The sequence below is a fragment of the Vespula pensylvanica genome, chromosome 20, assembly GCF_014466175.1.
Source record: "Vespula pensylvanica isolate Volc-1 chromosome 20, ASM1446617v1, whole genome shotgun sequence".
NCBI classification, from domain to species: domain Eukaryota; kingdom Metazoa; phylum Arthropoda; class Insecta; order Hymenoptera; family Vespidae; genus Vespula; species Vespula pensylvanica.
In genome coordinates, this window is record NC_057704.1 from 3,479,354 (window position 1) to 3,745,126 (window position 265,773).

At 29.3% G+C, this 265,773-nt stretch overlaps 35 protein-coding genes and 5 long non-coding RNA genes across 68 annotated transcripts; 21 read left to right on the forward strand and 19 right to left on the reverse strand.

Moving 5' to 3' along the window:
- Nucleotides 1-8,555: 8,555 nt before the first annotated feature.
- LOC122635897 lies at nucleotides 8,556-8,949 on the reverse strand. Its single transcript, XR_006328788.1, has 2 exons — nucleotides 8,840-8,949; nucleotides 8,556-8,767 (listed from the first exon to the last, which is right to left on the reverse strand). It is a non-coding gene; the product is annotated as an uncharacterized LOC122635897 (long non-coding RNA).
- Nucleotides 8,950-10,556: 1,607 nt separating this feature from the next.
- Nucleotides 10,557-12,258, forward strand: LOC122635893 (60S ribosomal protein L26). Its single transcript, XM_043826592.1, has 4 exons — nucleotides 10,557-10,691; nucleotides 10,940-11,120; nucleotides 11,658-11,798; nucleotides 12,067-12,258. Exons 2-4 carry the CDS (start codon nucleotides 10,953-10,955, stop codon nucleotides 12,202-12,204), a joined length of 447 nt encoding a protein of 148 aa, XP_043682527.1. The 5' UTR covers nucleotides 10,557-10,691; nucleotides 10,940-10,952; the 3' UTR covers nucleotides 12,205-12,258.
- A 1,396-nt stretch (nucleotides 12,259-13,654) lies between these two features.
- On the forward strand, nucleotides 13,655-17,742 carry LOC122635891. Of its 2 annotated transcripts, none has more exons than XM_043826590.1 (4): nucleotides 13,655-13,806; nucleotides 14,702-14,875; nucleotides 15,950-16,218; nucleotides 16,320-17,742. In XM_043826590.1, exons 2-4 carry the CDS (start codon nucleotides 14,793-14,795, stop codon nucleotides 16,880-16,882), a joined length of 915 nt encoding a protein of 304 aa, XP_043682525.1. In that variant the 5' UTR covers nucleotides 13,655-13,806; nucleotides 14,702-14,792; the 3' UTR covers nucleotides 16,883-17,742. The 2 variants fall into 2 exon arrangements, with proteins under 2 accessions (XP_043682525.1, XP_043682523.1); XM_043826588.1 differs by having other exon boundaries at nucleotides 13,656-13,806; nucleotides 16,305-17,742.
- Nucleotides 17,743-18,340: 598 nt separating this feature from the next.
- On the reverse strand, nucleotides 18,341-20,188 carry LOC122635892 (cuticle protein 67-like). Its single transcript, XM_043826591.1, has 3 exons — nucleotides 19,846-20,188; nucleotides 19,261-19,600; nucleotides 18,341-18,627 (listed from the first exon to the last, which is right to left on the reverse strand). Exons 1-3 carry the CDS (start codon nucleotides 19,912-19,914, stop codon nucleotides 18,473-18,475), a joined length of 564 nt encoding a protein of 187 aa, XP_043682526.1. The 5' UTR covers nucleotides 19,915-20,188; the 3' UTR covers nucleotides 18,341-18,472.
- A 710-nt stretch (nucleotides 20,189-20,898) lies between these two features.
- Nucleotides 20,899-22,614, forward strand: LOC122636146. The gene is made up of 3 exons (XM_043827097.1): nucleotides 20,899-21,390; nucleotides 21,489-21,644; nucleotides 22,371-22,614. The coding sequence occupies exons 1-3, from the start codon at nucleotides 21,263-21,265 to the stop codon at nucleotides 22,462-22,464; spliced, it is 378 nt and encodes a 125-aa protein (XP_043683032.1). The 5' UTR covers nucleotides 20,899-21,262; the 3' UTR covers nucleotides 22,465-22,614.
- Nucleotides 22,615-22,953: 339 nt separating this feature from the next.
- Nucleotides 22,954-26,666, reverse strand: LOC122636144 (short/branched chain specific acyl-CoA dehydrogenase, mitochondrial). Of its 2 annotated transcripts, none has more exons than XM_043827093.1 (9): nucleotides 26,513-26,666; nucleotides 25,613-25,727; nucleotides 25,051-25,151; nucleotides 24,586-24,792; nucleotides 24,246-24,416; nucleotides 23,841-23,966; nucleotides 23,585-23,767; nucleotides 23,356-23,491; nucleotides 22,954-23,270 (listed from the first exon to the last, which is right to left on the reverse strand). In XM_043827093.1, the coding sequence occupies exons 1-9, from the start codon at nucleotides 26,537-26,539 to the stop codon at nucleotides 23,095-23,097; spliced, it is 1,242 nt and encodes a 413-aa protein (XP_043683028.1). In that variant the 5' UTR covers nucleotides 26,540-26,666; the 3' UTR covers nucleotides 22,954-23,094. The 2 variants fall into 2 exon arrangements, with proteins under 2 accessions (XP_043683028.1, XP_043683029.1); XM_043827094.1 differs by having other exon boundaries at nucleotides 26,509-26,658.
- A 995-nt stretch (nucleotides 26,667-27,661) lies between these two features.
- LOC122636145 (U4/U6.U5 small nuclear ribonucleoprotein 27 kDa protein-like) lies at nucleotides 27,662-29,711 on the forward strand. 2 transcript variants are annotated; one of them, XM_043827095.1, is made up of 4 exons: nucleotides 27,662-27,853; nucleotides 27,928-28,091; nucleotides 28,193-28,353; nucleotides 28,457-29,711. In XM_043827095.1, exons 2-4 carry the CDS (start codon nucleotides 27,985-27,987, stop codon nucleotides 28,651-28,653), a joined length of 465 nt encoding a protein of 154 aa, XP_043683030.1. In that variant the 5' UTR covers nucleotides 27,662-27,853; nucleotides 27,928-27,984; the 3' UTR covers nucleotides 28,654-29,711. The 2 variants fall into 2 exon arrangements, with proteins under 2 accessions (XP_043683030.1, XP_043683031.1); XM_043827096.1 differs by having other exon boundaries at nucleotides 27,679-27,696.
- Nucleotides 28,836-35,968, reverse strand: LOC122636141 (Fanconi anemia group I protein homolog). Of its 2 annotated transcripts, XM_043827088.1 has the most exons (23): nucleotides 35,743-35,968; nucleotides 35,186-35,461; nucleotides 34,676-34,959; nucleotides 34,401-34,568; nucleotides 34,010-34,233; nucleotides 33,687-33,883; nucleotides 33,387-33,523; nucleotides 33,061-33,284; nucleotides 32,610-32,962; nucleotides 32,367-32,496; nucleotides 31,951-32,258; nucleotides 31,650-31,841; nucleotides 31,376-31,527; nucleotides 31,128-31,298; nucleotides 30,898-31,049; nucleotides 30,620-30,813; nucleotides 30,331-30,498; nucleotides 30,055-30,229; nucleotides 29,774-29,984; nucleotides 29,619-29,691; nucleotides 29,390-29,539; nucleotides 29,224-29,322; nucleotides 28,836-29,143 (listed from the first exon to the last, which is right to left on the reverse strand). In XM_043827088.1, exons 2-23 carry the CDS (start codon nucleotides 35,267-35,269, stop codon nucleotides 29,039-29,041), a joined length of 3,951 nt encoding a protein of 1,316 aa, XP_043683023.1. In that variant the 5' UTR covers nucleotides 35,270-35,461; nucleotides 35,743-35,968; the 3' UTR covers nucleotides 28,836-29,038. The 2 variants fall into 2 exon arrangements, with proteins under 2 accessions (XP_043683023.1, XP_043683024.1); XM_043827089.1 differs by lacking the exons at nucleotides 28,836-29,143; nucleotides 29,224-29,322; nucleotides 29,390-29,539; nucleotides 29,619-29,691; nucleotides 35,743-35,968 and adding an exon at nucleotides 35,593-35,607 and having other exon boundaries at nucleotides 29,885-30,229.
- Nucleotides 35,969-36,739: 771 nt separating this feature from the next.
- On the forward strand, nucleotides 36,740-39,597 carry LOC122636143 (tubulin alpha-1 chain-like). The gene is made up of 3 exons (XM_043827092.1): nucleotides 36,740-37,037; nucleotides 37,185-37,407; nucleotides 37,495-39,597. Exons 1-3 carry the CDS (start codon nucleotides 37,035-37,037, stop codon nucleotides 38,619-38,621), a joined length of 1,353 nt encoding a protein of 450 aa, XP_043683027.1. The 5' UTR covers nucleotides 36,740-37,034; the 3' UTR covers nucleotides 38,622-39,597.
- A 200-nt stretch (nucleotides 39,598-39,797) lies between these two features.
- On the forward strand, nucleotides 39,798-42,292 carry LOC122636142 (tubulin alpha-1 chain). Its single transcript, XM_043827091.1, has 3 exons — nucleotides 39,798-39,953; nucleotides 40,678-40,900; nucleotides 41,044-42,292. The coding sequence occupies exons 1-3, from the start codon at nucleotides 39,951-39,953 to the stop codon at nucleotides 42,168-42,170; spliced, it is 1,353 nt and encodes a 450-aa protein (XP_043683026.1). The 5' UTR covers nucleotides 39,798-39,950; the 3' UTR covers nucleotides 42,171-42,292.
- Nucleotides 42,293-42,837: 545 nt separating this feature from the next.
- LOC122636112 (serine-rich adhesin for platelets) lies at nucleotides 42,838-49,236 on the reverse strand. Of its 2 annotated transcripts, XR_006328872.1 has the most exons (6): nucleotides 48,929-49,236; nucleotides 48,450-48,604; nucleotides 48,061-48,319; nucleotides 43,971-47,886; nucleotides 43,717-43,840; nucleotides 43,369-43,510 (listed from the first exon to the last, which is right to left on the reverse strand). XR_006328872.1 is itself a non-coding variant. In XM_043827029.1 (5 exons), exons 1-5 carry the CDS (start codon nucleotides 48,974-48,976, stop codon nucleotides 43,154-43,156), a joined length of 4,989 nt encoding a protein of 1,662 aa, XP_043682964.1. In that variant the 5' UTR covers nucleotides 48,977-49,234; the 3' UTR covers nucleotides 42,838-43,153. The 2 variants fall into 2 exon arrangements, 1 of the variants encoding a protein (XP_043682964.1); XM_043827029.1 differs by having other exon boundaries at nucleotides 42,838-43,510; nucleotides 43,717-47,886; nucleotides 48,929-49,234.
- A 1,781-nt stretch (nucleotides 49,237-51,017) lies between these two features.
- Nucleotides 51,018-53,566, forward strand: LOC122636188 (MORN repeat-containing protein 5-like). Its single transcript, XM_043827163.1, has 7 exons — nucleotides 51,018-51,489; nucleotides 51,771-51,915; nucleotides 52,007-52,280; nucleotides 52,531-52,717; nucleotides 52,786-52,942; nucleotides 53,065-53,249; nucleotides 53,437-53,566. Exons 2-7 carry the CDS (start codon nucleotides 51,859-51,861, stop codon nucleotides 53,564-53,566), a joined length of 990 nt encoding a protein of 329 aa, XP_043683098.1. The 5' UTR covers nucleotides 51,018-51,489; nucleotides 51,771-51,858.
- Nucleotides 53,567-53,652: 86 nt separating this feature from the next.
- LOC122636115 (tubulin alpha-1 chain-like) lies at nucleotides 53,653-55,611 on the forward strand. Its single transcript, XM_043827036.1, has 4 exons — nucleotides 53,653-53,832; nucleotides 53,947-54,169; nucleotides 54,268-55,097; nucleotides 55,205-55,611. The coding sequence occupies exons 1-4, from the start codon at nucleotides 53,830-53,832 to the stop codon at nucleotides 55,499-55,501; spliced, it is 1,353 nt and encodes a 450-aa protein (XP_043682971.1). The 5' UTR covers nucleotides 53,653-53,829; the 3' UTR covers nucleotides 55,502-55,611.
- On the reverse strand, nucleotides 55,529-59,737 carry LOC122636114 (NHL repeat-containing protein 2). The gene is made up of 9 exons (XM_043827035.1): nucleotides 59,409-59,737; nucleotides 58,126-58,292; nucleotides 57,806-57,965; nucleotides 57,311-57,726; nucleotides 56,980-57,209; nucleotides 56,677-56,902; nucleotides 56,403-56,597; nucleotides 56,211-56,324; nucleotides 55,529-56,128 (listed from the first exon to the last, which is right to left on the reverse strand). Exons 1-9 carry the CDS (start codon nucleotides 59,590-59,592, stop codon nucleotides 55,730-55,732), a joined length of 2,091 nt encoding a protein of 696 aa, XP_043682970.1. The 5' UTR covers nucleotides 59,593-59,737; the 3' UTR covers nucleotides 55,529-55,729.
- LOC122636116 (DNA repair protein SWI5 homolog) lies at nucleotides 58,399-59,545 on the reverse strand. Its single transcript, XM_043827037.1, has 2 exons — nucleotides 59,409-59,545; nucleotides 58,399-58,900 (listed from the first exon to the last, which is right to left on the reverse strand). The coding sequence occupies exon 2, from the start codon at nucleotides 58,870-58,872 to the stop codon at nucleotides 58,513-58,515; it is 360 nt and encodes a 119-aa protein (XP_043682972.1). The 5' UTR covers nucleotides 58,873-58,900; nucleotides 59,409-59,545; the 3' UTR covers nucleotides 58,399-58,512.
- A 95-nt stretch (nucleotides 59,738-59,832) lies between the features above and the next one.
- LOC122636113 (DEAD-box ATP-dependent RNA helicase 20-like) lies at nucleotides 59,833-75,778 on the forward strand. Of its 4 annotated transcripts, none has more exons than XM_043827031.1 (5): nucleotides 59,833-59,985; nucleotides 60,149-60,265; nucleotides 60,801-61,254; nucleotides 61,503-63,324; nucleotides 75,535-75,778. In XM_043827031.1, the coding sequence occupies exons 2-4, from the start codon at nucleotides 60,234-60,236 to the stop codon at nucleotides 63,282-63,284; spliced, it is 2,268 nt and encodes a 755-aa protein (XP_043682966.1). In that variant the 5' UTR covers nucleotides 59,833-59,985; nucleotides 60,149-60,233; the 3' UTR covers nucleotides 63,285-63,324; nucleotides 75,535-75,778. The 4 variants fall into 4 exon arrangements, with proteins under 4 accessions (XP_043682966.1, XP_043682968.1, XP_043682965.1 ...); XM_043827033.1 differs by lacking the exon at nucleotides 75,535-75,778 and adding an exon at nucleotides 67,466-74,046; XM_043827030.1 differs by lacking the exon at nucleotides 75,535-75,778 and having other exon boundaries at nucleotides 61,503-63,673.
- LOC122636111 (DNA polymerase zeta catalytic subunit) lies at nucleotides 74,040-81,552 on the reverse strand. Of its 5 annotated transcripts, XM_043827024.1 has the most exons (18): nucleotides 81,225-81,549; nucleotides 80,911-81,097; nucleotides 80,704-80,797; nucleotides 80,108-80,590; nucleotides 79,766-79,997; nucleotides 78,732-79,646; nucleotides 77,946-78,623; nucleotides 77,578-77,804; nucleotides 77,349-77,499; nucleotides 76,920-77,282; nucleotides 76,610-76,798; nucleotides 76,217-76,529; nucleotides 75,806-76,124; nucleotides 75,488-75,736; nucleotides 75,266-75,379; nucleotides 74,754-75,172; nucleotides 74,425-74,653; nucleotides 74,040-74,315 (listed from the first exon to the last, which is right to left on the reverse strand). In XM_043827024.1, the coding sequence occupies exons 1-18, from the start codon at nucleotides 81,361-81,363 to the stop codon at nucleotides 74,136-74,138; spliced, it is 5,481 nt and encodes a 1,826-aa protein (XP_043682959.1). In that variant the 5' UTR covers nucleotides 81,364-81,549; the 3' UTR covers nucleotides 74,040-74,135. The 5 variants fall into 5 exon arrangements, with proteins under 5 accessions (XP_043682959.1, XP_043682960.1, XP_043682961.1 ...); XM_043827025.1 differs by lacking the exons at nucleotides 80,704-80,797; nucleotides 81,225-81,549 and having other exon boundaries at nucleotides 80,911-81,045; XM_043827026.1 differs by lacking the exons at nucleotides 74,040-74,315; nucleotides 74,754-75,172 and having other exon boundaries at nucleotides 74,468-74,653; nucleotides 81,225-81,552.
- A 259-nt stretch (nucleotides 81,553-81,811) lies between these two features.
- LOC122635983 (adenosylhomocysteinase) lies at nucleotides 81,812-85,398 on the forward strand. Of its 2 annotated transcripts, XM_043826748.1 has the most exons (7): nucleotides 81,815-82,085; nucleotides 82,653-82,688; nucleotides 82,776-82,966; nucleotides 83,238-83,579; nucleotides 84,406-84,621; nucleotides 84,714-84,940; nucleotides 85,038-85,398. In XM_043826748.1, the coding sequence occupies exons 3-7, from the start codon at nucleotides 82,832-82,834 to the stop codon at nucleotides 85,333-85,335; spliced, it is 1,218 nt and encodes a 405-aa protein (XP_043682683.1). In that variant the 5' UTR covers nucleotides 81,815-82,085; nucleotides 82,653-82,688; nucleotides 82,776-82,831; the 3' UTR covers nucleotides 85,336-85,398. The 2 variants fall into 2 exon arrangements, with proteins under 2 accessions (XP_043682682.1, XP_043682683.1); XM_043826747.1 differs by lacking the exon at nucleotides 82,653-82,688 and having other exon boundaries at nucleotides 81,812-82,085.
- A 109-nt stretch (nucleotides 85,399-85,507) lies between these two features.
- LOC122635984 lies at nucleotides 85,508-86,235 on the forward strand. The gene is made up of 3 exons (XM_043826749.1): nucleotides 85,508-85,812; nucleotides 85,858-86,014; nucleotides 86,093-86,235. Exons 1-3 carry the CDS (start codon nucleotides 85,759-85,761, stop codon nucleotides 86,173-86,175), a joined length of 294 nt encoding a protein of 97 aa, XP_043682684.1. The 5' UTR covers nucleotides 85,508-85,758; the 3' UTR covers nucleotides 86,176-86,235.
- On the reverse strand, nucleotides 86,227-92,087 carry LOC122635982 (GATOR complex protein WDR59). 3 transcript variants are annotated; one of them, XM_043826744.1, is made up of 19 exons: nucleotides 91,691-92,080; nucleotides 91,549-91,598; nucleotides 91,300-91,435; nucleotides 91,007-91,220; nucleotides 90,796-90,929; nucleotides 90,582-90,731; nucleotides 90,191-90,350; nucleotides 90,037-90,116; nucleotides 89,896-89,962; nucleotides 89,616-89,824; nucleotides 89,287-89,550; nucleotides 89,061-89,211; nucleotides 88,800-88,993; nucleotides 88,582-88,718; nucleotides 88,225-88,437; nucleotides 88,024-88,150; nucleotides 86,954-87,114; nucleotides 86,621-86,877; nucleotides 86,227-86,549 (listed from the first exon to the last, which is right to left on the reverse strand). In XM_043826744.1, exons 1-19 carry the CDS (start codon nucleotides 91,742-91,744, stop codon nucleotides 86,410-86,412), a joined length of 2,898 nt encoding a protein of 965 aa, XP_043682679.1. In that variant the 5' UTR covers nucleotides 91,745-92,080; the 3' UTR covers nucleotides 86,227-86,409. The 3 variants fall into 3 exon arrangements, with proteins under 3 accessions (XP_043682679.1, XP_043682680.1, XP_043682681.1); XM_043826745.1 differs by having other exon boundaries at nucleotides 86,621-86,874; nucleotides 91,691-92,074; XM_043826746.1 differs by lacking the exons at nucleotides 86,227-86,549; nucleotides 86,621-86,877 and adding an exon at nucleotides 87,508-87,545 and having other exon boundaries at nucleotides 86,973-87,114; nucleotides 91,691-92,087.
- A 4,500-nt stretch (nucleotides 92,088-96,587) lies between these two features.
- On the reverse strand, nucleotides 96,588-104,380 carry LOC122636133 (ER degradation-enhancing alpha-mannosidase-like protein 3). 2 transcript variants are annotated; one of them, XM_043827078.1, is made up of 18 exons: nucleotides 103,460-104,380; nucleotides 103,353-103,398; nucleotides 103,178-103,278; nucleotides 102,989-103,028; nucleotides 102,803-102,915; nucleotides 102,550-102,703; nucleotides 102,329-102,457; nucleotides 102,091-102,262; nucleotides 101,861-102,018; nucleotides 101,697-101,801; nucleotides 101,248-101,592; nucleotides 100,997-101,158; nucleotides 100,831-100,929; nucleotides 100,448-100,765; nucleotides 100,159-100,372; nucleotides 99,959-100,071; nucleotides 98,398-99,766; nucleotides 96,588-98,307 (listed from the first exon to the last, which is right to left on the reverse strand). In XM_043827078.1, the coding sequence occupies exons 1-18, from the start codon at nucleotides 103,579-103,581 to the stop codon at nucleotides 98,090-98,092; spliced, it is 3,978 nt and encodes a 1,325-aa protein (XP_043683013.1). In that variant the 5' UTR covers nucleotides 103,582-104,380; the 3' UTR covers nucleotides 96,588-98,089. The 2 variants fall into 2 exon arrangements, with proteins under 2 accessions (XP_043683013.1, XP_043683011.1); XM_043827076.1 differs by having other exon boundaries at nucleotides 96,588-99,766.
- Nucleotides 104,381-104,518: 138 nt separating this feature from the next.
- On the forward strand, nucleotides 104,519-106,385 carry LOC122636137 (multifunctional methyltransferase subunit TRM112-like protein). The gene is made up of 3 exons (XM_043827085.1): nucleotides 104,519-104,774; nucleotides 104,945-105,046; nucleotides 105,128-106,385. The coding sequence occupies exons 1-3, from the start codon at nucleotides 104,697-104,699 to the stop codon at nucleotides 105,320-105,322; spliced, it is 375 nt and encodes a 124-aa protein (XP_043683020.1). The 5' UTR covers nucleotides 104,519-104,696; the 3' UTR covers nucleotides 105,323-106,385.
- A 1,407-nt stretch (nucleotides 106,386-107,792) lies between these two features.
- Nucleotides 107,793-112,630, reverse strand: LOC122636135. 3 transcript variants are annotated; one of them, XM_043827081.1, is made up of 11 exons: nucleotides 112,416-112,630; nucleotides 111,967-112,111; nucleotides 111,386-111,508; nucleotides 111,042-111,241; nucleotides 110,600-110,809; nucleotides 109,234-109,405; nucleotides 109,096-109,162; nucleotides 108,866-109,025; nucleotides 108,585-108,722; nucleotides 108,345-108,458; nucleotides 107,793-108,200 (listed from the first exon to the last, which is right to left on the reverse strand). In XM_043827081.1, the coding sequence occupies exons 1-11, from the start codon at nucleotides 112,487-112,489 to the stop codon at nucleotides 107,981-107,983; spliced, it is 1,623 nt and encodes a 540-aa protein (XP_043683016.1). In that variant the 5' UTR covers nucleotides 112,490-112,630; the 3' UTR covers nucleotides 107,793-107,980. The 3 variants fall into 3 exon arrangements, with proteins under 3 accessions (XP_043683016.1, XP_043683017.1, XP_043683018.1); XM_043827082.1 differs by lacking the exon at nucleotides 111,386-111,508; XM_043827083.1 differs by lacking the exon at nucleotides 110,600-110,809 and having other exon boundaries at nucleotides 112,416-112,629.
- A 671-nt stretch (nucleotides 112,631-113,301) lies between these two features.
- On the reverse strand, nucleotides 113,302-120,291 carry LOC122636134 (RNA-binding protein 26). Of its 2 annotated transcripts, none has more exons than XM_043827080.1 (10): nucleotides 120,124-120,291; nucleotides 119,178-119,296; nucleotides 118,785-119,082; nucleotides 117,603-117,767; nucleotides 117,093-117,454; nucleotides 116,434-116,682; nucleotides 115,558-116,058; nucleotides 114,573-115,357; nucleotides 114,162-114,416; nucleotides 113,302-114,039 (listed from the first exon to the last, which is right to left on the reverse strand). In XM_043827080.1, the coding sequence occupies exons 1-10, from the start codon at nucleotides 120,180-120,182 to the stop codon at nucleotides 113,959-113,961; spliced, it is 2,874 nt and encodes a 957-aa protein (XP_043683015.1). In that variant the 5' UTR covers nucleotides 120,183-120,291; the 3' UTR covers nucleotides 113,302-113,958. The 2 variants fall into 2 exon arrangements, with proteins under 2 accessions (XP_043683015.1, XP_043683014.1); XM_043827079.1 differs by having other exon boundaries at nucleotides 115,558-116,070.
- Nucleotides 120,292-120,456: 165 nt separating this feature from the next.
- On the forward strand, nucleotides 120,457-123,351 carry LOC122636136 (septin-2). Its single transcript, XM_043827084.1, has 8 exons — nucleotides 120,457-121,029; nucleotides 121,268-121,385; nucleotides 121,483-121,819; nucleotides 121,970-122,081; nucleotides 122,146-122,338; nucleotides 122,421-122,548; nucleotides 122,641-122,814; nucleotides 122,899-123,351. The coding sequence occupies exons 1-8, from the start codon at nucleotides 121,000-121,002 to the stop codon at nucleotides 123,070-123,072; spliced, it is 1,266 nt and encodes a 421-aa protein (XP_043683019.1). The 5' UTR covers nucleotides 120,457-120,999; the 3' UTR covers nucleotides 123,073-123,351.
- Nucleotides 123,352-124,276: 925 nt separating this feature from the next.
- LOC122636140 (proliferation-associated protein 2G4) lies at nucleotides 124,277-128,550 on the forward strand. Its single transcript, XM_043827087.1, has 7 exons — nucleotides 124,277-124,431; nucleotides 125,087-125,321; nucleotides 125,549-125,711; nucleotides 125,810-125,989; nucleotides 126,091-126,339; nucleotides 126,503-126,649; nucleotides 126,980-128,550. The coding sequence occupies exons 1-7, from the start codon at nucleotides 124,347-124,349 to the stop codon at nucleotides 127,082-127,084; spliced, it is 1,164 nt and encodes a 387-aa protein (XP_043683022.1). The 5' UTR covers nucleotides 124,277-124,346; the 3' UTR covers nucleotides 127,085-128,550.
- A 1,178-nt stretch (nucleotides 128,551-129,728) lies between these two features.
- Nucleotides 129,729-131,595, reverse strand: LOC122636139 (NEDD8-activating enzyme E1 catalytic subunit). Its single transcript, XM_043827086.1, has 4 exons — nucleotides 131,200-131,595; nucleotides 130,736-131,096; nucleotides 130,333-130,662; nucleotides 129,729-130,212 (listed from the first exon to the last, which is right to left on the reverse strand). The coding sequence occupies exons 1-4, from the start codon at nucleotides 131,445-131,447 to the stop codon at nucleotides 129,847-129,849; spliced, it is 1,305 nt and encodes a 434-aa protein (XP_043683021.1). The 5' UTR covers nucleotides 131,448-131,595; the 3' UTR covers nucleotides 129,729-129,846.
- Nucleotides 131,596-132,391: 796 nt separating this feature from the next.
- Nucleotides 132,392-137,800, forward strand: LOC122636148 (coronin-2B-like). 3 transcript variants are annotated; one of them, XM_043827102.1, is made up of 10 exons: nucleotides 132,399-132,661; nucleotides 133,418-133,641; nucleotides 134,942-135,139; nucleotides 135,228-135,344; nucleotides 135,435-135,749; nucleotides 136,071-136,295; nucleotides 136,476-136,685; nucleotides 136,834-136,951; nucleotides 137,042-137,268; nucleotides 137,364-137,800. In XM_043827102.1, the coding sequence occupies exons 2-10, from the start codon at nucleotides 133,633-133,635 to the stop codon at nucleotides 137,553-137,555; spliced, it is 1,611 nt and encodes a 536-aa protein (XP_043683037.1). In that variant the 5' UTR covers nucleotides 132,399-132,661; nucleotides 133,418-133,632; the 3' UTR covers nucleotides 137,556-137,800. The 3 variants fall into 3 exon arrangements, with proteins under 3 accessions (XP_043683036.1, XP_043683037.1, XP_043683038.1); XM_043827103.1 differs by having other exon boundaries at nucleotides 133,534-133,641; XM_043827101.1 differs by lacking the exon at nucleotides 133,418-133,641 and having other exon boundaries at nucleotides 132,392-132,661.
- Nucleotides 137,801-137,970: 170 nt separating this feature from the next.
- Nucleotides 137,971-141,231, reverse strand: LOC122636154 (U-scoloptoxin(05)-Sm1a). 2 transcript variants are annotated; one of them, XM_043827112.1, is made up of 4 exons: nucleotides 141,064-141,231; nucleotides 139,744-139,899; nucleotides 139,276-139,416; nucleotides 137,971-138,616 (listed from the first exon to the last, which is right to left on the reverse strand). In XM_043827112.1, the coding sequence occupies exons 1-4, from the start codon at nucleotides 141,128-141,130 to the stop codon at nucleotides 138,414-138,416; spliced, it is 567 nt and encodes a 188-aa protein (XP_043683047.1). In that variant the 5' UTR covers nucleotides 141,131-141,231; the 3' UTR covers nucleotides 137,971-138,413. The 2 variants fall into 2 exon arrangements, with proteins under 2 accessions (XP_043683047.1, XP_043683048.1); XM_043827113.1 differs by lacking the exon at nucleotides 139,276-139,416 and having other exon boundaries at nucleotides 141,064-141,225.
- Nucleotides 141,182-141,526, forward strand: LOC122636158. The gene is made up of 2 exons (XR_006328878.1): nucleotides 141,182-141,318; nucleotides 141,412-141,526. It is a non-coding gene; the product is annotated as an uncharacterized LOC122636158 (long non-coding RNA).
- A 167-nt stretch (nucleotides 141,527-141,693) lies between these two features.
- Nucleotides 141,694-149,455, forward strand: LOC122636147 ((E3-independent) E2 ubiquitin-conjugating enzyme UBE2O). 2 transcript variants are annotated; one of them, XM_043827100.1, is made up of 9 exons: nucleotides 141,724-142,077; nucleotides 142,382-142,555; nucleotides 142,630-142,788; nucleotides 142,854-143,537; nucleotides 143,596-143,806; nucleotides 143,885-144,068; nucleotides 144,207-146,191; nucleotides 146,269-146,631; nucleotides 149,333-149,455. In XM_043827100.1, the coding sequence occupies exons 1-8, from the start codon at nucleotides 141,856-141,858 to the stop codon at nucleotides 146,622-146,624; spliced, it is 3,975 nt and encodes a 1,324-aa protein (XP_043683035.1). In that variant the 5' UTR covers nucleotides 141,724-141,855; the 3' UTR covers nucleotides 146,625-146,631; nucleotides 149,333-149,455. The 2 variants fall into 2 exon arrangements, with proteins under 2 accessions (XP_043683034.1, XP_043683035.1); XM_043827099.1 differs by lacking the exon at nucleotides 149,333-149,455 and having other exon boundaries at nucleotides 141,694-142,077; nucleotides 146,269-146,731.
- LOC122636157 lies at nucleotides 148,209-149,725 on the reverse strand. The gene is made up of 2 exons (XR_006328877.1): nucleotides 149,604-149,725; nucleotides 148,209-149,386 (listed from the first exon to the last, which is right to left on the reverse strand). It is a non-coding gene; the product is annotated as an uncharacterized LOC122636157 (long non-coding RNA).
- LOC122636155 lies at nucleotides 149,689-150,321 on the forward strand. The gene is made up of 3 exons (XM_043827114.1): nucleotides 149,689-149,887; nucleotides 149,974-150,057; nucleotides 150,136-150,321. Exons 1-3 carry the CDS (start codon nucleotides 149,845-149,847, stop codon nucleotides 150,294-150,296), a joined length of 288 nt encoding a protein of 95 aa, XP_043683049.1. The 5' UTR covers nucleotides 149,689-149,844; the 3' UTR covers nucleotides 150,297-150,321.
- A 97-nt stretch (nucleotides 150,322-150,418) lies between these two features.
- On the reverse strand, nucleotides 150,419-155,682 carry LOC122636150 (splicing factor U2AF 50 kDa subunit). 2 transcript variants are annotated; one of them, XM_043827105.1, is made up of 8 exons: nucleotides 155,445-155,682; nucleotides 154,717-154,946; nucleotides 154,371-154,631; nucleotides 154,117-154,267; nucleotides 153,927-153,982; nucleotides 151,282-151,563; nucleotides 151,049-151,213; nucleotides 150,419-150,970 (listed from the first exon to the last, which is right to left on the reverse strand). In XM_043827105.1, the coding sequence occupies exons 1-8, from the start codon at nucleotides 155,464-155,466 to the stop codon at nucleotides 150,839-150,841; spliced, it is 1,299 nt and encodes a 432-aa protein (XP_043683040.1). In that variant the 5' UTR covers nucleotides 155,467-155,682; the 3' UTR covers nucleotides 150,419-150,838. The 2 variants fall into 2 exon arrangements, with proteins under 2 accessions (XP_043683040.1, XP_043683041.1); XM_043827106.1 differs by having other exon boundaries at nucleotides 154,129-154,267; nucleotides 155,445-155,680.
- Nucleotides 155,683-155,862: 180 nt separating this feature from the next.
- On the forward strand, nucleotides 155,863-157,223 carry LOC122636153 (ankyrin repeat domain-containing protein 40-like). 4 transcript variants are annotated; one of them, XM_043827108.1, is made up of 4 exons: nucleotides 155,863-155,967; nucleotides 156,214-156,339; nucleotides 156,488-156,786; nucleotides 156,877-157,223. In XM_043827108.1, exons 2-4 carry the CDS (start codon nucleotides 156,218-156,220, stop codon nucleotides 157,221-157,223), a joined length of 768 nt encoding a protein of 255 aa, XP_043683043.1. In that variant the 5' UTR covers nucleotides 155,863-155,967; nucleotides 156,214-156,217. The 4 variants fall into 4 exon arrangements, with proteins under 4 accessions (XP_043683043.1, XP_043683045.1, XP_043683044.1 ...); XM_043827110.1 differs by having other exon boundaries at nucleotides 155,904-155,922; XM_043827109.1 differs by lacking the exon at nucleotides 155,863-155,967 and adding an exon at nucleotides 155,975-156,103.
- Nucleotides 157,224-157,340: 117 nt separating this feature from the next.
- LOC122636149 (ribosomal L1 domain-containing protein 1-like) lies at nucleotides 157,341-159,280 on the reverse strand. The gene is made up of 3 exons (XM_043827104.1): nucleotides 158,520-159,280; nucleotides 157,707-158,272; nucleotides 157,341-157,634 (listed from the first exon to the last, which is right to left on the reverse strand). Exons 1-3 carry the CDS (start codon nucleotides 159,263-159,265, stop codon nucleotides 157,435-157,437), a joined length of 1,512 nt encoding a protein of 503 aa, XP_043683039.1. The 5' UTR covers nucleotides 159,266-159,280; the 3' UTR covers nucleotides 157,341-157,434.
- A 445-nt stretch (nucleotides 159,281-159,725) lies between these two features.
- On the forward strand, nucleotides 159,726-164,658 carry LOC122636190 (nudix hydrolase 8). The gene is made up of 6 exons (XM_043827164.1): nucleotides 159,726-159,743; nucleotides 160,070-160,094; nucleotides 163,449-163,532; nucleotides 163,781-164,089; nucleotides 164,151-164,353; nucleotides 164,423-164,658. The coding sequence occupies exons 1-6, from the start codon at nucleotides 159,726-159,728 to the stop codon at nucleotides 164,606-164,608; spliced, it is 825 nt and encodes a 274-aa protein (XP_043683099.1). The 3' UTR covers nucleotides 164,609-164,658.
- On the forward strand, nucleotides 160,371-163,532 carry LOC122636152 (4-galactosyl-N-acetylglucosaminide 3-alpha-L-fucosyltransferase FUT6-like). Of its 2 annotated transcripts, none has more exons than XR_006328875.1 (4): nucleotides 160,371-160,990; nucleotides 161,064-161,218; nucleotides 161,296-162,335; nucleotides 163,399-163,532. XR_006328875.1 is itself a non-coding variant. In XM_043827107.1 (4 exons), exons 1-3 carry the CDS (start codon nucleotides 160,784-160,786, stop codon nucleotides 162,230-162,232), a joined length of 1,299 nt encoding a protein of 432 aa, XP_043683042.1. In that variant the 5' UTR covers nucleotides 160,371-160,783; the 3' UTR covers nucleotides 162,233-162,272; nucleotides 163,399-163,526. The 2 variants fall into 2 exon arrangements, 1 of the variants encoding a protein (XP_043683042.1); XM_043827107.1 differs by having other exon boundaries at nucleotides 161,296-162,272; nucleotides 163,399-163,526.
- Nucleotides 164,659-182,022: 17,364 nt separating the features above from the next.
- On the reverse strand, nucleotides 182,023-182,961 carry LOC122636046. Its single transcript, XR_006328849.1, has 3 exons — nucleotides 182,779-182,961; nucleotides 182,220-182,711; nucleotides 182,023-182,106 (listed from the first exon to the last, which is right to left on the reverse strand). It is a non-coding gene; the product is annotated as an uncharacterized LOC122636046 (long non-coding RNA).
- A 21,501-nt stretch (nucleotides 182,962-204,462) lies between these two features.
- On the reverse strand, nucleotides 204,463-205,387 carry LOC122635925. Its single transcript, XR_006328799.1, has 2 exons — nucleotides 205,316-205,387; nucleotides 204,463-205,227 (listed from the first exon to the last, which is right to left on the reverse strand). It is a non-coding gene; the product is annotated as an uncharacterized LOC122635925 (long non-coding RNA).
- Nucleotides 205,388-265,773: the final 60,386 nt, after the last annotated feature.

The following is a 265,773-nucleotide window of genomic DNA, read 5'->3' on the forward strand; positions in this document are numbered from 1 at the left end:
ATGAAGAAAAATTGTATATAAACCTTTTTACAAATTCAATGATACATACATTCGTAGCTCAGTTGGTTGAATGTCATCCCGGGTAAAGAATTCTTGCGCTGTTCGAGTTCCCCCTTCTCCCAATGGAGGCAAGGCATTAAATTTCCTTAGACACATCTTTTCACAACAATTTAGTGATATTCTAATTATGCTGTTTGAAACGGAAGCATTGATAAATCGTCTTTTTCTCTCTCTTACCTTCCTTCAGACTCAATCACAACATTTCCTTTACCCAATCATACACTCTTGTATTTGATCATTAAACAGTGGATGAAAAAAAAAAGGGTGAAAAAACTACAATTAAAAAAAGAGGAAGAGAAGAAGAAACCAAGTCTATGCATTTCAACCATTTTTCTTATCAGCTTTTTCAATTCGATTACCATTCTCGAATGAAATTGGTTTGCTAGATATAAATTATTCCCCTTTTTCTATCACCACCCATGTTTATACCCGCCCACTACCCCACAATCACCAACAACTACTGACTACTCTAAGAATTATATATTCTCCCGAACAAAGAAAAGAGAGAAACTCTTATATTAACTCCAACATTAATGATATTAACAAGATGTTTCGACACATAGTATTTATTGTATTGTGCATCATTTAATACATGATGATCTCTTCTCCCACGACTTTGGACGAAAAAAAGCCACAATTTTACTGGCATTAATCGAATTCACTGTCAAAGATGATCTACATTAAATAAAAAGTACTAAAGTTACACTCATTGCATTTAATATTTCTCTATATATGCTATAAAATAAATGAAAGAAACACTTAAAAAATGATTGCGAGAGTCAATTTCTCTGTATATAGAGGATGGTCGAAATCGGACAGATCAATCCACAATTCTTTCATGTCGATTCGCATCAGGTAGATGTTCGAAATAGAAAGATATTTAGCCGGAAGTCCCTCGATACTTCATATAGCAGAGCATTTACTCGAAAATTTTTATAAGAATAAAGCGTAGATCTAATTTTTTTTTTTTTTTTTTTTTTTTTTTTTCTTCATTTTATAATTTCTTGAATATTTTTCAGTAAGCATCCAAATTGGAAATATTTTAGCATTTAATAAAATATGTAAATACTTATCTTTAATATATGTACATATATATTTATCAATCTATGTTACTTAATTATATCATAAAAGGCGTTACATAGCAATATATATATCGATATGATTGAACAGATTTATTCGATAGATGTTGTTCTAAAACAGACTTTCTTTCTTTACATCACTACGTGTGACAGAAGACATATATATATATATATATATATATATATATATATATATATCACTATCATATATCACTAACATACAGTTTATAAGTGCATGAAATATTTTTATATACGCGTTTTACATTACATTAGATACATTATAGAATTAAATACTCTTTATACATTTAATTTAATACGAAAATCCTGCACATTCGAAATATGTTTTATTTTTTATCACTTTAAAAAGTCGAAAAAACTTATTAGAACAAATTAATATTTTCATGGAAGAGCATCTGAGTAATAATTATAGTCGGAATGAGTTATATGAGCTATTTACTTTATCCGTATCGTGCAATTCCAAACTGTTCAATTTCGAAACAGACGCAACGTATGTGTAACGTAGTCCCCGGTACGTACCTTGACGAAACCAAGGGAAAAGCTGATATTAGATATATTGACATTTGATCGTTTGCACTCTGATCTAATTTTTCAAACGATCAAAAACTACAAACTAGCATGTGTAGTACAAAAGTATATTTTTTGTTGAAAAATTTAGAAATTCAAATTACTTGAAATTATTATCTGAAAGCATTTTATAAGAAATAGAAAATTGTCCCTTTTTTTACGCAAAGATGAACATTTTCTCATCACCCAATGTCAGTTCTTATTTGATGACAATAGGACCCACAATTTCATAGTGTACCTACGGACATTGCGATATTTCTTGCTAATGTCTTATTCAAGAATATTATACGATGCCTACTACGTAACTGCTCTTGGTCCGCAAGTGCATACCTAGCCACCTTTTATATATAGGAAACATAACAGCTAGGAACTCTACATACAAATTACAATATAGGTTTCAAATCGACGGATAATTTCCTTACCAAGTATTAGAATTTAGGAAAATGTTTCACCTCGCTATTGTATTAAATATTCCTTTAAGAAAAATGTAATTTTTCATAACAAAATATAAAGAATCACATAATAAAAAGAATGATATATTGCACTTGAAAAAAATTGCAGATTCTTCTTCAACATATATCTTTTACGAATTTGTTATATATACATGTATAAAAATGAAATTAAATCAGTCATTATGAAGACAATCAGTAATGATACGTACAATTAATATATGATGTATTCACTAGGATTCAAATCAGTTGTGATTAAATGGTCAAAACAAATATACCTAATTTCTATTATATATTTCGTTACATTCGACATAACTATCTTTTTAGATAAATGTCTAAAAAAAACTATCAAAAGTGGGATTTCAAACAAAAAGGTATGTGCATGATTGGAAAATATGAAAATTTTAAGTAGCTCACATTATAATATATAAAGATTACGAGAACGTGGTTGTGTAACTACTACGAGATTTATAATAACATATTGATAATGGCGTGGTGTACTGATTGTGTAATAATCGTAAAAAGAACATCAATATACGAAAAGTATTAATTAAACGATGATGAATACGAGGAATAAGAAAAGTAATTCATCAACATGGACATATCGTCGAACAGTAGATGTCAACAGCATTAGAAGACAATATTTTTCAATATAAATGTTGTTTTGATGAGAAAAGAGTGACAATATAGATATAACAAATAAAGACAGAGATACTAAACTGAAAGCAAAACAGTATGATCGGAATCGTGCGTAGATAAACAAACGGTAATAAGTATAACTGATGTAAACGTATCCTTTTAGTCGCAGAAAAACGCGAAAAGAAACATTTTAGAGAAATAAATGAATTATAATCGATACTCGATCCGATTATAGCAGATCTCAGTATTTAGAGATGAATTGAAGAAATTGACGAATATGCGGTTCTCAAAAATTATACACTGACCAAATTGAGAAAGAAGTGAAAGAGTGTCATAATAGTCTTCTTCCGAGTCAACATCGATGGACAGAATGCAAACATTTATTTAGACCTTCTTATGTGAAGAAAGTTCTATGAGAAAAGTTACGTAAAAATATAAGGCAGAATATAGTAAAGTATTACTACATTCGAACACAGAAACAGCGAAATGGAAAATGGAGAAGCTAAGAAATATACGAGACATACGATTCCATTCGGAATCACTTCCAACGTTTGCCTTTAAAAAGCGCTAATCATAATAAGAGAATAAAGCTTATGAAAACAAAACTGTTAGACAATTACGTGCTTCAAATATAATGGAGATCAAATAACTAATAAATACACAAAATCAAAAAATAATGTATATAATACTATGGGAAAATGTCAGAATATTATATTTAAAAACAAGTATCGAAATGTTAATAGGCTATCAATACGAATATGTTATAGTTGTGAGACTATTGACTGTAGATCTCATTATTTACGAAATAAAAGCAAAAGTGAAAGTTCCTACTGTTCAGATGAAACATTAAGTCAGCTTTGCAATTGAGAAGTATTTTTACAATGAAAAGGACAGAGAAATGCTCGACAGAAGAATCATGAGTCATCGTCCAAATAAGTTATTTATAAGACAATCTGAGTACAAATTGAATGATTAAAATTAATCTCCAAATATTTATCAATAATGGACGATAAGAATATACCGATTGTAGCTATATCAAATATTACAAACGGGAATCTCGTAATCGACGAAAGAACAATCATTACGCGGAAAGATCCGATAATATTTAGCAAAAAAGATACGAAAAAGCAAATGATCTATATATTAACTAAACGGTAAATTGTAATTATAGATGCATATATATATATATCAATAAATATTAATATAACATCATAAAAAGAATAATAATAATGATCTAGATGATGGACTGTAGTATAGGACTAAGTATAGGTATGTATATTATAATATATAAATTATGATATATAGACATATATGTATTAGAGTATAAATATACATATAGCAAATATGTAATGCAAAAGAAAGGTGAAAAGAAGATTAAAAATCCGTAGATTTTAGTTTGAAATTTTAGTTTGTAGAGATTTTAAGTTAAAAAATAAAATTTAGTAAAGAAAATTTGTAGAGATTTTAAGTTTAAAAGTAAAATTTAGTTAGTAGAGATTTTAGTTTGAATAGATCCGTATATAGCATAAAAAATCTATGGATATAGCAATACTGGCTCTCTCTCTCTCTCTTTCTCTCTCAAGAAAAATAAAAACGCCTAGCTTATGCTTTATCTTGTTTTGTGATCTTGTTTTCGATTTATCCTCGCAGTAGAAGTTACACTTGAAAAACAGCCTCGCTAAAACCAAAGCCAGAAATATTAATATAATATACCAATTGTATCACTTTTATTTTATTAAAAGTACTTATTGTGAAAATATCAATATTTATTTCTGATAAGATAAAACAAAAATAATGAAAAAACCTTGTTATAAATGAAATCACAATATCTAGTATAAATTCGTAAGATAAAACGCGTTTAATTACGTAAAATTTTTCGAGAATTCATAATTTAAATGTTTTCCAGATATAGAATTTGTCAATTGCTTGGTAAATTATATTGCGTCAAAAAAAAAAAAGAGATATTTACGATTTCAATAAGTCATGTGGAATATTATAAACTAAAGATATTCATTATATTATAAACTAGAGGGTCAATTTTTGGCTGTGAGTAAGATATTACCTTTGTTTATAGCATAAATTTGATATAACCATTTTTTTTTAATTTTGACTATTGAAAATAAGAGTCATATAAATTATTTAGAAGTAAGTACAGTATTATTGCATAGTGATAAGCAATATAGCATGGTGAAGAGAATAGAGATGAAAAGATTAAAGAGTAGAAAATAGAGAAATAAACCTAACAATATGACACCTTGCTTTCTAACTCTTCTTGGTGCTTCAGTACGAACATTAAAAACTTATATTAGTTTGTTAATAGCATAAACTGCATATAATTTGTTTTAAAACATTTGAACTATTAAATAAAAGAGCCATGTATCTATGTAAATAGGTAATTATTATAAAATAATATGGAGTGATAGAAATAGAGAGGAGGGGAGACCTAGCAAAGCCTACGATATCGCCGGCTTCCTCCATAGATTATCTTGACGTTTCATTATAAACAATCACATTCGAATATGTTGGTTTGAATTTAATGTGTTGCTCGCCTTGCCACTATCCTCGCTATACTACGCTTTTGAATTCGTAGTAATTAATCGATCTAATCTAAAATACTTTTTTTTAAATTAATAAAACATTATAGTTCGAATACTATTTACTCCTTATATGGGTCTTCTCAAGAAAATGACCAACGATTCGTTTTTTCTTTCCTTACTTTTCTTGACGTTTTATTTTATTTTATTTTATTTTTATTTTTATTTTTATTTTTCTCTCTATATCGAAGAAAAATTGTCTCTTTGTTTCATTTGTTTTTGTAGACATTTCATAGAAAAGAGAACTATATACATTCGTTACACTTTCAGTAATAAAATTATGTACATATATTACACATATTTTATCTGAATACGTTCCTATAACGTTTATAAGCGATAAATTATGAATATTGTTTTTGTTTAATTATTATTTTGAACAAATCAAGTGAAATGAAATTCTAAAATAGATCTATTGCCTCTGACGACGTTAGCAAATAAAAAAAAGCGATATATATAGAAAAGTGGAAGGTGTGTAAATCAATTAAATAGCAAATCGTGGTTACACATGTATGTGCGCGCGTGTGTTCGTGTGTATATTAATAAGAACGCATTAGAAAAACATAACTAATCTAATTTAACATAACGTTTTCTAATGTAAAATATCACTCACTAACTGCGTCTTTATTACCAACGCAAATATCTTCCCGATATCTTCGAAAGCACTTTAACTATTTTATAACTATTTGTAACTGAACCGCGATATATCGCAAGCATTCTTACATAAATGATTTTGAAACTTATTCTTAAAAGATAAATATGTACAATAAATTATATATATTAATAAATATGTATAATAAATTTATATATTTATATATATATAAATATATATAATATATAGGTTCAGAAAAATTACAATTAAAGACGTCAGTTTTTTATTCTTTCTTGTGTGAACTCCAACATTTCTAGATACCTTCTGTATATAATGGCGGGATGTGTTATACTACCAAGTAAAAGACTGAGTGTTATCCTTCTGATAGAAGTACCTATTAAATAATTTGAAGTTGGAAATTCACTCAGCTCAGAAAATTCGAGCAGAAAATCTGAAAATCAAGCAAAGATCTAATTTTTTTGTTTCTGTTTTCTGATTTCTACGATATGTCTCTCAAGAAATATTCAAATTTAAGATACAGCAGTGTTTAACAAAATATGTCAATCCTTATAGATGTATCTTAAATATATTGAATGTATTGATGTTATACTCTCATTACAGTTTTCAATCGATCTTATTCCAAATAGAAATAATTTTATTAAGAACTACATTTAGGTAGATACATGAAAAATGTTAACGAAACATACATAGAATATATATATATATATACACACATAAAAGAAATATATTTATTAATATATCGAGCTCAAAATTACGATGAAAAAGAAAAATTATATAAAAACTATTCTCTTTTCCATAGGTGCTATTATAAGACATGTATGATCATTGTTATGACGGTAATAAGTCTGTTTATATGTTTTTACTCTATCTTAATAAGGATTTCTATTTTACAAGTCTTAAAAGAAAATCAAACTTAAAATTATAAAAAATAAAATGACGAATTCAATATGGTGGATATATATATATCTTTTTTGGAAAAGCTGTATTTTCTTGGGAAAAAATCGTATTACCAAATGGTATTTTTTTGAGAATATTTTATTCACAAATATGAAGATTTTTCAAAAATTTGAAAAGTAGAACTGATAGATTCAACCTAAATATGAGACCTTGTTTATCAAAATCGGTCAAGAATTACACCTCTCATCGCAAGCGTAAATGCTATCTTCTTCATTTTTTGCGAAAAAAAAGTTTAGTACTGTTCGTTATCGTACTTTGCGACAAAAAAGCTCATATCACCACTACTGATTCTCATATACACACTTGGATGTATATGTTTTGTTTTCGTGAAGTAGTAATTGCCTGCTTGTTTATGCGCATAAATAACTAATATTTAGATTTTCGGAACATTTCCAAATGCAAAGAAGCGTTTCACAATGCTCGTATCGAAAAACTACGATAATTCATTCGGTTATTTTAATAAGCTTTGGACGAATGATTCTATGACAAAAAGAACGAAATACGTGTCCAATCGTTTATGTCAACGAATCTGAATTTCTAAAATATTGTTCAATATTTGAAAAATTTGTAGTTCCTTTTAGACTTTATATACTGAAAAGACAAGTATTCTATAAGCAATTTGTAATACATCGGCAAGTATTTAGATTCGTATTTTAGAAATCGTAAATTCGAGGCTAAATGATTGCGGTGTTTTTTTTCTATTGTATCGATACAGATGAAAATAATGAACTAATTTATTCATTTTTACTTACTTGATAATTTAATAAGGTGTTATTATTCAATCTCTTATATTTATTTCTTCCACTTATGGTTAACGTGAGTTTCCCGGTAATCTGTGCTAGATAGGACATAGCAACAATATAATTTTATTTGATGAGAAATACATCTAAAGTATATACGTTTGTCGATTATTTTTTCAAAATTAATAATTAGTGAACATATATATTATATTTTTTTTTTTAATAGAAATCAAAACACAAATTCGTTTCCATATCATTTTTCTCCCGGCACTATTTTGTTATGGTTTTCTTTGTAGAAATTTAGTTTATATTACAATTACTATTAGTACATTATAATAATAATATGTAATATAATAATATAGTAATAAGAAGAAAACAAGATATATTATATATATCTTATCGATATACTTATATTATGTACATTATGAAACATATGATGATGTTAAATTATGATAACAAAAGAAGAAAAAATGTGTTATTTTACATCATGGTTTATCGCACGAACTTTCAATGAATCGTGTCCTTGATAATTTCGACACATGACCGCTCATCGATAGATATAGTGTAGATATCCTACACAAACGACCTATGATAACAAGTACGAAACCTTTTTTGTTTTTGTTATCGTTTCTCTCTGTCTTATTATCTTACTACTTCCTCGTAATGCATTTATTTTCATACTATTTAATATATATAAATTATATTTAAATACATTTTTATTATTATATTATATTATATTGTTATGTTATTACGTTGTTTACCTTGTTACGTTGTTATGTTATGTTACGTTATGTATATTATAATATAGTCCTACAGGAAAAACCACATAAAAAAAGCACTCATAGTGTGAAAGTGAACTCATGTTTTAATTTCTAATAATATAATATATAAATATGCACTAATTATTAAAAAAAAAAACATTTGGCAAAATCATTTTTTGTCGCAAATTTATAGATTAGTCCTTATATGTATCAATTATTTTTATTATTTTCTATGCATTTATCATCGAACAAATGCGTCTTGTCCAGCACGGATCACTGCATGACGTGAGGCACTATCAAAAAAAGATATTGTTACGAAGCACGGACCTCAGGAAAATTAAATTATATGCCTTTTTGGTCTTTACCTTCTTACGTTTCACGAACTACGGGCCTCGGGAAAATGAATTCTCTTTGAAGAGTTCCTGTTACGTAAAATTAAGGTACCCTTTTTTGGCCCTTACCTGCTGTGTATAGTTGTATGACACAGGACTAGCACCCAACAGTATGCCAGCAGTATACGCAAGCCAATCAAATGATAGCAACCTTTATCTTTGACAAATGAGAATGCTGCGATTTACCCCAGCGGTTCCAATAATGAGGATTGGCTGACGGGGACTCAACGCTGAAATCCACTTCTTCTATTGATGAATTGAATTAAAGCTGGATAGGCCGATTCCATGATCCTCGATTCGATTGGCTCGATTCCAGAGAAAGTAGAATTGATTGGCGGTAAAATTGCACAAAGAACTTGACGACTGTGCTACGGAGAGCAAATTTCTTGATCGCTTTTAAGCGATTTGTAAATGAAAGTGGAATTGAGATTCGTCTCGATAAGAATTGGAAGAGCAAATCGATTCCGTAGACACAACCGGGATTATTAACTTAGACTGTTTTAATAATGCTCAATTTATTTAAAGCAATAACAATAGATATAAAAAGAATATTCGGTTCAAAACAATGATAATAATAATTTAAAATAGTGAATTAGTACAGCAAAATGATCTAAGCAATAACAATCTAACAACAACCGTGAGCGGCCGGTTAAATAAGGAGCGTTGCCCAATCAACGAGGAGCGATTTGCCGCGGAGTCGTTATTGGCTCATCGTAGCTCGTCCCCCTAGCTGGTGACGAAAATGTCCAATGGCATTTACGGATGCTTGGAATGCTGAGTGCTGATAGACATGAGGCTTTGTGGAATTAGCGCACATCACATTTGTGTGGCGTCCGTTATTCCCAGCTTTCCATTTGTTAGACACATCTTTCTTTATATAACAATAGAAAATTTTGTACATATTTATATTAAATATATGTATAATTCTTATATTAATTAAGGTAGGTTCCCATATCGTTTATTCATGGTTACATAGTGTCTTTTATTAAATCTAAGGTCAGAGTAGAACGTAACAATCATAAGTAAAGCCCTAGAAAAGTTATAAAATAATCATTGAAATTATTAAAAATGGGGAAATATGTAAAAATAGGGATCTAAATGAACGATGCCAAATCTTCGTTTAGGTTCCCAAAATTGGTCAATATGTATATATTATTGGTAATCGATCTTCCAAAAATTATTGAAAATGATTTATACATTCAACTAATTATAATATTGTATTCTCCCTTAATAAATAATATTAAAAATCTATCCTACCTTAAATATAAAATTAATGGTAATAGTTATCTTAATTATTTAAAGTTTTTGCAAATTTAATAAAACGATTAAAAATAAATCACAAAATTGTGATTGGACAAAAGTTAAACCAACCATAGAATATCATATCAATGAAATATGTTAATTTTGTACTAATCAATAGGTATCACGATCTTAATTCAACTATGCCGTATTTCAACGTAAAATACGAAAGAAAATGTTATTCAATAAAATTATATTTTAATATAATAATGATTCGAGTTTAACAATTCTTTAAATGATTTGTTTTTGGTAACGAGTAGAAAGATTAATATGTGTTCTAAGAAAGTGCATTAGAAAAAGTAATAAGGTTGGCAATTGAACAGTAAAGGCAATCTATCACTGTTGCCAACTGCCAGTTTTATGCTAGTGTCTACGATTTTGTCCAGTTTCGATAGAATTGAATTATTCTAACCAGATATAAATATCGTATAATGTTCCTTTCTAGATATTATCTCTTTTTCGTTGTACTTCATGTTCCAATGCCATGATATCCTTCCGGTTAATGGCGCGGTGTGTTTTGTTGTAGGTGAGTTTAACCTATAGAAATCCAATTTGATCAAGCTCTAATAAGTGATAAAATATTATTTATTCACAAAAATAAGAATCAATAAGGTCAAAGTCAGCTAGAAATTTAATTATTTATTTATTTATTTATGTGAATATATATTTGTACATAAATCAGACATACATATAGTGTTTTTATAGTCGTTTCCTTTTTATTATCTTTTAATTTTTCTTGCGTAAAAAATATATAAAGTTGTATTTTTAATATAGGAAGAAAAATACAATGAAGTTCAACAAATTAGTATCTTCCTCACGAAGGAAAAATCGTAAACGTCATTTCACCGCCCCTTCTCATATACGTAGAAGGTTAATGTCTGCACCTCTTTCAAAAGAGTTAAGACAAAAATACAACGTACGATCCATGCCTATACGCAAGGATGATGAAGTACAGGTTAGTTAATTTAAAGTAATACATTTTTAATATTTCAATAATCGAATGTTAATTTTAATTATTGTATTAATGACTCTGTTCCTTATGTTTACATTTATGTAATGTATTTATTAAAATTAAAAAATAAATCAAATTAAATGTTATTTATTAAAATTATACTGACATAAGATGTGATCATAATATTTAACTTTTTATTCTCTAACTAAATTATTAAACTATTGTAATTGAAAATGATGTAACCTTTAAGTTTTTTTTTTATCATTTTTAATCGTATAGATAATTACAACATTAAAGTAATATATTAATTTTGTTATTGCATTTGTTTTGCTTTATTAATTTCAGCTTTATGACAATTAAACCTATTTTTATTTTAATATTTTTCTTATTTGTCAGTATAAAGTAAAAGTATCTTGAAGTTGAAGATCAGCTATTTTGTAAACAAATTGGAATATAAAAGGTTAAAAACAAAAATATATAGATAAATAAGAATTTAAATTATTACATTATATTATTTGTTATGCATTATTTAATTTTTAGGTTGTTCGTGGACATTACAAAGGCCAACAAGTTGGTAAAGTTGTGCAAGTATATAGAAAGAAGTTCGTTATATATATAGAAAGGATTCAAAGGGAAAAAGCTAATACTGCAAATGTATATGTTGGTATTGATCCTTCAAAGGTAATATAATACTTTCATAATATTGTGTATACATATAAATAGATACATGAAAGCACACATTGAATAATGAATTAAATTATTCTTTGAGAATTAGACATATAGTTATACTTATAACCCTATGCTCAAAATTCTTTTGAATATGTGCTCATTTTTGTTTTCTTAATTTGGTTGCTACAAATCTATTGATACTGATTGATATTTATGTAAATAAATTATTTTTTTATAATTATTATATTTCTAATCTAAATGTAATATGATTTTTCCTTAGACTGTAATTGTAAAACTTAAAATGGACAAAGATAGGAAGAAAATAATAGACAGACGAGGTAAAGGCAGACTTGCTGCCTTGGGTAAAGATAAAGGGAAATACCCAGAAGATACCACGGCTGCCATGGAATCTTCATAAATACTAAAAAAATATATTGTATTTGGTACAATAAAATATTACACTTATATAAAACTTCTTATTTAAATTTTTAATTTATTAAACAGGATATTTTGTTATTTACATGTCTGAAATAATACATTTAACATTTTTTATGACCGACATTACGTATGCATGACTTTGTTTTTGTAGCCACCTATATACTTATTTAATCAATTTAATAAGATAGAAGTAATTAAATCCATCATTAATAGTAAACATAATTTGAAAAAAATATTTCAGTTGATTCAAATCAGATTATATGTAGTTCCCTTGTGGGTTTTTAAAACAATTCTATGTTGATATTTAAATGCTTAGATGTCAAAATGGCTAGAACAAGAAAGAAATGCATGTTAACCTTTTGTCAAACATTGATGGTGACATTAATGAGATTTCTATTAATAGTGATGAAATCATTAGTATTTCACTAGATCAAACCTATTGTCAAGTAATTTTGATAACGGAAGTAATGGAAATTATATTGGTATGAATGATATGTAAAGATGTTAGAAATATATTCAATTTTTAAATAAGTATATTATACACAAGTAAATACACATATCAATGATATTTCCGTTATTAAATCATTTCCTAAATTTGTAACAAAATGTATATGTATGTATAAAATTATTATAATAGTCTTACAATTACTACAATAATAAAATAGATATTTATATAACTCTAAGAATAAATAACCTTATATATCTTATAATATATTCTGTAAATATAATTAAAATTACAAACTGTGAGACAAACAGGATAACTACTAAGCCAATATGCATAATAAAATGTAATAAATACATGAATAGTGGATTGTGTAAATTAATATCTTTAATACTATGTTATTTCATGAAACATCAAAAAATGAGTCGAATATTTGTACTATATTTTATAAATTATACGTTATTTAATATACATCAAATTTATATGAAAGAATCGGTAAGTAAAATCTTTTTATTAGTTATTCACGAATTGTTCAATTCCAAATTAGAATCGCAATTAATCGAATATCTCTTTAATCTGTATATCAACAAACTAATTCCAATCTTGAAATAGGTACTTTTACTGCTACGTATTATAATCCAACAATCATGGAATATAACAGGTTTTAGTTTTTTTTTTTTTTTCTAGATCCATGCACTGAAATCATGCACGAGTTTGCTGAGAGATAAAAAGCATTAAATAAGTATCTACGTTATCTACTGAGACCTTATTGATCATATACCGAACTAATCGTAAAAAAATAAAATTATTTTCTTTGAAATATCAAATGTTTTATCATTTGTTATCGATAATACATAATAGCATTATCTTGTTTATACCAATAAACATGTAATGTTACAAAAAAGTCAATATACACTGAAAATTTCTGATATTGATTTAGTTTGGATCACCACCAAATATTATCGACGTTTTCTTTTACATTTCTAGCTAGCGTCATCTAGCAATTGTCAGCTACATTATCTGCAAACGTGTTTATTAACAGTTCGTGACTTGGTGATCACTACACCTTTAGAAACGTTACAGGTTATTACAGTTATGAGTATAATGGTTCGAAAATTTTTTATATGTCGAAAGGATTCGGTAAGTCATTGATTAACAATTGTTATTTTACATTTTATACAATCTTTATTTTTACGTGAATTCTTATATATAGTTCATAAAGCTACACGTAAAACTTATGTTCTATCTATACATGCTTATAAAATGGCGCGTTGTTCATCATCGTAGGATATAAAGAAATATTTATATTTATTGAATAATTTACATCCATTTCTATATTTCACATTGCATAGTTTATTTTATTAATTTTATTTTTCTATTTATTAAATGACAAAACTGCTTTATCTTTCATCCTTATTCCTCTGTATATGCATACATACACACACGAATAATAAGTTAGATTAAAAGTATATGGATGCGATGAGGGAGGGGACAGGAAAGAAGAATGACGACAAACACATGTCGCGCATATAATATATGACTGAATATAACTGTCATATGTGCTGATATATACACCTGACTTGAGAAACAAAAGACATTAAAGACAAAAACATACGATTGTATTCTCTTATCAATATTGCAACATCATTTGTTTGAAGCACATTTAAATTCTGAACAAAGTCATTTTTATAAGTTTATATATATTTTTATAATCTTATATGTTGCGCAAGATTTTTTTTTATGATAAACTATCTTATTCTTTTCCTTCATTATTACTTTTATTCATATACTTTTTTATGAAAATAATTTAATATAATTTCTTACATGAAGAATTTTTATTTTAATTTTATTTGCAAATGTAATGATCTTTTTTCAAATGTTTTCTATTAAGTTTAAGAAGAAGAAATCCTCAAATACAATTATATTTCTAGAAAAAAATTTATCTCTAAAAAATCTATATTAATTTTTATAAATTGAAGTATTATATTTACTTTGAGAGATGTTAATTAAATATTATCATTTTTTTTTTAAAAAGGACCATATGGAAGTGCTTAAGATTTGAATTGAACTCTATCAAATTATTTGAAGATTAACCATAGATAGAAAAAAGGACAAGCTATAGAGAAATGGGTTCATCAAGACAACAAGATCGATCTCTAAATGCAGGAATATCTTTACCGCAATGGATGAAAGGAAAAATAGATAACAGGTTAGTGAAAAGAATAATTATTATTTATCAGGAATGCACAAGTAAATTTTAAATAAAAATTTTTTGTGCGTACGTGTGTGTGTGTACGTACATACATACATACATATATATATATATATTATACATTATAAAAATTATAATATTTCCATTTTATATATTTTAATATAACAAACAGGAAAGTTAAAAAAATAGAATTTAATTTGTTTAAAGAATTTTTTTATATATACTTTGTTTCTCTTGGCATTGTCCAAAATATATCTAGTAGTATATATACAAATCTTGGCCCACAAAGTAGGCATGTCACATGATCTTATATTTTTAGACACTTAACTCTAATAGGTAATATATCATATCTTCTTAGAATTGCTATTAAAATTCTCTAATTTATTTTACAAGTTCTCTCTGTTAGTATTATAGACTTTTTAAAGATTATGCAGTTGATTAGTTTTATTGATATTTTTAATATTTTTAAACATATGCATTAATATTTATAGTTTTTTATGGTATTAATATTATATTTTATCGAATTTTGTTGTTATATTAAGAAAGGTTAACATCATAAATTATATAAAAAAACAAAACATAAAAGGAAGAAAAAAAAAATAGCATCAGTACATGACACAAGCTTATAATGCAGTGTTCTATTCATTTTTATTTTCGTAGTAAATTATAAGCACATTGATTATTTTTACATACGAATGATCTATACGTGTATACATTTTCATGCGCGCATGGTATTTGCGCACACGCACGTGCGTACGTAAATGTATATCGTTGTGTGACTAATTGATTCACATAAAACGACTGCCAAGATATCGGGGACACAGCGTAACGTACAGTAGCAGCGTGTAACTCGTAGAAATTCTCTGAGGAATTAGATTTAAAATCTTTTAGTTTATTATTGAATTGTTTAAATTCTTGTAAATATTTATTTCTTTGTTTGTTCATTTCAAATTATTCTGAATATTGAATTCTAATATAATTTAAAATTTGAAACTAGACCTTCACAGTGATTCAATAACTACATACGGTTATATTCAAATAAACATACATTTTTTTATTTTAATACTGTAGGTTCGACTTTGACGAAAGTGCATTCAGTCCACCATCCCACGACGAGGGTTTTTTCTGCATACGGTATCCAAAATCACAAAATTCTACTAATACCACTCAGGATTTCAGATCTGTTAAAAAGGTTTTCAATGATAATACAATTACAACTTCTACAAATCAAGTTACATCCAGTCAACAAACACATTCTAAATTCAAAGAAGTAAAAGAGATTGATTTTAGTCAACATCCATTACCTTGCCAACCATTTGTTCCAACTGCAATCAATAAAGGTAAGCATTGGAATTTATAATTTTGGTTGTTATTATTATTAATTCAATATAAATTTTTTAATTTATAAAAAATCTTCAAAATGCAGTAAATACAACATTAGCAGGGACTATAAAACCAGCTAAATCTCAAGGAACTGATGATGGATTTCATGGTGAACCAGCTCTCTGTGGCAAGTCCATAGTTCATGTAGCTAACCAAATGATGTCTAATAAGTTTAATAAACCACATACTTCTGTGGCATCAGTCGAACAAGAATTAATTCCAAGAAAAGGTAGTAAATCTTTACCAGCTACGCCATTAGCTTCACCGATCACCAGTCCAGATAGTTCACCAAAATCACGCAGAAAAATTAACTCAAATCGTTATTTTACTGGAGCCTTTATTCCTGACCGAGATAAATATCAAGGCAGCTGGATATTAGCTAGCATATTGGGTCAATCACGAGAAATTGTAACCTCAAAAATAGAAGAAGAACAAGACAGTGGCATAGATATTGCTCCGCCTAAAATATTGAAGAGAAAAAAATCTATATCCTCACAAAATCTTACATATATCGGAAAAGATGAAAAAACTTCGGGAAAATCATCTTCCCAGACAAATATATTGCAAGCAAAGCCATCAGAGTTAAGAGAAATGAACTTTTGGTCTCCTACATCTATGTAAACGCGTTTTTATCCATAATATTTCTTTGATTACAAATTTATATACTAATCGATTATGATATGTATATAAGATATATAACGATCATTGTTTCTACGAATAGCAGTTTCTCTCTTTGTGGATTGATATTATTGTAAAGACAAATTGCTATGGAAACAATGCTATTATGACCTACAGATAATCATATAGTCCACAGTATTTGATTAACATTATGTCCAAATTCGTCATTGAAGTGTACAATTTTCTAACTTACATTAATAATATCATTTTCTATTTCTTGCACAGAATATTTGTCTAATCAATATTATTAAAAAATCATGTAAAATAATATTGCCTTCTTTATTCCTATTCGAAATGTATTTCTTATATAATGCTTAGAATTTATTAAATAATGGGTAAATATATTATGGGATACATTTCTATTTTAACCCTTTTCTTACGATAGAATTGGCCGCCAGTATGCTGTCGTTATATGAAACAATTGAATCGCGAATGTACACTACCGTAGAACGTAATATCTGATACTTTGTTGTATTATGCAAATTATCAGTTTTTTATTCAAGTTATATGAAATGAATATAAAAGAAATTATAAAAATAAATATACATCAGAAGAAAATTGAATGCCTTAAATATATAAGGATATGCTAGACTTACCCAGAATTTTTTATTCATAGACAGAATTATAGACATTTTTAGTAATGATTGTAGATATCTTTAGTAATGAAAGGGTTAATAAAAGCAAGCAATTATATTTTACTTACTCTTATACAATTTTATTTATTTACGTAATGAAAATTAATTAAAAATAGTAATAGATCATATTTGACTGGAAATTTAGAACAATAAAGGAAGGTAAAAATATTTTATAATTATTATTATCAATATTATTATCATATGTATAATATTATTTTTGAATTCCCCATTTTCTTTTAAATGAACTTTTCTATATATATTTGAAATCTTGATACCATAAGTTATCACAAAACTTTTGATTGCCTGTAAAGTATATTTCTTTGAATATAAATTAAAGAGTAAAAAGGTTACTATTATTATTTATTTAATTTTAAAAGTTACATTATTTTGTAAACTTGACATTTTAAAGCATTGATAACACGTTCAAATTCTCAAACAAGTATCGAATATAAATAAGATAATATGACATATACACACGCGTGCGCGTGCACATATGCATATATATATATATATATATATATATATATATATATATATATTACAAATACTATGTATTTGAAAATATTTGATAACGTTAATATGATTTCAAATTGCAGGTTTTTGCATTTCAATGCATGAAATATGTTTTAAATATTTGCTATGAGGATTATAGTAAAAAATTCGTTATATTGATGAAGGATATAGGATGAAATTAATTTTTAAGAATGATAAAAGTGATTTAGGAAATCAGTTATACACATACTGTCTGAATCGATCAATTCATTGCTTGGCATCTCAACCTTTTTTTATTTATTTCTCGTTGGAGCGTTACATTCTGTGACACGTACGTATATGTATTAAATTGTTAATGCGATCGATATGGAAGGTCGACCAGCTTAAGGTTGTTGTGCCGATGTCTTTAGAGAACCTTGACTGCTCCCAAACCATTAAGACCCAAACCGTTGAGACCAAGAGGTGCGCCTAGACCTGCAGCTAAGGCTGGTCCAGCAAGAGCAGTTGTCAATCCAGGAGCTAATAGACCAGGTGCGGCAATGGCGGCAGTAGCAAGAGGTGCTGTTTAACGTTGTGATTGTCGAGAAGAAATAAAAAAGGAAAAGATAACTCGGATTAATTAATGTTGAATAGAAAGAAGGAAGAAGAAGAGAGAAATTAAATTTGTGCGTTTTAAAGTGCAAGTATTTGCAGGAAAAAAAAAGAAAAGAAAGAAAAATACGTCAATTGTTGCAAGCAAAGATCGAACGGTTAAAAAGCGTCTCGAAGTGTAACGATTACATTCATTCTAGCGTCTAGCCGTCTATAGCGCCTAGGAAGCAGATCGATAAATGCGTAATTCTTATTGATATTATTGTATTACACGATATAAATAGACCAAAAATTAGCGTGATAAGAAAGGAATGATAGGAAAAAAGTGCTATCTATATTCGCGGGATGCGACGTCATTTACAAGAATTTCGCGAGATATGAAATCCGTTCCATTGTCAAAAAGTGTAGTACCCAATCGCGGGGAATGTTTTTCTGTTTTTCTTTGCATGCGTGAGTGCTTTTAAAACATATTAAACGAAAACGAAAATCGTAAATAGGATAAAAGTTACGAGCAAACAAAATAAAAAAATAAAAAAAATAAAAAAATAAAAAAAAAGAGGAAAGAGAGCGTCATCACCGTATTTCTGCCTTGCGGTTAGATACCTGCAAGAGCAGTATTTGTCACTGCGAGCGCGGGCGCGGGCGCGACAGCAGCCGTCACGATTCCAGGATTGTTAACGCGGACGTCCGCTTTCCTGACGCTACTGAACGGCGTATCGACGCTCTTCGAGTACGCCGAGATAGCAGCTAAATTACCGATACCCCGAATAATATTGGAAGAGGAGGTCGCAATTGTTGGTACGACCGCAGCAGTGGACACCGGTAGAGATAGAGCTGCAGCAGGTTGAACAGCGAGCGCTGCAGGTGCGGTAGCTGCTAGCAAACCGCCCCCGATAACTCCAGCCCTGGCGACGGCCATTAGACATCCACAAATTACCAAGAACTTAAAAATTAGCATTATGTTTAAAATTATTTATTTAATGATCACCCGATAACAATCAACTCATCAGCTAACGTATCGCTAAAGTTCTTATTAATTAAAGACACGTTGACTTGATCTATCACACGTATAAAAGATTAAATTAGAAAGGAAGAAGTAAGATCTATTTTTAAAGATATACAATAATTTTTATTGTTTATGTTATTTCGATCGATTTAATGTTATGTATGTATTTGAGAGTGGCTTACCCTAAACATGATGTCGATAGGTAAGTACAGCTCCTTACTCTTCAAGAACAAGAGAGGAATTGAATGCATATTGTGAAGCTGACAGTCTATTTATACGCGAGTCCTTGCAAACCTGTCTAACATAGTTCGTACATTTTTTACCCGAAAACTTGATATCATATATCTTAAGATAGTAAGGGTATATTCATATTATCGAGTTATTGCATTACGTGGCATAGAGACCAGTTATACCACCGACCACAGTATCGATCAATTTTACAAAGATGCTATTGCAAAAATTATGTTTTTTGAGAGAAAAAAAGAAGAAAAAAAAAAAGATTTCATTTAAAATTCTCTTTCAAAACATCGCTACCATTTTTTATTTGCGTTCATTCATCTTTGCAGGCAGCTGTACTGATATATTCTACATCGCTGTCTCCTATCTTCGTTTCTTATTATTATAAGTCTTGGTGACAAATATTCTCAATTTTTTTCTATTATAGATCATTTGTCGTTAATATAACATTAACGCTTTACATATTGTGCAATCGATATAGTTTCAATCTGTGTAATACTTTAGAACAGGTATATGAATTTACAATTGTCTGATGCAAGCTTGTCTCATGTTGCGGCTGATCCATTTCTCTATCGTAGCGCACGTTATAAAATTACAGCTGTGTGCGCAACTATTCCTTCCAGTAAATTGTACCATCCAAATTGAATAACATCGAACGTCATACGGTTTAAAATATAGATAAATTTTAATAAAGAACTTTTAATAGGATATGCTAGATGTAGATAAAAAATTTTATGTACGTAAAAACCGGTGAATGTTAAATGCTGAAAACACAGATTTAAACAATTCAAACGCGCTTATTAAGTAATTCTTTTTAGAAATTAATTAAATCTGTTAACATCATTTATATATTTATGTGGACGTTATTTTATTGTTTGGTTTGTTTATGATTTAAAATAGTTTATGTCGAATGTTTTCTTTCAAATAATTTCTTCGTATATATCATACCTATACATTTAATTTCTATATTTTATTTTATGAGACGTTTTGTTTCACAATAATTTAGAGTTCAATTGAGATTACAGATATTGATAAGGATAATAATATTATTTTTTATATTAGATTTATCTTTATTTTTCTGTTGAGTATAATAGGTTCCAATATGGGTATCAGTATTCAAATATAATAGCTTTATATATCATCAGGCGGCGCTGCAAGTTATATATGTATCTATTCCATTATTTGTATGAAGCAGTATAAGGCATATTTTTGGACATAAAAGATAGGTTAAAGAGTTGAATGAAGTTTTTTATTTCTATGAACATTGAATAGGTAAATACAGTTTTAACAATAAAAATTTCAATGTACGTTTAGAGTTCATCAAATCATTAAAATAATATTATAATTATCATAAATCGTAATATGTCTGAGGACGAATTTATATTAGTGAATCGACGTAGAAGACGTAAAAAATTCGAACAAGTTTTTAGAGAACAATTATCACTTACAGAATCCAACGAAATTGAAATTGATAAAGAAATCGTAGTTCGGTAAGGCGTTATAATTTCCGCAAACTTTATTCATATTAATATTTAATAAAATTAATTAATTTTATTTTTATGTTGATTTTTTATATGTAATTTTACAGAAAATTATTTGACGCAGTACCCAAGCTCAAATATAGTGTATTTAAGACACACATCTTGCATAATATCTCAAAAGTTTTAAAGATTTTAAATACAAATAAAATATTTGAGATTATCTGTTATGGTTTAGGACGGTTTTCTCAACATAATTCTTCTAAGTATCAATTAGCTTTATTATTGTTATTAAAAAGACATTATAATTGTCAAGTATCTTTATATGATCCTGCATTTCTTGCTAAAGAAATTGAAATTCTAAAAGAATTAAAATTAAATGTCATAGAAACCAATGAAGAGGGTAAACGTACTATTAGCAACAACGTTACATTTATTTATATGCCACATTGTCCAAGACAGTTGATAAATAACTTTTTATATTCCAATTGGAACGAAAACTTGAGTAACTGTATTCTACTTACCAATAGCTTTTCAGATATAGTAGAGAAAAGTTTAAAATGGCATTTAACGAAATTTGCAAACTATGTGTTACGTATTTACCCATACATGACAGAAATTAAATTACAAAATGATTTTGAATACACAGAAGTATTTTCTGCTACTAGTATTCATATTTTTACAAAACAGAGTTTAAGTGAAGTATCATCCAATTTTTGGGTTGATAAAGAAAATCCTCATTACCAAGAAAAAGATATTGAATTTATTACTGCAGATGAAACAAATAGATCATGTTAGATTTTATCTGATTTTTTATAATTTGTAACTTTCATTAATCATATTTTCAAATACTGTACAATATCGTATGCTGCGTATCGATATTGTATAGAGTAATTATTTCTAATAGAATGTTCATAATGTTTTTGTATTTAAAAGTAAGAAATAATAAAACAATTATTAATTTTGCCTTACTATTTTCTTTGTCTGTGTAGGACATTCAAGTACAATGAATTCCAATATCAAGATTATTCGTGCTTTAGCACAAGAATTACGTCATATTTCCTTAAGCGAAAAACTAAAAGATAATATTACAATGCAATATATTTTGGAACAAGCATATTCCCATAAGGAAACCTCAGAAGTTCTGTGCAAAGCTCAAAAAGAATTGAAGAATTTAGCTGAAACATATCTTTGTTATTTGACATCGCAAAGGAAATACAAAGACATTAAAATGCAGTATACTGGTAAAGGAGAAAGGAGTATTAAGGAAACAGCAGATCTTGTCGGTTTTAAATTACCACACGATCCAAAATAAAGATATATATTGGTAAAGAACATAATTAAACTATCTATGTAGCATTTGTACAAAGATTTCTATTATTTTATGTAGATTGACAAAAATACTTTGTTGAAAAATATACTTTGACCAAGAATTAGAAGCTAGAAAATTATGGTAGATAATGGATTTAGCTTTTTCAACATTGCGTTCTAGTGAGGAAAATGTTTTCATAAAATGTGTGCGTGTGTATGTATGTAAAATTTGTTTAGGTATTACATTAAAAAATATAGTACAAAAACTATTAATAATATATAATTTTTATATACTAATCAATATATAAAAATATAAAAGTATATTTGAATATTGTTGTTATAGCTAATGAATGATTTTATCAGCCAATTAAGTACAAAAATGAATACAATGTTATTTTATGTTATTTATGAGTATTCCTTGCGAATACATTTGGCAATTGTTGAGAGTTGCATATTACTGGTACCTTCATAAATAGTTCCTATCTTTGAATCTCTAAAATATTTTTCTTGGGGAAAGTCTGTAGTAAAACCAACGCCTCCCATAAAATCTATGCATTTTGCTGTTACACGTAATGCTGTTTCTGTAAATAACAATTTATATAAATTATTTAATTTACATTCCTACATATAATAGATTCTAAATTTTATCTAAATGATCAAACAAACCAGAAGCAACTAGTTTTGCCATCGCTGCTTCTTTCATAATGCTTTTTTTGGCATCTACTAATCTGGCTGCATTGTAAACAAGTAATCTGGCACTCTCCAAATCAGTTGTAATTTGAGCAATTTGATGTTGCATAGACTAAAAAATTAAATTCTTTTAGCTATAATCATCGAATTAAACAAATTCATAATAATATTGTTCTTACCTCTATTTTATAATATAGTATCTTACCTGAAATGAAAATATATCCTTGCCAAATTGTTGCCTTTCTAAAGTATACGGTATAGTTGCATCTAAGCAGCCTTGTGCTATACCGATCATCTGAGCCCCAATACCAATACGTCCTTCGTTCAAAAATCCTGCTGCATATTTATAACCATGTCCAAATTTTCCTAATATGTTACTTTCAGGAACCTAGTAAGTTGTTGTCGAAGATATGATATCTTTTGATCATATCTTTTTGTATAAAACATTTTCTTTTACTTACTCTAACATTTTCAAAATGTATCATACAAGTGCCTGATGCTTTGATTCCTAATTTATCTTCAGGTTTACATACGATCAGTCCAGGTGTATCTCTTTCCACGAAGAATGTCGTAATACCTCGATAACCCTGTATGATTTACGATCAAGTAGTATATTAGCCGAAGAAAATGTGACGGTTAGTACGCAATTTATATATATATATATATCGTGTGAATAAATATTTATACAACTTATAGATCGAGTGAATGAAAGTTATATGCTAAAATTTAATATTTAAGATTAATCACGGATAATTAATAAATTATATCGTAGTAATAATAAATAGAAGATCGAATTTCTCGTATATGCATATACATATAATAATTATATAACATAACTAGCATTTGAAGTTATTAAATCTACTTACTGCAGAAGTATCAGCATTTGCAAAAACCAAAAATACTCCAGCGATATCCGAATTTGAAATCCACATTTTTGTACCATTAATAACATAATCATTACCATCTTTTTTCGCTTCGGTTTTCAAAGAAAAGGCGTCGGATCCTGCACCCGGTTCCGTAAGACAAAAACTTCCTGCCTAAATATTAAAATTATGCTCTATAGGTATTTTTTTTTCTTTTTTATTTTATTTTATTTTATTTTTTTTAAATTAACGTTCGAAATCAATTTACATATTCATTTAGTATTTAAATGAAATTTTCGCATGAATGACTAAAATGACACTTGTGATAAATTATATCGCTTACGTAATTCTGAGCCAACTCGGTCAGATACTTTTGCTTCTGTTCTTCCGATCCTATCTTAATAATCAACGAATTGACCAATGTATTATGAATGTCAACAAGAGCCGCAACAGAACCATCAACTTTTGCAATTTCTTCTATGGCTAGAATCGTCGTCATAAAGTTACTTCCCGTTCCACCGTATTCTTCTGGAATTTCTATTCCCATTAACTACGGATGATATGCAGCAAAGTAAAATACATAAATTTTCAATTATAATAAAAAATTATCAATTAAATAAAATATTCAAATATTCAATTACAATAAAAAATTTTCGATTATAATAAAAAACCAAAACTATTAAATCGGTTATTATTTTTTTATCGTACTGAAAAAAGCAATATGGTGAAAAAAAAAGAGAGAAAAATTGTTAAAGAGATAACACAAAATACGAATATCATTTACATAATATCAAGAACATTAACTTACGCCATTTTCAAAAAGTTTATTCAATATGTTGTCGTCTATACGTCCCTCTTTTTCCATTTTTCGTACAAGCGGAGCTATGTCCTCCTTGGCTAATTTAGCAACTACGAAAAATAACAAGACAAAATGGAGGATTAATAGTTTTATTGTAAAAGATACGAAATACAATATTGTTCTATTATCGCATTCGATTAATTACTATGCAGAGTGTTTAAAATAAAACTTTGGAAATGTTTATTTGGAAAAAAGAACATTTTTAAAAAAAATTTTCAGGTAATGTCCATTTTCTAAAAATGAAAATGTGGCTTTTTAAAAATCAATTGTTTTTTACTTAGTGGAAGGTTTCAAGGTAATTGAATAAAGAAAAATAATCGTCATAATATTTGCAATTTTCAAATATATATATATATATATATATATATATATATATATATATATATACGTACGTACGTATATATGATAATATCAGAAAATTCCAATATCAATTCTACCCTAATACATCGACGTTTCGTATTTCGAAGGAGTGATATAAGACAGTATTAAAAAGAATCAATTTACTACTCACCAGTCTCTTTCATCATAAGTTCATCATCTGTAAATTGGGTCAAAGGTCCAGGACTGTAGTTGCGTTGTGAAACATACACTTGTATACATTTTCTTTTTATTAATTTGCGAGGTATCTGTTAGAGATCATATTGATTTTCTTTGTTTAATATACTCGATAATTCTTCTTAATTGCAAGTAATAATAAGCGGATTTAGAATAAATGGAAATGTTACCATAAAAAGATAATGTAATTTACCATGTATTTGAAACTAACAAATGATTTTTAGAAAAAAAATTAAAGGATTATAATGATACGATCAGGGGAGAAATAAAAAAAAAAGGAAGAGAATGAGAAAAATCGTTGAACGCCTTTGTACGATTTCTCAATAACACAGAACAATTCAAAAAAAATCAAGTATCCGGTTTTAATCTTAACTTCCATTGAATAAGTCGATTGTACTAAATAGAAACGTTCTTATTAAGGAAAATATGCTTCGTCATGATTATTATTTTATAAATCGAAACAAAGCAATTTTTCATGCGAATATTTTATACGATTTTTAATAACGAAATTTCATTGTGAAGACGATTTTCAATATTTAACGTTAATACTGTACCAATTTAAATAATAAACAATTGTTACTTCCTAAATCTTTTTTTTTTTTGTTAGTTTTTCTTATTTTACATTTCTAATTATTACATATATTAATAATACTATTAAATTATTCTAATTATTACATACATTAATAATACTATTAGATTATTTTAATTATTACATATATTAATAATACTATTCGAAAGTTACGTAGACGGCATACTTTTAACTTAACAGATGGAACTAATCGTTTGAAAACAATCTATGGAACGAAATTTCTTTAAGAAATTGTGATTGACGATACAAAGATTCGTACTCACGTACTTGCCGAAGAATTGATCCAAAATTCATTTTTAATAAACGCAGTTATTCAAATGTACTAACACCAATTTGTTAAACGGTTTGTTTTCCCGTTATATATCGTTTGTCGATTGCCGATGCTTCGAATGCTACGTTAATACTGAACTTAATAGTCTACCGAACCTATAGTGTCGTATCCCTATCCCCCCTTTAAAACAAAACGGTTAAGTATCATGACCGCGAAACAGGTTCTTATATAATAAGAAAATAAAATCTCAAGAAATAATATTCTATCTTTCTAATCGTCAAATTATTTTATTTGACCGTTTGACTAACGTACATTTTTATATAAGTTTATTTATAAATATATTTGTAAGTTATATACAATTGCTTATTAAGTTATTTGTTCTCTTATCAGATGTGGACACAGATGTTGTTTATGTAGAATCGATATTTGTTATCAAAATTAAATTATAGATACTTGTCATCGAAGTTAACGTTATCCGAAGTACAAATGTTTCTGTGCAAAGTTTTGACTCAATATGGACATTGTTAAACATCACTTATAGATATATAAAAAAAAAAAAGAGATTAATAATTTCAAACGGATATTTTACTTTTATACACATGGGAATTAAACATAAACTAACGTACAAACATATATATTCTAATTTTTTTCACGAAAAATTCAAAGATGTAATGTAAATTATATATATTTTTACACGCATAAACATATATTTTATATTTTAAAGTATTGTCGTAGAATAACAACATTTACATCATTATATTGCCTACGTCAGTTCTGATTTCGTAAATAATACAAGAAAACAATATATAACAGAATTTATAAACATATTCATTTAACATGAAATTGAAATATTGATAGGTCATCATAGGTCATCATTATTTGTTCATAATTGATAGGTTATCAATAATATGTAAAATAACAATATTTAAGAAACCGATATTGTTAATGAACATAGTTGTTTTGAACGATAGAATATTATCGTCGATATGTCATGTTGAAATAAAAATTACATTTTTATTTCAGACGAAAATACATACTTGTACTAATATTTGAAAATCATACTAGTATTAATATTTCTATTATTATCACTTCAAATTAATAATTATACCGCCATTATATGTACCGTTGTGCTCACATGACGCTAACAGGTAGTTTACTACGTGAAACAATATAAATAAAGGTCAGCAGCAGCAGTAAATAGTGCGTTCAAATATTCAATGTGTTTGTTAATTATTTGACTAAGTGAAAATATCAATAAATATTTTTAACTATGCGATCATAAAAATATGTTTGCTTGAACATGATGTAATATCATACTATTTTATAGATATCTCATAGTATGTACATAACCTTTTAGCATACTGTTAACACGCTTTAGAAACTTTAAAACGTTTATGTATTTTTTTTAAAGGTTTTTATAATGTCCTGCAAGCAGTTTTAACAATTTTACATTTAAAATACAAATGTAATGGGTCGAAGTCATACCCCGTCGCCAGGAAGACGACGTGATCGTTCCAGGGAACGTGATCGCGACAGAGACCGTCGAAGGCGACGATCTCGCGAAAGACGTCGGAGGTATGTACAAAAATGATAAGAATAATCGTTCGACTTTTAAAACCTTTTGTATTCTATAAAAATTAACATAATGATGATTTAATGACGATCTGACATCATAGATCTGCGGAACGTGACAGAGTAAAGTCAAGAGATAGAGATAGAGAACGAGATCGTGATCGAGACAGACATAAACGATCATACAGTAGATCTAGATCTAGAGAACGAGACAGACCTAAACCCAGAGCCAAATTATCTACGGCAGAACGTCCTGTTATCACAGGTATAACGAGAACCAAAATAATTTTACAATAATAACAAAACTATATTTTTTCTATTTTTTATATAAATATTTATAATTATGGTAAACGTGGTTTTTCTTATAGAGGCCGATCTTCAAGGAAAAACACCGGAAGAACAAGAAATGATGAGAATGATGGGTTTTTGTGGTTTCGATACTACCAAAGGTAAGAAGGTAGAAGGAAATGATGTAAGCGCAGTACATGTTATTTTAAAAAGAAAGTACAGACAGTATATGAATAGAAAAGGAGGTTTCAATAGACCACTTGATTTTGTGGCATAAATATCTTGACTTTTAAATTCTCCAATTGTTAGTATTTGTTTAATTCAATTATTTATAATTAGGAACGTATAATCCTCATATATCCTTTTCTTTTAGTTTAAAGTGTTTCACAATAAGAATAATTTACTTCGTTGAGAATATATAATACGTTAATCAATAATGGGGCAAAAGAAATTCATAAACTGTTTAAGCACATTTTTGCTCTCAATTATATTTAATAGCAGTTAAAAAAGAAATAATATACATTTTCATATCAATTATAAAAATATGAAATTAAATTATATTAAATCACACATACAAAAATAAAATTAAAATATCTTATATAATTCTCTTATATTTGTTCATTTAATAAAACTTACCAAAGTAAAAAGTTACTAAAAACTATTTACGACTCAGTCATAGAATGTTCTGTTATGGATGATGAAGTATTATCTGAATCATGTGCAAGACTGTTATTTATATTTGTGACATTAGTACGTTGTGTGCTTAACTATTAAATAGAAAAGAAGAAAAGTAATTATTAATTTTTAATAAATTAATAAATAATACATGATATAATTAGTTTCTTACCATACTGATATCCATTTGTTCAAGAGATTCTGTTAATTGTGAACCTAATATTCGGAAATCACGTGTTACACTATGTTTGATATAATTTTCTAAAGGTACCTAATAAAAAAAGCCATTATAAATAATTCAGTTTATAAGTTTCTGTAAAAATAATTTTGCATTTTACCCCAGTTTTTTTTGCAAGCAGCAATACTTCTTTACTAAATTGTTCAATTTCATAAACAACACGTGGTATTAATTTAGTTTCTCTTAAAATATGATTTTTTTGTATATTTGTATCTGTTTTTAATCGTTTCTTGTCTTTACTTTGACTTTCCTATATCAATAAAAGCAGTAAAAAATATGTATAAAAATATGAAATATTAAAACATATATATATATAAAACATCATATACCTCTATATGTGTTACTAAATTATAAAAAGTAGATTTTAATGGTTTTCCAGCTAACTGTATCACCTGAATAAATCTAAAGAATAATAATCAAAATGAAATTGATATATTTATAATTTGTAACAAAGTTGGATATCACACAAATTGTAAACTCTCACCTAACAGCGTGAAATGCTGCATTTCCACTGCTCGATTTATTATAAAAATATTTAGTAAGTTTACTCAATATGTTATATAATTGTTGTAAATTCTTAAATATTGAGTTGGTAGATTGACCTGGATCGATAGATATATTGGCCAATATATAAAGAATTTGAATGATATATGACAATTGTCTGCATAAACTGCGTTCTTTTTCTACTAAGTCTTCTGTATAAATTACAGAGAAATATTCATTATTCAAACTTCATCAATATTTATCAAACGCATCAATACTTACGTTGTTCATTATTGATATTAACAACATTCATTGTTGCAAATTCAGCTTTCAAACGTTCTAAAAACCAAGATACATTATCTAATTTATTTTTAATGTAATGATTAAGTATGCTATAAGCTTGCACAACTGTGCTTTCGTTTATAATTTTATATTTTTCATTTGTTGATGTTTCAATCTATAATAAAGATACATGTAAAACAAAAAAAGAAACAAAAAAATTTTATTTAATATTTCAATTCTATAGAGTATACTTAATTGCATGTAAGATTTACAAACCTTATGTATCATACCCAGTTTCTCCGATATTTCAAAACAAACATCATTTAATATCTCTCCATAATCTTTATCGCAGTCTTCTATCCACAAAAGTATTTGAAGGATTAAAATAGCTGCAGGAACACTGATGCCTTCCATTTGTGAACATTGTCTTATCCATTCAAAAATCTATAATTTAATAGATAGTTAACATAATTGAATGAAATAGATAACATAAATATTTAATATAATATTATTAATAAAATATCATATATGAAAATGTTAATAATGTATAAGTATTCCTACAAACTTTTTCAACATTTTCTTCCTGAAAGTTCAGTTGATGCACAAATTGCTGTATAATTTCTAAAAGTATTAATGACACTTTTTTATACAATTCATCCTCATCAGAATCTTGATTGAAAGAAATTTTTAACGGAACTTTGAAAGACAATATAAATGCTTCTAATTGCACATTAAAACTTTCTGTTGGCTCTTGATTACCTAATGGCAAAGAAGACATTTATAAAAATAAGTTAAGCAAAAAATATTTTATTTTTATTTTTTCAATCGTAGAAACATACATACACATACTACAAAGAAATTGTGACAATTGAGAAGAAAACTTCGAGCATATTAAACAACAATATTCTTTAAAACAGTCCAAAGCTAATAATGTTCCTTGTTGATCATCATTAAATGCATTTCTAAATTCCAAAATTACATTTTTATAGAGTAATCTATAAGAAAATAATTCTTAAATTAGTACCTGCAAGGTAAAAAAACATAGAAAGTTCTTACATATTCAATGTTCTTACTCTCCAATTTCATGATATATTTTTATATATTGTTTTTTGTGCTTTTCAAACTCCGGGATACTTAATGATATTATTGTTTGAAAAGTTGAAATGCAACTTCGTAAAATATAATGATAAAAGTCTCTATGCGATCTTAGAATCTTGGCTTCATCGTTGTCTGCCCATTTGTCTCTACAAAATAACAATATTAATACTTGATTTATTTTCTCTTATTTTTTTAAATAAAATATATATTAAATATTACTAACGAATAATGTAGCTCTAAAATTTTACATATTGTGTTTAGATTTATATTCCCATTTGGCAATTTTATAATATCTGAATGGCTTTTCTTCTTAAGTGTAGTATTATTTGCATCTTTATTTTTCTTATTTTTGTTTCCTCTCTTTTTTTTTATATTCTACAATAAATATAAATTTAGCATATAACATATATTATCATATAGAAAGTATGATATTTATAATTTAATATTCATCATATAAAAATGTAGCAAAAAAATATTGATATTAATTTCAAAATTACCTTAATAATGTCCATTAACCTATTGTATCCTTTAAAAAGATCATATATACCTTTTGCTATATTTTTACTTTCATTAACCCAGCAATTAACTCGGAATGATATTAAAGATTCATATACACCTATCATCTCTTTTAAATTATGTAATTTTTGTTGTGATTTTGGTGTATTATCAAGTAAATTCATTGTATCATCCTATAAGATTAGTAATTAATATTATTACGCATAATTCTTATGGTTATAAATTTTATACGTTTCAATGAATAATTATTTGTAAAAACTGCTTTAAACCAAAGAGATATACCAAATTTAAATGTTCCAATTCTGTTTGTGCCATCCTTGCACACAGTGACTCTAGAATGATAGCAATTTTATTTAAAATTTCCCACTCTTCTGAAGCTGTTTTTATATAAATTGCTTGTAATACAGAAATCAATGTAGCTATAGGCTCTTTTGGAACAATTTGTACATCGTTTATATCGGCACTTAGATCAATTTTTAATGGAGGTAAAACATTTTCATCCGTTTCAAAGTAAAGATTCAATTGAGCAAGTAATATTTCCACTATGTATTCTGATAGGTCAGGATTCTTAATTACAACCTCATATAATCCTGAAAAGAAAATATATTATTACATGTTATGCACATATATATAACTTGTTATATTTATAAATTAATAATCATAAATATGATTATTTTATATTATTCCTGTTATTCTACCTTCATATAAATGTGATCTAACTTCAAATTCTTGAGTAAAACACTTTTTTAATATATTTAATATGTCAATACATAATCTTTTATTGCATCCATAATTATTGCTTGTATTATTGTGTTGTTCTAAAATTACCTAAAAGATATAGTAAGACTTAATACAAAATAACGTTATAACATTATAGTAATAACATTGTGCATTGATGCATTTTAATTAGAAACGTATAATAGTCTATTCTTTGTGTCTACCTGAGTTAATATGGTTGTCGAAATAGATAATGTAGTAGACATTGAGGAATTTTTAGAATAATCATTTGAAAGATTTTTTATAGAATTCATTTTTAACATTTTTAACAGTTCAAGAAAACCAGTGACTGCCATTTTACGTGTACATATTCCTTTTCTATAGAGAGCCTTCCTTAATGCTAACATAAGATTGTCTTTCACGTTAGATGAAACATGTATTAATGGTAAAACTGCGTAAAGAATTTGTACAGCTGCAGTACCAGGTACACATAGCAATTGATCAAGAAGAGTAATTATATAAGTTTGAAAATCGAGCACATTCATTGCTAATTTAGAGCACATATATGCCAAACAATCTACGAAAAAATAAAAATCAATAAATCATTTATTATTATTACGCAGTGTTAAAAAATACTTTTATATAACTTCCTTTTTTTGCAATAACGTATCGTACCTGTATACTGTGATATTAACAAACCACCTGCCATTATTTTATCAGTTAATAATTGAAGTACAGATCCACATATTTCATGTCTTTTCTTCATTAATCTTTGAAGTATTTGTATACCTATTTTATGTGTTGGATATTTATTAACTTTTCCACCTGTATGTTCTGTATCCATGAGCACAAATCCTAAATCCATAATTCCTTTTAATATAACATGACGGTTTTTATCACTAGAAAGTAATAAAAAAATATTATTTTATGTATTCATAGGAATATATATATATATATATATATATATATATATATATATATCATGGTATATATGTGCATACCTATTTGCTATAACTTGATCTATAACATCCATAATATCACAATTATTATGCATTAAAGATTTTAACCAAGCACTATTCTTACATTTTTCATCATCTTGCATTTTTCTTAATATCGTCTGATGAAGTATTTCAAAAACCTATTTTTGCACATTTTCAGAAATTTAATATAAGAGAGAGAGAAAAAGAGAGAATGTATTTAACAATCTTAATATAAATGTATAAATAAATGAATTCTTAGAAATCTTCAATAGAAAGAAAACAAACATATATATCGCACAATAAAAAGTATTTACTTGTTACCTGTTCTTCATGTACACTAGAAACTATAAATATTGTAGATAAAATGAAAGGTTCTAATACATATTCTGGTACCATAGAAAATTTTTTAAATACAAGTATCAAATCTTTTATACATTTGTAATGTAATTGTGTGGCATGATGTATATGAAACAGCACATTACTCTCTGCATCTTGTATTTCTTTTAAACTTGTTGTACCTACAAGTATAAATATAACAGTATAGAAGTTATAGTTAAGAATATAGTTAAGAAATTCATAAAAAATATATATATTATTCATGAACTGTTTATTAAAAAAAATATTAAAAAAATAATACTGCTTACAAATATCTTCAAAATTTTTCTCTTTCTTTTCGTTATTTGCATCTGAGTAATATGATGCAAAATATTTACGCAGTGATACAATCAAATGTATACAACTAGAATTACTACATAATCTAAGAGTTTGGTATACAAAAGGGGGTATTTCATTTAAAGCAATCATGGAAAGTTTATGACATAACGTAATAATTACAACATTCAAATCTTTTTTCTCCAAAATCATGTCTCTGTTAAAAGAAAGATCAAATTATTAAAAAAAACTATACAACTATGTATATTTAAAGTTATGTGATATAATAATACTATTCTGTTTGTTCGAACGTAAGAACTATTAAAAAATGAAATAAAATTAAGATCAATTTAAGCTACATTTTCTTTAAAATTAATAAATTACCCAAACATTTTTGCTAGACATGGTGCAATGCTAGGCTCCCATTGGCTGTTACATATGGATTTAACAATAAGCGCCTTATATTCACTTCCAGTGACTTCTGAATTCATATAGTCAATATATTTTTCTTGTTCCAGGATTTCTAATAATATTGGTAATAAATCTTTCCAACTAAAATATTAATTATTTACTTACACTGTTACTTATATTTGATAATTGTTGTTTTTGAAAAATATTAGACAATAAGACAACAGTATAAAGGATAAATATCGTTATACCTGTAGAAGTTATCTTTGTTTGAATAAATATTAGAAGTAGAAAATTGTACTAATTGAATTAGACAATTCTTTGAAAAATTAGGGAAGTCCATAGCTATAAGACTAATAATTTCTTCTGCGTGGCTATTACTGACTTTACAGCTTCCTAGTGTTTTTATTATGCCTTTTACTATTTTTAATTTGTTTTCAGAAAATTTTTCAGTATTACAAAACGCTTGTAGTATTTCATCTAACACTTTTATTATATCCGTACTGTGTATCTTATCACACAATACTTTGCAAAGCTGAAAAAAGGAAGATAGATTTGAATACTTTCTGAAAATATAAAAGAAAATATAATTTTTTAATGATACAATCATAATTATGTATAGTACTGTTATCGTCGGTGAATTAACGTCAATAACGCAATATCCTAAGAAAACTAATATTCTTTTAATTTTGAGACGAGTCTTATTCAAACTAAATGTTATTTCATTGAAAATAAAACAAAATTATTCCTTTTTGACTCACTTCTTCTACATTTGCATTTTGTATGAATCCATGTAATTGCGATCGATTTTTTCGACTCATCATATCTTGTAATTTCGCATACATATTTGTCGCATAAATAGTTGTTTTACAAACTTAATAAATAAATTTATCTATTAGTCGTATAGATCTATACGATTACTGGTATTATTTACTATCGATTCGGGAGATTTTTTTAGAAGACTTTAAAAAGGTTATATTCACTCTGAGAACATTTCCCCATTGTCCTGCATATGCAGAGAAAGTTCGTAGCGCTATCTGAAGAAAATAGTATATTTCATATAAGAAAAGCTATCGCTTTTCTAGATTAATATAAAGCATAAAAGATATATATATATATAATTTATCGTATCGTTAAATAATATTAAACTAATTAAAAAAAGTAATACATCAAAAGATTCCCCATATATGAATATCTCTTTACTTTTATTCTTTTTGTCAGCTTAGAGCAAAAAGTTAAAAATGTAATATTATATTAAAAGGTATAATGAGTATTAACGTAATTAAAGTTATCATTATAAAGATATCGTATTATTTACAACAGGAGCAGATCAATATAATGACGTTCTTAGTGATAGCGAAAAAACATTAGGTGATGTCAGAGTAGATTACGTCATCCATGTGTTAAATGATGAGAAATATTAAAGGAGAAGGGATACTATCGCGTTAGGTAAAGGAAACTGACGGTAACCTTATAAGATCATTGAAACTTCTACAGTATTGATTGGAGGAAGGCAAACGCTATGTGAATGGCCTCATTCGAGAGAGAGAGAGAGAGAGAGAGAGAGAGAGAGAGAGAGAGAGAGAGAGAGAGAGAGAGAGAGAGAGAGAGCATGCTACAAGACGAATACTTTAAATGTACATATAAAATATCGCTCTCTCTTATTTTCTTACTTTTCAGTTATCTAAAGATGGAAGAAAAGTACACTTTAGAAATATTTTTCTTTCAAGTTAAAACAGACATTTTTGAGTAGGACGAATATTGCGTTAAATTTTCTACACAGTCGCATCGAAAAGGGAAGAAAAGAATCGGTCGGTTGCACTCAGTCTGAGTTTAGACTAGTTATAATCGTGTATACTATTTTTAGACGAATCTTGGAATGTCGTAGAAAAGAAATGCACTTTTCTACTAAGAGAGGGTACGAGTTCTAAATTTATCTGCCCCTTATGTCGTCGACCTTGCATGAACGATCTAATTGCATACCGTCAACATAAAAGCAATACTCACAACATTTTGGAACAGTTAATGGTTTTTGAATCACAGTTTATTATGCTCTAATAAAAAATATATATATATATTTATTTGTACCATATATATAATTATATATATTATATATGTATATACCATGTATTACTTATCTCATATATATATAAAATTTTATATTTGTATGAGTGTGTGTGTATATATATATATATATATTTATAGCGTATACAATCATAGAGGTAAAATCGTGACCTTTGTGATCTTCGATCGAAAATACATCTATAAACGATTATGATGATGATGATGATAGACAGGAAGACAACACTAAGGGAGATCTAATATGCTGTGTAAGGTTTATTGTTGCATAAGTGTCACGAGGCAAACCGGAGCGCATGCTTCGTCGTAGCCTAAAACTGTGCGTGAGCCAAGAGTATAACGGGCAGATTCGCACAACGGCGCAATTTGTGTTTAGAGGAGATTCATTACCAGCTTCGTCTAAACTTTCGCATACGGTCCGATTTTTAGTATCAATATCGAACTTTTTTTGTTTTTATATTCCCTCTTTCTTTCTTTCTCTACTTTCAACCTACTTGTTTATTTTACATCCTCTACAATTTCTCGTACAAAATGGTAAGTTATGATAAATTTATATGCACTAATAGTAGGGGTATCTCGTTAATGGTATCAAGTGAAAGAATCTTTATAATACGTAGATGATATGTTAAAATTGAAAAAGACAAATTTATATAATGCCACCGTGCGCTCTAATCGTTTCAGCGCGAGTGCATTTCTATTCACGTAGGACAAGCAGGAGTTCAAATTGGAAATGCTTGTTGGGAGCTTTATTGTTTGGAACATGGCATACAACCGGACGGGCAAATGCCATCTGATAAAACGCTCGGTGGAGGAGACGATAGCTTTAATACGTTTTTCAGTGAAACTGGGTCGGGTAAACATGTGCCCAGAGCTGTGTTCGTTGACCTTGAACCTACCGTTGTCGGTAAGCGAGAATAACGAAAGCAACGAATAGATATCGAGCGCATATAATATGGATCGATCGAATTATAATCGCGATTTTTTTTTTCAGACGAAGTACGAACAGGAACGTATCGACAACTTTTTCACCCGGAACAATTGATAACGGGCAAAGAAGATGCCGCGAATAATTACGCTCGTGGCCATTACACGGTCGGTAAGGAGATCGTCGACGTTGTTCTAGATCGTGTGAGAAAATTAGTGGATCAATGTACCGGACTTCAAGGCTTTCTTATATTCCATTCGTTCGGTGGTGGGACTGGCTCTGGTTTCACCTCTCTTTTGATGGAACGACTTTCGGTAGACTACGGGAAGAAGTCTAAATTGGAATTCGCCATTTATCCGGCACCGCAAGTTTCTACAGCCGTGGTAGAACCGTATAATTCGATCTTGACCACTCATACTACGCTCGAACACTCCGATTGCGCTTTCATGGTTGACAATGAGGCCATTTACGATATTTGCCGTCGTAACTTGGACATCGAGAGACCTACATATACCAACTTGAATCGCTTGATCGGTCAGATCGTTTCTTCGATCACCGCCTCATTACGATTCGACGGTGCCCTCAATGTCGACCTAACTGAATTTCAAACAAATTTGGTACCATATCCAAGAATTCATTTCCCTCTCGTAACTTATGCACCAGTAATATCGGCGGAAAAGGCGTACCACGAACAACTTAGCGTATCAGAAATAACGAACGCGTGCTTCGAACCGTCCAATCAAATGGTAAAATGTGATCCTCGAAATGGCAAATATATGGCTTGTTGTATGCTTTACAGAGGCGATGTCGTGCCCAAGGACGTTAATGCAGCTATCGCTGCTATAAAGACAAAACGCAGCATACAGTTTGTTGATTGGTGCCCTACAGGCTTCAAAGTGGGTATTAACTATCAGCCTCCCACTGTCGTACCTGGCGGCGACTTGGCCAAGGTGCAACGTGCAGTATGCATGTTATCTAACACTACGGCCATTGCCGAGGCATGGGCACGACTTGACCACAAGTTTGATCTGATGTATGCGAAAAGAGCATTCGTTCATTGGTACGTCGGTGAAGGTATGGAGGAGGGAGAATTTTCTGAAGCACGCGAAGATCTCGCTGCTTTAGAAAAAGATTATGAAGAGGTTGGTATGGATACCGTTGATGATAATCAAGAAGGCAACGATGAATATTAATTATATGTAATCGTTGTTAATCGTACTGCATGTAGTATTCTGCTATATTTGACAAGGAATATTTTGTTATTGTTATATGTAAACTTTTCATGATATTTTATATTATCTTCAAAATTTATTTTCTATCGCTCTCGAGTGATTGTAATATTTCATTTACATTTCCTTTCTTCTTTCGTTTCACTTTTTTCTCGACTATACAAGATATTAATTAATAATTCTTCAACAATTGCCAATTCGTTATTTAATAAGCGCATTTAGGAACTGTCGAAAGGTTTTTGTCGAAGATTTTCATTATTATGTATGCGTAAAGAAGAACGTCATGCACGGCCGATCAATACGTGTGCAGTGTGCACACCTCGGTGAGTTCAGGTACACGCCCATATTTTCCCGTTGTATCTTATGCTTCTTACTATGTTTTAAACAAACCTTTAAACGTTTACGCTTTTCTATGCTTTTCTTAACTGACGATAAATGTCTTCATAAATACAAAGTACGAAACGCTAGGAAATATAAGAAAGTATCATTGTAAGATGAAAGTTCTGTCGAAAATGTGTATGAGTCATACGTCTTAAAATACGTATTCAAATAAGACTACTACGAGAAAAAGAAAAGAAGAAAAAAAAAACGTATGTGTATAAGGTTTTGTCCCTTTTTAAGTAACAAACATCATATGTTATATACACAACTAACTGATATAGTCATTGAATGCGTCTACTATCTCTTTGGAAAAATCAATACTGAGAGTTCGTATACGTTTCCCATTAAACGAGACGTTGAATGTATGTATATGCGACACAAGTATATATTATCGTACGCCGTTGCTTCGTTCGCTCAACGTACATACATTCCAAATATGGCGAAAATCGTTTTCAGAGTGCATATAATTTATTCCTATTGGTAATAAATACAAAATCATTGCTTTTAGAGAGATGTTAGATAATTAGACTGACAATAAATCATCTTGTTGCATATTTTATTAATTAATCAATTTTAAATAATTGCACTAAATAGACATTTATCGACTATATTTTGTGGCACTATATTTTCCGTTTAGCAACGCATATGTCGTTGCGTATTGCGGTCTTGTTCTGACCAATCACAAGAGATGGTGAGGATAGCAACAACCAATCAGCGTGCACCGTAACGGTCGATCACGGAAGGTATAAAGAGCCACCGCGGCACATCTTCGCGCATTATTCGTTGGATCTTCGACGAAGGTTGTCGTGTAGTTGTTAGCTGAGGCTCCATTACTTGCTTTCGCCAACTATCGACCGACCAAGTCTGACGAATTCTTCTTAGATTTTTATCATCGAAAACTAAAATCTCAAAATGGTAAGTGTATAAAACATATCTAGTAATTTTTTATTTAATCGAAAAAGCTAGTTGATCGCGACGCGTCATATTCTCGAAAAAATGTTCGGTAGCCATTTTGTCTTGCCGCCGGCCGGCACCGCCCTTTGTCATTCTAATTAACTACTGACTTTTTGTGATCCTTTGTTTAATTTTCTCAAAGCTTCGTATTATTCAAAGAAGTGAAATATCGTAAAAAAATTATCGTGTTATTTAAAAAATATAATTATAGTTCGTTTATCGTTATACGTTATCGTGTGCGTTAATCGGAATATATTATTTTGTAAAATGTATTACTATCTGTTTTATGGATTAAGTATTATTAAGAATTAAAATATGCGTTTATATATTTTTTCGAACGTTTGCCATGAAATTCGTTTTAATACTTCCGCTTGGTGATGACTCATTCTCATGGCGTCCATTGTGAATCCATCCGTTCTCTTCGATGTTTCTACATCTTTTACATTTTTATTATCGTTAATAATATAATATATAAATATAATATAAATTCATATCTATCAGTTTTCTATATTGAATTATAATGTAATAAAGAGGATAAATTAAGATGTAATTTTCACCAAGATCAGAAAGATAATTTTGAAGAAAGATATAGAAAGTAGAAAAATATAAATGTAAGATCAAGTATAAAGAGTAATTAATACTATTATGCATTGTGGAGTTTCTACAATTTTTAATGTTTCTTTAGCGTGAATGTATCTCAATCCACGTTGGACAAGCTGGAGTACAGATTGGTAATGCTTGCTGGGAGCTGTATTGCTTGGAACATGGCATTCAGCCCGATGGTCAGATGCCATCTGACAAGACTATCGGAGGTGGCGATGACAGCTTCAATACTTTCTTCAGTGAAACTGGTGCAGGCAAACATGTACCACGAGCAGTTTTCATCGATTTGGAACCTACTGTTGTTGGTACGTATTAGTCTAAAGTCTATTTCTTCCTTTTCTTTTTTTCTTTTCTTTTCTTTTCTTTTTTCCTTTTTAGTTATATCATTATACTTTTACCTAAATTTTATAAATTTTCTTCTTTAACTTGTATCGTTATCCAATTTTAGATGAAGTCCGCACAGGCACATACCGCCAGCTATTTCATCCAGAACAATTGATCACGGGTAAGGAGGATGCTGCGAACAATTATGCTCGTGGTCACTACACAATTGGCAAGGAAATCGTTGACCTCGTTCTGGACCGTATCCGAAAACTGGCAGATCAATGTACTGGATTACAAGGTTTCCTCATCTTCCACTCCTTTGGAGGTGGCACTGGATCAGGATTCACGTCTCTCTTGATGGAACGATTATCTGTCGATTATGGAAAGAAATCCAAATTAGAATTTGCCATTTATCCAGCTCCTCAAGTCTCTACCGCCGTAGTTGAACCATACAACTCGATCTTAACTACGCATACCACGCTCGAACATTCCGATTGCGCATTTATGGTTGATAATGAGGCTATTTACGATATTTGCCGTCGTAACTTGGACATCGAGAGACCCACATATACCAACTTGAATCGTTTGATCGGTCAGATCGTTTCCTCGATCACTGCCTCCTTACGATTCGATGGTGCGCTCAATGTCGATCTAACTGAATTCCAAACCAACTTGGTACCCTATCCAAGAATTCATTTCCCATTGGTAACATACGCACCGGTTATTTCTGCGGAGAAGGCGTATCACGAACAACTCAGCGTCGCAGAAATTACAAACGCTTGTTTCGAGCCAGCCAATCAGATGGTAAAATGCGACCCACGACACGGAAAGTACATGGCTTGCTGTATGTTGTACAGAGGTGATGTTGTTCCAAAGGATGTAAATGCTGCTATTGCCACTATCAAAACCAAACGCACGATTCAATTCGTTGATTGGTGTCCGACTGGATTCAAGGTTGGAATAAATTATCAGCCACCAACTGTCGTACCCGGTGGAGATTTGGCCAAGGTACAACGTGCTGTCTGTATGTTGTCCAACACAACGGCCATTGCTGAGGCATGGGCACGTCTCGATCATAAATTCGATCTTATGTATGCCAAGAGAGCATTCGTTCACTGGTACGTTGGTGAGGGTATGGAAGAAGGTGAGTTCTCCGAAGCACGTGAGGATCTTGCAGCTCTCGAGAAGGATTACGAGGAAGTTGGTATGGATTCTGCTGAAGGTGAAGGAGAAGGTGCTGAGGAATATTAAATTTGCACCTAAAAGAAAACTTTCCATTTGCTTATAGGGCGTACAAGTTTTTCCTTATGCATGTTCAGTCCCACAGCATTTGATCGAAAGATACGAAAATAAAAGCAGATCTAAAAAAACAATGAAATCATGTTTCTTTTTCATTCCTTTCATATATTAGTTTGATTATAAGTAAAATATTTTCATGTAAAAAGTATTTAATTTGAAGCATACACGTTTTTTTTTACCATCAGTCGGTAATTAATATCAACGTAGGAAATATAGATTATTACAGGGAGGAAGCAAAAGGTGTGTGCTTTACTGATATTATCTATAATATTGCAATTATCAATTTTATTTCAATAAGTTTTATTTACTTGTAAGTATTTGACATAATTTATGCTAAGAACAGTTATTGTCACGTCGACACGATAGGAAGACGATCTTGACGTTGTCCTGAGTCATAACGGCGAGTTTTAGGGTATAAAGAGCGACTTTATAAATAATTAAGTTTTTCCAACTATGAAGCGATTAGATAAAAAAATACAATTTTGTAATTGTAATGATTACAAAATTTATGTATTTAACATGATTACGACTTTATATTCGATATTTTATTAACTGTATATTGCAATATTTTAATATTTTTGTTAAAAAGTTTGGTTATTCGAAGTATCTAATTATTATTATTATTATTATTATTATTTTATTTGCACCACAAAGAAACTGCATATTTTATAAAATTATTTTTTAATAGTTACGAATGATGGCGAAGTCGCAATCTATATTATTGCATTTGACTAACTTCTTTTTCATAATACCTAATTTTTTTTTACTATAATATACATCGAGTTGCTTTTAAGCATTGTCGGATCTAAACAAATTAACAATATAAAATATTCGACGTGTCGATCGAAAACCAACATATACGATAATGACACTACATAACGATGGTGTTCGATCAAGTTAAATGTCGTATTTCCATGAACGATATTGTAGACGAGCTAGGGCAAAAGTCTTGGATTAAATCTTCCCATGTGAAGTATTAAACCGGTGGGATTGTGACGTACGAAATATAAGAAGGGTCTGTCGAGTTTCAATCGCGATCTTTCCGATCTCATTATAACCTTCGCATTATCTGCATGTCGCTTTCTCCTTTTATCGGTCTTACCGAACATCGACTTCGAAGCATTTACTTCTAAGTAATCTAAGAGGTTGGACTGACCACGTATATCCAGAGCCATTCTATTCGAAGTTTCCTCATGTTGACGAGCTCTTTTTATTGGAGTCGCTGGATACGTTTCCATGTGATGTCTTCCATTTGTTGGATTCTCATCGCCGCACGTGCCGAACAAATTAATCTTAAAAAAAAAAAAAGAATAAAAAGAAAAAAGACATACACTTGAATCTGTACAAAATCTGTCTACGTAGGAATAAAGCAAAAACATTTAATGAGAATAAAATCTAAGAGAAAGACGGGTTAAATACAAAGAAGTAAAAACGCAAAAGAGTGGTCTAGTTAAAAGAACAAATAGATTCGATAGATGAAAAAGAAATTAATCCTAACCTGTAGTATGTCAGATAGATGTAAGTGATTTCCAATTCCATTGATACCCTTCAAATCAGCTTGTTCGGTGAACAGTCTATCGAATCCCATTCTTCTGAGAGCTGCTGTCGCATTAACGACCGATCTATGAGTAAATTTAGGTATTTGAAGTTCTAAACTATTCCTAGGAAGTAATACTTTCAAAAGCCTGTTCCAATTATTGTCACGCGAAGCACTTGCTATTAATCTTCGTTCAAGACGATCCAAAGTATCACCTGGGGCTATATGGCCTTGTTGTCCAGGCAATAAGAATACCGTTGTAACAAGATTTTCGACTTTACCAAGAGCAACCGCAGTAGCATCTAAACTAGGTTCGTAACCTGCAAGTATATTCGATCGCCAGACTATAGCTGGCACAGGTATCAATTTTCTCTGTCTGATAGCCGGTGACACGGCAAAATATAACTCGCCGTCTCTTCCGTCAGAACTAACGAAACTGGAGTTGCAATTAGTTTGGAAAACATTGGCTGATACAGCAGCCAAAGGAGATCGTAGAGGTACCGTGTTCGCCTTTATAAAGTCCTTGATCCTACCGCCCGTTTGTTTTCTAACCAGTAAGTTCGTCCGTCTCCGAACGATGTCACCAATGGTGGCAAAATTCACTTCGGCAACAAGACCTTCGTAAAACTGTTGGGCTTGTTCTTTGTAAAATGGCAACGTTTTTCTGACCCTCGCTCTATCGACGAAAAGTTCACGAACGAAGGCAGCGTTTGTGATCCCTTGTCCTCTCGTCAATCCCACCATATCGGTTACGTTTTGAAACACCAAATGTGGATTAAATGTGGCTACGTCGTCCAACTTAAGTAATTCGTTCATCTGATCGGAGGTGGTTCCTCGTGCTCCTAAAAATATCATGGCCAGTAGACTGACCATACCGAAAGGCGAAAGAACCAGGGATCTGTTTGTACTTAGGCCCTTATTAGCTGCCATCCAAAAATCGAAAGCTAAATTATTGCACATTTTCGAGAAGTTAACGATGTCGCTTTCAGTCTTCGTCACGGTAACATCCAAAGCGGTCACGCTTGCCGGAGAATCTAACGGTATATTTTCATTTGATTTTATTTCCGACGTTACAGCAGGTAAGCGTGTATCCGACGCGTGGGCGATATCCTGTATGATCTTTTGAGTCGTTGGATAGACGGTAGTTTTTTCGACGGACGATGATGCAACTACTTTATGAGGTATCAACAACCACTTTTCAGTTGTTTCCTTATCCTCCGAATAGCTTGCATTCATATTTTCATTGTAACTGATTTTCGAAGTCGATTGCGAACTCGATGAGTTCTCCGCTGCCATTGATACTGACGGTGTCAATAATTTCGACGAGGATACTTCTTCGATAACATCCGGAGATACAGAAATTGATTCGTTATTGTCTACTTGTACCTTCGTACTGTCATTTGTATTATCATCTATTATCTCTGAGGATGTTCCGTTCGTATCATTACCTTTTGTATCTGCGCTAACGTTAGCTGTTATTTGATCTATCATCCAATTTGATTCATTTATCGTTGCAACGTTCTCCATCGATTCTTCGATCGTTTTGTTTGTCTGGACGCGCAAATCCTGTGACGGTTCTATTGTAGTACCACTCGACGTTGATTCCGCATTCTCCGAAACCTTCGTTGTAATCATATTGTCCACGGATACGTTACTCGCATCGGCTGAAGATAAATCATTCGTAAAAGTGATATTCAATTTTACATAAGGAGTGGAATACCTTTGCGTATCTTCCTTTGAATCGGAATAACGAGATTCGTTTGCTTTCAACGATGCTTCCGATTCAATGCCGGTATGATTTTTTAGCTCATAATCATGGATATTCGAAAAAGTTTCCGTAACAGATTGTTCACCGGCAATCAAGGTCGTCATCTGTTCTTGAATTACCACAGGTACTGCATTTGGAGTTAATAAAGTGGTATTCGCTTTTGTTGTGACGTTCATGACCGTCTTGTCAGTTGCAGTTTCTTGTTCTGAAGGTAACAACGTCGTAATTGAATTTAACGATTCGATGAGATCGTTTTGATGTCGTACAAATGAAGGTTCCTTACTGTTTACGTCGGGATTCAAGTTCGAAGAAGTCTTACTGTTTGAATAGCTTTCGGTAGTTTGTACGTTATCTGTAATTATATCGCTAATTGGTGTTGTATACGATGTTTCCATCTGTGAGGTCATAATGGTGTTCTTAATTCCTGCATCAGTCGTCCTCATATCACTGCTTTTTATCGAATCAGTAGTCGTAACCAGTTCGTTAAATACAACCGATGTTGTCGTTATCGTATGTTGATTCGTAGAAGGTGAAGAAATATTTTTAACAAAGTCTTCAATGCGATTACCAATGAAATTTGTTTGATTGATTGGTAGAACAGGTAGCGAAATTGTATTTGTTATTAAAGTCTCCTTCGTGTCGTTCATTAACTTTTCTACTACGGATTCTGTTGTCGTACTCGTAACATAGACATTCGATTCGGTGGAAGTATCGCTTTTTAAATCATTGATAAAGGTAATCTTGGTAGCCGTAGTAGATTCAGGTATCATACTGGATAAAGTAGAAGGATCAACGGACGGACCATCGATCCGAACAAAAATGGTCTCCGTTGTATAAGTAGATGTTGATGTCGAATTCATCGTATTGCTCGCTACTGTAGGTTGTACAGTAGATATGTCATTTATTTTGGAAATTTCCATTTCGATCGAAGATTCTTTCTCGTTTGTTTCGATTGACTGTAACTTATTCGTCAAACTCTCAGGATTTTCATCGTACTTGTCTGTATCAACGTCGGACGTTGAACTATCAATAGGCTTCAAGTTTGTTTCATGATTCGAAGTAATATTCTTCGTAACGATTACGGCGACAGGAAGGTCTGTTGTTTCTGAAAAGCCAGCAGAATCTGTAATCGTACTAATGGATGTTCCTTCCGATGTATCGTCAGATGAATTTACTGATAATGAAACATTGAAGTAATCGTTGGGCTGTGCCGACGTTGATGTCGAAGAATCGATTCCTTCGGTCGCATTCATTGTCAAGTTGAATGATTGTGAAATGTTTAATCGTTCATCGTTTGTTGGCTTGTTCGATAATAACGTCGACGTTGAAATTATTGACAAAATGGGAGGAGTCGTTACTTCTGATACTTCAGAAATTGTCACGTTTCTATCGTCGAAAGATTGTGTAGTGATATTACCTTTAGATAAATGTTCGCTCGATTCCGTTTGTGCATGCGTAATAACAATTGGCGTGACCGTGTCGGTGATCGTATCTCCCGATAACGTCGTGACACTTTCAGATTGACCAATCTTCGTATTTGCTTCTACAGTCGATGTTTCCAATGACATTGTTTCCGTTACCTTTTTCGTTATATCGCTTTCAGTGGATGACAACACTTCGTTCGTTGCTAGGGCAAGCGAGTCGTTCACCGTTGATCCCACCAACATAGTCAAAATCGGTACATATTCCGTTACTCGGCTAATGCTCGACTCGTCAAAAGTCACGTTTTGTTCCAATTCGTCCCAAACCTTGACTGGAACTTTTTCGAACACCGTTGCATTATTCATCTTCTCCATTGGCGAGTGATCGATGTCAGAAAACTCGACAGTGGATTTTGTACTCAATGTTTGATACGTCGAATCGTCGATTGATGACGTCTCTAACTGATGGGTGAATGGTTTTTCTTCGGTAGTGATCATTGGCACTGGAATCATTGGTTTCTCAGTATATTTATCTGGAGATTTCGTTTCGCCATAACTAATAATCGTCGAAAAATTATTTTCATTAATAATCGATATTAATGGGAAGCTGCTGGTTGTTGAAATAACATCGTTGACCAATTGTTCAGGTGTTTCTGGATTAGTTAACATCGATGGTTTTAACGTGGACGATTGAGTTTCTCGATTCAACGAAGTTACCGATATCTCTTGCATAAGCGAATCGGGTTTCGTAATTTCCACGTAATTAGGTTCTTCCGATGTAGGATCAGCTTCGATATCGCTATTGGTCAGAATACCAGGTAAAATGCTACTCCATTCGGCGTTTGCGTATTCTGGAATAGTCGATAACGAGCCGGCCATGGTCGATGGTTTATCCAATGCACTTTTTAATACATTTTGCACTTTTTCAACTACATCCATCACCTACGAATCGAGAAAAATTAGGAGTGTCTATTTCAATATAACTGCCTTCGATGATCGTTTTAATGAAATTGTTAACTTGAATGATATTAGAACAAGACTTAATCTTTTTTTTTTTTTATATTATGTATCGTAATATTTCAAAAATCAAAAAATTAAATAACGAGACATTCTCACCTTCTTTTCTCCATTCAACAGATCACCAGATTTGTGAGGTTCATATATCTCCATCGCAACGTGCCCGCCGTTTCCACTTGCGATTAGAGTCTGTATCTCACGTAAACTCATTTGCTTCGTGATCATGTTCCCCTGATCGTTATACGTGTAGAATAGAAATTTGTCGGGTTTCAGCAGTTCTGCCGGCGAAGCTGGCAAATCGCGTCTTATTGGATTCTCATTTTCATTCTTTTTATAATCCACGTTTTTCGAAGCGTTACTAAAAATTTTACAAATATTTTAGTACTACGGATTGTTTCATATTTAAATTCTATTACAAACGATTAAATAATCATTATTCGATCATTAGCAGTAAAATTCAATGGAATTTCGTAAATCATTTTTCTGACCTACGCTGATCCCATAATTTTCCAGTGTCATCTAATCCACCGGCCGTGACCTTTGACAGTGGCGAAGCCTTGCACGACGAAAAAATGCTTGTCAAGAGGATGACAAGTACCGTTAAAGCCTGCCACCCTTGACGAGTACGTAAGTTTCGAGTAACCTACAAAAAAAGAAAAGAAAAAGAAAAGTGAAAAGAAAAAAGAAGCCTCATTCACGAGGCAAAGTTCGTAATGCGATTTTCGATGGATCGAATTTACTTCGAGATCATTTAAAAAAAAAACCGCGCAAATTTAATGTAGACGTTCGAGGATTCTATCCTGGAATTCTATCGTGGACAAGACATTTTATCATATACACGTAGAATTAATATATTTGTACGAAAACTTACAGACAATATATTGTTTACAATGATATATCAACAACAACAACTTACAACAATATATTGTTTTTAATTTTGTTACTAATACTTTGTACGAGAACTTACAGATATATCGATCGTATAACGACCGGCTTCTTTCTCGATGAAAAACATGATGTGCTTTGTGAATTTCAAGAAATTAATGTTAACTCCGTGCGATTCAATTTTATGAATGATCCTTTTTATTGTTATTTCTGGCGAAATATAAACAATGTTATTCTCATCGAAATAACGCAAAAGAAATGTTATGTAGCCTCATCGTTCCTACGAATTCTGATTTTTTGTTTTTTCCCTTGGCTATTCGTTTTTCGTCTTTTCTTTCTCGCACACACGCGATTTCAACAGACTTTCTCTTTCTCTCTCTCTCTCTCTCTCTCTCTCTCTCTCTCTCTCTCTCTCTCTCTCTTTCTCTCTCGTGTTATTCTCTTCTTTTTATCCCTCTGTCTCTAACTCTCTCGTTCTTACTGTCCTTCTATTCTTTCTTTCTTTCTTTCTTTCTTTCTTTCTTTTCTTTTCTTCTCTTCTCTTCTGTTCTCTTTTTGCTTCCCTCCCACCACTCTTTCTTTCTTCAAATTATCCTCTCCGGTTACGTTATATACGGCCGTGTATCCTAATCCTTTCGAACGACTTTCCACGACGCCCGTGAGCCCTCCTAAGGAACTGCAACCGAGACGAACGATCTTGCGGTTGACCTTGCCGCAACGACTAAGGATAGTGACCTTACCGAAGACGCTTATATTCCTGCTACTACTCGTCCTCTTCTCCTGTTTCTCTCCTCCTTCTTACCCCTCCTTTTCCTACTATCTACCATGACTGCTCTCCTCTTTCTCTCTTTCAGTTTTTCCCCTACCTTCGAAGTCGTCTCGCTTCTCTCCTCCTGTTCGTTCCTTCGACTCCTTCCTTTTCTTTCTCTCCTCTCCTTTTGAACATGACTTCGAAGAAGATCGACGGTATATGATTTGTATGCTTTTTCTTTTTCCTCTCTCTCTCTCTCTCTCTCTCTCTCTCTCTCTCTCTCTCTCTCCCTCTCTTCCTCCTTTTCTTTTCATTTCTTCTTTGCCTCTCATTTTCTTTTTTTTTCTTTTTTTTCGCTCTTATTTCTATGCCCTATGGTATTCCATACGTTTCTTTTTACTTTTCGAACGATTTGAGCGATTTGAAACACGTCGAATGACGATTTTCTTTTCGTTCCTTCGAATCGATTCGAGCGTGTCAGGTAGTAGATCTCTCTCTCTCTCTCTCTCTCCCTCTCTCTCTCTCTCTCTCTTTCTTTCCCCTCTCCTTTCTTTCCTGATAGTAGCAAGTTCTCCATTTAATCGCACAAAGTCACAATCCCGGATGAAAGGATTTTTTAGGATTGTATAGCGCTATCTTAAGCTAAATATACGAGAGCTAATAATAAACAAGAAAGCTAAATATATATATATATATACATACAGTCTTATAATTAGAAAGGATTATTAAAATTTATTATATTGGCCGAGATATGTATCTATCTATGATCAAATTCGCAGAGTATAAAAGGACAGATACGCTAAGATATATTTTTGAAATGTGTTCGTGCTATATTCCTTTATATATTGAGAGCGCGTATTCTATCGGTGCACGGGTTTTAAGACGGCGTGCGTCGTAATCCAGGCCGATGATTATACCAACGATTAACGGTACACATTGGCTGACCGGTTGCGAGTCACTTGACTTCGAGACTACGATCGTAGCTAACATTCCAAATTCGTGACCACCACACTGTCGATAGTAAGCTGGGACGCTCATATTGCACATAGACCGAATCTGTTAGTTCAACCACACGTTTGAGGATTTTCATTTATTTGCTTTACGTATCGTACGCTGGTCTCAGTTTGTATCCCGTCGTTAAAAAAGAGAGAGAGAGAGAGAGAAATGCCTCTTTTTTTCCCGCGATACACGAAGAAAGGTATTTTTTTATATTGTTTTTTTTTAATGTTTAAACGTGATGTATCATGCAATAAATCGGAATTTTTTCACTAGACCGATCAAAATTTTTTTTTTTTCTGTTATATTATAGTTCTAGCAAATTTTTGGTCAATTCTTTTTTTACTAGCCCTCCTGCCCCAAGTTTTCAAGGTCATCCTATTCTTTTATACATAAACTTTATAATCTTCTTTTTATAGCAATCTTTTAACGTATATTAAAACGAATTCGACATATATCGTTGCAAGTATATATATTTCTTTCATCTGGAATTATAAGAATTATCCTAATTGAAAGAATTTTATGTAATCTTATTAACGTAGAATATCGCATGCTACGTTGTTGTACACTCTTCAGAGTTGTTGATACATCGATATTTAGTTGTTATTCATTTGATCTTTCGCAATAATGTTTGTAAACATTTCTTTCTGTACGTTTAAACTACATCTAATAATATCGGAAGAAATGTTTCTCTGTTAGACTTGTTTTTACAATATATATTTAAAAAAATATTTATGATAAAGCTCCAATAATGCTGGAGAATTGTAGATGCATGCTTTAGTTGTCGATGTAGATGCCGTAGAAAAAGTTAAGCAGTCATTTATTTCATTTATTTACCGTTTACATAAGTTTATTGCAACTGATGGAACACAATTTTTGACATTGTTTTAATTAAGGTAAAGAACATTTTTTAATGTTTCTTCGGTTCAGATGGAAAAAAAATATATGTATACATATTTGTATTTAAGATACTTGTCGAATTTGTCTCAGTATTTGCTAAAATATAAGTGTAAACAAATATTATAGATTTATCTGTAAGAAAATATGGATTATCTTGAAAATTTCGGAAAGAAAGAGTTGACAAAAAAGAAATTTACTATAATCATATTTAAGTTCTCTTTGATCGATGTCAAATCATATCGGATAAATCAGCTGATGCTCGTTTTTTTTCAGATAGATCGTAATTGGAACATAAATATATAATTCGTAAATATTTCAATCTAATTGAGGGATTTTGCTTCTTGGTGATAACAATAACAATTAATATGGATAATCAATATCATGAATTGATTTTGAGAACTATTACTCAGGATTTGCATCTGGTTGGGAAAGGAATATTCAATTTTCTTCAGATAGGAATTATATTTCGAATATAGTAAAATATATGTATTTTAATAAATTATTCTTATACAGGCTGTCTCGAAATCACAAAATGAAACCAGATCATCGAAGATTTCAATATCGATGAAAAATGTGAAACAAGTTCAGAACGATAATTATTTTAATGAAGGAAAAGCTTTGAACATCCTTACAGACCAGGACGAGGACGATGAACTAGATGTCAAAGTCGAAAAAGATTTCAATGACCTATTTTGGAGGGAAAGTTTTTTTATCAATGGAAGTAATTACAACGGTACCTGGGGCGCAGTCGGCATGGCAGGAATTGGAAAATACATTTTACCGAATGGTTAATAAATAAATAAATTTATATTCTTTTTATTTTCCCTTTTTTTAAATAATATTTAGTTTCTCCTGTCAGTATTCATAAATCTGTGGTATTTATCAAGCAAAACGATATCTATAATAAAATATGTAGTATCCTTTCTAAGCAACGGAAATGGGATATTTTCAAACTTTGAAATCAATCTAAATTTCATTAATAATTTTGCGTTATAAATCTTATAAATGTATAAAAAAGAAAAGAAAAAATTATACAGCAACCGTCTTTGAGGGTGAATTTCGTGATGACAAATTTCACGGAAACGGAACCATGTCCTGGCCGTGCGGACAAAGCATAGATGGAGTCTGGATATCTGGCAAGCTGAAAAGTAAGCGGTACAGGTTCAAGGATGATTTAATATTCGTCGAAGATGGCTGGGAATATTGTCAATTTCCTGACAGACGGTTAGCGTAACATGTTTCTATAGTTTACGCTGATATTATCGTTAGAATTTCGAATTTTTCTCGTGCAGATTCTACGCTTGCGTCACGACTGGCTTGAGACCTGCACGGATAACGCTAAAAACGAATTGTCAACCGGCTAAAACAATTCCTCTCTTTTGCTACGATGTGGGTAACGGTATATACTATCCGAATACTCGTTGTATCATGTCGTATGATTCAACAAAGGTACAAATATCATCGGTCATTTTCTTATTTCTTTATTGAATCAACAAACGAACAACTTTTCTATGTAAATTCCTTCTTTCCCGTTTATTCAAAATCTGTTAAATGTATGGAACATGGAAAAGATAATCGAAATACCAACTAAATCGAGAATCGAGTGGATTATAGGCAATTGTCGGAAAGGCTATGACAAACCTACACACTATCAGCCATGGCTAAATGAGAATTGGTCGAAAAAAACGAGAGAAGAGTTAAATATAGAATATTGTTTACCCTTATCAACCGATTCACCGCAAGGATGGTGGAAAAGGTATAATCGTAATTATTTCTTTATATTAAACTAAGATTTCACCATTAGCACACCGTCTTTAATATATTAGAAATGTAGTAAAAAATCGAGTATATATTACCTTGTTTATAAAATCGTACTAAAGCTTTGTATATGTGTATATATATATATATATAATCATTCTCGAATTATTCTCGATACAAACAAGATTGTCGACTTTCGAGCAAGACACCAACATATATCAGAAAGATGACGAGTTCCTTTGCAAACATTGTTATCTGAACCGAAGAGAGAAAAAAACATGTGAAAGTAGCGAAAAAACAAATTGCTGCAATTAAAATCTTTCGTTATGTTTTGTTTTTACAATATATAGCTATATACGTAAGAAAAAAAAATACATATGGAAAAAAACAATAAATATCCAATGATACGATCATCTTGCGTTTTCTAATGTTTCGTAAACAATCTTTGCGGACATCTTGATAGATATCGACGGAAAAGAAACGTAAGAATAGCTGCAGAAGAAAGCGTTATACGAAACGATACAATCGTTTTTATTTCGTCATAATTAAAAAATAAAGTAGCGATATAATTAGAAAAAATGGTAAGTCGTTTGTGAAACAATTTATCAACGATTGACAGCTTATCAGTTAGTGATCTGCTAATGTCTGCATTGCTCATTACGACTGATTCGAGTTTACTTAAAATTGATCGATAGCGTGAGTGTCTATCAGTGCACGTAGGACAAGGCGGAGTTCAAATAGGTAACGCCTGTTGGGAATTATACTGTTTGGAACATGGAATTCAACCCGATGGGCAAATGCCCTCGGATAAAACAGTTGGAGGAGGGGATGACAGTTTCAATACGTTTTTTAGCGAGACAGGTGCGGGAAAACACGTTCCAAGAGCTGTTTTTATGGACTTAGAACCTACTGTAGTAGGTACGATCATTATCAACCCCTTTTTATGTATTCCGATTTTCATGATTTTGCAATTACCTTAAACGTTACTCTTCTACGAGATATTTTTTATATTTTAGACGAAGTACGTACAGGAACTTACAGGCAACTCTTTCATCCGGAACAACTGATCACAGGGAAAGAGGACGCAGCAAATAATTATGCGAGAGGTCATTACACCGTAGGCAAGGAAATTGTGGATTTGGTATTAGATCGATTACGCAAATTAGCCGATCAATGTACGGGACTCCAAGGCTTTCTTATTTTCCACGCTTTTGGCGGTGGTACCGGATCTGGATTTACCAGCCTTTTGATGGAACGATTATCCGTTGATTACGGGAAAAAATCCAAACTTGAATTTGCTATCTATCCGTCGCCCCAGATATGCACGGCGATAGTTGAGCCATACAATTCCTTACTAACTACTCATACGACTCTCGAGCATTCGGACGCCGCTTTTATGGTAGACAATGAAGCGATTTACGATATCTGCCGGCGTAATCTCGACATAGAGAGGCCGACTTATACGAATCTGAACCGTTTGATCGGTCAGATCGTCTCTTCCATTACCGCGTCTCTGCGCTTCGACGGTGCTCTGAACGTTGACCTTACTGAATTTCAAACGAACTTGGTACCTTATCCGCGAATTCATTTTCCACTTGCCACTTATGCACCGGTTATCTCGGCCGAAAAAGCATATCATGAACAATTAACGGTGGCAGAATTGACCAACGCCTGCTTCGAGCCGGCCAACCAAATGGTAAAGTGCGATCCACGACATGGTAAATACATGGCTTGCTGCATGTTATACAGAGGTGACGTTGTACCGAAAGATGTTAATGCCTCGATTGCTACTATCAAAACCAAACGTACCATACAATTCGTTGATTGGTGTCCAACTGGATTTAAGGTACGCGCAAGTGCAATAGATTCCACGAACTTTACCAATTTTGTTATTTCAATTCTATTCGTCAATTCGCTAACTCGTTGATTAGAATCGCAAGTTGTCATTTTTAGGTCGGAATAAATTATCAGCCACCTACGGTTGTACCGGGCGGCGATCTCGCTAAAGTTCAACGCGCGATCTGCATGTTGGCCAATACGACCGCCATCGCCGAGGCATGGAGCAGGCTCAATCATAAATTCGACGTTATGTACTCGAAGCGTGCCTTTGTACATTGGTACGTAGGAGAGGGTATGGAGGAAGGTGAGTTTTCAGAAGCACGAGAAGATTTAGCGGCATTGGAGAAGGACTATGAAGAAGTTGGTTTGGATTCGGTTGAGGGAGAGGGCGAAGGAGGAGAGGAATATTAATTTGTCATTAGTCTAGAAAACTCTCGCTTAATGCTAAAGAATTTTGTATTAAATTAAATAATGTTACTCTTTGATATTATTCTGGTCGTAATAAAAGCACTAAGAAATTAGTTCAATTAGAAGATTACGCGCGTAACTTAATATTTGTGTTGTACCAACGAAACATTGGTATATTTTTACACAAACGCAAAGAACTTCCGTCGAAGTTTAACGAATTGATCATTCGTATTATTTCTTTATGATGATCTTTTTATGTTCGATGACAGTACGAGGTCCATCCGCATTTTGTTGCACTTTAAATACTACCAATATCTTTTTTGGTATACATTCATTGATATTACAAGTTATTATGTCCAAAATAAAGCGTAAATCATTACATTCAGAACCATCAGGAATTTGAATCGATGTTGGTGTTGTAAGCGAGCCGCTCAGAGATTTGGCCATCCAAGTATCTTTCGGTAACGATAGTGACCATTTTTGAGGTGCTTCAGAATTCAGCTTTAAATCACCTTCAAATATAATTTCAAATGTGATTGTAAGCTTTCCCCCATTTGCATTAATGAGCGTGTCAAAAGTATACTCCTCGTTAACATTATCATCATCTTGGACTAGGAGAACAAAGGAAATCTGAAGAATTACGAATAAACATTAAATTATGAATAAGAATTACGATTAATCTTGATTGGTTTGTTAGTAATTTTATACTCACGGACGAAATGGTTTCACTCTTTAAATCGATCTTTTTAACGGAATGATTATTCGTATCCGCCACATATAAAATCTCCCCACTGCTATTTATTGCAAGTCCACTTGGTTCATCGAACTAGAAGACCATATTTTCGATTAAACATGTTCCTGTGCAAAAAAATTAGTAACATATAATAGATCTATTATCTCTTACAGAGAACATATCACTTGGTTTGCCAGCACCATACAATGTTTTACAATTTCCAGCAAGATCTACTTTTTTAATTTTGTGATTATAAGTGTCTGCTATATAAATGTTTTGTTGAACTGAATTCCATGCTATTCCTAAAGGATGTTGAAGTTTTGCAGTATGATGAGTGCCATCGATATCTCCAAAGTCATGTAAGTTCTAAGAAAAGATTCACATGGTTTCTATTAAGAATTACTTGTTAAAAAATATAGTCGCTATATCGTATCATATAATTAACCTGTGGATTCTTATCAGCACCGCACAATGTAGAAACTTTCCCATTTTCTAAGTGAACCTGCCTGATACTACTACTTTCGCTATCAGCAAAAAATGCAATATTATACTCTTGAGCAATTGTGAGACCAGATGGTTGAGCCAACGATGCTGCATGAGGATACGAATTATTACGATTCCCTTCTCGACCGTTTCCAACAATAGCAACGCATGTACCAGCTTTGTACAATCTGTTAAATAAAATAAGGACGGCAATTGAATGAAATCAATATTTCATTCTAAAAATAAAATGCTACATTTATTTTACTTATTTTTCCACCAAATAGTATCTTCTAAAAAAAGTGCCCAAATTTGATGTGTGCCTGCAATTGCAATCAGTAAAATCGGCACAGTAGTTTTGCCGTTATTATGATGATATATTGTCACATCCCAAGGAGAAGAAAGTGTTTGATCTCTACCAAATTTTCCTCCTTTATAATCATGACCTTGTTTTCCTGTGCCTGCCACAGTAGTTACAGTTTGTTTTCCCAAATCAATCTAAAACAGATGTGTTATAATTATAATAAGAGGAATCATAGAAAATTTCTAAATTTACATAAGTTTGATGTATACTTAAAAGAAATTCGTATTAAAATTACCCTTCTAATAGCATGATTTTCATTGTCAGCAACATATATCATTTCATTGAGTATGCAAGTACCTTGAGGTGCATTAAACTTGGTTTCCTTAAAATTACCATCTTTATAGCCTGGATCATATCCACCTATAACATGCTCTACATTTCCATGAATATCTGTTACTAAAATTCTATTGTTGCCAGTATCTGATATAATTAATTTTTCTCCCATTTCAGAAGAATAAATTTCTATTTTGCCAGGAAATCGTAAAAGATCAGTTGAAGTTGATAACAAGTGTATAGCTGGTGCTATAGGAAGAGCATGGTTAGATATTTCATTTGTTGATGTAAAATAATCAAGTGCAACTTTTGTGTATAAAAATAGTTCTTCTCTATGACCTTCACCTAGTATAATTACTAATGGTTGCCCTCTTGGACCTAAAATTTTCATTAATTCTAACATATTGCGCGAGTGAAAAATCTTCGTTTCAAAATTTGATCAAGTATTTATGCATACCTAACATTACCATTGTTGGCCAGCAAATTATTCCAATATCTTGCCACATTGAAAGTGTCGCATCATTAACAACAGGATGTATTATATTATACCTTTGCACAGCTGACCTTATTTTTGTTGAATCACGCTCGTTAGAAAATTTTGCACTGTGAACACCGATCTAAAGGAACAAGACTAAACATACTTTCATGTTCTTACAATGTGCACAATTCGTAAAATATATTATTAAGATATCCTTTTTTAAGAAATAAAATGTAAAAAAGTAAAATTTTTATATAAATATAAAAATGTTTATATTTGATACTTTAAAATACACTAACCACAACTAAACCAGACTCTATAGAGAATTCCTTTTCTAATGCTTCCAAATCGGGCAGAATATGCATACAGTTGATACAGCAGTAAGTAAAAAAGTCTAATATAATTATTTTCCCATGGAGGTGTTTCTTCATGGAGAGATTCTCGGAGACATTGAACCATTCCAAGCCTAACATTTAAAGAAATTACTTCACTGTATGCACACATAATTATACGTGACCAAATTTAAAAGTAATAGACAGAAGCAATTGTATTAAAATGTTTTAAATAGCATCCACAATCGAATAAAGAGGTTTTTATTATACAAAAAATATATCACAGTAGTGCATTTTAACAATAAACGAAGTTAGTATTTGAAGATGAAGATGACTGTACGATCAGCAAGGCCTTCAACTGTCATTAGTAGGTAAACCATAATCTTTATGTAAACTCTTAACTGTGATATTATTTATTTGAGCCACAGCATCAAATACAACTTGGGTTGCATCCTTCACATCATTATATTCATGCAAAAGATTTGTAGTTTGCTTCATAGATGGATATTTTTCTCTTGAAGTTTTCAAGTTGGTAAATTCTGTGTCCAATTTCTTCTTAAGATGAAGAAGTTTGAAGAATTGTTGTTTCTTTTCATCTTCTAATGGAATTTGGTTTAATTCCAACTGCTTTTTGTTTGGCACTATCATCGATGCTTCCTTTTCTGCATTTTCCTTATATCCACCCAAAGTATCGTCAATGAATGAGGAAGACATTTTGACAGAAGAATCAATGTGTTCAGACCTATGGTTCAATCGATAAAAGGCCATGCTTTGTTTATGATATATACTCAATCTCAATGTGTACATAATATTGAATAAAAGAGAAGACAATCACGAGGTTACCGATATAGTTTCGATTGTTAGTTTTAGATATAAAAGAAGATAGCATATTAAGGTCTACAATATTGTACTCTAGAGTTATTTACAAATTATTTGTAAACCATTTATTTTTTTTTTGCAGTTTGATCATAAGAAGTTCAGACAATAAAAAAGAAAAATTTAAGTAATATCGATCAATTAATATATTCATTGTGTAGGTATTACAACACAAAAAGTTTACATTATAGTATCAGGTTAGTAAGCATGTCATAAGCACGTTAATAAGCAAAACAAAATATAATAGCGAAAACCTTTTGTCTTTCTGTCACACTTTGATTTATCGTAACATATCAAACTATTATCAAACTAATTTCAAATAATTATTTTAAATTTAAGAACAATACGAAGAATTTTATAAAAGATAAGGTAACCTTTTGGGAAATCCTTTACACAAGCGTCAGTATTAGCAAATGTTTTTATATGGCGTAGAACTAGTTTTTGTTTTTCCGTTTGATCGATAATAATTTGAAGATCATGTCGAATTTGTTCGCAAGCATCCGTTAATATTTTCACTGTATCCGAAACACTCATTTTTTTATTCACTTGTCCACACATGAACGAAATAGCGAATTAAAAAAAAAAAGGAACTTCGAAACGGTGAATCAGTGTTTCAATAAAAAAAAAGTATACTCCAATATATGTTCATTTTAGTTCCAGTTTGTAGTGGGAAGCGTAGGAATATCGTAGCAAAGCAGATCCACTCTTCATGCGCATGTCAGAAATAGCTTTTCCAGGGTTAAGATACTCATCGATCCATGTTCTCGTCCGTTCATTGGCAAACGAATTCATAAAATAGTAGACTCGCTACGAACTGACCAATCGAATTTACGTAAATGCGTAGAAGTTGATCACGTGATCGTTCACTGATCGGAAATGTTCCTTGGCCAGCCATTTCCGTCTTCTCAAGATCTGTCAGCCATTGTCGCTCTGTTTGCCGGGTTGGAAAAGGTACGTGTCCTTGTTTTTTTTTAAATGTAGGAGAAATATCAAAATTTTCATCTCTTTCTCTTTCTCTTTCTTTCTTCTCCTCTTTTTCTTGAGTTAACAATGAGACGTCATCTTTATCAGCTATTATTGAAATTTGGTATTAATCTATTTTTCAATTGTGCAGATCTTCTAAACAGAGTTGACATCGATTAGTTGGAAGGATAATTGTACGTTGCAGATAGCCACCACAGCTTGTTCAAACATTTGAAATGTATACCACAGCGTATAGCAACCACACAAGGTAGACTTTTTTCTTAAATAATTACAAAAGTTAATAAAATTTGTAAATATTAATTTGTTAGTTACTAAAAGTTTATTTGTTAAAAGTCGATGACTGAGTTTTTTTTATACCCGACTTCTGTGTCAGCCATTTTGTTAGACATAGTTCCAAATGACGATTCATTTGATAGCATTATACTTCTATTCAAGAATTAACTATTATTATTTTCAATTAAATTATGCAATGAATTGTTGTTTATAAAAAGACCATATTGGCGTACCTATGTGAAATAAAATTTTTAGTTTTGTTTTTCTTGTTTTGTTTATTTTTGAAACAAACCACTACAGAAATTACGCATCAATATGTGATGTATATCATATATAAAAATTAAAATATACATTGTGTATAATATCATATTTCTAAAGTGAGAATAATAACTGTCATACGATGATGAAAATAATAGATGTATTGAAACATTGGTAAAATATTGCTCGCTCTAAAGGAATTGCATTTGTTTACTTATTTTTATTAAGTAACTATGATTTTTATTTGCTAGTTATAGATCGAGAGGAAGTAGAGATTTTAGTAATCGAAATGGTGGCGGTACAGCATATTGGAATGGTCAGCAACAAACTCAGAAAGAATATAATGGAAAGAAACAAAATCAGAAAAAAATACCAGGAGATTTATTAAAAAAACCTAATTGGGACTTAGCTACGCTTCCAGTTATTACAAAGAATTTGTATATCCCACATGTTAATGTTTTAAACAGAACTTCTGAAGAAATTAATAAATTTCATGCTGGCAAAGAAATTACTGTTAAAGGAAATAACACTCCGCCTCCAATTCAAGCTTTCGAGGAAAGCAATTTCCCAGATTATGTAATGGAAGAGATAAAGAAACAAGGATTTGCTGAGCCTACTGCAATTCAAGCTCAAGGGTGGCCAATTGCTTTAAGCGGACGAGATATGGTTGGCATTGCTCAAACTGGTTCTGGAAAAACTTTAGCGGTATGTACATTTTGTAATCTTCAATTTCTTGCTATTATAATTTTTTTGCTTATTTGAATCATGATTCTTCTTTATATCTTCCTATCAATAATGGTTTTATAAAAAGATTATTATTATGAAATTGAACTTGATTTATAATTTATATCGGTAATCTGCGTATAACATAATATTATTGAATTTTGAGAACTCTTTGGGAAGATTACTAAAATTTATTATCTATTGATTCTTCTTTTCTTCTTTTTTTCCAGTACATCCTTCCAGCAACTGTACATATTAATAATCAACCTAGGTTGAACCGAGGTGATGGTCCAATTGTTTTAGTTCTTGCTCCAACCCGAGAATTGGCTCAACAAATCCAATCGGTAGCTAAAGATTTCGGTTCTTCGTCATGCATTCGAAATACATGCATTTTTGGAGGTTCTCCAAAAGGGCCACAAGCGCGGGATCTTGAAAGAGGTGTTGAAATTTGTATCGCTACACCAGGAAGGCTCATTGACTTTTTAGAAAAGGGAACTACAAACTTACGAAGATGCACATATCTTGTTCTCGATGAGGCTGACAGAATGTTAGATATGGGATTTGAACCTCAAATAAGGAAGATAATAGAACAGATCAGACCAGATCGTCAAGTTCTTATGTGGTCGGCAACATGGCCCAAAGAAGTACAAGCACTTGCAGAGGATTTTCTTACTGATTACATTCAGATCAATATTGGTTCGTTGACTCTGGCTGCAAATCATAATATTCGTCAAATCATAGAGATTTGCCAGGAACATGAAAAAGAATCAAAACTATCCAATCTATTGAGAGAGATCGGTGGCGAGCGTGGAAGCAAAGTTATTATTTTTGTTGAAACGAAAAAGAAAGTAGACGATATTACAAAGTCTATCAAACGAGAAGGTTGGTCAGCGATTTCTATTCATGGTGATAAATCACAACCCGAACGAGATTACGTCTTGTCTGAATTTAGAAATGGAAAAACTATGATCTTAGTTGCAACCGATGTTGCTGCACGTGGCTTGGATGTAGAGGATGTCAAATACGTCATTAATTTCGATTATCCAAATAGTTCGGAGGATTATATTCATAGAATAGGTCGCACTGGACGTTGCCAAAGTGCAGGAACGGCTTACGCTTACTTTACTTCGAATAATGCGAGACAAGCTAAAGAATTGATATCTGTTTTGGAAGAAGCTGGTCAAGTAATAAATCCTCAATTAGCAGACATGGCGAATTCTATTAGAAATCAATTTGGAAAGGGTCGACAACGTTGGAGTTATGGTCGCTTTACCAAGGATAACAATTCTGGTGGAAGTCCAAGAAGTAACAATAGCCCAACAATAAATAATTGGCAAAATCATCAGACTCAGACCATTCAACATCAAAACGTTACTAATCCAGAAAGGATGAACATACGCCAACAAAATGGTTATCAGAACACTCGTCAGAACACTTACCAACCGTCTGTTTACCAACAACAACCACAGCCACATCCACAACAACAGCAGCAACAACAACAGCAACAACAACAACAACAACAACAGCAGCATCAACATCAACAGCATCAGCATCAGCATCAACATCACCATCAGCATCAACAACAGCAACCGCAACAGCATCAGCCACAACAGCAACAGCATCAACAACCGCAACAACGTCAGCCTAATACGAATTATCAAGGCGGATATCAATCTAATGGTAGTGCTTGTCAACCAGGATATCAAAATAATAATGCTCTCCGATATCCAAATAGAACGGGCTATCAAGGAAATCGTTATAACAGTAGACAAAATGGATACAGTAGTGGTCAAAACGGTCAAAATGTATATTCAATGCCACCTGCGTTTATCATGCCATCGGGTGGACACACAGATTCCGGAATACAGAGTCTCGTCAATAACAAGTTCTTCCAAACGAACAGACCACCACCGAATACAGGAGCTTGCGCTTATCAATCGATGGGATACGGCCAGTTTCAGGCTGTACCGCCGTATGGTTATCCTTATCCGCCGACACAGGTGCAGCAGTGACGTCTTAGATGCAAATCAGCGGCCATTCGAGCTAAGTAAAGTAATTTCTCAATTATTCATTTCTATTTCACCAACAATATTTATCGATTTGTGTCGAATGGTGGGTCTTTTTGGGTAATATTCTTAATGTACTTTGTTTCTTTCGTACTCGCATGAAATGAAGCCGACTTATGAGGAAACGATTTACTTTTCGTCTCGCTCAACTTGCCGCGCTTTCTGTCGACTAACCGGAAAAAGTTATTTAAAATCGAATTGTACGATTTTAACGTATGTTTCCGAAGGGAAAATTCGTAATATTTTTTAACGAACACAATCGGAGATTGTTCTTCGTCGAAATGAAATATTAAAAAAAAAAGAAAGAAAGAAAGAAAAGGAAAAAAAAAAAGAAAAAGAAAAAAAAAACAACAAATCGGTTCGGCTTGAGGCTCATTTCAAGCGAGTATCGAGTAATAAATATCTCTTTAGCGACGATAGATGGTAATAATATCGGTTATATAGCTTATTGATCGCGAACGTAGTTAACAATGGTCACATCTCTTTATGGTAATTTAACGGTAATCTTCTCTCGCGATAACTAACTATATATATACATATATATATATATATATGTATGTATGTATGTATGTATGTATATAGTAGTTTCATATATGTATATAGTTTTGTTTATATATGTATACAAACACTATATATATATAAACACTATCTATATATATATATATACACACACACCACACACACATTATATATATGTATGTATGTATGTATATATATATATATATATATATATATATATATATATACACATACATGTATAAACAAACAAAAACTTACCTGTATGCTATTCTGAAATGCACGAAACATATAGAAGGGGGGGATGGGTAGAGTCAATAATTTATAATTTATTTAATACTTTGCGTATATGCAGGTGATGCTCTTCAAAATGTAAGGCCTTTTGCATAAAAATTAAGCCGTGCACCCTTGCAATTGAAATACGATATATATATAAAAAGAAAAAAGGAAAAAAAAGAAAAAGAAAAAAGAAAGGGAAAAGAGTGAAAAACTTTAACTCAAGATATTACTTTCCTAAGAGACAAAAGAGAGAATGAAAAAGTACGATTGAGGATAGGGAATGGAAGGGAAGAAAAAAAAAAGAGAAAAGAAATAAAAAAGGAGGTATTATTATATCATTATAAAAATATATCGTGCTTCGATGGATCCTTAACGTTATTATACACAGAGGCAGCAAAGGGGGGGTATGGGTTTTTAGGTGTTAGAAGTAATTGAGCGCGTAGTCACTATGGCTGTGCACTTCGGAACAAAGTTCGATATCTTATTTTTATATATATATATCAAAAATAATTTGTTGTTAAGCCAACGAATGATTATATGAAACATTGTTGTTTGATGTTTATGCAATTGGCCACCGAGTGGTCTTGCCTTTGCGCGTCATCGTACGGGGCACGCGTTGGTTAGCCGCAATTCAAGAGAATTTCAATCGTACATGTTTTTTAGTTTGCGTGTCGAAATCTTTCATCACTTTCACTTCGGGAAAAAAAATGAAAAAGAAAAAGAAAAAAGCAAACAAAGGGACACTACGACATTTTTATTACTAATGTAAATGTTTGATAAACTGTATGAGGTATGCCACTACCTTTAACGTAGTAGGTTATAAGTGTAACAAAATACGAAGGTAAGTGTTGTAGCGTTAAAGTTACTCTAGCGAATATCGTATTAGAAATTCGCGCGACAGCATGGGAGGCAAATTTTGCAAACCTGTGGATACTCGATAAATGTTTACGCTCGAGGCAAAAGTATTTGATTGAGATAATAAAGGGGGAAAAAAAAAGAAAACAAGACAAAACAAACAAGCAAACCAGGGAAAGGAAGAAAAGTAAAAAGTCGATTAAAATAGCCGAAAGGGAGAGTCTCTTACGGATAATATATTATCATGATTCATGACAGTACTCGCGGAATTTTTTGTTCTTCTATTTTTTTTTGTTCTCTCTCTCTCTCTCTCTCTCTCTCTCTCTCTCTCTCTCTCATTTTTTCTTTGTTTTTCTTTTTTTCTATCTTTTTCGATTTTCCTAAAATCGCAGCTCATAATTTAATTACGCACAATATAAAAAGAAACATCTTGTAACTACGGTGCTTTGCCGTTTTATTCGATATCGTCATGTCCATAGATCGAGATCATTCTTGACGATTTATTTCGAGTTTATATTATCGCGCCATTATATCGATGGTTCTCCTTAATTATTGACACGGTTATCAGCATTTTTTCATTTTTTTCCTTTTTTCTACGCGCTGACGGCAAAAACTTGAAAATCTTAGAAAGTTCTTCTCTCTATGATTTTTTTTCTTTCTCTCTTTCTTCCTTTCTTTTCCATTTCATCGATCTAATCGCATATTGCGCGTTGATTCGAATAGTTAATATATGAATAGAAAGCGAACATTGTGAGTATAAAAGGCTCTTAACGTTTTCGCATATTTGCGTGTGCCCTCTATCGATGTTTATTAATTATTTAAGTAATTCATTCATTCATTTAATCGTAAATTTTTTTCTTTTTTATATTTTTTATCTTTTCAAACGATCGATACATACGACAGAGGAAAAATTTTATCGTAAATTCATGGCTCATATGTATAGTCTCCGTCCTATAATCTTTCGGTACTGAAATACGATGGTGAATATTGAATGTATCGAACGAAGTATTTTCAACTGATGTTCTACCGTGCGTTATAAAAATATAATAAACACGAAGAAGGATTTTTGTTCTATTCCAACATTTATAGCAAAGAGAATAAAAATACTAATGATAGAAAATTATGATGATGTTTTTCACGATACAATTTTTGGTGTCGTAGATAAATATCGTGAAATTTTGAGAAGGTAGAAATTATACCAGAATGTGTTTTCTACTCGCTTGATTTTTAGTAAAAGTCATTCACAACGATCATACTCTCATTTACGGTTGTTGTTTCTGCTCGTATCTTACTTTTGTCTTTAACATCGTCGATTAATCTCATCTTCTTTTTTCTGTTTCTTTTCTTATCTTTTCTTTTTTGTCCGATATTCAAGTTGATAGTGGGTGCACGCGTAAATCTGTGATATGTAAGATGTAGCGTATTAATAGATCTACTGTTCTGTCATGTATGATGATTAAAGTAGGAGACATATATCTCATCGGTTTTTTCGTGACGTGGGTAATACCATATCATTTATCTCGGTGACATCCATCGCAGCCTATTATTATCAATAATACAAAAATTATGGATGATTAACTTTACTGTCTAAGATATTGCAACATCTGCAAATACATATTGATTCGTCATTTATATAGGAAGCAATTATTTCAGCTAGTTATTTCATTACTTAATAATAGGCATCGTTTAGAAGTTTCACATCTTATATAATGATTTACGATCGTCATTTGTAAATTCGTATTTGGAAAGGAAAATAAAAAAAAATAAAAAATAAATAAAAATAAAAAATGTCTTAGACAGTACAATCAGATGGTGGGCCCTTTATTGCATGAGAAAGAAGGAAGTTGTGAAAGATGAAAAAATAAGAAAGCAGTATTTTTGTGAATCCGATATGAAGGGCGTTCGATTGCACTCGATCGTTTAATAATATTATCATCGTTTTTGATTATACGAAAAAGCAGACAAGAGAAGGATCATTATTTTTTTTCGGATATATTCCGACATAGATCATATATCAAGATCACTCTTTCTCTCTCTTTCTCTATTTTAGACATTACTTCGCATAATCGGAAACGAATACGTTTTAGACGATCCAGTTTAATGTGACTCCCTTTATATACAATATCTCCGACGCATCAAGCGAATAATAAAGTCGGGTAATGACATAATACGTTATACGTTTAATTATCGTTAAATCGTCGTGCTTGGGTGAATTCATACATGATTTTTTATGTTTCCTTTGAAGCAAACGATTATTCTTTAAGCAAGATATTCTTTAAACTCTTTACAAAGAAGCAATTTAAGAGTTTCTCTTCCGTGTGTCGCGTAAAGTTACATTTTTTGTTGGTTTTTTTTTTCCTTTTTTCTTTTATATATGTATATGTGTATGTATGTATGTATGTATATATATGTATATATATATATATATATATATATATATATATATATATATTTATATTTGTTTTTACGTTTAACAGATCCACATCGATATATTCCTCGTGCCCTCTTTGTTAAGAAAAAAAAAAAGAAAAAAAAAAGAGAAAAGAAAAGAAAAGAGAAATCTGTAATGGCCCAACACGATGGCCCATTTAAAATATATTTTAAGCATTAAATGAATAACGCGAGTACCGTTAACGGTGGTTGCATCTTGTACATATATAATCGGAGAGGGACGAGAACTGTCTGTATTATATGACACGGTAATGAAACTTACAAATTTGAGTTAAGTTCACGATTATAGATAATACAAATATTTTGTTGCGTCTCTTTGCGAAAGATACAGAAATACGTATGTACGTACGAAGATTGCATTCTTCCCCCGTTATAGGTTATACTGATGAGAAGTAAAAGGTGGGGAGTGGAGGAGAAGGGAGGGGGGAGAAAGAAAAGAGTGAGAGGCTTCTATTAATTAATATAACCAAAGTGTTAGAGGTATCAGAAAAAAAATGATAAAATATTTGTTGATCGTATAAATGTCATCAACATATTGTGTTTGTTTTTCTTCCTTTGTTTTTCTTTTCTGTTGTCTTTGAAGTTAAAATAATCGAAAGATTCGAATATCTCTTTAACACATTCACTACCCATGAAAATCACCAGCTATCGATTGAGTATTGTTTAATTATTTTATTATATACGATATTCTTCTATTGATGAATCTCACATGGATTTGATATAATTTTGCATTATTTAGAATTAATGCATGTCGGCTATAGATGATATAAATGGGTTAATATATTTACATTTTTTATATACTAAGGACCACATTTATCGTCATAAAAGAGGCATAACATGTCGAACGAAGTACAGCAATAAGTAATTGAATAATTCAACTATGTTTTCCATCCTTATTCTTAATCCTTAACGGTTGAAGACTCCATAGTTGAGCCTTATACTTATACTATTATAGTCACTTACAATTAAGGTGAAAGAGCGGATAGATAAATATGTCGGAGAGAGTGTGTTAAAGATCTTTTTGTTTCACGTGAGCCTCATTACAATTTATGTTTTATAAGAACATCTAACATCTCTATGGGAATAATTTTGAAAAAGAGAAAAGAAACGTAGGAAGGAATGCAGTATAGTTAGAAAACCAAAGTGAAGAGAGTTTACGTTTACTGCAGAAAATTATTTCGAGAATGTTATAGAAGAGGAACTTTTTGAAAAAAGGTGACACGTTTATTAAACCGTCCAAGTCATCTTGCTGTCACCTCATCATTTTTGTTTATCTTACAAATAACAGTGAGAAAATAACGTTCTCCGTTTACTGTTTCTTAGTTTTATGTTTTCTTTTCTTCTCTCTCTCTCTCTCTCCCCCCCCCTCTCTCTCTCTCTCTCTTTCTCTCTCCCTCTCTCTCTCTTCTTTTTTTAAAATATTTTTTTAGATTACATCGCGGCAACAACGAGCAACGTTGAAACGGGCTTTCTTAGGATACTAGATCGTGGGTCCGTTCCCCGGTATCACAATTAATACGATGATATATAATAAGATGATACTGATTTTTACCGAATGTTCCATCGCGCAGAATATATCATCAGTGATCACATCGGTTTGCGTGAAGGAACGGAAATTATACAGGGCCTTAAAAAACGGAGTGTATCGCAATGTTTTCCTTATTCGAAAGGTGAATCCATTGGGGATGATTTTTGATCTCGCTGCTTCGTATGCATTTTTTGAATGTTTTTTTATTTACAAAGGAAAAAAAGACGATACGCGGCGTTTAAAAACGTCTTATCCTCAGACATTCAGTATATGGTAGCGATGGTCGACCCATGCATCTAGAAAGATTGATGATTATTAGCTTTCGAAACACGAGTACCTTTGTCATATTAAATGCTGAGCGCTGTGATATCGCGTACATAAACATTTTAGTGTTGTAAACGTAAATACACATATTGTAATGTTAACGAATATTATCTCCTTTATATACGAAGACTGAATCTCTCGCCAACTTATGAATAACAAGTTTAGCCAAGCACAGGTGACACGTTCATATATCATATATATATGTGTGTATATCCGAATGCCTATTTGTATATTATTAGTTTACAATATCGTGTCCTACGCGATGGTTGGACGTGCCAGTACTGTTATGTTAGTTTGATGAAGAGAATGCGTGTTTATATTGTGCGTCGCACTCGACGAACGGAACTACTCAATTCTGCAATTCTCTCTTTGAGGTTGGGTCCAATTTTGTCAGCGTTCAATGCTTCGTTATATACGGTGATTCATTGTCGTTTTCCGCGATTCTATTTCTAAATTATCCATAAAAAACGTACAGATCACGCGTATACAAAGAAACAATAAATAAATAAAAACTATATGTTAACATTTGAAGAAAAAAAGTAAAATTAAATACATGGACGAATTTTTAATTCCCATTCGTGTTCTTCTTCGTACTTCATTCGAATCTATCGACACTAGTTGTAGGATAGTTGGCATACGAGAAGAAAGCAAATGAGCTTTAATTCAGTCCATTCAATGTATCAAGGGATAATTATTATGAAGATATAAAATAATCGCATATTCTTATATCCTTTATTATAATATTTTATGAAACTAAACGTTCATTTTGACGGATGTTCAAAAGCAATCTCAATCTGAGAGGATGCGGTCGAGTAGTAGTCTGTAAAAAGAAAAAGAAAAAAAAAAGAAAAAAAAACAAAAAAAAAAAGAAAAAACAAATAAACAAAACCATGAAGTCTGGTATTGTGAGACGGATTATGTCGGATTTGCATATGCGTTATCGCAGCATTAGCAATAGATGTATCATTATTCTTTTTATATATATATTTTCCCTCGACAATCTCGTTGGGCGAAAGTAATTTGGGACAGAATTCGCATTGAATTTTTTAATTATTATTATTATTATTATTAATATTATTATTATTATTATTTATTAATAAACCCGTAGAAAATCGTAATGCGTTATGCAACATGATTGTAATACCTCTTTCACGATAAATTCACAATATTTATTGAGATGATATTGTTATAACAGTCACGATCCATCGATTTTGTTAATAAAGAGTTAGAGTTACTCGAGATTCAGGCTAAAAAGGGGATACAATGTTGTTGCGGGTTAAGTTGAATTCTGTCGTAGAATCTTGCTCGGGAGACTACAGATTATCTTATAATCTAAAGGTAGAGAAAATATACATATACATTTAAATGGCATTCCTTGTAGTTCGAACATTTTATATTTAAGAAGATCCTGAAACGTGCAGGGTATTTCGTTATCTACGTAGGTGTCTGCCTCTTCTTTTTTCTCATTTATCTTATCCGTTCTCTAAATTTTAGAGAGCACCCCCTTTCTTAAACTAAGAATCTGGGCACCCCCGTGAGCGCTTCTAAAGAGCAAATCGAGTAGTCAAAGTGATAAAAATTAAGTGTCGCCAGTAAAGTTATCCAAAAAAAAAAGCGACATTTCATTTGCGAAAAGTATAATCGTACTTTACCCGACCAACGATTAATACTACGTAACGTGTAAAAAAAAGTAACGCGTTTTTCTTTGAAGAGCATTATCGTCGATATTTCAACTTAAAATTATGCCGAGCTTGGCATTATTTTCTTTCTTCCTGTTAATATACTTTCTTGTGTTCGTGCTTAATGATAATGATAATAATTAGTGTTACACGAATTAGTAAAAAATAATGCGAAAGAATGGCCAATTAGAAAGCTTATCGATGTTTTTCAATATTACTGGATGAAATTCTAAAGTACTTGTGTGTTTCTACAAAACGATTTGAGATTGTATGTGTACACCTTATTGAGGTTAATTAATAACGATAATTTTATTGTTATATATGATTAATAATATGATAATCGATAAAGGAATAGAATATGTTACAGGAATAGATAAAATCACAAATATTGACTATCAGAGTTCTCAATTCCTATCATAAAGGTTCGAGATTGGAAAAATCTCACTTCTATGTAAAAACACGTAACCTCAATTTTTTCACAAATGAAAAATACAAAACGCAATACACTTAGAATTTAATGTGATACTAAGTAAAAACATCGGTTGATTTGATTTATAGTTTATCAACGTTCTTAACTAAAGCGTTAAGAATAATCATTATCATTGTTACTTTGTGTAAATTATACGAGTATTATACAGCGCCAATGATGTACTGTGTGCAACACATTACCGTACAGACAAACATATTTCGTTCTTTATATTATTGTACGATTTCATAATGCGCCGAATGTTCAAAACTTCGATACGTAATTTGGTGCTCTGTTGCAAAGAGAGAGCTTATAGAAATTTCTATGTTTGAAAAATACTCGCACTTATCGCATAGTATAATAATCCGTTAATTCGATCCGTTCTTCTTTTTTTTTTTACATTATGTTTGCGCATATAAACGAATAATATCGACATTAAGTTATATTGAAAACTAATTTCTTTGATATTTTTATTGTTATATTATATTTATTTTCTTATTTCAATACATATTTAAATATAATCTGAAGATATAATAGTTGGATGGGTGAAATGAAACCGATCGTAGGAAAATATTATTTTTGTTCGATTTGATCAAAAATTTGTTATCTGGGTTATAAACCGAGTTACTCTAATTTATCTTGTATTTCTACGATTAAAAATTTACAAAAGTGAATATTGTAATATCCTAAAAACTCCGATGAGTTAGAATGTTTTTTTTTTGTTTTTCCATTTTAATTTAACGTAAATTACATGATCTTACGTGCGTTTGAAACAAATTAACAATTTTAAGATGATATACATAATATTTAGTTGGAAAAATGTATCAAAAGTATGTTTGTAAATTTATACGGTGTTATTGATTTTCTTTATTTATATTTTAGTCCAACGTGCTACTACCATTTGATTTGTGTTTTTTCCTTTTTTTTTTTCGATCAATATGTACATGATATATTTAAATGATCATTTAAAAATATATCGTACAAAACATTCCGCCATAAAATTTTAATTGAGAAGTCAATAACTTCGGTCATTGTTCAAGCTATTACTTTTCTTATTTGTATAATAAGTTTAATAGATTTATTCATTTTTACGCACGTATCGCTTTTGTTGTTATACTCGCTCGTATGTGAATGCGTTTCACTTTCATATAATATATTACATACACTTTGATACATTAAATTAACTTTCAAATGTCCTAAAGTACGATACTAATTAATTTAGTTATGTAATATAATCGACGAATTAAAAGAAACCGGTACGAAGAATTTCTTAATGTGGCAAATAAATATATATTAAAATGAAATTATTATTTAAATATTGAAATACAATGGGCTAAGTTGTCGTACTATTTAAAAAAGAATAATAATAATAATAAAAGGAAAGTAAATCTATATAATAGATATGCGAGAATAACATTATGATAAAACTTGTACGTCATAAGCATTATTTTCACTCCGTTGTAAGGTCAAATATGTTACGTAAAAATTACGAAACGTTAATATGAATCTAACGTAACGTTTTCTTAAGTATATAAACGTATATAAGAGCAACATTGACATTACATACATACGCTCGTGGTTTTGTTTTTATATTGTCGACTTATATATTCCTTGCAAAAAAATATTTTCGAAGATAACAATAATTGAAAACAATGTGTCGTATGAAAGGTAAAGCGTATCGTTGATGTTGTTTAATAATAAAAGAAAAAAAAGTAAAAATGCGATTATACAATGAAATCTGGATGACAAATAGAGAGATAATTCAGTATTTCATTAGAAAAGTGCATAACCTTCGCGTTTTAAATATAAATCGATATTCTAGTCAGAATTGTTTCAACAATTTTCGTGAAAAACTTTGCAACGTTTAAAGATAGTGCTCAATATTACGAAACGCAAGTTCATTTTTCTTTTTCATAATCATGCTGGCACTTCAAACACGTAATAATATTAACGTGTGTTGTTTTTTAATAACGTAAAAAGTATAATAGTTAAAAGACCGTAACTTTATTCATTTATAGTTATAATATTACAAGTAATAATTACAAATGATACTACACATTTCTTTGTATTTGATAATGTTTTACGAAAGAAAATGAAAATATTTAAAAAAAGAAAAAAAGAAAAAAGTAAAAGAAAAGAAAGGAAAGTGGGGTTTGAGCATAAATCATCAAGTTTCGGCGGAAGCATTAGTACTTATAATGAAAGAGAAAGTGGCAAGAAAACAATTTATTTATTTCATTTTTATTACAACCTAAGTTTAGTAATATATTCTTCTCTCCTACTATATGCAGTCAGAACATACTACTTGGATTATTTACAAAGAAATAGTCGAAAATGATGATATTCATTGCAAGTAAATTGAAAATGTATTTATACTTATTCTTATGCTATCTAAAAAGTATTTAATAAAATTATCATCTTTGAGTTAGTGAAAAAAAAAATATATATATATATATGATAGCTAAACAAAAATGCATGAAAAGTAAAACAAGTGACAAGTGTTATGTATATTCAGATTCTCTTCTGTAGGTTTCATTAATGTGCATTTCTTGTATGTTATACAGTATTATGGTAAAAAAAAATTAAGAGAATAAACATTCAAATAGTAAAGCAGCTTCCTTTATTTCATTTACTTTCCAAGAGATCCAAATAATCTCACAATCTTACGAGTATTATCGTCATTAGCAGCGCTACCGTTACTACGAGGTAGGTACGTTACCGTCGTGTGTATTAATAATATTAGTACCATTACTTATTAGATTATTTAAGTAAGATACTTGTGCAAGATTTTTTCGAGCCTCGTACATGCGATATAATATTGGACAATCTAAAGAAGCACAATCAGGATCGTCTCGTCGTCCTACACACGAGTAGCATACCTGAACGAAATAATGTTCTAACGTAATACATATATACAAGTTTCTCTCTCACTCTCCAATGCGGAATAAAAAAAATTTCACTTAATGATATTACATGTGATAGACTTACTTCATTAAATTGCTGATACGTACGTTCCAGCCATCTTATCTTTTCGTAAAATGCGAGAATTGTTTTATCAGGTTGTGCCATACACTCTAAACAAATTTCATTATTGGATTGCTCTCCACAAACATTACATATAGTAGTATTAAAAAATTGACAAATCGTAGATTTTGGATTTTTCGTATTTGAGTAGTCTAGTTTATCGAATGATTGTCGATGAGACATCTCTTGATACCTGTTTAAAGATTTAATTATATACGGCTTATAATGTTACATGGTATCCGAAACTTATTTTATCGTGTTTATATCATTACAAAATATTGTATATAATTTACCAGTTATTAACATCGATACCAAATAAATTAAAACACCGATTTAGAGGCGGTATAATAACTTTTGTTATATAATAAATAGAGTTCGGATATAAACCAGGATCGCACATTACTTCCCATGGTGTACGAACGCAATGGATTAATGCTTGATTCGGTGCACCAGCAACAATGACATAGCGTACACGTTCACCGGTGCGGGGTATTGCGCGAGGATCCCTGCGCATTAATCTGCGTGTTAATTCTAATGCTGGGACAACAGCGTTTTGTTTGTAACCGTTCAAGCCACGAAATTCTTTGGCAAATGTTAAATCCTCAATCGAGACTCGTCTGCATAAAATTTTATTAAATTGTCGGAGAATATACATTTTTATTAAAGAAATATCTGAAGTATCAAATAATATTTTCAATGATTTTTCAAGAATCTAAAAGAATAGTTAATGCTGCCGTAATTATGAATTTATAAATTTACTTCAAAATAAACAAATATTGTAATTTATTCTTTTGATATAATATACCTTTGAAACGGCAAAACATCCATCTCTACGTACTGTCTCAATACCTTTTGCAAAATATTCAGGACTTTTTTGATCAGAAGTTTCATACATGTAACCGCAATAACGCTTTTTTGTCTAAAAAATGAAAACTTCGTCAACTATCATTTCTATTCAAATTAATTTATCCAAATTTATTCAAATTAGTCATTATTTACAAAAGAATAATAATTAATTACTATTTACCTGCAAAATAGATGGTTGAAGGACTTTTTCGAATTTTAATTTTATAGGAGGAGGATTAGCAGCTGTAACAGTATCCGCAATATCAGCACCAATTTTGAAAGCTTCTGTTCGTGATTTTCCAGGTAATAGGATAAATAATGAATCCGTATCTCCATAAACTACTCTGGCACCCCATCTAGGTGTAGACTCCACGATTTTTATAGCACGCTCAAGAGTCTCTCTTCCTTTGCTAACTACACTGTCACCTATCTTTGAACGTGTTAAGATATAATAATATTCATCTTATATGTTTGATTTGTCTATATCTATTTCATATACCTCAATGCATGGCATTCTGCCACTAAAGTTGGCAGATGTATAACCATATGTAACATTTGCTATCAACTTTAGACCCAACTGTTGCGAATGAAGAATACGCTGAAGATTATAATTATCAGATGAATAAAGTTTCATCGAATTCTTTACCATTATACGAGTATTTAGTATTTCCTCAAGCATTCTTGGTAATATGCCTTTGCGTACTTCAGATTTTACAAAAGCTACACCATTGGGCGCACAATTGATTTTTCCTTGTAATTTTAAAAGAGTATTTCTTTTAATTTTTAAAGTTGTTGCACCAAATGCAAATGGTATAGACCTAATACATATTTTATATTATAGTGAAATAATATTTACTATAATATTATTCTATAATTGAAGTAAATATTAATTATATCTTAGATTTCTTACTTTCCTAAATGTTCTATGCGACCTAAACACGTAGAAAAGCAGTAATTATAAGCAATTATAATGCTTGGATATAAACTTTGGAAGTCAAGAACTATCATTGGATCTGTATAAAATTTAGACTCTGGTTCCATAATCAATGGTAATGCTGCTGGTGCACGCATTTTAGCTCTTTGCTGTACAGAAGGTGATACAGTAATAAAATTTAAGGGTTTTGCAAGTCTTAACATCATTGATTCGACACGAAATTGAGAACCTCGTGAAAATACTTCATAAAATTGTATTCCAAAGAGTCGTGCATATTCACTCGTTCTGCCTGCAAATATTATAAATATTGAATAATTTATGACATTTAGTAAATTACCAATAAAAAAAAAACATACAAATTTATTTTACCAATAATATCTAATTGAGAAAGAATTCTTAAATTTCCTGATACTCTTATAACATAATGATCAATCACTCTACTTTTCATTGCAATATTTGGATGTTTCCACCACTTTGTTAATGTTTTATAATTTTGATATGAAACTCTTTCTTTCATCACATTGTACATAATGCTTTCAAATGTATAACTTGATAATGCTAAAAGAATACATTCAATGAATTACTAATCGTGAAATATAAATTACATTAATTTATTAGTGTACTATTAATTAAAAGTAATATTTATTAATTATTATAGTAAAGTATAATTTTTATATACCTATTTCATGTCTCATTATTCTCCAGACATTCAAAAATATGCGGCCTGGTATTCGTATTTCTGAATCTTCCTTAGAAAACATTTGAAATCCATAAGTAGATGAAACATTCGGAGTTCTTGAAATATATAAAGGAAACAGTTTAAAGCCCATATGTGAAGCTCTTTGAAAAATATAACCCCAAGATGAAACTTCGACTTCCCAACCGATTAATATATCGGGATCACAACGACGAATTAATGTAACTAAATTATTTAATAAATCTTCCTCACTTTCTACATATTGTATCAAGTTTGGAATAAGAGGAATGTGAGAATTAACGAAACCTGCTGCGTGTTCGTTGGATGAACATACAATAAGTGTTCCTGTAATGATATTTAATTTTAATATAAAATGATTAATTATAAATGTAAATAAATTTAAAATCATACCATATTCCATTTGCTTTACATCAGAAGAGATCGGAACATCGTTTTGAATAGCATAAAAAATTGCTTCTATGGGATCATGTTGTGGATCAGGTATGAAATCTTCACGTGTAAGAACATGTATTTCCAAAGAAAGTATTGTTATATATTGATGCTAAATAAATTTTATAAATATTGATTTAACTGTTAATAGATAATAACTTACATTCGAAATGAAATGTAAACTATTTACCATAGTTATAGTTCTAGAATGCTGAAGATTTTCATTTGAGGCACTGCCAACTTTTTCATTTAAAGAATATTCTATCTGTCCATGAGAAATTCCTAGATATTGTGATACTTTATTGTGCTTATGTGTCAATATATCATTAAATGTGTTTTCTTGTGTGTTCTTCTTTAATGAATTAAAATTAGTAGAGGAAAAAGATTGGCCACTTGTAGAGGTATCATCGATGTCAACTATACAGATGCATGCAAAAAAAAATAATTTTATCATTAATTCTCAAAACTTATATGTATATATAATAAAAATAGACTATAATATTCATAGTAGACATAGATAATTTAATGATAATAGTTCCATTGTAAAGTCATTCTTACTTTGTTGATTTTTCATAGACAAGCGTTGCTTCGATTTCAACCATGCTTGAACAGATTTTGCTTGTGGAGGTTCCAAAAGAGTTTGTATCGTTAATAAATTATAGCCTGCAAGGACTCTTTTCATGTGATTTGACTTTATGTTTGATCCAGAAGGATAAAATTCATTTACTTTCATTCGTCGCCATAATTTAATGCCTGTAATTCCTTCCAAACTGGAATTAAATGAAGCGATCACTGGTATATTGAAAGTATTAGATGAAATTTCTTTTTGTTTAATTAAATCAAACTTATTACTAAAAAATGGTTCTGTTCCGGTGCTCTTTGAAATACGATATATAGCCGAACTTTGTAATACACGTTCTCGTGTAGGTGGGTTAAACTTTGTTGTAATTGTAATTGAAATTCTTTTTGTTTGATTGATAAGAGTATACTTGGACTGCGAAGTTTGACTTTCATTTCTGATTTTTTCTTCAATATATTGTGTAAATGTTGTGTTGTGTATATTTTTTTCTAGATCTCTTCCAGGAACATTTAATTCATTAATTTGGAACGATAAATCAACAAGATCATCAGTTTTGTCGTTTTTACGTTTAATATCTGATCCTTTTTGTTGATATTCTCTAGATAAATTTTTACTATCTGTATTACATTGAGATACATTAGGTTCAGTTACATTATCTGAAAAAATAATACATATTAATTATTTATTTTGCTATTATATATTATATTCTTATATTTTCTAATGCTTTTTTACACTTTTTTCTAAATATTTTTATAATAAATTACATTTTAAATCATCCAATTCAGAAAATACCAATTTCTTAGGACTTATCTTGCAATCCCCCTCTATAATCTTGGAACTTATTACATTTTTATTGTTTTTGGATTTTAATGTTTTTGGAGAACTAATAATTAAATTTAATGGTGAGTAATTTCTTGACGAATTAAAATTTTTTTTAGACGATCCTTGCTTACTATTCTTTGACTCATACATTTGTTTTTTTAAATCTTCATTACTCATATTCTTAGATTTAATAAGTTTATCACAGTTATGGGTTTTAAGATCGGTTATTCCTTCTTCCTGTACAATATCAACTACAGTTTGTTTAGTAGACGATTTATGACGATTATAAGTACAAATACGTTTTTCTTGTTCATCCACGATGATTTTAGATTTCAACAAGGGATTTATTGTAGTAGAATCTAGATAATTTTTATTAGAAAGTGCTGAAGATGATGCAATCACAGAATTTTGTTCGTTAACACGTGATTGTTCAGCATATTCCGTTTTCGTTTTCTTGGATTGTGATTTACTTAGTAAATTATTAATATTATCACATTGTGTATTTGTCTTCTTTCTTTTTTTAGATTTTGGACTTTCTAGAAAATCATCAGCACCATCAAATTGAGGGCAAGTTAGTATACTTAAATTCTTTTCATGATCTGTTTGGATATCTTCTTCATTTGATATATTTGATTTTTCTGTTAACGTATTTGATAAATTTTGACTAAGCCTAGTCAGATCCAGATTTGTTAAATTCAACTGCTCATTTTCATCATCCTCATAGTCAGATAAGACTTTATTATCCTGTTCTGAATATTGAGATCCTAATATACTATCATCATCTATTATTTTTTTAACTTCATCATTTTCTGATAAATCAGCTAATATTTGCACTAAATCCATATCATCTTCATTCACTACAATACAATAAAAAAAAAACAATTAAGAGTATTTTTAACAGATCAACAAATGCCTATCAACTTATTAATTATAATTAAAATATCATATTTTCATTTTTTAAATATTCAATATTTACAAGAACTTGTTTTACTAGCTTGATGACTGGTTGGAAGAGTTTCTAATAAAAAATATGAAGATAGTTCTTTGAAGCTTTTATATTTTGTTTGTTCTTTTTCATATATTTTTTGTGATGAAGATGGAGTAATATGATTTACAATGCATGAAGCATTTAACAGGTCGTCATCCTTTTGTGCTTCTAATGGATAAGAAGTTTCTATTAAGTTTGATAAAGTTACTGCCTCATTCTCCTAGAAAAAATAATATAATGTATGTATTTATAAATGATTTGAATTGTACATTATATAATTATATGTATCTATAATTATAGAAATATGATTCTGTAAAAATACTGATATACCTGTAGAATGTCTTGAAGTTTCTGAAACATTCGTTGCTCTTGATAATTATCATTAACAGTTGATAATACGGTTCGTTTTTCAGGACTCTTTGGATACAATAATTGTGACTTAACATTTTCCAAGCCAGCTTGAAGTCTTCTTATTTTTTCCTCTTTCCAAATTTCAGCAAGACCAGGATTTAATTCCATACCTTCACCGATTATTTCTCGATTTAATATATTATCCGCTTGTGCATCCACTTCTAAGGCACATATTGTTTGACGAATAACAGACATTGGAAGATATTTTTGTGAATCATACGATTCTGAATTATACATTTGGTTCGTATCTTCTTTTGTATTTAAAAATGAATACCAGCGATGTTTAATTTTTCTTATATTTATAAGATTCATACCATACAAATTATAATCTATCATAAATTGTAAAATAAATGGAATATGTGCTTCATGTGGTTGTAACTTTAGATTGCAAATTGCACCATTCTGAAATTGAAATGTAATGTTGTACTCATGTGTTCACAAGTAAGAAATAAACACAGTATATGTGTAAATATTTGTTATATATAAGTTTATAATCATATTAATAAAATACCTACTTGCAATAAATCTGCTACTTTCTTAATAATAAATGGATTATAAAAATAAACTTTAAAAAAAAGATATTCTGTTTCATGATATCCATAAATTGGACTGTAAAACATTAAAATGTAATCATTATTTTAATAAATTATTATTATTGTAATTATATTATGTTATATATAATATATATATTTTTTTTTCTTTTAAATTGCAAATTTTCTTACATTCCACGAACTAGTTGTATTCTATATACATGTTGAGTATTATGTGCTGTTTTTCCTGATGATACATTAATGGCATTATCTATTGACGAACTTAATTGATGCATAAAACTATTTATATTTTCTTTTATGGTACATGGTACATATATATATGGGAATACGCCATGTATATGCAAACATGTTTTTTCTCCTGAAAATAAAAATATCAGATATCCATAGATTGTATTACGGTAATTATTTACAAATGACAAAACATCAGCAAAACACTCTCGAAATGATTATTGAATAAACGATAATAACAAGCAAGTAAGTTCAACCTGTTAAAGTTGTACCAAATATTCTAATCACAGGTACATGCTTGATTTCATTGCCTCGAAATTCTGAAAACGTGGGATCTAATTCAGAAATGGGATTTGTTTGATAACTATCTATTGTTAATATTCTAACTGAAAACATGTTTTAAAATTATAATATCATTACAAAAACTTATAATGTCACTATAAAAAAGAAATCGCTCAGCAATTGTATCGAAAAACTCATGTTATTATATAGGCGCCTTTACATTAAGTATAAAGATATCGCACTTATTTATGTCATGTAATATTTTTCAGAAATAGATCATAGCGCTATTAGTAGTAGGAAATTGAATTAAATGTTCTCATATGGTAACAAATAAAAATACAAAAAACATGTATAAATAAAACAAATTGAATTAAATTAAATTTATGAATTTAATAATCAATATCGCCAAAAACTAATGAATATGATGTTGTTAAAAAACATATTAATTTTGTCTAATCGCTCGATCGAAGTCAGTTAAATGTTAAAATTTCTCAAAAAATAAATACTAAATCGTACACGAATTTTTTTTTCGTAAATATTTACGAACATTTTATTTTACATTTGTTTGGTATAATATAATTGGCTTGAATGTATGGTAACGAATTCCACGAAGGTAGTAGAGAAGGGGAAAACTGAAATTATTCGATCGTGTGTGGCAGTATGGAATGGTGTGCGATAGACTCAAGTTTAGTTAATTTTACTACGATTTATTATTAATATTTCGTATTTTTAATAAATTGATTATCGTATTAATTGTTCATAATTATTCGTCTCGTTGATTAGTCGAGTTTTCAGATTTTGAAAAAACATGTCTTCAAAGCCTGCTTACAAAATTGGTAAGTAATAATACAAAAATTCGAATATTTGCTATCTTTATAAACACGTGCTCTTTTTATCATGAAACAACGATTCTGCAGTTATTACATAGAAATTTAAAAAATTACACTATCATAAAAGAATCTACATTCTATTTATAATTTAAATTAGAATATATATGTACAAAGTTTCATTAAATTCTTTTTTTCCCTCATTATATATATATATATATATATATATATATATATATATATATATGTTTTTTCACCATAACTATATGTTGAATTATTCTAATATATGTAATATTGAAAAGTGCATTGATTATGAATTAGAAAAAAAATGTATGTAAAGTTGTAAACTATTACACATTAAGTTGTAATATAATGTATATTTTTTTAAATTTAATTCTAATTTCTTGTATAAATAATTTCTTGTATAAACAATATGTTTTCTTTTTTTTTATAAATTTATATTAGAATATTTATTGTATAAATGTATATTTAGTATATCATAATATATCAGGCTGTAAATAAGGTATATGTATACATAATAAATAAGGTAATTCAATTACTATTTTACACTTTCAAATATATAAAAGAAATGGAAATTTTTGCTTTGTAAATGTAAAGCAGGGTTCATGATCTATAGAACATTTTTTAAAGCGATCTATTAACATTTTCATTGAATATTCTGTTACTTTGTTATTGCAGCTGATATATCTTTGGCTGAATGGGGTAGAAAAGAGATAACTCTAGCAGAAAATGAAATGCCTGGTCTTATAGCAATAAGACAAAAATATGGTCCATCTAAAGTACTGCAAGGAGCTCGTATTGCTGGTTGTCTTCATATGACTGTGCAAACTGCTGTTCTTATTGAAACTTTAATAGAGCTTGGAGCAAAGGTAAGCTTCAAATAATACTAACAGTAATGAATATACAGATTATAATTTATATTCTAAATATTAATTCTTGCAATTCTTAGCACAATTTACTCACAAGCTACAAATATCTTTTTTGCGTGTTACTGCAGCTTCTTATCATATCAACGGTATAAACTTTGACCCTTTGATAGAATCACGATATTATAACAAATCAAGCTTTAGAATATTATAATACATAAGATATATATTTCAATAAAAATTATGTTAAAACAGATCTTTTATCGCAATTAAGGTACAATGGTCATCTTGTAACATCTTTAGTACACAAGACCATGCAGCCGCTGCTATAGCAAAAATTGGAGTACCTGTTTATGCATGGAAGGGTGAAACAGACGAAGAGTATTTATGGTGTATAGAACAGACCTTGATGTTTGATGATAACAAACCTTTAAATCTAATCCTTGACGATGGTGGTGATCTTACAAATCTTGTACATACTAAATTTCCACAATATTTAAAAGATTGTCGGGGTATATCAGAGGAAACGACAACTGGGGTACATAATCTTTATCGTATGATGAAGGAGGGAACCCTCAAGGTGCCTGCAATAAATGTTAACGATTCTGTTACAAAGGTTTGTCGTACTTGTAGTTAATCACTTGCACTGGCAATTATTTCATAAATGTGCATGTCAAAATGCAGCACTGTAACTCTTTATAAGGTGTCATTTGAAATGAGAAAACTCTGTAGAGTTTTATACAAAGAACTTTATGCATATATGAATACCAATGTTTTTATTAATAATCTTGTATAGTATCGTATATTTCAAAACAGTTTTGTATATGTAGTACCACAAAGCTATATTCTGCTTTTATTTTCAGTGTTTTTTTATATCCATTTCTTAGATATAAGATTAATTTCACAATCCTCGTTTTTATTTTCTTCCTTATCATCAGATATTATTCTACATCGGTTCCGAAGTGAAAAAATAGTTTCATCACGATCACAATTGCTATTACTATTTTCACTATCTATTTTAATTAATTGTTTTCTTTTTGTATTTGTCGAAATAATATCACTGAGTTCATTGTCGCTCTCCATTTTACAATATGGGTTGAAATTACTAATATAAAATAAATATATTATTTGATTTGCCTATATAGTAGTACAAGAAAATGTATAGCAAATTATAAGAATTTTAAACTACGGATATCTGTATGAAGTACTATATCGATAACTCCACGCCGAAATTGTATTTCGACAATGATCTCAATCGATGTTCGCGCACGTCATTTTTATTTCTACAACAATTGCCTATCGAAGTGTACAAGATGTCGTTGACAATTTTGAAACAAAAACATCTCGACGTGCGTGATACGTCTTTCCAACACAAGTGGTTAATATTGAAAATTTACAATAATATAATAAATTGTTCAAAACAACAATCATTTTTGTTTTAGAGCAAGTTTGATAATTTATATGGATGTAGAGAATCTTTGATTGATGGTATTAAAAGAGCAACTGATGTTATGATCGCTGGAAAAGTGTGTGTGGTAGCAGGATATGGAGATGTTGGTAAAGGATGTGCACAAAGTCTTAGAGCATTAGGTGGCCGCGTTGTTATTACAGAAATAGATCCTATAAATGCATTACAAGCAGCCATGGAAGGATATCAAGTAAATGTTAAACATATTAACTGATTTGTCACAAAAATTCCATTTTTAAAGTTTCAAAATTTTATTATAAATAATTGCATTATTTTTTTCAGGTAACTACAATGACAGAAGCATCAACAGTAGGTCAAATTTATGTCACTACTACAGGATGTAAAGATATAATTTTAGGTGAACACTTTTTAAACATGCCAAATGATTCTATTGTTTGTAATATTGGACATTTCGATTGTGAAATAGATGTTGCATGGTTAGAAAAAAATGCAGTTAACAAAGTTAATATTAAGCCTCAAGTGGACAGATATACTTTAAAAAATAATAGGTAAATATTCAGTTGAATATTAAATATAAAAAGGAAAATGCAATGGAATACAACATATAATGAATATACTAAATTATTAAAAATATTTATATTCTAGACATATCATTCTACTCGCAGAAGGTCGTTTGGTTAATTTGGGATGTGCCACGGGACATTCTAGTTTTGTCATGAGTAATTCTTTTACAAATCAAGTATTAGCACAGATTGAATTATGGAATAAATCTGGATCCTATACCATAGGCGTCCATATGTTACCAAAGAAATTAGATGAAGAAGTTGCAGCACTACATCTCAATCACCTTGGTGTAAAATTAACCGAATTGACAGCAGAACAATCTAAATACCTTGATGTTCCTATAGAAGGTCCTTATAAGCCCAACCATTACAGATACTAGCCATTTTGTAAACATTCTCTATGTATTTGGATAAAGACAATAAAACAACATATTAATATCTTATCAATTTTTCTTAGATAGACACATTTATACACGCGCGCGCGCGTACATACGTACACATATATGTGTATTCTATTTCTTTATAAATTAAATCTTTAGAAATAACGTTATAAAATAACTATCTATAAAAACAAATAGTTAGTTTTTAAATTCATTCTATCAATATTATATTAACAAATTACCACGCACTCGTTATAAATTATTGGATTAGTTCTTTTATACTATTGGATTAGTTTATGTACACCATAAATCTAAACAAGAAAATAAACAAATAATTTGTAACCTAATTCACAACATACAAAGGACAAAATAGTTATTTCGTTGATAAATTGAATATATTTATTATTTATTTCGTTGTCTATTATGGTTAAAAAAAAAGTTATTTATCTTCCGTATGAAGTAAATCCACTAATAAAGGTAATATACAAAATTTTGTTCATTCAAATTTTATATAAATTTTAGTTTGTTAGATGGACATTTTTAATTGTTGGAGTGGTTTGTGGATTTAAAAATCAGAAAAAATATCATATTTTGGAAAGTGCATTACGCGAAGAAGAAGAAAGATTACGACCTATAAGAGAAGCAGAACTTGCACGAGAAAAAGCAATTCGCGATGAAAGTATAAGATATCCTTTTTAACGATGTATTATACAATGTTAATATTACATATAAACATTTATTAAGTTCTTTTTTTCAGTCGAATTACAAGAGTTGGAAAAATTATTTCTTAATACATCTTTCGTTGAAAAGAATCAAGAAAATCTTTTTAACGAGGAATGAGATATTAAAAATAATGACAATATAAAGAAAACAGTAAATATTAATGATCTATTAAATCTGTCATTATATAATTCAAGAAATAAGGTTACAAATAGATTATGTTTATATTAATAAATTTGCACAACTCTTTGTAACAGGTAGTTAATAAATTTCTCTTTTTTCTTAAAAAATATTATTTTATCATAATAACTATTGTTTGTCATTGGTATATACAATTTTGTTTCTTCATGTTATTTACATTTTTAATAGTATAGAACTTTCTTGCAAACAACAACACCCACAGCCTGCTGGGCAAACTGTTTCATTAATAAACCAGGCTGCTAAATGTTGAGTATGTCCACCATGACCACAAAGAATGCAAAAGTTGCTTGGTCCTAAAAATTATTATATTAATATAAAATAATTAAAATAATTTTTTATCATATTATAGCAATCATACACAAACCTCTAACTGAAATATGACAGACTACACATTGAAATGTTAATCGTTTACAGTTTAAGCATTGAGGGCCTCTGCAAACTTTACCACAGATTTGACATTCACTTTGGAATTCAACACCTTTATGTATATCAACTGGCATTATGCTTACATGCTTCAGCACTTGTGCTCTTGCATCTAACAATTGCCATCTATGTAGTACCTCCGCATACGCTTTTTTGTATCCATTATAAAGTGCTGTATATTTTTCATCAAGTACTCTGCTTATAAAGATTACAGTATTTATTGTACTTTAAATTTTATAACAATTCTTATAAAGATTAAATTCTTTATACTTACTTAATATTTTTAACAGAATCTCCAAATGTATCTTGCACAATTTTTAAATCATCTAGAGATTCAGACCATGAATTGGACCTATGTGGTTTTAAATTTGGAAAATTACATCCTTCTAATGTTGTATCTGCTAGATGAATTGTATGATATGGAGAACCGCCAGGCTAAAACGTATCTTTCATTAATATATTACTTATGTTGTAGCAAAATATTTTATATCGAATTGTGTTATGTAAAGACTTTATAATAAAAAATAATCAATAATTACTAACTATATATATCGCTGTTTATTAAGAATACAATTCTCTATCTATATTCTTAATACATTCAATACATATTTGCTATGTATACATGAAATTAATGCATATGCATATAAAATATTGATTGATATTTGAATTTAAAATGTTATGTAAACAGTTAAAAGAAGTAAACTCAGGTTTTTTTTTTTTGACACTTCTACTTCAATAGTATTAATAAGAGTTAAGGACCAGTATCTTTATGATAAAGCAATCTAAGAACCAATATATTTAAAACAATATTTAAAAGAAATACTTTACCTTCAATCACCACTATTGGAAGTGTTCGCAGAAAGCCTCTATAACAAAGATAATATTGTATCAGTTCTTAGACTACTCATAGTGCGAGCACATCTGTACATATACATCAAAGTAAAGAAGGATGAAATATTAAACCATAAACTGCTAGTAATATATTACTAGTACATAATGGAGAAAAATCTTTTATAATTACATTTGGTTCTTAGAATCCTTAGTCATTATACAATAAAGGAAAAAAGGAAATCTTGATTCGCATTCATACAATTTCATTATACATTATTGCAAATATAACATGTAATTCAACAATTTATTTATAGAATGACGTAGAAGTGTCAGATTTAATTCGAAATTCTGCCTTCAACTGTGATTTGTCAGAAAAAACTTGACAGGTAAAGTAATTATTACTATTTCATCAAATATATGATTGCCGTATCACTTGTACGTATACACAATCATTAGAAAACTATCTTAAAGTAATACTATGTTATTGTTTTTATAGACAGTGAAGTCACTTACACTGACATTAACAGATTTGCTAACTATTCGTGTTTGTGTAGCATCTACATTTTCAGATCGATAACTAAATGCACAGCTCAACATACCAGCCATTTGTATGTCAGATTGATTAGCATAATGCTGAATTCTGAAGAGCAAACATAAGTACAATATATTTTTTTGTAAATATTACAAATACATTTGTTACAATATAATACTTACAAAGAATGAATTAAATTTTGTCCAAATGGATGTAAAGCCCACGGAGCAAGATCATTATCTGATGTTTGAAATAAGTTTTGTCCTATATTGGAAGAAGATTGTGATATAACAAGTGCAGCTAAACACCAAGCTTGTACTAAGTCAGTTCTTTCCAATGTAGCAGCAACATTTGCATTATACTGACACATAGCTGGAATGTCTGTAATATTAATACTACAACAAAAAATAAATTTGAACTAAATCATTGATAAGTAATATATGAAAGAATATTATGATAATTACGACATAATGATTATTATTATATATTATAATAATACCATTTAATTAATAAAATATTACAGTTTTTATTATACTCACATATATTTTTCTGCAAGTTCTTTACTAACAAAAAATAGAGATGAAGCTTCGTAAATTGTAACCAATGAACGATAATTTTTACAACATGGTCTATCATGTATTCTATTTGTACCATGTAAATTACGTCTTATGTTTTTCTATTAACATCAATTTTATTGTTATATTAATTTAAAAATAATATATAATACTATAAAATGTAGTGAAAAATATTAACTTACACGATCTTGAAAATAGAAAGAACTGATCGATATACCATCATTAGATGGCACATAAGTATTTGGATACATGTTCATAAAATGTTCTCCATTATTGATTCCACTTCCTAAAGCGGATAGTGCTCTAGGTGTTATGCTTTCAGGTTTTATTGAAGATCTTCTTGGATATGAAGAACGACCAAAACATACAAGTATACCTGGAAATGTATTAGTATTATAAATGATCTCAGAATATTATTAAATGTTTATAACATGCCTACAAACCCACACAACAAAATTTGGCACCAGATGTTCGAGGAAATGGTATATATGCATCTTGATAACTAGTACACATATTAGAAGAATTTAAAAAATTTGCATTATCTTGTATATAATAATCTAGATGATTGGTCTCATTTTCATCTTTTTTGCATATCTATAAATAACATCAAGCATATAAAATAACATAGTCAAAATATTAGAATATAAAATAACACCATAAGTTATTTACTTGTTCCAACGTTATAATCAATTGTCTAAGACATGGTTCTAAACAGGACCGATTTTTTCTGACGCGTTGTTGAGCAGTTTGTTTTAAAACTTTCAATAACTTTGCCATTGTTGCATTATCAATGCTTGTTCCAGGACAAAATTGGAATGTAGGTTGTGCATTGTATGGATAGTTTCTAGGAAAATTTACTTTAAGTATTACGTTATAATTAGTGTTACATGCTGTAACAGTACAGCTTCGTTCACTTGCGTCCATAGTATTTACCTAAATAGTTAAATAATTATAAAGACAATAATAAGTTCTATTATATTCATTTTAAACTATGTTACCTCTATATTTGGTATATTCATGTTTATTAAAGAAAATTCTTGTTGTAATGTCTTGGGTTGTGTAGGTGATGATATATCCTTTGTATTTTCAGAAAATGTACTTAATTCTGTACTCGATGTAGAATCATCAACTTTTGTTTCTATATAATTCGTTTCCTGGTTATTCTGCGCATCATTTATTTGAAGTTGTTGAATAGATTGCAAAGAACCTATAATATTGTTTACATAAACTTTGTAATATCTTAACAGAACTGAAAATATATAATTAATTTAAACTTACTTAATGCATTATCTTTTCCATATTGGGAAAAAACAGACGCGTTATCGTCACTGTCATGTCCACATAACTAAAACATTATGCTACAAATTTCTTGTTCACTTCACGAATATTCCATTACTGCATGTTCTATAATTATCTTACCTTTTTTAAAAAAGGATCAATTTTAAATATCCTTAAACATTGATCCTTTGACCATGTAATTAATTCATAGTCAGTGTTCTCTGTGTACAGATTAATTGAAAGAGGGAGAAAGATTTCCTTAATTATTAACATTATTTAAAATACTAAGTGATACCTAATTTTTTATGTCGCCATTGGAACTCTAAGACAACATCAGTATGTCCTACGAAAGTATATATAGGTGTGCTAAGATTTGATGTATTCCATAATAAAAGGCTATTTTCTCCTCGTCTTAACTGTGGTACTACAATCGTTACTAATCCTTCTCCAAAAGGCTAGAAAATCAACATTTTAATATATTAAATATAAAATTAAATGTATTTTATATATTATTATAAAATGTTTATATTATGACTCTTTTCTATTTTTAGATAAAATATTTTACATATTTAATTTGCTCATTTAATGCTGTAGATTTAACATCCAAAGATAAAATGAAATATTATCTCATCAAAAAATGCAAAAGTAAAACGTGAATGTAAAATTATATATTCAAGTTTACTTACTGTATATCTCGCTCTCCATACAGGAGAATTTGTTGTTAAGATATTCTCTGCTTTTTTTGGATTGCCAATATCAAAAATTTTAACTGTACAATCTTGACTAGATGTTGCTAATTGAGTTTGACTAAATGGACACCAATCCAAACCATGTATCTAAAGTATTATAAGATTTTATTAATTATAGAAGAAACTACTGTGTAGAAATACTAAAAACAACCTTTGTTAAATGAGCTGCTATATATTGAACAGGACTGTTTCCTTTACGTTGATCCCATATTTTAATATCTCCATCATGAGTAGTAGCCAATGTGTAAGGTGATAAACCATTCCAACGTACTTGTGAAGATCCCGCTATATTAAAAATATTTATAAAATACAAAAGTTCACATATTTCATTCTAAAAACATATATTATTTATTTTGCTTTACCAACTGCTGATAAAGATAAACAAGGTCTTCGTTGATCTCTTATGTCCCAAATATGTATAAAAGTATCAATACTACAAGAAGCGATAATGTCAGGTTCTTTTGGATGCCAATTTATATCATTAACTACGCGGGTATGTGCTTTAAGACCATAAATAGTTTGTAGCTCATATCCACTATTTGCTGCAAGGCTTAATATTTCTATACGAGTATTACTCTGAAAAGAACAAATATTATTTTTAAAAAATAAATACAATTATTTAGTAATGGTAAATCCATCAAATATAACTTCTTACTGATATTGCACATAAATGACAATTTAATGGTGTGGGATTCCATTCTGCAGAACCTACTTCATATTTACTTTGTCGTTGAAACTTTCGTAAAGTTTCCTTGCATTCATCTAACTGTTTTATGGCAAAATACCTACGACTATAGAACATAGAAATTTTATAATAATTTAATAATAATAAGTTAATAAATTCATAAATATATATATATATGTATATATATATATATATATATATATATATACACACACATACCCAGCTAGTAAAACATAATTGCCAGTTGCATCTATGGCCATAGTATTAGCCTAAAATCAATAACAGATATAAGAACTTTGTTTCATTATTTAATTGTATTTTTTTTTTTTTTTTTAAATAAATTGTGCGATGTTCTGTATACCTGTAAGTCACGGTGCTCCGTAACCACATAATCATTGCTCCAACGTTTTGACATTTTACAAATAAATACAAATGCTTGTTAACATTCTGTAATAAGGTTAGACAAATTTAAAATACGTCAAATTGTACGTATGTAGCAAGAAACTTATTCTATGGATCTAGTTATATTCAAATTATCAAAGTAATATTAAATTGGAAAAAAAAATAAAAAAAAATAAAAGTTTCAATTCATCATTTGCTTGTTGCATAAGATTCAAAATATAAATGTAATTAAAGTAAAAATCAGGGCCTATATATGTAAGTATAATTTAGAAAGACACTTCCATGGACAATAGTTTAGTTCATTCTGTAATTTAGGTGGTAACCTTGACTGTTTCGTTTTTGATTTCTCAACATTGGTACTACCGGATTGGTAAGTGTACACTGTTTAATCGTGACCAATCGGTTGACGAGATTATGAGAGCTTTCCTTTGCGTGATTGTGTGTGTGTGTATGGTTAGTGTACACAAGAAAATATATGTGGAATACAATTTCTTTTTATAAACAATTTTCTTCAATTCAGTTTGTTTCTAGCTGTTTAGGGAAAGTCTGTTTTAGTCCTTATTCCTCTATTACTTAACTTATTAAAAAAAGTTATTTGTGTAAATATTAAAAAATAGTATTGCACTTTTTTACTTTTTTCGCCAAATATATCTTCAGTTGCTACACTAATCGCCACATGTTTTTTCACATGATTGCGTATTCCATGGTAAAAATATCGAATTCTAAAAGATAAAGAAATAAATATTAGATAATCGTTTTCTATTTCTTATTTAGTAAATTGTGATTGACTAATGTATATTTTATGTTTTTACTGCGGAACACACAATCCATCTTTTATATTGATGCATTTTATTTAATTATTCCATCTATGTTATGAATTCAACTTTGTAGCGGCATTCGTTCTTTTGAATTTGATTAAAGCAATTTGTTAACGTACTTAAAATTTAGTTACTTGTAAAAACTGCAAACATTTTTAAGACATTTAATAACTTTTTAACATTTTATACAAACTCTCCCTCTCCCTCTTTACAATATGTGTGTGTGTGTGTATAATATTTAAATAAATAAATGTAATAATGTATGATGTGTTATTCTGATTTCCTGATTCGCAAAAAAGAAAAAAAAAGGTTTCTGATATGTTATAAAGCATTTAACAAGTTCCTTTAATTTTAATATAAAATATTATAATAATATAATACACCGCAACAAAGAGATAGCGTACTCCTAAATATTGCTATTTCTTAAATGTAACGAAACTTGATCTTCTCGTATTTATATCTCGATAAAGTTCCAAAATTGCTTCTATTGGTAAAATTAAATGGATATTAAAGATTCAGAGTGAATCAAAATGTAAACAAGAGTGATTACCAACGTGACAAAATAATAACACAGTCTCAAGATTCTTTTTTTGCGGATGAAATTAAACCGTCAGGCTTTCGTTTCGTGTACTGTATTATTGTACGTTTAATATTGTGTATGTTTATTGTCGTTTTTTGTTGATCATTATTTTTATTTCATCATGGGTAGTAACAAACTCTTATCCGACGTTCAAATAGAAACGGTTTTGGTGCTACACAAAGAGAACTACCCCATTTCAAAAATTGCACGTGTTATACATCGAAGCAGGAAAGTAGTGTATAATTTATTAAAAAATCTAAAAGTATATGGTAAAAAGAAGTTTTGGTTAATTGAAAATAAGCAATCGCGGAAAACGTACGATTTTAAAAGAAACTTCGAATTCTTCGGAAACAGCATGACAAATCGACAAAGCGGTTGACGTACATACAAATATTCGTATTGTGCAACGAATAATAAAGGAATGTCCTCACTTAATTTGAATGAAATTGAAAAAGCCTGGTGGTTAAAATTTTAAATTCACATAAACCATATGTACATTGGAGAAAAATAGCGTCAATCATTTTTAGTCATGAGAAATGATTTAATTTAAAAGGGCCGGATGGTTTTTCACATTATTTTCATGACTTGCGGACAGAGAACACAGGTGACAAAGGGGTAATGATTTGAATCAGAATTGAATACTCAGAACAACTGAATTAAAATTTATAAACAAAACTATAAATAGCAAGTTACATAAATTTACTAAATGAATAATTAAGTAAATTTGGAAAGACAATTTCGTTGAATTATATTTCTATAAAACAGTGCAGTCATGCATAAGGCAAAATATACTCAATAATATTTTGAACAAAAGAGATAGTTGTTCTAAAGCGAGCAATAAGATCACAGAATCTTAACATAATTAAAAATTATTAGGCAGAACTTGCAAGAAATGTTTATGAAAATAGAACACAATTTCAATATTTTGCAGATTTGAAAAATGCACATTGAATAAAAACAAACAAAAATACAACCAAAATATATTTAAAAACTATTTAAGTCAATCCTGAAATGTATGTTGGCTATTTTAGCAAACAAGAAAGGATACACAAAATATTAAAAATTATATTATATATTTTATTATATTATTTTGCGTACTTAAATCACTTATATATGTGCCATCATTTTGTTATTTTGTTTTTTTATATATTTTTTATTTATATAAACAAAAGGATTTTTTTTTTAATTTTTTTGTTTTAATAGTGTATTTTATAATAAAAATGTATAAATATCAAGAGTATATTTGTTATATTCAAATAATGAAAACATTGAATTTTTGGGGTATACTATTTTTTTATTGTGGAATATATGTGTATATACATTTATATATTACATATATAAACAGAACGATATAAAAATAATATCTCCTTTTTACTTTGTTGAAAGGTTTGTTGAAAATATGCAAATAAGATATATATCTTTTATAAATATTTAAATACTACTTAAAACTATATCAATTTTTCTGTATTTTACTTGCTCAAGAAAAAAAGATCAAGAAAGTATAACAATGATGATAGTATTTCTGAATGAAATATATAAAGGTATTGGTTACTCTCTGGGTAAATATAAATTCTGACATACTTCAAATTATGATAGCCTTATCATTTATTTTCTTTTTTAATTCCTTTATAGTTTTATCTAAAATCCTTTATATCGTCCATAAAGCATATTGTAGTTGCTGCTGTCGCATTTCCAAAGAATCCATCAAACATTGTATTCCATATGTCTAATCCTTTAATAAAATTATGTGGAATGTTTCTAATCATATTTTGATTAAAAAATCTTTCTCTTCTTCTTTAGTTCGTATCAAGCATTTTCTATTACTAAAATAAATCTCTGGTCTTTTGATTATATGGGTAGTTAATTCATTCATATTTTTTACATTATCTATAATATTCTTTCATTCATTTGAATCAAAAAAATTTTTTGTCTAGTATAACAAATATAACACGTGTTATTTCTTTGGTTAGGCTTTCGTAGATTTGCTTTATTGTATTTGTAACAATTCTTAAAGCATTCATTAATGATCTTATTCATTGATAATTACATTGTATTTAGGAAAGTACACTACTGTTTTTGGTTAGAGACATTAATCTGCCAAGGATAAATTTTCCACAGAAATGTACAAAAGCTATACATAAGAATTTGTAGAAAAATGCTTCCAAAGGATCTGTAGGAATCAAACCTAGAAGTTGTTTCTTCCAAGTATTCAGAAAGACTCTACAATGCCAAAAAAATATTGTACATTACATATAATACTCTTGGGTATTTTCCTATCATAGCTTTTAAAGTTTCATCAGGGATACCATCACACTTTATCACTTTGCGTATCTTGCAGGTCTTTATATTTGCTGTGCACAGTTCAATCTCCTCAAAATTCTTATTATCTTCTATCCAGATGGTTCTTTTTTCTGTGGAAGGAGTTCATTTGCAATCTCAATGAATTTTCCTTTTCTATATTTTAAATATCATACTGTAGTGTTCCAAGCTATCTTATTATTTTATATGGCTGATTGCAAAAATTATGATCCATCTCCTTGTATGCCTTTTCTCAACAATTATTTTTGTCAATCTTTATGTCACTCTAAAATTTTTCTTCACTTTCTATATGGTTTTATTAGAATAGCCCTTTGCTCTGAATTTTTACATCTCTGTATCTTCCTTCTACTGGTAATATATATATTTTTTAACTTCTTTATCTCTTCTATCCACCAAAATGATTGTTTCCTGATATTTTTCATTTGATACGGCATATCTATTTTACATATTGCATGTATTTATGTTCGTCTTCTTTGTGCTCATTATTTCTCTATCTGCTCTTTTATTTAATAATATTATCATATTAACGTAAACTACATGTAGCACGTTTAAAATTCAAACAAAAACTTTTAAATCTGAACATTTGTTGATGCTATAGCCCCCTATCACAAATCTCTAGTTTTCTCAAAACAATCCAAGTGTATTATGAATATATTCTTATAAATGATTAATCATGAAACTACAGATCTTAAGATTCAATTTATAATAAATTTAGCTAATAATTATATTCATTTATAGATTGTACTATAAATAAATCAAATAAAAATTATTAAGTTTTAATTTTTTGGATATGGTATATTTAATTGTGTATTATTGAAGTACGAAATATCAAATGATAATACGAATATAGCAATTAGAAAAATCTCTTTCATTACTATATTTTATAGTATTATATTAAACGTGACTAGAAGTTGATATATTTCTTTACAAAATGAATATTTTTTATTTCAATAAAATTATAAAAGTTTAACTTCTAAATACAGACAGTTTTTAGTACTGTCTTAAAACATTAAATTTATTCAATTTATATTTACATATTCATTTAATATATGAAATTTCACAATGCATATAGTTTTTCTTATGATTTCACTTAAAAGAACACACAAATTTAAGTACAGGTAATCAACATACACAAAGTGTTAGATTATACAATATAATGTTCTATTTACTTTATGTACAATAAAATATATGTGTAAAAATGTCTTGGCATTTTACATGCATTGTGTCACTTTACTATTAGAACACAAATATATGATACTAAAGTGAAACTTTCATTATTTACATTTTTTGTGGAATTCACCCATGGTGTGTGTGTGTGTGTATATTCAATATACACATATGAATTATATGAAATTAAAATTGATGCAAAAATTTTGTGCATTTTTTATAAAACAAAAATAAAACTGCCAGAAATTCATAGCTGTGCTTTTTATACTGCATTGTTTTACATAAATTTTATCAATAAAGAAATTATATAAATGCAGTCGAACAAATCTATATTATCATTTTATGAATATTTTTATAATCAGCTATTCTTTAATTAACCTTGAGATGGTATGTTTCATTATATTATATACTACATACAATTTACTATACACACTTATGTACATTTAAAACACATAATTATTACAATTAAATCATAATTTTTACATTGCCATATATTATACAATTAATTGAATTTTTATAACTTTGATAAGTGATTTCAAATTTAGAACATATTTTGAAAGTAATACTTTTACTTTTAATATTAATGTATATAAAATTAATTGCATTTATGCAAATTCATGTGATCACGTTTTGTTTGAACATCAAATATCATTTTTTCTGGCTCACAATGTAATATGATAATAGGTAACACAAATACTGTAATATACAAATGAAAGATACTATTAGAATTCTTAAATCTTTGTTTTTAACATTAAATAATAATATTTAATAATTAGACTTTTAAATTTAGTATTTTTAGCGAAAATATAATAAATGGAAAAGATATAAAAAGTTATAATATTCATTAGATTGTCAATTTACGAAATATTCTCTTATTTCCATATCCATAATTAGTATTGGAAAACATGGCACATATTTAAAGTAGAAAGTACTGATGTTAGGGCAATAACAAACATTAATATTTTCAGGAGTAATAGAAAATACAATATTCATGTACTATAAAGTGCACGAAAACTATGCTCTAATTATATAATGTATAAAATGTACATCCGTTAGAGCCTTTACTTCATATCCTTCTCACAATCACATTAGTCTAATTTCCTATGTATATACGCTATATTCTCTAATAAAACGCGTATAAACATGCATCTCAACAATATATCTTTTTCCTCTCCTCATGCTTTCATTTCACAATACATTATACATTCATTCTAAGCACCAGTTTTTTTATAATTTGAAAGTTTTTGTAAATCCAGAGTATCACTGAATTATAACTTGTTCACTGAGTTTTTTTTATTATATAATTATATATAATTATATATAATACATTTGGTAAATATAAAAACTTTGAAACTCATTGCACCTAAATTGTTTGCAAAAATATTAGGTGCATTATCAATAAGCTTTGTTGTGAGTAGAAGTTGATTTTCTCTGTTACAATAATTATAATTTGCCTAAATATGGAAAATCATTATTATAATTCATCATCGATATGTTTTATCTTATATTTGTTATTATCATTTTTCCTACTTTTAAAATTGATAGTATGATCTTCCTTATATTTTAAATCACTTTCTTCTTTTAGGTTATATTTTGTATTAGACAATCTTGCCTTTTGATGAAATTCTGTAAAAAGTTTCGATTTTTCTTCATCGGATGCCCATATAGGTTTTTTAAATTCTTCTAATAGATCTGTAGATATGACATTATTGTTACTTTTTTTTTTGGTGTTTTGTTTATTGGTTAATTTATTTTTATTATTACTATTTTTAATTTTATTACCAATTCCTTCCTGAATTTCTTGTAATATTTTTTGAATTTCATCTTGTGATACAGATTCTGTGACATAAGACTTCATCGTACTTTTAGAAATAGGAAATAAAAGATTACCATCATTAAATGAAGTTTTTTTATATGAAGTTTCTGTCGAACTTTCTTTATTTTGAGCTGTCTTATCTATAGTATCTACATTGTTTTGTTGTGTTATGTCTAAAGATACTAATTCTTTTTCTTCTATATTTTCAATTTTATTTTTCATACTCTCATTTTTGCTTTGTTTTAAAACATCAGATTGTATCGACATTTTGTCTGATTCAGTAGTAATAATTTCATTTTCATTATTTTTAATCTCTATATAATTAGAAATATTAGATTCATCTTCATACTCTTGTAAAGTATTTTGTTCAGTATTTTTGTTAACTTTCTCTATCTCTGTCCATATAAAATTTTCAAAACTTTCATACTTTTTATCATAATCTTTATTTTCATCCAACAATTTAAATAGATCTTTTGTATTAATTTCAGGATTACTTTCATTGTTATCATTTGTGAAATCTACCTCTTGTATTAATGCAACATACGCACGTTGCAGTTTTAAAAATTCAGGATCTTTATTTCCACCAAATTTTTCTACATTTTTTTGCCAATCATCCATTAATATTTCTTGGTATATATTTTTCACAATTTTACCAACATGATCTAAAAGATCTAAATGTTGTTTAATGATTTTATCATCTCCATCAAATATTTCTTTTAGTAAATGTCGTAAAACAATGTATTCATTAATTTGTCGTATATCAAATCTTGAGATCTTTATAAATGGTGTTAAACCTGGCATTGTGGATCTTATTTCTTTGAGTTTTGTTGAAATTTCTTTCAAATATAAGACAGTAAGATCCATTTTTGTAAGTAAATGTTGTTTTAATATTTTTTGTTTATTAGAATCCATAAGTTGACCAATCGATGGATTTGGTTCAACTTCAGTTAATTCTTTTAAAAACCATAAAACTTTTTGCTTCAAACTTGCTGCATTGAATACATTTTTATCCACACCTTGCTCTGTCATTATCCAGTTATAATAACTTGTCAATAAGAAAGTCCTAATATATAATCCAGTTCTTTGATCAGATCCAATGTATATTTGATTTAAAAATACTTCTTTTAATTGTTGCCATTGTTTCTCTAGCGAAGTTGTTGTTTCTGAATTTACTATGTGAATAAGTGGTACATTTGGTTTAACTGTAATCCTTATCTCTCCTCCAAGTGAATCTTTGATAATTTGTGCAGAAAAATGATGAAACTCAATAGTGTCCTGTTGCTCATTCTCAGTATTAGAAATTATATCTTCATGTAAATCATTATTTACAGTACTCTGTTAAAATAAAAATAAAATTTCTTTTTATTTTATTTATATGATATAAAACAAATATAATGCTAAGAAATTGTATGCAATAGCGGATTTAGACAGTGTATGAATTAGCGGCACAGACAGTGGAGGCGGTAATTTATATTATATATAATTTATATTATATAAATTTATATTATATAATAAATTTAGACAAACCTGTGATGTTATTTGCTGAGTGAATAGAGATTTTAAAGAACCTTTTAATTGCTCAAACATTGATAAGTCAGTAGGTGCTTTTAGCTGAACTTCATCCTTTGAAAAAAAGTTTCCTACCGATTTGAATAAATATTTATAATTATATATATGTGTATATATAATGTTTTAATATTTATATTCTTTTAAATAAACGTTCTTACCAATGGTAACGGTAAGTTCACCTCCACTTGCACTAATAGATTTAATCAATTCAACAGCTTCCACATTAAAAAGGAACACAACAGGTATTGTCACATCATCTACTTCTTTCTCATCACCAGACATAGCGAATATTGGAGATGTTGCTGCACTAGTACCAGCTACATTGTCTAATACTATTCCTGCTATAGCACCAGCTTTTTGAATTCTTCGAGCCTGTGTAAATTTATTTAATACATATATAAATTGATACTTATTTTTTTATTACTCAGACAATTATAAAAATCTTACCTTTTCCATGAACATACAATCGCCACGATTCATGATCACTATTTTATTTACCAATTTGTCTGTATTAAGAAGATCTGTACAAGCTGCAAGAGGATATGTGAACACAACTTTCCCAGTAACTTTATTAAAACTATGTAATTCAGGACCAAAATGTGCTGGTCCAGCTAAAAGTGTAACTTTTTGTGGCGGATAAGTTTTAGGTTTTATAAATGTAACTGCTTGTGGCTTAGTTTCCGTTTGTTGCGACTGAGTTATACTAAGCTCAACCATTTCTTGCATAAATAATAATCCTTCTTCAGAATCTTGTGGAGTTTTTGCCTTGAAAAAGTAATATTTTTATTACAAAATGAATATCATTTTAACTTATATAAAACAGAAATTACATTAGAAAACGTGTGCAATAGCTGTACTCTTCCATCTGCTAATGTTAAAGTTGTTATACCCATTTCACTCAACATTTTCAAATGTTCCAAATTATTAGCCTGAAATAAAAATTTAAATTTATTTATTTTGAAATAATAATACAATATAAAAACAGTATAAATTTACTTGAAATTGGGATGCACTTAATCTTCTTTTTATAGGACGTCTTGGACAAACATCTTCCACCATGTTTCTTAATGGTTGTCTAACTGATGCTGGGAATAAATGTAAACTATTGGGACATGTCCGATCAAATTCATCTACTTGAACAGAATCTCGTTCAAAGTCCTAATGATATTTTAAAAATGCAAGTAATCTACATTGAATTAATGGAAAATATTTACTGATCATATTTATAAGTTTTGTTAAAAACTTACAAAAGAAACATTTGTTCTTATTGAAGCTAATGTCAGTGGTAGTAAATGACCTTCAGTTGTAAAAATAAATTCATCCAGATCTAAAACTAAATCAGATGGTTCCACAAATAACAGATATAGGTATTTCAATGTTTCGGATAACACGAAACTATCCATAGTATCGGCATGTTTATTAGTCCTAACATCCGATACAGCAGCATAACCACACGATACTCTAGCGTATGTTTGGAGACTCTTGAGTACTTTACGTCCAACTCCCAAATAGTAATGATCGCCTGTTGCACGGTATAGAAAATATGTTGATTCTAAAAATTCTGGTCTCAATGGATGATGTCCCCAATGTACCTAATTGAATTGGGTGGAAAATAAATCGCATTACAATGTTGTAAATATAATAATTATACAGACATATGTCATAAATCAGATATATTTATTATCGTATTATGTACCTGAAAATCAGTAGTAAAAGCTTCTGGTATAAAGTTATGTCTTTGCATGACTTGATAAAGCATCTCGTGTGTTTCCACTGCAGGCTTAATGTCTCCTTTTAACACCTGCAAAAAGCAATGTGAAATAGATTGTGATATAAAATTGATAAAGATTCTATACGTACTTGTAAACCAGGCCAAAAAGCTAATAAAGCATCCATGAAATTTTTTGAATTTGTATTTGGTCTATGCATATGTACATCTAATAACATTGGACCTTGACTCACGTATTTCATGATAGCTTGATAGTGTTTATTAAAACGTCCCAAGTATTTTTCATCCCCTATATAATAGTAAATTCTTACTTATGGCTGATATCAATAAAAATATTGGTAAAAGGATATAAAGTTTATACCTAATAAAATATAAGCCTTTAGACAGTACTCATAGTAGGAGTCTATACCTGCTCCTACACCAGAATCTCTACGTACCCAGTCACCCGAATTTACATTCAATACCGAACCCATTAAATCAGTTCCTCTATGACGCATTTTCCATAATACGTCCATTGCTTTTTGTGCTTTTTCCTGTATAAAATATATATAGAAAATTAATTACTATGAGCTATTTTAATAATGTCAGAAAAATTATACCTCAAAAATTGATTCTCCAGTTAATCTTGATAAGGCAGCCATTTCTAATATCATGCTACCTGCACAAGCAGTACATGTCTCTCTTGATACTTCCGTGGGAACTCCCTTCATACCATATTTTAAATTAATCTAAATAAAAAGATTATATATTGTTATACGTTCACATATAGAAATAACTTTTATAGAGCAACATTAACTAATCAAATAGAAAGGTATATTACTCTGCCATAAGGTATTCCAGTAGATGTATTGAATGCAGGTAAGAATCTGTATCCTAAATCTTTAGCTAGATCTAATAATTGGCCTCTATACCATGGCATTATGTCAGCTCTTTGTTGCAAATATTCAGCTAATATGTGACCACTTAAAAGACCTCTATTATGAATACATTAAAATATTGTTATTAAAATAATATTAACTATATGCGAGTAGGTCAAATAAACCTGATTTAAAACTTAATTTAAGCTTAATTACCCAAGCATTCTGATATTAGTTTCAAATAGAGACACTATTACATCTGTATCGAAGTTGACATCTCTAGCAACAAGCTTTACTGCATTTTCAAATTCTTCCAAATCACCTAACACCTATAACATTAGTACCTTAATGTGAGCGTATTCAATATTTTTATATTATTCTTATATTAATAGTGATTCTTACCACAAGTGTATCTAAGGTATCCACTAATGTAAGGGAAAAACTGCAAGCATATATAAAAAAAGTTAATAAACCAAAAAATTTATTAAAAAAGAACTATTGTATGTTACCATTTTTTACTATAAATAAAAAGTAATATTCTTTTATCTAAAAAATGTAAAATATAATATATATTGAAATATACATTCTTACTTTCCTAATGTAGAATCAATATCACCCCTATTTGGCTCTGATCCTCTATATCGCCCCTTACAGCTTAATGGCATCAATTCATCTGCAGGATAGGCATTTTCCTATAATTTTTCCAAAAAATGATTCAATGTCATCTAATTATTAGAAGATTATAATTAAATATAACATTATTTACCATATACGCATTATAAGCATGATAAAACATATCCCTTGCTTCATCCCTAAAAATAATATAAAGGTATTAAAAATAATAAATAATAGTTGAAGGTTTATTATACATACTTCAATGCTTCACGTTCTTCTTTACTCATATAATCTAGTTGATCATCATCGGATGTAGCCATTACTGCATTTATGCTACATCCGAACATCAGCAATCCAAATAAAAGAGAATCACGAGCCATTCTTCATAAAAAAAATATGTTCCTTTTTATTTGTCAAGATGTCATATCTATGGTTAAGCATAACATTTTTCAATAGTATTTTAATCGATTCACTTCATCCAACAAAATTTTATTATTATTAACACAATTTCAACAAAATATTACTATACGAATCTTTGCTCAGGATTTTTTTAATGGTTCTTTGTTGTATAATTTTTATACACACAAGCCATTGTTCAGTGAATTTAAAGATGTCACTAATGGAAGATAATGTAACATATTTGTATTAATATATGAAACAAGTAAAGAAAAAGGAGAGGAAGCACTGATGATCAACTTTTGCACACGTAGATCATAAAGGTTTTTGGTTATATCCCGAAAAATTTGAAAATTCATCAAAATCTGATTAAGGAACCTATATCACAAGCAGAATAATAAGAAAGATAAAAAAGTGCTAATGACAGTTGATCACGCATTTTTATCAAGGCCAGATGATGTGGCCTCCGTTAGTTTGTTCAAAGTCTTCCACTTTGCAGCACTGTTCGTACCACCCATATGTTTCGACATGTCATGTTTTTAAGGGTTCATTAAATGGTTTATTATTCTGTCATTACGACAGCAACCTTATTTAATATAAAAAAAATAAGATATTTCGCGCATCGATCTTTCTTTATTTGCATTATGTTTATTAAGATCAACGTTTTTCTTGATGAACTAACCTCTCATAACGAGAGTTAACTCCTACAATAGAAACAATCACGTGATTCGGACAAAAATTCATGGCGGTCTTTGATGTTGTCTTTTGAATTTTCACACTTAATAAAGATTTAATATTACCTTTTATCAATTTTCATTGATTGTTTTATTTATATTTATTTACTATTGTATTCATTCTTATAAAAATTAAAATAAACATTTTTTCTAAAGAAATGGACTTCATTACTTATTCAGAATATTATACATAAAATATAAAATGTAAAGAAAGTAAATTAAAAGAAACATGAAAATATATAGGTGACATACGATGCTTACGCTTCCAACATTCCGCGCCGGAACGCTTGCGCGCGCATCGTATTGTTAGTACTGAACGAATATTTGTATACTGTAATTACAACGATTTTTAATTTAAAAGGAAAATGAAACTGTTAACACATAATATGTTAACTTCGAAATGCTTAAAAGGCGTTACTGTAGGTTATCCTTTAGGGATCATCGTAAGTTTATTTCATAAAGAAACCATATTTGAAAGGTTACAGACAATCAATTTTGAAATGTTAAGGTTAACACTTCATGCACTTGTAAATTTTACTCTAAAAACTGATTTCTATTTATTATTAAAAATTATTAAAAATATTATAATAAAGCATTCTTAATAATTTTACAGGCAAAAGATATCAAAGTATCGGAAGTAGACTTCAATTCAGAATTTATAGCAAGGATCATACCAAAATTGGACTGGACAACCTTGTGGAAAGCTGCAGAAAGCGTAAATTTTTTAAATATTTAATTTGATATGTGCATTTTCATATACAATGTTCATATTTGTAGTTAAAAGATTTTTTTATAGATTGGACATGTTGGTGAACTTCCTCAAAACTTAATAGAAGATTATGAGAAAAATGAAGACTTTTTAAAAAAGGTACACCATGTGCTATTAGAAGTAGAAGTTATAAATGGAGATTTACTGTGTCCAGAATCTGGTAGAAAATTTCCTATTAATGATGGGATACCTAACATGCTTTTAAATGAAGATGAAGTCTAAATTTTATAAGAAAATTTATTAGTCATAAAATCATACATTAATACATGTATAAAATTCTTGTATATTATTATTAATACTGATATTTGCCAATAGAATATAATCTTTATGTATTCAAATTAAGGACATGTAGCATAGAGTTCTGTATAGAGTATTGTGTTTTACATTCTTATAATTTAATTCTTTTTTATTTTCTATAATTATAAATTATAAATGTAGATAATACTTTTTATATTGTTTTAAGATTATGATATAAAAAGATACATTTTAATAGAACATATACAACTGGAACAATTACAGTTTTGACTAAATTTATTAGAGATAATAAACAAGTTCGATTGTTTTATTGCACAAATATGTATAGATACAACGAAATACAATTTTGTTTTATCACTTGCAATATTTAACACATACCACTATTGTTAGCTAAAAGTTTACTATTTTTTTATCTATAAATGTTGATTATTTAAATGTTTGAAAAATCTATTAGGAATGTGATACAGGCATATTCATTTTTCTATCCTTATAAAAGTAAAATTATATTAAACATTATGAAATATGAAGAATATATTCAAATTAGAAATTTTGATGAAAATACACAAATTCATTTTATTACTTTCATATATTCGATTAGATCTGTAGTCTATTAGAAATATCACACTTATAAGTAGAAAAATACATGCTAAGTAATTTAATTATTTATTCAGATATTAATTATGAAAAAAATATTATTTTTGATTAAAATTATGTAAATGCATAAAATATGTTCTAAATAATTAATGTAAAGATAATAAGAGAGAGAGAGAGAGAGAGAGAAAGAGAGCGGTACACATAGTTTAAAATACTACATTTACTATAATGTAATCTAAACAACCTACTATAGCAAATAATGAATTCATGCAATAAAGTATTAAATGAAACTTTTCTTACTAAATAGAAGATATTTTCTGTTAATCTTAGTAATATATATTCACATTATTTGCTGTCTTATACACATTGATATACATTCACCAAAATGTTATATAATATAATATCTCAAAAAGTATAGATGTGCTTAACATTAAAATATATAATTTTTTTTTTACTAGAACTAGAGAGCCCATTTGTTCTATTTGCATTAATCTTCTGCATTCAGTATTACTTAAAATATAGTCAAAATATATTATTTATCCACCATAATTTTTCAAAAGTTAAAAAGCTATAAAAATAGCTCTCAACTGATGTATCAACCACAGCCCATCTGTTATTGATTCTGAACTCGCATATTAAATCTTTTTAAAGGCAGGATTATTGAATGAAGCTATGAAAATACCTCTATCTATTAACTTAATTACGTTTTATACTTGACATTCTTTTCTTTTTTTTAAATTTTTCGTTATAAATCATATATCTCAATTATGATTTATATTATATGTTAATAAATTGGAATTTATATTGCAGATATGCGGAATTATATTTATTATTTTTTATATCATGGAATGTTTGTATTATAAAAAATTAATGTCCATGTGAATTATTCACTAGATTATTCAATTTAAACATACTCTTATATTTAATTGAAATACTTAATACTGAATATTTTGGCTTTCTTATTTATTAAATATCTTAATCTAGTTAGTTTTTATATCTATTGATATTAGTTTAAATGAATGCGAAGCTAGTTATATTTCTAGATAATCTGAACCATTTACGCATTTGGTATAGTACATAAACATTTAAAGAAACAAGAATGATAGACAATACTATCTTTACATAATTACAATTATAGTAAATTATTTCATATTTATAAATAAATATTTTATCATTATACCACAAATAATTTCGTAAATCATTGTTTAACAATAAAAATATAACATGAAACAAAGTTTTCTGGATATATATATCACATATATATATTTTTATATTATTAGATTTGTTAGGATATGTTAATGTAGAAGTGATGTGATATTTTTAAATCACTAAGGATAATATATTCTTAAATCCTTCTACTCCTTTAATAATACAAATGTATTGAATGTAAGCAGATATTGTGACTATTATTGTTTTATATTTTCGCATATCTGTATTCTAGTTATAGAAATATTGTTAATGTTATTGGTTTCTTTGTTATATAAAGACCGAATATGTTTCAACTTTTTATACAATGGAAACAATACTAAAATATATTTTTCCAATAGAATAGAAATATATGACTAATAACAATAAAACATATCATTTATATCAATAAATATGTATTTTCATGTTTAATTTAAATAATAAGAGAATGATATATGCAAATGAGCCAAGAAAAAAAAAGATTTACATTTTACAAAAATATTTGAGAAGATATCTAATATTAATCAATTAGTTATATTAGACACTTTCAAATTTTTATAAGTATACTTATTATTACTAATGTAGTGAACATTAATATGCTATATGATATTATCATAATAGATGGAGGGATAGCTGTGTATATCTGATGAGAAATAAATATAGGCATAATCATTTGTTAAAAGATGTTAAAAACAGAAATATGAAGGTTTAAGACTTGCACATTAATAATAAATTGCAAAAGAAAAGCATAAGAGAACCATTATTTATAGTCATTTTTGGAGAATAAATTATTTCAAGTCAATTTGCAAGTGCAAAAAAACTTAAAAAGAAACATCCACATATATTTCATTTACCACGGCTTTCTGTATTAGCTAAATTCCTTTGAGAATATATAGAACCTTCTGCTAATCCTCTTAACGGACCTTTTCGTAATTCGGCATTAGGACCCTTAGCAAGACAACCTCCTGATACTAAAGATGCATCATGTCCCATTGCTACTGATTTTGGAAATTGTTCTTTTGATAATAAATTGGGATCTGGTCCTGACCATGGTGCATAGTCTGGTCTGAAATGATTTAATATAATTGTTGATTAACAAAATATAACATTATATATATATATATATATATATATATATATATTAATATTATACAACATTAACTTATAATATGACATTATAAACATAACATTAATTTTTACTACAGCTTACAATAATAAATCGTTATTAGCTCCTTTTGATAATTCAGGATTTGGACCAGTAGGTTTTAACAAATATGGAGATTTATGTTCGTTATCTTCAGTGGTACTAGTTCCACGAGAAACTCTAAAATATCAATATTTTATAAGTTATTGTATAATTATTTAATTTAAGATATTTAGTAATATAGATGATAATATCTGTAAATCTTTAATCTAATTGTTATAGAAGTATGATACACAAATATCGTACTTTGGTATTTCTATTTTATTTTTAGATCTCTTGGATTTCTCAGGATCAATTTCTTTAACTACTTTTTTAATTGGTGATGCTGTTAGTTTTATAGCTTCTGTTACAGGCGGACTTCCCTTTCGCTCATCGCTTCGACTGCTGTTAAGACAATTAAAATATAAACATATATTTATATCTATATTTATATCTATATCTAATCTATATATATATATATATATATATATATATATATATCCATACATATGATAAATGCATGAATGAGCGTGATGAATATGAATTACCTTTGACTACTGGAAGTACAAAGTGGCCTTGTAGCTTCTTCTGCAACCATAATATCTAATATGTGTATTGCTCTTTCTTCGTCATAATCTACGCTGTCCATAGCAAGCACTATTACTCTCTCTGGTACAGATTTATATTTTTCCGTCAAGCGTGCTTTCACTGAAATTATTTTATACATATATATATTATATATTAAGAGAAGAATATATATATTTTTTGAATAATATACTTTTATTTTTTTCCTCCAAACTTTTCATACGAGGAGGTGGAGTTGGAGCAGTTCGTTCATTCTGACCCTATGATTAAAAAGAAATGTATTAGAGATTCACACTAAATATTTCATTACCTAATAAAACTTATTACTTACTTGATCTTTATCTTTCTTCTTATTTAAGGATTTATTAGGAGCAGTAAGATTTCGTTTCTCATAGCCTAGATCAATTAATTTTTCAGAAGCTTTTTGAACATTATTTTCACTTTGTTCCAATATATCAAGTAACATTGTTTCATCAACTTTAGGAAATACATTTTTCAGGTACCTGTACACAAATTTTCAATATATAAATTAAGAGAAGTTTCGAATGTTAATAATAGTTCATATATTGATATGATCTAAAACACAAAAATGTGTTCAACTTATACTTCAACATATTATATCAATACATAAATAGATAAAATCTACCTCTATAAGGTCTTATTGATTTTTCTCTTTTTGAATATGAAACTTATACGTGCTATCTTCAAAAGTAAAATAAAGATAATGTGTATTAAAAATATGTTATATGATATGCATATTTGGTTGAGAAATATAAATGATTACATATTTTTGCATCAAGCAGTAATATTTAACAAAAATCTTTTTTTAAATATTTAAATCTGTAAATGTGATTAACTAATTATTTTATTAAATAATAGTAGCTTAAGCTATTTAAGCTATGAGATGGTTTTTAGGCATAATATACATGCATATATAATTATGCTGTATTAGAACAAATGAAATTTTTAAAATTACATACACAATTGAGTTATTGATAGATTTAAATTGAGAGTTTACATATAGATAATTTTTTGGATCATTTGTTCTTACACAGATGTTTACAATAATTGACATTTACACAACATTTTAAACATTACTTTGTGCCACTAAATGTTAAACAAAAGGTATATAGATGATAACAGAAACTAACCTATCTATGAATTGTGTAATGTTTATACTACCCAACGTCTATGGTACTGTAAACCAGGAAGAAACTGAAAAGTAAAAAAAATTCCAAATAATGAAATCTTAACTAAAATAAGTAAATCAGACAGGATACATAGTCATTCTATAAAGACCACAGATACAAAGAGAGACATAATTATGTTTAAATATCATTATTTTTTAAATGCTACTAAATATCAATTTTTCTACCGTGCGTGACACAAAAAATACTTGTAAAATTTATATAAATTAAAAAATTTACCAGATTCGACATATGCAATTTTTCGATAATTGCGGAAGTTCGAAACGTAGTAGTATTTTGTAGCAGGGAAATAATTGGTACATGCTATTGCTACATCGCAATGATCAAATTGTGTACACAAATGAAATATACCAGAAATTTACAAAGAAGCAAGGAAAGAGTATTACTTTGTTCCAGATCTGGTATACTTCTTATTAATCATAACAAGATACGATATCAACATCTAGCATCCAGAGTGGGTGAGACTGAAACTATAAGTATGGGATAAACCTAAGTTTCATTTTTGGGGAGTTAGGGGCTGGCCGAACCCCACGAGGTGGACTCAATGTTAAAGCTGCATGTATAGCATGAGCTGGTAGCCTCCATCTTGGTATTGCATATTTTGAGTGTACTCCCATAGGTGTACACGGTCCTGGAGCGCAAAGAGGATTCTTTTCCACTTGGAGAGCACTCACAACCAAAGCTGCTCTGTTATGGTATCTGAAAGCATCGGCTGGGAACTTAGCGCTAAATTTAATACAGAGCTATATGAAAAAAAGTGAAGAAAAAGAAACCATGTACAAAATGATAATTAATTATAGCATCATAAAAATAAATACAAATGTGATGAGAGAAATAATAAAACAGTAAATATTTGTTAGTTTAAATGATACATAAAAGAATTAAATATAGTTAATGAAAATTAGCTTTTCAAATTCAATAAAACACTTACTTCTTTAATAGCAGTCGTATGTGAGTATCAGAAACTGTAGGAAACATTGCATTGATTTTTGCAACTTGCAATTCGGAATCAGAATCTTGTGTTAAAGTAGTTTCCATATTTCTCACTGGTGTTGGTGATCCCAAAGTAATTTCACCAAACCGATTTGTCATGGCACTCATTGATTTCAGAGATATTGGAGTTTTTAAGTCCTATATAAAATACATATATATATATATATATATATCTATATCTATTTGATATATTATAAAATTATCAAAATTAAATATTATAAAATATAATCTAGTTTAATTTTAAAAAAAGGTATATGCATTGATTTAATTAACATTACCTACCTGTAAACTAGGTGGCAAAAATGCAAGTTGAGGATTATGAAAAGGCGATGGTGTTGGATAAATTTGAGGAGCTCTATGAGCTCCTGTATAAACTAAATGTCCACCACCACCAATTCCTCCAGTCTTGAATATATACAGTATATTTTATATTTAATCCAAATGCAGCATGTGTATATTGTAAAAATATACATACTTTATATCATGTATAAGAAACCTTTACATCATTTCATTAAAATTATATAATTTTACACAAGATGAATAGAATTTTTTTAAGTAACTATAAATTTTATACAGAACAAAAAATAATATAAATAGTATACATAGATAATAAAAAGAAGTTTTATAAAGTTTTAAACTATTATTTTTCTGAAAAGTATTAAAAAAATAATATAATTATCTATTCTACATTTTAACTTCAAATAACTTAAAGAAATATTTGGTATGTTTAGATTTTTATTCCAATTAATTTATAGATAAGTAAAAACTTGTATAATTAGCAAACTGCAATGGATTGATTAATTTAAACCAATTATTGATCTTTATATTTGAAATGAAAATATAATAAAATATTTTTAACTGACCTGCATAGGTATGTCTTGAGAAGTAATGGTTGTGGCAGAACTCAATGCTATGGAATTTTGTGTCTGTACATATTGAGAGTATTGCCAATATCGTATCCTTGGATCTTCCCATGTTGTTGTTCGGTTAAAATGGTCTATAAAATATCTAAAAGAATATGTTCATTAATATCTAATAATCTATGTACTTTAGCAAAATTTATAAATATATATATATATATATATATATATTGTCTAATATAATAATTATCTTTAATAAAATAAATTTTATAAATAATCAAAACAAAAATTTATATTTAAAATAATATATAATATATAACCACACAATTAAAGATCATACATAAACGAAAGAATGAAAAAGGAGGAATTATTTGTACTGTACAAGTAAAATTTTTACAGATACAAATGTTGTTAAAATTACGCTATATTACTTCCAATTATAATTTACGTACGGACGTCCACTACGAGAATCATATCTACACTCCCAACCAGGTGGTAATTGACTTCTATCACTTTGTTCCGTCATTTTTAAACGTGTTTTGATAATTTAAACGTAATTCGTGCTGCGACGCGCTTTCCTTGACCTATTCGTATGAAGGGAAAATTCTAAGTTAGTAGAAATCGAATATAAACGTAGCATAGAATTTATGTATAGAGAATATACTTCGTAGTATAGATATGCGCAGATACCCATTGCGCAGCATAGACCAACATCGGCCAATGTTTGTTTATCGGTCATCTAATCACCGTGTAAATACATATATAACTTTTGCAAGTACATACATAACGCTCATATATAACAATATATGCGATCTTAGCTTTTTTACGAGATAGAATACTGAAGGAATTAAGGTAAGTAAATTCAAAAGAAATATTTATATGTATATAGATATATTAAATTAATTTAAATCTTAAAAATTTTTTAGTCAACAAGTAATCTTCCCCCTCTTTTCTCAAAAGATAACTTCTAATATTAAGTCATTTTTGTGATTATTCATTGTAACAATGAACATGCAATGTATTTTACTATTACTTCTATCGAATGGGAAAAAACGCACGCAAGATTAGTTTTAAAATGTATCAAATAATTTATTTCTGACTCTACTAGTATCAGAACACATTTTGATTTCATCATAAATTTTTAGTGCATGTGCATGTTCAAATTGTATATTTATAAATAAAATACTTACCTTCTTATAAAACTGAATGGTTTATGTGTAACAATGATATATTATTTTTGCAATATATATTGAAACAATCTATGTAAATTATGCACTAAATATCTTTTGGCGTTACCAACTTAATTCACTGACATTAGGTAAAACAAAACAATGAAAATTATACATGATACTGTACATGATTACAGGAACAATTTTTAAATAGTACATTTAAGTGAAAGTAAAAAATCATTTACACTACGTTAAGCGTTATACGCTATCTCTTATGAAGAAGATCTAGAATAAGCTATGTGTATTATACAAATTATAAATATAGTTTTCTCGCTTTCGACAGAAAAATGTTTTAGAACTACATATGCCTATTTACTCTAGATTTATGTACTACATCATAAAACCTTATAATATCATAACGAGAAATAATCGCAATTCTACAGATGAAAGATGAGGACTTAAAGTTAGAATAAGAGTTTCCCATACAAAACATAGCGATTTTATTCTAGAAATAATGAGATAAATTTGGTTAGTCGTGTTGTGGAAACTTGTATACTGGCCTATTTTCGTGATGCGCATTATTGGACACAGTATAGACATACCGCTATAATGCACACGCATATTTAATAGTATTAACAAGTATTGTAATGCTCATTATAACGCCAATGAGCCCATAACGTGACTTTTTTGACAAAATCATTGTATTTGAAACATTAAGCAGCGATGTAGCAGTCGTGAAAGAACTGAGCAAACATCGATATGCCCAAAAAATGCTACTACCACTGTAGCCAATAACGCACTTTTGTCATAAATAACGCTGATGCTGCTATCGTCGCCAACTGCGTGGTTCCCCATCTTCCTCCTCTTCCTCTTCATTTTCTTCAAGAAGTAATGCTTCTGCTGTTCCCTGTAAACACGAACGTTTACATTAGCGTCTATCATTGCTATTTATGATATCGGTTTATCATTATTGTCTCGTTAGATTTGTAATTTAAACGTTAAAAAGGAAAAAAGAAAACTGAAGCATACTTCTAAATCGATTTCTTCTTCAGTTGTTGGCGGTGCTTGTTCAGAATGTACAGAAAGTTGTACGGATGAATTCAAATTATTTCCACTTCCACCGCGATGTAAGTGATGTCCGGACACCCAGGTTATAGATAATAATCTATCTTGAAAGGTACGGCCTTTTAACATTGCAACTTCGGCTTCTTTTCTGGATTTATAATTGATTACAATAGATGGTGTTGTATCGTCTATAATTTGGTTCACTATTTCTCCAAATTGCTAAAAAAGGAAGTAATAATCCTTAATATTTCATAAGTATATAAAGAAACATTTTCTTTTCTTTTCTTCATTTGTATTAAACATATAGAATCTCAAATGGTAAATTCTATCACGAATAAAGATTTACTATACTTATAATTATATTAATCGACTTACTTGAAAATGTGCTAGAACATCTGATTTTTCCTCCGTTTCGTAACCTGAGACTAGAAGACTCGTCGGTCTGTGATCTACTGAAACGTGAGCGTAACTTCCTCTTCCACGACCCCTATACGAAACTGCATGAGTTCCTCGTATAATTCTACTAGATCTCGCACCTCTACCTACACCTGGACTCGCATGTAAACCTAATGCAGCAGCTTGAGCTCGTAATTCATTTAATCTCTTTTGCAATTCCCCTGCATCTTGACCTTCCTGCTGAGCAGTCATTAAATCTAGCTCAGCATCTAAAATCTCCTTTTGAGTTTGTTCTTTGGATTTTATCTGCGATTTATTTCCACAAATTTGTCCATTTGCAGCTAAATCTTTACGTAAATTGTCAATGGATTGTTGCATAGTTTTAATTGTTGCCATAATTGCATCCTTCTGTTCTGGATTCTTCTCCGCTTTATCTATTAGAACTCTAATTTCTACAAGATGTTTGTCTAAAAGTTCTTGCTTTCTTTTCCTTAAATCAGCAGTTAATTTTATAGCTTCTTTACGTTTTTCTTCCTGCTTTTTCTTTAATGTTTCTTTAGCTGCCAGTATCTCCTGCGTCTTTTTTATTGCTAAAACCTTTTCTTCTCGTGTAGGAACTGCTGCCGCTTTTGGTGATGTTGGAATCACATTCTGTGTATTTTGTTCATCCGACGAGCGACGCGTGGGCACATACTCATTTTCCTCCGATTTTGCTGGCAAATTTAGAGCAGCACCTAATCTTTCTTTTACGGAAGGACGGCAACCTTGATAAACACAATTATATGTTAATAAAAATTTGAGGATAACAATATGTTAGATTCGATTTATTGTTATTAATTTATAGAGTTATTAATTTGTAAATAGAAAAAAGATTAACTATTCTTTCAAATATTTCATAAATCATAAAATTAACTATTTTTTCAAGAATTTCATAAAACATACAAAAATGTAATCTTTGATTTACCTGGTGGTACATTTTCTATAGCTCCACTAACTGAATTATTATTTATGTTATGCCAAAACACTTTTATAAATCTATTATTCAACACAGCTTCAGTGCTTCTGTATGCAGCCTTAGCTTCTGTAGGTAACTGAAAAGTAACCAAAGCTGCTTCTGGATCACCTCCAAAATTAACTTGAATATTTACAATTTTTCCAAATTTGGAAAAGTGATTATTCAATTGTGTTATATTGTTTAAACTTCGTGGAACTTTCTTTAATTCTAAAGAACAGTTAGCTGGATTGTGCACTGCTCTTTGTTTTGGTCCAAGACGATTAAAATCAAATGCTTGTTTCCGTTTCAATGGATTTGCTTGACTATGTGTTATTTCTGTCGAATTTGTGTGAGGAATTACTGGTACACTAATCAATTCCCTTTGACCTCTTCCATAAAGTCCAGATCCAGTTTGTGGATGTCTACCCCATGGCATTCTTGGTTCCATACTAGGGGCATCTGGATTGTATTCTGCAAATGCATCTAACATATTCTTGTTATTGTCATTAAATCTAATCAAATATTATTGTCATATTCATTCAATATGATATAATATTATAACTTTCTTAATTGCATAAACTTTGTAACAATAAACAATATCTTTCTACTTTAATGCTCGCTTAACTGATACTAAATTATTAGGGATCTTTTAAACAATTTTGCCATCTAAATTACTACTAAATTATATTCAATGAAATAGTATTGATCTTTGATAGTATTTCAAAATAATCGATCTCTTATTTGAGGATTAATATATTATTCTAATATAATTACATATCTTCGATAGAATATTGAAACTTTAATCATTGTAAAAAAAAAAAGGTATTATATAGATATACTTCCTACCCATATTAGAATGATGTTGATTTCGTAAGTGCGGTGGTGGCAGACTTGCGAGCGGAAGGTGTGGTGGCGGTGCATTGCCATTGGGACCTGGAGGTGGATCAGGTACTGCTGTTACCGGTACTGTACCTGGAGCTTGATGACTATGTGGTCCAAAAGTCAAAACACGACTTAGAGCAACGTCCTCCAATACAACAGGATCAGTACCATGATCATAAGGACAAAGATCTCCTCTCATACAATATCCTTTCTCTATAAAAAAAAATATTCAATATTCAGGTATATACTTCATATATTCTATAATCATCAACCCTTTCGTTACGAAACTACAACCATAGTCTAGTATTTGATGCGACAAAGTATCAAATATTACGCTTTGTCAGCAATAAAGTATTAGTTCAATCAGTGATAAAAAACATGGCTGGTACTCGCGAATGACGTTGCCGTATCAAAAGGGTTAAAATTCATGAAATTTGGGAAGTTATTATCATTCTGCTATTGTTTCAATTATCAATGATGAAATTACTTAAAATATATCATTAAAGGTATTCTTAGATAGCTTATTGCTATTCATGTATTTTAGTAAAAATTTTTAAGTGACACAATATGTATTCTTTGAAAAATTCAATTTGATAATGTAATCATAGTCAAGAATTACGTACCATCAAAATCTCTACATCTTCTCTTTGCTTGAAAAGGACCAATTTGGTTGCTTGGCATATTAGATGCAACAGCAACAACACTTTGGATCGATTGACTTGTAGTAGATAACCTCATGTCTACGTCTCCGTGATTACTATCTTGTGTTGGAGTACCACCACCCGGACTTCCTTCTACCCGTTCTGATCTATCTACATCCAACCTCTCTGAACGTTCTATTTTTTTACGATCTATGGATCTTGATCGTGATCTGGACCTCAACGGGGTTGGAGATCTATTTCTGAAACGTGCTCTATGATCGCGACTATCGGGGCCATCTCGTAACCTTGGTCGTATTGGAGATGTACTACGACTTCTAGTGCGTCTATATAAACAAAAGGAAAACAGAAATCCTTATTACTCTACCCTCGCCAAAATTATTCTTAAAATTATCTTTATATAAATATACATTACAGCAATTTGATAGAATGCATATAAGAATAAACCATTTTAACAAGAATCGTTCGTGCAACCTTCTGTCGTGTCGTCTAGCTGTGATAGGTGGAGATTCATTCCGCCATGGACGACTCCTATCACGTTCTCTGTCGCGACGAATGTGTTCTCTGCTTCTTGATCTGCGTCTATCTCTTTCCCAAGAACGCGATCGTGATCTTGTCCTTGATCTCATACGACCACTCCTATAAACACATTTGCAGAAAAAAAAGTAACACTTAAAATATTTTTACAAGTATATTAAATTTTTCCAAAAAGCAAAAATAATTATATGGTTATGCATTGAACACCTTCCTTTTTAATATCTATCCTTGTTCTACTATATTTTATATGAGACTTGTACAATAAAAAGAAATTATCTCCATAGTGGCTGCTCCTAAATGTTCTTGAATCCAAGCTTATATGTTTACTTTTTTATCTAGTATAAATATAATACAGCTATAACCTCTAGTACACACCGCTTGCTGTGGAGATAATCTTTTTCTATCTTATAAACTTCATCAAATAAAACAAATTGGATCAGGCAGAAGTTGTAAGAAAGAAAAATGTTCCTAAATTTATGTCCATCGAATCTTTCTGCTTAGATCAACTTCCTGAGCACTCCCTATAAGAAAGATACTTATTGAAGATAGACTCATAAATAGGAAGCAACAATATCAAAGATGAAATTCACAAATATTTGCAATAATGATATTAAATTAATAATTATTAGTTTTTAAATATGATTACAACAATTATTTAACAAAAAGTATTATTAAAATCAAGTTAAATCAAATAAAGAATTTGCAAAGATTAATATTCATATATTAAATCTTCAAGTCTATTACAATAACTTTAATTAATCACAAAAAAGATATACTAGAATAAATTAATAGAATTGCAATTTTATTATTGTTTTTAAATATTCGTACCATATATTATGAACCATTTTATTATAGTATGATAATTTCATTAATTACATTTAGTTACTTACAAATATATGCTGTATATTAATGCAATGTTAATAAAAATGTAGAACCTTTTTTCATGTACATAAAATCATATTTATTAATTCTACGAACATAAGATAAACAACTATCTAAATTAGAGGTTCAGGACTACTAATGAGAAAAGTCATATTATGCATTACGATACGCTATAAATTGACAATTATATTATGTTTCAAAATTAAAAAAGAAATAATATTTAAAGAAAACACTTACCGACTACGAGAACGTTTTTCTTTCTCCTTATCACCCTTATCAGAATCAGATTTTCTTGTTTCACGCTTGCAAATAGCTGTAGGCGTCGAACCATTTACTTGAAGTGGTGCAACAGGATTAGTAATTACAGGAGCTAAAGAAATTGTTGCATCTGCAGTTTTTTCTGATGTTACCACTGGAGGCGGTGGATTTACACCTGGTGGAGTTCTACCACCATCTGGATCTCCCTTAGTTGGTGGAAGTATATATTCTTGAGTCTCCAAAGTTTTAAATAATAGCTCCACAAAATTTTTAGTTTCTATTATCATATATAAAATATATAAATGATTAACTATTCGTATTGATAAACATAAATTTACTAAAATTTATAAATTATAAAAATAAAGAAGATACCTTGTTGCAAAAATACATCAAGCTGTTCTACCATACAACCTCTTAACTCCTCTAAGGTTTTATCTTTCTTAACCAAGGCATATACATATTTAGCTAATGCAGCAGGATCTGCATCACAGCTGTAAACAATATATATATGTTACTATATATTAAATTCTATATATATATATATACATATATGTATATACAATATTATGCAAAATGTAAAGAGAAGTTTAAAAACGATCTTATTACAATATACACATTTATATTTATAACATACATATGCTTTATAAAATTTTGTTTTACTTCATGTAAAGCAGTAATATACTGGAATTACTTTCCTATTAAATTATTTTTTAATACTATAAAAATATAAAATATAATACAGATTGCTAAATACTATACGTTATATATACATATATGTATATAATATATAATATATATATATATGTATATACATATATATGTAAGGTACATATCCATACATATGCACGCGCGCGCATGTGTATGCGCGCGCGGCATAGAGACACACACATAAAGATACACATATGAAGTATCTCTAAAGCGTTATTAATATTATTATACGATTGAAATTAATTTATGAATACACATATGCATCTTGTAATATTATAATATGCAGATGTAAAAGTAATGATAAAAAAAAATAGTTTACTTTATGGGAGTTAAAAGTCTCAATAACCCTTTAATGAGAAATTTTCATTGCAACAAGAATGATATAATCATTTAATTAAGCTTGGAGGGACATATGTCGGCGATCCAAAAATTGTGATGAAGTTAATTTAAATAATATCTTTTTTGTGAAGTAAAAAACGGCACATGTACGGCCATTTATGCATCGTATAGATATATTCGTCCGCGCGCGCATACATACATACATGCATAGATGTACGCATACACATATACGCAGCACACAAAACGTACTTGGACAAGCTGGCCTACTTACAGCGGCTCCAAAACGGCAGTAAGCCACGCTTTGAATTGATCTGGATTCTCTATTATCATTTTTAGTAAAATCGCAATGAAAAATGCATAAAAGTCTTCAAACGCACTCGTTAGTTAAACGCTTTCTGGGCGGGAATAAGCACTCTTCTATGTAAAGACAGTCGCCATTCTGAAATTTTACACCCAATATAATTTTCATGTAGATAGACAACCTTGTTCCAGTAAACATCACTAGAGACGAAACGATCAAATTTTGCGTATGCGCATACGTTTGATCTTTTCTGGGAACTGAAACTACATTACTAGAATGTTCTCAGAGCGAGCAATACGACGGTAACGCCATCGTCTCTAGCCAACGCTTCAAGAAGACAACAGATTTCCATTATCCTTTTCCCAATTTTCGTCGTTTTTCCAGTGTTCGCGTACAATGTTTCATTATCATTATTCATTCGTTACATTTTCGTTATAGCGTTATCATTATCTTGTTAAATAAAAACATAAAAACTGTTTTTAGTGAAATATTCACGTTTTGTAACCACGTCGCCTCCTCTAAGTACGGATCAACAAGCCGGTGCTATAAAAGACGAAAACCCTATACTGTCTGTAATAGGATATATCTAGTCAAGTGACGGAAGGAAGAAAAGATATTCATCCCGGATACAAAACATTTCTTGTTATCGATAACTCCTATTATGAACCTTTTGTAATAGTGTTTCAATACTCGGTCGTCAGAAATTATTATCTTATTGAATGTATGTGTTCACGCGCGGATTGAAAGATACTGCTTTAGAAAGGCTGCTAATAGTAACACGTGGCGTCAATCCGTCAAATTTAGTTTGAAACATATCGCACTGTTTTTAATCCATTCTGTGTAAAAATGGCGAGTTTAGAGCTCGAACGAGGAAAGGTATTACAATTATGAGCATTTTAATTTAATGTATTTTTTCTCAATCAAAAAAATAATGTTATCTCTAATAGGCGTTATTCCAAAAAATACAATGATCATTGTAGTAACTGTATTTTTATTTGATTAACTTGATATAATTGCAGTTGTAATTGTCAGAATAGTATTATATCATGACAATTTCAATACATTAAAAATTTTATTTATTCTTTTTGTCTTCATAATATATCGGTTTTTCCAGTTGGACTCTTCTATACGCAATTTGAAGCTCTCAGGTCATGTAGGTTTTGACAGTCTTCCAGATCAATTAGTAAATAAATCAGTTCAAAATGGATTTGTATTTAATATACTTTGTATTGGTATGATATATTATTATATTTATAAAGGAACAAAAATATATCTTTTTGATCTAATACTAATTAATTATATAATTATAAAATTAATAAATTTTTATAGGTGAAACTGGTCTAGGTAAATCGACTCTTATGGATTCATTATTTAATACCAGCTTTGAATCTACTCCAAGTCCACATAATCTAGCATCTGTAAAATTGAAAGCACATACCTACGAATTACAAGAAAGTAATGTTAAACTTAAACTTACCATTGTTGATACAGTTGGATATGGGGATCAAATTAATAAGGAAGATAGCTTTAAAACAGTTGTTGATTACATAGATGCACAATTTGAAGCTTATTTGCAAGAAGAATTGAAAATCAAACGCTCTTTATCAACTTATCATGATAGTCGTATCCATGTTTGTCTTTATTTCATTTGTCCAACAGGTCATGGGTAAATATTTTCAAGAAAGCAATATAAGTTTTGATATTCTTACGAGTAAGAGGAGTTTTTGGTTTTGACAATATTACTTCATTTTATTTTATTATACTTACTATTTTACTGATTTCTTAATATCAATTATAATTAGCAATGTGTTTTTAGGCTTAAGTCAATTGATCTTGTATGTATGAAAAAGCTGGATACAAAAGTTAACATTATTCCAATTATTGCTAAAGCTGATACAATATCAAAAACTGAACTGCAAAAGTTTAAGGTAAATAATTTGTAAGTTTAATTTAAAATAATTAGTATTTTCATTTTATGTAATTTTCTTACAGAGTAAAATTATCTCAGAATTGCAAAATAATGGAGTTCATATATATCAATTTCCAACAGATGATGAGAGTGTAGCTGATGTGAATTCTAGTATGAATGCACATGTACCTTTCGCAGTAGTTGGTAGTACTGATTTTGTACGAGTTGGAAACAAAATGATGCGCTCACGTCAATATCCTTGGGGTACAGTTCAAGGTAAAGAAATTAATACAATATAATATATCACTGATACTTGATATTATATAAACAAATAATAACAGAAATTTATATATAACAGTGGAAAATGAATCTCATTGTGACTTTGTAAAGTTACGTGAAATGCTCATTAGGACGAATATGGAAGACATGCGTGAAAAAACCCATTGTCGTCATTATGAATTGTACCGTAAGAGAAGATTAGAGCAGGTGAATTTTTATATAATTCTATCAATAGATAGTATTTCCAAGTCTCAAATGTGTAACATTAAATTGTGAAATAATAAAATAATCTATTTTAGATGGGATTCAGTGATGTTGATAGTGATAACAAACCTGTAAGTTTCCAACAAACTTGTGAAGCAAAAAGATCTATTCATTTACAAGAATTACAACAAAAAGAAGATGAAATGAGACAGATGTTTGTTGCAAGAGTGAAAGAAAAAGAAGCTGAACTTAAAGAAGCTGAAAAAGAGGTAAATCTTATTAAGAACTTTCATTAAAAATACAACTGTTTCTTATTATTTGTGCAATTTTAATTTTCATGTAAAATATGACAGCTCCACAATAAATTTGATAAATTGAAAAAAGATCATACGGAAGAAAAAAAGAAATTGGAAGAAAGTCGGAAAAAACTTGAAGATGATATCTTAGAGTTTAATAGGCGCAAGACGCAATTTGCTCAACAACCACAGCATCATACGCTTACATTAGGGAAAAGTAAGAAAAAGTAATATATCTAAATGCAAAAATATAATCCTTGTATAAGGAGATATTAACAAAAATGGAACTATAATCAGGATAATAATATATTACAGTATTCATTTACAATTTAGATGCAATATTTATCCAAAGTGTAAAAGATATATAATCTTTGTAAAAAAAATAAAATAGAAAAAACAACCATTGCACAACATAATATAAATTTTATTATGTCATTATTACTAATATAAATATTTACATATAATGCATAAAAATTGACTTAAAATAAACTCATTTTGTAACAATTGTAATTATTTTAGTGATTTTACTTTTAATTTATATTGTACGGTAATAAAATATTTTTAAATTACCTTTTCTTTCAAAATGGTTTTTAAAGAAATATTTTAAACAAATTGTTTATAAAATTATTAATCTGTAGAAGTTTCTGATTTTTTTATCTTAGGTTAAGTTCTTGATATCTTTATTTCGTAAATATCGTATATATATTCTTGAATAGTTTCCCTTTATTTTTTAATAGTTTTGTTAACTGTTTAATAGATAATTATTTAAATGAAAAATATACGTATAGCTTCAAAGTAAAAAAAAAGTAAGAAAGTAACATCAGCAAAACAAAATTGTATGGCACATTTCCGCCATCTTGATACATCACTTTTATATTACCGTATAATGCATTATTTCCAACATGGTTGCTTATATAGTTTATGATTGCACGATGTAAAAAATAATGAGAAGTGAGGATTGGTTGGAATATGAGCTATATGGTGGATTTGATATTAAGTTCGCTTCTAAGCACGATCTATTCATGTAGTATATATTTTATATGATTTAATAGTTATGTGTATTAAAAGATGTGTGTATGTGTGTGTATGTATATGCTATGTGAAAAAATTAATGTTTCATTATTTATATTAAAATGACGGCTATATTTCAATTTCTGCCGCATATACATATAATGAGACACGTAAATTCTATATACCATTATGATCATTTGTAAAATTATCAAGTTATTATTTTCAAACAATCAATGATATTCTTTTATTATGAAATGAGAAAAGAATTAGTACGCTTATGATCGATGTTCTTTTATTTTACTTGTTTTAAAAAAAGTAGTATATACATCGTTCGAAAAAAGATTCAAGTAAAAATCTAATCAAATCATACCGGCATATATGATACTCTTATAGAAAACGTTATAAAGCATACAGTGGCGCCGACTACAAATCGAAATACAAATTATACAAGAGCTTCTGAAATCACGTGACCACAGATGTAGTGTGCTGAAGACATGGCGGACAAGGAAGAGCCTGAGAAGACCATTGCCGAAGACTTGGTCGTTACCAAGTATAAAATGGCTGGCGAGATAGTAAATCGTAAGAAAACATCTTACCATTCTTTCGAGAAGCTTGAAAATCAAAAATGATTTGGGTGTATGTTGCCGTCAATGGTTACTTGGCTCAATTTTGGTACGGCCATATGGAACGTGGCGCGCCAATGCCGGGCTCTTACCATGTGGGATAGCTAACATTGACTCTCGTTTTAGTATTTTTTTGAGATATAGGTTTCTTGAAATTTGAACAAATTTTAAGAATACCGCTCTTATAAATATCATAATTATACGCTTCTGCTTATTCTCGATTTTTCTATTAAGTTTTATCAGAGAATTAGCTTTAACATGAGATTTTCGAATGATATAAAATATTCTCAGTAATGCCCGCGTTTTCTTTCATACTTTCTAAGTAATTGAAGCAGTTGAAATGTCTTTATACAAAATTTAATTTGGACTTAATATATTTACGCAATTGGAATTAAGAACATTTCTATACAAAACTAATATCTCTTTTTTAATAAACAAATATAAATTTAAGGATTATCCATAAAACGTGATTTATAAAGTAATGCAACCATTATTAAAATCTATAAACATAACCATTTTAAAAGGGAATTATTTTAAAAATATACTAGAATAAATAAAAATGTTAAATCTATTATTTTAATTGTAAATTTGAAGTACCTTATTTATTATAGGTGTACTGAAACAAGTTTTAGACAAATGTATTGTTGGAGCATCTGTGAGAGAGATATGTGAATATGGAGATACGCTTTTAACAGAAGAAACTAGTAAAGTTTTTAAGAAAGAGAAGGAACTTAAGAAAGGAATTGCTTTCCCAACCTGCATATCAGTTAACAACTGTATTTGTCACTTTTCTCCTATTGCAAGTGAACCGGATCTAATACTCAAAGATGAAGATATGGTTAAAGTGTAAGTGCATATTATTTATTGTAAAATAATCTTTAATTGCTTTACATAAGTATTAGTCAACACAATTTATAGGTGTGCTTGTCAATGAAAGCAGTTTATATCCGTGCACTTGGATAAATCCATTATTTACATAAATACCACTGTGTTAAGTACAGATACCAGAGGCAGTCTAATGTTGTTAATAGTAAAGTAAAATAACATTGGTCATTGTAATGTATAATTTTTAGTGATCTTGGAGCACACATTGATGGCTTTATAGCAGTTGTGGCACACACTATAGTTATAGGCTCTTCGACGGAACGCAAAGTTACAGGTAGAAAAGCTGATGCAGTTTTAGCTGCACATTATGCATCTCAAGCTGCGCTAAGACTTTTAAAGCCTGGAACAGAGGTGTGATACGTTACAATTTAAAAAATTAAAATATAGAAAATATAATTTCCATGGTGAAATTAAACTGCATCAGTCTAATACTAGCTATATTTTTGTAGACATACACGATAACGGGAACAGTAGAAAAAATTTGTGATGCATATAAGTGTAAACCAATTGAAGGAATGTTGAGTCATCAATTGAAACAATTCAAGATAGACGGAGAAAAAACTATAATACAAAATCCAAATGATGCGCAAAAAAAGGAACATGAGAAGTTCACGCTTGAAACCCATGAAGTAAGAGAAATAAATTATGTATTTTAAAGAATTAATCATTGGAATTTCACAAATAATAAGCCAGTATATTTATATATAATTATGTTAAATGTTTCTTTTAGGTGTATGCAATGGATGTACTTGTTAGTACAGGTGAAGGTATTGGACGAGAGCAAGACACTCGTGTTACTATATATAAAAAAACTGAAGAAACATATCAGCTTAAGCTGAAAGCATCTCGCATGTTTTATTCAGAAGTTTCCAACAAACATGGACTAATGCCTTTTAATCTACGTACCTTTGAAGATGAAAAGAAAGCAAAGATGGCAGTTCTTGAATGTGTTAATCACAGGTTGATTGAACCATTTCAAGTAAGGAATTCATGAAATTTTATTAAAGTATTAATTTATAAATATATAAACTATTTATATTAAAATATAAAATGTTTATATCTATATCTATATATATATATATATATATATATATATATATATATATATATATATATAAATATCACATTTTAAATTATTTCAGGTGTTATATGAAAAACCAAATGAATATGCTGCACAATTTAAGTTTACGGTATTATTGATGCCTAATGGGCCACATAAAATTACTGGTATTCCTTTTGATCTTGACATTTATCAGTCAGACTGCGTAGTAGAAGATCCAGAATTGAAGGTATACAAAATATCTATCTAAACTTTTTAGATACTATTTTTATGATTTTTATGATTTTTATGACATGTTCTAAAAAATTTATAAATAGCATTTTTTTACATTCTGTGTTATTATTACACATTTTATTTAATTTTCAAAGAAGAACTATTTGTATATATTGAATTATTTAGCAATGTAAAATTTTTTAACTTCAACATTTTTAACTACGATATATTTACAATTATAAATTGAATTAAAGAGGAAATAATTTAAGATGATTGTTCAATTGATTACGACGTACGAATGTCTGATGTTTAGTCTGTTTTTGTAACAAAATCATTATCTTTGCAGAGTCTTTTATATACTTCTGCAAATCCAAAATCTGCGAAGAAAAAGAAAAAGAAGGCCGAGAAAGCTGTAGGGGAAGTAGCAATGGAAGTTGACGCTAAGGCCTAACACAATGAAGTTATGCTCGCTATGATTTATTGTCATCAAGCACTATCCCTTTCATATTATCTAGCAGTATAAAGAGTAAAATCAGAAACTTTTCAAAGAATACTGTATTTCAAATTTTATTCTTAACCATTGATGCCCACTTTGACAAAATGTAGAGTTTTATGTTATAATGCTTTTATCATTTCCATACGTCTTATTTACAAATTCAAGTTCAGCCAATGCATAAAAGTGCTTATAATTTGAAAAGTGTCTAGTTTTACTCTGTAACAATGACACTTCATCACACTTCATGTTATAATTCATTGACACTTACGTTTTTATACCAGAACGTCTTTCAATGACGCAGAGATTGTTACTCTACACAAATCTATGAATGTTCTTGAAAAATTTTTGCGGAAATCTTACATTACCTTACATCTTACATAATATTTAAACTAATGTCACTTTATTAACAATACGTAATTGATTTTTGTGAAATATCTCGATTAATCGAACCGACAATGAATCGTATATATATACGTTTATTAATATTCATAATTATTTAATTATAAATATGCCTTTGTTTTACATATAGCATGCACGCATCATGCATATGTTTCTATATGTATGTGTGCGTGTATGTGCGTGTACGCGCGCGTAAGTGTGTGTCATAAATATATACATATACCGCCTTTGACTTTCTTTTACATATAGGGACAAACTTTTTGATAATGTTCATTAAAACATAAACTACAACATAAACAAATTGCATTACCCTCATTAACTTCGGTTATTTTAATAATCAATTTACGTAAATATAAACTAGTCACAAAACAGCAACAATTTTGTCTCAGTGGAAGTATAGTGGGTAGGGTTAAATACACTTAATTTGATAAATACTAGTTCTATACAATCTGATTTTATACGTTATCTCAGTGGTATTTGGGAATTTAAACTGTAAACACATTTGGCTTGAACTTGTAAATTTGGAAAATATGTCTGCTAGGGCTATGCATAAACAATGAAATACTAATAAGTTTTAAAGTGTTTCGTTGCGCAAATTCCTCGACGGAAAGGCAATCATTCTATAACCTATATTAAGCACCTATAAAAATTTTATATCGGCAATTGAGAAGTACTTTGCATAGATCAACATTTGCTTCTCGTATTGTTCGCATTTAACGAAATGGAAAATGGACCTCTATCGTATGACATACTTGGAAAGTATTCGACTTATTGAGGTAATAAGCGCAAAATATTAACAATGTGTGTTAAAATAGTTTTATATAAAAAGGATAGATGTGTCTGTTACAAATATTTTTTCTAAACAAATTGTGTGTATATGTCGAATGTTACAGAATGTGCTTATACGACGAGAGATATCATAATCTTCTGACTGTGCACTGTCCTTCCTTTGCTTTTAATCATATTTTAAGATTCGATTTATCATTATATTTATAATAATGGTATGTAATATGTTCCAACTGGCTACATTATTTATTTTATGTAGTCTAGCGCATGATAATATAATATTGTGAATTAAATTATATATGTTATGATCAAAGCAATATAAAAAATTTATACAAAAAAGGACAGTGCATCATAAATGTTTATTAACGCGATCATACAAAATAAAAGGTAATATTATTTTGATTAAATTAATATTTCCGCGATAGTTACAGTATAAAATGCATTTTTACAATTAATTCATAAACAAATGCCATATGATCATCATTATAATACAGTTTTAATGTGTTAAAGGCCTTCTAATATTTATTTTCTTTTATTTTTTCATCAAACATATATAAGAATGTCTAAGAAATTTTAATAATTTTAGATCATGACAAGTAACAAAGTGATAACAACTGTTAAAAATTCTTTTTCTATTTAAAGATGTTAAATGGAAGTAGGAAAAAAAATATCGTTAAAAATATAGGTTTTAATTTAAAATGATAATTTGATTTAATTAATATTGTTTTGATTTAATCAAGTAACTTTGGCCAATTTTATCAAACATTGTGTTATATAATTCATTATTGTAAAATATGAATCTTAAATCCTTTTCTTCAAAACTGGTTTAAAAAGTCGAATTTTGTGGTTTGCGATATATATTGAATTTTTATGAATTCGCAATTTTTATTCGTATAATATTTCAAAATCAATTATCTAATTTATAATTCACCATGTGAGTCATGCAGAAAACTTATATACTTTATCAAAATATCAATACATGGTAAGAAATGTTTTAACTCTGAGTCATTACACCATGTATAATGAAGAGAAGTTTTTCATGACTATTATTACTTGTAGAAATATACTATTAGTAAATATGTACATACATTGCAGAAGAAAACATATTGCAAAATGTATGGTAGGTATTTCAAAATGAGTAAAATAAGAGCGATAAGTACTTAAATAATATACTTATTTAGAACAATATTATTTTAAACTCACCTTAACATGTGTCAAATAGTGAACTATTTAACACTTAATATTATAGAAAAATCACTGTCTTACTAATTTGAATTAAAACCTATAAAAAATATTCCTTTAGCAAAAAAGAAAAAGAGGACATCATAAGAAGCAAGACTTTTATTATAAATCTTTTTGTTTTCTGAATAGATCAAAAACAAATGGAAGGTTATTTTAAAAGAAATTTTAAAAATAATGGGAAGATATTTATTTTTTACAATATGTGTTTTGTATTTTATTTCTTTGATATCACCACAATAGTCTTGAATATATTTATTATGCAGAATTGTAAGTATTACTAACAGTTTTAATTAAAATAAAAATTTCAGTCGTATTACAATTGCATTTGGTGTTGTGCTATCAGCAACATTTATTTCATTGCCATCTTTTAGTCCAAGATCTATTAATGTTTTAGACAAATTCTCACGGGTTTTTTCTTCAATACTTGAAACTGCTTGTATGTATAAAGTTTTATTTTTACCCTCAATATTGGCAGTAAGACCAGGATTTTTCATTTGTAAATCAGGTTTGTTACATAGCAGTTCTATTAAATCTTTCAATTTGAATTTAGAATCTGTAATTACTATTTCCTTTGCTAGTTGACTGCACGCCACACAGTCTCTTTTTCTTTCTGCTTCATAAGTATATGTATAAATTCCATCCAGATCATTAAGTACCTTATAAACAAAAATATTATAAATAACAATATTTTTGTTATCTTATACATATAAAAATGCTGAAAATGCACCATTATGAAATAAAATAAAATACAAACTTATTTAATTAAATATAAATACCATATAATTATTTAAGGATGCACTACAACTACTAGCAAGCTTAAATGCTTCAGTTGCACAAGTTGCAGCAATTGTTGCGTTCGTAGATGCTACAGCAGGTATAATGTTTTTTACGACACCTTGAACGAGTCTATATGTTAAACCCTGTATACCAAACTGAGCTGCTCTTTCACTAGATTTTTCATATATCCAATTTATATGTTGTGGATCGTCGCCATCTATTATAGACTCAAATGGATTTTCTTTTGGCCATTGTATTACTTTAACATATTCTATACAATGTTCTGGTAAACGTGGTGTATTAGCTATTGTGCACAGTGGGTATGTAATCTATAAAAACATATGCAAAGAATTTTTATTTTGTTAGCTTCAAATATTAAATGTTAATATTATGAGTGGTTACTTGTGGTGGATATAGATCTAATGTACACTCAATGCAAGCTGTTAATCCAGGTAATATAACTCTTGCATTTCCTTTAAAACCTTCAGTTCCTCCATCAATCATAGGTACAATGCTTGAACGATCTAATTCACCATCTTCATAAACTAAAAGAGATAACAGCATACCATTGATCCATCTTCTTGCAACAATAGAATCTAAACCACAAATGACAATATGAAATTGCCTGTAAAATGCTTCATCTTTCATTTGTATTTTGCAACAATGCGGAACTACATTGCACCCAGAGATTCTAGAATTTATATATCTTGCAGCTACTTCAGCTTTCGAAGAGCCAATATCTTTATGACGAAACAGGAATTGTCTGAAAATTAAAATTCGCAGATCGTCTTTAGTTTGTAAAAATAAAGAATTTTAAAACAAAGTGATAATTGAGCATATGATCTATCTAATAGTAAACAGTATACCTATTAAGATTAGATAATTCAATAGTATCCATATCAATCACATGAATTTGTCTAAAACCCATTAAGGCAAGATCCTTTAATAATTCACAACCAAGACCACCAGCACCTATTACAAGTATTTTACAATTTTCTAAAAGAAACTGTAATGTTTCAGAAGATGGTTCAAAATCTGGTCTACAAAACGGTCCAGATCTTTCCAAAATTTTTCTTAAATTACTCCATCGTCTATGTGTATGATCAGAACCCATTTTTTCAAAAAGATGTATAAGAACAATTATTTTTAATCAACTCTAAAAGTGTCAATAACGTATCATCGTAAGCTAGTGAAAGAAATTGTTTTATCATCGTTATGTATATTTCGTATGAGTATACATATATATAGATACATCAATGATCGCTGACACTCTTGATAATATTGTAATATATTAAATTCCTATAGTCATATAAAAATTGAGAATACCTAGTAACTTTCTGTAGTAATGTTTGCGTGTGAGAACTATATCACAGCAATCTATAGGCTGCAATTATATTATATATTTCATCAATTATATTATATATATCATTTGCGCAGAGATCGAGCAACTAAAATAATTATTAGATTTTATAAATTTATTTACTCTTTAATCATTGGTAATCGGTATCATGTAATAGAAATATAAATTTTTGATATGATGTTTATAGATGTTCATTGAGCATTTAAATGTCTCTGGAGTTGCACAGAATACAAAAATCTATATGATAAAATATATATATATATATACATTGTATTTAATACTTATATATGAATACTCCTTTTTTTTTTATTAAATACTTTAAAGTTAATTCGGATCAAGGAAATTTAATTTGGTATAAAAATGAATCAAACATAAATGTTAAAAAATATTAGCATATTTAATAAGATTTCGTGTTAATTAAATTAGTTATATATATCTATGCGTAATATATGGATGTATGTAAAATGTATTAATATTTCTAATGTTTGAAATGTAAAAAGTTTCAATTATTTATTTCAACTATTTAAATTCGTTCTTTTTTTATATTATTGAATATAATCTATTAAAAAAAAATTGATTTGGATTATTTTTCTCCATCAAAAGTTTATTGAGACAAATTATTTTCTTTTCCCCGTCAAAATTTAGTCAGCTTTATACAGTTTATAGAGTTTCATATTCCTATTCTTGAACTCTTTACTTTTGGTGTCGTACCATGTCATCTAGTGTCGTTAAACGTCATTAGATGTTTGTTTCACGATGAATAGCATTTTTAGTTAATTAACACGTGAATAGAAAAGCTACAGAATTTTAAAGCGTAAATTGTGCTAAATTTTGCAGCGTTCAATATCACCGATTGGGAAATGAGACGATCCAACGAGATTTTGAATGAAAAATTGAATTTAGAAGACACGGATAGTGCATTAAACAACATGGTAGACGTTAGAGCCTGTTATAAGCCAAACGGAAAAGTAAGAATAAATGTTTATTATTTTACATCCAAAAATATGGCATTGATTTTAATCACAAATTCGGCGCATTAAAGTAGACAAACAATAGACATTTAAATATATGTCTAAGAAAGATAAAAATTTCTTGTTAAATGAACAATGGAATTAAATGAATTACAGAATATATAGTTACCATAAAAATAATAATTATAATAATATTCTAGTTTTATTGAATATTTGATTAATTTTGAGATATACAATGCCATGACATTTTTAAAATATTTATATACCTATACTTACTTTGCATTTTTATATGCTTGTCAGCATTGCTCGTTTTTCATTTAATGGATGTTAGATTAAATAAATATTGTATATATGTGCTCAGTTTGTGCATGCATGTGTGTTTTCATTATATATTATATGAATACATTATATATCAAATTAGAATACATTTATCTATTCATATCATTTATGCATGTTATATATTTAAAATTGCATGTTAAACATTTATAATAATGCATTACTTATAATTTAAAAAAATGACAGACTTGTTGGGAACAGAATGAAAGTGTTAAATTTAGTAACAATTATACATATGTGTAAATCATATTGAAAATATAGAAGTATATATATATGTATATTTATCTATTCATAAAGAAAGAAACTATTAATCATTATAAATAAAGATTATACATTTATAATCTTTGGAAAGTTTTAATTTATCATTAGATGGACAGTGTTTTTATTATTTTTTCTTTTATTTTATTGTTTCTTTAGTAAATTACGCATGATCTCACCATGGTAGCGGCACGATATTGCTAGGAGGCCATTTGAGTATGTGATCCCATTTATCATTTTTCTATACATGGGTCCATATTTGTTGATTTCTACAGTCTGCTTTATGCGAAGGGCAATTGTTGGAGATCACAGATGTATATGTCCAATGGCTATTATTTTGGAAATATATTGACTGTCATCAATTATGATCAACAATGAGTGAGGTAAGTGCTTTATGATCTCTCGTGCTCCCTCTCTTATTCTCTTCTTTTTTCTCCTTCATTTCTGTTCATTAATAATTTAACTTTTATCAAAGAGATTTTTAATTAAAATATGAAATAAAAAATGGTTTTACCATTTATACATATTATTTTTTTCTTTGCATCATTTGTTTAATTTTATCTTGTGTGTGATAACTAAATTCTTTGAACTTATAAAGTTATCTTTTAAATCTACTTTTATAACATATGTTATTGTAATGTATCAATATCAATACTTAGATATTGTAATTTATTAATAATCTGAAACTTTTTATCTAATTACCTTTTATTATATGTATAATAAATTTTATAATACAAAATATAAAATATTTTAATAAATAATTTGCTTTATTTATGTTCATAATTCTATATATTTTTTTTATATAATGCAGTATATAGTAATATGATATATATGATAATGATATATTATAATAAAATTTCTATTTTAAAAAAAGTTTTTATTTTGTTAAAACATTTTGTATTACAAAAGAGACAGAGAGAGGAAATATAGAGAGATAATACAGGTACTCATAATAAACATATTTTATTAAAGCAAATAATTCATTCAGAAAATCTATGAAATGATTTTCTGTTCAACTATAAAATTTTTGTCTTCCATATTTTTTTTCATCGATCGATAAACAATTACTTGGAATATTTTTATTTGATTAGATAATATTTTTTATTATCTAATGAAAGTAAAGAAATTTCTATCATAGAAAATATTGTAATAATATCTTGTAAATAGTAGTAATATATTTAAAAATATTAAATATTTAAAAAAAAAATATTTAATAATTTTAAAAATATAAAAAATTTTTTAAATTATTAAATATTTTTTTTTAAATTATTAAATATTATATATACATTCTTTTGCTGTATTTGTGACAATAGAAAATTATATTTTTCTTTTGCTTTTATAAAAATATTTCGTATATAGTACATATCAATAAATTATTTCATTATTTATAATGCTGCATTGATGTTTTGTAACACCACAAGTATTGATAAAAATGTTCAATTATATATTTATATATTTATATATATTTTTCATTATCATTGTGACGTTAAATGCTGATGAAGTATTCTAAAATTGCATGTGGCTGTATGTTATTCAATGTAATAATTATGCATAATATAATTTTATTGCACTTAAAATTTTGTAATTAATTTTATTGCAATTAAAATAATTCGTTAATTGTTTATTTTAATAATTTTTATTTGGACAATAATATATTTTGCTCATCTATTATTATTATTGTAGTCATGGTTTCGAGGTGTTCGGAGCAGCAAATTCCGTCACGTTTATGGTATACCAGCTAAGAGGGAAAAATGTTATGACAATATCAAGATTACAAAGAATGCTCATGACTCACAGTTTTGTGCTGTCAATCCTAAATTTCTAGCTATTGTTACAGAAGTAGCTGGAGGGGGCGCATTTCTGGTATTACCTCTCGACAGAGTAAGTTATATAATAAAGAAAGATATGATTTATTTATTATGAATATTTTAAAGATATTGAGTAAAAAATTATCATTATATTATTTCAGACTGGACGTTTAGATTTTAATGCTAGTAGAGTTACTGGACATACAGGACCTGTTTTGGATATTAAGTGGAATCCATTCAATGATAATATTATCGCATCCTGTTCAGACGATTGCACAGTATGATGCAATAATTTAATATTTACTATTATAATTTAATTTAAACTTAATTTATATTGAAAATTTTAATGTTTGGAATAATAATTACAGATAAAGTTATGGCATATACCAGATGGGGGGCTATCTAGAAACTTATCAGAATGGCTTATTGAACTACAAGGTCATAAACGTCGAGTATCATACATAGATTGGCATCCTGTAGCTGAAAATATCCTTTTCAGCATAGGGTTTGATCATCTTGTTATTGTTTGGGATGTCGGCAGGGGAGAAGCAGTGAATATTATTGACAGACATCCTGATGTGATATATAGTTTATCTTTAAATCGAGATGGAAGTTTATTAGCAACAACATGTAAAGATAAAAAATTACGTGTCTTTGAACCTAGATCAGGCATTATAGTTTCAGTAAGTTTATAAAAATGATGAATATTCATTTATACTCTTTACTTCGTTACATTGTTTAATACAATTGTTATTTCATTTTTTTTTACAAATAATTATCTTATTTATTACTGTGTAGCTGTTTATTATGATATCAAATTTGTTTTTATCATTATAAGAGTTAAAATGTAGAATACTCATTTATTTTTAAATTATATTTCCAATATATTTTAGCTGATTTTTTTTAATATATCTTTTTTGCCAAATGTAAACAATGAGATAAGCAATTTCTTCTTTTCTCAAATTTTTCATATTTCGTATATTGTAAATTCGTGTTTAATTCAGGAAGGAGTTTGTCATGCTGGAACCAAAGCAAGTAAAGTGGTATTTCTTGGTGGATCTGGACGTTTATTAACTACCGGATTCAGTAGACATTCAGATAGACAATACGCAATTTGGTGTCAACATGATTTAACAGCTCCTCTTACTCGTGAAACTATAGACTCATCGAGCGGTGTTATTTTTCCGTATTTCGACAATGATACAAATATGGTGTATTTAGCAGGAAAGGTAATAAACGTATTAAGATAGATACATCCAAGAAGATAATATTGTTTTAATATTAATAAATATACAGATTGGAATAAAGAAAAGTTTCTTTTTACTTATTTTCAGGTATGACTTTCACTGTAGTAATTATTACTATAGTGAATATTTTGAAATAAAAAATTTGACATTTGTTTTCTGTAGGGTGATGGTAACATTCGGTATTATGAGGTAGTTAATGAAGTTCCATGGATGCATTATCTCAGTCAATTCATTTCTGGTAATCCACAAAGAGGGTTGGGTGTAATGCCAAAAAGAGGCATAAATACAAGTATTTGTGAGGTCTTCAGATTTTATAAATTACATGCAACTCGAGGCATGTGTGAACCAATTTCCATGATTGTACCTCGAAAGGTAACAAGAAAAGTAAACTCAATGACATATTATGTTGTATTTTCTTGATATCGTTTATCAATGTAACCTATACCTACAAGTAACACACTTAACAACAATATTAAATATATCAATTTACATGTTTTAGTAAAAATGTTCTATTTTCTAGAGCGATCAATTCCAGGAAGACTTATATCCTGACACTATAGGTACCTGTCCTGCACTTTCAGCAAGAGATTGGATCAGTGGCATGAATAATCCACCAATATTAATATCACTTAAAACAGGTATAAAATCATTTTAATGTAAATTTAAATGGATGTCTAATAATCATAAATATTATAATCATTATTCTTTTTCCATTGTTACTCCCATAGGTGGTAGTATTTCAACGCACAAGCCACGCGTATATAAACAACCGTTATTACCTCCAGCAACAGATTTAAATAATAAAAAAAAATTTGCATTTTTGTCTACTGAAACTGTTCCTGATTACAGACCAGTAGAGTTACACAATATAACGGAAAAAAGTCAAAAAACATCCAGCAATCAGAGCACTAAATTTCAACAGTTACAACAGAAATTTGCCAATGTAAATTTACAAGTAAGAAAACGATCAAGAATTTATTTTTTTACTACTTTACAGGGCCCACATTTAGTATAGTCAATTACAAGCAGAATACAAGCTATTTTTTACAGAATAATATAATAACAACATCATTAAGCAACAATAAAGTTATCGAAACCATTGACGTCCCTAACAACGAGGCAGAACTTAGATTGGCATATGTACGTCAAGCAGATGAATTGCGATTGATGCGTCGTCAGCTTGCTAACAGTCAACTTCGTATAAAGGAATTAGAAGAACAAGTGCGGAGATTACAACATTAGTAACGCTTGGTAATGCCTTTTAATCGAAAAACTTCGTCAGTATCCTTTATATAGACTTTTTATACATTTCATGCAAATTGTGAAACCAAATAGTCTGCTATATTCGTGCTTTAAGAACAAAATAATCTTAAATGTTTATGACAGTGAGATGAAATTGCATGCATAAGTTCTTTTTATTTACAAATTTGTATTGCATATATAAAATATGTGGATATCAAGTACATTATTATAAAGATTTATGCAAATTGCGTATAAAATTAATGAATTTTCAACATTTTTTTTTTAACATTTTTCCAATTCGCACATAAAGTTATATCAAGTTTCAAATGTACAAATATAAAATTAGAAGTTCAAAATAGTAATATATATATATATATATATATATATATATATATATATACATATTAAAAAAAATTAAAAAACAATATAGTATTCATATAATCTTGCTACTTTTTTACTTGTGCATTATATAAGACAGATAAATAACATAAAGAGAGTAAATATAAATACACATATACATGTCACGTATGCTCTACAATAAAATGTTCTTAATACTTGTTGTATTACTCGTTATAATAAAATAATATGCCAAAGAAGTTTAAGATTATACCTTTATTAAAAATAAAGTATCAAAATGCATATATTATTTAATTAAAGTTTGTTGATAAATAAATATCATCAGAGAAACTTTACTTTAGACAACAATTGCCATGCATGGAATATTGGTAATACGACCAGAATATTTATATATGTAAACTATACTTTACTCATTTTTTAAATAGTAAAATATGAATGATATATTATCATAAAATTTGATGATATATGAATATGATTGTTTTTGTTAACAATGCTGAGTCCCTATCTATAAAATAGGGTGAGTAAAAGAAATGATATAATGGAAACACTGACTGTAGGCCTTAAAGAAGATATAGAATTGCATCCATCGCTGTTACAAGTGTAGATGCACGTTCGATACGTTAGTTTATCTCCAGGTTGTAGCACATAGTTGCAATAATTTCCCAAGTGCGAAGTTGAACAAAATCTTTTTGTACCGACTCCACCTATTAGAATATACATGAATACATATATATATATATATATACATAGTTACATTTTTTTAAATATAATTGCTTCTTATATTAAATTTTACAAAGTAGTGATTGAATCACAATTAAGTGAAAATATAATACAAGGATGAAGATCTATCTTATATATACACAAATTATAAGTTAATGTTACTTCTATATATACATTAAAATTTTTTCTGATCATACGTTCATGCATATAAATAAAATAATATATTTTAAACATATATAAAACGAAGAGTTAATTGTGAAAAGGAAGCAATAGAAGTAGAGTGTTAACAACAAATATATTCAAATAAAACAAGTATTCAAGCGTTAGTAAAAAGAAAAAAAGAGTATGAGATAACAGCTTTAAACAATAACAAGATTTCGTAATATGAGTAGATCATTAAAATTTAGTATAATTATTTTATGCTTGGCATTATTTCTTTTTATATTGTTCATTTTTTAATTTAATGATATATATATTTATATATATAATATATATATATATATATAATTCAATTCTTTAATAAAATAGAAATTACTGCTCATCAGAAATATCGATGTACATATTAGGTTTAATTTAGAAATTAAAAAACGATCATGCATATACAACATCGAATAATTTCACCGAATAAATCACGAGTAAAAACCTCCGTATCGTCCGATGGTCTTGACGCAATAATGCGCTTTGTAAATGTAGCTGCAGTTTATTGGTTGTAGAGAATCTTTAATTAATTCACCATCTGAGCATTGCCATTCATCCGCGGATGTACATTGGTAACATTCCAGGGCTATAATTTAATCGATTAAAATTATTTTCATTGATCATCATTGTTGTTGACACTGTATGATAATGAACAACAATAAAAAATATTATCATATTTCAGTTTCCTAGATATGTCGAATTCCTAAATTAGCAATTATTTATTTATCATTTATTTAGTGTAGACATAAAATAATTAAAATAATACTTTGTTACGAAAAATGATTACATGGTTAGTTATTAATATTAAAATACCCCTTCCTTTTGCGTTCCACCAGTGCATGTTATTTGATATTAATTACCCATCAGGCACCAACATTTAAAAATTTTAAACATTTTTCGTCACTTGTTTTACCCTCAAATCTCCCAACATGTTTCACGCAATACTGTGCTCCGAAAATGGCATCACAAGACTCTGGCTCTATGTCAATGTCATTCGTGAGGAACTCGTTGCATTGGAAAGGATGTGTGTTGTTCGTGCTGGTGCATTGGTAACATCGAATACTGTGGACTAAATAATATAAATAATAAATAAACGACAGTTTGATATAATATAAACATATAGAATTTCTGTTTTATTCTTTTTTTCATTATTTGTTGATTTAAACATAATCTGATAAAAGATCAAAAATATGTATATCGAATTTTCACATTTCAAGGAGTTACATTTAACTTGAAAAAATATCAAATGGTATTAATGAAGTAATACTTCTTAAGGAAGTATGCTGCAATAAACATTGGAGAAGATTTGAATTTTCGTAATAAAAGACTAGAACAATAAATATTAAATAATTCGAACTTTTACATATCTAAAAATATCATTCTTAATATTAGCAGGAATCGAATGTGTCGTTTCGAAGGCGATAATTATAGTATATCGTCTTTTGTTTTCATCTCGAAATTTCGATCGTAAAGAACATGTAGAATTTACTTCGTACTATATATTTAAACGTATAGATAAATCAATATTATTTACGTTATTCTCAAATTCTATAACTTATTTAACTACATATAAACACAAGCTTATATGTACAAAATACATACATATTTGATTACATTATTGTTATTTGCATTATGTGTGTGTGTGTCTGTATAATTAGATAATAACTAAAAAGTGAGATCATGCTCATATACATGCACTCATGGTACGTATACATATACGAGTATACTACATTCATATTTGATAAAGATCAATTTGTTTATAAGGATTTCTTCGCGAATCGTTTCAAATGATTATAAGATGAACATGATACATATAAATTACATTTACGAAAAAGATAAATAAATTAATTGATCAATATTATTTTAAGTTAGATTTTAGTCTTAACATAAGCTAATAATCTTTATACATATGATAAAATCTTTGCCTTTACATACATAAAATTATTTCATACTATAACTGTACTCTTATATTATTATGTTAATAATCGTCTAATTGGCAACAAAATATATCAAACTTTTATCAAAAAATATTAACTTTAATGCATAATTGTACTTATTAAAATTTTCTTAGTATAGAATTGTTTGAATTTAAAATAATTCCGATTGGTGGAATTCTTTGAGAACTACCAACCACGTAAATCGATGAAGAAATTTGTTAGTTATGCCTCGCCCAGGTATTGTCTGATCTTGATAAATTAAAGAATACACATATACATTGTGCTGTGGAACTTACCTGTTCCAATGTAGATTAAAAAAATCACGAGTATCGTAAGTATCTTCCTAATATCTTTAATAGCCATTTCAATACGATTTTATTTTATACTTTATACGATCGAAAAAGATACAGACTGCCTACGAGTATTACTAACTACAATGATGCACGAATCATTTTATTGGATTATTATCCGAGTAAATCCGAATTTAACCGAATGTTACCGATCTGATTTGATGACGTATATCTACTCGTTAAATACAAAACGAATTTTCGGTATATAATAGGATTTTTTTATTTTATCATAATTTTACATATTTCTCTAATATGACGTGTATATTACCCGCATAATTTCTATTATTACATAAGTTTCAGATCATAGAAAAGCGTCTTCATAAGTCCAGAGAAGGTAAATTAAAAAGGAATGAAGGTTTAGGATTATTACAAATAACTGTAATTCTAAATTAAAATTATATGATCATTTTAGATTTATATTCTTTTCCCCCAATACTTGTTGAATATTTATTTATGTTGTTATTATAAATTTGTTTCTCCATTCTATCTCATTAAAATTTAAATGATTAATCTAAATATGTATATATATACGTGTATGTGAATTTGTGAATAGACATTAATTTCTAAAAATGCTACTAGAGGCGCTATAATCAAAAAAGCATTGGAGACCTCTGTGAAGGCAATGGTAACTAAATGCAGGCCGTCCCGTTAACACGGAGGCTTGCGTACCCTGATTACATGTAACCTTTCATCAGCCGTCGTCGGCAAAAAGCAAGTACGTCAGTAAGCAGAGAAAAGATGGCTACGAATGTTGCGGCTGAATGTCAGTATTTTTACGAAGATGTAATTTATCGCGTGGACAAGAAAGGCAACGTCGTTTTCGGTATCATCATGGAAAACGATGATCAGGATATGTCGGACGAGAGCTCAGATGGCGAAGAGAGTCCCAAACGAAAAAAGGGCGAGATTCGCGTTGTCTGGCATCCGTCTGGAGATGAGGAACTAATAAATTCTAAAAAGGTGTGTAAATCGATCGATCTGAAGGAACATATTGTGAGAAAAATCTATCATTAATACGGACGTTTCTTATCGTTTCTCTGAAAATCACGTTGAGCTTTCGTATAGTCGCAAAAAGCGACATCTTTTAGTTCTGATTATACTATATAATTCTGACAACTACAATTATATTCAAATTTAAATTAACGATATATCCTCAAAGATGTTAATAGTATTAAATATTGTTGTAATTTAAATCTTATTTTCTAATTGAAGCTCATATATAACACTACTATTAACTATGTTACATGTAATGTATTGTATTTAGGTGCATTTAGCAGATAGGACATTAATGCCAGGTGATGTTGTACGACGTATGATTAAAGGAAAAGATACACAAAGAGGATATTGTAGAGATATCGAGCTTACTGCGTGCATTCAAATTATTGGCACCAAGCAGGTTCTTACAAATATTAGAAGCGAAGACTTAGTCCCTTTAGAAGTATGTAATGTGATTTATTTATATATCTTCTCGATGTTTATATACTTATATTACTCATTGTTATGTATTTAAAGGAATTTGCGACAGATATTGCAGTTTGTATGGATTCTTGGGTAGGTGGCATTAGAATGACACACTTCAAAGTTTGGTTAGCTACACCTGATGGATCTCGTTGTGTTATAAATGAAATGGATTCGCGTGCGCTAGGACAATTGGAAGAAAAACGGGATAATGTAAGAACATTAAATATTTCCAACAATTATGTACTAGAGCTTATAAAAAATATTTTAAATTTTAGGATAATGATTTTCCTCATTCTACTGAATTTTACCCTGGTCAGAATTTGTGGGGTCCTATTCACTGCCTAGAAGAAGCACAATGGATTCATTGTACAAAAGAAATGAAAGCGAAAAGGAAGACAAAACCACAGAAAATAACCAAAGTAGTAGTGGAAAAAGTTGAAACAGACTGGATCGGGATTCATTGGCAATGTAGAGCATATTCAAAAGATGGAGCTTGGTCTGATCAAGCTCAACCAAAATTTGTAGTTGAAGGAGAGGATTTAAAGAAGTTAAAGTTACTCAATGTCTTTGAACCATCTACATTACAAGTTGGCGATCGTAATTATTATGTGATTAAGGGAAATGAAAATGTTATAACTCGAGAACAATGGAGAAAACAACAAAGAGATATCTTTCAAGTTCCTAAGCATAGTCCAAAAAAGGTACGTCCCAATATCAGTGTTACAAAACCAGCTGATGATAAAAAAACAAATGAAAAAAAAGTTGAAGACAAGAAAAAAGGAAAAGAAAAAGAAAACGTGAGCGAAGAATCCATAGAAGACAGTGCACAAAACAATATTAATAATTTACAAAATATTACAAGTGGTAATACATTGATGCCACCACCACAAGTACAGAACACCGAAAGCTCAGATGATTGGGATACAGAAGACACTGGTTCTCAGAGTGACACTGGTTCGGTATGAATTCAACCAGGAAAAAATAAAGGAACTAGACTGAATTTTATCATTTTTGTAGATATCCAGTGGATGTTCGAGTATGTCATCTATGGGTAAAAAGAAAAAAGGTCCTGCATTAATGACAAAAGTATTGAAGAAGAAGAAATTATGCAAAGCCAAAAAAAAAGTACCACCTGTTCCATTAATTCCAGGAACTAAAATAGTTGTGGAAACACTTTCCACTAATACAAAAGCTAATGTTGTGTGGCAAGATGGTTCTGTAGAGTTTGGTATGCATATCGAACTTAATATTAAAAATCATTTTATTAGCATTTCTAAAATATATATAATATTATATTTTCCTATAGGCATTCCGTCGACACAGTTATATCCAATTCATCATTTGGATGATAAAGAATTTTTCCCAGGAGACTTTGTTTTAGATCAAAAGGAAGAATCTCGAATGTATGGTGTTGTACAAAGTGTTGATCACCAAGGTCGAACTGCTAAAATAAAATGGTTTAGAACGTATACCTGTAGTCAAACTCCACAGTAAGTATTGAATAATTTTATAATTGATTGCTTAGAAAAGAGGTTCGTATACTAAGTATATTATTACAAAACTGTTCGTTTTTATACATATATTTTCTTAATAATTGAAAATTATTAATGTATAAATTTGTTCTATAGACCAACTTTATTAGAAGAACGTGAAGTAAGTGTTTATGATTTGAAGGATCATCCAGATTTTCAATATAGGCCTGGTACAGTGGTAATACGTATAGCTAATTTTGAAGGAGAAGATGCTGGGTGTACAGCTGGACAAGTATTAGACAATTATCCAGAAGGTCGTGTTAAAGTATGGTGGGTCGATGGACATATTAGTATGTGCTGGCCACAAGATTTATATAAAGTTGGTGAGTATGAGAGTGATGAAGGAGAACTTTGGGATGATGTATCATCAGATGCATCGTGGGAAACTGAACTAGAAGATTGTTTCATTGCTGATACTGATACGACAGAACAAACTGAGCTAGAAATTATAAAACCAAAGTTAGCTGCACATATTGAAAAAGCTAGAATTGCAATGTCGAGATTAGAAGAAATTTTTACACAAAATCCATCACTGCAAACTACAGAAGTAATGCGAAAATTGTTGGAAGTTTATAAAGATTGTCGATACATGGATAAACTTATGGGTACATCATTTTTCCATGAAAGTCATTTTCAAGGATTACTTGAACGAGTAAGAGAACGTGGAAGAGCGAACGTAGCACAACGAATGGCAGATCAGGTTACAAGACTATTTACTCAGAAATCTGAAGGATCGGAAGAAAATATAAGCAAAGACAATCCAAATATTACTCAAAATACACCTTGTACAATAGAAAGAATAGTAACTAATGTAATGGATGCAGCAACAACTACCAATAAAAGTAATGAAGATAATAATAGAAAACAAAAAGAGGAAGCAGAATCAAATAATCGATTATTAATTAATGACAATCCGAATCCTGAAGATTCTGGATTATATTCTGCAGAAAACTCCAAAAAAGAATCAGGTTCTAGTGAATCTAGCGGTGAATTTTTACTTAGTGAAGATGTTAATAACGAACGTTTCCTGCCTACACAGACAACTGAATCAATAAAAACAGAAATAGATAAAACTGCAAAAATGCAAATGCATATAACAAGTTCTCATGTTGCTAGTTCACATGTTTGTGTAAAACTTTGTACCCTTATAAAAGCTCAATTAGTATTGGCACATTCAGAAGTTTCAAAACGCTTTGGTTTATCAAAAATGTCATTATCAGATGCAGCAAAAGGTTCATCACCCCTTAAAAAACAAAAGAAAGAAGAAGAAAAACATGTAGAAACATTGTCAGAACCATCTGAATCTATGGTAGATATTCCACCATTGATTTATGTAGAAGGTGAAGGATTTTCCATAGAAGAAGCTGCTCCAGATAGTCATAAATTCAAATTAACAATGTTCCAACCTACGGATCCAACAAATTTCTTTAGAACGGTTTCAAAAGAATTGAAACTTTTAAGAAGTTCCCTTCCACCAGGAGTGTGGATAAAAGGTTTTGAAGATCGTATAGATTTATATTCTGTGATGTTCCGTGGTCCTGAAAAAACACCATACGAGGATGGACTTTTTCTTTTCGACTTTCAGTTGTCTGCAGACTATCCTGCCGCTCCGCCCCTATGTCATTATATTTCTTATTGTAGTGAAAGACTTAACCCCAATCTTTATGAAGATGGAAAAGTATGTGTAAGTCTTCTTGGAACATGGTCTGGTCGTGGAACAGAAGTATGGACTAGTTCTTCTACTTTACTGCAAGTTATAGTCTCTATACAAGGTCTTATTCTTGTATCAGAACCCTATTTCAACGAAGCTGGTTTCGAAAAACAAAAGGGTTCTCAGCAAGGCAGAGAAAATTCTAGAATGTATAATGAAATGGTAGTATTAAAATTGGTTCAAGCTCAGACAAAATTATTGCAATATCCACCTCTTGTGTTTAAAGATATAATTATAGCACATTTCAAACGACATGCAGAAAGATTCTTGCAACGATTAGATCTTTGGATGGAAATATCTGAACAGTATAATAATCAACATCCATTATCTCCCGTTACACCAACCACATTTAAGGAAATCTCAGAAATTGGTAAATTCTGATATTTTTTCTTCTGTTCTTTTTTCATTTTTTAATCTAACAAAATACATTCATTTTTATTCTTTTAGATCAAAAAATTCTGCCTGAATTTCCTTTGATACCAGCTTCTAGAGGGTTTTGTATCACACTTAGAAAAACATTGGCAATATTTACAGATGTACTTATCAAAGAAAGTATACTACAAAAACCAAGCAACTTACAAAGTTGTACGAGAGAAACAGTAAACAATTCTATTCAAGAACATCAAAAAATAATGACAAACATAGAAAATAAAGAATCAGAGCATGATACCAGCAGGAGCGGTATACAAGCAGATAGTAAATCATTATCAAATGGCAATTTAAGAAAGGACTTAATTTCATCTTCCCCTACAATCCCTCCAAGCGAAAGGAAAAAAAATTCATCAGAAAGAAGTACCAGCTAGCCACAAGGTAAACTTATATCCAAATCCAAGCGCATAGTTCGCAAAAGTTATATGAAATTTCGGTAATATATTAAATTAATTTATTAAATTAGATTCTGAAAAATGTTTATGATATCTATTTATTAATATTAACATTAATAACGAGATAACTCCTAACAGAAATGCCGCTGTCATTGCTCCGCAGCTAGAAATACTTGATATTGTTTAGTAATCATTTAGTAATATAAATGTAATTGTATAAGGGACATACATATATATATGAGAATAATATTCTTGTGCATTCCTTTGTACAATTACAAAATAAAATATAAAATTAATATGTGGTATGAATCATCTCGTAATACCACATATATATTTAGTTCTATCAATTGGCAGCAATAAATAGCTGTCTTATAAATAGAAAAAGATATGACTGATTTGTAAAAGAAATCTTGAATACACAGGGAAGAGAATTGAGTACTCTGGATGTTCGAAATGATAACAAAAGAAGGTATAATAATCTTTAGCAATACGTCGAGCCAACATTCAATACTTTGCAATAGCATTAAGAAATACGATAATAATAGTTGTTAATTACGAGTGGATTTCATTGAGTAAATTTTTAGTAAAAATTGCTATCTATTTAAGAACACATCATTTCTTCAATTATATTAAAGTCATTATGCCATCCACTAATGTTATATCGAAGAAACTATGAGGTAACTCTAACTGCAGTAGATTGTAGTTTAGAGGCAAAGATTCATATTTAAACAAAATTAACTGACAGATAAGTATAATGTTAAAAATTCTGCTAGAAAATAGTCTATATTTAATAACAATCATAACGCTTTATTATCCATAATAGAAGTATCATTATTAATATTATTATTTTGCAGTTGATAGAGAAAAAAAGGTGAATTTCTTTAATTTTGTTTTATGAATTTTTTTAAATGTATTACACAACTCATAAAGCAATTATTTAAATATTTAACACATTACTTTAATATTAGTTAATAGTGTGCGCGTGTATGTGTGTGCGTATGTGCGTGCGCGCGGTGGTGTGTGTGTGTGTGTGTATATATATATATATATATATATATATATATATATATATATGCGCATTTAGATCAAAACATTTCTCAGTATTATTTGTATTTACTTTTACTTTATATTTATAATTTTTTAAATGTAAAAATTTGTTCTATATACAATAAGAAAATTATTATTTCTGTAAAAAGAATACTTTTTTAAAGGATTCATATATTTGCAAAAAAGATTCTAATTCATACATACAATAATTGTATATAAAAAAATGACACATTTTTTTATTTGTTTTATGATTTTTGTCTTCTATATTTGATATATTAACAATGATATAAGTTAGTAATATTCATTATTGAACTTATAAGCAATACAATTTGGCACATTGAAAGTAATATTATTTACGATGAAGAAATGATTATATTGTAACATATTTAGAATTTATTTTTGTATGCATAAATGAAAATTTACTTTATTTACTAAATACACTATTTTTTTTTCTTTTGAAATCAAAGACTATTTAATTCGTAAGAAAAGCTTGAAGTTGAATGAAGTTTCATGATATGATTTCACACAAGAAACAATAATATTTATTAGATACATACATTAATTATATTTAATTAGGTGAGTACTATAGATACCATGTTGATGAATAATGAATTAATGCTTATAACATTTTTCTGGAGATTTACATGATTCTATCGTAATATCATTTATGTATCACATTCGTTTCATCGTTATCGTAATATAATTTGGAGCAGCTATTATGAAATTTCACGCCTTATAACGTAATCAAAAGGAAAAAAGACAGTTTATGCTCGCACGAAGGGAGATGGTTTCTTCTGCGTTATATGGTGCTGAATAATAAGAACAACACGAAAAACAGAGAGAGAAAGATAAGGGAAGAGAAGAGAGAAAGAGAGAGAAAGAGAGAGAGAAAATATAATACAGAATTTACAGTTTGTATTAAAAGAGTGTGTAACTAGAGATTATATAGCGACAAAGGAATAGTAGAGAAAAGGCAGCGAGTGCAGTAGATATGAAAGTTTGCTGCATATTTGGTGAAAAGTGATGTTTGGAACGCCTTGTATATGTGCCAGCTATTTATATTTACATTTATATTATTATAAAACTTATACTCTCAAAAGTCGCATCAAAGCTTTACTTTTGTTGTATACATGTACTCTTTGAATAAGGTATAATGAATAGTGATCATTATATAAATCACTTACATGTATTGGTTTGTGCCAGTACTCCTTACAGTATGCAGGAGAGAAAAAAATAATAACTATTACAGAATATACTGCAAGTCAAATATACCTTCATGAGAAAATCATGCTTTCTTAAATATAAATATTATTTTTAACATTCTTTGAAACAATAATATAACTGCATATAAAATAAACATGAATAAAAGAGAATATACTATTACGTTATCTTACAGCTAAATACCCATAATATTAGGATTATATACTTATTCTCCTAATACTCGCAGTAGTTGTACCGCCTAGTTTGTCTTCTTCTCACTTGACGTTCTCACGCATTGATATCATATTTATCTGAGATTACAACGATTGCGTGAATGATTTACTATATATGTAACTTGGTTCCTTAATTTTCAATCAATAAAAAGTCATTATGTGATTAAGAAATATAATAACTTGAGATTATTCTTTTCTGTTGATCAGATAGTAAGGACCCGAATCCTTGTCCCATACACCCAGCCACAGTCACTTCGCATTCTGTGAAATTATAAATCTTCAATGTGCCATTTCTTACATTAATGAAGATAAATCATACATAGACATAACACAAGTATATAGACTGAATATCTTAAGAGATTTAACAAAAGGCCATTGTTACACAAGTAATATATCTAATTTGTTTTAAACATATTAAATTTACATAAACTTTGTAAATATACCAAATTTACGATAACAAATGTAAAAGTTTCTTTACCAGACCATTTTAGAAAGTTTACTATCTTTTACTGCATTGCCTACATGAATTTTCTCAACTACTTTATCTCGTAGTATTAAAACAGATAAGCTACATTCTTTATTATCTGTTATCACTTGTTATCTATCATCGTTGATTCATCATCCGACGATCAACGCTACACCCAATTCTTCTTGTGTGTTGAAAAGAAGTTCAATTTTATTTTTGCTTCAAGTGAAGTTGGAACATTTTATTAATTAACATGTATTCAAAAAAGTTACTATTCTATCTCGCAGTTAGTTTGCGTAAGTAAATATAAACAAATATTTAAAACATTTTACTGTATATGACAATATTATAAAATACTTACGTTATATTTGACGATACATAGTTATTATGGGAATCTTCATCGATGGAATAGAGGCAAGACGTAAAATACTACGCGGTCGTAAGACAATTACAAGACAATATTACAGTGAGTAAAAATTGTAAAATATTGATGAAATTGTCACGTTTCGATGAAAATAATATATAAATGTTTCAACTATTTCAGGAGGTACAGCTATACCCGCATGGGCAATAGTGCTATTATGTGGAATTAGTATGTTGTTAATAGGCGGTGGTCTTTACCTTTTACTACAAAAGTTTGTAATTGATCCAGCTGACACAACAAAAAGCCATTCATACCAACCAGCTGTACAAAACGAAGCTTAATTTTTAATAGATAATTATAATCATATATCATTTTTGTGTATAAGAAATTATTAAATTATAGTTCATGTATACTTTAATTCATATATTAAGAGGGTAGTAATCAATATAATTTTTAAATCATATCTGTATAAACACAGTGACAATGTTTTATTTCTTTTGTCCATCATAATTACTTAAACTTCTTATATTGCAGCAAACAATGCCATTTAATATCATTATTAGTTACTTTTTATTTCCAAATTATCAATTGATTATATTATTTAAACTATAAAATATTCCACGCATTATTAATTATACTGCATTTTTTTTATAAAGAATTACAGTATTTCATTTAATGAAATGAACGTAAATTATAGCAAATTATTACTATAATGCACTGTGCAGTCAAAAATAGTTGAATGATTTCTATATTCTAATTAAAAGGAATTACAGAGAATATTGTTCTCACGAAATATTTACTTTTAAGACATATCAGATTATTCACTTGTATGTATTATACAATACAGCCAATCATTAATTGGTAAGAAAGAAGAATCTACATTTTAGAATTCTCTACGATGATATTTATCGGGATCAAAATATGACGTAACTACTACACGATTGTTGAATTTGCGTCCTGTCAAAGTCTGTTGTGCTTTTTGACAATCGATAACGCTGTTAAATTCAACGAATACCTGCAAAATAATAATAAGTTATATATAATAATAAACAATCATAAAAATATAAAATAAATGAAAAATTCTGTAACTTACTTTTCCGCATCCTGGAACATCAACACCTTCGATAGGTCTTGGTATTTCTACAGATCGGACTACACCGTATTTGTTGCATTCTTCTTTGATATCTTCTAAAATATCTTCATATTCCTCTTCTTCCATTAGTTCTTCTGGTGTAACCATATTTAATAAGCAAAGTACCTGAAAATATATAAAAGTTACATTATTTCAATGTCTTATGTGAATGATACATTTATTTATATATTTACCTCCGTAGCAGGTCCACTTGTGCCTACCATGGATAAACCAGGCACCTGAATTTGTACGGGGGCTTGTGCTCCTATCATAGGATTCTTTGCACCGACACTAGCTCGTTGAACAATCAATTTCTTGTCTCCTAACTGCATACCATTTAACCCAGCAATTGCTTGATCCGTCATGGACACATCAACATATTCGCAAAAAGCATAACCTTTTGATAGTCCTGTCGCCGAATCCTTTACTAAATTGAAAGCTCTCAGTTGGCCAAAACTCATCAGTAGCTCCTTTACCTAAATTATCACAATGATATTATTTTTGTACTCATGTATGTTACATAAATTAATCTATACTAATGTAGACCATGCAATTTTCCTTTTAAAATTATAAAATTAATATTAATTTATTTATATTTGTTACTTTAAAAGATTCTATTCTTCTAATGATTGTTTAAATTATTTTATTGAAAGAAACTATAAACCAAATATATGGATATGTAATAGGTTTTTAACAAATTTTCTATATGTAAAATACTTCGTAATGTATTACATTATATTGTAAGATATACATATTGAATAATTAATGCAACAAAGATTTAATAAAGTTAACGATATTTATATAAGGCATGTTCAATTTTTTCAAAGAAAAAATAAAAAATTTCATTCAAACAGAAAATTGCATAGTACAAGAACATGAAACTGATTTTTGAATGTATAGATGTGCCTGTTAATATCTATTTGTAATAATGTTTACATTATTTTATTAGACATAGTATTTAATTCTGCTTTGTTCCTCCTTCCTAAGAAGTTCTAATATATCTAAATTAAACCCTTCTTAAGCATAATTTCTCACTTCTAGAATTTTTATAATTGATTTATTATGTTAAAGTATGTGTATATATATACATATATTATATAGTATGTATATATGTATATATGCATATATGTATTTATATAGTGATATTACTTACATGAACTCATTCATCACAGAAACTGTAAACTCTGAAATCTAGATAACAGCATGTTGCATCTATCGAGGAGGTAGAATACAACATACCTTCCTCATATAGATTTAACAAAAACATTCCTGATCTCCTCACAAGCCAGCAACATGCTTTTACCGATAAATTCTACCAGAAAATCAAAGAACGCACCATTAGCTCAGGAGAATCACAGACTTCGGGAAAGGGGCTGCAAAATCGCATAAGCCCAATGTACGAAGGCATGAAAATGAGATAAGTACTTGCCTCGAGGGACTGGACTAGCCTCTCTCCAGGCAGTGTGGTATATTGTCATGTTCGGTAGTAGTAGTAGTGGTAGAAGTAGTGGTAGAAGTAGTGGTAGTGGTAAGCAAATGCTTTTGATCAGCGCGACCCTAAGCTAAGAAATGGGGAGAAAGGGCACTGGTATCAGTCCACAATTTACTTTTACAATAACCAAAGGATTTTACTTTTCATTCTATTTTAATCATATTCACTGTAAGGAAACTGTTATTATCTCCAATGATGCAATATAGCAGTTGTTTACTTTTGTTTCTCTGTCACTCTCAGTATTTTCTCTTTGCCTAAAGACACATTACTGAAATTTGAACACGTAAGTTTCATTTGCGTAACCTGTAAACGCAATGAGGCACAAGATGAAGATCTGTAAAGCCTGTAAAGAAAATAGCTGCAAGGGAAAAAGATATTCCTGAAAAGAATAGATACCAGAAGACTTGGAGCTGTTACCAGATGCACATAAAATTATGTGTTGACCCTGTAATCCCATCCAAAATAAAACCAATTTGCTAGATAAAACGTTGATTTGTTTCACTTGTAGACCTATAAAGAGTCCTGTTGCATAAGCATCATTGCCATAAGAAAGTTGGATGACTCTGTAATAATGTTCCTGCCAAGTGCACGTGTTTATATGAAATTTCTGCATCATTCTATGTAATATAATCTTTTCTTGACTTTTTGTACTTTTATTTCATGGATAATAATGCAATTGCAACAACTCCCCTTCCTTTCTTATATTCGAACTGCGACATTTTTGCTAAACTATTCTTGTTCGAGTTTGTCGAATTAGAATTTCTTTGGCTGGACCTAGAATATGCCTAGAAAGGATGTAAAAGAAAAACGACTGCTGCGACTGCATGCCATTTAAATGCTGCAACGCCTCTAACGATTTTCCTTGTTATCTATGTATCTATCCTGCACAACTTTGGGACGATGTGTGACAATGATAAAGGAATGAAAGAAGATATTGAACGCATCTGCTAATCCACAGACATTGGTGAAAGCGAAACCTGATTTTCCTACCTAATGACCTAATCGACGCAGAAATCCAGTGGATACACATACATACCTCTGTAGAATTTTGGCAGACTGGTACACCTTCCTCTGTTTAATCTCCGCTAAATAGCTAAGTACCTATGTTATAATGTAATCTTTTGTTTAACTCATAGTGCTGAGGATTGACATATTTTATAATCCTACAGCAATAGAGTCCTAACATTTTCGCATTGCAGTTTCCTCCCAGTCATTGATGCTTATTTTTATAATTTTTATGCAAGACTAAATACACATTCAATAACCAAAAATCGAGCTTCAATGAAAGAGAACTGCATTAAAAAGTGTGCAGTGAATACAAATGGTATAGTAGATTTATTTGCATACCTGTTCTTCATTCAAATAATTCGGTAGACCACCAATGAAAATCTTGTGTGGAGAATCTGTAATTAATAAATATAATATTGTATTAATAATTGTGTTAATAAATATAATATAAATTGAATATATACATTAGAATACTACTCTATAATCACATATTATACACTGATATGTAAAATGTATGCATAAAACATACCAGGAACCGTACCTGGCACGTTCATGCTTGGATTATCTGTCATCCCAGGCATTGGTTGGTAATCATGTGGTCTTCTTATTTTTAAACTTTGTCCTTTAAAATTGATTCCATCAAAGGCCATGGCTTGTGTAGTTTCATCTATTGAACGAAACTAAAATAAAAGAAATTGAATATATTTGTATAATTCCCTCATAATAATTATATATATATATATGTATATATATATATATATGATTGTAATTTTAGTATTATACCTCCAAGAAAGCAAAGTTTTTATCTAGATTGATCTGACAAGCAAGGACTGGATTTCCGGCAGCTTGTGCAAGACCTGATAGATGCATCTGTTGATTGAAGAATTCCATCATTTCTTCTTCTGTGACTCCAAATGGAATATTACCAACATATAGTCTTCTTGCTTGACGAGTGATCGTACTACCGACAACAGGGACGGCAGCTTGAGGTGTATCTGCTACGATATTTGCAGGTATTTGGCCAGCAGCTTGCATTGCTTTATACTGTTATACAAATAATTACAATATTAAAATTAAAATAATTAATAAGTAATAACAATTAAGTTAACATTTATCATTCTTAAATTACCTGCAAAGGTGTAATATGCTCAAATCCTGGTGGTGGTACATCCCAATATAAAGATGGTTTCCTTCTTCTAGAACTGCGACTTTTTTTAGGAGAACTGCTTCTTTTACGATCTCTACGATCCTTGGAACGAGATCTTGATCTCTTCCTACGATCCCTACTACGTGATCTGTGTCTTCTATCACGATCTCTATCCCTATCACGATCCTTCTCTCTATCTTGTCTCTCTCGATCTTGTAAAATAAGAATAATTATAAAATAAAATCGAATTAATTATGGAAAGAATCTTTTTTAATACTTTATTTAGTTATATCTGTGTTATATTTAAAGACAACAAACAGATATTTTTTTATTATATTTTAATAAGAAACTTTTCAAACAAAAAGACAACAGATATTTCTTAATAACTTATATAGGCATATTTAATTAAGGTATGTCAATGTTTGGAAATTTTTTTAGAAATATGTATTGTGTATATATATATATATATATATATATATATATATATATACACACACGCGCGCGCGCGCGCGCACATAAAAGGGAGCACACGTAAATGTCAATCGACGGTAGTTAAAAGAACAAAAAAAAAGAAACATTTACAAATTTGTTTATGCGTGCAAGTATAAGCTCTCCGGCCATTACATTCATAGAAATCCATTCATCTCCACATAACGCGGGAAGACTTACGAAAAATGAAGACAAAAACATCTTATTAGAGAATTTCTCACCTCCATTGAAATCTTCTCCCATCTTTGATCTTCCAATTCAGGTATCACACTATATTATATGAAAATATGTTTATTCAGAACGATAAAGTGTATAAACGTCAGCCGCTCCCAAACAGATTTTTATACCGAAATGGCGTGAGAGCAACAAGAAGAACAATGAATCTAAAATAACCGCTACCAGATGGCGTGAAAACCGTATTCAAGTATCTATGTTTCTTTGCTTTAACTTGAAGAACTATAATAAAATGTATTTTATATCTCACGATGAAAATAGAAAAAAATTATTGACTAATAGACTAATAATATAACTAAAGATAACAGTATATCGGTTAATGAACAATACAATAATAATTTTATATATTTCTATAGATGAAAAAAATATATATGTAGAAATATAAATTCCCTAGGGTTACTCTTTATGAAGTGAAATAGTCAAGATCAGATTAAATTTTTATTGGTTGCTACGACACTTAAAAATGTATTTTGATCCGATTTTCGTATATAAACCAAAATGAGATGCTATGTAAAAGAGTTATTATATTATCGTTATTATGTAGTTTTGATATTTTAATTTTATAAAACATATCAAAACAGTTTTTTAATAATACATTAATATCTTAATTGTTCGTAAAACCTTTACAAGGTTTGCAATTGAAATAGTTAAGTTAATCAATGAAATTTTGTGGAAGTAGTGGAAAGCTTCTCAATTTCACTAATCTTATAAATAATAGTTTAAAAATTCGTATGTAGTTAACGTTTTATGTTAAAGAAGTATGGAAGAACAAATATTGGAAGAACGTCTGAGGAAAGCAGCCTGTATTGGGGATACAGATGTAGTTCAGGAACTTGTCAATTTAGGCGTTGATGTTAACACGCGTCACAGTGTTAACGGATGGTATTAATTTTGATGACATTATAGATTAAATTATACAACTTTTTCTTTTGTAAATATCAGTTATTTTCAATTGTTTTTAGTTACGATATATTAGTGCATTGTTTCATTTTACTTATAGTTGTTTTTATAATTAATGTTCTTTTTAAAGGACACCATTACATTGGGCTTGTAAAAGAGGCTTTTTGGATGTCGTTGCTTTACTTTTAAAGCATGGTGCAGATAAAAATATAAGGTCAGAATGTGGAGAGACAGCAGTATCTTTATGCTCCAATCAACAAATTTTACAATTATTAAATTCTGATATTCAACGTAATACAAATGGACCAATGATACATCAATTTATGCCTAAATATATAAAAAATGTAACTACCAATGTAGATCCTGTACAGCATTTAGGGATGAATCATACTCGATATGAATTAAAAAATAATAACCATTTGCAAGATGGTAAAAAATTCATATTGTTTAAAAGAATATGAAGATATTTCAGGTATATTATTTTAATAAATATTTATATTCATTTTTTTTTTTTTATAGAATTGGTAGTAAAATTACGTATTGCAAATGCACCCGATCCTGACTTTGTGGAGGTTGAACTACCTATGAATGATCTAACATATCAGACATTAATACAGATATGTTGTGAAGAATTTGGATTATGTTCACATCAAATTTTGAAGTTACGAAAATTACCAAATACGAAACTGAGGAAAGATAAAGATATAAAACGACTTCAACATTTTCAAGAAATTGAAATAATAACAGATCCAGCAAATGTATATAAACATGTGCAATATTCTAACAGCGTTCCTAATAACATCGCATCTACACCAGCTAATGGATATCAAAGTATTTCAAATAAAGACCAAACTATTTTATATTAATTTAATTTTCAATTAATTTATTTTAAGGTTTATGGAAAATTAGAACAAATATTTTTGTTTATTATTGTTTAATTTCAATAAGAAATGGAAATATAATAATTAAACATTATGAAAAAATATTGACAAATATTTGCATGTATTCACATTTAGTAATATAATAAATAAAAATTTTTTTTTATAATTAATAAATAATATTCTAAAAAACAAATCATTATTTAGTTTCTTCTACACTTTCTTCTTCATGACTATCTTCAGATTCTCTTGAAAATGTCTGCTTGACTACAACATTACCATCAGGAGTAACTATCACATTAGCATCACCAGATAAAGTTGTAAGCTCTCCTTCAACATTGCAATATGCTTTTGGTCTTTTAGGTTTTATGACAGGAATATGTACAGTATTTTTATTTTCTGAAAATGAAATTTAAATCAATTATAATAAATGTCTACTCGACATAAATATTACAAATTCATAATACTTACTTAGTGTTATGTATATGGGAAGGCCTGGTCCAGTTGGAGTTTTTAATCGAATAGCACGAATATTTGACCAACCACCAGGATAGACTTCGGCTAAACGGTTATAAACAGTAAGAACATTCTCTAAAATTTGCCTCTTCTTCATAGAGGTATTTGCTACTTGTATTATATGAGTATCAGCGAAAGAATGTAATTGCATAGTCGTTTTTCTCAATGCATAATCAATTTCACACTTTAAATCTTCCTTATTCATTTTAATGGAAGTTGGAAGTTTGCGTTTTTTGTAAAATATTTTTCCCAATAAATGTGATATATGTCCAGCAATTCTTCCATCCACTAAGAAATAATCATAGCTAGCAACGAGTTTTCTTTTCAGTTCATATTGATCGTATTCTGTTTTAACTTGATTTATAGGTATTATATCTTTGATTTTTGTACATCCACATGTATCAAGTAACTCCTTATAATGATTTACTGTTGGCTCATGATCCTTTCTTCTACCCCTTTCAAGATCACATACAAAAAGTGCAATATCATCATCCGATGATATTATAGAATATGGTAATAATCTATAACAATATATGAATTATAAAATAGTAACATTCAATTAAATATAAAAGAAATATATATATATATATATCAGAATAGCATCATTAGATAAATTATAATCATAAAATTTCATAAGGATCCATTGGTAATTATAAAGTATAATCATTTGCTGATTTTTTAGTTATAAATTAACTATACAAGCTCTATATCTACAATATTAAAAGTTTATAAAATATTTTTCTTAACTAATATTAACATAGAACTTACATTCTTACTTGTCTTCTTGATATCTTTGGTATCCTGATACAAGTTACCTGCATAAATATTGGCTGAGATCCTTCAGAGAATAATATATTTTTATTCTTTAACTGCTCTTGAGTTAGATGAAAAATAGCTGAAATGCATTGTAATATATGCTTCTTTGATAAATCTTTAAGATTAATATCATCGCCATCTTCTTTTTTTTCAGTTTTTGTCACTTTTCTGTGCGATTTTTTTGCACGTATATTTTTTACATTAGTAATATCTTTCATAATAGTCACTTGCTGCTGTTTTGCAAAAATATCAGAATCATGTTTTGATCTCTCGAGTATCTCTATATTAGATAGAAACTTTCTTTTATTTGTTTTTTGAATGTTATTTTTTACCTTCATACTTTCTTCCTTATCAATTCGGATATTATTTGTACTGTTTTTAGGAATATTTAGTACTTGCACATTATTTTTAACTTCATCATTAGTAACAGTTATGGGATTCTTTTTCTTATTTATTTTTCCTTTCGTAATTTTCTTTCCCTTTTCTTTGGATGCTTCCACGATTACGTTAGAAATATTAAGATTTGTTAATCTCTTAATGGATTTTCCTTTCTTTTTTTCAACTAACTCACATTTTCTCTTTTTTTTATTTTCAACAGATTTTGAATTTAATTTTACTTTTATATCTGTTTTAGGTATTTTATTCGTATCTTCATTTAATGCTTTTTTCTTTTTTTCTACACACTTTAACAGTTTCATTTTTAATTACACGTGCTGCTCCTTCTGTCTCAACACGGCACAGAACGAGAAAAGAAAGATCGCGAGGGAATTCGATTTATATATTGACATAAAATATGAATATGAAGATAGAATACTCTAATCGTATTCGTGTTTAGTAACGCCTTTGTCGGATTATTGTTAAACTTTATTCACGGCGTTTTTATGATTTTTTCTGTCCAAGAAAATTAAATGCATAGAAACGAAACTTAAGTAATAAAGAAATAAAAGAAGTGTAAGTTAGCAATCTCGATATGAGAAAAAGAACGTAGACATATCATCGGTTGAATGTAGGACGTAAGCCATAAGAATTTCATTATCGCTTAATTTTCTATCGTTACGTTACACCCAACGTTGAAAAATGTAGAGAGAAGGGAATAGTCGACTTTGATTGGTGAATTTCTTATATCTTACGATGATGCGGCGATGAAGGACTTAAAAAATGAATAGTTTTTCGCTAGTATTTGAAAGGTGACGCTGCTGTTGTTTTGTCAATTTTTTACATTAATGTGGTGTGTTTCTAGTATCACTATAAATTTTGATGTTTCGACATTGGCGCTACTGTATTAGTGAGTATATAATTGAACAAAAGAAGATTATTTATAAGAGGAAAATATTTTCTAAATACACATACGTACACAGCAAGGGAATCGAGCCGAATCCTTTTCTTTATTTTCAAAGTTGAAAGCTCATATATATAATTTTGCCTGGTATAGGTGGATTGGTGATAGGTTGATTGGAACAATGGGATTGGTGAAGGATATGACTATACGCTGACAATTCAAGTACGCCAACATCGAGAAATCAAAAGGTAATAACAGTTTTGAAAACTGCATCAATGCAGAGTGTATTAATCTAAGTTGAATTACCAGTTATAATCATAGAAAAATTGATAATAAAATCGGTTATTTTTCTTGAAGTTTGAAACGACAAAGAGTTATATAATATATATGTTTTATTAATTTATGTCTTAAATTATACATGACATAATTAATAAGTAATAATAATTGAAATTACTAATTAAGCGTAAAATCTGTAAAAATATTTATTTATTGATAAAGCAAAATATAACAAAATTATTTTATTTTTATTGTATCTCTTTGGGAAATGAAAAGAAAATTATTACATACTGTTAAATGTTTGTTATACATACATGCATAATTACACGATAATAAAAATCCCGTTATTAAATAAAATACATGAAATCAATAGCAAGTAACACTTGGTTAACCAACACAATCGAGAGCACTTTCATGACAAGCGGTTCTTTTTTATCATTAAACGATCTCATTTCCTTCTTCTTTCTATTGTTTTCTTATCTTATTTTGTAGTTTTTACGTCAGTAGAAATTCATTATACGTGAAGCGTTTGAAAGTGATAGAACATAAATGTGATGTCGCGTTTCTTTTAATTCTATGATGTATTATAATAAGTGCATAATTTTAACAATACATTGATACGGTTCGCTTAACTTAAGTTTTGAAGAATCGACTTTCCATAATGTTGGCGTTTCGAAACTATCGGCGCGCTTTTATGTATTTGTGTGCTATTTCTTTAATCATTTACGGTAGTTATATTATTATTAATAAATGTATCAATAAACGTTCTGTTAAAGGAATGTTATCTTTAAATACCAAAGAACGAAATTTATTGTTTCCAAAAGAATTAACAATAAAATTAAGGAAACAAAGTGTTTCGGACAAAGAGGTATTGCGTTATAATCGTCAAATTTTACCAATAGATATTTTATTATAGTACATAATTTTTTCGTTTTTTTAAGTTAACGAATATGTCTATACTTGGAAATTGGCTTTTATCGTTCGAAAAATCTTTACCGCTTATAATACAGAAAAAAAAGAAACCTTATATTATTCTAATTTGGAGACACGGACCATTATTGGAAAGAAGACATATTAGGCGTTTTACTAATACTAAGTCAGCTTGGTGTTTGTATAATTACGTGTACACGATTCCACCATATTACCTACATTTCTCTTTTTCAATTATTTTAGATATTCACCGTGGGAAAATTGTTCGGTCAATAATTGCTTATTGAGTTACGATTCGCAGGACTTAAATAAAGCAGACGCACTTTTATTTCATCTTCATCTTACAAAAAGTGTAAAAGATTTACCTATTAGAACTCGTTGGGATCAAAGATGGATCTTTTTAACAGACGAATCGCCAATGCATACATTTTTATATAAAAATCAAAAGTTATCAGATTACAATGGCTTATTTAATTGGTCAATGTCGTACCGCATGGATAGTGATATACCTGTACCTTATGGCAGAACTATTCCAATATCTTCGACGAGAAATTTGTTCAATGATTTAACATATTTACGTAATAGCTTTATAAGATCGAAAACTAAATTAGTTGCTGTAATGGGTAGCAATTGTTCTGGCAAAAATCACAGATGGGAATACATTCGCTCTCTAAAAATTTTATTGAGTGAACATTTCGATATTTACGGACGATGTAGGGGAGGTAATACGACGGCTTGTCCTGGTCATTTTGACAACGATTGTACCGCTTTAAATGCTTATAAATTTTATCTCGCGTTTGAAAATTCAAATTGTAAAGAATATCTAACTGAAAAAGTTTTTTGGAATGGATATGAAAAATTTGCCGTTCCGATAATCATGGGTCCTTCGAGAAATGATTGCGAACGTCTTTTACCGTTAGGATCATACTTACACGTTGATGATTTTACTGATCCAATCGAATTGGCGCACTATCTGAAATATTTAGATCGCAATATTGATAATTACCTTAAATTTCACGAATGGCGTCGATATTATGAAATATTGAATGAACACGGTTATTTTGGTAGCGCATCTCGTCACTATTGTCGTATTTGCGAGGCTTTGCATTATAATTCTCGGGCGAATAAAGTTTATAAAGATCTCGATAATTTTTGGGGCAAGGAAAAATTCTGTAAGTAGATCAAATTGAAATATCTTCGAAAATATACTGGAGTTCGTGGTAAAAATATATATTATTAACCTCTTAGATGTGAATAGCGAGTGTACTCGTCATGTGATAAAAGTAATTGTCATTTGTTATTTAAATATTTAAAAATATTTTTAAATAAAAACGAAATAAACGGAAAAAGAAAAAATTACAAAACTCACTTGAAAAAGCTGCACATAGTGGTCCATAAAATATTTACAAATTTCTAACTATATTGTTTCTTTATTTCTTTATTTTTTTATTTTTTATCCATTATTTCAAAATATTTGTAACATTCCTAAAGAAATTAAACTCCCAACAGAGAAATAGAAAGATAAAAATATTGTTCATTGTCAGAGGTAAGTCATAAGTATTACGAATCTACTGTCTTTTACAAAAAACTTAAGATTTTCTTTCTAATAGGTACTATCAGTTGTGTTATTTCTACTATATATGTAGTTTATCAGGTAATCAATAACGTACAAGTATTACGATAAGTTTTTTAAGAAAAGTTTTTCTATTGCCGAAGAATGAACAAAAAGAATCGACTTTTTTTTTTTTTTTTAAGTGCGATACATCTTTAACAAATGTATATCCGTATACATTTGTATAAATATGACTTTTTTTTAATAAAAAATATATCGTTAATCGTGTTTGTACTTATTAGTACTTATCAAACATCAAATTTGTGCGCATATGTTGTGCATATAGTGTGAACACACCAAAATTATATACTATACATATCTCTAATATTTTTTTATCAATATTAAATATTAAATCATCATTTTCTGAAACATGCTTTGTGATTACAATGGATATAAAAATATACATAGAAATTCTATCGATTTTATGATATCTATAACCTCAATTTAATTTTCAAATATAATTGCGTACTGCAAAGCTGACGATTTTTTTTTTTTTAATTCTAATGTATATTACGTATTTTTATCAACATAGTCAATATTACATAAACTACGTCTAATTGTATGAAGTGACACAGTTAAGTTCACAATCATTTAAATGTATAATATGTAGTAATTATTCCAATGTATAATATTTTAACTCTGCAACTGTTTCGCGTCATCAAGACATCAATAAAACGAGATTTCTTATGGTATCAAACGATTGTATCTCGATACATTTTATATTCTTATTGCAGTAAATGTAACAAAAAATATGTTGCAAATATGTCTATAAAATGCTTTCAAGGGCACAATGATATCTATAATGGTGTAACTATACATTCCATTGAAGAACCTTGTCCTATCACAGTGTTCTCTGAATGTTTAAAAGGTACAAACTTGTCTTATTTTCTATAACCTTACTTTTAAAAATCGCAACTATTTGATATTTGTTTATGATTATTATAGATCAAGTAAGATATATATCATACATATGCGTGTACAAATAATATATCATTAAACAAGTTCATATTATATTTGCACACATATGAAATATCTAGCAATCAAAATCTAAATTATAAATCTATATTCTTCTAGTTCTACAACAATATTTATTTTTCAATAAATGATTTTTTATAGCTTCCTTAGAAACTTGGTCAGAACAAAAGAAACGGACAATATGGTTTCGTGTACACTTGTCGCACTCCGAATGGATACCAATTTTAATACAAAAAGGCTTTAAGTTTCATCATGCAAGAGAAGAATATGTTATGTTATATAACTGGTTGAACAAAGACATAGTTTGTAATGTCCCACCTTACGCTCACACAAATTTAGGAGTAGGAGGATTTGTTTTTAATGAAAAAACTTCAGAGATATTAGTTGTAAAGGAGAAAAATTCTATAGGAAACCAGTTTTGGAAATTACCAGGTGGTTATGTCGAGCCAGGTAATATCTCTAATTGAAATAAGTTTGGTCAATGGACAATTTTAACAATTTTATTTTTTAGGAGAGAATATAGATGAAGCTGTACAAAGGGAAGTATTAGAAGAAACAGGTGTTCAAACAATGTTCAAATGTCTTGTAACTTTTAGACATGCACATAATATTACTTTCAATTGTTCAGATATGTATATGGTAGCTTACTTAATACCTTGTACTTTCAATATCATAAAGTGTCAGAGAGAGATTACTGAATGTAGGTGGATAAAGGTAAGAATTATTATTAATGAATACATTTTCATAAATTTTACTTTCTAATTAATAAGTTTGTTTTCATAGATCGATGAGTATTTACAACATCCAGAAGTACATGAAACTAATCGCATATTTACTAAAAAAATGATTGAATTTTTGAAAAATCCTATAGGGATAACTGCAGAGCATGGAACACATCCAATTACTAAAAAACCTATTTGTATATATAGTATATCAACAAATAAAAACATATGTGAATATAAAAAATAAATTATGTGAAATTATGACAGAATAAGGAACAAATATTTTTAAATCATAAATTCTAAAATACTATATTTAATATGCTATGTTTAATATATATGTATACACACATATTAAATGATATGAATTATTTTCTTTGTTTCTTTTACTTTTTTTTTTTTTTTTATTTTTAAACTTAATTTTCTTTACTTTTAGATAGTAAATACTTTTACTTTTACAAAGTAGCACTAAGAAATCAAACATAATTTTATGTATATTTATAAGTTTCAGTAGATTCAAAGTAGAATTTTCAAGATATAGCCATAATGCAGTTGTGCAGTCAGAAAGAACAACTTGCTGCATGTGACATTATATAATTTTGATAAACAAGGTCTCATTTTAAAGGCAAAGGTTTAATCTAGACCCCGCTTTTTCAAATATTTTTTCGGGAATCAACTTGAGTTAGTTATATCCTTTTCACGCGTACATAACAACCGTAAAGTTGTTTAGTACACTTTCAATCTTTTATATGTATATCTTTCTTTGATAGTAGAGTACGTATTGCAGTGATCCGTGTTAGATACTATGTCGGTACATATTTGTTTCATGACAAATACATAAAGAGTAATAAATATAATTGATGTAATAATTAAAATTATATAATAATTATAACATATAATAATTAGTATATATATTTGCGATAAAAAAGCTTTATTTTTTGAATAAACTATTTTTGACAAAATACTATTTTTTAACATGGTTATTAAAAAAAAAATATATAAAGCTTTTTCAAAAATTAAAAAATTCGGGATCCTAGATTAAATCTCTAAAATAAGATCTTGTTCATAAAAATTGATCAACAATTAAGCCTGTTCTCATCGTTGGCGTAAACCATTATAAAACCAAAGATGATGAACAGTCTTAAGCTGGCCACACATATTTTGCATAACTGTAAATGTATGCAGAAGCCTACTAGATACATAATATTCTGTAATGCAACGTTGCTACATAATCATGACGAATTTGACTTTATTTGCTGAAATATAGATTATAAGAATAAATTATCTAAAATATTTAAGAAAGGTTTTGTAAAGTTTTAAGAGTAAGTTTATCGATTGTAAAATAAATTTTTTATTATATTATCTTTGAGTGAGTATAAATTTATATTTAATATTTTATGGATGTTTCGTTTATTGTGCCGAATCAGATAGTCGTGCAATTCGATTAGCTATTTGTAAGAACCATAGCAGAATTCCAACATGCATTTTTTGACCGCTACTACTATACGGCTACTATTAGGGTCTTCATATACACTTTCGTAATAAGAACAGTAATCGTAACTATTTTCACGGCAACTGAATCATGCAACGCGATTGGTCAAAACTTTATTATTACTGTTACGAAAAATGAAGGACTTCAACGGTTAACTTTAAAGCTTTTTACTTACAGATTGTCGTAAGGCGTAAACGGTAAATCGTAATACATAAATGTTATCACATACGTAAGCCATAAGCTGCAACTAGTCATAATTATCATTGAAGAAATAATGCTAAAATATAATTATTAAGTTTCAAGTGTTGCTACTTGCTGATTTTTGTATCATTAAAATTTTTTTTAATATATTTACGTTTTATTAAAACGTAGATATAATAAACAAAGTATAATGTTCTTGATAATTTCAATCGCAATGTTTGGGTACATAACCATAAAATCTATATACTAGTACTGCGTTACATTCATAAAATTTCAAATGTCGAGTTTAAATACTAGAAGGCATATGATCGGATGTTAGACGTAAGTCATAAGAATTCCGTTATTGCCAAATATTTCATCGTTACAGTTTGCGTTTTGTCTAAAATATAGAGAATAGGGAATAATCGACTCTGATTGGTGAATTTCCTTACTGTTTTATCTTACGTCGATACATATCTAAATGTTTTAAGCCACTGACAGTATATGTCGCTACTTAGTTTTTAAAGATTGGATGAGAAATGAACGAAAGGAATAGTAAGAATAACTGTAAAAAAAAAAAAAAAAAAAAAAAAAAGAAGAAGAAGAAACCATGCGGCATAGGATAAATAAACGTATAATGAAGACTGGACATGCTATATAACAGAACAACATTAGAACGACAAAAGTAGAAAGTAAGGTTATGTAAATCTAAAAAGGGAATAAAATAGATGATATAAAAAGATGATAATACATTTGATATATTTAAATATTTCGTATAATTAAAAGAAGGAAATGTACATTTTACACATCCTGTGTATATTTCCAAATAAAGAAAATAGCACATGTGTGCTGTCTAATTTTTTATATTACATATTTTCATATTATGATAGTGTGAAAATTCTGAATGCTATGTGAAGACAACCTTTTACAAATGTATAAATATAATTTAGATTGGTATTATATTAATGTGTTCTGTTGATAGAAATACAAATAGGCACAGATAAAATGATAGCACATTTGAAAAGTATAAACGTATATCTTATATTATACAAGTTATAAATACAAAGATATATAAATAATATAGATAAAGATGTTCTTAATAATGTGTTGAGCTTCTATGGTTCTCAATTATTTCTTATCTTATGATCTTGGTTGGTAAAGATTTATACAAGACTGATTGTAGATGGGAGAATATTTTCCTATTCTTTATTAATACAGGCTTTTAAATCATGTAAATTTTCAAACTGTCTGTCTTCTATATAGTCTGCTTGTGATAATAATTTTTATTAATATTGAGGTCTGGGGAGCATGTTGGCTATTTAAGAATAAAAATTTTCTTTTTGGAAGAATATCCAAATATGGATATAATATTATATATGCAAATAATATTATATGGACAACAGCACTTCTTGCTGGAATATATATTCTGAATGACAGCAATGTATTCTGCCATATTTATCAATTTGATTTTTTATTAATTGTAGGTAAATTGTATTTCAGTTTTCCTGGTATAAAATTAATTTTCGGTCTTCTTCTATATGCAATGCCAGCCCAAATCATTAATCCACCTTCTTTAATCTGACATTAAATTTTTCTTAATAGTTCGTTTTGAATATCTCGATAATAATATGAACATCTATTTGAATCATTGAGGTTGAACTTGTTTCTCACCGATAAAAATAATTTTCTGCAGGTTTTCTTCTAGTGAAAATATTTCTTTACAAATGTTAGTTGTTCTTATATTTTATTGTCAATCGTGGCTTCACCTATATTTTTGTCTGATTTATAATGTTATTTGTTTATAGCATACAATGAACATTTTAAATATTAGTTTCCATTAAAATTTTGTGAGCGATTTCTCTTGCAGCGACAAGAGTTTAATGCAGTATGAAGTATTGCCTTTATTTTATGTTAAGATAGTGCTTTTCTTTCTAATATTGACAGTCCCAGTAAACAAATAGGAATATTTTTGCAGAATCTAGATCGGGTCTTGCTATCCTTTCTAGACGTTCATTTATAGCCTTCCAATTTTATTTGCACTGAATATTGTTTACATATTTTTTACATTGGTGTAGTGAATCTTTTATTTTTTCAGTGATTTTTCTTGCAATTTCCTTAAAATTAGAAGCAATGCATTAGGTAATCTATTTATTGTGCTTTGTTGTAATACACATTTTTCCAATCGCTCTTTTTTTTTTATAAATTTTTGGAATTTTTAAAAGATTATATATATCATGTTAAGAGTCCTATTTAATAATTTTGCAATTTTTGTAATAATACAATTTTTTGACTGCAACAACAAGATCCAATTAACTTCACTTTTGTTTAATTTTTTTCTTCTAGTCATTTTTCTTGGAATTATTTATTCTAGAATTGGAATATTTATTCTAGAATTAGATACACCGATATTATAACTAACTGAAAAATTTACATGTCTGCTTCAAATCATTGACTAATTACTAACAGGAAACCTAAAAATGGAAAACAAAGTTAATTAAGATCGGATCATGTTTATATTTTTTCCTTTATTCGTCTTCTTCTATACCATAGAAATTTTAGATTTACTATACTCACTTTGGAGGACATCTAATATATAGGATATCTAATAATATATTTCCTATTACACACATATCTATACACAATATATCTTGATATAATTAATATGAAAAATTTGTTAATGTTCTTTTATTTGAGTTGTTTTTGATTGTTACTTTGTAGAATTTTCTCTTTTTATTATTCGTTATTATTCATATACTTTTACTATTACCGACAATTATTCAAATCAAAAAGACAATTTCTATTTATCTCTTTCAAATCCACGTCATCGAATCTTCTTCCCTTAAAAGAATGTTTTAATTTGGAAAACAATCAAAAGTAACAAGGAGCAAGGTCAAGACTTTAAGGGAGCTGACAAAGCTGAACAATCCTGTGTTTCACAAAAAATTAGTGGATAAGTTGCAATGAATGGGCAGGTGCATTGTCATGGTTGCCAAATTGCCACTTTTTCACAAATCTGACAGTTTTCTTTTTTGCGTCAAGCAATCGTATATATCTCTAAATTGTAAATATATCTCTATATATATATGAGGTCTGCCTGAAAAGTATTCGACCGTATGCTCTAACTTCGTATTTGGATGTGCTATAATAAGTATTCATTATTTAAGGAAGATCTTTACTAGTGTCCCTACCAAGCAGTATGGTCCTTCGAGTCTTTAGCCGACAATGATAAGCTATTGAGTAAACTTTGAATTTCATACGTGTCGCATTTCACAATGACTGAATGTATCGAATAAAGTGTGCATTAAATTTTGCTAAAAATTTGGCCATTTATCGTGTTCGGAAACCATCCACATGATTCGAAAAGTATATAACGATGATTCCATGAGTGATACACGGATTAAAGAATTGTTTAAGTGGTCCTAGTTCTGGCAGGCTTATAATGGTTAAAACACCTGAAAATGTGAAATGAATTCGAATTTTAATTAATTAAAATCGTCGTTTGACTATTTGAGAGATAGCCTCGCAATTCCAAAAACCGTTATTTCAGAAATTCTTAGCCAAGATTTAGGAATAAGTCGCATAGCTGCAAAATTCGTTCCAAGGTTGTTGAAACAAGACCAAAAGAATTATCTTGTGAATGTTGTCTAGAACAATTTAGAATCAATCAGAAACAAGTCGGAAATGTTGAAAAAGATCAAAATTCATGGGAATGAGTCATGGGTTTATGGGTATGAGATCCAGATGAAAGCTCAATTTTTGCAGTGGAAGATGTTCGAAGAGTAACAATCAAAGAAAGCATGTCAAAATCTGAGCAAGTTGGGAAGGAGTTATGTATCACGAGTACGCTCCAAAAGGTCAGACGATAAATAAAGAGTGTTACAAAAAAGTTTTGAAACGATTGCGTGACGCAAAAAAGAAAACTGTCAGATTTGTGGAAAAGTGGCAATTTGGCAACCATGACAATGCACCTGCCCATTCATTGCAACTTATCCACTAATTTCTTGTGAAACACGGGATTGTTCAGCTTTGTCAGCTCCCTTAAAGTCTTGACCTTGCTCCTTGCTACTTTTGACTATTTTCCAAATTAAAACATTCTTTTAAGGGAAGAAGATTCGATGACATGGATTTGAAAGCGGCAGGATTGTTGAAAGAAGGTTATAGTTTCCGAAGGGAAGTACTTTGAAGGGAACAACGTCGCCATTCATTGGATTTAATTCTTTCTTCTGCTATAGTACAAGGTTAGATACTTTGTCAGATAGATCTCGCGCGTGTGTAAAATCCTGGTATTGTTAAGTTTACTTTCTCTTAGTTCTATCTCTAGTACTTTCTAGTTAAGATACTTTCTCTAGTACTATCTCTTAATCTCTTATTTAGCACTTTAACAAATAAATTTAACAATAAAAAATAGACATTAAATAGTAAACACATTCTTTCAAAAGTTAAACTTATTATTATTCAATACTTTGGCGAACAGATCTGTATACTACATTTCAATTTAACAATATTTAATATTCAATTATTTGTTTTTTACTGGTCCATGTACAAAGTGGTGTTTCTGTAATATGTTTAGATCATATTTTAACTACTCTGCTCTTTATTAGTTGAATTAAACTTCAATTAATTTTCTTATCAAGATCTTAAGGTTCAATGAATTTTATCTTTGTAAAAACTCTTGTTATTAATCATAATTCTAATGATGATATTTGGATAAAATAATAGATGCATATATACAAATATGTGGGTGTATACAAATATGTAGTATACATTTCGGGATAAAAAAATAGCATATCTCCAAATTAATGTATCATTCTTTATTAAACATTATAAATTCAATTTTTTTTATACATATGTTTTCAGGATATCTTTATCGGTATACAGTTAATCAAAAAAAAGTCTTCATACCCAGTATTAAAATTTTCTTAATGTTGTTTATTTCCAACTGGGATGTTAATAAATAAATAATTTTTACGCCAGTATATTCAGGAACATAATATTTATTATTAATGAAAAAGAAAAAAAATATATTTATTTATCAACAAGTAAAATAAAGAAAAAGACAAACATAATAAAAATAAAGTCAAAAAAGTTTCCGTACATATAACTATATTAATCATAATATCTTAAATTAATAATCTCAGTTTTCCCTTCACTTTAATTATCTCTTGTAATCTTTTTGACATTGAGTCAGCTGATTTTTCAGTTACATTATGTGAGAATTATTCCATTCAAATAAAATTTTGGATTTCCATTCTCTTTTGTTTTTAATATTATATTTTCTTAAGTTTCATAGATATTCTATGGGGTTCATGTTAGGGTGTACGAACTTGCTTCGGAACATTATATAATATCCATTATTTTAATTTTTTTGCAATGTGCTTTGGGTTATTATCTTGTTGAAAGATCCTTATAGATTTAATTTCATTGCATTACTACTTAAATTTTTATTTAAAATATTAAGATAGACATTTTAATTCATAATTTCATTAATAAATGTTAAATTTTTAACCCTTATTGCATTCATGTACTCCCAAACCATGTCTAATTGTTGGACATAAATTTTTACATTACATTTGTGTATTTAGTTTCCTCTAAACTTTAATATATCCATCAGAAATAAAAATATTAAATTTACATTCATCAATGAATATAACACTATTCCAGAAGTTTTTATCCTTGTTAATATGCGAATTTGCAAATTCCAAACGTTTACATTCATTAGTTGTACTTATGAAAGGTTTTCTTGTATGACTATACGGCCATGTAACCAACTTTCTTAAGTACATTTCCGATAGTTTCAGAAATGCTTTAATATTTTAGTCAGTTTCAATCATATCTACCAATTTTGTAGCACTTGTTTATGGATCATATCTCATCGTTCGCAAAATAGCACGTTTATGATGTACTTTTAATTTTTGAGGTCTTCCTGTTCGTCATTGATTTTGCAATGATCAAGTTTTATTATATCTATTAAGAACATGCTATACAGAAAAGTGTGATTTCTTTATAATTTGGGCAATTTTTCTTAATATTGCATCTCTTAATTTTATAATTAACTAGCGAACTGTTATCAGTATTTCCATTTTCGGAAAAATGTTGTATATAATCTTTTCTCTTCTCTGGCAGATGAGAAACTTGTACTTGATTTTGGAGCACTGTCTCAGTCTTGTTTGTAAACATCCTACTGAATTCTTAGTATTAAATTGTTAAAGACATTGTACAAAGACTTTTCTGACGTTACTTTTGTTGTTCGTCTTTTTCTTCATTTTACTTGTTTATAAATAAATAAAATATTCTTTATTTTTCATCAATAATAAATGTTATGTAACTGAATATAGTAAAAATTATTTATTTATTAACATTCTCATTGGAGAGAAACAATGTCAAGAAAATTTTAGTAGAGTGTACGGAGACTTTTGACTAACTGTATATAAATGAAATGAAACTAGATTTGATCAACATATTTGTTTTTATTAAAAGAAAAAAAATTATTAGTGAAATGTAGAGGGACAAAGTGATAGCACATTGGATGAAAACCTTGAAGTGTTAACCTTTTGCACTCCGTTGTCGCGCGATAATGCATTTGAAATACGAGTACTGTCGCAGCGACATGAGTCGCAGCGACATGATATGTTTTGCTGACTTGATCGTTTTAATATAAACTGATGCGAGTATTTCATAAATTCATACATCTTATATAAAAGAAATAAGAAAAAGAATGAAAAAGAACAAAAATAAAAATCCACTGTCACAAAACGAGATTGTGCTGTATGTTCTAACAGACAAGAGAAAGGAAAAAGACGTGAAACTAGTGAATTTTGTGATAATCCCGAAAGATCCCATATGCATATGGGTGATTGTTTCCAAAAATATCACGCTATTACAAATTACAAAACATAAAATTTTTATTTTGTTGAGGATTTATAAACTTGAGCTTGTTTTATATAATGTTGTTTTTATGTAATGTATATAAAAATTGTTTTATATAATGTTGTTTAGTTAATGAATAAATATTTTGTTTTATTGCAGCAACTGTATTTTTTGTTGCACGCACACACGCACACACATGTAAGTAATATAGTGCTGGAGTTATTGGTATACTATATGAGTCACTAGGCTAGAGTGTAAAGGGTTAATAATATTCAATTCTTGATATCTTATAGCATTTCCTTTACACTTAATGACTTCTATCATTCTTTTTGGTAAAGATTTATACAAGTTTTTAATATTTTTTTGACTTATATTCTCTCACACATCTAGAATGCTGTCTTAAATCATTAATGTTTTCAAAACTGTCTGCCATCTTGATACATTGCTTTGTAAGATGTCCCTACTAATTTTCAATAATATTCAAAAATTGTATATCAGGAGATCTTGCTGGCCAATCCAAAACATGAATATTTTGTAGAAAAAAATATTCCTTTATCACATTTGTCGTGTGGACTGTAGTATTGTCATGAAAAATATATTTATTCTTAACAATTTTTACAACATATGTGTTTACTTGCTCATTTATCATTTCGAGGTACTATTCATTATTTATTCGTCCTGTTATAAATTTTATTTCAGTTTTACTCTGATATCCAATACCAGTGCACGTACCCGCGCACATAGACAATAATAATAATAATGATGATGATGATGATTGTTATTACTATTGTTATTATATATTATTAAGATAAATAGCTTTATATTGCAAAGTTTCAAGAATATATTTTATAGGTTTGTGAATAAACTGATTCGTATATTTTGTAAGCCGTTGCATGTAACAAGGACTGGAAACCTTTTTATATAAGTAATTATTTACACTCCGCAACAAATGATAGGACACTCCTGGATTTTGTGTTTCTTTAAAGTAATTAAATGTAAAAATGGTTTATGTATAATAGTATAAACATATGTTGCCTTTTCTAGCATACAATTTACATCATTTTTTCTGAAATTATACCTATTTAGGTGAAAATGTGTGCGACAAAATCATAGGATAAACATTTTTATTTGATTCAATAATGCCCTTTTCTTTCTATAACTTCTAACATCCTTTTAGGTAATGATTTACAGTGATGAGCAAAACTAATCACACTTTACACATTTTTGGAAATGGATTAATATATTTCAAAATTTTAACAACATAAAATAAATAATATATGAAAATTAATTGTATTTAAAGCTTTTTTTAAAGATCACTTAACGATTGTTTATGTTTTTTTGTATCGCCCATTATAACAGATAATATTGTTTTCCATCGAATATTTATTGAGGATTTAATATTTTATTCAGAGGCCTTTTGCCTTTAATACTGCATTTATCCTTTTTGTCATAATTTGCACTAATCTTTCACAATAATCCGAACTAATATTGTGCCATTCTTCTTGAATTGTAGTCTAAAGATTATCGATTGATGTTGCCATTGTATGATATTCACAATATAACTTTTTTTTTAAATGCATCCATAAATTTTCGATCTAGTTTAAATCCAGACTTTGTGCAGGCTAATCTACTAATTAAAAATTTTTATTATTCAGTCAGTTTTGTACTGATTTTGCTATGTATTAAGGATCTTGGTCCTATTGGAATATTACTTGATTCTCAGGATATGTTTTCTATCATTTTCGGTAGATGAAATCGTAAAATTGACAAGTAATTACAGTTGCGGACCAAAGTTTAACATGATAAGAAAGAAAGAAAGAAATTATACATATTATAGTGACAGCTATAGGTCTATGGACGCTTGAAAAATTTATATTTTTATTACTAAATTGCGAAATTTAATGCAATTATATGATAGTTACTTACATATATAGTAAATGTAAACACTATTGCATACAATAGCTAAAAAGCTTTTACTTAATATTAACAAAAAAAAATTCTTTACTACTAATATTAACAAAAAAAAAAAATTGTTTAAGTCCAGGTATAATATTTTAAACGAACATTACAGACACAAATATTTTTTATATTTTGCATTTTTATTTAATTTTTAAGTTTTTATATGTTAATGTTTAGTTGTTAATAACTTTCTGTTTTATAACTTCTCCATATCTTTGTAGCATAGATTGTATGCATCTTTCCATTGGTATAGACTTCCAACCATCTTGGATAACAGTATATAATTCTTCTAAGTTTTTTAGTTTTTGTTGTTTTACAAATTTTTCAATATCGATCCACAACATTTTGATCTGATTTAAATTCAGAAACTGTATTCACTTCATTATCTGAATATTTTGCTTATTTAGAAATTGTTTTACTATACGAGTTATATGTTTTGGATCGTTATCAGAGTGATAGATCCAATCCTTTGACATTTTATTGCTGGCATATGAGGGCAACACTTAAAATGGTCCATGATTCCCCCTATGATGTATGGGACCGGTTCCATTAATATTCATTGCATCCCAGAACTTGTACCACCTTTGGCTGTGCATTTTGTACAAATCTTTATATATTCTTCTCCTACACGGTGTCTCACATATGTTTTCTAATCAGAATTAAATCAATTAAATTTTGACTCGTCCATCAAAATTACTTTAGACCATTGTTTTGATGTCCAATGAAAATGTTCTTTGGCAAATGCAATTTTTCTATGGTACTCGATTCATTAAATCACTCATTTAAACGACAATGTATTGTTCAAATACTTACTTTTTTATCCAAATCAGAATTTATTTCTGAATGAATAGTTACTGCAGTTTTAAATCTATCTGCTCGAAAAGTCTATGGATCTTTCGATCAATTTTGGCATCATTTTATGTTGCTTAATTTTATGAGGAACATTATCTGTGGTTCCAAAACGTTCGATGTACTCCATGGTTTGAAAACAGGCGACTATAGATATTGCAAGTTCTGAAGAAATTTGGTGATAAAATTTTCCACTTTTTCGCAAAAATTGCACTTTTGTTGTTCTGATATTTCTTCCTTTACTCATATTAATGTTCTTTATATCGCGCCTAATTACATGAACTACTCGATTGAGACTGATACGGACAATTTATTTTTTCGTGTAGTACGATGCGTAGTATCCTTAAGTATTTGATCGCTACAGAAATTGACGCTCTAAACAAAATATATATGTTACGTCTTATTTCTTGGAATATGAAAAAAATTTGTTTCAATATTTACATTATCAATACGAATTTTAAAGATTACAGTTATTTTATTTTCACTTAATTTCTTCACACATATATCATAGTTAAAAATGTACGTTTATCTTATTAAGTATATGGTCCCCACTGTATATTGTATATAAAAAAATATGTACAATTGTTCTGTTTTTGATAGTAACTGACTAATCTGTTATTTACACATTTGGAAAAAAAAATATTTTGCTTCTACATATATCAAATATACAAAATAATGTTTTTACATTATAAAATATACAAAAAGAAAGTAAACTCGTGTTGTATAATCGTTGATAAAAATTTGACGATACATAAAATAAGTTTTTAATGACAACATTTAGTATTTCGTCTGGAGTTCATTATGTTTAACCCCATATCTTGCAATATCGTATGAGATATGTAGTACGTCCTTCGGGTTACCTCTTATACGATATAGCAACAACATTGATTTTCTTAGCCGCATTCGGTCGTGTCAGATATAATTTCTTGAAAAATATTTGAAAGGTACCCTTATCTTCGACAGTGAAAGTTCTGTTAACATCGCAAACAGTGATTTGATAGATATCGTAAATAGTGACAGATACAGTAGTGATATTTTACTTCTACAAAAACGTTGTAAGTGACTGGTTATTGAAGATAATACCGATGATCACAGTAATCAGATTTATATATCAGATAATCAATAATCAGAGCTATGGATTTGAAAAGCAGAAACTAATGAACCAAAACGTGGAACTATATGGAAATTTTTGATATAAAAATGGCAACTTTAAGTTGGCTCCATTCCCATAACTTTGGCGTCGCATTTTGTTTGTGACTTCCAAAGGCATTTTTGATGATATCATTTCCAAGATATAGCAATAATATGAATTATTTAAAAAACAAAATTTACAAAACAAAATATTAAGTTGATGACATTGACATATGTTGTCAAGATCACTATCTTACATATCCTATAAAAGTCTTAGATATCATTCATTGTTCATTAAAAAATTATTTAAGAAAAGAATTTCCATGAATTATGTTAAATTTTCAGACATCATGAACGTCTTATAAAATATATTTTTAGGAGATTCATTTATTTATGTTTATAATATCAAACGCGTGGGTTTCGTCTTTTTCCCTGCATTCCAACCTGGAAAAAACTAACCTAACCCATAATCTATAAACGAGAAGTATTTTTTCCGTATTCTGCGCTAAAATTTCCTTCTCAGAATATTTTGTACTTCTGTAGAATACTGAGGATAGTAATCTTGACAATTTATCAAAGTCATTGACTTTTAGAGCAGCTAACCTTATATTAATATTTTTTCCAAACGTTATATACTACATTGAACACATTATAAATATTCTTTATTATAATTTTTTTTTACTAAAAAACTATTTAAACAAAATAAAAAATCTCAATTTTAATGGAAGAAAATATCGAATTGCAATAAGCATAAAAAAAATTGTAACATAGTATCATCGATCATGATGAATCAAATAATGGATTATCAGTATCATTCTCAGAACTCTACTCAAAATTAAACTCTTCATCGATTACTATTTCACGTTGACGTTTGAATGATAGCAAATAATCCTTAATAGTATTAATACTATTAACATCTTCCCGAGAAAGTTCAAGATTTTTCAAATTTAATATCTTTTTTTTGTCCAGCCAGGGTAAACTGACAATGTCTTCGAAAAATTGCATAATTTGTGATCCACGGTCATATTGATATTATTTTTCTAATATATTTTTTCGGTAATAATATAATGCCATATATTGGTACAACACTGTTGCCTTTTTTCGAGAAACGATTGCTCTTTCTAGGGGTTTATTTTGAGCCTCAAGATAGTTGATTGTATTCGTATGATCATCTGCAGTCGAAACGCTTCGTAGTGCGACATATCTAACTGGACGAAATAATTTTCTCAACACCGTGATATTGTTTCGCGTCATCTGAAAGTCGTAGGATTAACGAATTTTTTAATATACGGCACAAATTTCGTTCTCTTTCCATCTACTTAAAAAAAAATTTTATTCTTATCTTCTTTACAATACAAAACAACAATGGACACTTGTTCTATAATCCGACCTCAATGGTATTTGCTCTTTGTTAAAAATGTCTCATCAATCTGTAAAGTTTTGCCCTCGTCACAAAACATTCCTACATGTTGAGAACTAATAATCTCAGTTACTTCATGGCAACATGAAAAATAGTCCATTACAATTTCACAACTCGATTCATCATCACGACGTTGATGATGCCACAAAAGTAGATTTTCAAACACTTCCGTAACTTTCATTTGTAAAATAAAACAAATTACAATCGCAGCGATATTCTGTAAACTAATTCTACACATTCTTCTTTCGAAAAACGTGTTTCCCGCCGGAGTTACGCTTTTATAACACTTCGCACCTTTATTCTTTGTTGCCTTTGTTAAGTAACGCTTTATCCAGCCTAATTTTGAACCACTCAATTTTTCGACTTTCATTGGTAAGTTACAACAATTGGGCGGTAGTTGTACTAAAATATGAGAAGGAATTACTTTCAATTCTTCAAGAAAATTTTGCGCGGTTTCATTTGTGGAAAGAATTTTATGGAAAGAATTAAAAATAGAAAAATTTTTCGATTTTGGATGAAAATTAGGATGACTATTCGTGTATACGATGTAAAGTTACAAATACTACTGAGTACTACTGAGTTTAGCGCACTGAACAAAAACATATCTATATAAAATAAAAATAGCGTTGTATTCATGCAAAAAATATAAACGTTAAGGTGAAATTTCTCATACAAGCCCGGTCACGCGTTCCATTTACTACACATAAACGAATAATGTCCCAAAGTATCCTCTATTATATGTATATAGTGTCTAAAAGTTACATATAATTAAATGTTGCTTATTCATGATATCTATTAGTTATAGAATTTTTAAAATATTTTTCCTCTATTATCCGCTAAATTGTCCTTCGGAAATCATTTTTACATTACGGTGCCAAAGTTATAGGAATTTAACTTTTAAATCAATTAGGTTACAAAAAAAAAGAATTAAACATTTTTAATATAATATTAGATAATATATTTTGGGAAAATATTATCACGGAAACAAATCGATACTAAAACCAAATAATGAACAATAAATATAAAAGACTAAAGATAGACGAAATTGTAAACTGTGGTAAAATCAAAATATATTTTGCACTATGTATAATAATGGCTGAAGTGAAGAAATCAACAATTTAAATGAATTGGTCTAAGAGAGCAATTATAGAAATATCAATTTTTAAAAGAATGATGCCATTCAAAAGATTTCTGCAAATAACTAGATGTTAGCATTTTGTAGATAAAAATTCGACTAACAATACAAATAAATTATGTAAAATAAAACGTGATAAATTTTTAAATCAAAGATTTAAAGTAGTATATACAACGCAAAAGAATATTACTATCGATGAATCGTTGATGAAATATAAGGGATACTTATTCTATAAATAATTTAATCAATCAAAAAGAGCAAGATTCGGTATAAAATTTTATAAATTATGTCAGTCAAAATCAGGTTACTGCTATGATTTTAAAATATATACTGGTAGTGCTAAAATAAATTCTAGTGATACTTTCATCTGAAAGTGTTGTCAAAGAACTATCACAATCACTATTATATAAACATAAATTATATTTAGACAACTTGTACTCTTCACTAGAAATGTTTAAAACTTTAATTAAGAGTAAAACTGATATTATTAGAATAGTGCGCTTGAACAAAAATAATATGCAAAAAGATTTTTGTAAAGTAAAATTAAAAAAAGGTGAATATAAAATGAGAAGCTGCAATGGAATACTGGCATTGAAATGGAAAGATAAATGAGGCGTTTATATTCTTTCTTCAAAACACGAAATAGCAGAAATGACTCAACCAGACAAAAATCGATTCATTGTACTTTGAAACCAAAATGTGTTATTGAGTACGATAAAGAAATGGTTAGAATTAATCGGCAAGACCAAATGCCAGCATGTTTTCCTATGATAAGGAAATGTATGAAAGGATACCGAAGTTTTCTTTTACTTGTTTGATATTACTCTGTTTAATTCGTACATTTTATTCAATAAAATAAATATTAGTAAAAAATAGACACGTTGGATATAGAATTGAAATAGCTGAATCATTACTAAAAAATCTTTACCATAGTACAAACGAAAATGACGATTATCGAATGGAGATTTACTAGAGAGATTACACACAAAACATTGGGGTCATTTTCCCAAGCATATAGACCCAATGCTATCGAAATCAAAGCCAGCAAGAGGCTGTAAAGTTTGTATAAAATATAAAAAACGTAGCGAAACAACGTGGGAGTGCAAAAGATGTAAAGTTGCATTACATGTACCAATATGCTTTGATAGATACCATACAATTGAAGATTATTAAATTTTTGTAAATTTTATCAAGAAGTTAATAATTAAAAATGTTTATTTAGAAATTATAATAAAAATGTTATTTTATGATTTATTATTAATTAATGTTATTATTATTATTAATATTATATTATGATTTATTATTCACTTCAAGATAATAAATCTTTCTTGTTCAATGATTAATTGGTGGTAATTATTTATTAAGTATTATGTAAAATAAAATTAGTTGTATCTTATATACGCATTTACATATCAAGACATGTTTTGTACAACTTCGAAAGCTCAGTCAAACTGTGAAATAGCTCACATGTGACCGATCTTGTTTTTTATGGCAGGCGCTATTGAAACTTAAATCATAAGGCAAGGGGTTAATAATCCCAGTACGTCTTTTTTTATTAAGTCTATTAATTTTTTACATTGGTTCTCTGTAATATTACTCCAAGTCGTTTTTATTGTGGAATAGAGATCATTTTATGATTTATACGTCTGTACCTTTTTTAAAATTATACTTTATGTTTTTGATCGAGTTTAAATTAGGTGATTGTGACAGCCATTGTAATAAAGCAATATTTTTGTCTCTAAAAAAATTTCATGCAACCGAATGGTGTTTCGGATCATTATCTTGCTAAAAGATTACATTATCATCTATGTTAGTTCGTACATGTGATAACATTATATTCTTTAGGATGTCTATGCATTGAAATTGATCCATAATTCCATTAATAGAATGAATTGGTCAAGGGCCACTTTGAGAAAAACATGCCCATACCATTACACTCCCGCTCATGTTTAATCGTTGGTAAAATGTACTGTTGTTTCAAATTTGTTCCAATCCAGTGTCTAAGGTATCATATTTCATCAAAAGATATGTGATTGAATTTTGATTCATCCGAAAATAATACTTTTTTCTAATTCTCGTTTGTTCAATTTCTATGTGTCTTAGCAAATGCCAGTCTTATTTTACGATTTTTCGCACTCAGAATTAGTTTCTTCCATGCTTTTTGTCCTCTTAACTGAAAGTCTTTTAAACGTCTGTTCTAACACTGATTTCTATACCATTATTGTTATTTATCTCAGTCACAATGTCGATTGCAGAGCAAAAACGATTGTTTCCGCTTAAGTGATGAATTCTGTGATCTATTTTCGGTGTAATTTTACATGGTCTATCCACTCTTTGGCTCATCAGAATATATGCCAGTTTTTAAAATTTATACCAACTTTGTTTGTAAGCAGTTTCTGATCTATTAATAATAAAAGATATTTCAGCAAATGTTTTATTTTGCTTTCGTAGCATCATAATTTGTTTTCTTTCATTTAGGAGAAAATTTCAGAATTTACTCATGCTTTCATAAGATGTAAATACATTTAGAACAACAAAAAACGCAGTATATATTGATTTTAATAAATCTTTATTATATTGTTGAAAGATGTGGCTACAAGTTATTTCTTCGACTGATTATTTTAAACATATATTATCTTATACAAATAGCCGCTCCTCCTAGGAGTTTGAAAGAAGTGAATATGGAAAAATTTGTATTTTGTTTACAATTGACAACTGAAAAATCAATATTAAAAAGATCAAACATATATTTTGATTATTACGAAACAATAAACTGAATAGAAAGATGATACTTAAATTATATGTGTATAATTGAAATAAAAATTTACCTTAAAATTATGACTGCTACTATATATAGGTTCATAGTGCTAACAATTCTGTATCTTCCACCTATTCCATAGGACGTCACATATCCCCATATCATAATGGAGCCATAGCCATGTTTTAATATTTCTTTGAATTGGTGTTGTTTCAGATTTTCACCTTTTCTCTTCCAATACTATACTTTGCTATCTGATGATATTAGATTAATTTTCGTTTTATTGGACCATATTATACTTCTCCATTATTTAATTCAAATTGTACTTCTTTGAAAATGTTAAACATGCTTTTACATTCTTCTTAGATAACATAGATTTTTATTTCTTTTTATTGCATATATTATAATTCTGACTTCTTAATTCTCTCATCACTGCTCATTTACTAATCGACTTTCTTGTGCTTTCCTTTAATATATTTGTGGCCATAGAAACATTCGAAGCTTCACCTGAATATATATACCCAACAACTTCTTTTCTGCTGTGTTGATAATTTTGGTTGTCCTTTAAATGATGTTAGTACATCAAAACAATATTTTTTTCTTATTTTCTGAACTAGAGATTAGCTTACATTATATTCTTTTCCAATTTTTCTTGTGGAAGAACTAGATTTCAATTTTGAAATTATTTTATTCTTGATTTTCTTTGATATTGTTTTGTATGTTAGAAAGAAGTTCAAAACACACTTTATCAATCACACAATTAATATTGTGGTTAATTAATATAGTATTAACACTTAACGGTTACGTAAATTTATGTTTTTCATTCTGACTTTCTAGGACGAGCTACGTAGACTTACGTTGCATTAGTTTTTCATTTTTATGCGTATTGGGTTTATTTCTTGTTACTATTATAGTACTATCTGTCTGTTGCATCTACTGCGTAATTTTGCTTCTTTTTTAGCAAATAATTTTTAGTAAGTTTGTAATCGTGAAAATGCAAGCACGAAAATGTTTTCTGTGAAAGATGCGGAAATCTGTACAGAAATTTATGTACATAAGTTATCCGATGTAGGAAATGATAATGAATCAGAAAATTGTGATGAAAAAAGTGATAATACTATTAATGGCAGTGAAATTGTAGCTCCCAGAAAAGGTTATTGTCTTCAGAAAGTGAATTTGAAAGTAGCGACTTGTATATAGGTGAGTAGCTACCTCGAGACAACTAATGTCCTTGGAACCTTTTCTTGGCTTGTGATATACAAAAAATACATAGTAATGTAAAATGTATTTCTCAGTGCGTTGGATTATTTGTATGAGACAATTTGTTTGTAATGATGGCAGAGTAAAGTAATTTGTATTATAAACAAAACAAATACAAATACCAGTGCTTCTCTAAATCTAGAAAAATAACTGTTATTACAAGTGATGAAATGAAAAAATTTATGGGAATTATATTTTTGATGGGTCATATGGTGAAAAAGAATTTAAAAGATTACCGATTAACAGATTCCTTGGGAGAAATGTCTATTTTTTCAAAATTTATGAATGGAAATTGATTTATACAAATCTTGCAATTTTGGCATTTTAGTGATAACATATTCTTAAATGAAAATTACCTTGGATTTTATAAACTGGAACAAAATTACTTCCTTGAAAACTTTAAAAGTATTTGTAAACCAAATCAAGAGATCTGAATAGATGGAGGAGTAATTCCTTGAAGAGAAAAACTTCGTTTTAAAATTTATAACCCTGATAAATCCCACAAATACAGCCTACTTTGTTAGAATGCTTTATAAGAGTAAAACTGGTTATATAATTAATTTTGAAATTTACTTGGCTCAAGGAAAGATGCTCTAAAATACTATATTTATTTTGTTGGATCCTTGTCTAGACGTTTGGCACCATTTGTATCAAGGTAACTTCTATAATAGTGTATAGATAGCAGAACGCTTTCTTACAAGGAAAGTTAGAACTATTTATGTAAATTGCAGTCTTTTTTTAGAACTGAAAGAAGAATCAAAGAATTTAAAAAGAGGTGAAAATATATACTTACGAAAGGATGATATCTTGTTACAAGTATCAAAAGATAAGAGGGAAGTTCGTATGATATCCTAAATTCATGATGCCAGCATGATAGTTGTTATAAAAAGACTAGAGATGGAAAAGATTGTTAAAATAAATTGCATTAACGAGTATAAGAGATATATGAAAGGGATATATAGGACAGATCAAGACTTCTTATATTGTGACATAATGAGAAAAACTAAAAAATAGTTGAAAAGAGTGGTCTTAATTGCGTTCTATTTAATTGTCCTCTCTTCAATGCATTAATAATTTATAAGAAATTAAACACAAACATACATATAACTTACGATAAGTTTCTAAAAGAAGTAGTAAGGACCTGGGTTACCACTCAATAAGTAAATGATTCTGATTTCGAAGAGACTGTCAATTATATCCAAATTTAACCAATTATAAGAACTCTAAAAATAGATCTACGAGATAGATTGTCAGGAAGCATGAAGCAATACATTCTTAAGCAAAGTATTGGGAAAGCAAAAAGAAAAAAATATCCTCAAGTCTTGCAAAGTCTGCAGCTCAAAAAAAAACAAAAGAAGTGAAATAAAATATACATGTCAATTCTGTCAGCTTCCACTTCACAAAGCTATATATTATATAAAATATCACACTCGTAAGAAATACTAGACATGCAAATAAATAATTTTGTAAAATTTTATCAAAAATAGTATTGATTTAATAAAACTGCAATGCTTTAAAATACACACGTTTATTTAATTCTCTTAAAAAATGCTTGGAAATGGAGAAAAACAACCCATCCATTAAGGGTTAATAAAGATTAGCACTAATAAACAATAACTTTTATAATGATGCAAGTGTAGATATTCGTAAACGACCAAGTTCTGAGTGGTGCAGAACTAGTACAATCAATTTGTTATTTTCTAGAATATAAGAAATGAAAATAAATATTACAGGGTCTTGAAAGATTGCGTATAATGTTTATTTTTATATATCATTTCACTGGCAATAATATAATGTTATGTATTTGAATCAATATAAATATTTTTTAAAGTTTTATAAAATATATTCAGTTTTCCTTCACTCATTTTTTCTTTAAAATTCCGGACTACAAAATTTGTTTACATTAATATAAAGATATACACACTCGGTGATAAAACTACAAGACATTTGCGATTTTAGTTAGTATTTTATTAACATTAATTTTTTTGTGGAAGTTTTCATTACTAACGCAAAGAATCAACTACAGTACAGTGCTGGACAAAATGATAGGATGATTAATGTATTTGTATATTTCATATAACAATAGAATATGTGTACATTTCATTTATCCTACATATTAGAATGTCCTCCAAAGAGTGCATATAGAATTGCAAATTTGTATCTTGTACATGAAAGAAATTAGAGAAAATGATATAAACATGTATTGATTTTAGTCAGACAAAATGATAAAACGTTATTAAAAATATACAATTATTTGAACGGAAATATTTTTGGAATTCCAAATTAATATATAGTGAAACCATCTTTTCACTGTATAACATCTAATAAATGATTAGAAATTAATTTAAATAATTTTTTAATACATTTTTGTCTTAAAAGACCAATTTATAATAATATTTTATTTTAATTCTATGACACTTTTGTATTGTTTTCCATTCTCATAAACGCTTCTTTAAATTTGCTTATATATTTTCAATAATATTAAGCTCGGGTGACCGAACCGACTCTTTGAGATATGTCACATTTTTAGAATTAAAATAAGGTTTAACACACTTTATGGTATGCATTATCTCGTTAAAAAATAAACGTACTGCCCGTAATATGAATCGCGTGTTTAACTGATCGTCTATTAATTTAATACGTTGACTACCACGGTACTTTTCAGGATTCTGGTGTAAAAAGCCAATTTAATTTAATCACATTATATTATTAAAATCTAATTATTATATATAGTAATCATCAAAAAGCATATAGAATGTGTTTTTTTGAGGGGAAACAAAAAATCTTGCGAATTACTCTTAGTTGGCTTATTTAATAAAAAGCTCTTTGCGGAAACCAACTATAAGTTAATTCAGGCACAGACACGCTACGACCTGTCGCTTCGCTACAGCTTTGTTATCGAGCCCATCACATTTATGTCTTTCTTGAGTGTGTTATTTTATAATTATTTTTATAATCAAATTGTAAATACCCCAATATAAATAAGATAAGACTACTGACTGAAAAACAACTTGAATACTACGCTAATCTAAGTGATTCAGAATCTGACGAGATTTTTGGCAAGGTTGGTAATGACAGTAGCGATTATGTACCTTTTGAGGATTCAAGTGAGGACAGTAATGACTAAGTCGTCTCCGAACTTGAAGATAAGACTATTCTCGAATCTAAAGGCAATCACGATGCTTCTCAAGCAACCACATCAAATACGAACGATAATTTGTAGAAAAATACAGAAACAGAAAAAGAAAATTAACAAAATCTGAATTATTTATTTTCCGAGAACATATTGGTTTGAAATTGGATACAACAAATCTTACAGTGCAAACGCTGATGGACTTATTTTTTTCGGAAGAATTTTTTGTATTACTGTGGTCAAAACATAAACAAATAAAAAAAATCTAAGAACGAATCACAGTGAAAAGATGTCAGGAAATGAAAGTTTTCATTCGACTTTTATTACAAAAAGGTGCTTGCCCTTTTTCTTCAATAGAACATTACTTACAATCAAAAGAGTACAAGCAAATTGTATAATGTAATGTTTTGGCAAAAATTGGAATGAATCGACTTAATTTCCAATTGTTAGTGCGTTATTTTCACTTGATAATTCAATACCATTTTCCAACAGATTATACAAGGTGCAACCTATACTAATATTATGTACCAAAACTATGTGCCAGATAAAAATATTTTACAGTATACATGGATAATTTTTATAATTTTGTTGAATTATAATTCAGTATAATCTTACGAAATTGAATTGACTATACGAAAAACTTATATATGTGGAACTCTACGAAATAACAGAAAGAGGAATCCCAGAGATGTGGTAAATCAAAAACTGAAAAAAGGGGAGTTTATTTGGTAGTGGTCCTCTTACTGTATGTAACTGGAGAGACAAACAAGAAGTCCTTACCAGTTCAAACATGCATGTTGAAATGGTACAGATGTCCAATCATAATGGAAAACTTTCGATGAAACCAAATATAATTCAAGATTACAATCAAGGAACGTTTAGCATTGACCGATCAGATCAAATGCTCAAAGATCGTACTACTAAGAAAGACTATTAGATGGCCCAAAAAGGTTGCATTACATATTATAAGGATATATATTATATATATACACACACACACACACACACACATATATATATATTATACAAATCTTTTTAAAGCTTAAAAAGCAACTTCTTCTTCTAAAATAATACTTATAAGTTACTTATAAAGTTTTTTCTTTACTAAAGAGAAGCATCCGTCGATGCGTTGATTGGAAAAGATATTCAACCAGTTTCAAAAAAAATTAGATTGTAAGAGATTCATTATTTATAGTACCCCACCTACCGAAAAAAAACATGCCATCGAATTTGTACCAAAGCTGAAAAATGCAGAAAAACGCATTATTTCTGTCCAATCTATCAAGAGAAGCCTTTGCGTGGAAGATTATTTTAAAAATTATTACAAACAATAAAATATTCTTTTGCTTGTTGATTTTGAATAAACTTTGTATGATTACATTTTCTGTTCATTTATTAATAAATTTTCTATCCATGTAAGTCAACCTTGATTTTATGTTCTTCTCCCTGAGACTATCTATTCATATTTACACTGATATAGTACGAATTTCATTGTAGCTGCACAAATATGGCGAGTGAACAAACTATTGAGATAACTCAATAGTTGACAGTCAATGTGTTAAAATATTTTTCGATGTTTATATGACATGAAAAAAATTTTGTCAGTTTTTCCTTGATATCCAATACCGACCTACATTATAACACTACTACCACTCATTTGACGGTTTAAATATTATTCTTCTTTCCTTAGATTGTGGAAATAGTAATTCCAGCCATCAAGACCGTTCAAAATAAATTTCTTTTCGTCACTAAATATCGCATTTCTCCACTTCTTTTTCTATAAAACATGATCATGAGCAAATTTTAAACAAAATTTAAACTTCCTTATGTTATTCACTTAAAGGAGATTTTCCTTTTAGTTTCTTTTTGTTTAATTTGTTTACTGCTTTAGAGAATATGTTGCGCAGCTCTTGCGTTAGCTGAAACATCTGCTTTTCCCATAATTCTTTTTGCAGCTCCATTATAATTGGAAGCTATATGTAATATGGCCCGTTAGTTCTGTTGTAGCATGAGATCTGTCAATATTTTTTTTTTTTTTTCGTAGATTTTCGGATTTTTAAGAAAGTTATGTATATATAACATAACGACTTCTATTTAATAACTTCGCAATTTTTGTGATAATTTAATTTTGTGACTGTAATAACAAGATTCGGTTCTTTTATCTAAATCTCACTTTATCTAATTGTTATCCTCAACCCATTTCAACATTAATGACATAAATGTTCTAGATAAATAAAAGATTTACACGTCTATTTCTAGTCACTGCTGATAGATAACAGAGTACATAATAATGGAAAATATTACGTGTTCTATTATTTTGATCAGTTTGAATACTCAGAAAGTACATAAGTAAGGTCAGTCTATGTTTATACTTTCTTCTTTAATTTCTTTCATGTACAAGATACGAACTTGCAATTCTATATAGATACTTTGGAGGACATATCTAATGTATAGGGTATGTAAAATGTAAATATTGTTACACCCACACTAGCACAACCACTCGTTAAATCAATGTAATCGTTTAACGAACAGAACTATATTAATAATACAAATACACTTTTTTTCCAGTGGAGATATTTTTCAGCAAAATCTTTTGTAATTAATTTGTGCCAATTTGTAAGAGATCGTTTTTTCTTCAATTTTTTTTTCTTTTTTTTTTTCAATGCTTCGCTTGTATAATTATACGTTGAACATTATGAATGTTGGCGTGAATTACCGTGCTGTCAGACTAGAATTCGATATTATCTCAGAATGACTTGTTGTCGCTTTTAGATGTCCACCAAGATGTTTTTTTCCATAATTCTTTCTATTTGTTAAATAATTGAGCACAGCATATCGATATTGATATTAAAGATAATTTGTCTACGACCTGAAGAAGTGTTTTACTTCTGGGTATTATTTTATTGAAGCTGTTTGGTATTGTAATATTCTGCCGCTATAAATCTATTTTTTTAAGTTTTTACAAAAGTTTACATATTATTCAGGGATAATACAATTTAATTTTTGCACCTGTTCCCGTTCGTTTCTTGAAGAGATTATCAAATCGTCGTAGATAAAGTAATTCCATCGTACTCTTTATTAACGAACGAAAAATTGCTTGCATGTGTCTCTGAAATACAGCTGGCGAATTGCACAGTCTACATGGCACCTTTAAAAATAGGTTATGTCTATTAAGATCTACAAACGTCGTGTATTTTCTTCCTAGATAAGCATCTGAAATTAACACATCATGTCTTAGAAAATCATCAAGCACAATATCAAACTTGAAAATAAATGTTTAATTATCGATTTTCATTTTTGCTTGAAAATGTCTCAAAGTGCGATTTGCAGCATTTATTTCGTCGAAGGGGACAATCGAGAAACGGGGCTTTGAGCTGTATATAAAAACTGGATTGCACTACATGTAGATCGCTGTCTCCATCTAGCATGGACATTATTTTTTTATTAAAAATTTTCACCTTTTTGTAGATCTTTTTGTCACCAGATTTTAACAAATCACACTTGTTTTTCCTATTTTTTCTTTGTCAGCACCGGCGATTTTCAGACACTTTGCCGATACGTGACCGAACTCGTATTTAAAAGATTTTGGACCTTTGATATCTTTTCCGGACAAAACCTTTAATCTTATTGAGCCTAAATGAGCCTTACTTCTTTACTTTTCTGATCCTGATTGGATCTTCTCGTTTTATTAGTCTTCTAAATCTTCGCGTTTCTCCGTGATTTCGAATTATTTCTTTAAATTTCGTATGAAGTAAATTTCTTTCTTAGTTATTTTATTGTAGAGGCACTATACGAGGTTTGTCCGAAAAGTATCCGACTTTATGCTCTAACCTTGTATCTGGATGTGCTATTGTTAAAACCGGGTATTCATCATTCAGAGAGGACCTTCATGAATGCCTCTGCCAAGCAGCACGATCCTTCAAGTCTTCGGTCGACAACAGTACGCTGTTGAGTAAACGTTGAATTTCATGTGTGTCGTATTTTATGATAACTGAACGCATCGAAGAAATCAACTGAATGTATCGAACAATGCAATTTATCCGGCAATTTCTTCTGAAACACGGCATTGTTCGGCTTTGTCAACCTTGACCTTGCTCCTTGCGACTTCTGGCTGTTTTTTTACATTGAAAAATCCTTTTAAAAAGATTCAATGACCTGGAGAAAATAAAAAGAAACGCAATGAAACGGCTGTTAGTTATTCCGAAAGCTGAATACAGTGTGTTTTCGAAAGTGGGAGGATCGCTGGAAGAAGGATGTAGCTTCCAAAATATTTTGAAGAGGATATCGTTGTCATTGATCACATTTAGCTCTTTTTCCAGCCATAGCACAAGGTCGGATATTTTTCGGATAAATCTTGTATAATATTGACTTATTCGTTTCGTTGTCCTGAATGCCCTCAATTATACAGGGTGTACCCAAACTGATGGTATAACTGCGAAGATTATGATTCTACATAAAAAAAATAAGTCAAAAATAAGGAATAAAACTTTTTCATCCAACTATACTACTCCAAACATTCTTCATTTCATTAGAAGTGCGTTTCAACGATAATATGTATGCAAATTACGTAAATTAATTACTCCGTCTTTAGTAAATTTTGTTTCATCTGTTCACCAAATTTTCAATAAAAATTGTGGATCATGCACATTTTGTTGAGGCATCCAATGACAAAATGCCATTCGCGGAATGTAATTGCGGTGGTGGAGTTCTTATACTCTAGTGAAGTGATAAGGATATATTTCCTGTTCGTGCAATACACGGATAATAGTTGTAACACTAACGTTGTGTCGCAAAAAAAGATTCTTTACACTTATCGTCAGTTTATTTTGTGTCCTAGAGTATTTTTTCCACATGCCTGGTTCTTTATTAAAAGCGATCTCCATGTCTATGAAGTAAATCAAAAGATCCATGTTCTCCTAACACTCGTTCTGCTCTTTGAATGACTCGCCTGGCAATTTGGATATTGCGCCTGATAATAATTAGTTGCAGCAGAAGCATTATCGCCACATACACCTAATGCAAGTATCATGTCAGTATATTCTCGATTTTTGTATATAGTCATATTGATAGATTGGCAGAAACTAAGATTCGATACTGATAAGATAATAGGACTGACAAGCAATAAGTCATGACATTAGCAATGTTTACAAATATAAACTCGAGCAGGTATCGTCTACAGCGAAATCTGTCGAGTGGAAACGTGATTACATGCATGTGTACCTTGTGACCCTTTAGTGGTTTTTCTTGAAAACGGTGCCCCGTATGAAAACATTCTTCCTTTATTTATTTATTCATTTATTTTTTTTTTTCACATAGAATAATAATCTTCACGGTTGTACCATTAGTTCAGGTATTATCCTATATATTGAATTTTAATTTAATTCAATTTCCGCGTAATTGGCCATTTCCAATACACAATATATATTTTTTATATTAACTATTTACCGAAAATTTTTTGATGTTTTCTTTTTTGTTTAGCCGATGTCTTCGCGTAACATTAAAAAATAATGAATAATTTTGCTGCATCTCTTAGTAACTTTCTCCATTTTTAATTATGTGCACGTTTTTACAGTTCTTCGAACCTTTGTCGCCACTGTAAATTTCGAGTGCATCTTTGACATCTCTAAAAGTCATTATGTTACGAGAAAATCCAACATCTTGAGAATTTTCACGATTTCCGATGTTGTTTCATCTCGTAGTTCTTGCATCTTACTTTTTTTCTTCGTCTTCAGTGTCGTTGTCGTTGTCATCTTTATCGCTATCATGACTGCTTTCAGTCTCCTCGCCAATTCTGCCTTCTTGCTGGTAGATTTTAAATCTAAAACACGAAGTTTCGCCTTTAATTCATCTTTAAACAGCGCGTCAAGATTCTTTTTATGATCACTGTCTCGATCATCACAATCATCAGTGTGTATTGATGACTTCTCGCCATCTTGTGCCTTATCTGCATTGTGTATAGCTTTCCTTAGTTTATCAACTAACACCACCTTGGACCCTTGTATTGACAAATCAAGCCCTTGCAGTTTGTGTCTAAGTTCGTCCGTTGCCATAGATTCGACGATGGAACAGAATTCTTCTTTGAAGGCTGCATTGCTTAACATCTTGAATGCACTGTGCAATATAAAACTACTTGTGGCTGTTTGCCTAATGTGCACTGTACAAAACAACACCATTCACAACGAATTTTTTTCCTGTATAACTTGCACCGCACTTCCTAGACGACACGAATATTTACCTTAATCATGTCATTTTGATTTAATACGATCCGATCTCGGCTAACCTTCCAAATTGTAGGAATATATATAAATAAAATATTCATAGTTCATATTTTGTCTATATCTATCGCTGAAGTCAAACACGTTTCGAGCGAAAGATGATGAATAACCTTAATGTTTGTCGCTTTTTTTCTCGGTATCGGCTACACTTTTGTCGGTTTGAGCTACTATAAACCTACACTTATTTTAATAATAATGGCGGTGCTCCTATGTGTTTTCCTCTGGAATGGTTAGTATCATATATGACGTATTTTAATATGATTTTTTATCGTAAAGTAAGTTTCTGAAATTGCTATAATGTCAGTATCGTCAGAGTAGGAAATATATTAGGAAATAAATTGACTTTGCAGTCTCTGTTATAGTCTGTTGCTATTCCATATTGCTATTTTGATTGTATAATACATTATTTGTTATTATTGACAATTTTAACTGGAGTTTCATTATCGTAGTTAATTCATGCGTTTATGCTGCAACAATGTACTTTATGTTGCTAACATGTTGATAATGAGTTTTGTGTTTTTGATGGGTTGGATTAGTAGCTGTTTTAATTTTGCATTTTCTTTTTTCTTTTTTTCATTACTTCGGTACCTAGGATGTATATCGATAGATTGATTATGGTTTCGTAGATGTATATCGTGTTCTATTTTTCCTTACGTGTAGGTTCTATTGCTTGCATATAACGATTAAACATGCCTGATTGTTGATGCATATATCGAATTGTATGTCGAATAATTATTGTTTATTTCCGAAGGAGATCGTTCGTTTCTTTTCCTTAAGATAGAAAAGAATTTCAGTTGTAACTGTTCACGGATTGTACAGCAAGATGTTTCCTATGACGTTGTAGAATGATTGCCTGTATATTCTACACAAACTAAGGATCTGTTACAGTAATTTTTTGCGTGACCCTACGTTTAACAGTGGTAGGATTGTGGTATGTCACGTTTTGGCTTGGTAGTTCGAATCTAACGATGTGTTTCTTTTTCGCTTCTAACGCCGAATACATTCAGCATACATGATATAACGTATCGTGAGACGTACGTCGGCTAAAGCCGGCAACATTTGCGACTTTGTTTTTAAATAGCAGCGCCTCTTATGACCGTCGCGCAAATTATTTGACAAAAGAAATCCACACAATTTGAATCATATTTGTTCTACCTCTATTTTTTTTCATTACTACATCATAATTAAATTACCTTATTTGGTATAAAGGAATAGACAATTAACGCGAATAGAGCAAACTTTAAGAACAAGAATTTCAGAGGATCTTTGTATTGGTACGTCCGCCTATTGTCTAAAAGTATCCTCATTTCTTACAAGTATCAATTTGCTTTTCATTTCGTATATAAAGAATTCAGGTTTTGCTCTTCTCAAAATGGTTTCAAGAAAGTTGCAAGTGACAAACGCATTTGATAAATTAGAAATTGATTCATATAACTGCAATGAAAGCAAATCGAGTACAAAAATAGTACCTCGCAAAAGAAGATGAGTAAATGTGCCAAGTACCTCAGAGTCTGAGGAAATTAAAGGTAATTGAATAAAAAGTAAGGTCGTACTTCAATCAAATCAAATATTATATGAACAATGGCAAAATTCAATCCTAAAATTCATCGCTTTAATGCACATTAAAATTCATCCACATTAATGCAGGAATTTAAGTAGCCATATGTTATTCATGGAAAATTATAGATTTTCAATTATTTGTCAGCAAAAAATTGATAAAATATATTGCTAAAAAAATAAACAACTATTGACGACAGAAGAACAACAATAAAATAATAGTTGGTACATAGCTAAATGAATTATTTTGCTTTATCGCTATCTCTTTTCTGATCAGAAATAAAAGGGTATTGTTGGCAGAACATTAGAGCAGAAATAAACTATCGAAAAGCGATATTTTTGGTGAAGTAATCAGCAAAGATTGTTACTTATTACTTTTACGAATGCTGTATTTTAGTGATGATCATGTATCCAATTCCGATCGTTTAAAAAATAAATGTAGATTCTAAATAAAAATCATAATTCAACGTGAATATTTTTCAATGGCATTGAAGCCAATATCAACACGTCGCGGTTCGCTGGAACAAAGGAAACAAATAGATTTGTCACGTGTGCCTATCTATCGTATATATTTAAAGTGTGGACGAAATATTGATAGATAGACCTAAGAATAAAGAACGAACTGCAGTCGTTGAATTGCTGTCGAAGTATATAAATGTTCTACAAAAAGTTTTAGAAGGTGCAAATAAATAGACGTTTAGAAGAAAATATCATATTATTATGAGTATTAGTAATATTATTAAAGAATTAGGAAGAAGTACTAGTTATACTATATTCTAACGAATCACTCTTTAGTTATCATGAATATTTCAATTATAATTCAAAAAGAGATCGTGAGTTGCTACAAAGAATGGTCAACATTAATGAAGATTGTGTCAAAGCAAGGATGAAATTGAGATTCTTGAATCTGAAAGTGAAGAGAAAAAATAAAAGAATACTAGTCCGTGGATTCATATTTGGCAACATCTATCATTTCAAAATTAATGAGCAAGAATAGATTTAATCAAATTACAAAATATTTACATTTTAATGATAACAATTTTCATGAAAATGAATAAAGATAATGATAGACTTTACAATACAGAATTTGTTTATAGTTATCAATCAAAAAATTTTTAACTGTTTATACTCTTCATGAAAACTTATCTTTGGATGAAACCATGATCTCTTGGCATGGAATATTGAAATTTAAAACGAACAACCCACTAAAGCTCACCAAATATAAAATACTTGTACGAGTATAATCGGTGAGTCAAACTAGTTATATATATAATATAGAAATTTATTGTCAAAGCAAAATCTGTAGAATATTGTAACAACAATTCTTACACCGTATTTCGGATATTGGCACCATCTTTATATGGATAACTATAATATTTTGAATATTACTAAATTTCTGTTATATAATAAAATAATCTGCGCTAATAGATTGTCAAGATGTTTGAAACAAAGCAGTTTAAATTAAAAAAAGGAGAAAGTATTTTCGAGCGGAAAAGTTATATTTTGTTGTACATTTGGAGAGATAAAAGAGAAATTGGATGTTCTTCATAATTTATAAATTTGAGATGGTTGAATGCATCGTAGAATATAATTTAATGAACGGCGCAAGATTGCAGATCATTATCTCTCATACTATTCAATATTGAAAAAAACAATTAAATGATCAAAGAAAGCGGTATTATATCTCATCAATTGTAGCCTATTCAATGCTTTCAGAATTTATAATTTTTGTAATGATAAAAAGATGAAATATAAAGATTTTCTACTTGTTATAATGAAATTATAGACAACGGAAGAAGAATGAATGAATATTGGATGTTGAACGAAGTATTTCAAATACAACAAATTACGTGTTACATTGCGCTTCTCTCACTGTAGTAGTTACTTTGCATAAAGGATACCCCCATTTCTTCCTAGGTGTTAGAGTTGTAGACTCAAAAAAAAAGAATGATGGCACGAAAAAGGTTTGGAATTTGTTGATTATTCTTCGCAAAACATCTCTCGCCACGTTCCGTAAATTAATGGGAGAATGCAATTTCTTTGAAGAATTTTGTGAAACTCATGAAAGATAAAGATACTTGTGAATTAAACTTGTAACAATGTATTTGAAGCATTTAGAAAGATTGAGATATTCGTTTCGTTATTATGTGTCGTTACTTAGATCTTAAAAGATCGAATATGTTGCAATTATAAGCCCCCTCATATCTGCGTATCGTACGGCATAGACTGAGTTTTTATGATTCATTCGTTGCCAACGAATTTCCGATCGATTTTCAACTTTTAAGCATCAGTAACATTATAGAAATCCCGAGACGGAAAAAGAAACGGTAAATCGTGACGCGAGAAGTCAAAAAAGGAATTGCATATCGGAGAACAGAATTAAGGAGGAAGTTATAGTGTTTTGGTAATAGAGATGAGAAGAATCATGCAAAGACAGGATGACTTTTGCTTTCTTTCCGGACGTCAGCGACAGAATGAATGTCCGTTTCGTCTCTCCAAATTTCACGCAATTCTCACAAGATACAGTGATTTCAAAGGCAAACTCACGTCGTTGAGTCTAGTCACAAATGAAAGACGCGATTATGGTAAGGAGAACACAGTCCAGCAACGCATTCTTAACTGTCCGGCCTTCGAACTTCAGAAAGTTGCTCCGAAGGAGATAATCGACGAAAGGATGTGGTCGAAGACAGCCAAAGATCTCATTTCTTCGGCCGAGTGTTTCTTTTTTTTTGACGATTTTCGTAAAGAAACCCTTTTTATAAAGGATAATTTAGATTCGTCATTGCGTCGATCGCGGCGAAACTGTTCGTCGGTAGGAGTTTTGGGTTTTTCGGGGCCTGTTCATTCAGTAATAGAATGGATGATTTAATTACGTTTGCCAGTATTTGGCGAGATAGTATACGAGCCGGCACGTCCCGGATGGCCTCCTTCACAATAAATGTATGTCGTCCATTTAGTAGTAAAGTTGATGAATTGGTTGCGTTTGTCAGTATATAATGAGGTAGCATAAGAGCCATGTGTATCATTAATTGTGCTGGCTATCTTCGAATGAAGGATGACCGGTGATGTCATTAAGACTCGGTTGTGTTACTGTTTTTAACTCGAAATGTGTAGATCGACTATTTGATGATTTCTCTAATTATCCGTGAAGATGATATTGAAATTAGAAAAGGAAAAGAAAGAGAGAGAAAGAGAGAGAGGAGTTCAAATAAAAAAGAACATGGAAAGAGAAGAAATGATGCCTTTGATTATGAGCTTGTCAGAATAGTTCATTCGAAATGCTTAAATAATTTCACGCGTGGTCTTTTGTTCTGGTGACCGTATTGATTCATGAACGTCGAATTGATATCGTAAAAGTAGATTCCAGATAAACTTGTAGTCCACTTTATCTAGGAGTCTAATTTCATTTATAGTTTGGCACGGCACATTATTGAGGATTACACGATTGATTAACAATGTCTAAGCTCGGACAATGGCGACGATATATTTCTTTTTATCTAAATGAGATTTTCTTAGCGAGAGTTCAACGTTATCCCAAGGATAAATATTCTCAATAATGCTATACAGCCCTTAGTAGATAGTATTGTGAATTGCTGAGGGTGCGCAAGTGTGTGATAACAAGGTACTTTTGTAAATAACTTTTAAGTAGAGTTTTAGTAAATGCGTTTGCTAATTGTTTAATCGATGGACAATACATCGATTGATTAATTTAATTGCATTCTAGTTATATTATATATGAAAATTTTTATTGCACCAACGTACAGATATTCAATATCTTCTGTCAGGTTTTTCAATCAGATTATATTTTTGACTGCTGATGTCGCAGCTTCGATCGTACTAAGCCTGACACTTCTCAGCTTACGAGGACCAGGATACTGATTTGTTGATCAATATAAAGATGCTAAGTTGATCTGCGCGTGAAAATACCGCCCGTGTAGTCGGCACCGCTGTAAATAAATCAAAAAAAGCTCTTTGTTTTGCATTTCGTTGGATTTATTTAGTGCTATATACTCGTCATATACTCTGTTTGGGGAATCATGCTCCGTCAGGGGAATCATGCAATATCATCGGCTGTTGGGCAATGCATATATATATTTAAAATATGCTACTTTTGTAATCTTGAATGCAAATTTTTATTTGGTTATTTTTACTGATAAAAAATTGAGAAAGAAGAAAGTCACGATAAAAAGTCAGAACTGAGTGAAAGTGAAGAAGAATTTGATTTTGAACTATTAAAGGATGAAGATAAATAGTACAATACAACTGAAAACGAAAAAATTCCAGAAAAAGTTGCTTTTAGAGCGTGGCCAAGGGTAATTGGATTACAAGTATTATAGAGCTCATATAATATTTCAAATTGTTTTTCATAAAACAATTGGTATATGAAATTATAGAAGAAACAAACAACTATGCAAAATGTATCCTATGATTAAAATAAATAAGTAACTCTAGTAACTCTATTTGGTAGATGTGGCATGATGTGAATGATGAATTCTGACCTTTTATTCCTAATATGGAGAAAAAGAAAAAGGTGGAAGACGCCATATAAGTGAATGCTGCGATACTTCTTGAAATAAGCCCAGAATATGACTGAGAAACTATTTTCAAACATATTATGTGGTGAATAACAAAATGTAAAATTTAAGTTTTATTTACATTAGAATGAAGCATATTTTTAAAATAAATAAAAATAAGTAAATTTATAAGCATTTGTAATGTTTGCATTCAAAACAATATCTTTTATGTCCAAAGCTTTTGTTTCACTACAAAAATTGCTGGATTTGCTGGTATGTAAAAGTGCTAGAAATGCAAAGGATTAAATATCCAAATATTCGCTTTATGGCCTACTAATGACTAGACTTGAAGTTATTCAAATATTCACTAACTCAGCAAACAACAATTATATCTTGTGACAGTTGGCAGAAACATTAAGGAACCTGCACTTACTAACATTTCTTTTGTGCCAATGAACTATGTTAAGCTATAGGAGTATTAACCAGCATGCAGTTATTTATGTTGAATTTTTGTAGAATCTACTGGATCTAAGCACTTTGGTGTAAGAACATCATTTCTTTTGTCCTATCAATTTGTATCCTAATATAGTAGCCAAGATTGATTTTAAAAGACTTAAAGATAATTTCGATCACTGCTTCGAGAACTGTTCTTACCCTGGCTACAATTAATCCATTATTTACAAATAAACATAAGTAAATGTTCTTATCGCTTATCCTACTTATGTATATACAGTAATTGGAGTTATAGATTATAAAATTGTAATGCTTGAGAAAGTCTGAGAAATTTTGTTGTTTTGATGAAGCAACGTCTAGGTGTCTGCCGTACAACATATATTGTAACAAGTTTCTGAAAAGATTAAATTACAAATTTTGGAGTATTAGTAATACTGGCCTTCAGACCATCTGGAACCTTCATGAAAATTTCATTCTCAAGTTCGCCACACAATAATGATAATTTTACATCGAATTGAACCATTTTGAGATTTTCATGTGTGGCTATAGATAGCAATATTTGCAGAGAATTATACCTAATAATGAGAACGTTTTGAAATGGTCCAGACCAACTCTTTATACGAATTCTCTAACATGAATCCATTCATACAATGGTCCACTGATCTGTAGTTCTTTGCATTTTGAATCAATCGGATGAATGTTCTTTTCAATAGAGGGCATTATTGACCACATTGCTTTTCTCCGATCAGCCCCTCGTTGATAATGCTTCATTCTGTAGAGTCTGGACTAGTTACTGCTTCCTGGAATATTGCGAGTTCATAAAACTCAGCAATATTGGTTTTGTACTTGACTAGTGACCGCAAAATGGATTTGTCTTAAAGTTGAAATCCTAAAGTCGATTGCTGCTCATATAGATTCTCGTTGTTATCATCGACTATGATGGATGGTATGAATCCACTGGGATCTTTTTCATTGAGGACATCAAGTCAGTATGTTTTAGCTGACTGTATTTGGTGTTGAATGAATACTTCCATTTTTTCTCTCATGGAATGCCGTAACGGTCCTCCTAAATGAATCGTAGATGCGTTAGTTGGAGAATTCGTTATTGTCATTCCTGAACAGCAGTTTCTTCATGTTAGAATCCAGTTTGCTTCTAAGAAATAATATTCAATTGATGATAAAATCGCAGACTTTTTAATGTAGATTGAAAATGTAAATTATGAGTATTATCGAAAGCTGGTTTGACCTCGAGAGATCGTATAAGATGAAAAGAAAGAAAGAAGAAAAGTGAAGAAAAGAGAATGACAAAACCTTTATTTTATTTTATTATATAAAAATAAATTATAATAAATAAATCATAATAAATTAATAAAAAATAATAAAAAATATTAATCATAATAAATGATAATAGTCAAAAAATCATAACAATTCTTTCAATTAAAAAATTTAAAAAAGTGATAGAAGCAATAATAATTTTCACAATGATTGCAATGAGCAAATACTGTCTCTTTCATACTTAGACCAGCAAGACAATCTAAATATTCATAACTTGGCAACATTTTGAAGCAGAACGTGATATTTCAAAAATAGCATTGTCTTTTCCAACAGCATAATCAGTTTTAAACCAAGCATTCTTAATTATATTCTTAAATTTTTCAGTTAAAAATTGATAATAAATCAGGGATTCGATTGTTATATTACTGTGTTGTTGCAAAATATCGATGTCTATCAGAGCAATATGGTTTTTTCCCTATTTTTTGAGAAGGAAAATGCATTATGCACCCTCTAGGAGTTGGCTTGCTTTTCTATGTGTGGGACTCTTATCCTCTAAAAACGTATTTCCTTTGGATTTTAGGAGTTCACAGTGTATTAGCCTTTTGATATCCCATCATATATACAACATTCTCTTATTGAAGTTCGAGCTCGATTTCGAAGTGAAGGGAAAAGATTGTCTGAAGTCACAGTACGCTCTTTTTCTTACAATGTTCTCATATATAATCTACTTTTTATCACTGGTCATCATTCGATCTAAGGTTCGTTTTTATTTCGAGTAAGTAGAGATGTGTAAATGATGACTCGACTATGTACATTTTTTCAGTTAATTAATAAGGCATCCATCTACAATATTTATACATCAAACCAAATTTCTACATATGGTTTGAAATAGTTTATCATGTTGAGTTGAACTTTCCCACCAGTGGTGTCGTATTTATTTAATGCGCTAAAAACATATATTTTATAATAACTTTAAAACTGTAGAATATATCTTCATCAAAAGAATGAGGTATTATAAAATATGTAATATAGAACAAATAATTTTGTTTAATTATTATATTTACAATATTTAATAATTACATATAATGATTCACTTTGTTAAAACAAGGAATGCATAAAAGAGCTTGTTCGGATGTAAAACGTTACTATTCTCATAATTTTTTATCTTGCTACTTCAATATCAAATGTTTTATATTTTGTTTATAACAAAAAGTGCAATGTTTCATAACTTTGCCCTCTTATTTTTTAATTTCATGACGTTTTGTAGAGTTTGTCGTAATTTGAACAGATAAATCGTTGTTTTCATCGTAACAGTGAGATGAATAAATAACTTGTCTTCTGAATTTTATATTGATATAGATTTATGTTGCTGAGTATTATATAATATCCAAGCATTTATGACTGATGTATTTAATAAAAGCTCAAGTCATACTTTTTTATACTATTTGAAGGTTTTACGTAATGGATTACTGTATAGTGTTAATTGATCAGAAATATCAATGGAACTGTTGGCTTCATTATAATCAATAAAAAGTTTCAGTTAAACGTTATCGTATACTTTTTTTTTAACAACAGCCATATTTGTAGAATGTTTGGTAGATAATAGCAAAACATCGCGTTTGTTTTACTATTTCATAACTTTATTTTATTTTGTAAATATTTCTCCTGATTGTAATTTCTTTACATTATTTCTTTGAAAATTCTACGACGGTTTGATCGAATCGTTTCTATTATATGTATGTTTTTAACAATAAATTCTTCTGCTGAATCTATGTTAGTATACCAATTATCAAGTATGTTCTTTATCAACAACATTTTACAAAGTGAAGTGGCAACACCTGTGGAAATAGTTTTCTCCTTGCTAAATCATTTATCCCGGTATATTTTAAAGTTATAGGTATATCCTAGTTTGAAGCTTCATTTGAATAGCTTTACACCATATTGGTGCCGTTTTGGTTTTATATAAAAACGATATGGTTGTGAAATGGTATTACAGATTCTCCAGTACATATTACTTTGACTAGATTATAATATTTTGCATAACTTTTGTTTAGTTTTCTAATAATTGGTTTAATTTTATAGGCAATTTTCAAAATTTGCATTTACGAAACGCAGCATTCGTAACAGTATTTTAAAGCGATTTCTTGGAATTACTGATCCAGGAAAGCTTTCAGCGAATGTTGGATCTTTGGACCAATATAAGTGTTTTTCGGGTAATTTTACTAATCCTGTCTAAATGAGAAGGCTGAAAAGTTTTTTTAATTGCCTTTTGTTGTTGGGAATCCATTTGTTTGTTGTGATCGTTTTCTGAGCCAATGTTTGCATCACGTATATGTAAGTCTTTTCTACTATGCTTGGAACATTTCTTCATTAATAAATAATAGGTAAAAATTTTCTTCTTCATGCAAATAACCCAAGAATAACGTTATTCCAAGTGTACCCATGAATAGTATGAGTGAAGGTTGGTTTCCATTTGTATTTATCTATTGGTCTGATAAATTATCAGCAACATTTCGATATATAGTTTCGCAATTGATGTTTGTTTCATCGAAAGATAATAATATAGATTTGCACAAGCGTTTCTAAATAGAAGTTCTATGTCGCCAAAAATAATATTAGAACTGAGTCTTACATTTTTGTATTGACTGTCATTAGGGATAAAAATAGAAAATTGGGTAATTGAATCGATACAAAAAATTAAAAGATAAAAGAATAAACTAATGAAAGTTAATAAAACAAATTTGTTTTCCACAAATGAAAAGGAAAAAATGTTATTTCCTATTGTTATGTCCTATATTATTCACCTATTCCCTCTTTTGTTAAATATTTTATTTTTCTCGTTTTTTCCTGAGCAAATTTGAACAGGTACAGATTCTTGTTATTAATCAAAAAGCTAAAACTGATTACAGCGCGTATCAGGGATGGTACGCGATGCAATAACTATCATATACAAGCAAATTATTTTTGGATTGATGTGATGAAATATTATGTGATAATATATCAATCTTTAGTCAAAATATGAAATAACTTAAATGAAAAGTCGAGCAAAAACGGCTCTGCATGAAAAGTGTTAACAAATGGCTTCATTATTATAACCTTCCTTTTTCCAATTCTCCTACATATTTTGGCAGATACTTTTTTATTAAAGTATTTTAACACTTTGCATTCGGAGCCATTTCGAACGTTACCAGCAATTCGGTGGCACATTGTCGCGAAAAGGTGGACCTAAGATTCACATCATATTATATAGTATAGCTTAATGTATTATAATAATATTTGATTTATATAAATTTATAGACATTGAGGGATATATTTTTTGCAAAAAAATCAAAATTTTATTCTTTATAATTTTCTACAGTATGATAAGTTTTGAAAAGATTTTTTTGCCCCATTATTATCGCTATCACGATCTATTATTTAACTATTTCTTCGTTTTCTTGATTGGATGGTATCACTATTACTATTATCAATTCTTTTATTATTAATATATATTTTTTCTAACCTATCTGTATAAATATTTATCTGAAATTCGTTTTCACTACTATTTATATCATGAAACTCAGTCGTGTTTGGTCATTTTGTCATTATTATAATAAAAAAAAAAAAATTGATAAATAAATAGATTAGAAATCTTTAATTGTAAATTACGAAATTACAAAACGATATACGTATACCAAAAGAATATTGCTTTTCTGATTTTCTGCCTTATTAATGCAGGGATCTATCTATACTGCTCGATGCTTCAATATGTACTGAGTTCAGCTTCGAAAATCTCTTTCTCCAATTTTAGGAATGCTTGTTTATTTTATCAAATTTCATTTTATTGTACAAGACATACTCGCATACAATACGATTTTTTATGCCATTTTAATAGAAAACATCAGAGAAACATGCATTTTTCAAAAAGTTGCGATAGTGTTAGTTAATCCATCATAACACTAATCAACTCTGATGTCCCCTCTGAGTGATATACTAGACTTACGATGTCCTCTCAGAGGAGACACCCGAGTGTAAAGGATTAAATGAAACACAGCCAATTTTGGATCACTTATTGTTGGATTTTTCTTTATTTCTCTGATAATATTTAATCTTTCTTACCAATTTATTACTACGACGATGTTATCCGCGTAGCCGACTAAATAGATCCCTCTGGCATGTCCATGTGCAGGTTTTCATCCATAGAAGACTTTTCATAGGACCAGGATAGATCCCTGAATGGATCCCCCGGTGATATCTTTTCTGCGGGGTTCTTCAGTGGTCTCGTAAAGGAGCTTTCTTAGAAAACTCTGCACCATTCGAAGGAGATAGTCCAGAATCCGGAAAAAATTTTTTAAGATATCATGTCGACTATATATTTGTAATACATGTTTTCGTAATGGGATTTGTCTTCTAGCTATATTTAGCTCTTTTTCCATTCCTAGGAAGTTGAATCCAAATCAAGCAATTAGCATTGCAGATTTTGACGATAACCTTTCAACTTCTGCGAAGAATACATCTTCGAACCAATATTTAACAAGTTTTTGTCCAATTTCCCAGATGATGAGTATTTCAAATGAATGTTGTTTTTCTGTATAATTGCTTCTTGTTAGAGAAAATTTTACTAACTTCTTACTAATAAATAAAGACAGGAAAATGCAAAGTTCCATTGATTTGAATAAATGGTTGTATTATGTACGAATGAGTACAAGGATGTACTTACTCTCTGACTCGATAACAGTTGTATCTTTTGTTGTTCCTTTGTACTACAATATTCTTTCAATATGCATTTCGTCCGATATATCAGCCGAATTGGTCTATGTTATAGATAGTGGCATACACTTCTGCAAAAAGGATCTTTTTCTTTTTTTTTTTTTAAACTTTTATAATCTTTACAATTTCTTCAATGAAAACATTTGGCAAATTTTATTATCTGCTTAGGCGTTTATATTACGTAGTTATTAGGTTGTCCCAAAAGTTTCTTTCGTGTTATAAGACAATAATAGATATACAACATTTTATGTTTTATATTATTTTATTGAATGATGTATGATCCATTTTTTTCTATTACCTTTCTCCATCTCTCCGCATAATGGAATCTTTCCAGAAATTCTATGGTTTGCTACAAAAAATATTATTTTAGATACATTTTTATGTCATTGTATTAAATTGTTTATTGCGAAGAGAATTTCTTAATAAAAGAAATAAGTAGTAATCACACGGTGCAACATCCGGAGAGTATGGAGGATGAGGTAGGACTTCCCAATGAAATAATAACAATTTGTTCCTGATGGTTAAAAACAGATGGGACCCGGTGTTATTATACTGTTCATTAATTCTAGCACTTTTGTGGCGATTACTTCCTTCAATTCTTCCAGTTGAGAATAGTATTTCACTGAATTAATTATTTCACCTTGTGGAAGCAGTTCATAATAAATTCTCTCCTTCCAATCCCTCCAAATGAACATCAAAACTTTCTTTGAGTGAAGACCAGATCTTGTTATCATTAAATTGACCAAAATTGTTTATGTGTAATATTCTCATAAAGAATCCACATCTTGTCATCAGTAACCAATCTCTTAAAAAATGGATCTTTTGCATATTGCAATGTTTAGTGTAGCAATCATTAATTATTCTTGTTATTTAACATGCATGTGAGTTCTATTATTATGTTAATTTGTTATGATTATCAATTTAGCTAAAACTTTAGTTTATTTGACGAGCATGATTGATATTAATTCTATATTTCTAGTTGATTGTAATAAAAGATTTTTTAATTTTCAAGCATCTGGTATAGCTTTGTAATTTCGGATAGTAGGGGTTATTGTTTCCTGAATTCCCAGAGTATCTGCTGCTTGAGCATATGTCATAATATTTGCATTAAACGTCTTCAGGCATTGTTGATATTCATAATGATAGTTAAGTGAGGAAGATTCGTATTTTCTGTTTTGTATTTAAAATATAATTTTTGCCGAAGTGGTTTCCTTATTAGACAACTTTTATAATTGTCAAGATGCTTTTCTTGACAGTTATATTATTTAATATTATTTATTTTATCTTTAGAAGAATAGTTTGAAATAACATGTTCACCTATATATTTAACACATATGGATATTCTATTGCAGTAATTCCTGGTGCGACCATACGCTTGATAGCATAAGCATTGAGGAATGTTCCTTTTTTCCTAGGAGATTCAAACGAAACTACAGTATTTAAGGCTTCTCATCATCCTTGGCTTTATAATAGTTCACGTCAGCGATAAAAACAGACGTAATACTTGAGCGATTTTGATGAAAAAGATCTCATTTTAAAGCATTATTTTCTTGGGAAAAAAAAAGAAAAAAAAAAGAAGTATTAAAAAATGATATTTTTTTGAAAATAGTTTATTTATAAATATAAAGCTTTTTTAAAAATTCAAGAAAATAAAACCTTCGTTTTTAAAATGAGACCTTGTTCATCAATATCGATCAAGAATTATCTCTGTTCTTATTGCTGGCATAAATGTGGTTTTCGACATTTTTCGCGAAAAAAAGATTTAATACTGTGACGCCCCTCGAAATTTGCGACAAAGAAGCTCATACTTCCATTACTGACTTTCATATACACGTTTAGATGTGTATATTCTGTTTCCATGAAGTAGCGATTGCTTGCTTGTTGTGCATAAGTAGTAATGTTCCAATTTTCTCAACATTTTCAAACGCAAAGATCAATGCTCGCACCGAGAAGCTCTACGTTACTCACTTGGTCATTTTAATAAGTTTTAGATAGATAAAAATAAGAAAATATGTGTCTAATCGTGTCTAATCGTTCATGTCAATGGATCTGAATTTCTAAAATATTGTTCAATTCTTAAAAAATTTATAGTCCTTTTTAAATTTTATAGATTAAAAAGATAGACATTCTATAAGCAATGTATAGCACATTTGCAAGCATCTAAATTCGTAATTTAAGAATCGTAGATTCAAGGCTAAATGATTCCGATGGTTTTTTTTTATCCTATCGAGGTAAACGAAAATAATGAATTAATTTATTCTTTTTTTCCTTATTATAATTTAATAAGTTGTTACTATCTAATTTCTTATATATTTCCTTCTCTGATGGCTGACGTGAATTTCGTTTTAGATAAGACGCAGCAACAGTATAATTTTGTTTTATGACAAATGAAAATAAAGTATATACATTTATCTTTTCTAAAAATAATTAGTGAACATGTGTATTATATATTATTTTTAATACAGATTAAAATACGAGTTCGTTTCTACATCATCTATGAGATTTTTCTTCCGCCCTTATTTTATTATGATTTTCTCTGTAGAAATTCATTTCATATTATTTGTAATAAAATGATATAATATATAAGTATTCACTAATTACTTTTAAGAAAACATTTGATAAAATTTTATTCTTTGTCGCAAATTTAAATAAAATAAAAATATTAGTTGTTATACGTGTCAATTATATATATTATTTTCTATGCATGTAACATGAAATAAATAAGTACTGATGTATTTAGCACTGATCACTGCAAGACATACGCTACTATCAAAAAAGATATTCATAAATGAGATTGAAAAGCGTGAGTTTACAGTGTACTATTTTAATCCTTAGGAAACCAATTATTATGTACGCACGAATGAGGAATAATCAACACAAGCTTATACACTGATAGGATGATCGCATAGTGGCGACAGCGTTTTCTGCTCGTTTTATACTTCATATTTTGTTCATTCCTGTCGTCGAAGTAAAGCACGCTTCAAGCGAAAGGTGATGAACAGCCTTAATAGTTTATCAGAATGTTTCTAAAAATTTACGATCATTTTTTAACTTCTATTAATTATTCTGGCTATTTTTGTAACTGAATATTATTCTTTTCGTAATTTTAGTACTGTATGTTTTTCATTTGTATTTAATTTCTTTTTACAGTCTATTATTAACAATTTATACTACTTTTTTATTCAATTTATGTTATTGAATGTTAGTGCATACTTGAATGACTCTCTTTCATAATGAATATTGCATGTTCAGTAGTTTATATACGATTGGGAAACGTGATTTTCTGAACTGTGCTATCTTTTTGTCTTATTTGTAATATACAATATTTACATATATTTTCACGTCTATAACTTTGTGGAATTGAATATATGGAATTAACACATTGATCTTACAATCAAGCTTAGAATTACAGTTATATTAAAATACATAATTGCTCTACTTTGTTATAAAATATAAGGAAATATAAAATATATTATCATTTTGTCTCCTATTGTATCTTTGAGGATCTATAATCATAAAGTCACATCTATAATCATAGAACCTAAATGTTCTTTACTACCGTTATAAGGTAAAATATGTGGTTCATTTGTAAATAATTTGCCATGAGTTCTGCTTGGTCTTTTCTTGAAGAGCTCCAGCTCTATTCTTTTCTTTGTATAAGTGGAATGGAAATATGCGGCTTTTTGATATTTTTTTGTACATTTTTATAATGAATAATTTATTCTTTCGGAAGAGTTCAAATTTTTATTATAGTTTGTGAAATTAGTATTATTTGTCTTATTTATTCCATGTTTAATTTTGATGGTGATTTTGTTTATTATAATTTTATATTGTGGCCATTTTCTACTTTGTCATAGTTTCTTTACTCTTTTCCTCTTTTTTATTACTCTGTACTGTGATATTTGTTTGTTCTTAGCTCATATAATTTATGTTTTGTTGTAATATATGCTGTAGTTTGTTTGTAACAGTTGAAATGTAGTAGTTAATATTTCTGCTGTTATTTCTATATCTTATATATTTTTTAGTAGAATGTAATATTCTAGTCTCTATTGTTTATGTAGTCCCTATATGCTATCAAGTTAATAGTACTATTCGTTAGTGTTATTTGTACATTTTTGAATGCTTTTTGATCGATTTCAAAGATTATGGGTGTGTAATCAGAAGTTACTTCAAGTAGTCTTCTCATTTGTATGTTTAAATTTGTATTAGTGATAGCAATATCTAAAATAGGAGTCCCGTTTAAATCAATTGACCATTACATTGGTTTTCCCAATGAGTAAACTCTTAATTGATTTTTTGTTATATATTGAAAAAAGCTTATTACTTTTGGAATTGGTTATTATGAAGTCCCAAAAGTCATGTTTTGCTTTGAGGTCTCCCATAATAGTAAACTTCACTGCATAAGATTTGAAAAAATTTTTGTATTCCTCTACAGTTATTTGATGCCTTTGGTGAGCATCTGAGATGTTGATTCATGATCATTTCAAGTGACATTGACTGTAGTTGCTCGTTTTTTGTGTTGAGCTTGTATTCTGTTTGATAAGAGTTTATTAATTAGTTTGACAAGTGTTTGATGAATATTCCCAACTATCGCGTGCCTTACTGCTCTGATGCGGAGTACTATAGTAAATGTAGTATGGAATCTTTATAAGTGATTTTTCTATTCTATATGTTTCTGGTATTGCAACAATGTTTGTCTAGTTGATTTAGAATTATCTTTAATAGTCTATTTTGTAATTCGTTACAATTCCACTCTATTATTTCAATTTTGCTTGATTTGATTCTTAAAACGTAATTAGTTTTGTTAATAGATTTAGTATTATTGTCATTTAGTGTGTCAGATTTTCTATTAGTGTTTCCAATTTAACAAAATTGACTCTTCTCATTTGAATCTTCTGTTTGATTATCACCTAGCTTTGTGTGATTTATAGTTTGTTGTTAATGTCTGTGTTTGTATGTTAATCGTGTTTTGAATAGCTATGTTTATTTGTAGAACAATTTTGTTTTGTGTATTTCTGTTTCCAATTAATTGTTGTTTTTTTTTTTTTGGAAGTTTTTTTTGGAGTTGCTTTTTTATAATACAGCCTTTATAGTTGGCTGAATAATTGTTACCACAATTCAAGCAGCTAATTTTTTCAATATTTTTGCCCAGTGGGCAGTTATGAGAAAGTTGGGTTTCTGCATATTTGGCACATTTAGGTTCTTTGTTACATTAATTCTTAGTATATCCACATCTTTGACATTTGGTATATTGTGGAATGTTGTCTGTTTGATTCTGGTAGTTCAGTTTTAATTAGTGTATTACATAAAGCCGATGTATATGTCTTTATTATTTATAACTTGTTCAATTTCTATTAGAAACATTGGTAGCAGAATTGATGTGCCACTTTTAGTAAAATCGATTATCTTACTTAGTATATGTCCTTTTTCCTGCAAGTCAGTTTTAATATACTCAATATTTCATGTAGAATGCAATCCTTTTATTATCACTTTGAATTTCCTTTCTGTTTTTGTTTTAAAAGTATAGTAGTTTGCATCGTTGCTTCTAGAGAGTTTTAATTATTGTTCTATAAGTGTCGGTAGAGTATACTTGTAATTTAATTTGTTCATCTCTGAACTGCTTAAGAATAAATTCCTTAAGATTTATTAGTTTTTTTAATATATCTATTAGCGGATCAATATTAGGAGCTTCGATATAAATCAGTGGTAGTTGAGATATGTTGATAGTTATATCATTTTCTGTCTCTGAATATGAATTCTATAGTACTATATTTTCATTTTGGAGGTCATCAAGCTACGTTGACTTGGATTGTATTTTTATTAATTTAGTTTTTAATTCTGATGTTGAGGTAGACATTTCCAGATTAGTTTCCAGTTTTTCTTTTTGATTTGTTCTCGAGTATTTCATTCTTCATTAGTTTTATTTTCTGTTTTAGTTAAGATATATAAGATGTTTGTATCATTAATTTTATATTCCATTGTTGAATCATTTGTTGTTGTTTATTAGTATAAGGAGTATGAAACTCGTCGTTAGGCCATTCGATATTAGCAGGAATTAAGACCGCCACATTTATATTGTTGTGAATATGAATTCTATTGATTTCAAAGAATTTGAATATCACTTCTATTGATACAAGTAAACGAGATCACGGAGAGTAAATACAATCGATCGATACGACAGTTCAAAACAAACGCACATCTTAATATAATATGAAATTTACTCAACATTTGATCGCCCATGTCAATTCTACTCATATTTTTGTTATAATCTATCGCTCCTGATGATTTAAAAATATTTTTTGAAAATTTTTTTTATTTATCTATAAGAAAAGCTTTCCTAAAAATTCCAAAAAAAGGAGTTCTTACTTAAACCTTCATCTTTAAAATGAAACATTGTTCATCGAATTGCTCTAGAATTATTGTTGGTGTAAATGCTATTTTCGACATTTTTGGCGAAGAAACAATTTCATACATTGTCCTTCGAAATCTGCGAGAAAAAAGAGAAGTTAACATTGAATTTATCACGACGAATCAAACGACCCTTTTTAAACTTTCTGGCAGAATTTTTTATCTACATTGCATTTGACTTTCATTATAATTTACATCTAATGTAAATTTTATTTTTTTTATCAAAAAATATGTTTTTAGTTATTTGAAGTAAAATAATTGATTGCTGTATATTATCGTAGTTGTTTGTTGAAAAATATTATGACTGATATCAACAATCGTGACGTAATGCAGTATATTTATGACAGGGTATTTGAAACTGATACGTTTTCGTTTGTAGTAGCCCTCCCACAGAGTCATAATCGAACGTCATAAGCATCTATCGAGCATAGTTCGTTTCCCAATTAAGTAGCAACAAGTACGCGCAAGATTTAGCATTGTCGAAAACTATTGAATGTTAGATTTCATGTTTAGTTTGATCATTTTAACACAAACAGTATTTCTACTAAGCTTCAAAGCATAAAATTATATAAACTGGAAAAAGTGAAAGAGGTATATCTGAAACGACCAGATTTTACAATAACATTAAATTCAGTGTAGACATGACGAATCAAATAGTGAGAAAATACTCCATGAAATCAAAAAAAGATGATCTTTCAGATTTCGAACCGGAATAAGCTCGCAAGTATTATACACACACACACACATATTGATAAAGAAATCTTACTTTGTATGTTGGTAATTTTTCCCTAAGAAACTACCATCATTTTTGTTCAAGCTGTCATCGTCATTGTTTGCTGTTTTATTTAAACTAGTAAAGAAGAGAGAGAGGGGGGAGGGAGAGCGAGGCCACTGACATACTATAGACAACTATAGTCGCTTTGCATAAGATGACGCGTATTGTACATTGTAAGCGATTGGAGTTATTGCATATCGAATATTTTTCCTTGGAACTATAGCATCAGTCTTTTGTTTTTGTCTTTCGTTTCTCACAAGATTGCTCAATCATGAAAGTCGCCAAATCAATTTGATTGCACTCATTCAAATGTTCGCAACGAATAAAGTTAGTGCCTATTGAAGAAAGATAATTCGCTTTGTATCCAACAACAGACACATATACTTCGTTATTTTTTTAATTTGTTTATCTTTATTTAGATTTAGTATTTTTTAACAGATTTTATCCTACCCTTTAAAATGATGAAAAGTAAGATAGAAAGACGGGTTAATATAGATCAGAATTATTCAGAGTTATCAGAAGATGAACAAATAAATTTAAATTTGACGTAAGGCAAATAATAAAAGAATTCGAGAAAATACATTCGATACATCCGATTCTGAAAAAGACAATTCAACTGAATCTTCAACTGAAAAGATAGTAGAGAAATTACATGAACTATCGAATTATTCCAACTGGATATTCATAAATTTTATTGCAATTATTTGAGGATAAAAACATCAATTGATTATTCGGCATCAGTTCGAGTTTCTTTTTCAAATTATTCTGCTCCGAAAATTTTATAAGTTTCATTGTTAGCACGACGAACGATTATCGGAGTAGAATTGATGGAGATGCTAATATGATAAATTTCCGAAACGCTTCTCTCCCAGAAATTTATCGCTTTCTCGCCATAAAATTATTAATGTGGCGAAATAAAAAATTCACATTATGAATACTGGTCCAACGACGAATTATCGAGCAAAATTTTTGGAGGTCATGAGGAGAGATCGATTTTTATATTTGTTAAAAATTTTACATTTTATACTATACTAATACTAATAAAGTGATTGCAAATACTGACAAATTATACAAAATACGGGAAATTTGCGATATGTTTAGAAAAAGTTTTCGAAAGATATTTTATCCTTTCGAAAATTTATGTATCGATGAGAGTTTACTCTTGTATAAGGGAAGTTTGTCGTTTAAACAACACGTTCCCTCTAAAAGAGATAGATTTGGGATCAAACTGTTTATTTTATGCGATACCCAATCCGGATTTGTACAAGATTTTATAATTTATAATAGAGCATTGAGTTTTGCAACCTGCGAAAGTGAAAGTATTGACAAATCGGGGGTTATAGTCATGCAATTAGTAAAACCTTATTTACATAAAGGCCATACATTGTACGTGAATAATTGATACACAAGTCCGGCTCTTTTTATCCTTCTATAATTCTGTTATCCTCTATTATCCTTCTATTCTAATTATCCTTTATAATCGAATAATGGGAACTGTGGACAAAACGGACAGGGTTATCAGCACCATTTATTCACAATGCAAAAATATGACGTGGTACAAAAAATATGTTTTCATTTAATAGATATATGCGTTTGGAACGCTTATTGCTTATATAAATAAAAAATTGGCAAACAAATATCAATAGCAAAATTTCACCACAGTTAATTCAGCAACTTTTAAATCATTATCTATAGAGGAAAATAACAAAAACATTTTAAATAAATCAAGAGAAACCAATCCACGTCGTCTTACGGGAAGACACTTTCCTTCACTTTACACAAATGAAAATACAAAACGAAAGAACACGTTGCGAAAGTGTGTCGTATGTTCAAAAAATGACAGGAGGAGCGAATCGCGATACTAATACCGGATTTGCGATGTTGGTCTATGTGTACCACCGTGTTTCGAACAATATCACCTGCAATACCATTATTAACAGTTATTACATACAATTATATCATATTATTATATTCTGTAATTTTATTTGATTCTAAAGTGTAATTAAAAGCGAATGTATTTTGAACTTATAAATACCCCATTTTGAGATAAGGTTTTTTTTCCCTTTTTTCCCCAATAAATGCCGTTAGCAACTCGGGTTGCAATGAAACATAAATGCAGTCGCTGCCGATTTTTCTTGAGTACCGTGTACATTTCTGGTGTGGCGGCTCGTACAGCGGGAGTGCCGCGTAGGAGAAATCGCCCGTAGCTAAAGGGTTTATCACCACCTACGGTCCATGCACTCTCGACATTTATGAACGTCCGATACAATTCCACTTAGTCCCGAACTCTTTCCCTATCCCTCATGGCGGTATACTCGAAAAATTTCTTTAAAAACTCAGGCAAAATAAACTTTATGGAAAAAACCGTATCATGGAAAGGAATCCAACGTGTACGTAGTACACACCACATGAGCTCGTCTTTGGTGAGTTAGCCAGAATGCCAAATGATTTCCATTTTTGGAAATCAAAATCATTTTTACGAAACAAAATTTATGCGTATTACTTAGCAAAGTCAAACGAACAATTAAATAGATCTCAAGAAGCTGCTAGACATAATTTAAGACGTTTATACCGGCGCGTACGAATCTTACATACACTTGAATTTTCCGTCGAAGTGAGCATATCAATAAAAATTTAGTTCGTTTAATAACTTAATAAAAATTGCCACATAGTTAAAATTTCAATAATGGAAATTTAACATATATTAATTGAAAAAAAGTAGGATGAAGTAAAGCATTAATATAAGCGCCGCCCCATAGAGAGAAACGCAAACAGCAGTGCCGGCGTGAACCAGAAGTCGGTAAATTCCAGATAGGAGATCGCGTATACCGCTTAAAGAACACTACTTGAATAAATCAAAATGTTTTAGTAAAGTGCAGCATAACGCGTTAATTGTTCTCCCGTCCATGCGACGATTGATAAGAAAGGTTCTCATCGTTTCGCTAGTTAATAAGTTATAAGCAGATTAGACATAAGCAGCACGAACATAACTTCGAGCATTATTTACTTTTTGACTCTCAGATTAAAACTATTAAACGAAAATGAAGATAAACGAAATGAAGTAAACCTGGCGAATCCGTTAATTGGATCGGCACCTCGTCAATCTTTTTTTTTATTGGACGTAGCAGAATCTACGATCAACAGCTGAATTTTTATACAATTACAACAATCATCATTGTATTACAGTACAGTGAAAGTGTTGCAGTGCCGAATAGAGAATGATAGAACTATCTTCCATTGCGATATGCATTTACACATCCTCATCGTGCACAACGGACGAAGGGAATACTTATACTCACTTACTTATCAATTATACTAACAGTTCTACGTGACGGGAAGCCTTCCATTAGAGGCAAACACCTTTCTATCAGATTTGAAGAAAAGTAACACAGATACACGAAGTCTTATCTTTAGTGGTACTGTTTCCACGGATGGTACCTGTAAGGGATTTCAATACAATGACCCTTACAGCACCTGGGATAACGTAGTCATACAAGCCTGTAAAAATTACGCTACGTGATTATTATGCCACTACGAAACCACGGAATAACCAAATTCTACTAAGATCCGAAATCATCTGCGTTTTAAACGAAGAGTATTGCATCGATACAAACGATAGTGAGAGCTATTGATCTGCCATAACGAACGATAGTTGCGGTTTCAACGAGTAGGACGTTCCCTACGAAGGACCAGCGGCAATATTGACCTTTGCAGTAACGATCGAAGTATAATAATAGTAAGGTATCATATTGTACATAGTAACCACTAAAGATGTATCTTCGCGCTCACTCACACGAATGAGTTCGCTTTTTGCGAGTACACTCTGCGCGCACAGAGTACCCAAAATTATTTATAATGGAAACATCACTAAGTAGGATTTTCAAAAGCAAATTTAAAACCTCCGTAGAAAATTTGAACATATTTACCAATGTTAATTTCAAATTCATAAACGTAGAGCGACACATAAAAACGCAAATAACCATGTTATACGTGAACATAATAAAACAAAAATGCATTTTGGAACAAAAGGTATTAAAAAACGCACTCTGATTAGCATTCTGATTGCTCTAGACGGAATGCCCTACACAGTAATGAACAGATGACGTTAAGTATAGTAGTAGTAATTCACTTAATTAAATGTGTTGCAACCGAAGTAAAAATACGGCAAGTAGCAGGCTGCTACAGGGAATTACCTATAATGTATCAAAATAAATCATATTTCTTGGCTCCAAAAACCCGAATAATGTAGAAAGGTTTATCAAAGGCTTGCAACGAGTTGCTTCCTAAATGTACAATTTACACAGTACAGTATCGAGTAACATCGAGTACACCGATCCTGAATATCTGGAACAAGTGAAAGTTAACCATGACCTCAATAAGTTGAGATCACACATTATGGAACCCATAAAGAAACCCGCCGTCCTTGACACATTCGTCAGAGGAATTAGCTGAAAACATATACCCACAGGAAAAATTTCATTATATAATCTCATGGACGAAGACTCACTGGACAAGATCGTCGCAAACATAGGTGAACGACTCTGCGGAGCATTCGTTACTTTTTGATCAGGAAATATCTTCGGATATTCATTATTTTTCGATCCACAAAATACATCGCCGAGATTCTCTTACATAGATACGCATTATGGGTGGAGGCTGCACGTAATGAGACTCACTCACACATCTCTTAATTTATTTAGCTAGAAAACCGAAAAGAGCAGGAGACGAAGATACTTGAGAATCATACGTAACACACGAAGAAGAGGGAGAAGCAACAGAAAATCTAGATAGAACACATATATAGAATTAAATCCTATACACAAGGATTCTAAAATGTACGTATATGTACGTATATTTTCAAATAAGAGGAAGTAATGTTACATCCTACGCCAACTTGAAACTATAAAATGAGACTCTAAATTTTTTCTAACATTGTTTTGAATAAGCGACATCTCGTTTTTGTTTCGTATTTGTTTGTGTTACTGGAATCTGTTTTATGCGGAATCATAATTATTTACTAATCACATATTCTAATATATATATATATATATATATATATATATATATACACTATTATACATAAAGATTGATATGACCTAACTAAGTTTACATGTACAAGGAGTCGGGGAACAGCAGACTCTTCATGCATGAGACGAGCACGAGCATGGAGACCCATCTTCGCTATACGCAACTTCCAAATGCTTACAGCCGGCAACGCAGCGTCGCATCGAACGATTTCTTCGGACGTCTTCGCCGCAAGCCACGATGGACCAATGACAATGCAGTGGCAAGCTATCCTTTGCTGATTGGTCAACGCTCTTTATATAAACGGCTGTATAGGCCGTTTCATCGATTATCTCTTAGATTTTTACTTCGATTATTTTTTTTGATCATTTCTTGGCTTATTTTCTTGATTGTTACTTAAATTATTATACTTCGATTTTTCTTATATTCGATTATCTTCGATTATTATTTCTTTAGTTATTTATTCGACTACTCTCGATTGTTATTCGATCGTTATTCGATTATTATTCAATGCTTTACTATGTCTATTACTTCGATTACTTCTCAAATCGTTATTTGGTTATTGATCTTAGATTATTAACGATTATTATCGTTTACATTTTTCTATCAAACTTATTCTAACTCTTGAATAAATTAAGTATTGTTAAATCAATCTAATTAATCTAAATTAATAATCCCGGTTGTGTCTAATAGAAACGATGTTTTTCGATCTTCAATTTATTCCAAACGAATCCTAAATCAAATTCTAATTCGTTCGCTTATTAAAATCGTTCTCCGTGGTGCAGTCGACAAACTTCTACGTATAATTTCACTTCTAATCATTACGACGCTTTGGGAATCGAATCAACAGAAACCGAAGATTAAGAGAATCGATCAGTCCAAATCCAGCTTCCATCGATTTCATTAATCCAGAAGTGAATTCTACCGACAAATTTCGCCGCTAGCCAACTCTTGCAATCTGAGATATCACGAAATCTGAGGTAAATTGTAACGCAGCCATTCGTCAAAATAAAGGTGGGTGCTATTTACCACTAATAAATATTTATTTATACCAGACCTGGATAAATGACCGGTTCAAAATTTAATTACGAGTTGTACATTTATGTTATTTCTTCTGTTCATCGTCAACTTTTTGTAAATTCTTAGATTCTGTAATTAATCAATTTCTCAACTTTCTTTTTTTGCTTTTTTTTTTCTATTGAGAGAAATTCATCGCCTGACTTGTTTACCGTGACCGATCTTTTGAGCGGTGTACAAATTTGTATCATTTTCTAAATTTTTCTACCTGGGACCTTATCTCTGGACTTAAGTATCACAACTATAGATAGTTATATATATCTTAACACGATTTTGTTCTAATTTCATATATATAGAACAGATTTATTAAGAATGTTCAAAATACTTACAAACTCGATATGAATCTTATGAGCAACTTGTCGATTAGCAACTATTCCTTACAAAAGCAAGATATAAATTTACACAGTACATAGTATCAAGTTTTGATTAGCATCAAATATCAACAGTAAATACATTATAAAGAGTTTTTCATATTTGGGAAAAAGTAGAATCTTAACCATTCTTAATACCACTCAATGAATTTGTTCTCCTCAAAATTGAACTATTTACTCGATATTGGAGACATATTATGACGGACAACTTTTTCACAAATGTATCACTGATAACAAAATTATTAGCAACACGAACAACATTATTTGAGACTATTTGAAGTAACAGAAGAGAATTACCCAAGTTGGCGAGATCAGTAAAAGACAAAATGGAATGTTTCTCAACAGTATTTTATAAATCGAATAATTGTACTCAAATAATGTATAAATTTAAACTGAGTAAAAATGTTACAATACTAACTTCGAATCATAAAATTGTAAAAATCGATAATAACAGAAAGTGAATACCTGAATTATTGAACTGTTTTCCTTTAACACGAATAGTTCTAACAAGATTTCCTCAACAATTTTCAATAATATTTATATTAGGGGAATGAGCTGGCCATTTCGAAATTTGAATATTATTTTTATCAAAAAATATTTTTACAACTTTCGTAGTATGAACTGTCCACTGCATTCTTTGCTGAACATGAATTTTTCACGGAAATTCTCGTTATACGTGTTGCAATTTGTTCACTAATTATTTTTAAATATTGTACACAATTCATTTTATTGTTGATAAAACTTATATTTGCTTTTCCACGGTAATCAGTACCGATCTATATCATAATACCTCCGTCATTTAACGACCATTCAAAAATATTGTTTTTTTCTAAAAATCATGATAATAATAATTCTATTCTTTACATCTGTCCAAATAAATTTTTTTTTCTTTAGTAAATATTACTTTTTTCCACTAATTTTCCCTATATGCATATTGTTTTGCAAACTGTAATCTCATCTTTTTATATGATTCAGGTAGAAATTTTTTTTTGAGATTTTTTCATTGCGAATGGTCACATTTTTAAGAATATGTTAGATATTTCTAATGTTTGCTTTTACTTCTGCTATTTCAGCAATCTGTTTTGCAATCACTAGTGGATTCGATGCTATTCTTAGAATAGCACGTTTTTCGCATGTTTTTTTTTTGCATATCATCTGAAATGTTTTGTTTTTCTATATTTTTCTGGGATTTTAAAGTAAATTTATAATAACTTTTCGATTTTTATGAACTGTTTTAGTTATCTTTGAAGTAATTTTTTTTTATAATATAATTGTTTTTATTTTACTATTAGATAATTTTTACCATGTCTCATTCCTTAAAAATTTTGTATTTCACTTATTCATCTTCATTAGACTAAGTAATGAAAATATGCCATGTATGCTACTATTCTATCGAACTAATTTTCTATAAAATCTACCAAAACAACAATTCTAAAAATTTAGAAGTCATATTTACATTTCAAAGTCATTAAAGTCGACATATAAGAAATAACTGAAAAAACATATGAATAGCAAGATTTATATTCGATTGTAGAATCAAATTCCGTTAAAAAAAGAGTCAATCTAGCTTACATACATGAAAATCTTTCTTCTGCATAGTTACTGTAAAAACCTTATAGTCCATTACAATTTCAAACTTTATATTTAACAAATACGTATATCCGAAATTTGCATAGTGTTTTTAGAATGGCTAACACCTTGAGTTTGTCTTGTATACCCTTTTACAACCAGTGTAGTTTTATTACTTACGTAATAAATTGGATGGAGAAAAATCTTCTTGATCTTTTTGTAGCAGTTTTGCTTCATAAACGAATAAACACATGTCAGAGCTTCTATAGCTCAGAATAACAGCATACGTTTATAGTTTTGTATTCAGATCAGCCTTCTACAGTCTTAAGAGAAATTTATCAATTACTATCGACTTCAGTTGCACGAATTTAATATTCATTAAAAGTTCTATTCGATAGATCGGTCAATAGTCGGACCATTAGCACGTATCGTGATATAAACTTTTTAAAACAACCAGTCAGTCCTAAGAAGTCACGCACGCTCATGCAAGGATAGGCAGATCTTATGCGAAGACTTCGAAGTACTTTATGTTCCAGCATTAAGAGAAAATTTGATATCACAAGGATTACGAATTTACTTTTACCAAAGAAGATGTGTGACAAAGAATAAGAATAATGCTTCAGCTAAGGATGATTTATGTGAACGTTTATATAAGTTAAAAAAATTCAGTAAGGCACTTATAGTTCGAAATCATTTGCTTAACTTTTAGCACGGTTGGTATAGAAAATTAGGATATAGGAATTTTGAAGAAATTAAGGAAATAGTGTCTAAAGGTACGATTATGGGTGTCATGATTAAAGAGCTGAATAAGGAAAGTTTACGACACTTGTATTCAGAAGAAGATGACAAGAAGACTTTTTCCGTTAAAGTCTGATAGTAAATCCAAAAAGATATTAGAATTAATTCATACAGATCTTTGTGAATCTGTGTAGACCATAATGCCAGAGAAGAAGTGTATATTAATATTAATTGATGATTATAGTAAATACATAATATATCTGCTAGACCAGAAATCAGAGGTAACAATCAGGATTAAAGATTTTATACAAGAAGTAAAGATGATAAAATTCCTAAGGTATTCAGATCGGACAGGGTAAACAATATGTAAATAAAGAATTAAAAGAGTTTTTTAGAAAATAAAGTATCTAGAATCAATATACAGTCAATTACATTCCAGAACAGAATGCAAAAGAACAGTTCCAAAAAGAAAAAATAAATCCTTAATGGAAATGGCGAAACGTCTTTTAATCAATATAGGATTCGAGAAAAAGTACTGTAAGTCTGTTTACTTTGCTAACTACTTGCAAAATAAGTGTAGACTAACCACTGAGGCTACACGTATAAACTCGATAAAGAGATGGTGTAGTATGGATTTTGATCTTAAGGATACACATACTTTCAAATGTAAGGCATATGCACACATACCCAAAGAATAAAAAAAGTTGGGCAATAAAGATAAAAAGTACAGATTTTCAGGTTTCAATGAGAATTCTAAAGAATATCGCCTTTTAGATAACAGTATGGACAAAATTATTATGAATCGTGACATTAAGTTTATAGATTCAATGAATATTTTACCATTAAGGAAAAGGAGTCTTTATCAAATAAAAATAATCTTCTGAAAATAGAGTTCACGAATTAAGCTTTAGTTAATATAGAGGTAAATGTAGAAGATACCGAAGAAAGTGAAAAAATCTGAGAAGAAAACACAGAAGACAACATTGAAGAACATGGAGAAGGAAATGAAAATGAAGATCATCATACAAAATCAAAGAAAAATCGAAGATCTTATAAGGACAATTTTGCTGAACATGCTATTGTCTTTTGGACATAGCTATAAAAGGGGAAGATATACATGAATGATTATTGGCAATGACTAATGAAATGGTATGCTGGATAAAGATGTCTGCGATTTAGTTGAACGATGTAAAGGGAAAGATATTATCGATTGTTGTGTATATGGTATTAACCAATAAGTACAGACCAGATGGAAGAGTTGATAGAAAGAAAATTAGGTTGTCTACAACCTTAAAAAATTAAAAAATAGGAGGGCAAAGTTAGAAAACATTGTAGTTCTTGTTACAAATGAAATATAAAACATTTAATATTGAAAGCAAGACAAAAAATTATGAGAATAGTATCGTTTTACATCCAAATAAGCCCTTTTGTACATTCCTTGTTTTAACAAAATGAATCATATGTAATTATTAAATATTGTAAATATAACAATTAAACAAAATTATTTGCTTTGTTCTATACAACATTTTTTATAATGCCTCATTCTTTCGCTGAAAATATATTTTACAGTCTTAAACTTATTATAATATGTATGTTTTTAATGCTTTAAATAAGTACGTACGTGTAAAGTGTAGCACTGGTGGTACATGCGGCCTGAATGGAAAATTTGACGTATTATCGTTGGTACACGTGGCATGGAATGCCTTAACTTGTGCGGAACCTATACATCGGTCTTGTTAATTATTCCAAGTTGATGTAATCGCCTTGATCCTGTTGATTGATCGATTGATTAATTCCAAGAATTTCTCCGATTTCTCCAATTGTTCTATACTGATCACTTTTAATTAGCTCCAAAATTTCGCCGTTATCAGTCTCAGCCGATCGTCCAGGACATGTATCACTAAGATTAAAATTGTTTTCACAAAACTTTCTGAACCACTCACGTGGCATATGGAATCCTCAAGGACATCTTCACCATACGTATCTTCTTTTGCGCCTGTAAAGCATTCTTGGCTTTACGGAAATAAAAAAACATATGTCGAAAATGGTGCTTGTTTTCTGCCATTTTTAATGCTTAATAAAATATAAAATAACACAATATAATGACACAATTTTTTTCATAAATACTCACTAAAATTTCTTCTGTCGAATAATATCAAAACTTTACACGTGTGAAGTTAATAATATCTCGGTTTTACGATACAACGCCATTTAATGTCATAAACGAGACGAACTTTTACATTAACTCAATAAATTATATAATGCACTATTGTAATATGCTATGCCACGGTAACAATTTGTAACTTTTGTGAGTGGCAAAGTTGCGACTCTCTACGAACAAACAGATAACAACTGACATAAATGAATCAACATCTGTTTATTTACTACCATTGCTAAGGAATACACATGTATTCATCTGATATAAAGATAATTGTAACTACATTAAGCAGAAGATACTTTTAGTGTTAGTAACTTTTACTGAACTCATTTTTAGAGAACAGGCGTAATTCTTCATCGATTTTGATGATCGAGGTCTTATTTTAAAGATGAAGTTTTAATTTAGATTTACTTACTTTTCTGAATTTTTTAAAAAATAAAAATTTTTTATTTCTGCATAAACTATTCGCGAAAAAATACTGAATAATAAAATTTTCAAAATAAAATTTACAATTTTTAACACGTTTTTTCAAAGAAAATAAAGCTTTTTCAAAAATTCGGAGAAGTAGAGTCTTAAATTAAACCTTCGTCTTTAAAATGAGACATTTTGCTATTTTTATTTTAATATTTTTCTTATTTGCATAATATAAAACAAAAGTAGCTTGAAGTTGCTAATCAGATGCTTTACGGAAAAATAGTAGATTATATATCATACTCTGTCTAATAAACACTTTTGTATACATCAACGTTAAGGTTGCAAAAGAACGGTGATAATAGCGAAGCAAAAGTAATATTTGATTCTTAATGTTTATATTTTTGGTCATGTAGTAAACGTAACTCTGCTCGCTACTTCAATATAAATACTTCCATTATAAAACAATAGAATATGTTTCTACGTTCCACCCCTTATCATCGCTTTAATCGTCTACCGCAACTTCAACGTAAACATATAAGGAATTTTTCAAAACGAGTTGCTCTTTGCAAATAAGGCAAATATTAATGTTAAAATAAAAACTTCGTTAAAAGTCTGTTAATATTATCGGTTGATCATGATTGTACACTAACCGTAATAGATGTTTCATTTTCATTATGAGGAACATAAGGATACTTATTGCAAAGAAGAAACGATAGCTTTGTATTTAATTATAGTTTTATTGGTTAGAGTCCTCTACCATTCATGTCATATTCTTATCTAATTTTCATAACGTTATGTATACGAGTAGTGCATTCCATTGTTCAACTGATTATGCTAATGATTTCATTGCACGAATGTGTTGCTGTTTATCGTTGATTGTTAATTATCTCAATTAAATTAGAAATTTTGTGGTTAAATAAACAGTTTAAATAGTAAGTATATATATCGTAAAATTATTACTCGATCGTTATCGTATGTAAATTTTAAAAGATTTCAGGCTTCTGAATACTTGACGTTAGTAGTTTTAAATGAATTAATATGTTTCGTTAATTAACAAAGATCGTAAATATTATAATTTCTGTAATTAAGTTTGTTAGTTCCTGATTGTAATTCTTAATTTGTCATGAATATGAATGTATAATATATTTATGAATAAGCCAATTTTTATACTTTTTATGGAATTTAGAAAGATTGATTTTTTTTCTATTGTCGTAAAGGAATTTTCAAATAATTGATAATTTTGTTGATGGTTTTAAAATATTATTTGCAAGTGCAATTGCATTGTAAACATTTTCAATTATATGTATCTGCATCTTAGTTGCTTTGTGATCTGTTATGGATTTTAATATTTTTAATTGTGTATAGGGATTATTGAAAGAAATGAATATGTTTTCCAGTTTCTTTGCCAAATGTTTATCAAATTTGTCAAGGAATTTCTTAAAATTGTTAATTGTGCTTTAAAAATTCATTTCGACGTATTAATATTATAATTTAATGATTTTCTAATTGTTTAGTCATTATAATTAGATGAATGTGATAAAAAAATGGATAATCCTGACAATGATATAATGGTAGATTAACCTTGTGACGATAGATGTTACAGTACTTTTTTGGAGGTATCTAGATGTTTGACAATAATAAAATTTCACGAAAAATGATGTTAATTTTGTGGTTAATAAATCACGAAATAAATCACTGAACTGTTTATGATAATTACTGAACTGTGTTTTTTATATATTAAATTATCACATGTTAAATTAGCACCTCTGATTAATCTCTTAGGTACGGCTGAATTTTGCGCGGAGCTGTTTCTCTGTATGGCAGAGTTTTGACATGAATTACGCGTGAACGATACGGCACTAGCAATGTGTGACGGAAGTGATCAATGATAGATTTATTATTTCCCTTAGAAGCCCTTCTAACCCCGTACAGAAAGCATTAACCATGATAGCATAACCATGATAGGTTGAAAAATGGAAAATTAAAATAAATGCAAAAAAGTCAGCTCGTATCATATTCACAATAAGGAAAGTTATAAGCATAAGCATTAAACTAAAAGACGAAGAACATCTTGCTATAGTTGATAATATTAAATATTTCGGAATGCATTTGGACAAAAGACTAACATGGAAAAATCACATACAAATGGAGAGGAAACAGCTAGACATACAAATAAAAAAGTTATACTGGATACTGGGATACAAATCCCCGCTATCATTATGAAAGAAAATATTACTATACAAGGTCTCAATAATTCCAAAATTGACATATGATATACAACTATGAAGTCATGCAAAAAAAAAAAAAAAAGCAATGTGAACATTATTCAGAGATTCCAAAACAAAGTTCTAAGAACAATTATAGCTGCTCCTTGGTATCATCATGCTCCACGTCAACGTAAAACTATAAAATAAAATTATAAATCGGAATCCCAGAATTTTTCCGAACTTTGATGTTGATAACCGACATCTCGATTTTTATATATAAAGTAGAAGTAAAACTAGAATGCGAATCTACCTTATAATATATCCTTATTCCTAAAAACGTTTACTATTATTATTACTATTATAAATAAAGAGCAATGTGACCTAGGCTAAGGCTACATGCACGAAAAGTAGGGGAACGGCAAACGCCAAAACCATGTGCGACGCATCCATGGAGTCCCATCTCCACCACCAGAACAGTGTTCAGTGTTCATAGTAGACGGCAACGCATTGCCAATTGTTCGAAAAACGAGATCCAAATTGTTCGTCTCCATCCGTCGAATCACGACGGGCTAATCATGACGCAACAGCAAGTTATCCTTCGCCGACTGGTCAACACTCGCTATATAACCGACTGCACGAGTGGTCTCATCGATTATTTTTCGACTATTCGATTTTCATATATTTATTCTTTTAGACTTTCACAGTACAGATTGTTCTCATAGATTATTTTTGCCTAGATTATTCGATTATTCGCTTCTATTATCGATATATACTGCAAGTTCAAAACATTTTGTATCAATTTGTTATTGTTATTTTTCGAATAAATCAAGTATTGTTGAAACAATCTAATTCAATAATCCTGGTTGTGGCTATTCGCCGAAACGATTCACTTTTCTCCCAATTCATTTTGAAACGATTCTTAATTCAAGACTTAATTCGTTCATTTATAAGTTGATTAACGCGATCAAGAATTTCGTTCTCCATGACACAGTCGGCAAAATCTTTCGTATAACTTTTCTACCAAACATCTCTACTCCTTTGTGGAATCTAATGTAATCGAGCCGAGGACAAGGAAAATCGACCTATTCGACAACAGCTACATCTAGTTCCCCAATCAGAAACATGGATTCCAACGACAGGTTGTCGTCAGTCAACCTTTTCTGTCCGACACATCGCGAAATCAAAGGCAAATCATAGCGCGCCCATTCGTCGAAATCAAATGTAGATGCTATTTAATTGATTCGTGCATTCTGTTTGGCATACTATTAGGTAATCCAATCCTGTGCCACTGAACTGCACACAGCAGGTAAAAACCAAAGTGCATTTCTCTCACATAAACGCGTCCTACGTTAACTCCGCCTACAAATTTTCTATTATATTCAGATCTGAAGATCATCTTAAACTTTTATATCTTTTGCATAAAAATAACTTCCTACAATCTTAGTATTGCGTATAGAAGCATTACCCTATTGCAAAATCGAATTCTTTTTCGTAATTCGAACGGCATATTGTTCCAATCGTCCATCGATTGGGTCTATGTATTTCTGATTGTACAACCGATCTGAGATGAGGTTGATGTCAGTCTTTTCGTGGCATTCAATTCCGGTCCATACCATTACATTTTCTTCTCCCATTTGCCAACGATTTAAAATATATTGATCTTTCCTTAGATCATGATACTATGAATGTTAACAATTTGGGCTATCAAATTGAATTTTTTTTCATCGCTGAAGATTACTTATCCCCAATATTTCTTTCAATGGATAAGTATCTTTGCAAACTTCAAATTTCTCTCTATGCTGGGATGTTAAAGGAGGACGTTTTCTATGCTTCAAGTGATTGTATTATTGTAAAACACATTGCACGTCTCTTTTCATGGTTACACCACCTGTTTCTCTAGCTATTTCTTTTCTTACTGACATTTTCAGTGGCAAGTTCGTTCGCTAGTTGAAACATAAAATCTTTTCTGGGTATTTGTTCTTTCCTTATATAAGATCCAAGCATTTATGCCAGCTAAATCTACAATGTTCAAAAATACTTCAAGTGGCCATCTTCTTGATCCTGATTTGACGTTATATTTCTTTGCCATTTGGTCTGCAATATTTACGCCAAATTTAGTCTTATTATAAAATTCAACCGTTTAAGTGCTTGTTATTTTTTTTTTTCAATTTTGACGAATTTATGTTTCTGAATGAACTCAATACAAAAACTTTCTTACTTCAGTAAATCGTAAGAACACTTCCACTTGATCTATTGATATGCTTAATGAAAAAAAAAAACGAGTCATAATATCCTTCTTTGTCTTAGAAATTTTTGGTAGTATAGTGCCAACCAATGTGGTTCTTTTCAATAGTAATTTAGATGTCAGAGGTAAGCTTGTAAAAAATTGTTATGATTCTTCCCTTTATAGTATACGGTTCGATAAATTTGAGTACGACAAATTCACGTAGAAGTTGTGATATTACTCGTGTCTCCTCCTTTACTAAATAAGGAAATCCATTTACAATATATTTATTTTGAACATCGGATGCCAGTCAGAATTTAATATCAAATTTATCGGTGTATTCGGCAAATATTGAATAAATCTGCATCGGACTTTAAATGAAAAGACTTGTTCGTCAATTGTAATGTTTGCTCCTAATTTGTAGCAATTCTGATTATTTTGAATAAACCTATCCCATACATTTGATATTAAAGCAAATTTGTTACTTTGTAAATGTTGACTTCTATCACTTTTTTTTTTATCAAAGCGAGTAAATCTCAATATTTCGACAAAATCATTTTTATTCATGATGTTGGAAAAGAAGTTTGGTTCATAAATATAAAAATTTCAAATTTTTTATTTCGCTTATTCCTCGTGCATACCAAATTCCAATGAAGCTTTTAAGTTGGTTTTTATTAGGGTTTCTTTTTTACCCAAAATTCAGGAAGCTTCTAATTCCCTGCATATGGTCGTTAATTAGTAATAAAAATGTGCTGTTTATTTCATCTTCCATAATTTTGTTTGCTATATTCTGTAGGACTAAATAATCTTCCAGGAGTAGATCCTTCTTTTATTTTTTCTCAACTGTTTCCGTTTACGGCAATTTCATTTTGATGATCTTGTAAAATACTTTCATTTTCATCTTTTGAATTTGAAAGCATCCGAGCACATCTTCTTTTACATAAATTCAAAATATTTTCAAATTCACTTTCTGAGAACTCCTGAACATTTTCTTCTTTTATAATCTTATTATCATTAGTCCCATAGTTCAATTTTATTTTCTTCTGATCCACTTTCACTGTCATAGAATTCATCATCCTAGATATCAATTTTTACAATAATTCAGAGATTTTCAATCGTTTTGCCATTCTCAAGATTTATAAAATAAAACAAACGATTATAAAAAATTTATATTTGTATTCATTTTTCTCACCTCACACTAATTGAAAAAATATGTCGTTTATTGAATATATTATTGTATGAAACATATTAGGAGCTTATAGTATCGACCTTATAGACCTTATAGCATGGATCCAGTATAAACAATAATTTTGTATATATCTAGTCTTACAATCACAAAAGACAAAGGATTTTATTCTAAATCTATTCCTTTTTAAGGAAGTAAATTCTTTAAAAGATAGTTTGTCTTTATATAAAAAGGGACTTTCATCTATACAAAGGTTTTAGTGTAGATCGAATGCATCGCTAAATGATTCTCCGTATTGATTATTTAACGTAATCTCCATAAACGATCAGAATTAGATTTATGATCATCAACAAAATGTAACTTTCTTAGTAATAATTTGTTGCGATCTCTAATCATTATCTTCCCAAATATCTCGCTTAGTAACAATCTATTTTTGCTCCAATATTCGTTCAATGATAATTTTTTATATCTTGTCATCAGTAGGGAAATAGTAAAAAAACAATATAGTTCATCCAGGTCTATTTCAGATGTAAGATTATCAGGATTCATTCGTCTCCAAAATTGTTTATTTTTTCAACAATGAACTCTATTAATTCTTTAGGTACAAACAATTGGAAATGCTGTAGAAATACCCAAAAAGAATTTATATTTGTTTGAATACCCGATTGTTGTTATGTAAAATCATGAATTATTGGCATAAATTTTTTCAAAATCTATGTAATATTTGACGGGTTTGTATTTTATACGTTAACATCATCAATTTCTTCAGATTCCGATGTACAGTACATTTGATCGCCCTTTTTTTCGACGTTCTATGTTTATAATAATTCATTTTCATCACAGTTTTCCGAATTAGTCTCGTTCACTACCACACTTGCCATTTCTTCAGATTTTTTATTCATCTTAAAGAAGACAAACTATTTATTAATATTTGAAACAAATCTTCTGAACGTAACAACTTACCAAGCTGATTCACTTATTTTTATGTATGTAATGTTATCGATGATTAATTACTATTTAATGTTTAACTATAACACTCTACAAAAAGATAGTAAATGAATACATTTTATTCGTGTCAAGATTTTTTTTTACGTTAGTTTTTTGCATTATGTTTAATTCACGTACCGTTACTGCAAATGTCAGATTTAATCGCCATTAGTTACCGTAAAACATTTGAATTAACAGTGAAAACTAGATATAATCCGCTCTAGCCATTTTTACAATAATTATTTTAGGATATAATGAATACCGGATATAACCATTGCTAATGTGAAGCATTTAGTAGATGCTGGATATCTACACGAACGTCAAAGGTTTAATGAATCCTTTTCCTTTGAGATTTCATATCTTAAGATTAACTGCGCTTATTCATCTTTTAGTATTACAGTCAGTATTAAACCATCTCTTTTATTCCACTCATTCCTAGCTTCTACTCATGTTATTACTGAAGACTACTTTAATCCCAATGATTATATCTAGGAGACATTTTTCTTTTAGTAATGCTTGTATTTGGTATAACTTGAAATTTGTACCATTAAGTTTGTGCATGTACAATATATTGCTTTAACTCGTTTCTAATTAAATCTTTTGACTAAACTAATTTCAATTAGTTTACACTTGATTCAAAACGTATTAACTCTAACCATCGATTTCACGTATTCTAATGTATGTTAGGTTATATTGAGCTCATAATCTGTTAAATTTTATCGTGATGCAGGAAATAAAACATAATTATTAGCAAATTTAATAGTTTATTTCTCAGTAGTAGTATATCTTAACCGACTGCAAAGAAATAGTAGGAAGTTGCTGCGAAGCTTTCTTAGGCAAGGATTAAAACGGGGAACAATGAAACAAAAAATGGATAGGTGTAGCCTACTTAAAATTACGCTTATTTTAACCATTATAAGTGAAAAAATTCGAAAATATTGGAAAACTGTGGACTCAAGATAAATTCGCTTTATAAACAGAGTTCTGTGAATAAAAATTATGTATTTAAATGATAATTTTTCCCCCAATTATTGTTCATTAGGCTTTTGTTGACGGTGATAACAACAACAAGCAATTTCGTGAAAGAGATTTCTTGAGCGTGTTCGATAAGAAGTAATCCTGTAGCTTGATTTATTTTGTTAATCTTCAGTTGATTTGCACTTTGTCTCAACAGATTTGCAGCTGCTTTTGTTTCCTGATCCTTTGCGACAGTTTTCCATGAAACACACGCCAACAAATTTTCTATCTTGGAAATCGACAAATGCTTTTTAATGAAGTTGTTGTTTTGATGCCTTAACCGTTTGCAATACTTACAAAGATTGCCTTATGACCCTTCGCCTTTGCGTCGACGAACTTTTGAATTTCTTCAGATTAATTCACTTTTTTGTAAGATAGCATAGTGTGATTCTGCGACTTGATCCCGTATAACTATAACTTGTTATTTTCCAGTTTATCGCAGCTTATGCCAGGAGAAATTAAATCAACTGGATTTTCTTTGACACTTATGTGACTCCACTGATTGTATGGCAATGACGATTGAATCAATTCGAAACAAATGTTTGCCACCGAGATTATGAAATTGGTCCATATTCGAATCCAACGAGATTCATAGATATCGACTTCGATATTCAATGCCTTCTTGATCGCTTGAATCGCTCATGAGAAGAACATATAATTGAAGATGAGATACAATTATGTTTCTAATTAGAGTGATTCGTGAATTTGAACAAAGTAACCTTGCTGTCCTTTGGTAATTTAGGTTTTCAGGTTAAATATACGGACACGCGTTGTATATTCTTTTGGAGGCATGGTAAAATCAGTGAAGATATAACCGATACATCTTCCTGTTGTATAGGTACCTTCGCGATACTCGAATAGTTCCTACCTTTTGAACATCTACAACGTAGTCGTTTCATTCATTGAGCAAGTCTGGAGCCAGTGAACTATTCCATTCGACGTTGTGAAACCAAGTTAATTGCATTATCAGTTTTGTTCTGATGATATTGCAATTTACTGGATCTCGATATAATCTCTAACAAATTGTCTTGCCTCATCGAGCCTATCAAAAGAATATTATAGCAACGTAGTTTATTTTGAGCTCACTTGACGATACAGAGAAGTAAAAGTTTAAGCAAAAATGAACCGCTTTTAGCTGGCTGTTTGGTAAGGCCTTGATTAAACATTTAATTAGGGGCTGAAATAATCATGTTCCAAGCGCATGTTTAATTTTTAGAAACTAGATAAAGAACTGCAGGAAACGTAAATCGAGTGCGTCAGGGAGTTCGAGAAAATAGCTTATACGACATGGTCGATTCAGTCAGAGATTTTGGCATTATAATAAATTATTTATAAATTATAATAATTTGTGAAGTTATAATAAACTTTATGGTGAGAGAATTGTTCTTTGAGAATTGTTTTTCTTCTTTGCAAACCCGAGGCACTGGTTCGCATAATTACAAGTATAGTTTAATCTGTGCGGTATCAGGGCTGACAATATAAAATATTAATACATAATGTCTAACCTTGATAGCTGACATATGGAGAGAATAATAGATATCATCACGAATCTATCAAATGAAGGTAAATACGAAGTTTTAAAAGAAGAATTGATTATGCGGTTATCCACATCGCGAGGAAAGAAAATCAAGCAATTATTAAAGCTCAAAGAGATAGAAAATAAAATACAATTCTTGAGTTTACTAGGCATGCTGTGAATAGAACGTCTTTTGTTAAGTATACATCCTATTGCATACACATTGGCGGATTGTTCGACAAAATCGCAAATCTTGTCGATCGTATATGAAGCGACAATAAACCCGCGAGTTGCAAATCTATATCGCGATACGAATTTCTACCTAATGGAGCTACGAAAAGAGTTACTTTAAAATCGGCGACAGTTAAATTGAACATATTTGCAAGGAAGATCGCGTATACGTCATGAAAGGAGTCGATCTCGTAGTCAGCAATATGATCTAGCTTATGATATATACTAATATCACTGGCGGTTCAAACATAAGTCTACTAAGTGAAAGTCTTTATCATTAACCAGCTGCGTTGGAAGGACGTGCCACACACGTCTGGAGATGTTTTTGTCTGAAAATTGTCAACGTGTTGTACACAATTATTGTTGCAATATAAAGACAAGAAAGATATATATTTAATGTCCATAAAACATAAGAAAATTGAGATGATGGAAATGGAAAAGAAGAGATGGATAAATAATAATAGCCTTGTTATAAAGCCCAATATCGTTTTGGAATATAATGATGGCATGGATGGGTGGATCCATAGAATAGTTATATATCTTTTTTTTTCGTTAATGAGAAAATATGTAGAGTCCTACAAAAAATATTTTTTTTTATTTAGCGGATATTGCACTTTCTAATGCTTATGTTCTATTTTGCAAGAAAATAGGTGCAGCAAAAAGTACAAAAATACTTTCGAAGTTTCTTTCAGATGTGGCAGAACGAATATTACGAGATGTATGTATTCCTGATTATCAAAAACGTGGAAGGACGTTTGCTCCATCGTTTACAAACAAAGCAATGGAGACCAACGAATATTCCACCTACAAATGCCAAAAAAATCCACAAAGGAGGTGTAAATTATGTGCAAAACAGAAAAAACGCAATGAAACTATGTGGGAATGCCCCGTGGCACTGCATATTCCAGACTGTTTGTATATCATATTGTGTAAGATTATTAATAAGAAAAGTTAGTATTCATGTCTGTAAAATTCTTTGTATAAGATCGTACAGATTCTTTTCATCTTAAATGACGCCTCATGGAGAGTTACGGTGTAGCGTTTTGGCAGGCGCATCTGTGAAATAGTTACTAGTGCAAGTGATTAATTGCAATAGTCGAATTATAAAGTACAAATTATGCACGATCAATGGCTCGGTTACCGGAACATTGTTAATCAATGTTAACATGTGTCAATCAGTAATTACATTGTAATTTTATATGGCATTTTTTTGTCACCGATGTAAACCATGCAATTATTGGGTCAGATTTTTTATCATATTACGGCTTATTAATTAATGTGCCGAATCGTCGTTCGGTGGGTAGTACAATATCGCTTGACATCAAAAGTCCACGAAGTTGAAGATTCAGGGCGGATTATATGTGAAACATCGAGATACCATCGATTACTTGCCGACTATCCCAATTCGTGTTCTCTTTTAAGAGAAATTCCTAAGACAAACGTGCGACACGTATTAACATATTAACACGTTGATCGCCCACTTGTGGATCGCGTGTGTTTCTCGACGATGCTTAAATTTATGCAGCAACGTAACATAAGGCACTAGCAATATGTGCTCATAATTAATTTGTTCCTTTTACCAGCATAATTCTAACTGTTTCAGAAGCAATTTTTTCTCTTATTTTCAATTTTCAACCTCTTTCTATTTTTACTTTATTTTAGAATGTCATTATCTGCCACAAAATAAATATAGGTAGAGGAATAGCCCAAAATGCTGACTTCGTCAGCTCGAGAGTGACATACATTCCAATTAATAACATCCGTAAATAAACGTATAGAATATTAGCGATAAGTTGTTTAGAATATTGCCTACTTTGTTCGACTTGCTTCGATAGTTCTATTCCAGATATTAAACTTTCTGCATCCTACAAGTACTTTTCTTTTTGTTTCCTCACAATTTATGTTGAACTATATAAAAATACATAGAAGTAGATGAGAGTAGTAATAATGATCAAAACTTTTAAAAGAACGTAATAAAATTACGTAAATAAAATTTCATCATATTCAAATTTAGAGAATGAGGAGGAATATGGCGTTAAAATTAAAGACCTTGTGTATTAAGATATATTGTGCATAAGAATGTTTTCAGACTTCGATATTATTTTGATTACGTCATAAATCAGGACGAGATTATATTGTATCTGTAGGTAGCTTTAGTAACTTCGCGACTAATAATTCTCATTTTTTATATTTTTCTTTGTCGCTACTTTGTATACTATCAAAGAATTTACAACTGAAATGCCAAAAATGAGTTGTATACCATGTTTCTTGATCGAGTAATTCTAGCTTGAATTATATTCATAGAGTGTTTGTCAATAATAATTTAAGTGTCCTCATAAAATGCATAATATAATTGCAAATTTATAAGTTAATTCTGCTGCTTACGAACATATCCAACAAATTAAGATTCCTCTTTTGCCATGGATTTTAAAGTTATTGTTGAACGACAAGACGTCAAGTATAAATGGCGTTTCGAATCAACCAATTTCTGTGTTCTATTTGCAGAGACTTTGTTATAACACGTATAGATATGTCTGTGTGTTTGGAATTTGATATTTACTGGTAATTTTATTATAGACCGAAAAACGAGATTATCGATCAAAGCGAAATTTTTCGATTTGATTAGAATTCTTCTCTAGTAGCAGCAAAGTTGTTAATACGTGCACAAGTTTGTTAGAATATATCGCAGAAGTGATTACGTCCTGATTAATCAGGCTATTTTTCTGAATATAACTCACAAAGGATAGGCAACGCGGAACTTTAAAAAATTCTGGAACTTTGGATACAAGTACGGTGTATCACTTGTAATACAATTCTATATCCCTTTTCTGCCATAATTCGACTTTAATAAGTGAAATTACTCTGAAAGAATTCTACTCCGTTAACGGACCACTGCGAGCCAATCTTTTCTTTATTTCGTTATATGGTCCAATCAGCCGACGACACGTTTAAAAGAAAACGCGTGATTAACCGTCACAAAGCAAATGTCTTCTGACAAACAAAATAATATCGCGCACAGACGACAAAAAAAAGCGTAAACACGATAAGGTACATCAGACTTGGCCATAATTATACGGTAGAATCTCGATTATTTGAACTTATTGCGTTTATGATGATCGGATAATCGAATTTTTTGGACAATCGAACGACTCACATTATAACTACATTCCACATGAAAAATTATGATTTTTTACATATTACACGTTTAATGCATCTGTTTTGATCATTCTTGTTCTTCCAATACCCTACTAAATTTGCCTATTTCCTTTGAAGTTAATAATTCCGCGTGAGTATTTTCTTGTTGTGCTTCATATCATTTGACGATTATTTCTGACGCTACGAATGTTTCAGAATATGTAGGAAGATCGTCGGATATATCGTTTTCTTCACTGCTTGCTTTGTTACAGATTCATTTAATCTTTTCAAAAATTTCTTCATCATTTATGCCCCTTCATTGTTTTCAAACCATTTTGTTACATCACTTTCATCGCAATTTGTACATCCTGGTACGTTATGTAAACTTAAAAGAATTTCATTGATACCACTCGATATTTCGGATATTTGATTGTTATCTACAATATGATCTATCTCCGATAGTAATTTATTCCATCATTTTTTATTATAGAATTTGCAATGTCATCCCATGCATTAATAACAATATATAAATATATACATTTCTTCGTAGTTAACTTCTTATATGCATTTAATCCATCGTTTTCAGTATTATCACATCTCAGAATAAATTTACGCATGAAGTATTTCTTATCGTTTGAAATACTCAATTACACCTTGGTCCATAGGCTCTATTAATGATGTAACATTAGGTCCTAGAAAGAAGACTTTATGAACTTATCTTTTTCATTTAAGATATTATAGGATGGATGACTTGTTGCGTTATTTATCAACAATAACGTTTTCTCTCGCTTGCTCGTTTTTAATTGTCGTCCTTTTATTGCTGGCACAAAAATTGTTGAAAACCATTCAATAAAAATGTTAGAATTTATCCAAGTATATATGTTCTCCTCACTACAATTTATAATTTCATAATTTTCATCTTTTAATATCGCAAATTGTTAATTTTATAATTCGAGACGCTGATGTTTCTATTAATGTTTTACCACTACCTACGCGAGTTAGTATTCCACGTTTTGTTTGAATTGATAGAGCGGTATGTTTACGTTTCAACATAGTGGTTTATAGAGTAAAGATTCATTGACAATGATGTATTAATATTTTAGCTTATCTTCGACTACCACATATCTTCAATATTTAACCGAGTAACCGATATTAGGATAATCGAGACTCTACTGTATTCTATAATCTAAATCTTTCCTACATAACTGTTATAGACTTATAGGTGTGTTACAATATTTTTTTTTTTTTTCAATTAAATAAACGCATTACTTTTAAATTTTAAGTCAATTTTAACAGTTCTCTTTAAAAAAAATAGTTTCAAGATACAATACTTGAGTAATTTACATTTTTTTATTTATTAATTGTAATAATATTTGCATACAAATTTTCATAATACTTGCATTGAATAATACAATAATATAAATTTATAACTGATACAAGAAATATTTATTCATCTATTAGATATAAGTGTATGGAATGCGTTTCTTTTATACAAACATTTATCCAGTAATTATATGAAATTTGCGATTTTTTATTTAAATTTCACATGTACCAAACGTAAAATCTAACGCGAAAATAGATAAAACTGCATAGATTGTGACGTATGGTTGAACGTCGATTCATGTTTTAGAAAACATCCTTCAAGTATTAGATTATTTAACAAATTGCATTATTTTTATTATTACGCGTTAAGGATATTCTACCACCAATGTCAAGTTGAAGGAGAAAATTATTGTAAATCGATATGCATTATACATGAGAGGAGATCAAAATGCATTAATCGATAGGTCCCAAAGTTTATAACTGTATAAATTTAGATAACGGATTTTTCAATATTCAAATAGAGTTAACGAGGTTTGATTTGTTTCCGGTTATACAAATATTGTTTATTCGAAATTAGATATTATGATAATATTATAATTTTGAAATCAACAATAGATGTATCAGACATGAATTTAAGATATCATTTAAAAAGTAAATTGATTTGTATATAAACAGTTTATCAGCGAAACAAGGATCGTGAGGTAGGAATCAAGATACATTATACCAATGTATCAAAGACCGTTGAGATTAGGTCCAAAAGAAACAAATAAGATATCTAAAAAGATACATAGCTCAATGAATCTAGTCATTTAGCTTAAGCTACATTAGATCAATGATGATTGGTGCCAGGTTTTGTAATTTATGAGCGATTAAGATCGTCTGTTTATTGTAGACGTTTATTCGACATTTTATTAGAAACACCACAGTTGCCAAGTTGAATAGAGATGTACCAAACACCGATTTATTAAGATTAATTTGAATATATAATTTATCAATGTATGTGATTTATCAAACGAAGTTCTTTAGATGAACGTTAAAATGCGTATCGTCCAGAAAAACGCTATATGAATGTACTAAAGACCATTGGGTTAGGTCCAAGAGAAATATATACGCACTACATAAAAAGAATGTGCGTACTTGGCTCGACGATAATATATTTGAGTTATCTAAGTCAGACCAGCAACCTGAAGTCCAGTGGTGGTTCTACAAGATGTCATAACTTTGTATTCATACAATTTCTAAATTAGAAATAGATGTACGAGATATCAATATATCAAGACATCGTTTAAAAAATAAATCGATTAGTCTATAAATAGTAGCAGCCAAACAAATTTTCTGAGGTAGGCGTCAAAATGCGGATTGTATGGGAAGGCATTATACCACTTTATCAAATGAGATTTGGTCCAAAAGAAGCACTCAAAATACTCAAGAATGTACGAACATGATTCAAGGATAGTAGATAATCCAATGATGGTCGTGAAGAAATGAAAATATATGATTTTGTCCGCTATCGCAAGTTGAACCAAAAAGTAATTAAAAGGCAATATCCTTTATCCATGATTGAAGATCGCATAGATAAATTACAAGATTCCAAAGTTTATAGTCATAGATTTACAGAACAGCTTTTCCTATGCCCCAATAGGATTTAATCGTTGCTTACAATTTTTTAAATAATGTAATAATGTTGAAAGTTTAACAATGTTGAAGTTTTATTAAAACACAACAGATTTTATTAAAACACAAATCAAATAAATTTATCAAGATATCAGAGATAAATTCTTATAGACTTTTGTAATTAGACTATTTAATTAATTGCGTAATGATTATTCCATGGAATGGAAGAACCATTACTGTAGATCGATTTCCATTATTGTAGCCCGATACTCCGAACCAACATGTTATTTTAAAAAGTTTATACCATGATATGCGCCATTAATCCAACCATTGATTAATTTATTGAAAGACGATGACGAATTCACTGTTAGAGAAGATAAAATATGACCGTTTGAGGAATTTGAATTAATACTGATTGAAGTCTATCTTAAGATGACAGCGTCGTGAACAATTATAGATTCAAACACATTTTTTAAAGACTTTCTGCAATTTTTCCATGAAATCGCTGATAATGCTTAGAAATATTATAAAGTAAGGCTATTTGGACTATGAATATTTATAGACTCATGCTGTTTACAACTCAATGATAACGATTCTGTGTTTTGATGTGAGTCATTTGGCAAAATTATATTATAAGTATTTAAAAGTAGTTTTTTAAATGATTTGTTAGACAGTTTCTTCGTGCAACGTGAATAACAATTTAATGATATCGAAAAATAGTGAATAATCAATCGATTTGAGAAGTTGTGGGAAAACCCATTGGAATTTTAATAAATATTATTGGCAAATTGGAACTTTAATTAATAGATCGCAGTGTATTGTCAAGAATTTCCTGAAACTTGGTGTAAAATATTATGGAAAAATCAAACGATCACGGCTATCAAACCGATTCTCGAATACGGTGAAATATTTTAAAAGTTCTAAAAGAAATCTCGAAAATTGTAGTTTTATGATTACAAAATGATGACTACATTTAATTTTTAAATTAGTGCATAATTTAGTAAAATATTTTAATGTGATTCTAGTTTGGTGAAAAAGTAGCTTACACAGTCTAAGAAATGGAAATACTGAAAATATCTCCGGAACTGGCATTAAGAAAATGGCATATCACTGTCAGATTAAAATTTGCCGAAATATTTATTCAAAAAGGGAATATCTGGTAGCAAATTATCTGCCGTGATGAAATAAAGTAAAGAAATTAAAATGATAATATAAACATGTTCGTCTTTCTATATTCTCCGAAGGCAAATACGCCGTTGCCTATTTCAGTTTCATTCGTTTATGACTTCGTAATAGAGGGTTTCTAAGCAAACTTCAAATAAATTTCCACTTATATTTATTCTTATTTCACTCTGCATATGCAAGTCAGTCAGGACGTATTAATTCATATTGGACGATCGTGGCAAAAGTATTATCGTTTCGAAAGTCTTGAAACTGTATAAAAATGGATTTTAGAAGTGAGATCGGTTTATGTGAAGATGAGATTGATTATATAAAGAACTTAGTGATAAGGAAAATGAAAGCAGTAATAGAGATAGTAATATAGTGTTAAGTGTAAGAAATTGAAAAGTTAGAATAATAGACATTAAATCTGAAAGTGATAATGATGTTGCACAAGACTATTTTAGAATTTATTCAGAATGATCTTGGATGTCTCAGAATCGCTCAGGATGTCTTGTGTAAAAAAAATCTGGAGAAGTACCACCGAGAATAAAATTCATACCTCGCGAAAAGCTTGCTATAGCGGCACAAAACAAATTGGATTTTTTAAAGAGATTTTTTATCGACAAGTTAATAAATGAAATAACAATTGAAACAAATAACAATGTTGTAACAAAACAATTAGAAGGAAGGTAATTAAAAAATTGCCTATCATCAAATTCAATTTAGCGAATATGACATAGTGTGACCAAATTTAGGGCATCCATTGCAGTTATCATATCATATGAGGACGATGCTGTTGCTCGATATACAAGAGTATTGATCAACAAATAAAACAAATTACATTCCATTTTACTTCAATATGTTTATAAAGGATAGATTTACCCAAATTTTTTGGATGTTACATGTAAAAGCATTTTCGATAGAAGATACTAATCCAATAACATGATTACAGCTTATAAGTGACTATCTTGATTACATAAATTCATATTTTAACGAATTACGTAAATTGAAGTTTCACTTGACTGGAACAAACAGAAAAGAGTTGCCAAATATGATAAAAAAATATAAATTTTCTAAGAAATCAATGATAGCTTATCGCAGGAATAATAATTTGATTCTGTCATAAAAGGATAAGCGGATCGTCACATTATTGACATTTGGAACAATGCAAAATGATTCCCATGGAAAGAACTATCCGCCATAGACAATACCAATTGTTACTAGAAATTCATGAGCGATGTTGATCGAGCGGATCAGTATGTCTCGACATATTGCTTCATGAGGAAATCACTGAAATAGTGGCGCAAGTAAATATTTTGGAGATTAGAAATATGTTTAGTTAATTCCTATTATTCCTATAAATTAGTAAAAAAAGTCATTTAGATTCTTGCAATTTATAAAAATTTTAGTGAATCAGTTGAGAAGATCGAGTTTCGACGTCGACTTTCAGGTTTGATGAAATTAATTGAAAGGAAAGTTTCATGTAATTCTAACTGGTACAAAAAAAAAAAGATCGCAAGGTTTGTTCTTCTCGAAATAACCCAGATGGAAGATACGAAACAACCTATTATTTGCGATATTTCTCCCAATAAATTGAGGATGCATTTTGACAAATGCTTTATATATTATTATACGAAAAAAAAAAAATACTAAACTTAATATTACAAAATTATATTATAAGTGTAATAAAGACTTTTAAAAGTGTAAATAAAGATAAAATATTATAATATCTTTTTGTGCAGTAATTTCTCTGTTTGTACTCATTTTATGTTACGTTTAAGATGCTCATTAAATATGCGCAAAATTATCTCGAGTTGCTATTTCGCCCAATCAAAAAAGTCGTTGAGAACAAAGAGTAAAACTTGTATCGAAAATTGTGTCACTAAGAAGATAAATGCCATCGGAATCAAATGGAAAGAATATGTCAAAAGAGTTTGCAGAGATAAAATTGAAACGATTTCAACTTCTTTCAAAATTATACAATAGTATATTAGTTGCAAAACGAAAAGATTTACTATACAAAGCACAACGAGACTGTAATGATTGAAAGAAAAAAGAAAAGACGGGAAAATATCGACAAATAATACTATTACAAAAATCAATGTCGTTTGTATTATACGTGGAAATGTGAGCAATGTCTTACTGCATTACACATTGTTTCGAAATGTATTATACTATAAAAAAATTATTAATAAAAAGTTTTATTGCAAACATTCGTGTAAAATATACAGAAAGAACTCAGTGCGAGACTCTTCCAAAACTTGTTTAGTTCAGTATTATTATGTACACTGCCAGCGCAAATGAGTAAATATCTGCTTATTTTTTTATGAGAATCTTTCTAGATAATTGTGTCTCTACCCAAATTTTTTATTGTTTTAGATTACCTATTTCCTCATCAATCGTCTTCTCCAAATTTCTTCTGCAGTGATGATAATACTTTTGTTAAATTATTTAGTTTAACTATTTCCATTAGATTTAATGTTTCTGGTTTTGCAGAACCGAAATGTCTTAAACATGAAAATAATCATGTCACTAAAGACTGCAAGAAGTATAGAAATCAGTTGGAATTAATTATAATGGCGAACAGCTTGGCAATGCAACAATCTGCGAAACGTATCAAAGGAGATTAAGCCTGAACAAAAAAGGAAATGCAAATAGAAAAGATGAAATAACAAATAATATTTCAATTTCTAATTTACGTAATATCAGACAAATTTTCGAGATTACAGTTTTAGATTTTAGATTTTACATTTTACAGTTTATAGTATTATGCAATAAAATCTTAGAGATAATAAGAATATGCAATATCAACAAAATAATTAGTCTAGTGAGAGAAACCAAAAATAACTTAGAAATATAACAAACAAATGTAAAATACGAAACATTGATATGAAGCATCTTCTGCGAACTTGAAACAAAATAACAAATCTAAAATATATATAGCTGGAACGTCGAAACATACACCATTCAAACGTGTAGAAAATCAGTAGCAAGTTTCTTCTTCTTCGTTGCAAATTTCGAGTGGTGCCACAATACACATTTTTTTGAAAAAATTTTTTGAAAAAATGTTGAAAACATAATTGATAAATGTACATACTTTATATGCATTCGTCATACAACAAAATTATACTGCTGCTATGTTCTATCTAACACAGATCACTGCGAAATTCACGTCAGCCATCAATGAAGGAAATAAATATAAGAGATTGGATGGTAATACCTTACTAAAGTATCAAGTAAGGGAAAAGAGAATAAATTAGTTCATTACTTTCGTTTACGTCGATACAATAATATAAAATCATCGGGATCATTTAGCTCTGGACCTATGATTTCTGAATTACGAATCTAAATGTGCTACATATCGCTTATAGAATGTCTATCTTTTTAGTTTATAAAATCTAAAAGGAATTACAAATTTTTCAAAAATTGAATAATATTATAGATATTCAGATCTATTGACACGAATGATTGAATACGTATCTCTTTATTTTTGTCATCTGTCCAAAGTTCATTAAAATGACCGAATGAATTACCGTAGCTTCTAGGTGCGAGCATCGTAAAACGCATTTCTTTGCATTCGGAAACATTCAGAAAATTTGAACATCAGCTATTTACGCACACAAATAAGCAAGCAATCGCTACTTCACGGAAATAAACATACACATCCGAGCGTGTATATGGAAGTCAGTGGTCGGGATATGAGCTTCTCCTTTGCCGCAATTTCGAGGGCGCTACAGTACTAAACTTTTTCTTCGCGAAAAATGTTGAAAACAAGCATTTACGTCAGCGATGAGAACGGACGTAATTGTTAACCGATTTTGATGAACAAGATCTCATTTTAATGACGAAGATTTAATCTACCGTTTTTATTCTTCGAATTTTTCAAAGTCTTATATTTGTGAATAAACTATTTTTAAAAAATACGATCTCTTAACATGATTTCTTTCAAGAAAGAAAGAAAAGAAAATCCTTTTTTATTTTAATATTTTTCTTATTTGCATAGGATAAAATAAAATTTAATTTTATTAAAATAAAATTGGGCCATATTTTTTTTTAACGAAACTGTTGGAAATTCGAATTATCGACTCTCTTGTATGACACCGAAATTCCTTTATCTACACGACAAATAATATATTTTCAACAAGACGGTTTTCCAGCAGAAAATTCTCGAACTATCATCAAATATTTAAATGAGAAATATTCAAAAAGGTTGAACGGTACATAAGATCTAATTCTTTGTATATGTAAGTATAATAAAAAGAAATACAACGTGATCGCATTTCTCATCTCGGCGCGACATCGGGAAACGAATGCTGAGCAAACCCTAGTTTACGAATAATTTTCGTTTATTCCTCTTGTGCCACCTATCTTCACGTGCGCGCGCGCGCGCGCGCGCACATACACACACACACACACACACACACACAGTGGCATATAAAAATTTCTGGTCAAATCGTTTTTGCAATTTTTTTTTCAGAAGAAGAACCTTACTGAATTTTTATTAATATGAGATATAAAAGCATATTATGTGAAAGAATAAAAACATCAATACTATTTATTCTTCATACGTGATTAAATTATGTAAATAATAGGTAAACTAGTGTGTTCAACGATTCCCAGTCAGTTTTTATTATAGATCTATAAAATGCCAGTGTTTACATTCAAATAAAATATTATTTGAATACCGCAGAATGATTATTTCAGCTCTTAAAATGAAAACATGGTTCGAAAGGTTCTTGGTTCTCGATAAAGTAAATTATCTAACAAAAGAATTAATCCAAAAACTCTTTTATATAAGGAAGTATGGATTCGGTAGATAATATTGATAAAATTATAAGCAGTGTGGGATCAGTAAGAAAAGTACGAAGAAATATTTTTTCTATTTGTTTATTACTCGTATAAATTGAATACAAGGAAGAAATTACAATGCGGGCATTCTAATTTCAAATAATTAAGGAAATAGTACAAACAATAAATTTAATAATCGCAACAAATCTATTGCTGATCCTCTTAGATTATATGAACAATATTTTCAGTCTTTTTGTACATAAATACACAAACAAAACAAGTATTACGAAATTGTCAAGAAATGTCAAGAATGTCAAGAATGTAATATGGGATTATGCATAGTATCCTGTTTCAAAATATATCACAATTACATTATTGAATCAAATTATTGAAACATTTGTGTTCATATTATGTTAGTTTTTCAAACGTTTTATTTTCAAAAAAAATCAAAACAAACTGTTCCATATTGGAAAGTTCTTCCTTCTTCGAACAAATCTAAATTTAATTTGTTTGAAAGCGATAGAAGATATTATACGCGACATCCAATTGGCACAAAAAATAGTGCCAGGTATCAACTGTCAAAGATGATGGAGCAAATATTATGGTATGGGGAGTTTTCTCTGTACAAGGAGATGATCCCCTTACAGAAATTGAGATGACCCCTACCATAAATATATCAGATATATCAGATAATTGGCACGACAATGATACTGAATATATGTATATCAAAAATCATAAAAGTTCGATTGTCTGTAAATAATATACAGGTTTCAAATTGCCTTTATGAATTTGTAAATTTAAATCGAATTGAGTATATTTGGAGAGATTTGCGACGTCGAATAAAAAAACAGAAGTTCTAATAAGGCAGAATTATTTCAAAATTTAATGGAAGAATTTATTATTAAGAATTTATGATTATTAATTTTAAATAAATACGTATAAGGAATAAATGACGTTAATACTTTCTTGTAATATTATTTTATATAATATACCCTGATACATCATATTGTTCCTTAAGGCTTTTCTTTTGGAAGAAAAATTATAAAAATGAACTTTTGCACCTCCCACTTTATATACCAAACAAGAACACATGTATAATCAAAATGTTTATAACGTTTGTTTGTAAAATTATCTGTATAAATAACAAATTTATTTTGTTAACTAAATTCAAATTATTACGAGTGAAATCAACAGTATTAAAGTTGCGAGTAATTAAAGAGTTGAAATCAACAGCGATCACAAAAATATTAGGACATTATTTTGACTGTTATGATCTACATTTTTAACGAATATATAATGTGTAAAAAGTGTATTACACCTTATTGCAATACGGTATATAGACGCTGAAAACAAAAAACTATTAATTTTTTACATGCGGTTGTTTAAGTATTACAAAAAAAAAAAACTTGAAGAAATACAAATTTTTATATCAGGTAAATATTGGAACATTTGGAAAATAAATGAAATGCTATACACCTATGTAGTTCTTGATCACTCAAAAGTTTATAAACATAATGCTAGGTCATTGAGGATATTAAATTATAGAAATATATATTGAATATTTCTTACAATTAATTTTACGAAAAGAAAAAAAATCATGAATGTTATAAAGGTACTTAAGATAACCGTATGGAATATCATTAAACGATATCAGGACGAAAATAGAATCGAATAAAATCTCAAACAGACCATTCAAAAATTTTTAATGCTCGCGAGAGACATTTTTTCGTTAGAAAAATTAAAAAAGATTCTCAAAGTGCTCCAAAGCTAGCTACTAAATACAACGAAGAACACGGAGTAATAATACATGTAGAAAGGAAAAGTGCTCCGATTGGAAGACTATCACGGATGAATAGTCAGGAAAAAGTTATACATTAATATGATAAATAAAAAGAAGAGACTTCAGTTCGCAAAAGAGTATAAATTAAAAAAAAGTGAATGATGGAATAATATAATATTTGCAAATAAAAGGACATTTAATATCTATAGTAAAAATCTATGAATAAGAATGTGGCGAAAACGGAAAGAAGCACTTGAACCAAAACATTTACAATTTATAATAAAGCACAATAGCCGATCGATGATGGGGTGTGGAGTTGCATTTCTAGTTTTGGTATTGGTGAACTTGTATTTATTGATAACATTTTACATATAAATAGATAATTGAACATTCTACGATATAATTTAAAGAAAAGTGTCGCAAATAAATAATATGAGGAAAAACAAATGTGAGGATTGAATATACATGTAAATTTTATCATGACAATGACCCCAAGCACGAATCTATATAGGATAGTATAATAACACTTGCAATATATATAAAAATTATGAAGTATTTATCATACAATAAGAGGATCACCAATATTTTCGAATGCGTGGAAGTTAATAAAACAAATAATGTTTTTATTCACATATAAACATTAGCTGTTTTAGTCGGTCTCTAAATATAGTGTAGTAAATAAGTAAATTTTACATCGTTAATTGTACATCGTCGTGTTTATAGTAATCATACATTTAAAAAAAGAAAAAAAAAAGAAAACCAGAAACGCAGATTATACTGAAACATATTTTTATACATAAAGACGAAAATTTCTATAAGCAAATTGTCGAATATGTAAGTAGAAGTGCGTTAACACTGCATTACATAACAAAAAAATCAAAACCTGAGGAAACAGTGCAAACAGCGTATAGCTCGACCAAATAAGCCAAGGACAGAAGAAATTGTGTCTTTGAAATAAAAGAAGATTCGAATATTTCGGTAACAAAACTTGCTCCAATGATAAATGATTACTTTGGAAAAAGTTCATCCCGAATTTTGCCTCAGAATACTCCGAAAAAATAATTTTTATAATAAAATATCAAAGAAGATCAATAAAGTTAAAAGAATAAAATTTGTAAGGGAATATGAAAATGAAGATAATAATTTCTGAAACACAATAATTTTTTTTTGGACAAATGTAAATTCGGATAATTGATTAAAAACTTACAAATAACTGATAAGGGTAATGACAATGAGGAATCATTATTTGCACCAAGAAATCGTCTTTGTAGAATAAATAGTAGTAGTGAAAGTGAAAATAACATAGAATTATCGCAAGACAATTTTTCGGCAGTACCGAAGTACTAGATGGATCCAGAGCAATGCAACAAAATGGAAAATACAACAATTTCACAATTGAGAACTTTTATTGCCATTTTTTCTTTTTTTGGAAATAGGGTTTATTCGTAGATTTATAGTATTTAGTTATTGGTCAATAAACCACAGATATATTATATGGTTTGAACAAATGTTCAGTCGCAGTAGATTTCAACATGTCTAAGTTGTACATTCTTTCATGTTGCAAACAATAATATCACGCTAGCACGAAATAGTAACGAATAATTAATAAGTATATTAATTAATAAGAATTTTTTAGTCTTTAAGTAAGTCTATCAGCAAAATTTCATTTCGTTGCTCATCATGAAAACAATAAATTCAAGTTTTATTGCTCACATAGCCAGCATTTGAGTATAGATAAATTAGTAGGCACGAAAGTAAATCGTTGCTGATACAATATTTATCGAATAAAAAGCATCATAGAGAGGGCATCAAATTTTAGATGCTAACTGATGCAATTTTCCAATATCATTTGTCATTTTTTCTTGTCGGGCGGGCCAAGCATCAAGATAAGAAAAATTAAATAAAATAAAAAGGTCTTGCTCATATTGCAATACATAAATTGTTGAATTTTGGTAATTATTCTATGAAGGGACACCATATAATAATTGACAACTATTTTCGCATATTCCATTAGTAAGATTTTTGTTTGAGAAACAAATTTTTTTAAATGGTACATTACGTAGAAATAGGAAACATATTTTACTGCCTCTAAAACAAAAGTTAGATGTAGGCAAATATAAATATTTTGGAAATAAGGAAATATTATTAGTAATGTATAAAAAAAAAGAAACAAAAGATATAAAAGATATTACTACTATCAACACCTGCAATCGCTGAAAATGAAATAATTAAAATACAAAGAAGAGACCGGCAAAAATAAGATGAAGAAACATTGATATTAATATACAATTATAATAAATTTATGAGAAATGTCAGCGTATCAGATATGATACTTTACATTTACTTAGACGAAAGAAGAACTCTTACATTTTGGAAGAAAGTAGTCCTTTCAATTTTTTCAAGGCTGGTGTTGAATTCATACATCATGCATAAAAAGAATACTCACGACAAAATTATAACTCGGTTGGTATTTATAAATGAAATATTTATATCGATAGTAAAGGGATGGATGGCTGAAAAGAAAATAGAACGGGCAAAATTGTTGGATGCAACATCCAGAACTGCAGCGGTTCTAGATATGAAAGAACTTCCTGAAAGAAAAGAAGAAACTTACATGGTTTATAGCAGAAAGAATGGTAGATCTATGCGCAAATCGCATACAATTTGTAATCTATGGAATAAGAGCTTATATGATTTAATATGCAACTATAAATGCTAAGTGAATTATTTGTGTGAGTAATGATAAATAAATATCACACATTCTCATTAATCATATATTTTAAATAATTTAGAATAACTTTATAATAATACCAGAATATTTTTTCAGGGATGTTATATTAGCTACATGCTATGGCTACATGCATGAATCACTTTTGCAGTAGCTAATCCTCCTGACGTTTCCTATGGATCATAGTATTATTATTTATCTTTATGTCATAATATTAGTAATTTTGTTGCAAACGATTGAAAATATGCTATTTAAGCTTTATATTATGAGTTCTACATCAAATCTACAGCAATCTACATCACCATCTCTTAATATGTTCCTTTTTGAATTTGGTAATTATCCTTACCGAATTTTCATGCTTTTTTCTCGCATTTTACCAAATTATATTAAGACTGTTCGATATTTTTCCCTTAAATACAATTTTTTAATTGGTATTAAAAGGATTAAACGATAATAAATTATTATTATTATTATTATAATAAATTATTAAATCATTATTAGTTTATTAACCTATTTTTAAAATAGTGTTAGAACAGCTCTTTATTATCTCTTAAATAATTATTAGTTAATTAATTTTGTTTTACTTTATCATTGCAGTTAATTTACATTTAATTTTCTGATCATATTACCATCATAAGTCGATCAATGACAAAAATGAGAGTATATGCAAAACATGAGAATTGAACTTTGAAAGATTATATGTAATTCATATTAGTATATGATTCATATAGTATATGATTACCCACCATTTAGAGATATATAAAGAAGAAAGGAAGACATTTGGTAAAGAATATAACAATAAAAACTTTGCAAGAGAAAAAGATATTTTCCATTAAATTTGATACAAAATAAAATAACAAATGCATATGTTGAATTCGTTACGAAAGAATGTCAATTCTTCAGCTTACTTGATTGCAAAGCATTTATAGTTCTTACAGTACTAATATTCAAAGGTTTAAATATATCCATAATCACTTCAACGATAAAAAATATAATACATTATGTTCCTAAATAATACGAAGTTTCAAAAAATATAATTATTTCACTCGCGATTTTTTAAATTTAATGGCAGAATATCGTTTATAAAATATAATCGAAATAAGTCTACCAAATGTGATATATATATATATATATATATATATATATATATATATATATATATATATACCAGCTGATTCAGCTATTTAATATTTCTTTTTTCTACTCCCCTATTTTGGCAACATAACATCCGTAAGCATGTCCTGGTCTGATGTTCCAGTAAACAACGGAATTCTTTTGTATCTATATAAGGGAATAAATAAATGAAAAGTTTCAAAAAGGCAAAGAAACTAAGTCTGCCAATAATTAAATATATATATATATATATATATATATATATATATATATATATATATGGTTACTGCTTAGTGTGTTTTCGACAATATACCGATCTGCCGTCCAAAGATAGTGTATTAAATGGTCACATAAAAGTTGGACTGCATATGGAGGATTTGGGAGCTATTTTTGTTTGTTACTGGTAATTATAGTAGATCATTATACGCCAGAAAGAAACGTAATCGTAATTGCGGAAAATTAAAAATATAAGTAGTATTATTCGTTTCTTTCTCTACACCAGCCGTTCATCTCGAATTGATGAACGACTTAACAACCGAAACTTTCATCGCTTGATTAAAAAGATTATTTGCTCAGTGAGATAAGGCAGCTTACATATACTCAAATAATGCTAGAATCTTTTTCGAGACAATTGCAAATTAAAGGAAGCCTAGAATTATGAAGGAATATTTTTTCACTGTTCATCTTTTTTTCATTACTTTTTATCAGGGATGAATCCCAACTTTGATAAAATAAAATCCATGAAACTATTCCCAAAACCAAAATATTAAGCTTATATACCAAAATATTAAGTTTTTGAGTCGACGATTAATCATTAATTTCCTAGCTATCAGTAAATCCTTGATAAGTATTTTAAAAAAGAACATGCCCTTTAGATGAGAAGAGACATAAGAAAATGTATTCATTTAGATGAAAGAACCACTCTTATAATATCTTAAATTTTGCCATCGTTACTACGGATTTTTATAACTATGCTACCGGAGTGAAATCGGTAATGACTGACCTACAGCATATATATCATAACTGCTGAACCAAGCTGTACAGTATTATTCTATCATAAAGAACAATTCTAGAAAATAATTAGAGAAAGAATTACGGGCGATATAATTTACGCAGTAAAATATAATTCCATCTGTATGGTACGCAATTTTATCTAGTTACCGATAGATCTGTTTAAATTCGGTAAAAGATCCGACTTTCAAATTAATCTGTTGGGGTCTAAAACTCGCCAAGTACGAATATAAAATTGTCTATAAAGCAATGAAAGTGAATGTAAACGCGAACTCGTTATTTAGAATAAACATATATCTGTTTCTTTCGGAACAAACTACGCGTTAAAGAATTATCATTAGAATAATTATCTTTATAACTATTTTTATATTGTGCTACCATCGTGCTACCAAGAGATTTTTAAAAGTATCTGAATCCTACCGTCCTTCACAATACCATTCGAAGAAATTTTTAGCTTCAAGAATAAAAAATTTGCCTGACATAAAATGTGTAACTGAAAGATCGATTGCATCCGACTTCTAGCCAGTCTCATCGTCATTAAGTTGTCTAAATAATAATAACATGCCTTGTCAAAATGATTCACGTGAGTCTCGAAGTTGTAATCCGTCACGGTTCACTACCCTTAACCTATCTAAACAATCGAATGACTCATTACTTTCCTCTGCTGACTTTCCGCCCGTAAAAAGGCAACTTGTTCTAATCCATTATCATTGGTTCAAATAAGACCCAAATAATCGCGAAGTTCATTAGATCTTTCAAAATCAATATTTCAAATTCAAACATTCTCCTCTCGATTGAATAAAAGATCCTCATCTCATGCATCTTGTACGTTTCCGAAAGAAAATAAAGAAAAATAAACTTAGAATATGAAGAAAGTTGCATTCTTACCTTACACATTATCTTTCTATACAAATCAAACTCTAAAATTAGAAATAGATCCTGGAATGACAAACTACAATTAGTACTAATTCTACTTCATGTTCATTTCGTGCAATAAAAACTTAATCGATAATCAATTCCTTACATCTACAACAACTGTTTACTTTGTCAATATGCATTCAGATACCGACAAATTCCAATTATGTTACTTCGACATAATAATTGATTTCGTTGCACTATTATCTTGACTATCTATTTAATCCACATAAGATCGCGTTGAAAGATTTATGTCACCGAGTGATTCGTGAAGACAGTATTTACCTGATAATATTTATCAACATATCAATATATCATGTACTTTTGTTATCTACGATTTTCAAGATTCCCTATCATGTCGAAGGAAAAAGGTGTAAAACGAAATTTAATAATAAAGAAAAGTTGAATATGCTTTTAGTTTACGGTGCGTGCAGTGAAAACGCAACGAGAACCAAAATTGCTCATGCTGAAAAATATCCTGAATGAAATCAATCATTACGGCGTAAGTTTCAAAGACTTTATCATTCGCTTCTAGAAATTGAAAGTTTTAACGCTAATAAATGTAAATGTAACAAAACTATTAGGAACGAAGCTAATATTGTTGTATTAGGAGCGGTAACGCGTAATCTTAATATCAGCATACCAAAAATTGTACAAGACTGTGAAATTAGCCAAAGAAGCGTATTTCAAATTCTTCATGCCAATAAATTTCATTTATATCATATATCATTTTATTAAGAGTTACATTAAGTAGTTATATCATACATCAGTTCATGGGAGTTATATTAGAAGTTACAAGTTTGGATGACTGTACGCAGCTTTATCATTGATTTTTGTATTAGATGATTAATTAAAAATTCATTTTTACAAAATATTTTATTTATGAATGAAGCAACGTTTATCAACCGCGGACAAGCTAATTCAAAAAATATGCATTACTGGGCACAAGAAAATCTTCATTATCTTACGCAAGTTGAGTATCAACGATGTATCGTGTAAAAGGATTGCAAGAAAAGCTTGAAATATAAGATCGGTTGTTCTTACCAGATTAAGGTAGCAAAGGTCTTAAAGGGTTATTATACACCTAGAAATTTTCGATAGTATTATCCTTAATATGTATTTTTTTTGAATTTAGTAAATATCATTCTTACTGATTTTATACTTTTTTTTCTTAAATTTTAACAAGTCATGCATCAATATAATTCGCTATTTCTCGCTTATGTATAATTTTTTAGTCAGCACTAAAAGTTAAACGATAATATATTATTATTAATATAATAAATTATTAAATCATTATTAGCTTATTTTTAACGTAATGTTAGTATTAAATCAAGGTTAGGCTATTAAATTATTATTAGTTTATCACTGTAATTTTACTTTGTTAATATTATTAATTTGCATTCAATATTGTATGCCTGTTATCATCATAGATGGAAGAGAAATATTTTTGTACACGGATTTCTTCATTTCGATAGTGAAAAAAGAAGAAAATATGCAAAACACGTAATTGGAAATTTGAAGAATCACATATCCTGCACATAAAAAGATAAATGATCACGTATTAATCAAAGATATATAATGAAAGAAATTTTGAAGAAAGAAGAACGAAAAAAAGGCGAAATTTGAGAAAGAATATAGTAATAAAAATATTTGCAAGAGAAAAAAGATCCATTCAATTTTATACAAAAGAAATGACAAATACATGTGTTGAATTCGTTACGAAAGAATCTCAATCCTTCACCTTACTTGATTCTAAAGCATTTAAAGTTCTTACAGAACAAATATTCAAAGGTTTACATATATTCATAATCACTTCAACAATAAAAAATATAATACATTATGTTCCTAAATAATATGAAGTTTGAAAAAATATAATTATTTTACTCATGATTTCTTAAATTTAATAGCAGAATACCATTTATTACATATAATCGAAATAAGCCTACCAAATGTAGTATATACATCTACTAGCTGATTCGGCTATTTAATATCTCTTTTTTATGCTCTCCTATTTTGGCAACGTAACATTCGTAAGCATAGTCCGGTCTGATGTTCCAGTAAACAACAGAATTTTCTTATATCTATATAAAAAGTTTTTAAGTAGAATTCCTAATGTAATAGGATACTCTATGTTCACTGATAGATATTACACCAATATTATCCTAGCAAAAGAATTATTAAAAATGAAATGTTATCTTATAGGTACCATTAAAGTCAACTAGAATAGAATACCTGCACAAATCCGAAATTTTTAGCCGAAAAAAAAAAAAACAGTGCATGAAAAAAATAATCCCACGTTTCTTGCGTAGAAGAATAAAAGAACTGATACAATGTTCAGCAGTTTCAATTATGCAGGGATGAATTATAAGAATATTACGTGGTGGAATATTATGTCAGTAAAAAAACCTGAAATTCTAAATTATTTTACGAACGTGAGCAATACGAACTAATATGTAGTTTTTTGCGAAAATCTATAAAATGGTGGAGGGGATTAGAAATATGTCATTAATTTCCACATAATTTCCAGTGAACAATAAATAATTACATATTCTCAATGATGGAGTAAAAGGAAAGGATTATACTATCTGTTCAGATAAAAAAAGAGCAAGTGGAAAGCGCCAAAAATATTACTATTGTACAACATGAATAAATGCATATCGGCAATGCGTATCGGTGATTGTTTCATACGTTAGCATATGTTATAAAAAAGAGAAAAATAAAATTTCTATTTTTTGTCATAGACATTATATCACAATTCATCTAAACCAAATATCATAAATTACTTGGATCTAAATTTAAACTATATAACGCGATGCGATTCTTCTTTATACATTTTCCTAAAAATCTTATTCGTCTTTGAAGAAGGATAAGAAAAAATGAAATGATATACGAGAGAAAGTTGCACTTTCACTTTACACATCATCTTTCTACACAAATCTAAATTCATGTCTCTGAAATTAAAAATAGATCCTGAAATGACGAACTATGATTAGCTAGTACCGATCCTACTTCATGTTCAAGATTTCGTGCAAAGCTCAATCAACGATCCTTGAATCCACGATAACTATTTACTTTGTCAACGAACATTTAGACGCCGACAAACTCCAATCATGTTACTCCAACACAATAATTTAATTCATTGCACAATTAAACCTTAAAGAAGTGAAAGCTCAGTGAGACAGCTTTATGTTTTCAGTATTTTTGTTATTCTTCATCGTTTTGATAACTGCGTTAAAAACAATCTTTTTGACTCTAGGCGGATGACAAAGTTACCTCATTTATATTAACATTATGCAATCCGGCGACATCACGTTGGAGCCAAGCGAAAATTTTCATACAAATGCCAGTAACACCACGTTGGTGTCGTACGAAGCCATCATTCTAGCATATCTCTTGACTTGTGTACAAGGCAATAATTAGTTATAGCCTATAATACAATCATATTAGTGGATTTTCTTGTTTCTAACTTTTTGTATCCTATAACGGTAGCAAATAGCTACAGTATTATATTACAACAGTTACCTAAGGTTTTTTTTCGAGATCCGTTTTATTTGATATTTTAATCAACGATATCTCTAAGTGCCTCCAAATTCAACTAACTCTTTTCGTAAATGATAGTGTAATTTTGGCTGCATCCTGAAAACCTTGAACCTTAGTCATTGTTAAAGAACTACCTGCTATTAATCCTCAACTTCAGGGAGCTTCTGAGAGCTCAAATAGTAAAGAACATAGTAATGATAAAACTGAATTTCTGTTCCCTCTAAAAATAGGTCTCATACAACTAAGAATTATTATCGGCTAGCTTTGATGATTTTCGAGTTTCATGGTCCAATAACGTCAATTGGTACTTGGTATTATATTAAATAGATACCTGAAATGATCTTCTTGTGTAGAAGATCAGACCAAAAAATCTATCAAGTTTACCAATGATACTTCCATAAATGTTATCGAAGCCATTTCTTAGACTAAACATGTAGAAACTGTGTATAATATTCACATACAGAATACAGGTATTGGGAGGTATTGTCCATCAATATCTGAAAGTTAAAATACAACATGTACAAATTAAAAATTTTTAAATAATATTTGGACTAACCACTTCCACCTGATATATTCATGAATGCCAATATTCTTCATTTGCCAATATTCCTCACGTCTGTAACTATGCCACCGATTTCACTACCAGCAGTTATGCTGAAAGACACGGAAATCTTCTGATCAAACGAACTGAAAGTTTTATATATCATATCTTGCTGCATTAAAATGCCGTTCCCTCTAGCTTACCGAAGGCTGTAGACTTTATTTTATCTGTATCGACGATACATCTCTGGAGAAACCTTTGCACGATTCGCTGACGATTGTAGCATTTTCTCACAGTGGGCGAGTGAACTGTGAAAATGTTCAATTATTCACTCTTATTGCATAATATTCCTGCTTAGCATTGCCGGTCCTCATCAAAGCTTAATTAGGCATCTTCATCTCGTTTTGCCACCTAGACGACCAAGACACTGCCGAGCAATGCAATTTCGGAAATAATCAGATCTATTTATGAGAACTTTATCAAAAGATTAATTGGAGCGATATTTCAAAGATTCTATTCATACTTATAATAAAAGTATAAATTTATTACTTTCGATGTTTGCTCCAAAACATTTGCAATATGAAAAAGACCGAGAAAATAGCGAATTTCTTTAGCCTTAAAGAGTATTAATATCGAATACTGATAGCATAGTCGTTATCCACTGTAACTTCGGTCATATCAACTGTAATAACATGGATATGAAATGTGTTTTTTTCGAAAAAACATTTTTCAGGTCGGACTCAAAAAGTACTGGACCGATTGATTTAAAATTTTACATACATATCGAGTTAATGTGAACCTATAGTCGAAGTTAGAATTATATCGATAGTTTGGATATTTCCCCTCTGTCCCTTGTTCAAGTTAAAATCTTTTTTAAACAAAAATTGGATCTTAGTTTTCATAGTTGATTCGATTAATTCTAATTTGAGTGATAACTATATTCATAGATTTAACAAATCTTCGTTTATTTTTTCAGATGACTAAAATGCAATTTGTGCGTCCGAATAAACTAACATTTCACGATATGGACTGCAGTTATATGCAGATCGGCATATAACTCATACATTTTTCTTATAAAAATTTTTCATAAAAGTTTAAATATTACATATACATATGTAATATTATATTATGGGTATACGAATATACTTTCTAGAGAGAAAAATATGCATATATGTAAAAATTAATATTATTAAAAATGAATTTATATAAGTTTAATAAATATTTGTCGATTAGGAAAATGTAAAAATTTTTCGAAATGGCAGATAGTTTCATAAAAATATTCTCTTGTTTCTATTTTGTACATTAGCAGAGAATAGTAGTAGTAGCAAGAAAAAAGAATATGTATTCATTTCATTAATAATAAAATTGATTTTAACCATTGTAAAGAAAAATGTAAAACAATTTTTTAAAAAAGGGTAAGTAGTATTATTTTAAATATTCTCTTCTCTTTTTCCTTTCCTTTTTTGTAAATGTGAACAAATATATACTTACTAAAGAGAAACGTATGCACGTATATTAAAATAATATATTAAAATTAATTTCTCAGATACCTGTTAAGAAATAAGAAAAATGCAATAATTTTGGAAGTGATACTGGATAATTTTATTGAAAATATTTTTCTCTCTTTTTTTTTTCTTTTCTAAATAAATGTAGACAGATAAAGAGCTACGTGCCATATATGTTTACTTAACTGATAATGATAATAATTTTACGTATTTATCGATAATACAAATGTAAGACAATTTTTAAAATCGCTAATAAATAAGATTTATATAATTTCAGAAAGTTTTATCACGAAAGCTCTTTCATGAAATAATATAATTAAGTGTTTAGGAATATATAGTAAAACTTGGAAAATAAATTTCTAAATAATAAAATAACAAAAAAGCAATTAGAAAATTTCAAATCATCTTTCTAAAAATTGTATTTATCGATATCTGTATGTATGTGATATACAAACATACACAAGTAACATAGACACGAAAGCATGGATCCCTGTTCCGTCCAACGCCCTTATGACAAATTGTGTAAACGTATTAAATTTTTTTTCTTTGAGCATACGATGTATAAAGCTTTCATTGATGCCTATATGAATATAAAGGTACGACATATATTAATGCAATGCTGCTAGATCTATAAAAAGTGTCCATTATTGGCGTATAAAAAATGTACGATGCATTTCATACGTACCGTTGATTATCGCGAGAAAAAAAAAAGAGAAAAAGAAAAATAAAGAGAGGAAAAGAGAAAGAATTCAACTCTTTGCCCTTATTTTGAAATTTTACTGGAAGTATTTGATTTTTAATTTTTGTTTCCTATCTTCACAAAAACTTCATTTTATCGTTCTTGTTTCTTTCCGGAAGTGATGTAATATGAATCATTAGTTCGAATGTATACGATTGAAAAATGAAAAAAATAAATAAATAAATAAAAAATAGAAAAAAACTAGTGATGTAAGAAGAATTGTAAAAAAAAGTAAATAAATTTTTTATCTTTGACAAAACTTCAAAAATTATATTTTTAAAATAAATCTTGTTTCCATATAATTGAGAAAAATTTCGTATGATCGATAAGCATAATGTAATATATAAAAAATGTGAATAAGAAAAACAAAATATTTTCTAATATAGGAAATCTTTTCCTTATATCTATTTTGATCCTTTTATCTACTCTTATACAAAACGTACAAAATTTGTGTACGTTCTAATATAATTTATTTTCATAGAATCGAACACACAATTTCACATAATCGATATAAATACTTAACATAATATAAGGAAAAAAAAAAAAAAAACGATATAAACCAATAAACAGCATAATATTGGGTCGTTCGAAAAATTCATGCAAATTTCTCTATATAATGTACCAAAATATAATGTGTTTTAAAATACATGTATATGGAATCACAAAACTGCATCATAGGTCTAGTTATCTACTTGTATATGTACAAGACTCGGTAGCAATAAGATTAAAATTGAAATAGTTATTGTGTGAATTAATAAAATACATAAGAAAATTGAGAGTCAGAAATGCATTTGAGAAAAACGCCTAAAAAGCTATGATAGTCATAAAATAGACGTGAAAAACAAGAGAAGTAACATTCGATTATTACTGGAAAATATTACATTATATACAGCAGAAATTAACGTGTATATTCTGAATACTTCATATATACATACAGTTCAATATACATATACATTCATCTCTTATGAATAGTATACATACAGTCAATCACGAAAATATTCGGACACTGACATAGTTTCCGAGTATTATGCTCTGTACGTTAAATAAGTATACAATGAACCGAACGAATTTATTATGTTACATTACAGAACAGTTTCTAGATAACAAAAATATAAAAACTTTTTATTTTATTCGTATAATCGTTTAAATAATTACAAAATATAAAATTACAGCTAATTTTAAAATCACGAAAATATTCGGTTATATTTCAACAAATTCGAATTTCCAAAGAGAGAAACAGACAATGTTTGTAAATATAACGGTGAAAAATCTCAGAACATATGGAAAATACCAGTATTGAACATTTAAACAGTATCATTTGATCTCTGTACAGAATGTGTCGCAAAAGTAAGAATACGTCTTTCAATATGCGACAATTAGTTATTTTTCATCAAGAAAAAAATAAATCTTACCACGAAATTGCGAATATCTTAAACATGAGTAAAAATACAGTGTCGGATATTAACCGATACAAGGATCAAGGTAAACTTTCCCACAAACAGGACGTCCACGTATTTTGAGTGATCCTGGTAGGCGCAGTATTATTACAAAAATAAAAAATGAATAAGTAGCCCAAAATTAGCAGTATCATTAAGTAAAGAACGTAAAATAACAATACATCTAGAAAATATAAAAAGATCGTTGCGCATGGAGAATTACAACGGCCGAATTGCTAGAAAGAAAAAAGAAAAGAAAATCCATACATAAATGTGACAAATAGACAAAAGATTTGAATATGCAAATAAATACGGATCAAAAGAATCTGAGTGATAGATTTTTATAAACGAAAGCAAATATAATATTTATGGTAGTGATGAAAAACTGAGTTTGGAGAAAGAAACGAGAAGAATTAAATTCAAAACATTAAATCCGTCACTGTGATCCTACCGTAAAATACGGTAGCAGATTGGTAATGATATGGAATTGTACTTCTAGTTATGGAATGGGTGAATTAATATTTATTGATGATATTTTAGATAAAAATAAATACTTGAACGTTCTGCAAAATAATTTATTGAAAAGTGCTTCTAATATAGGATTTGGACATGGGTTTAAACTGTATCAAAATAATGATTACAAGCATAAAGTACGAAAACAGGAATTTCTATTATGTAATTGCAAAAACATCTTGCGACTACTTTCACAATCATCGATCTTAATGCGATAAAAAATTGATGAGTTAGATAACAAAACAAAAAAAAACTACTATAAATTCTAAAGATGAATAAAAAAAAGTCTAAAAGAAGAATGACAGCGTATCAACGTTGAAAAAAAAAAAATCAATATGCCAACACGGTCACAACATGTTGTGCGACCAAAAGAATATACCACAAAATATTAACTGTAAATCAATAATTGTTTTTTATTCTTATACGTTGTACTTATAAAAATGTCCGAATATTTCTATGATTTCAAAATTAACTGTAATTTCATATTTTTGTAATTATTTTAAAAATTATATGAACGAAACAAAAAGTTTTTATAGTTTTGTTATCTAGAAACTGTACTATAACGTAGTATAATATATTTGTTTGATTAATTTATTTATTTAATTTAATCATTTGCTTATTTATTTATTCATTTAACATACATAGCATGATATTCGGAACAATACTAATGTCCAAATATTTTCGTGACCGACTATATTTCGACTGACATCCGCTAATGTCAGTACGAAATACTTATCTATGAAACTATTCTCACATGTCAACCGAGAAAACGATGTACTGCATTTACGGTTACGATAGAAGTTAGCCTAATAACTATATATGCATATACATAATAATCTTTCGTTTCAGACAAATATTATACACACAATACAAATGTTTCAAACAACAGGTTGACTTTTGGTGGTAATATCAACTTGTACAATTATACGTATTGTACCAATTTAATCAATTTGTTAATTTTGCCCGTGGATTCAATAAGTAAAGATTTTACAATTAGTTTCGAGTTTTTTTAAGAGCAATAATGACACTAATAGTAGTGAAAGATCGTAAGATTGCACTTTCGGTTTATGATATTGACGCCGACTCCATAAGATAATAATGATTTCGATAGACAAAAAACGGGATTTTTTGGAGATTGCATGCTTCAAATTGTTGCGAAGAATATGGCTTCGATTATTTCTTCGTTTTTATTATTTTTTATAAATGAACTAATAGAAAATACAGTAACAAAGATATCTTTCGACGAGATATATCAATCGACGAATCATCGATATTACGAAAGAGACAAATAAAATTTAAGCAATTTTTACAACTGAGTTTTACAACTACTGTTACAACAATGAACAAAATACTGTCTAATTGGACATAAATAGTTATGTAAATTCTACTGGTGGTTACTTATCGTTAATATTAGTATTTATTGGGAAAGATACTTATTTATATTCTTCATTTATGGAAAAAAAAAAGAAACACATGTAATAATAAAACAGTTAAGGACATTTCACACCTGAGTGAATTATTACTTGACAACAAGGAATCGTTGTATGGTTAGGTAACTTTTAGATAACCATTTTTGGCATGATTACTAAAAGAAAATATAACTAATCGTCTAGAAATATTCAAACAAAATAGAAAGACGATTCCAACTATGATAAAGACAAAAAATAATGAAAAAGGACGAAATAATTGAACAGCATATACGATCTGTTACAATTAGAAAGTAATGCGATAAGAAAAATGTTTTTTTTCATACGTATAGACAGATAATATATGAAATGAAACGTGGAAAGAAAATATAAAAACCACGATGTGCCTTTGATTATAATTTCTTCATAGACAGAGTAAATCGAAAAGATTCATTTCTCTAATCATTTTTGGTTAAAAAACGAATGATCAAATGGTACATGAAGTTGTTCAGAAAACTACTCAATGTCATTAAATAGTTGGATTAACTATAGAAAATATAGAGGAAAGAATATCGATCCATTAGCATTTACCATCAAAACCACTGCATTGTGTGTACCAAAAAAGGAGAAACGAATATACTAGACAATACTGTGAAAACATACATTTGTATGTGGATGAATCCTTTGAAATGTACCACACAAAAGTTAATTTCTAACATAAAAAATTTTTAACCGTATTATATCGTGATGTAAAATTATTATTATTATTATTATTATTATATATTATAAACAATACATATTTTAGTAAATTATATTTTATACTAGAAAATTAGATTGACTTATATTAGTTTATATAAAAATATAGTAATAAAATAATAATTTCTATTCTGATTCCATGATGGATCAATTGTTTTTCCTTTAGCCAGTATCACAATTTTTGTTTCGCGAGTGCCGTCGTTAAAGGCTTAAAAACTTCGTCCAGGGAGGTGATAAGTAAAGAGAAACGAAATAATGGCAGAGATCGAAGCTTCCTAAGAGAAGGCAACTTATATCGGATGACGGAAGCCTGAATAGAAATAAGTTTAATCTCAGATATAAAAGGAGATAATCTCAGAAAAGAATATAAAATGGAAAAGGGAGTTAGAGATAAAGAAAGCGGGGGAAGGAGAAATGCAGAGGATGACTCTAAGAATCAAAATGAAAATCATGTTTGGAATGTAAAAAACCGATATATGATGAAGATGCAAAGTCCGATACAAAACGTACATAAACATGTTTATTTTATATTCCTTGTAATACTTAAATATTATTTTCTTTAATTGCCTGTATAATTTCAGAAATATAATAATAATTTTATTTATCTATAAGAATAGCAGATTATTGAAAGAACGTATAGTTACTACTTTATTGATAAATTTTAGTAGTCTTCGGATAACAGAATTCTAAACTTGAAAACTAACATGAACGAATAGAAATGCAAACCAAATAGCAACAATCTTGTCTGACATTAAAATCTTTTAGCGGGGAGAAAAAAAAATTTAAGTAAGTATGTACAAAAGAATATCTGACAGGGTACTTATATAAGGGTTAAACATGAACAACGATAAAATAAAATGTAGTAACTTCTCTTAAATGTACTTTAACCTTATATGGAAATACTTTTCTCGAACGTACTTTGCATTTACAATTAGTCGATATTATCGATTGTTTTCGTTTGACCAGTGATAATTTAGTTAACGCTTTACTTACCGATCCTGTAAAAAAAAATAAATTTGATTTGAAAAACAACAATAACAGCACCACTGAACCACTTTCAAAAAGATACCTTCAAGAAATAGCACTCAGCAATACTTATGACTTACTTCTCGATATCACAGAGCTACAAGCTACGAAAAACAATTTAGAAAAAGCTGTTAATCCACCATCGATATGGAACATACATTGATGCACAAATCATCAATTGAGTTATTAGATAAAACAACTGAACGAAATAACTATAGAATAAAACGAGTTAAGAAACCTAACGCTCCAGAAATGTTTAGAAAAGTAATCAATGGACTAAAAATTAAAAATGCACGATACTATACGTACCAATAAAAAAATGAGAAGAGTTAATAAAATCGATGACTATATCCTAAATAAAATAACATAAAATACATAAATAAGAAAAAAATAAAAATTGAAACGAAAAGAAAATAACAAGGATATTTATCACATGAAAAGTCAACTGAATGTACTAATTAAAGTTGAACCACCAAAAAGAGAAATACCATAAGTGACACATAATAATTATGTAATACATCACAAGATTACCTTCAAGCTGTTACAATTACTATGAAAACCCCATAATAATCCGTTTAAAATCTTGGCAATTTATGTCCCGCCAAGATTTAAAATCACAACCACGAGATCAATCGAGTGATTTCTTTCAATCAATAAATATCAAATTCACTGCAGCAAGCGACTATAATGCAAAGCATCCTAGGGATCGAAAATAACATCACGAGATAATACACTGAACGCATATTTATACAACGTTAATCTGAACATTCTCACGATAAGTGAACCAAGCTCACCCAGTTTATAATAAAACTCCTGATCTACTAGATTTTGACACTTTAAAAGATTTAAACCCATTGTATCTTAAAATTGAATTATGCTTAGAACTTAGTTCTAACTCTTATAATAATCACATACTGAAATAAACCTATATATATGTTTAAAAAATGTCACGAACAAAAAGAGAGATATAACAAAGAGATAAATTGAACGCTATTGAAAGAAATCATAGAATTAAAACTGAACTGTAACATTCTGCTAAAGACTTCTTTTCAAATCGAAGAAGCAATTAACGCATCGATCGCCTAACAAAAATCTGTCCAATTTTCCGGGATCGCAAATCCGATAATCGAAGTTGTAAATCTATGAACGGTGCGTAGATACAAAGCGATTAGCTGGAACAACGATGTGACGCAATCTGTTATTCAAAAGTATCGCGTGTGACCAGTAACTCAACGTTATCGAGTCTTGGTGTCGTTAAAAAATAAAGGGAAAAAAAAAAAAAAAGAGTAAAGAATAACGAAGTGGAGAAAGCAATAAGCTTTCCGAAAAGAGGACTGTGAGAGATCTCACGGCATTTATCCCAGAACTTTTATTCGGTCGAGAAGCATATTTTTTCCAACAAGCATGTCTGTGACTTTTATTTTAATAAAATATTTTATAATTAGACAGTGTATAAATATAAAAAAAAAAGT

What these genes read in the sequence shown, in the direction of transcription:
- LOC122636139 (XM_043827086.1), bottom strand. Translation starts at nt 131,447, where the DNA reads ATGGGTTCTGATCATACACATAGACGATGGAGTAATTTAAGAAAAATT. An exon ending in GAATTATCTAATCTTAATAG is followed by an intron (nt 131,097 to 131,199) that starts GTATACTGTTTA and finishes TTTAATTTTCAG; the next exon opens with ACAATTCCTGTTTCGTCATA. An exon ending in TAGATCTATATCCACCACAA is followed by an intron (nt 130,663 to 130,735) that starts GTAACCACTCAT and finishes ATGTTTTTATAG; the next exon opens with ATTACATACCCACTGTGCAC.
- LOC122636152 (XM_043827107.1), top strand. Translation starts at nt 160,784, where the DNA reads ATGTTGGCGTTTCGAAACTATCGGCGCGCTTTTATGTATTTGTGTGCT. An exon ending in AAAGTGTTTCGGACAAAGAG is followed by an intron (nt 160,991 to 161,063) that starts GTATTGCGTTAT and finishes CGTTTTTTTAAG; the next exon opens with TTAACGAATATGTCTATACT. An exon ending in AGGCGTTTTACTAATACTAA is followed by an intron (nt 161,219 to 161,295) that starts GTCAGCTTGGTG and finishes CAATTATTTTAG; the next exon opens with ATATTCACCGTGGGAAAATT.
- LOC122635891 (XM_043826588.1), top strand. Translation starts at nt 14,793, where the DNA reads ATGGGTTCATCAAGACAACAAGATCGATCTCTAAATGCAGGAATATCT. An exon ending in AAAGGAAAAATAGATAACAG is followed by an intron (nt 14,876 to 15,949) that starts GTTAGTGAAAAG and finishes TTAATACTGTAG; the next exon opens with GTTCGACTTTGACGAAAGTG. An exon ending in TCCAACTGCAATCAATAAAG is followed by an intron (nt 16,219 to 16,304) that starts GTAAGCATTGGA and finishes TTCAAAATGCAG; the next exon opens with TAAATACAACATTAGCAGGG.
- LOC122636141 (XM_043827088.1), bottom strand. Translation starts at nt 35,269, where the DNA reads ATGTATGCGAAATTACAAGATATGATGAGTCGAAAAAATCGATCGCAA. An exon ending in AATTGGAACATTTAAATTTG is followed by an intron (nt 31,842 to 31,950) that starts GTATATCTCTTT and finishes CTAATCTTATAG; the next exon opens with GATGATACAATGAATTTACT. An exon ending in TAATATCAATAATGAACAAC is followed by an intron (nt 29,985 to 30,054) that starts GTAAGTATTGAT and finishes TAATTTATACAG; the next exon opens with AAGACTTAGTAGAAAAAGAA.
- LOC122636142 (XM_043827091.1), top strand. An exon ending in TTTGGAACCTACTGTTGTTG is followed by an intron (nt 40,901 to 41,043) that starts GTACGTATTAGT and finishes ATCCAATTTTAG; the next exon opens with ATGAAGTCCGCACAGGCACA.
- LOC122635892 (XM_043826591.1), bottom strand. Translation starts at nt 19,914, where the DNA reads ATGCATTCAATTCCTCTCTTGTTCTTGAAGAGTAAGGAGCTGTACTTA. An exon ending in CTATCGACATCATGTTTAGG is followed by an intron (nt 19,601 to 19,845) that starts GTAAGCCACTCT and finishes CTAATTTTTAAG; the next exon opens with TTCTTGGTAATTTGTGGATG. An exon ending in GACAAATACTGCTCTTGCAG is followed by an intron (nt 18,628 to 19,260) that starts GTATCTAACCGC and finishes AACGTTAAACAG; the next exon opens with CACCTCTTGCTACTGCCGCC.
- LOC122636137 (XM_043827085.1), top strand. Translation starts at nt 104,697, where the DNA reads ATGAAACTGTTAACACATAATATGTTAACTTCGAAATGCTTAAAAGGC. An exon ending in GTTATCCTTTAGGGATCATC is followed by an intron (nt 104,775 to 104,944) that starts GTAAGTTTATTT and finishes ATAATTTTACAG; the next exon opens with GCAAAAGATATCAAAGTATC. An exon ending in TGTGGAAAGCTGCAGAAAGC is followed by an intron (nt 105,047 to 105,127) that starts GTAAATTTTTTA and finishes ATTTTTTTATAG; the next exon opens with ATTGGACATGTTGGTGAACT.
- LOC122636147 (XM_043827099.1), top strand. Translation starts at nt 141,856, where the DNA reads ATGGCTACGAATGTTGCGGCTGAATGTCAGTATTTTTACGAAGATGTA. An exon ending in AACTAATAAATTCTAAAAAG is followed by an intron (nt 142,078 to 142,381) that starts GTGTGTAAATCG and finishes TATTGTATTTAG; the next exon opens with GTGCATTTAGCAGATAGGAC. An exon ending in CTCAGAGTGACACTGGTTCG is followed by an intron (nt 143,538 to 143,595) that starts GTATGAATTCAA and finishes TCATTTTTGTAG; the next exon opens with ATATCCAGTGGATGTTCGAG.
- LOC122636113 (XM_043827031.1), top strand. Translation starts at nt 60,234, where the DNA reads ATGTATACCACAGCGTATAGCAACCACACAAG. An exon ending in GCGTATAGCAACCACACAAG is followed by an intron (nt 60,266 to 60,800) that starts GTAGACTTTTTT and finishes TTTATTTGCTAG; the next exon opens with TTATAGATCGAGAGGAAGTA. An exon ending in GTTCTGGAAAAACTTTAGCG is followed by an intron (nt 61,255 to 61,502) that starts GTATGTACATTT and finishes CTTTTTTTCCAG; the next exon opens with TACATCCTTCCAGCAACTGT.
- LOC122636112 (XM_043827029.1), bottom strand. Translation starts at nt 48,976, where the DNA reads ATGTTTTTCATCGAGAAAGAAGCCGGTCGTTATACGATCGATATATCT. An exon ending in GTTATACGATCGATATATCT is followed by an intron (nt 48,605 to 48,928) that starts GTAAGTTCTCGT and finishes CTTTTTTTGTAG; the next exon opens with GTTACTCGAAACTTACGTAC. An exon ending in AAATTATGGGATCAGCGTAG is followed by an intron (nt 48,320 to 48,449) that starts GTCAGAAAAATG and finishes TAAAATTTTTAG; the next exon opens with TAACGCTTCGAAAAACGTGG.
- LOC122636144 (XM_043827093.1), bottom strand. Translation starts at nt 26,539, where the DNA reads ATGAATTTTGGATCAATTCTTCGGCAA. An exon ending in TACATTTTGAAAATGTTAGA is followed by an intron (nt 23,768 to 23,840) that starts GTAAGTAAAAGA and finishes ACAACTTACTAG; the next exon opens with GTTCCTGAAAGTAACATATT. An exon ending in AGGATATATTTTCATTTCAG is followed by an intron (nt 23,492 to 23,584) that starts GTAAGATACTAT and finishes TTAATTTTTTAG; the next exon opens with TCTATGCAACATCAAATTGC.
- LOC122636115 (XM_043827036.1), top strand. An exon ending in CTTAGAACCTACTGTAGTAG is followed by an intron (nt 54,170 to 54,267) that starts GTACGATCATTA and finishes TTTATATTTTAG; the next exon opens with ACGAAGTACGTACAGGAACT. An exon ending in GGTGTCCAACTGGATTTAAG is followed by an intron (nt 55,098 to 55,204) that starts GTACGCGCAAGT and finishes TGTCATTTTTAG; the next exon opens with GTCGGAATAAATTATCAGCC.
- LOC122636149 (XM_043827104.1), bottom strand. Translation starts at nt 159,265, where the DNA reads ATGAAACTGTTAAAGTGTGTAGAAAAAAAGAAAAAAGCATTAAATGAA. An exon ending in TCAAGAAGACAAGTAAGAAT is followed by an intron (nt 158,273 to 158,519) that starts GTAAGTTCTATG and finishes ATATTGTTATAG; the next exon opens with ATTATTACCATATTCTATAA. An exon ending in TCCCATATACATAACACTAA is followed by an intron (nt 157,635 to 157,706) that starts GTAAGTATTATG and finishes TTTCATTTTCAG; the next exon opens with AAAATAAAAATACTGTACAT.
- LOC122636150 (XM_043827105.1), bottom strand. Translation starts at nt 155,466, where the DNA reads ATGGGAGAAGATTTCAATGGAG. An exon ending in GGGAGAAGATTTCAATGGAG is followed by an intron (nt 154,947 to 155,444) that starts GTGAGAAATTCT and finishes TTATTTTACAAG; the next exon opens with ATCGAGAGAGACAAGATAGA. An exon ending in AAAACTTTGCTTTCTTGGAG is followed by an intron (nt 154,268 to 154,370) that starts GTATAATACTAA and finishes CTTTTATTTTAG; the next exon opens with TTTCGTTCAATAGATGAAAC.
- LOC122636155 (XM_043827114.1), top strand. Translation starts at nt 149,845, where the DNA reads ATGTATTCAAAAAAGTTACTATTCTATCTCGCAGTTAGTTTGC. An exon ending in CTATCTCGCAGTTAGTTTGC is followed by an intron (nt 149,888 to 149,973) that starts GTAAGTAAATAT and finishes GACGATACATAG; the next exon opens with TTATTATGGGAATCTTCATC. An exon ending in AATTACAAGACAATATTACA is followed by an intron (nt 150,058 to 150,135) that starts GTGAGTAAAAAT and finishes CAACTATTTCAG; the next exon opens with GAGGTACAGCTATACCCGCA.
- LOC122636190 (XM_043827164.1), top strand. An exon ending in GTTCTCTGAATGTTTAAAAG is followed by an intron (nt 163,533 to 163,780) that starts GTACAAACTTGT and finishes GATTTTTTATAG; the next exon opens with CTTCCTTAGAAACTTGGTCA. An exon ending in CTGAATGTAGGTGGATAAAG is followed by an intron (nt 164,354 to 164,422) that starts GTAAGAATTATT and finishes TTGTTTTCATAG; the next exon opens with ATCGATGAGTATTTACAACA.
- LOC122636148 (XM_043827101.1), top strand. Translation starts at nt 132,554, where the DNA reads ATGAGACGATCCAACGAGATTTTGAATGAAAAATTGAATTTAGAAGAC. An exon ending in GATCAGGCATTATAGTTTCA is followed by an intron (nt 135,750 to 136,070) that starts GTAAGTTTATAA and finishes TGTTTAATTCAG; the next exon opens with GAAGGAGTTTGTCATGCTGG. An exon ending in TGGTGTATTTAGCAGGAAAG is followed by an intron (nt 136,296 to 136,475) that starts GTAATAAACGTA and finishes TGTTTTCTGTAG; the next exon opens with GGTGATGGTAACATTCGGTA.
- LOC122635983 (XM_043826747.1), top strand. Translation starts at nt 82,058, where the DNA reads ATGTCTTCAAAGCCTGCTTACAAAATTG. An exon ending in TAATAGAGCTTGGAGCAAAG is followed by an intron (nt 82,967 to 83,237) that starts GTAAGCTTCAAA and finishes ATCGCAATTAAG; the next exon opens with GTACAATGGTCATCTTGTAA. An exon ending in CAGCCATGGAAGGATATCAA is followed by an intron (nt 84,622 to 84,713) that starts GTAAATGTTAAA and finishes TATTTTTTTCAG; the next exon opens with GTAACTACAATGACAGAAGC.
- LOC122636154 (XM_043827112.1), bottom strand. Translation starts at nt 141,130, where the DNA reads ATGGCTATTAAAGATATTAGGAAGATACTTACGATACTCGTGATTTTT. An exon ending in TTTAATCTACATTGGAACAG is followed by an intron (nt 139,900 to 141,063) that starts GTAAGTTCCACA and finishes TATATTATTTAG; the next exon opens with TCCACAGTATTCGATGTTAC. An exon ending in GACCATCGGACGATACGGAG is followed by an intron (nt 138,617 to 139,275) that starts GTTTTTACTCGT and finishes ATATTCTAATAG; the next exon opens with GTGGAGTCGGTACAAAAAGA.
- LOC122636145 (XM_043827095.1), top strand. Translation starts at nt 27,985, where the DNA reads ATGGGTCGAAGTCATACCCCGTCGCCAGGAAGACGACGTGATCGTTCC. An exon ending in TCTCGCGAAAGACGTCGGAG is followed by an intron (nt 28,092 to 28,192) that starts GTATGTACAAAA and finishes CTGACATCATAG; the next exon opens with ATCTGCGGAACGTGACAGAG. An exon ending in AGAACGTCCTGTTATCACAG is followed by an intron (nt 28,354 to 28,456) that starts GTATAACGAGAA and finishes TTTTTCTTATAG; the next exon opens with AGGCCGATCTTCAAGGAAAA.
- LOC122636146 (XM_043827097.1), top strand. Translation starts at nt 21,263, where the DNA reads ATGTCTGAGGACGAATTTATATTAGTGAATCGACGTAGAAGACGTAAA. An exon ending in GATAAAGAAATCGTAGTTCG is followed by an intron (nt 21,391 to 21,488) that starts GTAAGGCGTTAT and finishes GTAATTTTACAG; the next exon opens with AAAATTATTTGACGCAGTAC. An exon ending in TCTCAACATAATTCTTCTAA is followed by an intron (nt 21,645 to 22,370) that starts GTATCAATTAGC and finishes TTGTCTGTGTAG; the next exon opens with GACATTCAAGTACAATGAAT.
- LOC122635982 (XM_043826744.1), bottom strand. Translation starts at nt 91,744, where the DNA reads ATGTCAAAACGTTGGAGCAATGATTATGTGGTTACGGAGCACCGTGAC. An exon ending in CGGAGCACCGTGACTTACAG is followed by an intron (nt 91,599 to 91,690) that starts GTATACAGAACA and finishes TATTGATTTTAG; the next exon opens with GCTAATACTATGGCCATAGA. An exon ending in TGCCAAATTTTGTTGTGTGG is followed by an intron (nt 88,994 to 89,060) that starts GTTTGTAGGCAT and finishes ATACATTTCCAG; the next exon opens with GTATACTTGTATGTTTTGGT.
- LOC122636133 (XM_043827076.1), bottom strand. Translation starts at nt 103,581, where the DNA reads ATGGCTCGTGATTCTCTTTTATTTGGATTGCTGATGTTCGGATGTAGC. An exon ending in ATGCTTATAATGCGTATATG is followed by an intron (nt 103,279 to 103,352) that starts GTAAATAATGTT and finishes GAAAAATTATAG; the next exon opens with GAAAATGCCTATCCTGCAGA. An exon ending in TGAACTTACCGTTACCATTG is followed by an intron (nt 100,072 to 100,158) that starts GTAAGAACGTTT and finishes TCAAATCGGTAG; the next exon opens with GAAACTTTTTTTCAAAGGAT.
- LOC122636135 (XM_043827081.1), bottom strand. Translation starts at nt 112,489, where the DNA reads ATGACGGAACAAAGTGATAGAAGTCAATTACCACCTGGTTGGGAGTGT. An exon ending in GATTCTCGTAGTGGACGTCC is followed by an intron (nt 112,112 to 112,415) that starts GTACGTAAATTA and finishes ATATTCTTTTAG; the next exon opens with ATATTTTATAGACCATTTTA. An exon ending in ATACGACTGCTATTAAAGAA is followed by an intron (nt 110,810 to 111,041) that starts GTAAGTGTTTTA and finishes CGATGCTTTCAG; the next exon opens with ATACCATAACAGAGCAGCTT.
- LOC122636116 (XM_043827037.1), bottom strand. Translation starts at nt 58,872, where the DNA reads ATGTCTTCCTCATTCATTGACGATACTTTGGGTGGATATAAGGAAAAT.
- LOC122636111 (XM_043827024.1), bottom strand. Translation starts at nt 81,363, where the DNA reads ATGTTTTCAGTTAGAATATTAACAATAGATAGTTATCAAACAAATCCC. An exon ending in AAGTAGCAGATTTATTGCAA is followed by an intron (nt 80,591 to 80,703) that starts GTAGGTATTTTA and finishes TTTCAATTTCAG; the next exon opens with AATGGTGCAATTTGCAATCT. An exon ending in GATGTTTTGCCGTTTCAAAG is followed by an intron (nt 75,173 to 75,265) that starts GTATATTATATC and finishes CTATTCTTTTAG; the next exon opens with ATTCTTGAAAAATCATTGAA.
- LOC122635984 (XM_043826749.1), top strand. Translation starts at nt 85,759, where the DNA reads ATGGTTAAAAAAAAAGTTATTTATCTTCCGTATGAAGTAAATCCACTA. An exon ending in AAGTAAATCCACTAATAAAG is followed by an intron (nt 85,813 to 85,857) that starts GTAATATACAAA and finishes TATAAATTTTAG; the next exon opens with TTTGTTAGATGGACATTTTT. An exon ending in AAAAGCAATTCGCGATGAAA is followed by an intron (nt 86,015 to 86,092) that starts GTATAAGATATC and finishes TCTTTTTTTCAG; the next exon opens with TCGAATTACAAGAGTTGGAA.
- LOC122636136 (XM_043827084.1), top strand. Translation starts at nt 121,000, where the DNA reads ATGGCGAGTTTAGAGCTCGAACGAGGAAAG. An exon ending in TAGAGCTCGAACGAGGAAAG is followed by an intron (nt 121,030 to 121,267) that starts GTATTACAATTA and finishes CGGTTTTTCCAG; the next exon opens with TTGGACTCTTCTATACGCAA. An exon ending in ATTTAATATACTTTGTATTG is followed by an intron (nt 121,386 to 121,482) that starts GTATGATATATT and finishes AAATTTTTATAG; the next exon opens with GTGAAACTGGTCTAGGTAAA.
- LOC122636143 (XM_043827092.1), top strand. An exon ending in CCTTGAACCTACCGTTGTCG is followed by an intron (nt 37,408 to 37,494) that starts GTAAGCGAGAAT and finishes TTTTTTTTTCAG; the next exon opens with ACGAAGTACGAACAGGAACG.
- LOC122636140 (XM_043827087.1), top strand. Translation starts at nt 124,347, where the DNA reads ATGGCGGACAAGGAAGAGCCTGAGAAGACCATTGCCGAAGACTTGGTC. An exon ending in GATGAAGATATGGTTAAAGT is followed by an intron (nt 125,322 to 125,548) that starts GTAAGTGCATAT and finishes TATAATTTTTAG; the next exon opens with TGATCTTGGAGCACACATTG. An exon ending in GGTTGATTGAACCATTTCAA is followed by an intron (nt 126,340 to 126,502) that starts GTAAGGAATTCA and finishes AAATTATTTCAG; the next exon opens with GTGTTATATGAAAAACCAAA.
- LOC122636134 (XM_043827079.1), bottom strand. Translation starts at nt 120,182, where the DNA reads ATGATAATAGAGAATCCAGATCAATTCAAAGCGTGGCTTACTGCCGTT. An exon ending in AAGATGTAGAGATTTTGATG is followed by an intron (nt 116,683 to 117,092) that starts GTACGTAATTCT and finishes TTTTTTTTATAG; the next exon opens with AGAAAGGATATTGTATGAGA. An exon ending in AAGAAGAAATCGATTTAGAA is followed by an intron (nt 114,040 to 114,161) that starts GTATGCTTCAGT and finishes TCGTGTTTACAG; the next exon opens with GGAACAGCAGAAGCATTACT.
- LOC122635893 (XM_043826592.1), top strand. Translation starts at nt 10,953, where the DNA reads ATGAAGTTCAACAAATTAGTATCTTCCTCACGAAGGAAAAATCGTAAA. An exon ending in GCAAGGATGATGAAGTACAG is followed by an intron (nt 11,121 to 11,657) that starts GTTAGTTAATTT and finishes TTTAATTTTTAG; the next exon opens with GTTGTTCGTGGACATTACAA. An exon ending in TTGGTATTGATCCTTCAAAG is followed by an intron (nt 11,799 to 12,066) that starts GTAATATAATAC and finishes ATTTTTCCTTAG; the next exon opens with ACTGTAATTGTAAAACTTAA.
- LOC122636114 (XM_043827035.1), bottom strand. Translation starts at nt 59,592, where the DNA reads ATGTGTGGACAAGTGAATAAAAAAATGAGTGTTTCGGATACAGTGAAA. An exon ending in TAGAGTCTGGTTTAGTTGTG is followed by an intron (nt 57,966 to 58,125) that starts GTTAGTGTATTT and finishes TTGTTCCTTTAG; the next exon opens with ATCGGTGTTCACAGTGCAAA. An exon ending in AGAGTGAAACCATTTCGTCC is followed by an intron (nt 56,129 to 56,210) that starts GTGAGTATAAAA and finishes GTAATTCTTCAG; the next exon opens with ATTTCCTTTGTTCTCCTAGT.
- LOC122636153 (XM_043827108.1), top strand. Translation starts at nt 156,218, where the DNA reads ATGGAAGAACAAATATTGGAAGAACGTCTGAGGAAAGCAGCCTGTATT. An exon ending in CGTCACAGTGTTAACGGATG is followed by an intron (nt 156,340 to 156,487) that starts GTATTAATTTTG and finishes TTCTTTTTAAAG; the next exon opens with GACACCATTACATTGGGCTT. An exon ending in TAATAACCATTTGCAAGATG is followed by an intron (nt 156,787 to 156,876) that starts GTAAAAAATTCA and finishes TTTTTTTTATAG; the next exon opens with AATTGGTAGTAAAATTACGT.
- LOC122636188 (XM_043827163.1), top strand. Translation starts at nt 51,859, where the DNA reads ATGGATAATCAATATCATGAATTGATTTTGAGAACTATTACTCAGGAT. An exon ending in AAAATACATTTTACCGAATG is followed by an intron (nt 52,281 to 52,530) that starts GTTAATAAATAA and finishes AAAATTATACAG; the next exon opens with CAACCGTCTTTGAGGGTGAA. An exon ending in TGTCAATTTCCTGACAGACG is followed by an intron (nt 52,718 to 52,785) that starts GTTAGCGTAACA and finishes TTTCTCGTGCAG; the next exon opens with ATTCTACGCTTGCGTCACGA.